Below are 209,171 nucleotides of genomic sequence, written 5' to 3' on the forward strand. Positions count from 1 at the left end.
ACATGTACCATTTGTAAGTGTTGTTTTTTTTTTTCGTTTTTTTTTTCATATGACATCCAGCAGCACAATCAGCGCCAAAAACATGAGTACAAATTGTTATAGATGTGGACAACACCCACGTAATCAAGTAGGGACTGAAAATCGAATCCATATGCAAGGCTCCAGGTCTAAGGTGGGATTCGAACCGGGGTCCACAAAGGTGATTGGCAGAACCTGACCCCCCCCCCGCCCCTGTTTGGTTAGCTTATTATTGTTAAGCAACATGACTTCTACTTAAAGGCAGTGGACACTATTGGTAATTACTCAAAATAATTAATAGCATAAAACCTTACTTGGTAACGAGTAATGGGGAGAGGTTGATGGTATAAAACATTGTGAGCAACGGCTCCCTATGAAGTGCCATAGTTTTCGAGAAAGAAGTAATTTTCCATGATTTCGATTTCGTGACCTCAAGAATAACTTTTATTACAATTACCAAAAGACTTGACTGGAAAAGTGGATCATAATGAGTTTTCTTAGCAGGACAATGTTTACACAACACATCCACCCAGTTGGTGTAATTATTTCCTCTTGAAGAACATATATCATTTATGCATCGTGGCTTTTTATGTGATGCTTTGTTCACAAATATATATACAAAGGCGAACGCTTCGATTTCAGAATGCGGTTCGTCGTGAGTACTATTAAGGCAAAACACTGCGGTGCAATGTGGGGAGATGAGTTGCAGCCAAGGCTTGGGTTCAGTTTTAACGTGTTGAGTAATCAACCGTGATACAAGAAACAAGTGAAAATTTGGGCTTAAAGGGAAAGACAAATTATTTGGTAATTGACAAAGACTAGTCTTATCACTTTTTGTATCCCAACATATGCAAAACATACTAAACCTGTAAAAATTTCAGCTCAATTGGTCATCAAAGTTGCGAGAAAATGATGAGAGAAAAAAAAAACACGAATGTTGACGAATGGGTGTGCTTTCAGATAGGAGTAAAATACTTCTGGCTAGAAGTCTTTTATATTAATTTTGGTTTTTACCCATACACCGATGTGTTTCTGATGCAGGATTATTAAAAAAACATAGTAATCCTGCACCATAGCTTTTTCATGTATCGGACAATACGATTATTTTAGAGGGAAATGATTCACATAAAACAACAATTTTTATGATTCAGTTTTTGAACTTCATAATATCAGTAAGCTTTCAGACAGCAACCAAACAATATTGTTATCCTCATCGATCCTGTGTATTAACATAGGGCTATGACCCAGTCCTATCTCTATGGTATTACCTTAAAATGTATCAGATCAATATACATTTTAATTAACGTTAGGGCCTAAAGGATTGAGGACGTTGTATGTTTTTGTTTTCTACCATTGGCGATACCATCCAAAAAGACACAACCGATTAGCGGACACAGATAATTCGCGTTCGCATCGAGCACTTGAAATCATGCTTGAAAATGTCTGGTATGGACGGGTGCCTGGGACCACACATACACAACCTTGCCGATCCGTAGTTAGCAACCACGGTGGTCTGGCCATGCCATAAAACAAAAGCCTTCTACTAACCACGAATTGGGGGGGGGGGGGATTCACCACACACTGGAGAAACGACCAGAGGGATCATTAGTCAGGTATGGCAATCTCGTGTCAAAAGGCAGAAGGAAAAACAAAAACAGAATGAGAGAAAAACTGAGGGACAAACAGAAAACAAGGTTTGCTCAATTTTACCTCCATCAATGTATTGCTGTTTGCAGAATATAATGATGTGTGTAATGCCTACCTTGCTATTGCCATGCTACTGCACACATGTTTGTGTGTTGTGACTTGAGACACTCCTACATTTTGTAATTGTGTAAACCGAGGACACCCCTTTCTTCTCCCATTGTTTTGATTTAGTTTTTTTTTAGCCAATGTCCCCATTGGTTTTGTACACAAAAGCAAAGTGAGGACTGCCCGCCTCCGCCTGTCATATCCCGGATCCCTGCTGGAATGCGTAGAAATTATTGTTCATCACAGCATGGCAAACCACACAATCTTATAAGCACACACATACAAAGGCTTCTTTAAAAAACGGTTTTAACTGCTTTAGAAATGTCCCCTATTTCAAATAATGCTCACAATAATCATCAGTACTTTTAAGTACTAGACACGTTTGGTAATTGTCAACGACCAGTAATCTCACTTGGTGTATCTCAACAAAATATGCATTAAATAACAAATCTGTGAACATTTTTACTCATTTGTCATCAAAGTTGCAAGGCAATAATGGAAGTCAAAACACAATTGTTGCACTAATTTGTGTGCTTTCAGATGTCTAAAAAGACTTCAGGCCTGAAGTCGTTTAGTGAACAGTTTCGCCTTCAGAGGGAGCCGTTTCTCACAATATTGTATCAACAGCTCTGAATTGCTCGCTACTGAGTACGTTTTTATGCTAACAATTGTTTTGAGTAAATTACCAATAGTGTCCAGTGCCTTTAATTTAAAGGCTTTATTCAATCAATTCAAAGTTTCTAGTTTGTACAGAAATCCTGCAGCCTCAGTTCGGTCACGACCTCTGATGACATGCATACTGTACAAGTATTTTGCTAAAGAAGACTGACGCCTCGATACTCCTAAATAAAGCAGACTTTAAAAATATCCCGAAAAAATCTACATCCTCGACTATGATATCCACCTCTGTACGGTTTCCCTTCAAGGAAATAAAGGGAAATTCTATACAACTGAATGTCATTGTCAATAGATAAAAACCGGGTCATCTGAAGTTTGCAAACCGATAACAGCGGCCATTTCCACTGTGTTTGGCGCCAATTTTTCAACTCTAACGATTGACGCGGGAAGTAATGCAGGAACAAGCAACTTCCCGCCCTTTATTGTTGTCTTAACTGCGCGCGAACTGGAGTTAAATCAATACAATTCGCATGGTGACCTGAAGAATGCAATGGAAATAAACCGCGCAGTAGTAAGAATGGTAGGTTTGTACAGAAATGTGTAACCCCGAAACCTCAGCTCAAGTTGGTGAGTAACAATCCACAAGAGAAACATTCCCGGGGTCGATTTCACAAAGAGTTAGGACTCGTCTTATCTCGAGTTAGGACGAGTAACTCGTCTCAATGCTACAGTGCAGGTTGGGACTCGTCTTAAGTCATATAATATGGTTACTTAGTCTTCAGTTAGGAAGAGTTTTGAGAAATCGACGGCCGTATATGCATGCTACCTGTATCAATATGCTACAGTGTTGGTCATGTTCCCTGAATCCACCAGGCTATATTGCATACTAATATTCAACGAATACAAAGTGACAGGACTATTTTACCCTTCCAGCCTAAAATTCGTTATATTGATTTGAATACAAGACAAATCAAGACGGCCGCACATTGATAAAGGTATACGTCTACAAGATGATATACAAAATACTGATCATTTCGGTTGTCCCAATCGGAATAGGACTGAAATTCACAAGCGCAGTGACGTCATACCCAGAACTTAGCGACTCCAAGACTACCGATTTAAGTTATAATTGCTAAACAAATAATTTATTCCGGTATGGCATCTGTTTTTAACAATTTTGAATTGACCATGTTGCTGTTTATCATCCTCGTAACGTAACGTTCGTACGCTCATTGCAGATACACAGAAACACAACTGATTTCGAGGTGGTTAAAAAAGACGTCTAGGTACTGCACGCCGTGTGATAGTCGTCGGACTATCACACGGCAAACTAAGCACTATCACACGGCAAACAATACAGTATCGCACGGCCGTCGTTTCTAGTAAAACTAAGGCAGATAATGTGATGCGCTCTATACCAATGAAAAGGCAGAATTTTTGTAAGGGGTGATAAAATAGAATATTACCACATCCCTCCTAACCGCAACTCTTTCAATTTTGAAAGTGTATGAATGAAAACTGTTTTAGAGAACTTAAACCACAGCTCTAAGCTATTATTTCGTTTTGTTTGGTGGGCGGTGAACAACTTGACGTGACCTCAGTGTGGTACCTAACTTGGGTGGGGATGGGGTGCAGCCCTCTGCTCAGAACTCCTGCAGCCCCCTATTGCTAAAGATGGATATCAACCCCCCCCCCCCCCTATCCCCACACCCCCTAAATTTTGCCCCGCTTGGCCTTAAATGAAATGCCTGGTTACGTCACTGGTTGACCTACTTATAGGGTTTCACCCTTTAGCCGGCAAAATAGTTCCGAGTATACAATAACTCCAAGTTCAATGTCGAAAACCATTTCCGTCATCCTAATAATTATGAATTCCGGAGCCATAAAATTGGGCCGAATAAAGTACACATCAGTGTAATGTTGTGTCATTCCATAGAGCAAGGACCTTTTTCTTTTTTTTATAAACAATGAAAGCATTGTCGATTCTATCCTGCAACCTATAAGTACCAATCTCGCATACAAACATCCTAGAAACCCATCCCACACTAAGAATCCCATTTTAAGTACACATCTTCTGCACCACAAGTAAAAGAGGTACTCCCAACATTGCCGATCCTTTATGCTACCCCCACCCAGGTACCATTCTCTTACAAACATCCCAGGTACCTATCCCAGGTACCCATGACAGGTACCCGTCACAGGTACCCATCTCCAGTACTCAACAGCCACATAAATAGGTGCCCATCGTTGCCGTTCCTGTACGTGCCACCCAGTATCCAATCTCCCATACAAACATCACATGCACCCACCTCAATCACACATCTGATGCACCGAGGTACCCCCAACCCCACGTTGCCGATTATCCAGCACCAGAACATAAAGAGATACCTTCCACATTTACTGATTCTATGTCACCACCTATAGGTACCAATCTCTTACAAACCTCCCAGGTACCCATCCAAGGTACCCATCTCCAGTAGGTACTCCCCACCCCACGTTGCCGATTAATGCACTCACAATAAAGAGGTACATCCCAATGTTGCCGATTGTATCCACCAGATACCCATCATTTAAAAAGGATCCCAATCACCCATCCCAATCACACACAGTGCCTATCCATAAAAACATCAACGAACCCGTCACTCAACCACACCCATAATGCCACACCCATTATGTTCAAAATACGATTTCTAACTCATGGAGACTGAGAGCAAAACAGAAAAGTGGACACAAAATGTCTCCGTGGGGGGAATTGACCTATTTTTACTTCACAATGCACCAGGTAGGTCTTATATTATGTGAAATTGTTTATTTTTGTGTCTAGAGTACAGCATCGATATAGCCGCAGGAGTACTAATCGTCATTATACACAAACACCATCGGCCCGACTATCACACCCAAACTTCTGAATGATATCACTGATTTTCATGGAAGAAAAATACAAGGTGTCCATGTGGTTATGTAACCCAAAGTTGTTATTATTATGTTAAATCAATGTGTAATGAAGAGGTTTGCAACTACCCGCCTGGTTCTTGATAATTTTACCGAGAGACGAAGTCGAGGTGAATTATCAAGAACCAGGCCTCGGCGGGTTTAAACCACTAGTTGAAAACCGATTCATCACACTTTGATTCCCATTCATAAATACATTTTCGGTAAAAAAACAAAACAAACATGTTTAAACCGATGCTGCTCGGATTTTAGTTTCATGAAATGTTCGGATAAATAAAATGATGGCGCTGTCCAACTCAGTGACACTTCGACTTGAACACCAAAGGTTTGCAAAATTGAACTTTAAAGCCAGTGGACACTATTGGTAATTGTCAAAAACCGTGCTTCTCACTTGCTGCATCTCAACATATGCATAAAATAAGAAACCTGTGAAAATTTGAGCTTGATTGGTCATCGGAGTTGCGAGATAACGAAAGAACAAAACACCTTTGTCACACGAAGTTGTGTGCTTTCAGATTGCTTTGCTTTCTAAACTTGAGGTCTCGAAATCAAATTCGTGAAAAATTAGTTCTTTCTCGAAAACTACTCCACTTCAGAGGGAGCCGTTTCTCACAACGTTTTATGCCATCAACCTCTCCCCTTGACTCGTCACCAAGAAAGGTTTTATGCTAATAATTATTTTGACTAATTACCAATAGTGTCCACTGCCTTTAAAACCGTTGTGGGCCTACGCCATGTTTTTCATTGTGACCGAGAGGTGAGGAGGGCGAATACATTTGGGGTGACCAAAGGAGCTATTATGGCGATTGCGCCATTGAAAGTTTTTGTGGTAAAGTAAGACCGCAATGATGTTTTTTAGATCTACTTCCTAGCAAGAACTCTGAGCACCACTCAAAATTCAAGGAATTAGTTGGAATCACTTCAAAGGGCACTTCAAATAATTGGTAATTACTCAAAATAATTACCGGCATAAAACCTAATTTGGTAACGAGTAATGCGGAGAGGTTGATAGTATAACAGATTGTGAGAAACGGCTCCCTCTGAAGTGACGTAGTTTTCGAGAAAGAAGTAATTTTCCACGAATTTGATTTCGAGACCTCGAGTTCAGAATTTGAGGTCTCGAAATCAAGCATCTGAAAGCACACACCTTCGTGTGAAAAGGGTGTTTTTTCTTTCATAGTTATCTCGCAACTCCGATGACCAATCGAGCTCAAAATTTCACAGGTTTGTTATTTAATGCATATGATGAGACACACCAAGTGAGAAAATAGTGTCCGTTGTCTTTAAACTTTTCCTATCCCAGTTTATACTAATCACTCAATTTAGGTGTCTAAAAAAGGTTTCAGACCCGAAGTCTTTTAACATTTTGGTAAGAAATCAATCCTTTCTCAAAAACTACGTTAATTCAGAGAGAGCCGTTTCTCATTTTGAGTAAATACCATTAGTGTCCTTTGAATTATGAACACTTCTCAACATTCAAAAAGTATAATTGGAATCACTTTCAAAATGATTACCAGTGCTCATTATACAGTTAAAGGTAATGTAATTAAGCTTTTCAAATCCCAATTAACACTATTCACTCAATCCCCCAATGCTTAAAAAACCGCACTCCCTTTAACCTCGACTAGGGGTAGCAGACTCAGAGTGTCATATGCAAAACCCACCCACGACGTCGACATACTCGACTTACACGCACCATCATCAGCATGTGTCGTTCATGGTTACATTTTCAACTCGGCTCATACTCCCTGGTTCACCTTGTATATTTATTCTTCCATTGTATCGTGTCGGGAGAAAGAAAGAGAGAGAGAAATAAGAAGGGGGGGGGGGGGGCAGGAAAGCATCCATGCCCTGCCAGACAATAACACACACCCCTTGCACAATACATTTTATAATAATAACTGTATAGTGGCCCAGTTATGGGTAACCCCGCGTATCGGATGACGGGGGACTCCTACACTGTTTTCGTTTGACCGCTGGGGGCGCTTGTTCGTAACTACTTGAGGCGGGTTGACAAGTTGAAAGTATCGTTTTTTTGTGTGCAACTCACTTTGTGCTATTGCTTTGCATGAGATGACTTGATGCTTTGACTTGATGTCCGTGTGTTTATTAGTTTTCGTAAGTTAAAAAAAAAGAAGATTAAATAATTATTAATAAGAAATATTAAGATAGGATTTAAATATTGTATGGTAAATAAAAATGCACAATTTAACTGTACAATTTTCCTCCAAAGCTGACATGTATGTTTCAAGCAGAAAAACGGAGACAAGCAATAGACCCTTCCCATAAAATATGTAAATTGCACATAGCGCGTGCGCACTAACGTTTTGGTTGGCAACATGAGGGAACATCGCGCTGTTTTGCACACAGTTAAAGGCAGTGGACACTATTGGTAATTACTCAAAATAATTATTGGCATAAAACCTTACTTGGAAACGAGTAATGAGGAGAGATTGATGGTATAAAACATTGTGAGAAACAGCTCCCTTTGAAGTGATCTAGTTTTGGAGGAAGAAGTAATTTTCCACGAGTTTGATTTCGAGACCTAAAGTTTAGAACTTGAGGTCTCGAAATCAAGCATCTGAAAGCACACAACTTCGTGTGACAAGGGTGTTTTTTCTTTCATCATACTCATAGTTATCTCGCAACTCCGACGACCGATCGAGCTCAAATTTTCACAGGTTTGTTATTTTATGCATATGTTTAGATACACCAAGTGAGAAGACTGCTCTTTGACAATTACCAATAGTGTCCACTGTCTTTAATGGGTGCGTTACGCAGACGCGATTGCGCGTCTGCTTAGTGCACAACTCTATGGCGTTTGCCAACGAACAGGGTCTGAACGTATGCTCCAAATAATGAAAGTTACTTTGGATAACATTTTATGTTTGGTATACACACTCTTAAAATCAATAAAAACTTTTGGTTACAAGTATTTAGCAGATTTCGCGAGCAAGAGGCATTTGTGAAACATTTCACTTCAAAGTATTTTGGACACTGTAAACAGATTAAAGTCGTTTCCGCAGTAACGCTTCTCAGAGTGTTTTTTCCCTATTATTTATTAATTTTTAGATATTTGTTCCTGCGTGGGCATTTTTAATCGCTGTTGATTTTCGGTAAAATGCGATGAAATTTCCACATGTTAATTGTATAGTATAGGCCTACACATTTCATCCTACATGATTTAACAATCGAACTGTTCCAAATAATTTGCCTTTAACAAAACGATCCACACAACAAAAATATAAACTATTTTGTTCAGTATACGACAAAACAAAACATTACAGAAAAGTACAGTGATAAGAGTCACGGGACTCGGGGAATTCAAATTAAAGGCCGAGAGGGAGCGATTTGCAGAAAATAAAGCGATAGCCGAGGCCTTGCAACGGGTGTCACCAGCCATGCGGCATTTATAATTGACTGGAAAAAGCAGCGGTGACAAGCCGATGATCGACACGGGCCGATAGCGTGTTTTTCCAGGGCTCAGCCGAACGCAAGGAGATGGCGATGGTGTGTGCTACGGCTCAATCCGTCAACCCAACTGACGCCTGGAGGGCAAAGGTCACGGGGTCGGGTTGGGGTCACAATGTTGGTTCTAGTGGCCCCCTATTGACACGACGACGTACACTTGGGGCTGTACATTTTTTTGTTCGGTTGATGTCTCAACAACAAGGTCTTAATGGAGGAGCACAACTTTCAAACGATTTGTAAAGATTGGTATAGGTTTGGGAAAAGTCTTTTTGGAGACTGTACATCTTCGGCCCCATTTGGGCGCTATTTGGGCGACTTTGACCGTTTAATGCACAGAGCGCAATCACAGTGGGAATTCTTAATCGTTGTTTTTGAGTACAATGTTGTGTATAAAAACAGTGGACACTATGGTCATTGTCAAATACCAGTTTTCTCACTTGGTGTATCTCAACATTATACATAAAATAACAAACCTGTGAACATTTGAGGTTTCGAGGTTGCGAGATAATAATGAAATAAAAAAGCACCCTTGTCACACAAAGGTGTGTGCTTTCCGATGCTTGATTTCGAGACATCAACATCTAATTCTGAGGCCTCGAAATCGAGTTCGTAGAAATTTACTTCTTTCTCAAAAACTATGTTACTTCAGAGGGAGCCATTTCTCACAGTGTTTTATACTTAGTCTATCAAAAGCTCCCCATTACTCGTTACCAAATAAGGTTTTATGCTAATTATTATTTTGAGTAATTACCAACAGTGTCCAGTGCATTTAAAGGGTGTGCACAAGATTAGTTATAGAGACAAAATGTTGTTTGTTCCCCGGACTCGCCTTGCCACTTATTGGTGATAGTGCCATCTATAAGATTGCCCCCGCATCCGGAACTCTCTGCCTAAGAGCCTCGGAGACACACATGACATTTTTCACTTCAAAAACTCTCTTGAGACACATCTTTCAGATTGTCATTTGAACACATCCGATATACTCTTTGATTGACCTGGACCGACGCCTTTGAATATTATACAGAGAAAGTGCACCTCACAAGTGCTGTGTTCTGCTATTCCTAATATTAACATTATACTTTCACACTTAACAATTATAATTTGCACATAGCCTACCCCGTCATGTAGACAAAAATGTTATTCAAAATATCTTGAACGTAAAGCCTAAACACCACCTATAGTTTCACAGTCCAAACTTTACGAAAGAATGTTTCAAATAATTAACTAGTTTACTCTTCATCAAAATAACGGTGTTTTCCCCTTTAAAAATGAATACAATTAGCTCGTTCAATTCAAGTAAACAGTTTCACCATACGAAGCGAGAGGACGTAATCTTAAACAGTAAAGCATGACCCCAAAAGTATGTTTTCTTCATTTGAACTTGTAGATAGCTAAGCATCTGTTGGCCTAGTTTAAAATGACATTACACCAGAAGTCATTAGATAACTACTCAGGAAGTTTGCAACCATTACGGTATGATTACCCTAAAAAGGGTTCCATCACAGACAAGAGAAGCTTCCCCAAGTGTGACACACTTCCCTTCCGCTGCCAACACGAATTCAAGAGTCAAAATCCTTCCACTGGTTTTTCCCGACTTCAATGTCCCCATTGACAAAGTTAGGCCCAGATAGTAAGGTTTTTATAGAAGGAACAACCGCCTGATATTAAATATCGTCCCTTTGATTAGTAGGTCTACATCCACCAAGGGGCTTTGGACCAACTATCAGAAGTAATACACGAAATCTGAAAGTATTAAACGTGCTATGCAAGATAAAATCATGAAGTTGGAACGGTTGAATGATGATGAGAAGAATTTAGGCGTGATGAAGTATCATGCGAACTACCCAAAAACTACCCCAAAACCGATGAAGGAAGAACCCCATGCCCAAATTAAAGAGTCGCATCAACCGTAAGGAACCTCCATGCACAAACAATGGACAGTATGTCCAAGTGACAATGATTTTGTTGCAATAATTAAGAATATCGGATTTGATGCATTGCATGGAGAGGTATCTACATTGGTTTACGCTAACACCATGTGTGTATCTACTTGCCAGGTATAGAGTTTGTTCTTAGAGAACCGTCTTTCTTTGTTCTACTACCGCGGCGTAGATTGTCCGGGTGTTCGGGAGACTTCTCAGTTCTGTTTTCCTGCTTTTTAACTATTACCTGGGCGGATGGTATAGAAAATAGGCTGGGACGACTACTTTAGCTTAAACGATCGTAATTTACTGTAAAAAAAGTGCCTACTACTGCGGAGTCAGTTCTTATTGGTCTCAACGTTTCGACTAGCTTGCTCTCGTAATCGTCATGAGAAGGAAATAACTGGGGAATCAAACGGAGAGGAGATCTTAAAGTCACCTGGAAATATAATTTTTATTTTTTCAAACATAAAAGTAGATGTTTAGTAACAATAAACAATTTTTTTAGTAATTGTTTGTCACGATTTATATGTTAAAAAAATGGTTAAAGTTGTTTGGGGATTGACTCCGCCTTCCCCTTTTGTGACGTCAATCGAGGCAGACTTTGCCGTGATGCGTAGAGTAAACACACGTGCAAATAACATGCAAGTCCAAGTCATTGAGTTCGTACGTTTTGAAAAAGTTATTTTCTTGCATTTGTATTGCTGCTGGATGCAGCAAAACAACTACAGATGGGGTCAGTCTGCATGGTTGGTCAGACTCACAAGAGCAATAGTGCCAAGTGGTTCGGTCCGACGTCTTTTTCAGCACTGTGCAGCATTTTCTCTTCAATATCGCGCCTCGATTGACGTCACGAACAGCGCCCTCTCGGGTCGGGGCCTATTCTTAAATTTGTAAACAAGATAAGAACTAGTTTTCTAGAACCTTAGTTAACTGTTTATTCACATTCCACTCATCAAAACACATATATTAGTGACAAAAGCTTTATTTCGACAAAATACCACTTCCATGTGGGGATGATGATACTGATGGTGATGATGATTACACAATGTAGTGATGATGTTACACTGGTAAAACAGTTGCATATACAACAAACACAAAATAAACACAACGGAAACACCATGATGCTGCATAGACAGTGGACAGATATGAAATAAACACAGAGGGAACACTGGGAGTGGGCGGCATCTACATTGATTTGCACGGCCCCACGATGACGGCACACACGTCGAATTGTTAGACTTGTGGAACATGGGGTGTAGCATTCAACACTATAGTTAGTAACTAGACAACAGGCTGCAACTGTCCCCATCAAGCCTCCTGCAAACAAACACTGTTACAAATTCTCCTTCCTCCCAAGATCATTTGCAGAATGGAACAAACTACCACAGGATATTCGCGACGCACCAACTATTGGTATTTTTAAGAGTAAACTTCAAGCTATGGATATGGGTAACATCATCAGGGGGTCTCACTTCATGTAAATCATTGCTGCTCAGTCACCTGCACGTGTACATCCCGATATGTGGAGATTGTGCAGTGATTCATCAGAACCAGAACCAGAACCAGAACCAGAACAGCCCGAACCTTCGGAAAAAAAAAAAAAAACCCAACAACAATAACAACAACAACAACAACAACAACAACAACAACAACATCAACAACAACAACAACAACAACAACAACAACAACAACAACAACAACAACAACAACAACAACAACAACAACACAACCAACAACAACATCCACAACAACAACAACAACAACAACATGTCCCAACCACGACAACAGTCGGAAGAAAGAGGGAGCTTGATAGAATCCAAAAGGGCATTTGTAGGACAACTGACACGTACGAATAATATTTTCCTCTTTCATTTTTAGGGGTAAGTTTCCTCTGATGCATTGGGTTAAAGTGAAATGGAGGTACTTATACCATTATTAAGGAGTATGACATTGAAAGCAATTTGCACAACAACAACTGACTTGGAGTATTAAGTGGCTTTTGACAGCTCCTTTCGAGGGGGCTGGACCGGTCAACCCTCCCGGCACTCAGACCGCGTTTCACGCTCAAGGCGAAACAATGGTGTCGAGTTTTGATACTCTATCTTTAATAGCGTGATTTGATAAGGATAAAAAAGTTGCCTTGTGGGGGATGACAGCAAAATCGCCATTAGGGGAAACCATCAAGGTATGCGATAAAAACACTGTAGCTTCAAGCATGGAGGTAGCAGGAATATGAAACAGTAGAAGACTGTATAGCTACGGGAAACAGTTTTTTGTTTCCGTGGTGTAGAATTCATCCTCAACACAAATTCTGGATTCGATTTTTTGAATCGGTTTAGAGAAAACGAAATTCCCCATTGAAAATAACTATAACAGTGGCAATGTTGATGTACATAAAACATAACAGCCTACAGGAAGGTAGGTAGGGCCACTTGGATCACGTGATTGACGTGTGGTGGCCACCGTAGATTTCAGACGATCTGAGAGTTTTCCGGCGGGACAGGGTCTGGGGTTTCGAAGACCATCGTAGACTGACAAGTTGCGGACAGCTTAGCCGCCAGCTCCACCTTCCCCGCCGGGGGGAGAGAGAAGCAGATTGTCCCCTGCGGGGCATGGGAGATGATTGACACAAAGACCGTGGAGGTCCCAGATGGCGAGAGCTTGGGGTTCAAGTTAGGTTCGCTGGCGACGCTTTGCACGGCATCGCCTGCCACTGCCATCACACTTGGGCGATGGAGCGTTTCATTGCTGACGTTGATGTGACGAAAAATGCAACCTTACCGTGGACAGAGGATACCCTCGCCCACCCTCCATCCGGGCAGACGCTGGTGAAATCAAGACGCTGGCGTCGCAGTCCAACACCACATAAACGTTTCAGTATCACTATCCTCCTTTAAAGGCACTGGACGCCTTTTGTAATATAGACCAGTATTCTCACCTGATGTGCCTCATTATATGCACAAAATAGCAACTCTGTGAACATTTGGACTCAAAATTTGTCATCGAAGTTGCATAAGGAATAACCACCAATGTTCCAAAAATGTGTGTGCTTTCATCTGCCTAATAAAATGCTTCATGCCTGAAGTATTTTAATGGGTGCGTTCGTTTAGCTCCCCTGGGTCGACCGTGGCGGTTTTTTTTACCAGGACGAACGTGGGTAATTATCTGCACACACTTGTCCTGGGAGAAAAAAAAAATCGCCACACACCGGGGTCAACCCAGGGAAGCTAAACGAACGCACCCATTATTTGAGTGAGAATTTACCCCTTTCTCAAAAAACTATACGTTTCCAAAAAGAGCCGTTTCTCACAATGTTGTATACTATCAACAGCTCTCAACTGCTCGCTACCAAGTAACTTGTGCCATTCTACCCCCATGATTGTGCTAACAATTATATTGAGTAATTACCACTAGTGTCCAGTGCCTTTAAGAAGTCTGTTCCAATGTCATGTTCTTTCTGTTTCTTCTCCCCTTTCCTGACCGGGGTGTATGCTTCTGTAATGTGTATACGATCTATCGCCTGTTGTCACCATACTAAATCAAAAGACCGCGAGAGAGGGGGGTTGTGATGGCACACGGCCCACACAAGCTGCAAGTTTGCCTGAATTGCTCGTCTCGGTATCCTAATTGGCGTCTGTATACTTGTTGTATGAACAACAAAATACTGGTACGGAGAGGGAAAAGGAGGAAAATAAGAACTACGAAGAGAAAACATGTTTTTTTTTGTTTTCGTTTTGGCTTTAGGGGGGTTGTTGATTGATAGAGGTCAAAGGTCAAGTCTAGTTGGCAATAGATTCCGCCCAAACTCTAAGCAGTATGCTGAATCTTTGTCCATGCATGTTGGCTAGCATTTTAACAAGAACACTTGATATCATCTTTGACATTTCTGTATAATTTATTGTTGAATAACGTGACATCCATATTTTCATAATCATACTCATTGTTTCTTGTTTCAACTTTACGTTTAAACTGTCACTGTCAAAATGAAAATTCAATGTTCATTGAATGGAATTGAATTGAATGCACAAATATTTATCCTAACAATAATTAGGAAATAGTAACTCATGTTTCGTGTAATCAAACACAAAAACAAAATTACAAACCTGTAGACAATTTGGGCTTGATTTGTTTCGTGAGTCAGGGGACAATACTGTAAAAACCGTAACCAGCTTATTACGTTAACAAAACATATATTTATTTCGATTTTCACACACAATTTTGTCCAAAAAATATATGCCTTTATCAGTATAAGCTTTCAGAATAAAAACATCCTTACAATACAAATCATGTATAATACTTGACTTTTTTAAATCAAATATTCAAGGGTGTGGTATTTTATTATTTCTTTCGTGTTTATTGTTTAGTTATTAAAGCCATTGGACACTTTCGGTAAACAGTATTGTCCAAAGCCCACACTTCGTTTATCATAACTTATATATTAAATAACAAACTTGTGAAAATTTAGGCTCAGTCGGTCATCGGTGTCTGGAGAAAATAACGGGAAAACCCACCTTTGTTTCCGCACGTTTCGCCGTGTCATGACATGTGTTTACTATAATCCGTAATTCTCGTTGTCTCGTTGTTCTCGTTAATGTTTTCTCAAAAAGTAAAGCATTTCATGGAATAACATTTCAAGAAAAGTATTTTACCATTACCTTCAGCAAACCCTGTAAGTTATTTGTAAATCTGTGAACTTTTGTTTTGTTTTCTGTTCCGAAAGTGTATAATGGCTTAAGGACATCTGAACTTAAAAAATATAGTGATTGCATCTTGTTCTGAATAATGTAAAAATGTAGTTTATAGTTTTAGCGGATTGTTTAGACATTCGATAACGAATTGTTTCAGAACAAGTTCTTCCTTGACACTCTTGTGCATTCTTGGTTTCTCCATGTATGACGTCTATAATACGCGCCATTTTGTCTGACGTAAGCCACTACGTCAGATGTCGGCCTTTATGGGTGGAGCATTTGGGCGGAATAGTTGTCAGAGGTTTGTCAGACAACAATCATATGGGGATAATGATAATAACAGCACATGTAAAAAATCAAATGTGTCGGCAAAGACAGATAGCGTTATTCTTTTTAGTTATTATTTGACTTATTTCTCTCCTTAAACCAATAGTAGGCCTATGTATCTGATTACATCCTCTTTTTTATTTGTAATACCACAAATTATTCTTCACATAACTACACTCTGCCATGTGAAGTACAGTCATTGCTAGATTCTACACGAAATCGTTGGTAAATGGACAATATTGGTAATTACTCAAAATAAACGTTAGCATAAAAACGTACTTGGTAACAAATACCGGAGAGCTGTTGATAGTATATACAACATTGAAAGAAACGGTTCCCTCTGAAGTAACGTAATTTTCGAAAAAGAAGTATTTTTATACGAATCTGATTTCGAGACCTCAGATTTGGAATTTGAGGTCCCGAATTCAAGCATCTGAAAGCACACAACTTCGTGTGACATAGGTGTATTTTTTTCTTTCGTTATTATCTCGCACCTCCGACGACCAATCAAGCTCAATTTTTCACAGGTTTGTTATTTTGTGCATATGTTGAGTATTACCAAATGTGTCCAGTGTAATTAATAAAATGCTATGCCCAACATGGTTTATTCGTGAACTACAACAACATCAACAACAACAACAGCAACAACAACTGAAGAACGAATGAAACATTGAGCGTTCAATGTGACACCACCTTTACGGGGGGTTTGTGAGCCGGCCACCGGCCGCGCAAGCATGCAATACCGACCGGTGAAAGGGGTGTTTTTCACCCGTCAGGAGCACTCTAAAAAAACCAGCGAAGATGATAAATGACCGAGGTAGTCGGTTAAGTGTCTTTGATGCCGAGGAGTTTGCCCCAGTCCTATGTTCCAGCAGCAAGACGGGGGGGGGGGGGGGGGGGGGGGGGGGGGGGTACGGTCCATTGGTCCGATGTTGTTGTTTTACTCCGTAAAATTTAGTGGTGCAATTTGCGAGCCACCATCGTGGTGGACCATTACAATCCGTCTGCGTAAAATCATGAAGGCAGAAGCATGGTAGAAGTAAAATACGTATTCGTTTCCCTTCTTTTTCTAAAGTACATTCAATTCAACCTCTTGTTTTCGATAAATCATGCAACCATAGAGCAATGATATTACAACCAACCGATGCGAGTATCATTTAAAGTTATGCTATTTTATTTGTTTATTTCGCAGTTGGATTAATTCGAGAAAGGAAGAAAGGCGAAACGAACGCCCACGAATTTTACACGTAAACGATTTCTTTGCTGTAAAATATTTCCCTCTGAAAGTGACAATATAGTTATTCGAGAAAACTGTATCGTAAAACCTATAAACACAGTTGATTTGGGATGTTACAACCTAAATTAAAGGCAGTTGACACTATTGGCATAAAACCCTACTTGCTATTACGAGTTATAATTGGAGAGCTGTTGATCTCTGAGGTAACGGATTTTGAGGTCTCGAGATGAAGCATCCGAAAGCACACAACTTCGTGTGACAATGGTGTGTTTTATTCCGTTCATTATTATAATCTCGCAACTCTGACGACCAATTGAGCTCAAATTGTCACAGGCTTGTTATGTAATACACCAAGTGAGAAGACAGGTCTCTGACAATTACCATTTGCAATATGAAAATGGACTGTTTTGTCCCGATGCACATATTGGATTTAGCTCAAATTTTCACAAGGTTGTTTCCTTCATGATAATATGAACAAATGGTTGATCAAACAAAGCACGAAAACAAAAATAATGTGACAATTTGTCAGCTACAATCCTTTTAGGCCGATATGCGCTTGGTTCGACTATGCAGTAATCATAACCAAAAAGGCTGATCTTGCCAATTATGTTTAACATTATTTTATTCATTTTAGATCGTTTCATTCAGAGGATGAACGAAAACACATTATCTTGCGATTCGTTTGACTCTTCTAAAAACATAGTTTGAGGTCGTCGACATACTTCTTTGTTGCAACTTTCAAAGTGTACTCTGCCAACTTCCACTGAATGATTTATTTTTAAGACATCGACACCGAGATACTAAATGCAAGGGTTGTTGTTGTTCTGGGATGGGCCGACAAATTCCTCAGGCGCACTGCAAACATTGCTGCAAAAATGGGAGACATGAAATGTGTAAATGCTCACCAAATTTAATATCGAGTCCTTGGGCAATCCCTTGTTGTCCGATCATGTCTCATCGAACAACCTTTTTTTATGGCCAGCCGTCGATTTCACAAAACTCTTCCTACCCTAAGACTAATCTTAGGACTTAGGACGAGTCCCAACCCCGCACTGTAGCATGCAGACCTTAAGATTAATCCTAAGGTAGGACGAGTTACTCGTCCTAACTCTTTGTGAAATTGACCCCTGGAGTAGTTAAATTAAAATGACAAATGAAACCAATAAATAAAGAAAGAATGTTTTTAATCGGAATGCTTGGCATGATTTGATAAAAACCGATTGTCTCAAGAGAAAAGATAACGGTCTGAAATATATTGCCAATTGCAAGAAAACTCAAGGATTCGGTTAAAGGAAGGGTATTTAAAAACCAGCATCCCCACTTTATGTATCCCAACAAATGCATAACATATATCGCTATATCTGACAAAAGTTTGGCTCAATTGGTCACCGAAGTTGCAAAAAAGTAATAAAAGAAAACAAATAAAAAACACCCATGTTGCAAAGAACTGGTGCTTTCAAATTCAATTAAAACAGGTCAGTGAAAAAATTTACCTCTTTCTATAAAACTAATGTACATCACTTACTGTTTACACCAGTGTATTTTCTACTATAATATCAACAGCTTTCAAGTGCTCTTACTGTTGTTATCTTCATCAGTTTTTGGAGTTACTATCAAATGTTATAGCCGCCCTTTAAACACAAAGTGAACCCCGATTGTGCGTTTACTTCAACATCATTCTGCACAGGTAATGTGTGGTTTATGGAAACTTGGTGATGCCTAGATCATTGTTGAAATCTACACGATTGCAATTCTTCGTCAGTGTTTGGGAAATGTCTGCTTTCTGCACAGGAGCTGAATGGATACGAAGCCTATATAGCTCAAAACCTGAAAGCCCGAAGCCTGGGTTTCGAAAAAGGCAAGATCTTGCGTCTACGGCTAGATGCTTTTACAGAAACCGGTCACATGTCATTCCTCCCAGTGATTGGTTCCTTACGGCACGTGACTTTCCATTGAGGGCAGCTATTGGTCCTTAAAGTCATACAATGCTTAAATGTCACTTTTTGGTCGGAATGTTGAGATTTACGAGGTCCGAATACAAAAAACGCAGAAGATTGGTTTAAACCAGTTTTTGAAAGGATGATAAGTTTAACACAATAAATGGCGTTCAGGGGGGAATAATTGTGTGTTACTGTGATTTCAAAGTTGGTGGCTTTTAGATTAAACAAAATAGTACATTATATAATACATGAAATAATATCTACGCGGGTGGGCCATACTCACGTAAATGTACATGATCCACTTGCTTCACACAGATTTCAAAATTAATGTTGTTCTTAAATTCATTATTTAATTTTTTTATATTAATTTGATTAAGCAATGGCATAATGCCAGCCTTATCAACAAGACACATTTTTTTCACCATCTGAAACAAGTATTAAGACGGAGTTGCGTAAATAAAAACAGCAAAACAATACGATATTGGGCAATCTGAAAGATGACACATAAATACATGTACATGGCTCAAGGCAACTTCAATCACAAACTACATTGTTTTTAAAGCCCCCTGCTATACGTCACAGTGCAGCTACGCATCATAACTTTCAAGTAAATACAAAAATTTTCTCCGTGGCGTGGCAGCCGCGCAGCGAGCATCCAGCGCCCCCAATTGCAACACAGCCCCCGCGAACTGATAACCTCTCGCCCGCTATGTTTACGGGGGCGTGTGAGGCAGGCACTCGCTGACAACCCCCGATGGCCGTACTACGGGAAACGGGATATCTTTGTTATACAACAAACCCCGAGACAGAAAGCATTTTAATTCAATTAACTAGGATAGCATGAGTATAGGGTAGATGGATTTTCTGACAAACACAATTATTATTCCTCCAGGTGATCGGGGTATAACTCAAAGAGTTCGTTTTGAGAAACAACAACCCGCAAAAATACGGAGAGGTGTAAAATTCCAATAGGACTATTAATAGTTGCTTGACATCATAATTTAAACTTTATGTGCATGAGTATGAAACACTTTATTTTAGATCAGATTATGTATGTGAGAAGAAATATGATGTACTTTGACATCGTTTACAGCATTTGGTTATCAGTTCAACCTTTATGATAACGAATTTACGTTGAATGTTCTTTGCTTGTTTTAATTGAATTATCTGCAACGAGGCAATTTTTTGATGTGGTTGTTTCCCTTTGTGTGTTGGCAAACAAGTGACTTAGACTTGCATGAATCATAGAGCAAGGATTTATGAATCTACAACAAAACAGTTTGAGTTCAAAGGCGTTTCGAAATAAATGGCGTGTTTTAAAAATGTGGCGTGCTGCGACTAAGTGTGGGTTCCAGTTCCGGTTATGGTACGAGTGTCGTTAGGCATTACACTGTACCATATATTGATTCGACCTGCAGATGGGACGTAAAGCCGTTGATCCCGTGTGCTGATTTCACGTAAATGAACCACACTTAGTTCGGTTTAGCCCGGTGTTTTCTGGTATTGTTTAGCTACAGATACAGCATCCTGTAAACTGTTAGATGGTGCATCACATTTAAGGGGGAAACAATATAGTTTTGCGTCACCCTCATAGTGCGATAAAGCGTTACATCAGTGGTATCAATATTAGCCTATGTGTATTAGTATTAAGATGCTTATGTCCCAAATGGTACAAATCTTTAGAGTGTTATCTCGTTTATTGCTCAGTACCTGTAACTTGTATGATTTAGTTGAATTCTAATTACAGAGGAAAGCTCTCGTTTTCCTTGAAAGCTCTTTCAAAGTTGCGGTTTCTTTAATTACCGAATGCTGTTGTAATCACAAAGATACAACTCACGCAGCGGCAGTCCGTCTCAGAATGCATGTTTTTTTTTTCTTCTTCTTCATTTCTTCAAAATATCTGAGTTCCATTTTTTTCTTGCCTGATGGTGATGATTCACGAGTGACATATCGGCTCCATAGCTCGCAGCGTCTAATTGGCTACGCGGGGCGGCTACCCACACGTTGATTTATGTTAGAAAGGCTACGGTATATTTGAACCCGGAGTACAGGAATTAGGCGCCCGACCCCCTCTCCCCTTCGCCCGTTGCCAGATCACTCCAGCCCCGGCTGAGACTTCTGATCGATGCGCTCATCTTCGCCTCCGCGGAAGATTGCTTTCTTCTTACAAAAACAACGAAATTTTACCAAATTTGGTGTTCATTGCAGACATATCTACCGTGGATTGGCGATGGGGGAAGAGAGGGGGTGTCTTCTGACGCGGGGACTGCTATTAATTAAAAGAAAACACTGTCTCCGGCCTACACGGCACCGGTACGTGTCAAGGTTTTGAACATTTTGAGTTAATTTACGATTGGGGTAGATTGAGTAGGGGCGACGATATGACACAATCTTAGATGAGTTGACTGCATCTCAAAACCTGCAGGAGTATCCGATTACAAGAACTGGGCCGTTTATGACAAGGAGCAAAAATAACGAGACTCCAAATTCAGAAAGTTGTGGCAAAAGATGACAACAAAGAATCAAGTCAAACGATTACCGAGATTACAAGAACTCGCCCGTGTATGACAGGAGCAACAAAAAAGTTAAGAGACGAGACTCAAATTCAAAAAGTTGTAATAATAGTTGACAACAAAGAATCTAGTCACATTTCTGAAACAGTGTCAACTTCTATCATTTCAAACACCATTTCTGATACCCTGTTGAATCTGGAGAAAGAATTCAGACATGAAGCCTTTCTCACAAAGGAATTTAAAAGCACACGATTCTAAACACCAATGGTGTCTGTTTCTTTCCATTATTTTTCTTTGTAACTTGGACGACCAATCGAGCATAAGTGTTCACATTAATTTGGCTATTCTATGCACACGTTGAGATACACCAAATGGATATACTGGTCTTTGACAAGTTACAAAAAGTTTACCAAACATTTTAATGTATGGAGTAAACATAAAATAAACACTCGTTACACCACGGAGGAAAACACATGGTTACACACACTGAAATTAACAAAACTAGAACTAAACAGTGGTCTGATTTTACACTTAATCATTGAGTAGACAGATACCATCAAAACACCACAAAGCTATAACATCACCTGGAAAATACAACAACACCACTAACTTAGTTTTCTCTTTGTGACTTGAGAGCAGGCGTACAAAGGAACAATGACGGAACCCTAGACGCCCATTTTATAATGTGGATGTGTTTATGCGGTAGCAGATTAGGAGACCGCCTCACCATGTGTCTAGGCATTTTACACCATCCACCATTTTTAACTTTGTACTATTTTTTTGTACTAGTTTTATTTTTAATTTTTAATTTTTTAATTTTTTTTACAAACACATGATATTTTTAACAAGTATTGTTCTTGGGACGTTTTTCTTGTCATTTTGGTAGAACCTTATAGTCATGGCAACGCTCTATTGGTATGTCTGTCTATTTCAGGCATGCACAACTTTAAGTACAAAGTGATCTTAAATCACATGTGATTATTTTGATTTTGGAATGTGTATGTGACACAGTTTTAACATCGTGTTTTTTGCAGTGTGCTCAAAGGATATCACAAATAATAATATCGTAAAAAAAAAACCCCCAAAAAACCAGTATTCTCACTTGGTGTTACCTATCATAACTATGCATTAACTTTGAGAAAAGTTTTACTCAATTGGTTATTGAAGTTGCACAAGAACAATGAAAAAAACACATCTACTGGCTAAATTTGCGTGCGTTCAGATGCCAAATAAAATAATTAAGGCCTGAAGTCTCTCAATATAATTGTGTGCGAAATAACCTTTCTCAAGAACTATACGCTTACTTCAGATGGAGCCGTTTCTCACAATGTTTTGTACTAGCAAAAACCCTCCATTGCTCGTTACCAAGTAAGTTTTTATGCTATCAATTATGTTGAGTAATTATCAATAAAAGCCAATATACACTTTCGGTCAGAAAAAAAAAATACAAGTTCACAGATTTACAAATAATTTACATGGTTTACAGAAGATATTGGTTAAAGACTTATTTGAAATATTATTCCATGAAATGCTTTACTTTTTGAGAAAACATTAAAACAATATCAATTCTCGATAGTGATAATTACGGATTTATGTTAAACACATGTCATGACACGGCGAAACGTGCGGAAACAAGGGTGGGTTTTCCCGTTATTTTCTCCCGACTCCGATGACCGATTGAGCCTAAATTTTCACAGGTTTGTTATTCATATTTAAGTTGTGGTACACGAAGAGTGAGCCTTGGACAATATTGTTTACCAAAAGTGTCCAATGGCTTTAAGTCGAACTGTAAAAAATATTTAATTAATCACAAATAATGCATTTAAGGGCAAAACACGTGTCTGTCTGATTGACCTAATGACCGACTGAACTTTGTTCCAAAGAAAATGTTCCCACAAATAAATTGTTAACATTTCCCCTAGTTTATTTACATGAAACCTATATCGTGTTTTATTTAAGACAAAATAAAGGCCTTCTAAGGGCGAAGGGAGAAGAAAACACAAATTAATCAAAACAAAACAAAATCAGTTTCAATTTGTAAAGTCGCTGACTAGTAAAAGTTTATAAAAATAGCGAAAAAGTGCAAAAATCGAACACGGTTGCTTTGAAATCAACAATTGAAATAAGCCCGATATTAACGTGCACACATGCTATGATAAAAACATTTTTTCTATTTTCGCAACAATTTTGACCATCTAGTTTTGTGAAATTTTCGCAGGTTGGTTGGGTTGTGTCCTTATTGAAAATATGAGGATGGTACGAAATTCCCTCTCCAATACGCTTTGTGAACTTTCCCTTTAAAACTTCACCTGGTTTTATTTACATGAAACTTAATTTGTTGTATTTATTTCAATGCCACACTCAGGGCTTTTCCCCTGGAAAACAAAATAAAACTACCTTCGGACAGGTTTCTCTAAAATGCTCAGTTTCTTTGTTGATACTCAACTTAATTGCAGAAAGGTATCGTTAGTATAAAATGTTTTAATTGACGACAAGACGTCATAAAGTTTAAACAACGCTGCTGGGTCAACTTTCACTTGTTAATAAAACAAAAGCCATAAATCAAAAATAAAATAAATAATAATGACATAACAACTTTCAAACAAATTTGAATGAAGAAAAAAAGCATTGTATTGGAAAAAGAACAAAATAAAAGTACTTGCATTTGTATTATATTATATATTTTTGTGTTTCTCATCAACTTTATACAATAATGTTGTCAAGTTTACGTTAATTAATTATGTTTTCTTAATTCATTGTTTAGTGTTGGTATCGTCATACTTGGTTCGGGATCGACATCCACCACGTAATGGTTTAATATTTTAAGGGTGCTTAGCTTTGCACACAATTTTTTTTCCCACATAAAGCAGTATAGTTTAATGACAAAGTGGTTCTTGTGTCAGTGTTTATGAAAAGTGAGAGCCAATTCCGAAACTCTGGCTTGTGCCCCGACTCTGAGCTCAATGTCAACAGCCCTCGTCGAAATACACAATGCTCCAAAATACGTCACTAGAGCTAGTGGTCCCAACTGTTAAGTTTCAAAAAGGCACAAATGTTTCACATTAAAGGCAGTGAACACTATTTGGTAGTTGTCAAAGACTAGCCTTCACAGTTGGTGTATCTTAACATATGCATAAAATAACTAACCTGTGAAAATTTAAGCCCAATCGGTCATCAAAGTTGCGAGATAATAATGAAAGAAGAAAACACCCTTGTCACACGAAGTTGTGTGCGTTTAGATGGTTGATTTCGAGACCTCAAGTTCTAAATCTGAGGTCTCGAAATCAAACTCGTAGAAAATTACTTCTTTCTCGAAAACTATGGCACTTCAGAGGGAGCCGTTCCTCACAATGTTTTATACCATAACCTCTCCCCATTACTCGTCACCAAGAAAGGTTTTATGCTTATAATTATTTTGAGTAATTACCAAGAGTGTCCACTGCCTTTAAAAAGTGGTTTTTTATTACTGATTTTCTTTCGATCATTGCCTTTAGATAATGTTGTTGAGAAGCAATCGTCATAATTCAATAGTTATGAACGATTTCCTGTGTGTGTAAAGTTACTGGTGTCCGAATTGTCGAAACACACGATACGCAATATTGTTTAAAAAGATACAATAACAAATGTGTCAACGTTTAGAGTCTCGGTGTTCGCCAGAATTTTATTTCATTGCTTCCTGAAGCAGTTCCAATGTGGTTGTGTGAAACCTGTAATGTTCTTCCTTCTGTCTTTCCTCTTTGTTAAAGTTTATTTCCAAAACAGAAACCACACCTACAATATTGATATACCTTGAACTCTTTAAACTACCTATTAAAAGTAATTGTGTTAACTTGTTCACGATATACGAAACCTATAATTTCACATCGCAAAAAAGAAAAAAAAAATCCTCCTGAAGACAATCAGAATATCATTACCGAAACGTCAGGTTTCCCAAGCACAGGTTCTTTACAGAGCTTCCACGACTCAAATAATTTGGCTAGATCATGGTCTTAGTGCAAACCTAACCAGATTGTTCCTCGTTTTTTAAAGTTTGAAAGACACTGTACACGTTTGGTTGTTACTCCAAATATGTTTTAGCATAACAGCTTACTTGAACGGAGAGCTGTTGGTGGTGTAACACACCGTGAAAAAAGATTCCTCTGAAGTAACATAGTTTTTGAGAAAACGGTAAATGATCACTTACAAAATTTGAATCTGAGAAAGACTTTAGGCCTGGAGCCTTTCTCGGGCATATAAAGCATACACTTTTGTTTTCTTTCATTACTTTCTTGTAACTTCGATGACCAACAAATTGAGTCCAATTCACAGGTTTGTTATTTTATGCATATTATGTTGGGATACACCAAGTGAGAACACTGGTCTTTGACAGTTCCCATCGTGTCCGTATCCAGTGAAATTTAGTCTTATTGATCGACAGTCATGTAACATTAACAAATTGCAAGAAACACCATATAAGACTTATGGGAAAAAAAACTATATTCGTTTAGAATACTTTGAAATTACTAATAATTGGTTACAGTTTTGTTGCGATTGATAACTGTGTTCCAACACGTTTCATTTAGAAGGGTCGGATTGGTACACGAACCACCCACATCGCACGCCGTCCTCGCTCACGGGCGGTGCCCACTGCCAGTCAACTTTCCTCTACGGGGAGGCCGTGAAGTGACGGGCAAATCGGCGCACAACCCCCGACTAGCTTGGCTGATGCGATGCGCTGCGAAAACCGAGTTTCCCTGAAATAAGAAATGTACCCCTTAAGATACGGCATCCACGATATGTGAAGGGACCGTTCGATGCCGAATCATGATCCCTTGTGCTACATCCATTTTCCGTGTTGTGTTCCAGAATTCGATCAACTAAAACTCATTTGCCATGTTATTAATCGCTACTAAGAAATGTTACCTTTTTAACATCATCGGGAAATAACACTTAAGTTTTTTACTTGAGCTTGAGTGTTTAAAGTAGACTCTCATCGGTTTGTGAAACAGACACGACGGTGAGATGAGGTTTTGTATCGCATATACTTTGATGTAACGATACAATCATAATGACAAAGCATTGAGGTTGTGATTTGGAGTCCAATGACAAACCATGTTCATTCTAAACATGTTTTCCTCTATATATAATAATATATAATAATATTCTGTTTACATAAGTTTGTATAGCTTGGGCCTTCAGCTATCGCACAGTAGTTATCCAGAGAAAATTTAAGAATACGAAATACGGAAAGACTTGGTCTTTTTCCTCCCATTTTAAAGGGTCTATATAACTTTTGTAGGACAAAAAACACAATGTCCTCAGATTTACACTAAATTTACACAGTTTGAAGATAATGATAGTAGAAAGCTTCCCCTGAAAATACTACGTGCTAAGGTGCTGTAGTTTTTTGGAAATGATTAAAACAATGTCATGAAAATAATTTTCGTCTCATGAGACGAAAATTATTTTAATCATTTACAAACATATTTTCATGACATTGTTTTACTCATTTCTCAAAAACTACAACACCTCAGTAAGTAAGATTTGAAGGGAAGCTTTCCACTATCATTATCTTCAAATCCTGTAAGTTTAATGTAAATCTATGAACATTTTGAAAAAGTACACAAATCCTTTAAGACGGCGTTGGTTTTAGGGATAACGGACGTATTTTGATGTACCCGGGACTTATTCTGGTTGTTAGAGAGACCGCTGGAACCGGGCGGATATTTTGTGGGAGGAGACGGCGGCAAAGTCGTCTTTTCGACGCTCGGACGTCTCGTTGCATTCAGCGATAGAAAGGCGGGTAAACGAACAGTGCGATATGTTCACAACAACAAACCCGTTTGGTTTTTGTTTGATTAACTATTATTTTTAGTTTGATTTATTACTCATCTGTTGTTTTTGCGGAGGTGTTAATAACCACCCTCCTCCCAAATCCCTTCCGAATTTGAGGTTTAAATTTTACATAAAAAGTATTAACTCTATTGTTGGTATTTTATGTCTATTTTACTGAAACTGACGTTTTAGATCTTTGCTTTATCGCACTTGAATGTGAGGCTTGTTTAGTATTGACAGGGAGATCATTGATGAAGGAAGTGACTTGAAGAAAACAGTCAACACGAAAACAGAAAACAGGGGAAGATTGGAAGATCGGGGGGCAATTGGGGTGGTAGAAAGCTATGTATAATCACCTAACGGGCAAACTAAAGGGCATCATCGAGCCAACATTGGGGAAATCTAGGAACAGAAATGAGGAGTGCCGGAAAAACAAGCAAGAGACTGGAGGTCATGGGACCACTATATTGTTACATCATAATAATGTTGGTGATGCTATTGAATAATGTTGTGCAGTATGAGTAAAAAGGGAACAGTGGAATCAACATGGCTTAAGGGGCTTTAACATACAGTAATGATTGGCAAACCCGATGGTGATTGGGTGATGATTATTTATTGTTGTCGCTGATTTTAGGAATGATCTGATGGTGTTGTTGCTGTTGTTGTTGTTGTTGTTGTTGTTGTTGTTGTTGTTGTTGTTGTTGTTGTTGTTGTTGTTGTTGTTGTTGTTGTTGTTGTTGTTGTTGTTGTTGTTGTTGTTGTTGTTGTTGTTGTTGTTGTTGTTGTTGTTGTTGTTGTTGTTGTTGTTGTTGTTGTTGTTGTTGTTGTTGTTGTTGTTGTTGTTGTTGTTGTTGTTGATGTTGTTGTTGATTTTAACGACAATAAAAAAAGTAAAGTTGTTGTTGTTGATATGGGGAGAGGGGTTGGGGTGAGAATTGTTGTGAGGAGGAGGGGAGGAGGATGTGATCTAAATTTGAAAAATAACAGGACCCTAGACCTCTATCACGGTGTGGTAATCTTGACATAACTCCATTCCAACTCATTGTAACCAAACTGAGGCTGGACTAAATAATAGGCTGGTGCCATGCGTGATGAATATTAGCATTGATTACTGTTATTGGAACTAGGGAACATGGCCAAGATGGTGACAGCGTGATAAAGGTCTATAGAGATGTTTCACACAGCGAACGTTACATAACGAAATTGGCCAGATTCAGTTTATGGCGAATACTGTTATAATCTAACCGCTGGTGGCGCTGTATAATAAACAACATCATTCTTGGTTGACCGTTCATTTCGATCAACCACATTTTGGGTGCTGTCTAGGGAGGTTACATACACAGAGTCAAGAACGTACACCCAGCAAATACAAGGTATTTGCCACATCCATATTACCAAGAAAACATTACAAACACAATTCAAAATCTAATCGTATCTGGACCACTGCACGAAAAAAATAAAATAAAAACTCACCTCACGGTCGCCTTGGAGACGGTCGCCATGGAGACTCCCGCCAAAAAATATCAAGGTTCTGTAAAAGTTACAAAACGACTTGTTAAAGAGGAGAGGCCGAGGGTAAGACACAACTGATGTTACATGTTAAACAACAACCCAAAACACCATGGTGAATCCAAAAATCCACAGCAAGCCCGAGCCTCTCCAGCGAGAAACTACTTCATGGACCTCAAAGAATGCTCTGATTACTTAAGCCAGGTATTTACTCTCTTAATAGGAGACACTTGTTAGTGTAAATTCCTGGATATTTTATGGACCCATCCCTCCCGGCCTCAGTGTATATTTTGTATGGATAAACACCATAACAGCAACACACTGTATACTCGGGCCTACGGCACTGCTGGGGCTCAAGAGCATTGGGTATTTCATAATGTAAACTTGAATTCGTAAACATTTAAAACAAATCTGGGGCAATCTAAGCATGATCATCTGCTCATGTTATGGTTTTGGCTGAGGATTCATTTCCAATTTTGTGTTTGTTTTATACGATGTTATTATTTTGTATGGGTACTTTGCAGGCAGTGGAAAGTGTGTCATTTATTGCGCGACAGTTTCTACGTGGAGTTAAAGGGATACTTTGGTACGATATTGATTATCGTCACAGTTGAATTTTTAAAACATAAAAATTTAATAGATTTAAGGCTACAGTCAAACTAACATGTGGAAACTTTATTCCAAAAGGTGTTCGCGTTTTTAAGATATCGCCACAAATCCGGTGCGATAACGTTCCGCGCAGAAAGAATAATCCGTAAATGGAATAGGCCTAGGCCTACACGATTAGAGCACAGCAAGAAAAAAGAGGATTTGAGCCACGAATATAAAGGCAGTGGACACTATTGGTAATTATCAAAGACTAGCCTTTGCAATTTCTGTTTCTCAACGTATGCATAAAATAACAAACTTGTGAAAATTTGAGCTCAATCGATCATCGAACTTGCGAGATAATAGTGAAAGAAAAACACCCCTGTCACACGAAGTTGTGTGCGTTCAGATCGTTGATTTCGAGACCTCAAGTTCTAAATCTGAGGTCTCGAAATCAAATTCGTGGAAAATAACTTCTTTCTCGAAAACTATGGCACCTCAGAGGGAACCGTTTCTCACAATGTTTAAGACCACCAACCTCTCCGCATTACTCGTCACCGAAGAAAGGTTTTATGCTAATAATTATGTTGAGGTATTACCAATAGTGTCCACTGCGTTTAAAGGCAGTGGACACTATTGGTAATTACTCAAATTACCTTATCTTGGTGACGAATGGGGTTGATCATATAAAACATTGTGAGAAACGGCTCCCTCTGAAGTGCCATAGTTTTCGAGAAAGAAGTAATTTTCCACGAATTTGAATTCGATACCTCAGATTGAGAACTTGAGGTCTCGAAATCAACCATCTAAACGCACACAACTTCGTGGGACAAGGGTTATTTTTCTTTCATTATTATCTCGCAACTTCGTGTGTGTGAAATGTGCGTTGGGTGTTCACTTATTTCTCCAGACTCACCCAACGTGTTAAACCCAAGTGTTCAAATAATTTTTGTTTTATTTATCAAGTAAAACACAAACAATGTCTGCGACTATTTTATCAGCTCCACCAACCTGTAAAATACTTAAATATTTTGAAATAATAATTAATTTTTAGCGACATAAAAAACGGGCAAATTGTTGAATGATTTTTTTGCTGTTGTGTTTTGTTTAACGGTCTATAAAAAGTTGGTGTTATAAATGAATGTAAAGTTTAGGGTGTTTTTGTTTTGTTCTTGAAATAAATATGTACCTGGTAATAATTCGTAATCGTCACAATTTGCTTCATTTTAAAAGGAATGTCATTTCCTATGTTTAGCTCCCCTACTGCCAAGTTATGTTTACCATAACATTATTGTTTTCTTCTCGATAGCCCCTGATGGCCAAAACTATTGTCTTTTGAAACATTTTGGGGTGAACTTGCAGTAACAATGCACTGCATTAACACAACAAAAATGTAAGAATACAAACGAGAAAATATTGTATCCGCATAACTCTCAGAAATTCTGCATTTTAGCAGTAGGCTACCCAGTAAAGGCAATTAGAATTGCTCAAGTAAACAAACTAATAAGTCGGCAGTACATGAGTCTACTGACCGATAACCGATTCGTTCGGTTCCCGGTAAAGGTAAAGGTAAAGAGCGCCCTCATGTGATTATTATACTGCTGTTATTATTATTAAAAATGTGTGCGCCAAATAGAGGGCGCTGGTGTCAGTTATCGACTTTGCATCTTGGCAAGTTGTCGCGTGTGGTCATTGTCTAAAGTGAACACATCAGTAATAAATTGAATTTTGAAGTGATATGTGGGAAACTTAATTTCTTTTTTGTTTAAAACATTGTGATATGTTGTTTAGTTTAAAATTGTTTAATACATTGTGATATGTTGTTTAGTTTAAAATTGTTTCGTAGTTCCGAATAATTTACCGATATTGGAATAATACAATCACTAAGCAGTCATTCTGTAACGGGCTGCTATTAATTTTGGTTGATTCGTGGTTGTTATTGTGTCGGAAAAGTATAATATTATGCGCGAAACTTCATTTAAATAAACTGAAACCCAGAACATTTTTTTGTAAATCAAAGGTTTGAATGTCATGGCTTTTGTGGATTGTTGAATAAAATTGTTCTAAATTGAGCCAATGGGGTTGTTGACTTCCGATCTTCCGAGCAATTAAATATACTGGACACCTTTGGTAGTTGTCAAAGACCAGTCTCCCCATTTGGTGTATCTCAACATGTACATTATTCACACAATAACAAGCCTGTGAAAATTTGAACTCTTGGTCGTCGAAGTTATGAGATAATAATGGAAGAAAAAACACCCTTGTCACACGAAGTTGTGTGCTTCACTAAATGCTTGATTTCGGGACCTCAAACTCTAATTCTAAAGTCTCGAAATCAAATTCGGGGAAAATTACTTCTTTCTCGAAAACTACGTTACTTCAGAGGGAGCCGTTTCTCAAAATCATGTTAGTTTTTATGCTTACACTTATTTTGAGTAATTACCAATAGTGTCCAGTGGTTTCAAACAAAATTGTAGCATTATTTATTTTGCTAAAAGGTTCGGGTTAATGTTTAATATGTAGTTTACTCGTTCATTGGTGTTTCTCTCTCAGTGAATGAGGGAAGCTCAAAATCGCAATGGCTACCCGACAAACATTGAGTATGAATACTTTGATAAATTAATCGTAGCCATGGTTTCATAAAAAGAGTATACAAACTAAGTACAATGCCGAAGTATTGCCGTAACAATAACATCGGAGGGTACTGAGCATCACGTTTAAAAAGGGAACACTTCCTATTTTAGAGTCAAAACCATTATTGTGTATGCATTAACAAAAATGAGTTAAACATGGTTCAATCCTTTCACTCAAAATCGCTTTCGTTTTTGTTTTGTTTTTCTGACAGAAAGCCTTCATCAATGAAAGTGATATTAAGACCTAGTGTCTCCTCTCTAAACATAGCAAGGATATCTGAACAACCACCGTTAAATTGTTGTAGCTCCCTCTTGCGACCATTTTGAGACGATGTCTTATAATAATTATTTTCCAGTGAACCAAGAGTCATCACAAAGGGCAGTTTTACAGGACAACTGTATCGTTTTGCGTTAATCCTACAGTTTCTTGTGAAGAGTTGACAGTAAAATTCATAATGTACATTGTTGATAAAGGCCTAACCTTTGCTTGTTGAAATGAAAGCAGAAACTTGTTCATCCTCGCAAGGACCAGTCCCTGCACTTTGAAGTTCGCACTGACTTGACAATGTCCAAAGTAAAAGTAAATGCTGCCCTCTGTCGACAGCCAAGTGGGACGTAATTCCTTAAACCATGGAGGAAGAAATGCAGGGGCCACCTCCATGATCTAACCATGCATTAGGCATCAGTAGATCAGTGTGCAGATATGTCCCATGTTAAGTTTAGTCCCCCGTTATCCCTTGAAATTCACTCTTACCTGCTTGCTGGGTATCGTCTTGATATTTTGCGCTGAAAGATTTGACGTCTGTAAAGCAAAATGCCATAGAAGGTACACCTCCTGGTGACCATTTGCTCAACTCAAGAGTCTGTAAGGTGTTCCAGACTGTTTCAATGCATGGGTAGGTCACAATGGCGCACCATCATGTAGTCTGAATGCGTGGACATGTACACATTACAACCAAAGGAACAGCTGAAAATTTTTGTTTCGTTCTCTGATATTACGTAACCATGGAATTTGAATCGTTAGGCCCATGTCAAACCATGGAGGAAGACGGTCAAACCCCGCACGATTACCACCGACCATTCAATTCAACAATTTGGCTTTAAAGTAAAGACACTGGATACGTTTGGTAATTGTCAAAGACCAGTCTTCTCACTTGTTTGTAACAGTGATAACCAATTGTTTCCAGTGCCTTCACCGTGCTACAACATGAGATTCCAATGTTTACTTTTTTGAGATTTATTTGAAGTACGATTAACAATAAATTGAAGAAAATTTCATATTAAAAAAAAAAAAAAAAAAAAAAACAGTTGCTGGCAGTGGCAGTGTAAGCACTGCTATAATACTGTACATTAACTGACAAACATGTGGAAGTTTGCGATCGATCGGCCATCTGGGTCACGAGAAAAAACAAGTGGGGGAAAAAGACTACCCGTTTTGCATGACACTGATTAAAAAAAATATGCAAACAAAATGGATTTATTTCTCTCTTTTTTCTTGTCAAATATGACATTTCAGAAAGAAATATTTCAAGGGATGTTTTCTAATGACATCATTATTATTAGACAGTGAAGTTTTATGTAAATCTGTGATCTTAGACGAGTTTAATTTTTTTCTGTATGTTCCTTTAATCGTGATTATAGGGACTTTAAAAGGGTGTTGTTCCTATAAAGATTGATCTATTTTTAAAGGGCTTGCGTATTATAAGTTTAGTAATGACCCTGGATGGAAATTAATGGCAATAAAATACGTTCTTGGTAAGAACTACAAGAGCCTTGTTGGATAGTAACATGCATGTTAAGAAACTCTTCGCTTAGAAGTAGGTCTGCCTACAGCAGTTGGAAAAAGATATCCCTTTTTGTCCCCCGAAATGTGAATATGAGAAGCGTTACTGCAGTAACGTGTCTCAAATGATGAATTCCAAAATGTAGATTAATATTGTTGTGTACATTTATAGATGCTCCAGATTTTCGGCAAATCTCGCAAGTGAATGAGATTTATGGTGTTATTATCTACTACTATTATAAGCCTATGAAACAAGAAAATTTGTTGAAACAAACAATGGGGGTACAATTACCAAACGTATACAATCCCTCTAAAGACACTGGACACTACCGGTAATTGTCAAAGAATTCTCACTTGGTGTATCTCAACATTTGCACAAAATAACAAACCTGTGAAAGTTTGAACTCAATTGGTCGTCGAAGTTGCAAGATAATAATGGAGGAAAAAACACCCTTATCACACGAAATTGTGTGTTTTCAGATGCTTGATTTCTAGACCTCAAAATCTAATTCGGAGGTCTCGAAATCAAATTCAAATGATAAGGTAAGTGGAAAAAGGTTTCTCGAAAACTATACGTTACTTCAGAGGGAGTCGTTCCTCACAATTTATACTACCAATAGCTCCCCATTGCTTGTTACCAAGTGGGGTTTTATGCTAACAATTATTTTGAGTAATGACTAATAGTATCCACTGTATTTAAGAAGAACATAAAGTAGACAAAGTCACAAATTGTTATTGAGTCATCATTTTGGTTGAGTATGTTTATCAACATTGGAAATTGGTAGTCTAATAACCTTCCCATTTTTTAATTTTTTTTTTTACAGCAGAGAGACTCGACCTTTGAGGAGATTGACATGATGTCAGCTGTACATTACAAAACAAAACCATTCCCGGCCGTCAACCGAGAGAGGCAGAAAAGAAACCCCAGATAGCCCCCCTCCGTGGTCACCGATAATAATCATTCCAACGTGTAGAGGTGTTTAATTAGCCACATCATACACCCAGGCTACCCGGGCCAAACCAAGGGAGATGACACCGGAGGTATACGGGGGGAAACGATGCGATACACCCGCATGTTTCCACCCTCGGGCGGGGCCATCGTCACATGGAGCGCGAGGGGGTAGAAAACAAGCCGATGCATTGACGGTGAAGGGCTGGATCCATTACCGGCAGGCCAGGCCCTCCTAGCGGCCCGGTGAGAAATTGAATCCTTGGTGTTTGTGACCGACTGGTGTGGCCCTAGCCATCTCAGAAACCATGGCATACTGAAGGGTGTTAATCTTGGATGACCTCCAGTCGTGCTAAAATACCGAAGTTTGAAGCCAACATCTACGAGACTTTCTTCCCTTTTTTAACTCTCTCCTTTTTATTCCGTGGTATCAGCGTGCGTATAAGATCGTTGTTCGGTTTCCGTGCCTCAAGTTATTCTTCACATGTATGCAAAGACTCTGTTTTATCATGGAGGCGGAATAAGAACTACCTCCATGGTTTTATGCACATGTACACATGCATCAGAAAGTGTGAAGTTTGTTCTTATGAAATAATACTACAACCTGTTCAATGGTTAAGTTGAAGAATGGGCCCACTGAATAGCATTTACTCACATGAATATGCATCGAATGATTTAACAGTTTTTGAGTGTGTTGTTTTATGAATAAAACAATGCCTAACACATTAATATATATCCCCAAGAAATTAATAAAACAAATAATTGTTTAGTGATTTGAATCATTTCTCTTTGATTGTTTTATTGTGATGTGTTATAGTACTTAACTTTGTTCAATGAATGACTAGAATGAGCCTACTGAATGAAATTATGTTCACTACCAGATGATGTATGCCAAGTGATACATCAAAATAAACTAGCAGCTTTTGCATATTATGAAACGAAACAAGTGGTACCCGAGTTTATACCAAAATAAATAAAGCAAATTCGTTTATTGACTTTTTGTTATAACTTACCTTTGATTGTTATAGAAATATTGCCTTGAGTCGTTGTACTTTGCTTTATTCATTTGATGAATAGCCTATTAATGAATAAATGAAACTATAATATTTCTTCAACGAAGTAGAACAGGGGTATAACAGTTTAATACAACATAGGGTTACAGACCTTCAGCTTTATTACTCTCCTAAAACAGAAAACTGAAAGAAAACGCTTATCAAAATATATTCCAGCTTTAAAGTTTAAGACGAGTAAATACCGGTGCTTTCACCGAAAATTTACAGACATACCAGCATTGTAATAATTGTTTATTGTACATGCAAATTGTGTCAGTTGTTCTAAATTAATAAAGATTGCGCAATAAACATGTCCGTTCTTGATAAGTATGTATTATTTATGTGGTATTATCATAGCTATTTATTTTTAAAGGAAATTTGATCTCATTTTGTCTCTCATTAAAGGCAGTGGACACTATTGGTAATTACTCAAAATAACTATTGGCATAAAACCTTTCTTGATGACGAGTAATGGGGAGAGGTTGATGGTATATAAAACATTTTGAGAGAAGTGCCATAGTTTTCGAGAAAGAAGTAATATTCCACAAATTTGATTTCGAGACCTCAAGTTTAGAATTTGAGGTCCCGAAATCAAGCATCCAAACGCACACAACTTCGTTTGACAAGGGTTATTTTTCTTTCATTATTATCTCACAACTTCGATGACCGATTGAGCTCAAAATTTTCAAAGGTTTGTTATTTTATGCATATTATGTTGAGATACACCAACTGTGAAGGCTAGTCTTTGACAATTACCAATAGTGTCCACTGCCTTTAAGAGGGTGCATTTTGGTCGCGTCATTCCAAAATACATGTGCGTGCAGCACAGGAGACTCACTGCGACATCACGCCATGCATTAGCAGTGCTTTCCAAAAGGTTGTATTTTTAAAGTTTATCTGTCCAAGACTACTTCAGTGATGACTGTTTCTTTCGTTCCACCGTTAGACCCCCTAACAACCCATCAACCTTTCTTCCTTCCTACATGGCTTGCACCATTGTTCGCTGCGTATAATACCGACCATTCCCAAGAAAGCAGCCAGCAAAAAAAAATTAAAATATGGACCAAGAAACGAAAACCGCATGTGACCAGCTGGTGCTAGTTTACTATATACTACACGGCGCTATCACCCTCTACCGCACTGATGACATTCTCCAGCGAAAAGGGGGAAATTAAATTTGACGGAATGTTGTGACATTTTAATAGAACAGGTCATGGAGGTTTTGGAAGAGGGAGAGAGGGAGAAGGTGCTACCGGCATTTTTATTTGAGATCTGGAAGGGAGTGGAAAGCCTGTTGGCCCATCGTAAACAAACCTGGGTCCCGGGACTGCCTGATGTGGACCGGGCTTGTTGGCCCACGGTTTTGTTTTACCCGGATGATGGCTGAACTACCAACTAAAGGTACCCGTAGAATTCTAAACCCGGATCCCTACATTGCCAACTGACCTGTTCACAATATTTAAAGATAATAACAAGGTCTCTTTGCACCACAATTGGAACAAAGTACGGTACATATAGTTTCTAGTATAATTTGGAGTCGCTTATCTTAACACTATACTGCAGACATTTTGGCGCGAAGTCTTTTTCTGAAGTGAGATGAATAAGTAAACAAATCAATGAACAAGTGGGAGAATTCATACATTTTATTTCGCTTCAAGGTTGTCCTTATTTCAAATGCATCAGAAAACAAAAACAAAAACAACATTATGATAAATAAAAATTTCAGCAGAGGCCGTCCAGTGCAAAGGCGGACCAAAACTGCCATACACAAAAAGTGAGTTTTGGTAATTGTTTTATTAGTGGTAATTGGTACATCCGTAACTTGGACCAACAAGTGCACTTTGTTCAATTGTTTTTTTTTCTTTTTTTTCGATCTATATTTTGTTGCTAAGGTCTTTCAACTAAACATAGTCTGATGCATCATTGTAAACACGGAGTAATCTGTGCAACGAGCATGTATGGATTCGTCACAGAAATAGTTTAAACCATGAAATCACTTGTATACGAAATAGTCCTTACAAAAACATCTCTAAAACCCATGCAGTGTGGGTGGTTTATGTCCTGACGTCACCGCGCGTCATGCGTGTGTAAGAAGGGGGGATTTTTTATTGTTTTTAGGGGGGGGGGGGCTGGTTTCAATGTTGTGTTCATTGTTTCATACCCATGGATTCGGTACTAGGGCAAAAACTGCTTAATCCAACAACATACCCCCATAGCCGAAACAACGCATTTTGGAACATACAACTGGTGACTCTGACGTGAGTTTGAGTTATCCTACTACTACCATTTACATACTACTAGGAACCAGACTACATTCATGATCTCAGTTCACTGCAATTCCTTTGTGGATTCAGGAGTATAGTTTAAACAAATATTTTCGGACAGAATTCATTTTTTTCTCTTTCTTATTCTTAACCGTGAAGTATGATTTTATCATTCTGTTTGTGAGTCATGAAGGTGTATGGTTACATCTACAGATTGAGATCCACAGTCTCTCAACGGCCCCACGGAAACTGTCTGCAGCCTGGCTCTACCTTTTTGGGTAGGATTTGTTGCGTGATTCCACTGGCTCACATATCTAATTGACTGTAGATTACAACCAATTTCCCCACAAGAAGTACAGAGAAGGTGCCCCCTTCTCAATAGTTATCTTAGTTCTTTTTTAGGGTTTTGTGAGAGCTGTAGCCAAGTAGAAATGTTGGAATTAGTGGGGGCAAATCTTCAGGATTCAATTAGTAATTGCTAACAGCTTAAAGTATTTGAGCGTGTATTAAAGTATAACTGCCAGTCTGGCGTCATCACCTGATGATATCTAAGATGTTTTTCCCCTCCTATCTATACACTAAACATTATATGATCAAATAAATACATCATCATGTTTCATGTTTGGGATGTATTTATTGAAGTATTCTGTAGCACTGTTGTTGAGTACGGCAATGATATTTTGAGCGTAGATTGTATGTCTTATTTTTGAAGAAGTGTGTGTTATTATTATCATTATTTTATTTGTTGAGGTGGAAATATTGAAGTAATTAGTAAGTCAACGTGTATGTCATCGCGACCTGTTTAGATTGGAAGTGAGATTAAAAACGGGTGGAATACTGCTTCACCATGTTCTTTTTATGCATATTGTGTTGTATGAAACTGTTTTTTTTTTTATTCATGTATATTTATGTAGCTACAATGAAAGCAAACTATCCTCACAAAAAACCACGGTGTATGTATGTGTAGAACATATCGGAGAAAGTTGAAATTGAAGTTTGAATTAGAGGAAACTACAACCACTGAAACCATGAAGAGATGCTAACCCGAACCCTTCGAAGCTCCGATCTTGCACCCGGATCAAGAGTCACCCGCATGGCTAAAAAAAATCACACTATCAAATTATGAAAGGGCGAGATCTGCATGGGACTCGGCCAATGGGTCCACAGAAATGACCGGCAGCGATGGTGACTGAAACAACACAATCTTGAAAGGCTCGGGTCTGGGACCCACATCAGGGTCGCCCTTATGGTACACTATCAATACGAAAGGGCCAGGGGCCAATTTCATAGAGCTGCTTAAGCACAAAATTTTGCTTAAGCAAAAAATTCATTGCTTAGTAAAATCAGATTACCGGCCAAGACTCCACTCAATTGTTATGCTAAGTAAACAACAGCTAAATACACGTCATAAGCAATGTATATGGCATGAACTTTTGGCCAGTATCATGTGTAAAATAAGCGAGCTATTTTCGTGCTTAAGCAAATTTTTTTTGCTTAAGCAGCTCTATGAAATTGGCCCCAGGTCTGTATGGGACTCGAACCGTAGGTGCATAAAAGTGAAATACAGCGAGGATAACTGAAACAACTCAATCTTGAAAGGCTCAGGTCGTGGGCCCACAGGGTCGCCCTTATATTATGGCTACACAAAAAATACACCTCAGCATGAACGGGCCTGCATGGGACTCGAACCATAGGTCCACACAAGTGAAAGACTGGATGATTAAAATAACCAATCAACACAAAAGGCTAAGGAATGAGATTCAAACCATGGGTCCACATTATAGGAAGGCGCGATGACTGTAACACAATTAACAAGAACAGGTCAGGTGTGAGGCTCAAACCACGGGTCAATGGAAGTGAAAGGCAAGATGACTGTGAACCGCACCCACCTCATTTGTTCCTTCTTTGAGAACATTTTGCATAGTCTAGACCATCCGCCATCATTTATACTAAAATATCTTAACATTCAACAGAAAATCGCATTGTAATTTCCTTGCTTTTTTTTCTTCTTCTAATGAGCCAATTAAAGAGTGACCTGCATGATTATCATAACGCCCAAGGTTTGTAGATACATGGCATTATTGTTTAACCATATAATTATATCATAATATAATAATTGTTGTTCGCCACAATGCAAACCAATAAAATCAATTTATTTAGAATGAAACCGTTATCTAAAAAAAAAACAAAAAAAAACAAAAAAAACAGGTTATTAAAACAAATTGATTGGTAAACAATTGCCATCAAAAAACGTCAACAGAATGCAACAGTTTGGTCAATAATCGGGAACAGTTTTGTTTGTGTTCACTCATCAAATAATGATAACGATGTTGTTGTTGTTTTTGTTTTGTTGTTGTTATTTTCTACTCCCGTTCATGTGTCTACTTCTCGTTTGAAACATAATCGGCTTAGGCCCTAAAGAACATTAATAAAACACAAAAGCATGAGTTTGCTCAAAAACAACTTTAAATTTTGAAACTATTTCCAGTTTCCTTGTTTTTATAGTCCAACATTGGGATATGAAAATGAAATCATGATATCACCCCATCAGCTATCTTCAATATTTCTTGGAGTCGAGCCTATCTATTTTTGTCCGAAAACTTGGATCCTTGTTGCGGAAAAAATATCAAATATTAAAAAGAAGAAAAAAAGAAAGAAAAGTACGCAATGTGTGCGTGTTACTCCCACATAAACCCGGATCTAAAAATGAAAAAGGAAAGAAATCAGAAATGATATTTAAAACTACGGAAATTGGCCCGATTATAAGAGATTATAGACGGGGGAGATATCCAGTTGCGCACGGCTCCTTCCCTCTGCCATCTCCACAGACAGGCCGAGGCAGGATATGGGTCACTGAAAAACAACTTTTTCCTTCTTTTTTTTGTCTATGTTATTTTCTTTCTATTTTGAACCCGGTTGTGACAATGTTTTGATTTTGTTGTAATTGAAAATACAATGTGGAAACTGTTGTTTTTGTTATGATATGTTTTTATATTTTGGTTGGGGTGATTATTTTGGCAATGAAACGTGATGGAATCCGGCTTAGATGCGTCTGATATCTCTCTGAAGATAATTATAAAAACTAGTATTTTGTTTAGTTTTGTAGTGATTGAAAATGAAGACGTGAACATGGTTGTCATTTCCTCATATCGCACTGTTTATTATTGACATTTCATATCTAGCCATTTAAATTTGTTAAATTTCACACGCTTGGTTGTTGATAATGGGTTATAAGGAAGATGACTATACTCTCATAAGAGTGAAACAAAAAAACTTGTTTTCCTTCATAAAAAGAGCCATATGGAGGACAACTCTTTAAAGAGGGAAAGACGGGTACATTCAACAAGTGACACAGATTGACTTTCACTCTCGAAATAGCGAAAATGACACCACTCGGACAAGAGAGTGAATTTTTCACTCTTTTACACAAAGACAATGGACACTTTTGGTAATTGTCAAAGACATGTCTTTTCACTTGGTGCATCTCAACATATGCACAAAATAACAAACCTGTGAAAATTTGAGCTCAATCGGTCGTCGAAGTTGCAATATAATAATGAAAGAAAAAAATACCCATGTCACACGAAGTTGTGCGCTTTCAGATGCTTGATTTCGAGACCTAAAATTCTAAATCTGAGGCCTCGAAATCAAATTTGTGGAAAATTACTCCCTTCTCGACAACTACATTACTTCAGAGGGAGCCATTTCTCAGAATGTTTTATACTATCAACCTCTCCCCATATACTCGTAATTAAGAAAGGTTTTATGATAACAATTATTTTGAGTAATTACCAATAGTGTCCACTGCCTTTAAGAGAGAAGATCCGAGAAGACGTTAGAGGCAGTGTATAGTTGTGGTAATTGTCAAAGACCAGTATTCTCACTTGGTATATCCCAACTAAATATGCAACAAAGAACCAACCTGTGAATATTTGGGCTCAATTGGTTCATCGAAATTGCAAGAAAATTATGAAACCAAAATACCCTCAAGTAGGATTTAAAACTTTGCATGGTGGAAGTACAATATAGAAAGGTTTGCGGTAACACCATGTAATGACTATCTCTAATGAGTTGGGGTGGTTCTGAAAAGAACCGTTGGTTTCAACTCGACGTTTCGATCAGTATGCTCTGATCGTCTCTAAGACGTAGAGCATATCTGATCGAAACGTCGAGTTGAAACCAACGGTTCTTTTCAGAACCACCCCAACTCATTAGAGATAGTCATTACATGGTGTTACCGCAAACAATGTCTATAAAAATACCCTTGTTGCACATAATATTCTGTGCTTTATGTTGCCTTTATACTGAAACCTTTCCAAGATTCTAATGTTTTGGTGAAAAACATACGTCTCTCTCTCTCTCTCTCTCTCTCTCATATTTCAAATGAGGTTGTTTCTTCTGATTTGTTTATAATATCAACAGCTCTCCCGTACTTTACTGTCTTATCGAGTAGGTTTGCATAATTAAAATAAACTTGTGGGGTGACAAACAAAAACACACCCTGTCTTTAAATCACAACCACGCTCAACCTCCACATTTTTTGCCTTAATTCATTGCTGAAGAAATATTTATTTTGCCGGTAGTGTTGTGGTAGTGTTACACAATGAGTTGTGTCTTTGTTTAACAAAACAATTCAAAAATACAAAAGTTTATTAGTAAAATAAACACTACAAAGATGGATGAAACTGTTTTTTTTTCTTTTTTCTTTTTACAAACACGACACTTTCCAAGTACATCAAACATTATAACAACAATATTTGTTTATGGTCGGCAACATTTCTTGTTTTCATAAAAAGATATATAAAAAAATAAAAAATATTAAAAATTTCGAAGAAACAAAATCGAAATGCTGACCAATTGAGCAAATAACAAACTACTACTACACTTCTCTGTATATTAATAGTTTCCTCAGTTCAATTGAATTCTGATCATGTTTAATCAAAATAAAAGTGTGTTTCTTGTAACAGTTCCGCACCTTACGAGTAGAAAATTATATTAAAAAAAAAACATGAATTTAAAACCATTATAGAAATACAAAATACAAACAAAGTTCAATTACACTTATGGGGGTAGAACAATTAATTAGGCGTGCGCTTAATAAAAAGGATGTTTAAAAAGGTTGGTATGTCGGAAGTTTCCATTACAAAGGTTGACCTGAAAGGGATCCAACATCTTACAATTCAGCATAGATCTTAAAACTGATACTACAAAAGAAAATGTACAAACTGTTGCTAACTGCAAAAATTACCTATATAGGCCTAATGGTAAAGGCAAAATGCTAACATAACATCTCTTCGAGAAAGACCAAAACAACACCTCACAACAACAATAAACAAAAACAAAACAACAACAAGTAGTGTGTCTCCTGAATGCGCACATCTTCTATAATAATTTCATAATTTTGTTTTAACACTTTATTAAAACATAACCCCCAAACATTGCTCATGTACGCCTACGTTGTTTGTAATATCACTGCCATTTTAGCAGTGTATTGTTTAAAGTTGTGGAAACCAACGTATCAACACTTTCAAACATGAGTTGATCAATCTTTGCCGTTATGTCATTTTTATTTTTACAGATGCCAGAAGCGAGACCATAAAGGGAAGTACTTGAATGGAATTCTAATTTCTGTTGTGGTTTTTTTTCCATCACTCCCTTTTCAGCACATTACGTCTCCATTAATAAAAATAATGTAGAATAAACACGCCAGTATAATTTACACGGTAAAGGGGAACAGTTGCATAAAAATAATATACATTTTAAGTTATAGATATTTATCTTGGGACTGTTATTTTTTCTTTTTGAAAAATACACTGAGTAGAGTTTAACAGAACCATAAAGTGCGTTTGTCTATGCCTGTTTTGCCTGAATATTCCTTGCTTTTCTGGGTTTTGCGAGACACGCTTTTCGGTGACAGTCACTTTTTGCTCTTTTGTGCTCTGCTGTGAGTCCCACTGTATTGATTAACGTATACAGTTTTTGTTTGTTAAATATAATGTTTAATGTTTGTACATGTACTTGAGAATTATTTGCCGAATAAATGTTATTTATGTGTGTGTGTTTGTCATCAACTTCTACCATTATGTGTGGGCCTTAAGTTTGTGAAATTGATGTGTCATTGTTTGTGTTGTTGTTGTGGTGGTCAATAAATGAAACTGTGTTCTATAGCTTCAAAGCAAGAGAAACACAGTGGCATTATCTCTTTTGCACTTTTTGTTTCTTCTTGTCAATTTCACTTCTCGTTATCGGGCCCTGAGACCAGGTAAGACAGTGACACGAGAGGGGTAGCCCAGAGCCCAAAATCCCCGGCCTGTCATCACGGTGGTAAATGGGTCCATGATCGTTTGTCCGCATCGTTCTTCAATCCCACCTGCGGGCTACTAGACTACACACTACAACAGTGTGGCCCTCACGCACACCAAACTTGTGACATGGTGTTGAAAAGTTGCCCACCGTGTATTCTCAATACCTGTGACATCCGCAGAGCGGGTAACCCTTGCACTTTCTTTCCTCAAGTTGGTCGCCAAAAGCAGATGGATCATGACGAGAGAGAGATTGTCTTTGTCTGTCCAACTTGGTCAACTTCATTACACGGTTTGAGCATCCATCTTGTTGTTCTCCTCACTTAAAGGCAGTGGACACTATTGGTAATTACTAAAGAAAATGTTAGCATAAAATCACTTGGTAACGAGTAATGGGGAGAGGTTGATAGTATAAAACATTGTGAGAACTTCGTGTGACCATCGTGAGACAAGGGTGTTTTTTCTTTCATTATTATCTCGCAACTTCGAAGACCGATTGAGCTCAAGTTTTCACAGGTTTGTTAATAATTGTATGCATAATAAAAATGTTGAGCTACACCAAGTGAGAAGACTGGTCTTTGACAATTACCAATAGTGTCCTCTGCCTTTAAAGGCGCTGGAAACTATCTGTAACCACTCAAACCAATTTTAGCTCGAAAACTTATTGGTAAAGAGCTGTTGTTGATAGAATAAAACATCGTGAGAAACGGCTATCTCTGAAGTAACTTATTTTTTGTAAAGGGGGAATTTCTCACCTTTTATTCTGAAAGCACACAAAGTTGTTCAACAAGAGTTTTTTCTTGCATTATTCTCTTTCCACTGTGATGACCAATTGAACAACGTTTTCCACAGGTTTGTTATTATGCATGCATATGGTGGGATACACCATGGAGAAGGTTTGGATAACCGAAGGTGTCCAGTCCCTTTAACCATCTTTAACACGGTTTGACCACACTTTTTGTGTTCTCTTCACTGAAACCATTTTATCAAAACCAAGGCTTGAATGTTTTACCATGGTTTTACAGTCAAAACATGAATGGTCTAATTTCTTCCTCCACAGGATTGGTCAAACCCATTCCTGGTTTTGATAACAACATTTCAACTCACAGTAAGAATTTTGTACAGGAAACTCGATGCAGATAATAATAATATCGAAGTCTTATATAGCGCCGTATCTACCAAACAAGGTACTAAAGGCACTGAGTATATACAAACTTTCAGAAAGATAGGTTATTGCAGTGATGAATTCTGAGACCCAATTATATGTAGCACCTTATAAGGGTTTACAGGGTTCTACGGAGCATACAGTAGCCACAGCCAGTAACACCGGGTCGAACCCCCTTCTCTTTTCGATGAGAGCACTGGGTTCTTTTACATGTGTTACACAACACATGGGACCAACGGCTTTACATCCCATTCGAAGGACGAAGCAATGGTAAAGTGTCTTGCTCAAGGACACAGTGTCACGGCTGGGGATTCGAACCCACACTCTGCTGATCAGAAACACCAGAGTTTGGATTAGGTGCTCTTAACCGCTCTTAAACTACCACATTTTTAAAATTCAAGTTCCGTAAAGGCACTGGACAAGTTTGGTAAGGCCTCTCAAAATATGCACAGACTTTGGTAATGAGCAACGGAGAGCTGTGAAAGTATCAACGCCTCCCTCTGAAGTAACGTAGTTTTGTTTAGACAGAGGTAACTTCTCACTAAAATATTTGACTCTGAGAAAAACTGCATGCCTGAAGCCTTTATCATGCATCTGAAAGACACACACTTTTTTTTTTTTTTTTTTTTTTGCAACTTTGACAACCAATGGAGCCCAATTGTAGTTTGTTTATGCATAATTGCGGTACAAGTGAGAATACTAGTCTTTCACAGTTACCGATAGTGTCCCGCTTTAACGTGTCCAGAGTCTTTAACATCCTACACATGGAATAATATAACACACAGGTACCAGGTAGACGTTTGCATGAGTGACCTGCTTAACAAACAATAGCACTACAAATGGGTTAGCAGAAGCACTAAAGTAATAACAATTAGCCTAAATAAGCGGTTAAATTACACGAACACAATAGAACACAAAACATAATACTTTCCAGAGTTTGATTTTCAGATACGTAATAATTGTGCACACCGAGGTCTGGTAATTATAGTCCTGGTCTTTATTTAAGAGATGATGTAGTTGTAACCATTGATTAAGGAAATAGGGAGATATAGACTTGAGGCGTGTGTGTTAAGCGCTATTCGCACCAGATCAGTTTATCGGGGGTCCCTTGATAAATGTTAGCATGGTTGTAACATGTGACCATGTTTGACAAGAGACATTGGACAGTACCACCCCCAAAAATGCCTTGCTCGCGATGTACAATTGTGTGACAACCTTGCTGCTAAGAAAAGAACCAAAACTCCACCTGTTAGCAAAGTCGTATCTTGGACACACTTAGGGTGCGTTCATTTAGCTTCCCTGGGTAGACCCCGGTGTGTGGCGTTTTTTTCTTTTCCCCAGGACAACCGTGGGTAATTATCTGCACCCGTTCGTCCTGGGAAAAAACCCCGCCACACACCGGGGTCGACCCGGGGAAGCTAAACGAAGGCACCCAATATGGCGGTCTCAATGCCTATCATTAAAACCAAAAACTACATCCAGCCCCCATCACCCATTTGACCAATGATGAAGTTTTCACAAAGTGATTTGATCAATTTCCAGTATCAGATCGAAATAGCAATAGTCCAAAGCGGAAATCAAATAAACAGCACTTGCATGCCATACTCAACAGATCAAAGTTTTTTTTTTTTTTTTTTGGGGGGGGGGGGGGGGGACTTCGATAACCGATCCGTCATCGAGAACGCAAAAAGCACCGTGCCGCTCAAAAGACACCAGCAGCGGTCCAAGACGGCCTTAATACCAACCCCTTCTTGATGAAATCTCTTATAAGTTATACCCTGAACCTCTCAGTTCAAGCGACAGGGGATCGGGAGAGCATAGGCTTCAGGTATAAATATAGCTTTGACATGCAGAGTTTATAGTGTTTTTCTTAGCGTGCATTGACACCTAGGTCCTGTACTGTTAATTCTTCGGTAGGGAACCTCCCGGACCAGGACGGATCAGGGTGCAGGCAGTTTGGCAAATCTCTCCCCCAGGCCCAATCTGATAACAGAGGAGTTGGACTCTCGGTGTGAATTTATTATTACGAGACCCGGAGAGAAACAAGAAAATCTGTCCTAAAGACACTTAAGTGATATTGTGTGAAGTTGTCAGGAAAAGTTAGTGGGAAAACAAGAAGGTTTCAGCTGGGATTTGGTAAGGGTGTCAACATTTGCTGGTAGTGAAACTGGGTGTCCAAACTGGTAAATAAGAATACATTTACATGACAGATAAAACAAGGTGTCCAAATTTAAAACAGAGTGTCAAAAAGACACCCATACACACTATATAAATAAAGGGAACAATATATAAATAAAGGGAAACAAAATAATGTTCGTCTGAGTACAGACGAAAGTGTTGTGGCCGAGCAGTTAAGAGCACCTAATCCAAACTCTGGTGTTTCTGATCAGCAGAGTGTGGGTTCGAATCCCCAGCCGTGACACTTGTGTCCTTAAAGCCAGTGGACACTATTTGGTAACTGCCAAAGACCAGTCTTCTCACTTGGTGTATCTAAACATATGTATAAAATAACAAACCTGCGAAAATGTGAGCTCAATTGGTCGTCCAAGTTGCGAGATATGAGTGAAAGAAAAATAACCCTTGTCACACGAAGTTGTGTGCGTTTAGATGGTTGATTTCGAGACCTCAAGATCTAAATCTGAGGTCTCGAAATCAAATTCGTGTAAAATTACTTCTTGCTTGAAAACTATGGCGCTTCAGAGGGAGTCATTCCTCACAATGTTTTATACCATCAACCTCCCCATTACTCGTCACCAAGAAAGGTTTTATGCTAATAATTAGTTTTAGTAATACCCAATAGTGTCCACTGCCTTAACCATTGCGTCGTCCTTCGGATGGGACGTAAAGCCGTTGGTATCTTTCTATATAATTGGTATCTAAGCGCCTTGAGTGTTTGTAGATACGTGCGCTATAAGACTTCGATATTATTATTGCAATTAGACTTAAACGTATGTTCGTTCATGTTTGATCCATGCAATTGTTTCGATGGTACACTTGCGATGGTACAAAGCACCATGCTCGGTTTCCCAGAAAGAAAACGGATGAACAAGGAGACAATAGGGAACAAGTCCAATAAATTGCAAGGGATTAAGAAAAGCATTACATATTCACGGCATAATTTGACAAATTTGTAAGTTGTCATCAAAGTAACAGTATGAACGATGAGACGAAGTCATTCGTGACAGAGTGGTTAGACTGCAGGACTTGCATCACAAGGTTGTTCATTCGTGGCAGAGTGGTTAGACTGCAGGACTTGCAATCACAAGGTTGTTGTTTTTAATCCTACCAAGCTAACACACAATTGTCGTCTAGTATACTAAGTCACAATTTCTTGATTTGTGCATTTCATAATCACGTTAAAGCCATTGGACACTTTCGGTTAACAGTATTGTCCAAGTCCCACACTTCGTGTATCACAACTTATTTATAAAATAACAAACCTGTGAAAATTTAGGCTCAATCGGTCATCGGAGTCGGGAGAAAATAACGGGATAACCCACCCTTGGTTTCCGCACGTTTCGCCGTGTCATGACATGTGTTTAAAATAAATCCGTAATTCTCGCTTTCGAGAATTTATATTGTTTTAATGTTTTCTCAAAAAGTAAAGCATTTTATGGATTAATGTTTCAAGAGAAGTCATTCACCATTACCTTCTGTAAACCCTGTAAATTATTTGTAAATCTGTGAACTTTTATTTTGTTTTCTGAACCGAAAGTGCCCAATGGCTTTAAACCAATAATATTTGTTTGAGAGAGATTGGTTGTTGCCAGCTTGGCGTTTATAACCCCTTGTGAGAGTTTGCCGAGTTCCCTTGACGGGAAGATTATTTTTAAAAGCAAGCATAATGGACCCATCGCCGTCTATCTACTTCGAAAGGAAGATTCAACCATCAACTACATTGCAAGGTCGATGGCCTTGCCAAAGAGGGCGCTGTCCAACACCCTTGTAAAAACAAAATTATAGCTATAGTGACAACGACGTTATTGAATGCGATGATCGTAGTTCTTCTAATTTTTTTAATAAACCTCCGTACACCAAGTATTTAAGCGGAATTTAATTTTACCCGGCAAATTTTATAATGTTTTCCCAATTTAAATCAAATAATAAAACACGAGCTATTAGAGGTCTCCATTAAAATGATTAGCTGGTCTAATTCGTTTTGTTTATGCGAACGTTTACACCTGTGTGTGATTGGTGGCATTACTTGCATACCGTGGGTAGGCTAACCCGCCGCGCTAATTAACGACCTCGCACTTCCTAATAAACCCGCCGGCAAGAGAGGGTGAGACAAAGGGGGGGGGGGGGGGGGGGCAGCTACGCGTTGAACGGGGGAGGCTTGTCCAGAGAGTAAGACCATTTAAAGGAACCGAACACATTTTCGGTAAACTATTTTCAAAGACCAGTGATCTCACTTTAGGGTATCCCACATGCATGCATACAATAACAAACCTGTGAACATTTGTTCTGAGTTGGTCATCAAATTTTCAAGAGAGTATTTATTAGAAGAAAAAAAAACCTTGTTGCAATACTTTGTGTGCTTTCAGATGCATAATAAAAGGCAATTCATCTGAATATTTTTTATTATTTATTGAGTGAGGAATTATCTCTTTATCATAAACAACACGTTTCTTTAGAGGGAGTCGTTTCTCACAATGTTTTCTACTATCAACGGCTTGCCGTTGCTTTTGCCCAAGTATGTTTGTATGAGTACTTTGAATAATAACCAATAGTGGCAATGCCTTTAAATGCATAAAACTTGCCCTCCCTTTTTATTCAAGATGGGTGGGTTTAGTAATAAACCCTCGTGTCTTTAACATTCCCTTGCCACTGAGAAGGTATTCCTGTCAGCTAATCCTTACCAAGTAGGAAATCTAATCGAACAACTCGAGGCCAGTCTTAGCCCCCCCCCCTTTTTTTTTATTTCCCTCTCTGTCTTTTTGTTTTTACCAAGTTTTTTTGGAGGGAAAAAGCTCAACGCCTGGAGCGGAGTTAGGGAATGATTTCTCCCCCGTCCAGGAAAGCTTCCCCACCGCTTGAGATTCCTCTCTCCGTCCCAGCCGGGTGTCCCCAGCGTGGCTCTTTGAGGCTTGCCGTTCATTTGGCCGGCAGATGGCTAATTTCTCCCCTGTGGAAATCCATCCAAGGCAAGAAAAAAAAAAAACTATCTGTTCTGTTTTGTTGAATCTGTGAGTCCAGAATCGCAGAGCAAGGACTTGGTTAAAACTCCACTGAGGAATCTCTGCAGGCTTCCGTATGGGGTTGTCATGAGAAATCTCTAGCGCCTGGCAGGAGATCGCATACCGTTGTTATGTAACCCATTCCCCCATGATTATTTCTACAGAATAAAGGGCGCATCGAAACTTCTCGTACTACACTCAAGCTTGTCAGACAACAGTGACACGAATCACCTTGGCTAGTAGTAGTATAGCTCCCTTTCCTGGACCAGTGATGTGTTTCACCTTGAATTTGTCAATGTAATTGTGTTGTTTTCTGTAATAATTGTTAAGTCTCCGTGAAATGTGTGCCTTGGTCGTGGTTGCCTTGACCCGGAACTGCTCCGGTTTTGGGACTCCTCTTTTTTTTATTCGCCCGCCTTTTTGACACCACCATCCCAGCCGGCCTTGATCGTCGGGCTCCGCATAACGTACTTGGCATTTTGCATAAGTTCCAAAGGGGTTGGGGCGACTCAGTTGTGAATCGAGTCTATTGTGATCCGGTTGTAAAGGCACAACTATCTGTCTGTCCACAGATCTATTGTCCTTGGTTCCTTTTTCCCGGCAATGTTTTCTAGGTTTTGAATCCTTTGTAGTCATTATTCCACTACACACCTTCCCATTCTTTGGACGGCGACAATGGTTCCAGATGTCATATTTTGTTGGATGTTTTTTTGTGGGATGCACCACGTTCTGATAATCACATGCTTCACGGTCAAGTACAATGAGAGCCCCTTTTTGCCATCAGTCAACTAGTCACAAAATACGTAACAAAATAACAACAGTAGTGTGGGAAGTATGTTTGATGTTCAATTATTTGATCAAAGAGAGGAATTACTGAGTGTTTAGTATTACAAGACAAGACAATATTCCATTAATTATTATGGGGGACAAGCCAGCCGGATACGTGAATAACCATGTCACTGATCATGCACATACTGTATGATTCAGCATCTCTCTACACCACACCACATTTCCAGTACAATTTCAAAGTATACAGAGCTATAAATTTTTGGTTTTTACCCATATACACCGATGTGTGTAGCACTGTATACTCAGTACTTTCCCGAGTCCTGTGGGTTCGAATCCCACCCGAGTTCGAATCCCACCCGAGTAAAATGCCGGTGATTTTGTTCACAGGACTCGTGAAAGGAGTATACAGTGCTACACACATCTGTGTATATGGGTAAAAACCAAAACAAAATATTCTTTATCCCCGATGCAAATTTAACATCCGTTATACGGTGCTAACACACATTCGGTTTAGATGGGTTAAACCAATATGCATATTCTACTGCAAGTTTAACATAACATATCAAATCGTTAGCAGCACCCGCTGCTAAAACATATGATTCGAACGGCCTCAAGCAACCGGGTAATATCGGTGGTCCAGTTCGTATGATGACACTGCTCTAAGATTGCAAAGGTCGTGGGTTCGAATCCCACCCGAGTAAATATGCCTGTGATTTTGTTCACATAACCCGGGAATACTGACTATACAGTGCTAACACACATCGGTGTAAATGAATATATTCCGATAACATAATATTATATTAAATCGTTGGCAGTACCCGCTGCTAAAACATATTATTCGAATGTCTCAAGCAACCGGGTAATATCGCTGGTCCAGTTGGTATGATGACACTGCTCCAATTGCAAGGGTCGTGGGTTCGAATCTAACCTGAGTAATATGCCTGTGATTTTGTTCACAGAACCCGGAAAGTACTGAGTATACAATGCTAACACACATCGGGAATGGGTAAAACAAAAATTAATTTCAGTTCTGATCTCACTGGGTTTATATATACCGTCCACTGTTTTCTTCATCAATCCCTAACCCCGACCCTGTATTTGTTTGCTGAATAAAACCATCACCGGTATACAAAACGGTGTACAAAACAATGTACACGTGTTTCCAGTCGTTGTTTTTTTTTTTTTTTTTTTTTTTTTTTTTTAACAGTGAGCTATGTTCACTGGGCCTAATGTTCACTGGGACTAATGTTCACTGGGACTAATGTTCTCTTGGCCCCCCAAAAATGTTCACTGGGCCTAGTTCACTTGAATTTTCACTGAGCCAAATGTTATCTGAGCCCGATGTTCGTTTTTTCTTTGAAGTTTTGAGTATCGTTGCTGTAGCACAACATGAATTTGCAGCTTGGGTCCCTGTATAACTATAGAGTGTTATTGCGGAAGTTTTACAGAGTTTGGCTTTGCACACAGAAAAACAGATTTTGTTTTGTGTCAAGACCCCAACTGTGAATGGTTGTCACTTCTTTGCTTGTGATTCTAACCCAGTCAACAACCTTGGTTTCTTTTCTCTGACATCATTTTTTTTAATCCCTACAAGAATTTCATGTCAGGATTTTATCTTCCAACTAAATAAGGTCCCTTTTTGTCCTCATCCTTTCAAAGAAAAATACTCATGGTCATCAATCGTGGAATCGCCCACACATCACCAGTATTATAGTACAGCTTGTTTGGGTTCTGTCATCGCGTTTTAAGATGAAAATAACGAACTCAGATTAAGATTTTTTTTTTTTTTTTGTGGGTGGGGGGGGGGGGGGTTAAATTGTTGCTATTGCACGTCTTCTCATTTAATTGGCCTTTGCCTTTTCAAGCACAAGGTAATGTATCCCATTAGTATGGGAAATGTGAGTGGAATATTGGTTTTAAAACCTTGAATACGATCGGAGAATGTAGGGTTGAGATAAGGGGATTCAATTCTTTAAAACTTGTTTTTTGAAATATTAACCATGAAAACGATTAGCTTATACGAGAAAACATTATTTCATAGAGAACAAACAAATGATGCGTGTTCGGATTTTATTTATAAAAAGGGGGTAACCTTGTTCAATTGTTATTAAATTTTTATGAAAAGACTGTGGTTGAAACTAAAACTAAAACGATAGGGTTTTTATTGAACAATGATGGTTGCGAAGGCTATATTTGTGTTGAAAACAACTAAGTTTCGTTGAGACTTTTGCGAAGCTTGCGTGACTCCTTTGTGCAGTCTGTGTTTAAATGCACTGGTCAACCTTTGGTTAATTACTCAACATCATTTTTAGCATGAAAACTTACTTGGTAAAGAATAATGGAGAGCTGTTCATAAAGCATTGTAAGAAACGGCTCCCTCTGAAGTATCGTAGTTTTTTAGAGAGGGGCAATTTCTCACTTTATACGTGTGCAACAAGAGTGTTTTTTTTTTTTTTCATTATTTTCTTGCAAATTGAATTATCAATATTGATGCAATATTTTCATAGGTTTGTTACTTTATGCATGTTGGTATAGACTAAGTAAGAATACTGGTCGTTGACAATTATTTTAAGTGTTAAGACTAGTCCTATCTCTAGATATGACGGGTTAGGTTTCTCATCCTTACTTTGGACCTTAAAGTTTTAATATCTCATATAGGTTATAGGCTAGTCCTTAGACCCCCGTGCATTTAAAGGCAGTGGCAACTATTGGTAATTACTCAAAATAATTATCAGCATAAAACCTCACTTGGTAACGTTGTGAAAAACGGCTCCCTCTGAAGTGACGTAGTTTTTCGAGAAAGAAGTAATTTTCCACAAATTTGTTTAAGAGACCTGAATTTGAGGCCTCGAAATCAAGCATTATGAGAGCACACAACTTCGTGTGGCAAGGGTGTTTTTTCTTTCATTACTATCTCGCAACTCCAACGACCAACTGAGCTCAAATTATCACAGGTTTGTTATTTTATGCATATGTTGAGATACACCCAGTGAAAAGACTGGTCTTTGACAATTACCAATAGTGTACATGTACACTGGCTTTAAAGTCAGACGTCAATGTCTTCGCACCATAATACACCCCAATACTAGAATACAGATAGCCTGAATTGGCGGTTGCTTTGTAAATCATCGATATAAGGACAATACCAAATGCTATACTTTCAAAACTCATTAGCAATGTCAGTTAAGAAATTATAAACCGGGCCAAAAGCAATCAAGCTTATTATGAAAGTGAAAGTATGTTCAGGGTAAACGCAGGGATTTTCCCTCAATTTGTCGTAAAACATTATAACTTCGAGTGGGAAAATGATATTTTGTTGCGGTAAGAATAACAAGAGTATGTAGAGATTCAGTAAAAAAAAAAAGAGAAAAAAAAATCAACAGGAAAGAATAACAACTAAAATATTTGATATTTTTTATACATATTTTTTGTTTCTTCATATACAACTGCAATAACTGAAAAACGTTATTGATGATATTTGTATTACTGCTACCATATTTTCATGTGAGCATACCTTTTGGTATCATTATTGTTCTTACTATTTCTTCGTTTCGCCTCCCCCTCCTTTACCCCGCCCCTTATTCTGCCCTCCGACTTTTGTTCACGGCGAGTTGGTGGGATGCACAATTTTGAGGGACAAAGATGACATCAAAGCAATTCCCTTAAAAACGGATCATATTTTGTGCATAGAAAGAACCATGCTTCCAAACATCTTACTTTTTGAGAAAAATATATAGTAAGTTAGCTGTTGCAAACTGCTTATAAAATACCAACAAAATGCACACAAAATAGTTAATGGCCTGACGTTTCAACCATATAGACCTTTATCATGCTGCCTCCATCTTGGTCATTCATGTTCCTTGTATCGAATAACAGTAATGAATGCTAGGAACCAGACAATTTTGTTCTTCCAGCCTCGGTTTGGTAACGTTGATTTCAATGGGAAAATTCAAGATGGCCACACTGTGATAAAGGTCTATAGTAAAGTCTTTCTCGAATAATAAAATCTGAATTTCTGCCTAATGTTTTCTTTTATGGGTCAAGCTTGGGGAGATGCCCTTCATTTTAGTAGGGACAATCTAACGAATTCTACCGGTAAGTCAATGATGGAAAAAAATAAAGGGTGCGAAAAACCCATCGGTGTGTGAATAGAAAAATATTTACCATTTTGTATGCGGTGTCTTGAAGCCGCTTGGTTTTAGGTTTGAGAATTGAAGAAAGAGGCGTAGTCCGCTGAGCAAATCGAATCGTGTGTTTCTAATATCAATATGATTACTGCCCTTAATGGCCACTACGAACGGGATGATCAAAGAGTGAGTGGGACTTAACGTTTCCGTTGAAGACGAGTACCTGAGTGGACCCGAAGGCTGTAAGTCGGCCTTCCCAAAATGCAGGGATCCTTCCCCCCTCTCTTGCTCTCCAAAGATCTTATAAGACGGTGTTGAAATTGTTGCTCCGTGGATGGGCGGTGAGTAGTGAAACATTGGAGTGGGGGAAATCGTGTCAAGAGGCCGGCGGAGATCTGAAGTGAAACACCAGCTATGGCACTTGCCGAAAATGTTTGTACAGGAAGCCTGGAACTTTTCTTCCCATTTACTTCAATTTAAAAATGGTCCACAGAACAGAGGAAGATGAGCAAACAAAAAATTAAAAGAAACACATGCATAAGATGACCGTTTGACCGGAAAAGGAAACGATTTAATAGTGAAACAAAATATAAAAAATGACGTTGAATATTGGAATGTGTGCAAAATATTTACTACAAAATACGACAATCTCTCCTACAATAGCTAACAATCTAATTGGCCTTTGACCAATCTAGACTGCTAAAACACAACAAGCTGCTAAGCACAACAACATTATTTGTTATTGTATTTGCACACATTTTTGTCATTGCTGCCCTACATGTACACTTACACATTTTACAAAGTTTTATAAATATATTCAAATTATGAGTAGTTTACAGTATTACTTAGTATATTGGGATATGAAAGTTTACAATGATTTAGAGAGTTATATATTAGGAAGCTTTTAAAGTAGGACACCAATTAGGTTAGGGTGAAGCAGAGGCTTTTATGCCTTAACCTATGGACAGACAAACAACATAAAATACTTTACAGGAGAAAGAAAACACAAGACAGACTAGACAAACAGAATACACGACAGAGGCTAATATATGATGTGAGTAAGTTAACAATATACTTCAAACCTACGAATAAGCATCAAGAAGGTTTTTTTTTAATTATGCTTATCAGTATAACGTTACGAGCCAAACGACCACTTCAAATGCACCATTTATATGTATCATGGCTTATTTCTACTAAGCAGAAAAAAAAAGTAAGCAATATTTTCTACTTAAGCCAGCTCTGTGAAATTTTGGCCCGGGACCGATTGTATTGTAAATATTGTGAAGTCAGACTGTCAACAGAGGGCGCGAAAAGTCACAACGTAATTTTTACAAAATAATATCAACAGTGTCATATTAAGCCTGTCCGATCTACACAGTTTAAACGCCGGTATAATGTTATTTCCAGTTTTCTCAGTAAAGTGGTTCCTCCAATTTGATAACTGAAGTTGTGCCTGAAACCCCCGAAAAGGAAATGCTATCGACCACACATTTCTTTATTAATCGAAAGGAACACTTATTAATAAGAACAATACAAGAAACTGCGGTTGAAACATCATACCAGTAATGTTTTCCGGTGGTTTAGGTTTACTGTGTGTGTCGGGTCGCAATGGATATGATTTAACAATTATAGTAACCACCCACGTTTGCATGTCCAGAGCGTTTTTGGTACCAGGCAGTCCTCTGAAAAGATTCATACACTTTTCAAATAATGTTCAAACAATTATGCTAAAACCTAGATCGATATTTGTTGTTTATTCCAATGCGTGACTGCAATAGGAATGCTTTCATTTAAAAATAAACAGGAGTTTGAAGCGAAATTTAGATTTCAGAACAAGAATAGGTCCAAATTGTCTGAGCTACATCCGCCATTTTGAAAAGATTCATCCTCACTGACCAGATGTGACGTCATGTCTTGAAATTGGTGCTTTCTCTTTATAGAAAGGGCGGGCGGAGTTGAGGTGGATAGAATAAGTGTTCGGTAAATTAAAATAGTCACAAACTCTGAGCGACATTCGCCATTTTGATATTAGTTATCTACTTAGTCTAACCGTACAAGTTTCTTGTCCGAAAGTGACGTCATGTCTTGAAAATATTGCTTTCTCTTTAGGGAGGGGCGGGGGTTGAGGTGGATAGCACAATAGTTCTCGATCCCAAGGTCAACAAAAATAGTTACAGATTCTTCCCATGTGTATCAACTTACCTATACGACTGTTTGGGTTTCCGGACAAACTCAGCAACCAGGTTAATTGAAGTCATGTAACCTTCCGTTGTACTCTCAAACATAACGCCACTTCATTCAAATTGTCACTTCGTTTTCCTGGATGACTATGATCTAGCAAAAAAAAACAAAAAACAAAAAAACCATTAAATAGAAATGAACAATTTCGTCGTACAACTGTTTTACAAACTGAGAAACCATGTCAGTGTAATGACCCTATAGTGGCTCTTCCTCTAAACAAGGAACTATTTTACAATTTTTTATGAAAAACACAATAGCTTTATTTCAGGAAAAAGTATTTCTAACCGTGGATGTTTCATGGTTGCTACGAGTAACACGGAAAACAGTATACATGACGCATAATGACCTATTGTATTTTTATGTTTTCCTTGCATTTATGGCCAGCTTTCCTGTCAATCAAAATGCTGGATTGTTCAACATATCCGCAATTCAGCATTCGTCTTCCATTGCATATAAAAACACCATCTTTCCTTCGTAAAAAGTTGTTTTAAGTTTGTTGTTAATAATATAGATGGAAATTTGCATCGAGGATAAACTAATGTTAATTGCGGCTTTACCCGTGTAAACCAATGTGTGTTTGCTCTGTTTACTCATTACTTTCAAGAGGTCTGTAGTAAAAACAAATCGCATGCAAATTACTCGGTTGGGATTCGAACCCACGACCTTTACAATTCTAGATTACAAACTAGACCACATAGATTACCAGTTAGCTAGATGCAGTCGGTGCTTAAAACATTATGGACTTATACCGCGGTGCGTCGTTTCAGAGCGGTCTATGTTAACCGGACCCAAGCTCTGGAGATGTCAGTATAGCAGAGTCTGGGTTCGAATCCCGGTCATGACATCTGTGTCCCTGAGCACGGAACTTAACAATAAAGGCTTCGTAAATATTTGGGAGGGTATTGCATTCTGATCTTCCAACCTAGTGGATGGACTGTGAAAGGGGGAGGGGGGGGGGGGGGGTAATCCTGTTTCAGCCCCAGGGGTAGGTGGCAGTGTGCCCACTGGTTAGAGTTGATTTGGGTTGATAGCCCGAATCAGCCTTGTGATGTTAGGTGATATCTCATTAATAAAAAGAGTAATATTAACAAATTGTTGTCGGTTACAGAAGTGTTTCATGAGAATGAGTATTGCATCAAGTTGCCCTTCTCATTTTATATTTGCCGTTGTTGAATTGCTGATGTTATGTCAGTGTGGTTGTTGTTGTTGTTGACATCCTGGTGGAAGGAAACGCAAAGTTCGCAGAATGTGCGCATAACGTTTTGAGAGCACGATGATTCGATGTTAACATTAAAACTGTTTAAAATGATGTCAACTATTGATGTGCATGAAGCTTTAACAAGTAGTAATCCACTTAACAAAAAACGGCAACATTCACACAGACTGCTCAAGGTACTTAGAAAGATGACGTCATCTTGCAATGTTTGGACGGTAAACACTGGTATATGTACACACAACTTCCAACAAAGTGAGGTTTTGAACAAGCATGGTACAAAAGCTCTACATCTTATTCCATACGCAGTGTCGGAATTACACACGGTAGCGATGTGGATTTGTTTCGTGTTTTGTATCCGAGAAAAAAAATTTGCACGATAAGGCGACTTGTGACAACATGGCTGTCATAATATTTAGGCAATGAGCCATTCTTCTTGTCATAAACCAGGCAGCCAAACTGGGGAAAAGTCTATACTTGGGTAGAGGTTTACCAGACGTAGTCAATAGTAAGAAGTTATAATATACTGACTACTACAGTGTGGTGTTATAGTATGTGGATAGCCTTTGGCGAACTGGTTGGCTGAGAATAAATAACTTAGTCAGAGCGTGCCCAGCGCATAGAGAAACATTAGTCAGAGAAATACAGTCGACACCAATGTTAAAAAAAACAACTTTCCCAAAACACCCTTGGTAACAGTACTCACCCCTAGCAAACAGATACTCGGAATAACTTATGATGCAGGGAATGCCGAACCAACATGTGCCAAACGCTTCTAAAATTATCAAAGTCAACAAAACGAAAACAATTTGTTTTCATCTTGTTTACTATTTCGGTTTAATTAAGAAACAATACACAAATGACATAAAATGTTAAAAAGACAAATCATACACTGTTACATACAAGTTATCAATTTTGGAATGCTGGATTAGATTATATGAAAACGATCACAAACTAGAAAGAGATCCAAGATACATAACGTGGTATACAATATTAAAAAACACATTGATCGCCATGATTTCATTTAACTCCCTCAACCTTATGCCTTGTATCGCTTTTATAAATCTTGTTAACAGCATAAATCAACAGTATCACTGATTTGCGAAATGGGGGTAAAGGAAAATAGGAGGGGGGGGGCGAAACATCATTGCAGCAGTTTACCACCGTGGGAGTCTATTGGCCTATAGTATTATCAATTCAGTATAAACTACAGGTGATTTTTTTTTTTTTTTTCAATCTACTAGTGTGAATGTTGTTGGATAATGATATGCAATCAAACACTATTTTTCAATGTAATACAGTAAAAATGAAATTAAATAAATATCGATATTTGAGAAAAAAATCATAATTGGCTTGTGACAAGTGTGAATCTCCATCTGAGCTTATGAAATATAATAAAAAAAAAAAAAATAAAAAAATATAAAAAAATTCAACCATGTTAGACAATAAATCATTCAATTGCCTTGTCGATAGTACTGTTACATAATTCACTTTCATTTTCAATGAGTGACCACTTTATGGCATATGTTATTAATAACCTTTGCAACTGAAGAGGAATGGAGAAAAGGGGGGAAGAAGAAAACAACCGACCATTTTAACTGTTTCACTTTCATAAACCTGGAAAAAAGGGTATAAAGATATAGTTTAGACTAGCGTGCCTTTAAATCATAGATAATTTGATTTAATTTGATTTTGAAATGGTTTATTAGAATAGGAATCAATCTCTTCAACCAGTGGGCTGAATTATATGATTTGTACAATTTTAACATCATAAAAATACATTATAAAAATTACAAATTAACAAAAACATTAAATCACATAAATAATGCAGTTTTTCTGTCGATTTTATTCTTTATGGGCGGTTTGGGATGTTTTTTTTTCTCTCAACATTTGAGGCCATTTATTTTCACCGATATTTGGACCTTTAGATTGTCACTAATTTATTGCTGGTAGACAATGACCCGTTTTAATGGGCGGGGTTACAGAACATGACATCACAAGGACGAGACTCATTTGCATATTCACGCAGTCAGAAGTTTTGTTAATCGCTCTGCAATCTTTGGTATCAACCAGCGACATGTCTTGTAGTACATGTACAGTATACAACAAAATACAGCACGTTCACTTTGAGGGACTGTTCAAATTTAACTCGTAAACTTATACCATGGAGATGTCAATTTTCGGGCAAAATAAAAAGGGCAAGTAGAACCACACATGAAGGGCGAGACAAAAGTCAAATATTGTTCTTAACTTGTACGATAGCAAATGTTACTAACATTTTACCCCAAAATAATGTAAAAGAAAAAAAGAAAAAAGAAACAAAAGGGTTTCTAATTGTGTTTTGTACTGTAGGCCCATTTACACGTTAAACCGATAACTGCAAGTAAAAACCACACAAAAGAGTGAGACAATAGTCAAGTTATGTTAGTTTTTTTAAAACTTATTATCGGTCATAGCAAGGTCTACTAAAATTTTACCCCAAAATAATGAAGGAACAAAACCTTCTCCACTAGGAAAACAATTCCAGATACTCATCTCTTATTAATATACTTTCGAAGTGTTTGTGTGTTTCGCTCTTTACTCAGTATCTGCAATGGATCCACCAACAAGGACAACAATTCTAGAATATACTACCGATATACTACCGATCTTATAGTTTTACCCTTTCGAAGTGTTTTTGTATGTCGCTCTTGTTCAGTATATCTACATGGATTCGTGACCCTTCTGATGGCGGCAGTTGTGACACCAAGGTCAGGTCGTCGAATCACTCACAAAGGTATTTTTTTGGCTCGGGGACAAGGACCAGGTACCTGTGTCGTCTTGTGGTCCCATTCCCAAACATAGAATACTAAATAGACCCCTTTCATTCACTACACTGTGCTGTAAATACATCCATATACGGGTTAATGTGTAAACAACAGATAAACAACTACATGCCAGCACATGTCTTATTATGAATCACAACGGTATAGAGAGTCACAAGAGTTTTATACCTTCCATTTTAACGTGGCGAGCCAAGGTTACAACTGTGCCAAAGTTATTAGGGGAGTTAAAAAACCTCATGACTTGGAAAAAAAAAAAAAAAAAAAAAAAGGAAAATAATAATTGGCTTTAGTTGTTACAACAAATTGTTACAGAAATCTTTTCCATAAACGGTGTTAATGCTTTCCAGCTGTTTAGAGGGCATTTTTTTTTTTTTTGTGCTGGCTAGCTATTCTTGTCGTACTTTCTTTTTAGCTTGGTGGGCCGAGGAAGACGGGCTAGCGGGGGAGGGTTTACCTCCTATCGGGGGTTTTATCTACAAAGACCCGGTAGTATACAAGACTGTAAAACCCCAAAATTAATGGCTGCTGCCTCAATCGTGAAAATAAGCTTTTATTCCCCCATCTAACTGGTTTTGACGGCCGTCGGCTGCTTTACAATAAGAACAACATCCACTGGTATATTATAAAGATCGAATTAAACAGAGGAAAGTTTTACTTATATATCGATGATTTATAAGAAGGATAGCGATAAAGTAGGCCACTGCAGTTCCACTTAAACCAGATTAAATTACCCCTTTAATCCCGACAACATAAACGAAGTGGACTCGAGAAAGATTTTAGAAACAGCACGAGCCTAGCCTAGCCTGGCCACAGTGTTTTGGGAGATTTGCGTTTGTTAGTACTTGGAAAGTTATACAGCACCACGGTGTGTATAGGCAAGTTTTTCGTGGTGCTGGGTTGAGGAAAGCATGTCCCGTTGTAAATTCATCACAACTGGGTTTCAGTAATCGAGTGGAACGTAGAAACTCGGGTTAAAAATTAGCAATTAATTTATTTGGTCGTCAAAGGAACACTGACAGTTATCGTCGTTGGCCTGTACTGCTCTCTCTCTCTGTGTGCGGTCGCGATAGGTGGTCTCCACGCCGCGCTGATTGGTTGGTAGATTCGGGGGCGGGGCGTAAGGGAAACCCTATAACATCCAGAGACTGGCATGACGATTGCTACGTGTTCAAGTTTCAGTGTATGGGTAGAGTAATAGTGTTCAGGCTGAGGCCTTGCAGAGTGGATCCATGCACATGTACGCTTTCAACTCGGTGGAAAATTCGGGCACTACGCCACCCTCCAATCTGGGGCTGACCATGCAAGCCAGTTTCGCCACGGCAAACTCGGGCACGCCGAACACGCTAGGCGTAATGCACCCCGTGTTCCAGGAACAAAGTTACTATCGCCACCCGAGCTACTCGGCGATGCCCGTGTCGGTGTACAGCCACCATGACCAATACTCCAGTATCGCACGGGGATATGGGCCGTACGGACCCCAGCAGCAGAACCCAAAAGACCTGGTCAAGCCTCCGTACTCGTATATTGCCCTGATCGCCATGGCCATTATGAACGCACCGGAGAAGCGGTGCACCCTGAATGGGATATACTCCTTCATCATGGACAGGTTTCCATTTTACAGGGAAAACAAACAAGGGTGGCAGAACTCAATTCGGCACAATCTATCCCTGAATGACTGCTTTCTGAAGATACCGAGAGACGACAAGAAACCAGGGAAGGGTAGTTACTGGAGCTTGGACCCCGACAGTTACAACATGTTCGATAATGGTAGCTACTTGAGACGTAGGAAGCGATTCAAGAGAACTAAAGCCATGGCGGAAAAGGAGGAGAGGGAACGCCTACATGAGGCAGCTCAGTCTGGGGATGCAGCATCTCAAGAATCAATCGCTCATCAAAATGGCGTCTCGTCAGGGGCCGAAGAAACAACTCATCCAGCGGCGTCGACGTCCCCCATCACGGCTACCTCCAAGGTGCAGACCAATGTAAGCGCAAACACCCCTCTTTTAACCCCCAAAGTTGAGCCCGTGGACTCCCCCGTTCTACGCGACTCTCCCGTGGGTCATTCGCGGCATTTATCGGGCGACGGGACCATGATGACCACCTCGCCGACGAGTTACACCGTTGACAACATCATGACTGTGCAGCGCGACTCGACGAACGGGTGCACCTCGGCCGACATGAACTCAAACAACACTCACCCCCACTCCGGACGGCCCGGTCAACTCGTGTCGCCCCAGCCACTGAGTTATCAGACGTATCTCTCAGGGACGGGCGGTGTTTCCTGCTCAAAGACAAGTACCGGTAATGTGAACCTAAACCATCCTAGCATGAACTATCACTGTAACATGTATGAGCCAGACTTGAGCATGGGGAAGCACATGGCTATCGCACCCACACCAGAAGAGGTGCACCAGGAACAAGGGCTGTCCCAACGGCCGAGTCCCCAGGGCCCGAACTCCATAATGACCACACAGCCTAGCAATCTCAGCCCGGTGCACCGTACGACCAGCAATTCTTGGTACCAAGGCCCCCCGAGCTCGGGCGATCTTCACGGCAGCAGTACACCGGGCTCTCACGGTCAGTCCTTCGGTATGTACGACTCGCAACGGCTACCCTCACAACGGCTGATGGCACTGAGTCACAACTCTCCCGTCACACTCGGTTTGAATACCGCCGACAGTTGCCAACTAGCCGCTTCATCATACCGCTCCCCGACCGGCACACCGGCATCCGGTATGTACCATGTGACTGGACAATACTCTTCGTATGACTGTACAAAGTACTGAAAACCATAACAAAAACAAAAACCTTACAAAAAAAATTACCTTAAAAAAAAAACCAAACACAAAAATAATGCAAAAAAAACGGGTTTCTAAATTGTGTGTTGTACTGTAGTGTAAAATCTATCAAGTGATTTCGAGAGGCCCATATTTAACTGATAAACCGTATGGGGCAAGAATACACCAGAGTGTATCAGACCAGTCTAAATAGATTGCCAATGTACACAAGATCGACACTGGGTTTTTATTTTCTTTACATAAAATCACGTTGTGTTGTTTGATTTGGGCTAAAGTAAAGTCGGGGCACAATTTGTTGTTTGGTGTTTTTGAAAGTCAGAAAAAAAGAGAGCAAAGAAAAGAAGTTAGTTTGTAAAAAGTCTCTCCGCCACTCACTTCTTGGCACTTTGTTTTTGTTAGCATTTCGGACCTTTGAATAATATTGCTTTAACAAACAACCGGACCCCATTGACTTTGTGTGGAGCTACGTTTTGTTGATATCCCCATCATTGATCCACTGCTGTGTTAAACTGGGAGAGACTATTCCCACACATTGCTGCTTCACAATATGTTATATACGGACACTTGTGTTTTTGATTTAAACATTATCAACATCAGTTTCTTAGCAATCAATCAATATAAATACGTTGTTACTGTACTGTTATCTTTCATTGTGTTATGTACACCAAACTGTTCTGTTATTTTACACCAAACTGTTATTTTATTATGACAATCCAATTTTAACAACTTATGTACTACTTGAATACCGAATGTAAACACACCAGACACACACATCAGATTTTATGTTTGCTTGAAATTCTGAATTATTATTTTTATTTTGTGAGAATTATTTTATTAATGTTGTTGCTCATCTTGGTCATTGATATTAATTCCGATCCAAAGCGGTCTGTTAATTTTCAATTTATAGACTTTGTGAGCCGCTTCACTGTAGCATTTTCATTTTCCATGAGAGAGTTTTTTACTTAACAAAAAACAGGTAATATCCGTAATCGAATACTCGGTGACCGGAAAAGCGCGCTATAACAAGCGTATCAAACCGCACACCTTTTTTAAAGAATCATTTACCACAAAATTACTTTTATATTTTGTTGTTGTAAAAAAATGAGGTAATAATTTTGTTGTGTCATACAGAATAGTGTGGACTTGAGAGAGTGGGAAGGTTTAAAGTTAAACGGGGGGCAAAACCTCCAAAAGGGGGGCTTTTTAGGAGAGCAATGTGCAATTCAGTGTTGGCTTTTTAGAAAACTGCTGAGTACGCTTGAGAAACCTTGCCAGGGTGACCGACCGTTTACCGTGTGTGGCGGTCTGCCAAGCGAATGCTTTTCTCCCGGCTCTATTCAATTTACACCCGTCAACTCAGATATTCCCCAAACTACCGCGACCGGCAGAGCTTCACCGTGTCAAGCGATGTTTTTTGGATTAGGTTTATCGGGGTATATAATAATGCACACTTCTTACACTCAGTCTAGCCGGACTTAATTCGGAATCGTTTATTCAACTGGCATTGTTATTTTGTTTTTGTTTGATGGAGTTAAGTATTAATTTGTTAACACCATGCAATACAAATGTACTATGTTGTGTATACACAAATTGTATATATAAACATGTATAGAAACAATCATAATATTTATATGTTGCACGTTGTTAAAACACAAGGAAGGTTCTCTATTTGTGAATATTATGCCAGACATCCAACAGTGATCAAGAATTTATACTAAAACTTAGTGATTATCGAATAAAATGTTGTCAATCTTGAATACAATTATCGATCAAAACACACATCTCTCTCATTTTGGTCTTCTCTTTTTTTTTCAAATCATTGCCACTTGCGTAAGGTAGGCTACATATCACAATCAATCAGCACAACCATAGATTGATTTAACCATTTAACCCATTGTAGAGTCAATCCAAAACAATTTTCTGGCAGTACCATTTGCGGTTCTCATCTTTCCACTGTCGACTACGCTTTCATTTTGTTGCAGCCCATGCTCCAAATTATCCCAAAGTGAAAGCAATGCACATAGGGTAAACGAATTGTCATAATCATTATCGTTTTATAGTTTTTGAATTATTGTTTTATATCACTCCTATACCCATATACATTGAACTGTCTGGCAAATTTCCCACTTGTCTTGTTTATTTGATGTTCCTTTTTTTTTTTCACCCACTTATGTCACATCTGAACCAACGGTCCTTGTTAGTCAAATTTACACAAAGTTGTAATGATTTTAATGTCAATTTGTGCAGGGGACACAAAGCTGAAGTATAACATCTGTATCAGCCAAACAGGCTCGACTCCAACCATTTATAAATTCAACAGAACGTTTTACTCTAAGATAAAACCATTAAGCTTAAACTGTTTTGGAAATTCAAAATCTTATCAAGGGAAAACAATCCTCTTAAAATGTTGTCCCGGTGTGTTTTAGTTTGCAAAAGCTGTTATAATTTTATTTATTTATTTATGTTTTGTCAATCCCTCTCTCTCGTTCGACTGAGTCGGATCTGAGAGAAGAATTATGCAGCGCTAGTTCGGGGTTGTTCTGCCACATTTTATAACAACGAAAAAAAAAAATAAGAAAGAAAAAAATAAAGAGCGGGAAAAAATCGATCTTCACCGTCGACTGAGTCTCACGGTTCATTAGGAAGAAAATTGTCACGTGATCAAGCTCTGATTATTCCAAAGCACTGGGGTAGAATTTTTTACAGTATTTAATAATAAAAAAAAATTGCAATTTGTGATGATTAAGGGGAAAACACGCAATCATTTCCCCCCTTTGTTGTAACCACGAACGAGTTGGTATAACTTATCGAATCAGATTAGCTTTTTAGTTAGACGCACGAATTCATCCACTCCCTGAGAATAATTAACGCAATGAAATTATCAAAATGAAGTGTTGTATATTTGTTTGTGTTGATGAAACCAAACTAAGAAGTGTTGGAATTTTTTTTAAGTTAAAGACAAGAGGCTGTTTGACTAGTGGCTGAGAGACTAAGATTTGATACCAATTTTCCTACCATTATTGTAAGTGGGTGTAACCGTATAGTAAGGGGCTGAATATTAAACAAAGATTATCTAACATCATAACTAATAATCCAAAATACGTAAGCAGATTATTTCTTACAAAACTTTAAAGAAGAGGCTGACTTTTATTTTGTTTTCAGAGACGATGTAAATCATAAATATTGGTATTTCACACAACGTTTTTTTTATTTATAGCAACTCAGTAGTAAGTCATTGTTTTTTTTTTAAGTTTTTATAAAATACTGATTTTGATCACTGATTTCAACACCCACAGTTTGGACTCGTAAAATATTGCTGTTCTTTTAGTAACAGGGTGTGTAGTGGACCATGTACATTGGACATTGATTATATAACGACGCAACTTTTGTCTTTCTGTTTAAAAAAAAAATAAAATCATTTTTGGAGTATTTTTATTTAGCAATACTGTCTTCAGATGCTAATGTTTTTTAGTTTTTTTTTCTTTTTTACTGTGTAACTTAAAGACAAAGTGAAACCAAAACTCAAGACTTGTTGGGCATTTCTGGTGGTTTGTTTAATTTAAATTTAATTTGTCTTTAAGACACACTTGTTTAATTAGATGTTAAAATGTTTGTACATTGTGTTTATATAAAACAACAGAATGGGAATACTCAGTGGTTATAAATAATTCTTGAATATTTCTGAGGAATTGTGGGAGACCACAAAACCGCTTTCTCCTTCTGTTGACAAGTCTAATAAAATGAGAATGATTTTACGCTAGGATGTAATTGAGTTGCGATGTGTGTCTGTTCGGTTCGATTCAACCTTGGGATGGTAGAAGTAGGAGAGGGGAAGTAAGAAAGAAATAAGAGGGGAAAAATAGAGTAGCGTATTAGAGTCAGAAGCACGGTGGGGGAAAAGTGGAATATTGTCGGGGCTAATTTAGACCGTTATTTCTCATGCTCCCGTGCAACTAGTGCAGCGTTCTACGCTAGACTGCGTCCCTGACAGACGTTCGCTAAAATTAAACCTGTTTGGAGAACAGGCCAACTCAAGCCATTTAACCCATAGTGGCTTTCCCATTCTCCACGTCCCAAGTTCATCTTGGCAAAATTACATACTCGTTACAGTCCGAAGGTTAACATGCTGTCTTATTGCGTGTGAAGCCCCATATGCTATACATTGACATGCCAAGCTCTCCCTTCTTTCAAGTATTTTCATTATCGCTAGATTTTTTTTCTAACAGGGCAACGCAACCATTCCCTTCTGAGCAGCGAGCGTCGAAAATACTAGGCGGTGAAAGATGCCTTTCCTACGGGTGTTGGATCATGTCGGCGCCCCATCATTACACCTACGTGTCCCGTGTCAGTCCAGCTAATAAGACTTGACGATTGGCAATCGAGTTTTTCCCTCCTTCGCTACGATACAATACACACGCGTTGCACACATGTAAAAAAAAAAAAAACGGGCCAAAGACAGATGTAACACATCAAAACCCGTCCATGAATTCTAAAAACCGACATTAAAATACGCGAAATAGAATCGATACATGTTACTGTGTGGTTTTCGGATCAGTTCAGCTGGTCCAGCGTGTTAAGAAATGGATGTAAAGCAACACTTCATCGGCCGGTAATGGTGGCGAAAAGAAATGACTACCTAGGAAAAACTGTGCCTCAAAATTGAGAAGGCAAACTTTCGATCCGTGTGTGTGTAGAAAGACCAAGCCATATTTAGCAAGCTCAATGCCATGGTCAGTTTGCTGGTAATAATTACACATGGTCACAAGTATAAACAAATACTCCTTGGTGTTCGGCATGCAATATGCGTAACACGTGTATGACCAATTTTAATATACGATGTAGGCACGCACCACGTTGCCTATTAGCCGTATTTTGTTATGTACTCTTATATTATAGGAATATACTGCTAATAATATAATGGAGAAGAAGAAGAATAAAAAAAAATAAAAATAAAAAAATAACCGTCTTTAAAGATTAATATTGATGGGGAAACCAGCCGCTGAAATTGATGACAAACGTTGAAACCAGAAAAATCGAAACGCATTTCCTTTTCTATTAGAATGGGGCACCATTGAAATCAGTTGGGACTTGATTGGCATGGCAAAGGAGGAAGACACGAGATCATTGGACAATTTCCGACTGCTCCGAGAAGGGGGAGCTCGCCGAGACAAGACAGGAGGAGGATGAGTCGGGAGCGGACGCTGTATCCTAACAAGAAAATAATGGAAGACAAAAACACATAACAACTTTCCTCATCCAATTTATTTTAGCATTACCCAGAATGCACAAGTACCATTTCATTGAGCTGCTTAAGCAGAAAATACAGCTTAGAACATCATTGCTTAGCCATAATGAGCAGAAAACCAGTAACATGCATATCGTGTAACATTGTATCTTGACTGGTAACCCTGTTTCTGGTTAGCATAATTGTACTGTTGCTTATTTTATGTTGTTGTGCTTAAGCAGCTGTATGAAATTGGGCACGGTTCCCACATAAAATGTGGCTTAGTAGTTACTCTCCACTTTCCAAATCTCAATATTGGCTGCACGTGCTTCTGCATGAATCTTCCCGCCCAAATCTAAAGAAGAAGACGAAGAACAAGAAAACTAGAACTACGATTGACGTTTCGCAGCCAGTGGCACCAGAAATTGGGGGTTATTCTAGCCATTTTGTTTTTATTTGTTATATTATCGGGAGTGATAGCATCAGACGAGTCCGGTGTGGATCGTTTCACCGGGTTCTTCGTGGTCTCTCTGCCAGTCTCACTACCTAGCCAACGTTGATATGGGCAGAGCATATTGTGGCTGTGTGGCTCGATTGCTCCTGACACTAGACTATTATAAGGGACAGATTAGAAAATAATTCTCCCCGGGGAATAGGTTACTAACCCAGTCTCTCTCATATCTTTTGCGTTCTTGCCAGAGCAGAGAGACGGTCTGGTTTAAAGGCTGGCTGGCACAGCCATTGGAAATGAGGGGGGACGTACAGAGGTCAATGTGTTCCTGTAGAAGCTCATTGGAGTTCACTCTATCCCAGAACGATGCAGGGGAAAGTAAAATAAGGCAATCCTGACCAATTGTTTTTCACTTAACACTACGAGTGGATGTTCAGACTGATTAACACTCCACCCACTTAAAGGGTTTGAGAACTTTTAGAACGACACAACACAAAAATCAACAGATTTACATTAAACTAACATAGTTTAAAATAATGGTTGGACTACATTAAACTAGCACGGTTGAATGATAATGGTGGTGGAAAACTTCCTCTAAAATACTACTTGATGATGATGTGTAGCTTTTCAGAAATGTGTGTAAAACAATAATTTCCAGAAAATAATTTTTGTCTCGATGAGATGACAGTTATTATGCGACTCTCCTGAAACACTGCTCTTTGATTTGTACCTTTTTTTTTACTCAAGAACTTGACGACTATAAAGCTAAAACTTCTATAGGTAAATTATGTATACATATGCCTTCATCTTCATGTTATGACCAAAAACTTGATCCTCAAAATCATTTAAACACAATTTTGAGCGCAAATTCTGAAACCTTTCTTCTCACAGATTGAAATAAATTGACAATAAAAGGACCTATGCAGTCGACCTTCTGATTTGATAAAAGTAACGGTGTCTTGAAAACGAGTTATCAACCAAATCTAAGCCCAACACCAACAGAAAATTAGTTTTTGGTTATTAATAATAATGTTATACTTATTTGAACATTATTGTTTTGGCTATGTAATGTTTTCATGAGGTTTGAAATAAATGTGAGTTTGAATTGAATTGAAAAAGACCAACAACACGAAGTAGTAACAACGGAATAAGTCCTTTCGTTTCGAAGCAAAACAAAACAAAATGTCAAAAAGTGAAGTTAGTTTTGTTTTCATTGTTCAAAGGAAGTTTGGCTTTTATTGTGATTCTTATAAAATAGGTGTTCATTATTTATACCTGTGGGGAATTTGCTTATGTTGGAAACAAAATTGTGTGTAGGGCCTACACATGTGCTTATCGTTTCGTTGTGGAAGTGGCAGATAGTATTACCTTTAATGAAATCCTACCTCCACTCACTCCCAAAATACGAATAATGATGATAACAATATTAATAATGACAATAAATTAATACATAAATGAATACAAATAAAAAATAATGCAAATAAGATAAATAAATAAATAAGTAAACACAAATAGAGTAAAAACTAAACAATAATTTGATAGATAGCAGGGGGGAAATTAGCAAAAAAATAAGTCTAACCTTCGGAAATCGAAAGTTAGGTACTAACAATTTATGACAATTATTTCTCACGCACATTGAGTTCCACAGACATTATTGAAGAGTGTTCAGACACGAAACTACTTTCATATATTTTTTGTTTCACTTTTGTTACAATATTTTTAACAGCCTATTGTTTGCTCAAATTTTGTGAATAATCTTTATCGTCATTGATGCTATGTAAAACTCAACTTAGTTTTTCTATGTCAATTTGTGGGGATCGGAAGGTTTCAAACTCGGTTATTACAATGTACAAACAATGTTAAGAATTGCAACACTTTTCTAAGCATATGTTTTGTATCCACTTTGCACATGTTAAACCTAAAATATGTTTAGATTATTGTGTGTTTGAATGCTCCAAACACTTTGGACGAAATGATAAGCATGTTAATCTTTAAAAAGTGGGTAAACTTTGTGTTTAAACTAGAAACACTGCTTGAACTCTAATTCTCCAATCACCATAAGTGAGTTCTTTTTCCATGATTATTGTTTTACCATAACAAATTCCTTGATTTAGACATGATGATATTGGTCAAACAAATCACATAGAAGGAACAAAATAAAATACGCACATTGCAAATCAAAATGTGATGTTGTGAGTCGATGTTAAATTCAGCCTATAAATTTTAACTGGGTTATGAATTACGGCGACGTTACCTCACCACACACACACACAAGCACATCATCAGAATCCCAAGCGACCGATTAACATTTTTGTTTTATAACACGGTTATTCCTATAGGGTGATATACAAACGAATAGGAGACACGACCTGCTGAAGTTTTTTTTCCCCCTCTCATATTTTTAAAAGGTAAAAGAGAAAACAAAATTATAGGCAACGTCATAGTTTTTTCTTCTTTTCTCAGGGTGTAAATGCTGAGTGTTTGGGAGAAGAGAATTACTGACCCGGTTATCAAGGGGCCTTCATCCAAACTGATTCTGAATTAGGTTACCAATCATTTAGGGCATTCCATCCGCGACCCGGCAATTTTTTTTTTTACAATTTTTTTTTCTCCATCATTTTTAAGTGTCCCCACTGAGATTTTCTAATTCGTATTTTGTGGTGGCTTATAATTAAAGGTGACACAGAAAGACCAGCAAGGATAATTTAATTGGGCATTTTCGAAATGGGAGTTATATATCTGTGCGATTTAGCAGAGGCCTTGGGTCTCAAAATAGATAGGTCTGTTGCGTGTGTGCTGAACGAAACGATATAATTTGGGTTTTTGTGGAGTTTTGGTGTTTTGTTTGCTTGTTTGTTGTTGCTGGGTTGTTGTTGTTTATAGGCAAGCAATGGTGGATAATCTATAGAAAACAATACGTTAAAGAAAGTTTAACTTATTAATATTTGTGTTTTTTTGCATTTGTTATAAAGTCTACGAAAAACTAAAACTACTCTGGTGTTTTCCATTAACAATAATTATAGGCTGTTCCAAATAATTTTGAATTCATCTTCAGCCATAAAATTATAAAACATTTTCCCGACACCAAACATTCTCATTCTGACACACCCTCTAACAGAAAGACCTCTTCACAAACAATCAAGTGTGAGTAGCCTATTTCTTTCAGACAGAAGTTGGAAAAGCAGTAGGCTTTTAAAGAAGTTTATAAATCTTGTGGTGAGAGGTTTTTCGCTCATAGATTACTAAGTCAAGGAAAGAAAAACAAACATTTTAAAACTACAGAACTTCCGTGTTGTGAAAGAAAATTGATATAAGTTGTTTTCTTATAAATGACCAAAGTGCTGTTTGGTTGTTTTTGTTGTGACATTTTTAGAGATTTTGCATGCCTGCTGATATTATAATAATTATATATATTTTTTTACTTTTTACATGTACGTCTATTTCTGGTTGTTGATTTTACTCAGTTTGGGAAGTTGGTCGTTTGTTTTGTTGTGTCCTCGTCTTTTTCATATTTTCAAAATGATGTTCTTAATTTGGACACTACATCTTGTTAATTTGGTGTCTTTGTATTCGTGAAGTAACCATGTAATAATACAATCAGGCAGGTACTAAATTGAAATAAATTACCTTTAGAACGAAAAGTTGTTTTCAAACTGTTGTGAGCTCAGCCCCTTTGTGTATCAATAGAAACGTTAAATTGCCCAGTCTCGTCCCTCGTCTGATGTTTATAACTGTTACATGTTGCGCATGACTAAGCTAGTCTTAACACATCTCGTTAAACCACCATTTATCAAACAGATAATACGAAACAAATTAGCTTTTGTGTTCCATGTCTCTTTGCTTGCATTGAATCATCCTCGTTTTACATGTTGTCGCGATGGTTCGGGTTATTGTTTGGTCTTTCAATGCGATTAGTACGGGCTCGGATGAAGTTGGATGGGTGGTGGGTTGGAAATGGGGGGGGGGGGGGGGGGGACACTACCAGGAGGCCAGGGTAAGCGTTTTCCCCAAAAAACTCACAACATGTCAAAAATACACTTGTGTATACTAGCCTGGTAACACAATACACACGGTCTATCCACTGCAATAACACCTCCATGATAGATTTTCACTTTCTTTTGTGTGCCCCTTTTATCACTCCCAAGAAGGAGCAATAAAAAAAAAACTTTCCAAACCCCGACCCGGAAGTTTTTACCCGGCCCCCAACCAAAACAACATTCCAATTCATCCAACATTATGGAGTGAGAAGAGAGAGACTGGTATCCTCTGTTCATGCATGTGTGTTGTGTTTTTGTTTCAATTTGTGCTGCATTATAACGAGAGCCGACTGAAAAGGACGGCTATTTTGAAAGAAAATATTTAAGGTAGTGATTTATACGACTTCGTCGCGGGGCACATGTCCCCGTTCTCTCCCCCGTGTTTTCAGACCGGGCACCTCGCTATAACTGCGTCGCAGCGCGGGGCTCGCCACCGTATAATAACTAAAACAACAAACACACAAATAAACAGGCTGTCATAGTAAGGTATTAAACCCCATTCAAAAGGGTCTCCAAATCATTTCAGAGCGGGTTTGGGGGTTGTTAGGAGTTGTATTTTTTTCTCTTCGCTGCGTGGGGATCAGATCAACTCATGGCCGATGTTGTTGTGGGGAACTAAAACCGAGACAGGTCGCGGCCGTGGTGGAGTGAATTCGGACGGTACAGTTTCTTCATGGAAGCAGAGCCCACTTGTTCACGGGGACCAAAGCCTTGCTGTCAATGTAAGTGACATATTATTTCTCTTATTTTGAAAAGAAAGTGTTTAAGATTTCACCTCATTAATTTTGTATGTGTTTTACCCAAGCATGTAGTGGTTGTTACACAATAGTGTTTAGCATCTAAATCTCTATCCACTTTGTACTTCAATATTGCTATCAATTAACTTAACTTCCTCCGCAGCTGCAGTATAGCCAATAACAGTGATTCTGTTTCCGACAGCTAGAGCCAGAGAGGTTTCGCCCTCGAACCCAGGTGATTTTAAATTGATCATTTATTGGTCAAGTTACGCCATTGACAACTTCAATCAGTCACAAAGCGGTCACTTAATGTAGTAATCTAGAGCGACCGGTGCGGGTCCCTCGCAGCCCCCCTGCCCATATCCCATTCGTCACCGAAGCCCGGCCTGACTCTCTGCTGGTCAATACAGGTACATGGGTTCGCCTTGATGTGTCTGTCGATACACGGGGTGTCGCGACTTGATATGGCCGTGCTATCTCCTTACACATTGGATAGCTACATTGCCTCGGGATACACTGCATGTACCTGCCATCATCATGGCAGAAGCCCACGTATAAACGCGGGATTCTGTTGCGAATCACTGTAGAAAATCAAGTAGCCAGACCGTTTAAGGTTGTGTCCTTATCAGGGTTTTTTCTCGTCTTTTCTCTCTTTCTTTCTTTCCTCCCCCGTCTTGAAGTTTCTTCCTCTATCCTCCCGCACCGTAACCATCTTCATAATTGCTCCAAGGGCTAAACTCAAGAGGTTCTTGATTGCTGAAACGGTCTCTATGGAGTTTTATTAATCAAGTTGTTATCATTGCAGCTCTAGATGTTTGCAATTTTTTTCTTTATTTTATTCTTCTGTCTTTTTTTTTGTAGGAAAGAGGAATATCTCCGCCTTTTCAGTAGCCGTGTTTATAGATTGAGTAGTTTTGTGTATAAGGACATCATTATATTGGGAAATCTTTAGGGGAAATGCTATTCTACTCCATAAATGGGATTGGATATTTAAATGACATTCATATTTCAACAGAGACTGAATCGAATTCCAATCATGTTTTGTTTCTGTTGATATTATTTTCCCATCAATTTTTCTGGTTAAGACGGACAAAAACACGATCAGCCACGACATCTATTTGTGTTTCCGTGTTATCTAAGGTCAAACGGGGGATTGGGAAATTAGATTTTCACAATCAAAATTCATTGTCAAAAAACTCAATGTCGACAGCTGATTTATATAAGTTTGCTTTTCCCAAAAATTAATTTTATTGTTTTTTGCACAAAATTGTACAACCTGGTGGGGGAAAAGAGGGATCTCTACGGTCCATAATTACACAGGAAGCGGGGTATACCACGCTCCTCTAAAAAGTATTTTATTTATTTATTTTTTGGGGGGGGGATTTTTTTTTGTTTTTTTTTTTTAACCGTTCGATTGTTTTTATCCTTTAGAACTGTATATTATAATATACAATTTAACCAACCTATGACAATTTAGTTTCAAAAGTTTGTAGTTTTAGAGATATCACCGAAAATCCAGAGCGGTTTAGGAAGAATGATTCGTAATTTGAATATAGGCAATATGAGAAACGTATCTGGCAGTATCGTTTCTCAGATTCAAATTGTACCAGTTAAAACTAGCATATTTTGAGTGTCCATTTTACTTCCAAGTGAACTGGTTCTCAAAATGTTTTATACTATCGAAAGCTGTTGTACTAAAGTAGGTTTGTATTGCCTATATAGAGTAATTGGCAAAATTATAACCATTTCTGTTTAACAATCGTATAATGAAAGGCAGTGGACACTATTGGTAATTACTCAAAATAATGTTTAGCTTAAAACCTTTCTTCGTGACGAGTAATGGGGAGAGAATGATGGTATAAAACATTGTGAGAAACGGCTCCCTCTGAAGTGATGTAGTTTTCGAGAAAGAAGTAATTTTCCAAAAATTTGATTTCGAGACCTCATATTATTTAGAATTTGAGGTCTCGAAATCAAGCATCTGAAAGCACACAACTTCGTGTGACATGGGTGTTTTTTCTTTCATAATTATCTCGCAAGTTCGAAGACCGATTGAGCTCAAATTTTTACAGGTTTGGTATTTTATGCATATGTTGAGATACACCAACTGTGAAGGCTTGTCTTTGACAGTTACCAATAATGTCCACTGCCTTTAAGGTTATTCAATCTTATTTATCATCTTGCTTGAGATGAAGAACATTTTGTTGGTTGACCCAGGTCCTTTCCTTGGATCGGGTTTGGTTGTTGTGGTGTTGCACACTATAAAGGGCAAGGCCTGTCAGTATTCAGTCGTCCCCAGAGCTAGAACCCTGTCAATTGATCGACTCTCTCGACTAGAAACGCCCATTTTGTGTTGCGGGCCACTTTTTGTTGACAACCCGATGTTCGGTGAAGCAAAAGGGAATTGGGGTCCGGGTTAAAAAACACGTACAATCATCTCCTGTATTTAAGGTGCGGCAAAGCGGGGCACACGATATTTCATTTTTTTTTTCCCAGTGTTTAAACTTGTCATATCTCCATCCTCGACTTGGAAAAAAAATCGTGAATTGTTGTTGCCGGGTTTTATACCCAATTCCCAGAAATAACAAACTTTTTTAAGGGGGGAACTGTCTGATGGGCTGCATTTGAGGTATACTTAATGTTAGCTAATCAGCTTGTATGCGGAGTGAAATACACGCCAGGCCAGGGGTGAAACTTTTTGTCTTTTCTTCTTGTTTTTCTCAGTCTTTTCTTTTCGCTACTGTTTCTCGTCAAACTACAACATGTAAATCACTTAGCCAAATCGTAAGTGGCACTTAAGACACGGCGATCACCAAGTCCCAATTAAATGATTCCAATTGGCAAGGTACACAGTATAAAATGTCCTCATTTTTGCAGTCGGCTTGGCCTCGCGACCTTGTGCATGAGTCTCTCGAGCTAGCTAGAGCTGCACGGCACCCGAAGAGAGCGCGATACATCTCCCGCAGCCCTGCCGTTACCGAGCGCTCTCTCGCCGCTTCAATTGGCTACAAAACGAAGCGACCAACCGGGCGTGAAATGCGGCTTCATTCGAGCTAGTCAGGCGTTGATTCGGCGGAGTTGCCTTCATTAACGGGGCAGAACACCCCGAGCAACTTACCACATTCCCATCTCCCAGTTATATTGTTTCCTTCTCTCTCTCCATTTCCGTATATTTTACTGGTCATTTTTTTTCCTCAGTCTGTGTGTGTGAGTGTGTGGCTGCCCCATGTAATACGTCGAAATGCCTGACATGAGCATACGTGCCCTTACTTATGCATGTTATTGCCCATCAAGATGGAATAATAAAGTAAAACGTAGAAATTCAATGGAAGTTTAAACCCATCTCACCTGATCCATTCAACAAAGCTTCAGCAAACATTGTATACTAAATATGATTATTAATGATCACATGAGATGATTCCGTTTGTGTTCACTTGAATTTCTACTCAATGTTGCTTAACAAACTGTGTAAAAATTCCTTGCTTTTTTTTGTATACATAACTAGCTGTGTTGTTGTCAGAACACTATTGTTTTAAAAACATATATGAATAAACACGTATTGTATCCTGCAAAAAGGCCTCCACAGTGACTAAAAAGTTTGCATGTTTTGATTGACATGTCAACGTGGATTGACTCCACAAAGAAGAACTAGTTTATTAAGGTTTCCAATGTAATAAAGCCGGAACTTTATCATCCCAATGTTTGTAGTATGTCTTTAATCACACGATCCAAAATCAAGGACAGGTTGGAAAGAGTTACGTACAAACTCACCAATTACAATATGTTTTCACGGCAAAACAAATTCACGACTCTCTACATACGTACACACATACGAGACGTGCATTATTTCATTTTCAGCAGCAGTTGTAGAGATCTTGCTACGTGCCACTGACATCGGGACCGGACCGAATTAGGAAGCTAGACGCAGCTTGCGTAAAATAGGCCAATTGCTAAATAGGCACGCATATGATTAGCGAGAAGCCAAACTGGTCGGATAATTGCACGTGTATTTGGCTAATATTGACTAATCTTAAGGTGGCTTCTTTGGATGTTTTGCCTTGGATTTTAGAGAGAGGTCGAGTTGGAGAGTGGGGGGAGGAGTGACAGAGTTACCGTTCGTTTCTGAATGTGCCATTCGGCAGAGTAACCATGTGATATACGACTTGTAATTTATACTCGGGCTTTTAAGCAACAATTTGTAATTTATAGGAAGCCTTCGAAATAAAAACTTATCCTGTACTGTACCGGAACTGGACCACATTCGAGGATAATCAAACACAACTAAACCAATGCTGGCATTTATAGGAACACCTGTATATAACTGCTCACATTCAATTTTAGTTTACTATTAGCATAGTGGGAACACAGAATTAATGGTTAAAATGGTTATGTTCTGCAAGTATGATTGAAGTATAGTTGTTTTCACCAATTTCACCTTTGGGTTTACCTAAAATTAAGATATCGCGGTTTCTTTTATTAGCTCATTGGTCCGTCATTATGAAGCATTTTGATCCTCGTCACGTTCCCTGTGTATATAATTACATCAATCAAACACTGTTGGTTAATTTCACGAGCAAGGAGCCAGACTCTTCTTTTTTCAAGTTGTGCTCATTCGTGTTCCGAGTTAAGATTATTATTATTATTTGTTTTTCTTTTTCTTTACGAGCATTTAAAATGTATTGGGAAACTATTGATCCAAACATGGTTTGCGTAGTTAAGTTTCAAAAAGTAGCCAACAAATCACGAACTTCCGATCTTCGTCCACCACAAAGCATCAATCTATAAATAGTTTAAAGAGTAAACATCGATAAACATGTGCTAGCATAATGTAGTTTTGGCGCACTGCACGTGTAGAGTTACAGGCGGTCTGAGACGTTCCGGACCTAGACTAAAATGGACAGACTAACATTATAACTTCTGTTGTTGTTCCCCCTTCTTTGTTTAGATTCATAATAATTAGGATCATGAAGAATATAATTATCATTTGAATCAGCTGCTCGAGCGATAATGATATGCAACACTTTACAATGGTTCCCCGTTTTAATTAAAAAAATCAAGCATCTTAAAGGTTGCACACACTCTGCCGGTGTATCTTTTTTAATAATTAGATCGCTGGCAATTATTGCCAGCGATCTAAGTGTAGAAGAAACAACGCAAGGTGGAGCTAGATTTGAAGATGATAAAGTAAACACATGGCCCTTATACAGCATAACAAAACGAAGCCCAAAATGGCAAACAAAATTGAGTGCTGCACTCATTTTTGTATTTTGTATGTTTTTTTTTCTCGAATCAAATCAGAACTCAGTTCATTTCAATATATTCAGTGTATCGCTAACCGGCTTACTCTCATACTAAATGCTATGTGTATATTTGAATTGAATTAAACAAAACTTCACAATTAATAGTCAACTAATGTTTATTCAATGTACATCCAAGTAAAAAAAAAATATCCGTTCGTATGATACATGATGTGAATACTAGTTGTTAAAAAGATGGCCTCATTAGGTCGACCAAGTTTTCATTTTGTGTACATCATAAAAACCTCGTCAAAATCACACAGAGTTGGGCCAGTCGTTCAGAGACATGTTTTTGATTTGTCATGTGGTTAAATTTCAAGTACGATCCAGAGTGATAGCTTAGAAATGTTGCAGTAAAACAAGGCGCCGAATACACTGTAAATAGTAACCGTGTACTGATCTTTTTATGGAAGCTGTTCCACGCACTGGGTGGGCTTCTCAAATGATCGACTGAATTATTATTTTTTTTAATTTTTTTTTTTTACTTCACTTTATTTCCAGTCCGTATATTGTAAAACTGGATGCTCAAAGAAAAAAATCACATACAGGTGAACAGGGGTCATGTCATTAATGAACCTCTTATGAATGGTAATGTTTGTGCGCTTAAAGCTGCAATTTATGGAGATGCATTTTTAATTGCTGATAAGACAATGCGGAAGTTGCATTGTCATGGACATGGTGAAGGTCATGTGCTACTACGCGCAGCCCTGTCACGAGCATGCGCACATTATACATCAATGGCGGGGAAAACAAAATGTCGAGTGCCTCTCGTCAGTCAGTTGTACCCATTATCCGGCCACTTTGTTGTGATTATTCGTGCAATCATGGTCAAATTAAATTACACATTACGGAGTCAAGCCCCTTTTCCTAAATTGCTAAAATTAGTTCGAGCCCCCGTCTTACTTAGCTGACCTTGTCGCCAGAAATCTTGATCTGTAATGCAGGGTGATATAGAAAGGTTTGTGGTCGGTTTATTATGGAGTAGAGAGACATCGTGCATTGGATCGCTCTACCTCAAAGTGTCCCTTTCAAACCACGATTGGAAGGGAGGGGCCCCGTATGGACGGCCAATAATAATTGGTGACCCGGGGGTCGGGGGGAAAGCCGCGGGGCCCAACGCAGAACCGAGTTGGCCCAACACAAAGGGCTTAGTAACACGTAAAAAATGGCGGGGGCCGTGGTGATGGTGGTTGTACATCGTGTTCACGACTGCTGGCTGGGGCCCGGTAATCCGCAATTGTGCTCAGCTTGCCCCGATCTGGCTAAGAGTATATTATATAAAAAGGTTTATTTGTAAAGGCAAAGAAAAAATGCAGCGTGGAGAGAACTGAGACATCCAGACGAGGGAAGGAATTCATTTAAAGGGGTCGGAAAATAGCGCCCACGGGTGGGTTGTCCTGGTGCAAACCCGGTAAATGCCCCGTGAGTTACTGAGCCGGTTTGATGCATTGGTATACATAATAGTGACTTGGGGAAGAGACTTATTGTGGTCTCTCTGCTTGCTCGCTCGCTCGCTGCTGGCATGGCTGGGTATGTCCCCTCATTGCACACCATTAAATCGAAGCCTGTGGCTCCCTCCAGCACAATGACAGAATTACTAGTAATTGGCCGCGCATTGAACAGCTTGCCACCATGTTGTTGCCCTTACTATAGAAAGAGGAAGTGGAATAAGCAGCCAGAAATGTCAGTGGAGATCAATTTTGCCATGCGATGGTTTATAACAGGGGGGGGGGGGGTGTCGTGATTGTTGAGTTAGTTACCATGGCACTGTCCAGGCAATTAACTTTTCGTAGAGTCGTTTATTGTTTAACCACGGACCGCCCCTCTGATTTCATTTATTTGGTCAACACGAAAACCGAGCAGTAGGTGGCGCTGTTTGAAAACGCGTCACACTTTGCCTAAAGCAGCACTACGTCATTAAGAATGACCTAGGTGACCCCTCAACGTGATGTGAGGCTGGGTTTCATGTAGTTTCCAAGACATGTGTTTTTATGTGTTAAACTTGCACAGAGTTATTACCATAGTAACTACACATCCGTCTCTTAATACACGAACAAGGAAATAGGAACACCCATGTGTTGTAATCGGGCACTGTAACAAAAGAATAACCCAATCAAGGGGGCGTTCATCACATCAACCTACCATTACATCTAGTTCCCGTCTCTATGTATTTGATATAATGATAACTGATGCTCATTAAATTATGGGGGACCATGCTATCCATCGTTCACGAGTCGGTTTAGTTACATTGCTTGGAATGGAAGAAGTTGATTGTGCCAATGGTTAATGGCCACCTACCCGTAATGAGGACTTTGAGTGTAAGCATTATTTTTGTTAATTTTTTTTAAGTTCCAAGCTGTTATTATTTCCAATTAAGTGTCCCTGCACGTCTTCATTTTTGTTTCATCTCACTGCAGTTTATGCATAAAACTGTTCCTCTCTGATACGTACATAACATCACATTATTTAGCATTGCTATAAAAGTATGTTGTTTATTAAGGTAAAAGCCTAAATTGCTTAATTTTCCAATGTGCAATCGGAGGTGTTTTATCTCCGGTTAACTTTCCCTGCATTTATGGTTTCATTGCATATTTTTTCCAGGTCAAGCCAGTATTTCTGATAGATTGACTGGACTATATACATGTTAGTAAATTTCCAGCTTGATATCAAAATAACATAACAACACCGTGCATATTATTGTAACAATAGTTTTTGTTTCAAGGATGTATAAGATCAAATTCATCTTTAAAAAGATCCACCCCATTTCCATTGAAAACCATTGTTTACCCTATAATATTCTAATGACGCACGTAAGTTGACACTTTTTAAAATCTGGTTGCCGAATTTCATACCCATCCCATTTTTACGTAATTTGGGGATGGTGGACCATTGGCGCCAATCTATAACCTCCCAAGTAGTTTGATCTTCAGAAAAAAATCAAACAACAATGAGTTGTGAATTTTGTGTCTGTCTGCCTGTCATGGCCGTTGGTACTTTGCTTGTTCAGTTTGTCTGTATTTTTGTTGGTTACTGCAACACACAACACACACCCATAACACGCCATTCCTTTCCTCGAACTTAGGCCAGTCAAACAGTCTATTATGCTAAACGCACGCAATCCTGAACCAAACCGGCAAGTCATGTGGCAGTAATTTCCTTTAGAAAAAAGAAAAAAAATCGTTTGGTATAATTCGGATTGTGAAGTGGTTGCAGTCTGACTTTTGTTGGTAGCACACTATACTCCCGTTTTGGTTTAGGCTACTGTGTGTATTTCTCTTTCCCTATCGCTCTTCGTTTTCTTCGAAGAAAAACGTACTTTTCGGTGCGTTTTATTCCCCGCTGTAGGTGCTAGTGTTGAGTATAGGTCAGTATAGGTCATCTTGGTTTCTATTGCAAACTATGAAAACAAAATGCCATATCGCTTCAAAAAAAAAATTCCACCATTTGTATTAAACAGTCACTGATCACCGGTACAATTATTTTTCCCATACAAGTTCAGCAACATGCAAACTGAACTAACCCCATGGATGCGCAAATTATCCCCCGGCCGTTTTGTCGCTATTTCCCTTCTGGTAGAACGCGGCAACCAAATGAAGTGGATGAACTGTTCACACGTGAGTTGTGGATGCGTTTATTGGAAACTAAAAGAGGAAATTAATTTACTTTAAAAAAAAACTTAAAAAAACTATACCATAGACCTCTCCCCATTACTCGTTACCAAGTAAGGTTTTATGCCAATAATTATTTTTAGTTTACCCAAAGTGTCCATTGCTTTTAACTTTAAGAGCAAAATACACTTACTTCAAACAAATAAGCCAATAAGTGTTGATTTTCTTACGAAACCCTGCTGTACAAAGTAAGTTATCTTTCCGAATAAAAGTTTGCAAAATACTTGGCAGACCATAACTCGTTCTTCAGTAATCGCTATAACTTCGAAAACGAAAAACGAAAAGATTGTGATTATTCTTTTTGGGCATGTTGTATGTTTGGTGTAAACTTGAGTATGAAAATGGCATTTTCCTTCCAGACTTTATCATTCTGTTGTACATAAAGACACAGTGTTATCAAAGTTATAATGCAGTATTAAAGATACATGCAGACCAAATCGTTTCGTAATATTCTGCTGAACGATTTTAAGCATCCCTTTTCTATGTTCACTCGCCTCACCACAGCAGTATTGATGGCGGCAACTCAACTTTTTTTTTTTAACCATAAACACTAAAGAAGGGCTATATACCGCGTAAATTTATTATAATAATTCTTATAATAGTGTGGCGTCCCACACGACCCCTAACAATCACGCCGCCCAGTGCCTCAATGATATTGAGTCATAGCCAATGCAACAATGGTCAGTTCAAGTTCGCTCTCAACAAACAAACACACAAAGCAAAAAGGTCCCTCTCCCCCTTCGCTCGAAACGAGCGAACCCGTTTTTCTGATTTCACAACCTCTACTCCAAATTCACTCGTCGTGTATAGGTTTACTTACTGCTCCATGGTTTACTCCATAATACCCATGCCCTAGATCCTCGGCCTTCGTGGTCTCTGTTATTACATTATCTTCGTTATCAAGTTGGAACATTTTGCATGGGTTTTTGCTCGCTCTTAACGCTTTTATATCTTGTCAACAATAGATTACTGATAGATAAAGTAGACCCCGGCCAAGTAGGTCTTAATTTCCAGTTCCACGCAGTGTGGCCGTACAGAGCAAGGATGTAGCAAAGCGTCACTTTACTCCGTGCACAACGCAAAGAGCTGTCCTCAAAGAACATTTCTACGAGCCTGGATGGCAGAAACAATAAAAGGGAATATCTACTATCAAAAAAACATATGAGGAAAAACAAAGTATTATACCTAAAGTGGGTGAAAGTTGGAGTCCAAATAGTCTTGCCGTCAGCAATGTTAGTGTTATTGTCAAACTGCCGATATTTTTGTGAACAAAACTCACTCACTCTCACTTGGTCACCCAAAGGTGAAATCGTATGCACTATATCATTACAAATATGCATGAAAAGGGTAGAAATACAAAACTGCCTACTCATTAAGTTGAGCCAGTCGGTATTAATTTAGGCCTGGTTGAAATTTATACGCCTCATTAATGTTGTCAAACTGTTAAACAATAACGGTGACGGTGTCATCGCATCACCACCATTTTGCTCTTAGTTATACTTCACTTCACTCACATCACAATCTACTGCAAAACCTCCATCATATACAATCACTTCTTCGCCTTTTTCCATCTTTTCCCCAATTTTGTTCAATCGTAAATATACACTGCATTACGCCCGTGCTGTTTCGGTGTTCCCACGCCGACCACATCCACTTCATTTTCAGTAAAAAGCTTGGGAAGTTTACAGGTGCCCCCGGTACGGGGGTAGGACGCGGTTTCAACCCCGGTGAACTTCCTAGCTGTAAATCTTTCACTGCACTCAAGGGCTACCCCATCCAAAATGCTGAGCGGTGTTCCAATCCCATCAGATGGTTTATATACAAATGTGTGGTCCTTGTTGACCGTTTGAAAACAACTTAACATCAGATAATGTCTTGGATGAGTGAAGAAAAGCACTGGATTGCACAAATCCCTGCAGTGACTTGTGTTAAGAGGGCCGGATGTTGACGCTTGTTGACGCGAGAAAGTTAAAGTGCAGGCGCGTCTTTGCGTGTAAAGAAAAACCAATGAAAGTATATCAATAACTAAAATAGATACATGAAACATAGAAATGTGTTTCTAATTGAAGATCGCTCTGTTAATAATTGTATGTTTAAAGCCAGTGGACACTATTGGTAAATGTCAAAGGCCAGTCTTCTCACTTGCTGTATCTCAACATATGCATAAAATAACCTACCCGTGAAAATTTGAGCTCGCCTGGTCGTCGGAGTTGCGAGATAACTATGAAAGAAAAAACACTCTTGTCACACGAAGTTGTGTGCTTTCAGATTCTTGATTTCGAGACCTCAAATTCTAAACTTGAGGTCTCGAAATCAAATTCGTGGAAAATTACTTCTTTCTCGCAAACTACTCCACTTCAGAGGGAGCCGTTTCTCACAATGTTTTATACTACCAACCTCTCCCCCATTACTCGTTACCAAGTAAGGTTTTATGCTAATTATTTATTTTGAGTAATTACCATTAGTGTCCACTGTCTTTAAATAAATGGAGTAAAGAAATGACGTAATTGGGTTGAGAATGTTTGTAATGTAGCATACTTTAATGTATTGGTATCTTTATGTTAAGGTTTTCGGGAAACCGTGAGCCCAAACAATTTCTTCTTCTTCTGTTTTGTTTTCTTTTATTTTCAAGATGGTGAGAGTTATACATTTAACGTTGTAGAGCCAATCAGTTGAGTTCGCATATTGAATTTATTGTGATAATAAGTAAAATATTACACAAGTCTTGCGTTGCAAGTTTTTTTTTAAGAAACTGTGGGAAAATGATAATTAAACAAAAATACTGAGGGCGCTGTTGAGATAGAAACCTGACGCCATAACACTCTTAATTAGACATTACAACATCAATTGTATCAAAATGATCACAATTTGCGTTTACCGAAAAATTACCATAAAACAATATGACCTAAGATTACATCAACTGTCAAATCATCAGATTTCAGCAAAACAAAACAAACGCAACACTGTTTGTCCGACGCTCGTGTTATGATTAATTTAATTAAAAAGTCAGCATGCACTGTATGTATTAAAATAAAGATTGGATTGCGAGGCGGGGTGGGGGGGGGGTAGTGGGATCACTGTGCGACATCTTGCAGCAAAATTGCTACAGAAGCGATCCAATGAAATCAAATCACTTGTCAAACATGGCGATGAGAAGGACAAACTATAAGGTGTACACCCTCACCATCAGTATTAGTCGACTCCCATTCCCCCTGTCACACGGCAGTAGGCGACACTCAAACTCGACTTGTGACTGCATTCGCCAAGACGGGGGGAAAGGCATTAAGTACAAAATACAAGATTTGCAATGCAAAGTGACGAGTAGGCCAACGTCACATTACGACAGTTAAAAATATAAAAAAAAACTGAGAAAAAAAAAGAAAAAAAAACCAAGAACTTATATCGGAGCGGGGAGCACGGCCGACTTGACGGGTCGCGCGTTCAATTATTACCTTTCTCTAGAAACTCTTCTGTATTAAAGCCGTGAAGGGGGAATTTCGAGCATTTGGGGGGGGGGGGGGCTCGTAAGGAGCTTGGAAATGGGGATAATCTGCTTGTCAGTTATTCTTGGCCGGTCACATCTTGACGAAATTGTACAAATAATTATTGCAGTGGATGAGGCTTTCGACCCTTTAAGAAACTTCCTCAAGTCTCAGACTGGCGGCGTGCGCGTTGAATATAGTACGTGTTTTTTGGGGAGATAGAGCTGCTTCTTGCGTGTTTTTTATTCGTTTCTAGTTTTTCCCTTTTCGCGTTTTAAAAGTTTTAAAGAGACTGGACAATATTGGTAATTTTCAAAGATTAGTCTTCACAGTTGGTGTATCTCAATATATGCAAACAATGACAAACCTGTGAAAATTTGAGCTCAATCGGTCGTCGAAGTTGCGAGGCATATTAATGGAAAACAATCAGGTCGAATGGTCATCGAAGTTGCAAGAGAATACTGAAAGAAAAAAGTACCCTTGTTGCACAAAATGTGTGTGCTTTCAGATGCCTTAAATGCTTCAGTCCTAAAGTAGTTTAATATTAATTGAGTGGGAACTCTTTATATAAAAACTACGGTACTTCAGAGGGAGCCGTTGCTCAAAATGTTGTATACTATCAACAGCTCTCCGTTGCACGTTATCACAGAAAGTTTATACGCTAACAGTATGTTTTTATGCTAACAATTATTTTGAGAAATTACAAATGTGCACGCCAGATAACAACAATCAACAGGCAACAACAATTACCAGACAACAAAAGTTATCAACTGATAATAATCCACCAAATTCTGAACTATTTTCCTAAACTATAAAGTGTAAGCGTTTTTGTAAAAAAATAATTTTATCTTTCTTTTGGGGTATGACTTTTTGTCTAGTGAACATAACTATTTTATATCATGATATTTTGTTTAGGGTTAATTAACAGTTAATTTGCTTTGACTTCCTACCCATTAATCACTCATTATTATTAGGATAAAGTATTGTCGTGTTGTGTTTGACAATCCTTCCAAAGTCCTATAACCTGACATCATTCATCTTGCCCCCGCCTAAATTAAATTATGTTGATTTTTTTTTTCACGACTAAAATAAAAGGTGCCTATTACTAAGCCGGTGTGATGACTAAAAAAAACCAGTCAACTTCATTACCGACAGTAGTTTTTGCAACTTGATACATTTGACACTAATAACATTATAGCTTAAGCATGTCCTATCTGGAGGGGGGGGGGGGGGGGGGGGGCGTCTGTATTGGCACAGCTGCATTATGCATGCAACACCTTTTAGAACTTAGCCCTTTTTTTTTTTAAATAGCACCACAAACGCTTGTAGTGTGTACAATTACCAATAAAAACTTCACACGTAATAGATGTGCTGAAATTCTTAACATTGATCATGCATTATTGGAAGAATTCCCTAGTCTATGTTGCGTCTAGCATTACATCACACTATGGTGGGTGAATCTATCCATCTCTATCTATCTATCTAACCCCATACTAGTTTTTTTTTTTCTTTCTCCTCTCTCCCAAACGCCAATCGTGTTATTCCCGGGTCCGGACCGCGTGATATCCCCACGGTGCCCCAGTGTTTGCACGCGGGGTGACGATGTTGACGGCTCGCCCGGACACTCTTACCGGCCCTTCTTGGGATTTTTTTTTTTTTTTTTTACCAGAGCGGCTGAGGAGCAACGCTACATCCCCCAGGACCCGTTCCACTAGTGTTGTGACGCGCACTAGACGCTCTCCCTTGCAATTGACGCTTCACTCGATCGAATTCACCCCCACGTCCCATGGTTTAACGCGTTCGTTCACCCCCTGTCTCGGACTCAGTGTTCCCCATTTCTCTCTCTCTCTCGTCAAAGTATATGCATTGGATGGCTCTAGTGGCGAGTGTGTCGCCCAAGCTGCCCACGTGAGGAGACTTCCCGCTCTACCTCTCTCTTTCTCCCCCCCGTACTTCTAGAACAAACCCCCGATGAGGTTTGTCGAGCGCTGGAAATCTTCCGGAAAGAAGGGGCCGGCTTTAGAGATGCACGCCATGTCACCCCTGGACACTTCTTCCTTCAACAAAAAACTCTCCGATGAGATTCAGAAAAAAAGAAGCACCGCACAAATCAATGCACAGTACACCCGGTCGGCCAAGCTGAAGCTCCAAACCGATTCTTTCCCAGGTTCATGTCAACGCACGTACAAACCACGTACGGCCTGGTTCTTAAGAGTTGTGGACTTGAAAGCAACGGCTCGGCTTGTATTATTGGCACAACTGCCCGCTGCTTGTTCTCTCTTGATTGACAGAAAGCTAGAAATGCAATGACCTGGCGTGACCTCAAGAACACAGGAGAAGTGGAAAAACACACTATGACAAAAAAAAGGGACCTAACAAAAAGAAGAAAATAGTTGAGAATACTTATGTACTCAACTTGGCGTACTTGGTCAATGCACTAGGGTAGCGTGATCAGGCTGGCTGCCTGGTAACCCATACACGCCCGTAGACGGCCCGTACTGCATTAGTAATGCCCGCTCATAATATTATACTTTCTAATCATTTTCAAGTTCCAGATCTGAACTAGTGGCCATGTATATCTGTGTACACTCGCAACATCATCAGTATGTATTACTTTGTAAGTTATTTGCTGTGATGTGGTCAATGAACAACTGTTATTGGTGGCACTGAAAACAAGTGTTAATGACCGTTTCACAAGGTCATTATTTGTGTACCCTTTTCTGACAGTTTTTAGCAGTAATTTTTCACTAGTGTTTATGTTGATCAGCAGATGTATAAATCAATGACTGGTAATATTTTTATTGCATTGCATTAACATTGAAGTTTTCTCTGTAACTGTTCATGAGATTTAGTTTGTCTTACTTATAAAATCGGTTAGGTGGAATTGTTATACTGTATTCCCAACATGAATGGTGTTTTGCAAAATGTTACGAAAGCGTCATTTTACTTTCAAACAAAATGAACACATTTCTGCGGTAAAACCGTAACGTCCTATTCATTTTTGCAAACATACTTTCTTGTTATAACGTAACGTTATTCACAACAACTGAGACCTTGTACATTCCAGGGCATTGTGGCAGGCAAGATAACGTACTGCACTGTTCACTTTTGACATTTTACGCCGTCTCTTATTTCCATATAAATTCAAGAGTTATTAATATTAAAAACAGAAACCAGCTGAATAAGTTCCGAGATGTGCCCTTCTTTCAACACATCAGAAGTTTATTATACAAATCGGACAGTGCAATCTTCGTGAAATGTAAAGTGTTCTTCCATTGAGCTGTGTACAAACCAAGCCTGCATGAAGTCGTAGCTCCTCTGTGACGTCACAGGTTACATAGTGTATCATCAGTGACCAGTGACATTGTTATCCCTTTTACCCATCATTGCCAAAAAAACAAGGTAGGATTTGGTCAAATCGAAAGGTTGAAACAAATGTTATCTCGTTAGCCCAGATTGCTGTACTCTTGGTCTATTCTGACACTTCCTGTCCCACACAGGGAAACGCAGTTTCTGTACATCATTATTTTTTTTTTGTAAAAGTACAGATTGTTCTTGTTTTGGCAATAAATCATTTCCCTTTAATAAGGTCAGGTGTCTAGATTCTAACCAATTTTCTTATTTGTGTAGCATGTTTTTTGTGTATAAAAGACAACGATTGCTTTTATAGGTTTTGGCCTATTTAGACTATTGCGCTAAAACAATGGACGCACGGAAAGTTGCTAATTAGTTCCCCATCATTATATTTATCAAAATAAAAGCACTGGACACTTTTGGTAATTACTCTAAATAATGGTTATAATACAAGCTATGGAGAGCTGTTGATAGTATAAAACATTGTAAGAAACGACTCCCTCTGAAGTAATGTAGTTTTTGAGAAAGAGGCAGTATTCACTCAAATATTTAAAAATTGTATGCCCGAAGCATTTTATTAAGCATTTAAAAAGCATACAAATTGCGTGCAACAGCACGTGTTCTTTCTTCTTATAATGTTGTCCTACAACTACGTTGACCAATTGAGTCACAATTTGACACATGGTAGGAATCATCAAATGAGAATACTGGTATCCAATGCCTTTTTAACCATCGTTTAATTAATTGTTCTAACTTTATACCAATGAGATGACATCATCTTGTTTTAAAATTAAATAATTACTCATTAATTAAACACGTTAGGGGATTTTTGTTTAAATAGATTTGCATGATTTAGGATCTCTTCTTCCCTGAAATGTAACAAATTCTAAGATTAAATTTAGAATAGTCTACCAACTAGTAGTTTCAAAATTAGCTAAACTTAAAACGCGGTTTTCTCGAAACAGACATATTTGGCTGCAGGGGACTTTTTTGGCCCTTCGTAAAATTGCTGACGAATTTGTCTCCCTTTCAATTTGTAGTTTCGTATTTATCATAAATCAGTTTGTTTTTAATAAACTCTTTGTTTTCCCCAATCGTCCCACGACTCAATATTTGAGAAAATGACTTTATTTTCCTAACCGGTCGTAGAAGTCATCATGGGTGATAGTATGTTTTCGATCGGGTTCGCCAGTCATCAGCTAGCGGGGAGAAATAGGGGGATGGGGGAGGGAGGGTGGTGGTAAGGGGCGAGAAAACTAGGTTTGCCAATCTCGGTCTTTGTTGTTTTTGTTCTGCTTGGGTACTCCCTCCGGTAAACCCGCTTTATTTACACTAATTTCACGTCGAGTAATTGATTTACGACGAGGCTTTAGCTGCCCAATGGTTATAACCTGTTGACACGACAGGAGCTTTTAATTCCCCTTCTCGTCGCTGTTCTGTTTAATTTCCCCCTCCTTCTTGGTGACCTGTGACATCACATGTTTACAAAAGAGCCGCCAAGCCTGGACTTCCTGCAGGCACGATTTGTACACAGCCTTATAGAATAAAACATAAAATCTTACGTTTATTTTTATGGAGATTGTCCAATTTTGATATGATGACAGGGGCACATCTCAACATCTCATAACACTCGTCGAGCTTTAACTTTCATAACTCTAGGATTTTGTGGAAATTATGACACAAAATGTCAACTTTCCCATATGACCAGTGCAGTATCTTGCCTGCCAGACCAGCCAAATAATGTACAGGGTCACACTTATTGTAAACAAAGTACACTTGGTCTATTGCATGCCCGGTCATTCAGTAATGTAATTCTAACACGTTTGGTTTGGGTTATTAGATTTAACGCTGAGAAAGCCGATCAATAGATTTCTTACGTGTACAAGATCAATTTTGCTTTATGTTATTGGTGACATTTTACCTATTATTTCAAAAGAAATCAGTGGAAATACAAAATATTGCAACAGTAGACGTATACGTTTCATCATATTATCGTCCCATGGACATGGCATGTTTAAATATACATGTAAGGATTTTATTTTGTTGTCATTAGTTTTAGTCAAAATATACATGACTATTAAAGATGCTATGTCAGATTTTTGGCCCCAAACATTAAAAAAATCTTTTTTGAGTGAATGGTATTTCAAAGAGTATCACCCGCTCTAACGAAAACAAGTTTTACTTTTACTTTTAATGGTCAGGAACCATGACAACAATTAAAAACGTTTCTTATAGAACACATGAGAATTGGTCACGTGATATATTGTCGACAAAAACTAATTTTGAGCACTTTATTTCACTGCTACTAATAATTGGCGGACTTTTTCGAGCAATAGCTCAAATGAAAGCTTGTAACTTCCTCGACCCCCATCAAAATACCTATTGAATTTTAAATCAAAATTTGGGGGTCAAATCGGCCCAAAATCTGACATAGCATCTTTTAAATTTATGGATCTTGATAGTGTCAGGTAGCTTGAACTGAACTGAAGAATGGTGTGAATGAAAGACAATGAAGGAGTGTTTATTTGTAAGTTGTTGGAAGGAAAGATGCAACTTGGGAAGCTAACCCACACGTATAAAGCGTATACAATTGGGATTAGAACCACAGTCTACATAACAAGGGATCGAACCATGGACCAGACGTGTCGGTGGCAAGTAAAGGAGCCCAACCTCCGGAAATTTCTACAGAAGAACAGTGTATAACTGAATGGTATGTTTGTGATCGTCCGTTGTTTTGTTTTCCCTTCCAAATTTAACAATAGTTTGCAAACTAATTTTTTTTTCTCCTCATTTGAGGCCATGGCGAAGGGATGTCCACGTTATCATTCACACAACATTGAGAAATAAACATCTAATGATTTGTAAAGTATTTATGTAACTAGACTGTTTGTTTATTTCTGTGTGTTTTTTCCTGTGTGTAATTATGCATGTTACATTATAATTTGCACCTTAGGTGATCAAACTGTTGTTAATGTTATAAAACACATACGGTAACATGTTGCGTTCCATTATGATATTACTCGTTTTAAACAAAACACTCACCATTATGTTTCCCTAAATTGCACGATTGGGTTATTTTGTCACATCAAAATTAATTGGTTCAAAATAGCGTCTGGCGTTCCATTGAACAATTTGTCACTAAACATGGAAGGTTTGCCAATGGGTGTCTGGCTCAGAATTTAGAATGTTAACACACAAATGCTACTGACTACATTTACAAGTTGAAGTCAAGAAGACACAACAATTTCAATAGTCAATTTAGCCAGTTAATGTTTCCCGATGACTATTGCTGATGTATACTGGCGTCTTTGATGCGTTCATTAAAAACACATAACAATGTAGCCGATCCACTTAAGGGGTTCATGACCGTGAATTTTGTTGGTGTGGCAAGACACCCACACCACCCATCAAGGTATACATTGACAGGTTCATACTAGTTCACATGGCGAACCGTACACCGGGTTGTTCTTCGGGCATCTATACGGGGCCCTCGCGATGCGCCCGGTGTTTCGGTCGGGATACTGATGTGGTCTCTCTATAAACCATCCGCCCCAATTCCCCGGCCGGTGCATCACTCAAGATGGTTATGCCAAGCCACCTTGGCATGTATCATTCGAACTGAAGGAGCTTCCTCACTTGTGAGATGGATGCAACGATATACCAAAGTGATCACACTAAGGCCATTGAGACTAGGCTTGTACGGAGCATCCGACCCGTTCAATTCTGGCCTGCGGCGAGTCTTGGGAAAACGGAGGAGGCCATTTTAGCCGGGGTCCCGTCGCTTGGCCGCCTCCTCCTCCGCGACTAAAGCCGTGAGCTGAAAAAAGGGTACTGATATCTCGGCACAGACTACCTTAAAGAGTTTATATCCTCACAGATCTATAATCAGTTCTTATGAGGTGCTGAGGTCTGATCCGTACTCATTATGACTAATTTGAAAACATTGTTGGCTGCAAGGGTAATAAGAGCTGTCATATCGGCGAACTAGGCGCCGGGGGCGGGCTGCCGAGTTGGATTTCCCCTCTTCCCATAGACTTTATAAACCGGGCCGTGCTGGAGCAGCCAGCACACGCTAGCACTTCACACGGGTCGACTAGCGTTACTGTCGGGCTGACCCCGGGGTGTATTGGAGCTTGCAATTTCCTTTGGAAGCACCGAACAAACAGGCCCAAGTCTGGGCCCATCCAGTTAGTGAACCCTGTAGCGAGAGATGGCAACTTGGGCTCTAAGACCCAGTAAACTAATTCTCCATGAACTTAAACTCTCTCTCCTCCAACGTTTAACGAGGCGCGTCTTGTGTCCTCTCTTGATAGCATGAGGCTGTCATTTAGGATGTAGAGAAAACAGTTTTCGTCTCCAATCATCACAAGATGGAACTATGGACAGATGCTCAACTGCTCTCGTTTTATCATGGAGGATAGTTTTATAAATGCCCTTACATTGAATCAAGATACAAACATAATAATAATTGTAGATCATTTTCATGAACACTTGATGTCAATCAATATTATGTAACACTCATTATAGGCCTATGCCAAATTGCATAGAGTTGAGTTGCTTAAGCACAGCAACAAGCTAAGCAAAGCAATGGTAACCCTAATAAGGTTACTGACCAAAATACCATGTCACATGTACAACGTGTATTAATCCTGCTCATTATTGCTTAACAGGGATTTTAAAGCCCTTTTCTGCTTAGATGCAACTCAAGGGCCATTGTGATAAAAAGGGGAAAACTGTTAGTTCTGAGCCATTTTGGGGTGGACTTGCAACAAATCATTCTGGGATCGACGTGTTTTAAAACACAATGAATGTACTTTGTTGTTAACTATAAGTTCAAGAGCAAGGGATGGTCGAATATCAATGAAAGTGACGTCGTTTCAATACTAAGCCAAACATACATTATTAATATTAATTTTGGTTTTTACCCATACACCGATGTGTGTTAGCACTGTAATACTTTCCCGAGTCCTGTGAAAAAAAATATCACAGGCATATTACTCGGGTGGGATTCGAACCCACGACCCTTGTCATTCTAGAGCAGTGTCTTACCAACCAGACTACTGAGATTGCCCGGTAGCTAGAGGCATTTATTTTTTTTATTTTTTTAAAGGACTCGGGAAAGTACTGAGTATAAAGCGCCAACACACATTCGTCATCGGAGTATGGGTAAAAACCAAAATTAATATTCTTTATCCCCGATGCAAATTTAACATCTACTATATAAATTATTTACACTGAGATTTCCTCGACTGGAGTGTTGTTGCCGAACCGTTATAATATCCATGTGAAAATTTTGGTATGGTGTGGGAATTATGTGCTGGGGGGAAGTGTAAGGTTTGCTTCCCAAGTTTCTATAGCCGTGGCATCCAGAGGAAAATACCAAGGAAATCCGTTTTAGACATTACATTTCACTTTTGTTTTAGCATTATGCAAGGGGTATTATGACCAGTGTTAATGCTCTGGACTTAACCGTCATTTCAACTCTGTGGGTCTCAATGATGATTTGAAAACAATTGTATTATTGTGAATCTAATTGGCAGATATTTGTAAACTGAGACAAATTGTTACTTAAATGTTGTTCACTTGACTTAGATTGACAAGTGTTGTAAGTTTTAAGTGTCTATGCGTATTTTTAAATCTAAATTTCTAAACGAAAATTCTAAACCATTTTGTATTTTGCGAATCCATTTTGCAAACTACTGCTCAATGACAATATTGCAAACTGCATGAACTTTCTTACGTTGATTATTGGTCAATATAGGAGTTAAATTATCGGCCTGTATTAGGTTTGTGGTAATGTGTACTAGGCCTATCTACTTTGTTTGCTGTGTATGTTTTGTCCGTTTCATAATCCGTCTTCCTATGTATTCTACTGCCTGTAGATTTCTAAATTCGCGAGACCAGAATGTATATTGATATACATTGATACATCACCATGCAATACCTAAAGCCTACAAGAGTTACAAATGTAAATTATTCTGTCTGTCTGTTATTTCTGTGCAATGGAGTTTTTGAATAAATTTACGAGCAATGGAGTTTTTGAATAAATTTACGAGAAACTTTAAAATGTGCTGAAATTGTCTTGATTTGAGTTGTTGTCTGGATTGTGTTGTGAGAATAAATTATTGTATTGTTTCTACTTGATTAATCAATCCATTGGAATGAATATTTACTCCGTTGTTTCAAGAAAAGTTTGTGTCACATCAGTTTAAAGTGATACGGTTCTTGTGTTAAAGGCAGTGGACACTGTCTGTAATTACTCACAATAGTTATTAGCAAAAAAAACCTTACATGGTAACGAGTAATGGGGGAGAGGTTGATAGTATAAAACATTGTGAGAAACGGCTCCCTCTGAAGTGCAGAGAGGCCTTTCTTTATACTGTGTTTGAATTTCACGTAAGCGGGTTTTTAACCTAGAAAACACGCAACTACACCGTTCTACTCCATTTAAAAATAAAAGGTGAGATATGCGAGGAACGACCCCCAGGAAGGCAACCACTTTTACCAGAAAGATACGGAGCGCCGATAGGCACAAAAGCCCGATCTTATCTGCCCTACTTAAACCGAGGATTTTCAAAAAAGTCAAAGCAAATAGCAAGATACGGCAAGGAGATTTTTTGTTGCGTCCAGTCGAGCATTCAGAAGGAATAATGATTCCACTTGGCTGCGTTTCAGTTTCAAGGTCGATGATGGTGATTTGTATTGGGAAGGGGGGGGGGGGGGTCCGAACTCTTAGTGTGAATCTTGTTCTTCTTATCCGACCACATTCTGCACCCTCCCTTTTTAAAGGCAGTGGACACTATTGGTAATTACTCAAAATAATTATTAGCATAAAACCTCACTTGGTAACGAGTAATGGGGAGAGGTCGATAGTATAAAACATTCTGAGAAACGGCTCCCTCTGAAGTGACGTGGTTTTCGAGAAATAAGTAATTTTCCACGAATTTGATTTCGAGACCTCAAGTTTATAATTTGAGGTCTCGAAATTAAGCATCTGAAAGCACACGTCTTCATGTGACAAGGGTGTTTTTTGTTTCATTCATATCTCGCAACTTGACCAATTGAGCTCAAATGTTCACAAGTGTATTATTTTGTGCATATGTTTAGATACACCAAGTGAGAAGACTTGTCTTTGACAATTACGAATAGTGTCCACTGTCTTTAAAGGCACTGAACCTCTTTGGTAATTATTGTCAAAGACCAGTAGTCTCACTTGGTGTGATGCGACATAAGCATACAATAACAAACCTGTGAAAATGTTTAGCTCAATTGGTCGTCGAAGTTGCGAGGTAATACTGTAAGAAAAAAACACCTTGTCATACAAGTTGTGTGCTTTCAGATGCCTTGAATTCGAGACCTCAGATGAGGTTTAGAATTCATTTCGAATATTTGAGTAAGAAATTACTTAAATCTTACAAAAAAATACGTTACTTCAGAGGGAGCCGTCTCTCACCAACAGCTCTCCATTGCTTGTTACCAAGTAAGTTGTTATGCTGGCAGTTAGTTTTAGTTATTACTAATAGTGTCCAATGCCTAAAGTTATAGGCCTAAGTCAACAATGAATAATACAATGCTGTCTGAGTTTCTAAAGCTATTAGTTGTTTTGTATTTCTATCCTACTTTCATGATATTTCGGGGTACACCTTCATCTACCTTTAGTCTATGTGCAAGACCGCCCATATTAAAACTTGGTCGTCAATTATGACGTGTTTGACTGCCCAATTTCTTTCGAACTGCCCAATTAAGAATCATAATATCGTCAAAAGTGTCATTGCTCCATGATTGTTTGCACTTGACCGGTCAAGTGCAATACATGACAAATTGGCTGGTAGGCTGTGGTGGCTACGCACTGTGGTTTTTTATGATTTAGTTTTTTATTTTCTGGCTTAGAATTTATTGGTACTTCAACAGCTCAGTAATGCCTAGTTGGTCTAGACACACAAAAGGAACGGCAAAGTTAAAAGAAGGACAAATTTACCACCAAAAAAACGACATCATCCACTCATGCTGGAGGTCATCTACCAATTTGTACCATACATTTGTACTATGGAAAACATTTTCAAAACATATCCGTCTTTGGAAAATGTTATACAAGAATCGATACGTCATTGCTAGTTGTTCAAACGTGAAATCCGGGCCTGCAAATTCCATGACACATCATCGCGGCTAAACCAGTAGACGAAAAAAAAAAAACCTGTTCTAGGATTGTCACAATTGTTAGCAACACACGTTCTTGTCCCCCGTCCAAGAGAAATACACAAGCATTCATGATAAAGAGTCTTATACAGTGCCCTCTATTGGTCGACCTCCTCTTGCTCCTTCACTCTACTTGAGGAATAACCTCCCATTTGGGAAACAACTGCTCGAACAAAGACCAACACTAAGCACCTTCTTTTTTTGTCAGACAAAATTTGAAGATGACAGACGATTTCGCGCCTTTCTCATCCATCAGCAGTTGTGGAAACATCCTTTCCCCCCGTCTCAGGGAACAGAACACAGGGATCAGTCTCGTTTCATCACATGCACATCATGTCCCAAGTCTCCGTGCCTCGTTCGCCCCATCTCTCGCGGGTGCGTAAACAGTTCAAGATGGGGGGTTGTTATCACCATCCACCGGTGATATCAGGTTACCACTCAGCACCTGGACTGTGCTACTAGACCACCCTGGTGTTTTTCACCTCTCTCTCTCTCTCAACCCGCTTGCCAGTCCTACTGTGTGCCCCCCGGGGTGAATTAATTCCACAGAATATATTAGCATCAACATCATGTCAGCTCGAGTCATTTGAGGAGAATAATATCCCAACCCCCCCGTACCCCTTTTTTGACAACCTCAATTCCAATGCTGACAACAACCTTTAAACAAAAATGGAATCGAATTGTGGAACCTACATAATAACGGGGGTCGCCCACAGGGGTATATTCTGCTGTCCACCCTTTATTTTTTTTTGGCGAGGGGTTTAGTGGGTGTCAACTTCGATTATTTTGAACTCTTGGCTGGAAAGAGGAAGGAGTTATAAAACATAGCCCCCGGTGTAAATAGTAAGAGGCACGAAGTGGAGGTCAGTGGAGAGTTGTGAAACCGCATCTATTAAATGGAAACAAAATAACCCGTAAATGGACATCAAACTTCCAACCCCCCAAGTCTCCGCCCACAACTACTGCTTATGGTGCTGGTGCTAATTTGTCAACCTCTAACCCATGATGTATGAGGCCTTCACGCCCCGTTTGCTTCAACTAAACAACCTTTCTCCCATGACCTCTCAACCCTCATTGCAATACACACCTAGACAGCTCACTGACAACCTCTTTCCCTCTGTGACATGTGATATCGCCATACTGGTAAATACGCCATTGTGAATTTAATACCATCGTGGAATTTCCCCTTTTTCCGCAGGTATAACAAAAACTCCGAAGGCTAGCATGCACAGACCGTCAAAAGATCGTATTCCTTTTGAAGACTTTGAGTTGCAACCTACTTAAACACGTAATGTCGGTGCACTAGTTGCAGACAGACGGGTACTCTGAGTAAAGTTGGTGCCAGTCACAATATGGCGTCACGAACGACGATTGCTAAGATATACCAGAGCTTAGGCCTACACACACACACACAGACAAACCGACACAAAAACATGTATAAGTTCTTTGAACGCCAGTTCGCCTCAAACAAGGCTAAAAGGCGCCTACAAAAAGAGCAAATTATTAAATGTAAAAAATAACTCAGGGGAGTTGAAGGTAGGAATGGATATTCCTCTAAAAAAACAGTCTTGATAGTAATATTATGTAGGATGGAGGGAAACATCCACCAGGCAAGGAGTTCAAAAGAGATGCAGTACGTGGCAATGGAAGTATACATCTCAGCAAAGCAACAGTGCATGGATGAGAGGAAGCAGAACGTCTGGTTTCACGCTCAAACATTCTGATATGGAGGAACCAAAGGCTGGACAAACTGATGGCACATTTACCATGCAGATGATATTGTAGCAAAAGGAGAGGCTTGAGATGGAAGTCAAACTCACAATCTGATTGTGTCCGGATCTCTCCTGGAACAGACTAAAAATGACGTAGACAGCCCAATTACAACACACATTGTACTTCGAACTTCAAAAGGAAGGTTGTGACATTGAGTGTTTCGAAAACACGTTCATTCAAACGGCTCCTGCAGTTTGCAGATGAGAGATTTCTGTGCGGTAGGGAATGTTACTTATTCCTTTGGTAATTACTCTTAAAAATTAACGATCATGAAAATGTTCGGTACTGAAGCCTACACTACAGCAGCTTCCGAAAGTATAAACATTTTGAGAAACATTTCACTTGGAAGTATTGAGGTAATTTGAAAAGACATCGGGTTTTATCCCCACAAACTGCATATGAGAAGCTTTACCGCGGTAACGCTTCTCAGATTATGATAATTCCCGTATTGGGGATTACACTTCCTGCGTGGATATAATCGCTCCGGATTTTTGGCGATATCTCAACATCGCGGCCATCTTTTGAAATGAAGTTTTCACATTTTAGCCAGGATCAAAACTATCAATCGGTTCCAAAAACCAAAGGTTGAGCCCTTAAATAGTATATACTATGTTGTCCTTAAAGGCAAATACATAAGCCGTCATACATTGACATACTCATCCGAATTTAAAAGTGTTGCACATTTTGCCTTTAATCAGAGCACAACCCACAGAGTTCACGACCCTTTATGGCCAACGCTCTCAACTTCATGACGTCACAACTCTAACCCCTAGACGTCAATCACTGTCCCCCATCACTCAAAAAAAAAAAAAAAGCTATGAGATGTACCAGCACTTTACACACAACTCAGTAATTAAACAACCACTTTCTATCCAACCACATTTTACTTCAACCCCACACTCCCGAATTAAATTTGCAGCAATAAAAACACAAATCCCATCACTCCACTCCCTAAAGTTGCTACTTCGAACTTCAATCTCGACAGGTTTTTGTTTGATATTATCGACACCTGTCTCTATAAAAGGTGATATTTATTTGCCTTTTTTTTTTTTTTTTTTTTGAGGGTTTGGTTTAGGGATATAAAGAAAGGACTTGGAGCTTGGGGTTTAATTAATATGAGGCCCCTTTTTAACCCGGTCAAGTGAGCTTCAAATGGTGCTGGCCGAGTGGCCGAATTGGCGCGTGGGTTTCCTCGAGGGGGACTTAGACAAGCACAACCCGACAGACGGGGGAGGCCTCTCCAACGCCCATTTTTTCGTTCAAAAACTCTTCTTCTTTCAAGGTGCGAGTTATAAGTGTTGAGATTTGATGTGGTGAGGAGGAGGGAAAGGTGGCGAAAAGAGGACGACATGACAATGATGCTGAGATGTATGGGAGGTATGACCATCGTGCTCTTATTCGTCAAGTGACCGTTGCGGGCGTGTAGTTGGTGTTAAATTTAATGCATCTATACCTGACGTTTTATAAGGATGTGGATCCCCAAAAAGGCACTCAAATTCCCACCCCATCTCCCTAACACAGCCACCACTACCCCATACATGTGCATGTATAGTGTGCCCTGTATAGACCCATCTTTTCTCTGGCCGCATGTAACATACCAGTCAGCCATTCGCATAATCTGTCTGGTTTTTTTTTTTCGTTGCATCATTTGGGTAAAAGCTGTTTGAAATATTCCTGTGTATTATTTTCGACCCGCAAATTGTTTAAAATACGAGATTTTTGCAAGACCAAACTACCTATAAAAAAAACAAAATAAAAAATAAAATAAAAATAACTACAAGTGATTTGTGCGCATTGGTTGGGCGGCTCTGCGTCCCCCCTGATGGATCAAGATAATAATAATGATGATGATGATGATGATGATGATGATGATGATTTGTGCCCACCCCTCCCATTTCTTTGCAAATACAACAACGATAAATAATATTGCAAAGAATGAATTATTGTACATAGTATCGCCGTTGTACGTCCACACAGCAAACTTGATTTTCCAGCCATGTATTTGCATTTGTTTTGTCGCTAATGAAAGTCAGCACTCCATCAAAAACCGTTCCCTGTTTTGATTTTGTTCGTTCTCGGAGGAAAAAAACACGTCCACCATGGAGTTCTCGACCGACTAGACGAGTCAAGACGACCCGTCGATGTACTTACTGTCCGCTCCTCGGCTATTTTAGCCAATTTGGACCCAACTATCAACCATCCGCTATCAACCAATAAAATCGGTAGTTTATAATGGACTCGCTGTTTTCCCGTATCGTCTTACCAATGCTTAGACTGTTTGTGTGTGAGATTTGCCAATCGTGTAATGTGTCAGTGAACCCGAAGAATATATAGACGGTATTCTGCCAAACATCTCAAACCTTCTTGACTTCCTCACTATGGTAAACCACAGAGAAAGGGAGGACCTAAGTATATGCATCTCGACATGAGACAAGATGGATAAAATGTGCACAAAGCAGCCCTAACGACCTCAACATTTTCCATATCTTTGACACGATTGGTATTACGAACAAATTACATTAGAATACAAACTTTACTTGGCAACGAGCAACGGAGAGGTGATGATATTATAAAACATTATGAAAAACGAATTCATCTGCTGAAGTAAACGACGTTTTTTCTTGTTTTCTTCTTCTTGAGAAAGAGGTCAGTTCTCACTCAGATATTTTAATCTGAGAAGGGCACATTTTTGTGCAACACGGGTGTTTTTTCTTTCCCTATTCTCTTGGAACTTCGATGACCAATTGAGTCCAAAGAATTAATTAATGTTCACAGGTGTGTTACTTTATGCATGATTATTTGTGATACATCAAGTGAGAATACTGGTCTTTGACAATTACCAAAGGTGTCCAGTGCCTTTAAGACAACATATAACATTGCAACATTACTTAAATCAACAGCTCAAATATTTCCAGACTGAGATTAAAGGTAATCGATTATTTGCTTCAAAATAACCAAGTATACTTGTTATTGACGCCAATGTAAACGAATCAATAAAATCAAATCGAAGCTAAACTGATTCAAAATTCAATCTCGTTTAACACTTTTAGCGGCTGACACTTTTAGTGATGGATGTTATTGCACGTAAATAGCGCTCAAACTAAAAAGCACATGGGTGGTTTTCCCAATAAATTTCACAAGACACTTTGATCATAGAGTAAGAAATTTATCTCTAACTTTCCTTTTCCATAATTTGATAGAGCTTTTTACATTTGAATTGCCAAAAACTTGGCAAACTTCTTGGGAATAGTAATTTCCCGGGGAGAAAAAAAACCCCACAGAAAACAGTGTTCACACCTCCACGTGTGTGTGGTGAAACGAACACGGGCAAGTGGTGGGGTTCAAACTCCCAAGGGATTTCCTGTGTTTTATTTCATGGGGCGTGCCTATCTAATATTGTGAAAGAATGGTATATTCTAGAAAGGACGTCCAAGTTGCCAATATGGCGTCCAGGCCACGCATTGAAAAGTCTGCTTCAAGGATGTTGAACGAATCTACATTGTACATGTTATACGCAAACCTCGTAGGGTACCTCCGTGGGTACATGCAGTGTGAATACACCCTCGGCCTGTTATCAATTCACTTTCAAGTTAAATCAAGAGCACAAAATGGCCACCGTACATTACGAAACCGTCCAAACAAGAAGGTGAACGTGGATTGTCAGCAAGCAGCAGTTATTTGTCTGTCACATTGCATCGTCTTTGGTCAGCCCGTCCATAACTAATATTGTTTACAAACAACCAGCGGATGCGGTAAACAGTGAGTGGGGGGGGGGGGGGGGCTACCCGGCCCTCTGGGTGTGGAACTAACTGGGTATGAGCATCGTGGGTAATGACGGGCGATGATTTATGGCGGGAAAAACAGGGGGTCAACAAATGTTTATCGTCTGCTACCAAGAAAACTGGTTAGGAGTTCCATTTATTAAACCATTTATCACGGGATTGGTTTGGGATCTGAGATTAGTTCTGAGTATAAGATTTGACTTGCATTGCATGGTGGAATAAGGTATGTTTGCGGTAAAACCGTGTGAATATTTTTTTGCGGTGTGTTGGTTCTGGAACGAACCAGTGGTTCTCCTGAAGACGATCAGAGCGTACTTATCGAACCATTAGAAGTAACAAGAATTAAAAGCAGTCCTTAATTCTTAGTTAAGAATAAAAAGTTATGATAAATTTTCCAGATGATGTTTTGTCTTTGTACCCATACATGTACACGTGTTTTATTTAAGTCAGTGTTGTGAAAGTCTGTTGGTGTGTTTGTTTGTTTGTTTGTTCGTTTTTTTTTTGTCTGTCCGTAGGTACGGGAACAAAAGCCTTGCTTCACCATATGCCTATAGATGTTGTCCTGTTTGTGATTATGTATTCACTCAAGAACAACTGACAGTTCTTTTTTAAGTGTACGGGGAATTTTTAGCACAATGTTGGGGTTATTCTTCAAGCTCTAAACCGTGCTATATGCTTTAACCCATCATCTATGTTCCCACCGTGTATAGCCCTTTTCAAACTGCGGAATCGTAGCGATGAGAAACAAAGCAATGTTGGGCAAGACTTTTAAAAGGGGCCTTGGACACTCCAAAAGCTGTTGTTCTTTCACACGAGGTACATAATGTAGAATTTGACAACCATGTTACAATTTAGCATGGAACCCTTGCTAAATTGCTTTCGTGTGAAAGGGGCTTATGACAACATAACCTCAGCGTTTTTGGATGTCTATACCAACAAGTTCGATTGATGGAAGGTTGTTTTTTACAGCGTCTCCGAAGTCCGAAATTAACTCCATCGGTTGTCCTTTATCGATAATAATGCACTTGGACAAATCCTGTCTCTAATGGGAAAACGAAATTAACATACGGGGTATTTTTGCTAAATTAGCATGGCTGACACAACCCCCCTGTTTCATCATCATCGCCATAATTTAGCGACTGTTTTGTAGCTAGCATAATAACGGGGTTATAAAGACAGTACATCTGGGAATGAGATCCCTCCACCACGAAACGAACGGGGCAGAAAATGATAACAACTCGGTAGCCTTAGAATAACAGTCGCGCTATTTTCCTAAACCATACAACGAAAACACCAGCATAAAATGGGATTTTTGGCATGTGCACGCGTTGGTAAGGGTATACTTATGTCCGGCTTGGTTTGTTTTCGTTAGAATGTCATTCTTGGTTGTTTTTTTTTCCTTTCCCTTTTTTTTTTTTTCCAGATGGGTCGACCTGCGTATTTAGCCCTACAATTCTAATTTCAGATCATTTCGCTGTAGAGACACCGTGTGTCCCGTTGTCGGTACTGCTGTTTCCAAGACGGTCGGGAGAAAGGGGGGAACATATACTACTAAACTCCAGTGGCAGGATTTGATGTTTTGCGCGGCCTGGTGCGTCACTGACAAACGGACTTGGATGATGTGTTGTTTTTACCTGATTAATTCAATTTGGGGGGAGAAGGCCGCTCTGGAAAATTGCCCCACCATCACGTGTCTTGTATATGTGTGTGTGTGTGTGTGTGCTTCCAAAAGAAAACCATCCCGTTACATGGGTCCTAAGATAACATGGCGTCGATTTGTTGCCTTAGTATAATATAGAAAAACATGGGGGAGGTCGCTTGCCATTGATTTGGTGTGGTTTTTTTTTTAAACGGCGGTTTGTTGCAGTGTCTTCTTCTTTGCCCGTTAGAGTAGCGTTAGGCGGTTCGGGTACAAGGAGCTGTTTCTAACCCGTCTCCCTCAGTCCATCCAACTGTCAAACACAAAAGGATCATATCCTGTGGAGTTTATATACATTTCTGGAATATTGGTAACTTCATCGGGGTGTGAGAGGGGGGAGTGTCTACCTCCTCAGCAGAGACCGTCGACACTGAGACAGGATTTCCCTACCCTCACCGCCTCCTCCTCCTCGTGTCCTTCTCTTCAATCCAGCAAGGAGTATCTCATCTCCAAGTATGATACCTCCGCCCAAGGTAAGACTAAGAAACAACACGGTGCAGTTTGGTTCAAGAGGTTTCGTGCTTATAAACATAAGTTAAAGGAAGAAAAAGAAGATGGGGGTATAGACAATATGGAATACGTAACTTTAGAAACTCAACCTTTTACTCAAAACAAGCGTCATCGAAACCATGCCCCCGTGTCTAAAGGAGTGTGTGTATAGAACCTTGACTCCGATGATTGTGACAGAGAACTAGTAAAGTATAATCAAATCTATTCATCCACACGTAACTATGGTTACGTGAACATTTTACAGTTTCCACTATAACATGCTACTCTGTGAATACGGGGTTGGGGGGGGGGGGGGGGTCCGTGCAGCTTCAGTAAAGCTGAGACTTGGCCATCACAATCTCTCACTACATGCGATTTACGTGTGTGGCCGTTTTGAATGTGAGGAAAGTTAGGGTTTTCTTCGCTCGACACTGCCCGTGCCTGCAGGGTATGGTAAAAAAAAAAAAACAGTTACAGCGCATACCGTTTCCCATACGGTCTTTGCATGGTATTCTCGTCGCAGGCTGGTAACGCTCGCTATAATTTCCCGAAAGGAATTTTAAGTTTGGTTTTGGGACAGCGTTGGTGACACAAATAGAGACGAATTGCATCTCAATTAATTCAATGCTACTCGATTAATTCAATTCGATTCAAATTAATACAGTTTAAGTCGGTGGTTAGTTTAGTTCGATGATTAAGTCGTTGTCAATCTCTTACGACACTGGATTTATGAGAAAAAAAAAACGTTTTTACCCATACACCGATGTGTTTTAGCAGTGTATACCCAGCACTTACCGAGTCCCGTGAAAAAAATATCACAGGTATATTAATCGAGTTGGATTCGAACCCACGGCCCTTGCAATTCTAGAACAGTGTATGGTCAAATGAGTTACCTAGAAAAAAAACACATGTTTGGGACATACGTATAAAAGGCAAGTCGGCGTTTAGAACTCTGGACACTTTTGATAATTACTCAAACTAGGCCTATATGTGTTAGGCATAAAACTTACTTGGTAACAAGAAATGAAGGGTTATTGATAGTAACGTGCAACATTGTGAGAAACAGCTCCCTCTGAAGTAACATGGTTTTTGAGACAGGCATGAACAGACACCTTTGTGCAACAAGGGTGTTTTTTTTTTTCATTTTTCTCTTACAACTTCGATGACCAATTGAGTCAACATTTTCACAGAGTTGATATTTGATGCATATGTTGGGATACACCAAGTGATAATACTGTGTCTTTTTTAAAGGGTGGAATGTCACGAGTTGTTCCACTCTCTGATAGACAAACTTCTGTACAAACACGTCTGAACAAATAAAACTTGTTTTGAAGATTCATTATGATTGGCTACACACGCCCTTTGACCTTTGACACTACACAATGAATTAGTCATAGTGTCGGTCACAACAATGTCATATGGGGTAAAATTATGCAAATTGTAGGTCTAGTTGTTCCAAAATAACAGTACTATGTCAATGAGAACTTGATGAGCCTCGTTAGCAATCGATCACGTGATCTTGATTATGCCAAAAGAAATCGGTGGGAAATTCAAAAATGTACAAACACAAAAGATGCAGAGGGAAATGTAAAAAAAAAAAAAAAAAAAAAAACTAAAACAAAACAGAGCATTTAAGTCAGTGCAGTGCTCGAATTGTGTGAGCATTTGCCTGGGTTTGATAAAAACATGCTGTACAAAATCGTTTTCATTCAAACCTCGTCCAATAAATGATTGCGTCAAATGAAAGGGTTATAATGGCCACTCGGAGTATTATATTTAAAAAGTTTATATTGTTTTCGAAGTTGTTTCGGAGAACAAAGTTATGCCTCAAACAAAGCAGATATTTTAGCTCAGTGCTCCCCCACACGAGTTTTCAATGGCTCTCTTCCTGGGTTTCCAGCATGCGACTTTGTAGTTGAAATTGAAGATGAAAGTGTTGCCATTTCCCCTGTCAGGCATGGGGGTCAGCTTAAAACAAAGCTGACCGCTGCAATTGCACAGCACAAACGTGCAATGTGTATACCAGACACTACTGTCCAAGACCAGTCTTCTAACTTGCTGTATCTCAACATAAGCATAAAAAACAAACCTGTGAAAATTTGAGCTCAATTGGTCGTCGAAGTTTCGAAATAATAATGAAAAAAGAAACACTCTTATCACACAGAAGTTGTGTGCGTTCAGTTGCTTTTTTCGAGACCTCAAATTCTTAATCTGAGGTCTCGAAATCAAACTCGTGGATAATTACTTCTTTTTCGAAAACTACGTTACTTCAGAGAGAGCCGTTTCTCACAATGTTTTATACTATCAACCTCTCCCCATTACTCGTTACCAAGTCAGGTTTTATGCTATAATCACTATTTTGAGTGATTACCAATAGTGTTCTCTGATAACACCTGTGAGCTACTACTAGATATATCGAAAGTTACATTTGTTCTGCAAGTGTGTGTGAATTTTGAGACCCATTTGAATGTGTAGGCCTACCACCTTGTAAAGGTTTACACGGTCTTGTGCGTCTGCATGTTTTAACTGTTTATGTAAACTATTCCATGGACAAAATGTCAATGTATTTTTTTCCAGTTCTTGGAGCAGGTTGATAACACAACAATGTTCTATATGTATATTAAACCATCTAAAAGTCTCTTTTAAAAATATATTATGAAACCGTTGATTAATATCGATAATTTTTACTAGTGACTTAATGTGATTCGCACGACGTCACTGCCATTCATAATAGATAAAACAAACGAAGGGCGTTTGAGAGCTGTTACATTATAACGCAATAAATCGTTATTGACTTTAACAATAGGGAGGTGGGAGGTGTCATTTTCAATGTCAAAGTCAGATGGCATATTTATTTAATTGTTTATTGTGTTTTGATGAGGCCACTCCTTACATGAAGGCAATTATACAAAATATTGCAGTCTTTAAATTTCCAAAGTAAAGGGGGCAAGCGAACCCATTAATGTTGTGCATGCATCGCCCTCTACTGTTTGCAATAGAGTGCGCTTCGATTATGAATTTAAACATCTGTTCCTAGAATAAAACAAAATAATTATCAGACAGATGGCGAGCATCGATTTCCAATCAGAACATAATATTTACATTAAAGGATATCGCAAGATATCTTACTGAAGCGATCCACAGGTAACTGTATGCAGTGCACAAAATTCCCCATTATTTTAACCAATACAGTCAAATGTGTTAATATTTTTTATATTCAAAGCTCAACATTGGACGCCACAACAATTTCAATCAGACATTTTTTAATTTAAATATATCATATTGTCTTACTGAAAAAATCCACAGGTCACTGTAATCAGTGCACAACATCCCCCTTTATTTTAATCATTACTGTCAATGTGTTAATATTACGTAATCAAAGATTTCTTCAAATCCAAATCCAAATCCAAATCCACAACTCAATCCAAACCAGCCTTGATTGATTCCCATATTACTATAATAAAACGCACACCCTAATTAAGTTATGAGAGGACGCCTTAATCGAGGGTTGGAAATTGTTTTAATTCATTAGCTTGCATAAATCATCACGGGGTCAAATACTTGTTTGCAAATGAATCACGTTTTAAAAAACAGCAGCTAGCAACATGACAGCTTTCTCACGGCTGCTTCTCATTTTGCTACACATTTTTTTTTGTTCTTCCTTCGTCTTCGTCTTCTTCTTCTGCTGCTGAAGCTGATGTAGCTCATGCGGCCTGGGGTCTAACTGCCCTGCATTTGATGAAGTCCCTTATGAGCGACGATTAAATTTGTTGACATCGGCGAGAGACCGTAGTCCGCCGCGGCCGAGGCAAATTAAAGCTAACCGTACCTCTCACTACCGCCTCCAAGCAACGTGATCTAAGCTTGTACAGTGAGCTACATGAGGAAGGTCTCCCCCGTCAGTATCCCTCGCTCCGGGGATAAGGCAAAGGCTGAGCGACGTATAAGGGCTTCAGCTACAGGGAGGAAAATCGTCTTATTATCCTCCTACAACCGTAGGTATCAATCATCGATGATGTTCCATGATGTCGGGAGGGAATCTCTATCACTCCAGTCGCCGTAGTTTTGCTCGGATTTCCGGGCGGATCGCTGTCGAATGCCCCGCTTAAGCTTCCAGACCCGCTTTCTTGTCATCAGACCCACCACCAATAATACCTTCACTGGCAGGCATGGGACATCTAGGCTGTCTATCACAAACACGGCACAAAATGATCTTAATTTGAAAATGTGTAAGGATGGGCTAATTAAAGAAAAGAGGGCCCCGGACAAAGGGATTTTCGAGGGGGGAGAGCGTGATGCGCATTGTGAAGGGATTCCTTACACTTAATGTGATCTCTGCTTACAACATTGTTCAATTACGGAGAGACAAGTTGACGTGCAAAGGTTACGGGCCATGCATTTTGGTGATTAAAACAACACCATCAATATTGGTTCCTGATATTTAGACTTTTTTTCTTCATAATCTTAAAGTTAGTGCTACTGGCAAACCGTTTAGAATTTTTCTTGTTTTTGTTTTGTTTTGTGTGTCAAGGATCAAAAGGTAAATGCATAAAACTGTGTGTAAAAACATGTCACCCTGAAATTACTGGAATGGGAATCGTGAAATGACATTCATGATTTTGGAGCCTTTACTTTGCTGGTATTGAGAATGAGCCAACGGTCAATTTAAAATGTTTTCGTGTGTTAGTGTTTTGCGTCTTGTATCCTTTGTTGCCGTAAAATGTCAACATGTCTGTTCGAAATTAAACTGTGATGCCTGCACCAAATCGTTTTTCTTTCTTTTACAACACAATGACTAGATCACCGCCAAAAAAACCCTCTATTTCAATGGTTGAGTTTATAAGTGTAATGCTGGACTTAGATGATTTTGATGTGTCAAAACAGATTCAAAAGTATCAGTGGCAATTTGTTCCAGAAAACATGAAACTTGGCTCATGGAAAAATGGAACTGCGACGTCGCATCTCCATCGGATTGGTTTGAAGCCGCATCGGTGGTCAAAACACAGCGTAAACAAAAGTTTTTCGAAATATTGGCAACACTGAGTTACATTAGGGTAAAGTTACAATAATAATGTACAGTACAGTAACTTTGGATTCAATGTTAATGTAGTTAGGTCGCCTTTTGGGTCAAGTCATGGACGAGGGTTTACATTTTAAAATAGAATGTGGGTTCGATATAGGTTGAGGTTACAGTATGGGACGAGGTGTACATGTTGGGAAGGAGTGGCAACCAAGACTGGTAACGCCATATGCAGATGAGCCATGTCATAGAACAGAGGGATGTGCACATGTACTTTGAAGTACAATATAATTACAATTAGGCCAAGGATGTAAATATTGAACAAAGGGGTCGCGGTGACGTAAACGAGCTGCGGTTACCATAATATTATCATAGAATGAGTTATGTTTGGATCCAGGCTTGCGGATGTACCATGTGGGTGCCGTATTTATACATAAAACCTCGCCGAGTAGAATATTGTACTGGTAAGAAACATTAAGAACCAATAAGAACCAGTCATGCTTAGTTCTGTAAGAACTTGCCCCTGCTATTTTATCTACTGTGCCGCGGATAGAGGATTTTAGAAACCGGAGATCGGTTTTCTAGTACACGATGGCGAAGTGAGGTCTCGCTTTTGGGTTTACAACAAGGTTACATCCGATGGTTTACATCAAGGAGCACCAAGAAAAGTACACTGGGATGGGGGCCAAGGGTCTAGGCTCAAGCCAACCGACGATTATAGCTCGAAGCACACGGTGCGAAAAAAGGGGGCTTGGAATTATATTGCTGGGCGCTAACGTGTACAGCATTTAATAGGTGCCGTAAAAGATTAATAGCTCTGTCAATCAGCCGATTTCCAAGTCGCTCCCTCGAGTGGTGTAGTAATTTTGGGAAGGCATCGTTGCATCTTTTTACATCAACGTTCATTTCGCGGCACGTTCTGGTTTCTTCTTGCGTTCCGTGTGATTCACCGGGAGCGGAACCCACGGGACTTTTTTTTTTTTTTTTTTTTTGGCGCGCTGTCTTGGTGCAAAAGAAGATTTCCATGCTTTTTTTCGCGCCTTTTCCCTTGACTAGACGACTATTGCATGACTGCGTATTTTGTTTACTCATGGAAAAATCACAGATTGTTTCTGGAGAGCCGGGTTCTTGTTAGTGCATGAATGGGTTGAGCAAACCCAGTAATACGGATTCTTTACTTTTTGATTAATGCAACATACAAAACTTTGCATAAATTCCATTAAAAAAATATATAAAAAAATATGACGATCAAAATTATAAATCTGTGTTTCGGGATCATCGAATACTATATCCTGAACATTGTCAGCAATGTCATCAATAAACATTGTGTATAAGTTGATATAATGGGTGTACTAACATAATCAGTATAGGCCCCAATAGCGATCTTACAGATTTTGCAATATTTTTTATCTACCAATCCAGTATTTTGTTTACTAACGAAAGTGGGAATATTAAATTAGCTTCAAGTCCCTATTTGACGATGTGCAACAGTACCAGTATATTGGTTTGAAGTTAAAGGCAGTGGACACTATTGGTAATTACTCAAAATAATTATCATCATAAAACCTTACTTGATTACGAGTAATGGGGAGAGGTTGATATTATAAAACATTGTGAGAAACAGCTCCCTCTGAAGTGACGTAGTTTTCGAGAAAGAAGTAATTTTCCACGAATTTGATTTCGAGACCTCAAGTTTAGGATTTGAGGTCTCGAAATCAAGCATCAGAAAGCTCACAACTTCGTGACACAAGGGTTTTTTCTTCTTTCATTATTATCTCGCAAACTCGACGACCGATTGAGCTCAAATTTTCACAGGTTTGTTATTTTATGCATATGTTGAGATACACCAACTGTGAAGACTAGTCTTTGACAATTACCAATAGTGTCCGCTGCCTTTAAGTGTGTGTCTAGCCTACCCTGTTTTTTTGCAGCATACAACCATTAACCTATTTTGTCAGAGACACAATAATTGTAACACCTCATCAAACACGTCATCGTCACAAGATCCTGACTTCTCAGCCTGGTGGCTATTTCATGTACAGACGTGAATAATGTCAAGTCTGAATTATGGAAGATAACATATATTTGTTGTTTAATGGCACACACCTTTGGTAAATGTCAAAGACAAGTATTCGCACTTGGTGTATCCCGTCACAACATATGCATAAAATAACAAATAAAACAATGTGAACATTTGGACTAAATTGGTCATCGAAGTTGCACGAGAATAAGGGAAGGAAAAAACGCCCTTGTTGCTGCTTTCAGATAAATAAAAATGGCTTTAGGTTTGAAATACCATAATATTACTTGAGTAAGAAATTACCTGTTTCTCAAAAAAACTACATTACTTCAGAGGGAGCCGTTTCTCGAAATGTTGTCTACTATCCACTATGTTTTCAGCTCTCCATTGCACCTTACCAAAGTTGCTATCAATTATTTTGAGTAATTACCAGTTAGTGTCCAGTCCCTATAAACTGTAGCTATCGAAAGTGAGATGCTATAAAACACATTATCAGTATAAACCACATTGCCAGTAACAATCGCTTGACCTAATGCACTTGCAGCGACACACTTTTTCCCTCCAGTTGATAAATTCGTAATAGGTGTGTGCGCATTTAATCAGCGCTATGAATATTTTAGTGGGCTATTAATTTTGAACAAAAGATTCAAGATTCAACGCGACCGAGTGCAATGATTAAGGACGAGCATCACTGGAGGGGGGGGGGCGTCAGGGAAGAGTGGGGAGGGTGGTGTGCACAGACACAGTGGTGTGAGAAGGGGAGGGTAGGGTTGGGGGAATTAAGGCTCTGGTGATAACGCCCCCCCCCCCAACCTGGGCCCACACACCCATGATACATTTCATTATTGCATCTGTAAGTGAAGCCAATGACTCTGAGAAAAGCGCCAGCCAAGAACTCGATGGAGAGAAGACAATGAATAATGGTTCAGTTTTAGATGTGTGTGGGTGTGTGTGTGTGTGTGTGTGTGTGATGGGGGGGGGGGGGGGGGGGGGTGACCTCAAAGTAACTGTGTAGGTATACGTTTTTTTTAGTTTTTTTTTTTTTACTATCGTTCAACCGGTTAGTCGGTTTTTGTTTTGTATTCATAGTCTCATTGATTTGTTAATCATTTTATCGATTCGATTATATTAAGTACTGTGCAAGTCTGTTAATGTTATTTTGTTTCTTCTTCTTAATTTTTTTCCCACGCTCTCCCTCGGTCTCCCCGTGCCCCCCCCCCTCCCTTAAAACGAAATGACCGATGCCAAAATATAACACAACCAACTTCAACAAAAGACCCAATCTTCAAACCGATGAAAATATCAAGTTAGTTCCAAGAACGGTTTACCATTAAACCGACCGGCTTGAACTACATCAGGCCCACAGACCCTGATAATTTTGCTAATTCTCGTTCCCGAAGAAACCAATTGCGTGCAACCGTCGGTCATGGCTGCGCACACGACACACGATTTAGGTATCAACTCGAGAAGGTGATGAAAGATGGGAGTTGCCACCCCGGTGGATTAAGGGGGGGGGGTTTGCAATCTCAGAATGACGTAGCGTATAAGGTCATGTATGATCGATCAGGCAGGCTGGCGTTTATTACCCGGGGGATCCCGCCTTATTATCACACTATCATGAAGTTTGATTATGAATATAGGCCTATCACAAGTTTCTCTTCACCCTCTTTCCGTCCGTATGTTATGACAATGCCAACAGTTAAAATGAGACCCAGATTTTTCATTTACTTGGACAGATTTTTGCCAGAGCTCTTCCCCCTGATGTTGGTACTCTAATAATAGTTTTTTTTTTTTCTTTTCGTATAGCCTTGCTGGGTTGACAAACTAAGGGTCAGACGTAGGGCATCTTACACGACTATCACTCACTATGCGGCCACAGCAGGGAGTGCTGACTTGAATGGCTGTGTACGTTGTACGAGGGCGTAAACGGTCGTGGTGCTCTGGGAACCAGACCGTGGAGTAATACTGTGGAGCTCTTATTTTGCGCTTACACTGCGCTGCACTGTGCTTAACATTACAACCTCGCCTAACATTACAACCTCGCCCAGCAATACAGCTGCACCTAACATTACAGTCACTACAATTTTCTGTAAAATTGCCACTGTTCACACACAGTAAACAGTTTTCTATTCCAAAGCAAATAACCACTAAGTTCTGTAGTTGCGTTTTGAGTTACGATATTGGAAACAAGACTTCACAAACTAAGCCAATAATTTCGAGAACCATGTTGTGTTATACCCCCCCCCCCCCCTTCCGACGTTATGAAAGAGCACCACCCTGTGCCTAGCTCCAAGTTCAAGTTCAAGGCAATGAGTACAATCACTAGTTATGTTACGTTGTGCGTGACGACAGGGAACCATACTTCTCACGCTGCGCCAATTAGCAAGGACCGTGTTCTTTAATACCCATTTCGACGCTAAGACAGAGTACCACCCTGTGTCGACTTTCATAATAACTTCCATAAAAAGTTCAAGTTAATTATCATTTCTCGCACATTAGACTCACAATAATTAAATCATAATTTCCATAATAGGTTTAAGTACAATATCATCGTTCATACAATTAAGTACACAATGACACGCTTTTTGTCCATACCTTTTTATATTCTTGAATCTAGATCAAGGATCGAGGTTGATGACTGGGCGTCCTTGCCAATGTATTGACCACACTCATCCTTGTTTCCAATACGAGAGTCTCCAGATGTTGCTGCAGTATTGATCTTGCCGTGTTAGTTTCTTGGGATTGTCCTTGATGTAGGGCTAGGGCTACCCGTTCCATCTGCGACTGATATAGTCTCATGTCATAGTGTGTCCATAAGGGCGAAACATGCGTCCCAAGTCTCTAAGATGTACCTTAAAAATTGTGAACTTTGTCCGATCAGCAACTCAGTAGGCATCCTCAGTATTCTGACAGTGTGGACTTTTATGGTTCATCCGTCATGTGTTTTTTTTTTGGGGGGGGGGATTTTTTCTGTCTGATATTCCTTGTCTAGCTCAGTTAACCATGTATCTACTGTCGTGTTCCTTATAAAGTGCAGACTTAAAGAATTCCGGGTTAGCAATGAGGCATTTACATTCAAATAAGCATACTGCATTGCATCGAAACTGCATTCAACCGCCATTGTCTTTGTTCTGTCCTTTTTCCACCTTTCTATTGTCAAGCGTTCTACTCATGGATGCATTTAAGACATTTCGATTTCGTGCCAAGGTAAATTACAGCTAGAGATTTATTTGTAGTCATTTGTCACCATAGCTTCATAGTCATCTAGATTCATCACACATAATAGCACACATCAAGGTGGACCAAAGATTGTTAAGGACCAAAGATAGATCGTTGGGGAACAAAGTATTGTTGTTTCTGAATGAAACACATGCCTTTGAATATTGCACAACCTTTTCAATGAACAGTGAAAGTAGACCTTTTTGTTTGAATGGATGAAATAAATTCCATGGATTCTCTCATCCTCACTGAACGTTCCCTTCTATTCCTTTATAAACTATTGAACATGTTTGCATGATGGGGACAAATTTAAAGTAAACATATATTTGCGGTATCACCGTGTTGAGTAAGCGGTTGGAAATTGGGAACCGATGGGACTCTATAATTGAACACTGGACACTATTGGTAATTGTCAACAGACCAGTCTTCTCACTTGGTGTATCTCAACATATGCATATAACAAACCTATGAACATTTGAGCTCAATCAGTCATCGAATTTGCTAGATAATAATAAAAGAAAAAAACACCTCTGTCACACGAAGTTGTGTTCTTTCAGATGCTTGACGAAATCAAATTCGTGGAAAATTACTTCTTTCTCGAAAACTACGCTACTTCAGAGGGAGCCGTTTCTCACAATGTTTTATACCATCAACAGCTCCCCATTACTCGTTACCAAGTTTTATACTAATAATAATTTTGAGTAATTACCAATAGTGTCCACTGCCTTTAATAAATAAGTTCAATACGTTAAGATAGAAATTTTATTTAATTTAGAGGCAGCATGAGTTGAAGGTACAGCATTTTTTTTACTTTATAGAACGATAAAAAATGGGTTTGCTGGCAAATAAGTTGCTGGTAGTGTAGGCACTTAAAGTAATCCACCATGAAAGCTAACAAACCTGTAGAAGTTTTAGAACGATCAGATGATCTGGATCACGAGAAAAAAAGTGAAAACCTGATTACCCATTATCTTGTAAGCTTCAAAAGAAAGAACCCCACTCCGAGGATTGCCAACCAATAAAGAACAATAAATTAATTGTGTCTGCCCAATACAGAGATCGATTGCAACCGGTAGCTTAACTCCTTCCGAGTTGACATGACAGTTACTTATAAAATGTATGATTAATTTCATACCAGGGGTCGTAAATCAACTGCCCGAGATTTTGTTTGACTTTTATGAATTAAAAAATCACAATTTCTCCAGATAACCTTCGCCAATAATGTAAACATAGTTTTCAACAGGCTTTCCACAAGCGCAATGTGGTGTGCACGGAACTCGACGGTTGACCTATGACCCCGAACACTTCAACATCTCAGCTGGAACTTGAGACTACACATGGAAGGGGTTAAAGGTCAAATTAAACTAGTAGGTGTCCTCTAGTAATATGAACTTTATAAGAACCAAGACTGCGCAGCTTCGACTACAGGTTTGAACTAATGATTCGCAAAATACAGAAAGTGTCTTGGTTTGTTTTCTTAACTAAGAGAGGGCTGTAATAACATAATGTGAATATCTCTTTTGGGTAGTGTTGGTTCTGAAAAAACAATCGGTGGTTAATGAATCAATTGTTTCGATCAGTATGCTTTCATCGTCTTCAGGAGAAGATAGAAGGCACATTTATTTAGTTTTCTTTTTTACTGTTTCAGACGTACTTTATTGTTGAACATTAAATGCATGATTAAATTTTGATTTTGGTCTGAACGAAATCTACATAATTTCCACGAAAGTTGAAAGTTATTATTTCCTAGTCTTTTATATATTGATTGAACATGAATTAAATTTTTAAATTAAACTATCTGAGTCTGAGTTTAAAGTTATTAATTTGTAGGCTTTAATATTTATATTGTACTTTTCCTTCGTATATTTTATATTAAGAATCAACTAGGTCAATATGAACGAGGGAACTCGCACGTGATTTGTCAAGAATCGGGAGAGTTAGGACGAGATTTGGCAATCAAACATCTCCTTCAAAGATTAATAGCACTGCTCGAACGATACGTCTTTAATTTTGATGTTCGACTTGAATTACTTTTCGCAGTAATAAGAAAGTGACGTTTCGACTTTGTGCTTCGCGGCCGATGAAATACAGCGTCTGCCTCGAATAAATCTTCGATTCGATTTTGATGGACAAGGCAATAAATACATTGTCAGAATGATCCTGGCTTGTGTAAGAAAGAGAACATCTACCCACAGTTATCGAGAGATCCGCTCCCAGAGACCACGCAGGTCGTGCACCAATCTCCTCAGCCTGTCATCAACGATATAAACCACGATCAAACTTCGAGGAGCGAGTGGTGAATAAAGTCAAGGGAAACAGACCGTGAATTTACGCGTTCAGGAAGCATAGATCATAAGCAGTAATCGAGGGAACGGGAATGATTTACGATTGTTACGCCGTTTACTGCCAGTCAACGTACCCCATGGGATAGGCCAGGGGTGTGAAACCTGCCCCGGGGGCGTCCCCCTTGCTCATAGATCAAAATACCAATAGTAAATGTTCACCGACAGCAAACCCGGGCAAACGGCTGCACAGATTCTTAATACAAAAAAACTTGTGGTTACAATTATTATTAAACGAATCCCATAAAAAAAAAAAGCTTGGTAATAATTACCCGTGAAGTCGGGTTTGGTTTAGCTGGGGCTGATTTAATTTAACTTGTGTTACCGGTGTAAACACGCCTATAATTAAAACGTCTGTTGGTTCGAAGCTGTGTCCAATAAATAATGCTACACTGTATAGTGTTAAAAGAAACATACCAATACCAATACCAGGTATTTATACCGTGACTTTTACAGGACCATTTACCAGTAGGCAAGTATTTGTTTGGGTTCTTCTTCTTTTTTCTTTTTCTTTTTTTGCCGGGACACTTTACCAGAAAGTGTGAGATGCGATTTAGATACTTGTGATTTCTCAGGAAGTTCCAGGAAGTTTCTTGAACTCATGTTTTTTTCTGAACCTCCTTGGGTCCTAAACAATCTTCCTGAAAAAGATAAATCAGCCATCGAAGGGGAACAGGTATAGTTTACAATGTGTCCAAACATGTAGTTTGTTTTATATTCTGGTGATAGCCTAAACTCCCTAAATTGTAACATCTGGGGTGGATTTCACCAAATAGTTGAGACTGGTCAAGTGTTACTCATCCTATTAAACTTAGAACTAGCCTTAATTTGTTTAATATCTCTTAGTACTAGTTCTTAGTTGACTAGTCCTTAGTTCTTTTTGAAGTCGACCCCTGTGAAGTTCCGGTTCTAAAAAAGCGGGAACACAGGAAAGCAGGCAATTTTGAAGAAAGTTCACAATCGGAAAATCTCTCCCCTTTAGCTCTGGCTGATAAACACCCCCGGTAGGCCCCTCTCGGTTAATATACAGACTACTTATCCTCCTCGCCATCCCATCCGTGTTTTTCTCTTCCTTTGGAGGAGGAGTTATATTTGAAGAGGATCACACTGTATAAATGATGACATACATTCTTCTCCCCGCACTCATTGAAGATTGAGGTCCTCTCGATTTATTTTTTGCCTCCTACGAAAGTCATGAATTTTTCAGAAAGTGCAAACTGCCGTAACGGTGCACTCCAGTCCCCGTCGCATAATGTTTAAATCACACAGTCATCCTTCGATTCAGGCGTTTAGTGCAGTGCACTTTTCTTTTCAGAGGGATGTATTAAGAGGAGGTTTCGAGCCGGACTTGAACCCATCCTTCGATCCAAGCCAGTCAGTTTCACCCCCCCCCCCCCTCCCCCACCCCTGGCACCAACACCCCAAGACGAAGAGCTGAACTCTAGAATTGACAACACTTTAGGAATTGTGTTCAACAATTATTTCAGTCATTTCAAGAAATGTTGGGGGTAACAAATACCATTATGATAACTGCGTTGTCTCAAAACCATAATGATTGTTTACCTTGCATTGTAAGATTCAATGCTCTTTGATTAGATTGGCGCAAGTCATCTTATCCTTACTGGACCATATTATGAACTATGTTTACACAAAGAGTGACCTTGTACCATCCAGGGCCGTCCTGGCAGGAAATAATTTATACAACACTTGTGTTAAAGACATTGGACATTATTGGTAGTTGTTAAAGCCCAGTCTTCTCAATTGGTGTATCTCAACATTATGAATAAAATCACAAACCTGTGAAAAGTTGAGCTTGATTGGTCGTCGAAGTTGCGATAATAAACTAATAAACAACCTTGTCACACGAAGTTTTCCTTTAATGGAAAATGGTGTTCGTTAAAAGAACAGCTTAACAAGTTGTAAAATGTGCCCCCTTTCCTCAATATCAAAAGTTCATGCGAAGCACACAGTGCAATCTCCATATAAGATTTGATATCAGTGTCACATTGAGCCATGTACAAATGTGAGCCTTGTATAAGTCTGCAAGAAGTCCAGGCTCTGTAGCTCTTTTATGAAATGTGATGTCACAATGGATCACATCACAATGCAACAATCAGCCAAATTAATAGTGTACAATAAACTCTACACTTTCAACAGCACTGGCCTTTGATAGTAAGATTATGTTAACTCGGTACGTGAACTCTAGTCACAATTTTATGAAGAGTCAAGCCTACATCTGTTTCTACCTCGTGCTTATATTTGGGGGGAAATCATTCTAGGGGATCATTCGTAATGCGTCAATGTGACGTAAACAGAAATGTCGGTGATCGTTCCCTCAAAATCTAATTGATAACCCCATCACATCATAGGTAGTGAACGTGTAGTTGCTGTCAATATCTACACGTGTGTGCAAGCACACAGCAGATGAATAACAAATGAGGTGGGACGTATTTGCACCCTTGTTAACACCCTACCATGCATTCCCTGCCAACTGACCACTATCCAATTCCGTCTCACCACTACCCCAACTCACCACTATCCCCTCCAGACTCACCACTATCCCATCACTTACCACAATCCCCTCCCAAATCACCACTTCCCCATTCCAACTCACCCGTAAGTTCTCAACTCACCACTATCCCCTCCCAACTCATCACTATCTCCTCCCAACTCATCACTATCATCCCCTCCGAACTCACTTTCTCCTCCAAACTCACCACTACCCAATCTCCAATCTCAACACCGTCCCCCAACTCACCACTATCACATTCCCACTCACCATCCCCTCCCGACTCACCACTATCCCCTCCCAAATTATCACTATTCCATCCCAACTCACCACTTTCCCCATCCAAACTCACCACTACCCCCTCACGACTCACAACTAACCCCTGCCAACTCACCACTATTCTACCCCAGATCGCCACGATAATTTAACAACTCACCACTTTCTCAAATAAATTCGAATGAAGCACGGTTTGTTAAGCTTGATGGAGTTGCAACAATGTTTTGTTCGTTTGTTGTTGTTATTTTTGGAGATAGAACCTCCGTTTAAATTTGTTATGAACTTATTATTATTAATGAACTTCGAACACAGCATTTAGATAATGAACTTTGTTTTCGTCTTTTCTGGAAGTTAAAAGGGTATTCTTTAGAAGAATTTCTCATTTAACGGTCGATCTTAAAATCCGCCGAGAAGACCACTCTGTGAACCTTTAAGTTAGAAAGCTCATGGAAAGTTCATATCTATTTCTACCTCCAAGTTATAACTTAAAGTGTCTTTTCGTATCATAACCATCATAGACTGCACTTAGGTTTTCAAAGGTTGCTCCTTTAACATAATCGCATGTTAATATATGTTATCTTTCTTTATTTCCTTCCCTTTTCTAACCATACCTGTGAAAACGATCATCTACAATTATGATCGACTTATTAATGCCAAACGTTAGGTATTGTATGTCAACACTATGTGCAGAAATCAGGGGGTCCTTTGTTGCGTTTGGCTTTAACTTTCATGACAAACTATTGTTTGTATATTTAGTCAGACAAGAAAAGTTTGTTACCAGATTGTGGTAGCATTACCTAATCACAAACTAATAGCTAGTAAATCCATGGCGTGATGACACTGGGTTTTTTTTTTTTACTGGGATTTTTTTTTTTTGCAATCTCTCTTTTAAAGTTGCGACAGGAAGGGTTCGGCCTCAGGGGAGCCGCGGCTGTATGCTGTATTAAACGCATAAGAAGCTAATGAACCCCACACCGTCCGGGTATAGCAAGCAAACCCGAGGAATTCCGGCAACATCTGGGGCGACGTAAACCAATTCCCTTCCTACGAACCTCCGGGCTGTGGACTGGACTTTGTGTATGGAGGGTGATGAGAAAAGGCATAACTTGATGATGATCAAACCTATAACTGGCACTCTGTCTGTACTGATGCTAATTGGACGTTCACGGGTGGTGAAACAACCTTAATTCCAAGGCTACTAACCCATCAACATTGATTCGGAGAAAAATGCTATAACTTAATTCGTAAGTTGCGGCGGAGCAAAATGGGGGGGGGGGGGGCAAGAGTCCCCAGTGTTGAATAGGACGGGGAATAAACCATTTAAGAAAAGACGAACAGCGGATGGCTGACGTGAAGGAAATAATTCGTTCGGTTAAAAAAGTAGTTACACTTTAAAGATTCCGTTTATGACACATTTCATTTTTTTGCCCCGGCGGTCTTAGGAAACTCTTGCCCTGGTCCTAGGACTATTTTGCCCTAGACTCCGTTGCCTTGGTATTAATACTCTCTTGCCTTTGGACTCTCTTGACTATTGCCCTGGTATTAGGACTCACTCTTGCCCTGGTCTTCTTAGGACTATCTTGCCCTCAACTCCGTTGCCTGAGACTATCTGGCCCTATCTTGCCTTTGGACTCTCTTGCCTGTTGTCCTGGTATTGGGATGCACCCTTGCCCTGGTCTTCTTAGGACTATCTTGCCCTCAACTCCGTTGCCTGAGACTATCTGGCCCTATCTTGCCTTTGGACTCTCTTGTCTGTTGCCCTGGTATTGGGACGCACCCTTGCCCTGGTCTTTGGCCTCTGTTGCCCTTGGACTCTGCTGCCCTAGTCGTGGAACCCTCTTACCCTGGCATTGGGTTCTATGTTTCCCTTGGACTATATTGCCCTGGTCTATGGACCTTGGGTCATGGCCCTGGACTGTGTTGCACTGGTATTGAGACTCTCTGGCCATCTATTGCCTTTGGACTCTCTTGACTGTTGCCCTGGTATTGGGACCCACTCTTGCCATCTTGCCCTTGGACTCTGCTGTCATGGTCGTGGAACTCTCTTACACTAGTATAGAGACCAATATTTCCCTTGTACTCTCTTGCCCTGGTCTATGGACTATCTTGGCCCTGGACTGTGTTGCCCTGGTTGTGTGACTCACTTGCCCTGGTATTGTGACCATCTTGCCCTGTTATTTGGGACTCCCTTGATATTGGAATATCTTGCCCCTGGATTTGAGACTCTCTTGCCCTGGTATTGGCACTCTCCGGGTCTTTGACTTCCTTCCTCTGGCTTTTTGGTTTTATACAAGACCGTGCAGGTAAAAGTAATATTAATACTCATCATATAATTATAACCCATCCCTAGAACCCATGCCCTACCGTCACTAAACGCAGTGACGTCACGCACTGCCTTATTGCCCGTGTGTTGACGTGTCGACCGAATCGCAACATACCAGGACGGTCAGCCGTGTTTATAAACAGTTTATTAAACCTGTCAAGACTGCGATTAATCTTCAAGATCGATCAGTCACTCGTCCACCCCACCCCATCTCATTAATTTAACCTTTTTACGAGTCACAGGATTTCTGTTGAGCTACCTTTTTTATTAAAGGCACTGGACACCTTTGGTAATATTGTCAAAGACCAGTCTTCTCACTTGGTGTATCCTAAATGCATAAAATGTTAACAAACATGTGAAAATTTGGACCCAACTGATCATTGAATTTGCAAGAAAATAATGAAAAAACACAAAATTTGTGTGCTTTCAGACTCATGAGAAACGCCTTATGCATGAAGTTTTTCTCAGATTCAAATAATAAAGTGAGCAATTACCTCTTTCTTTAAAACTACGTTACATAAGAGGGAGTCGTTTCTCACAATGTTTTGTACTATCAAACTTCAGCTCATTACCAAGTTGAGTTTTCTAATGTAGATTTTTGTCAAGAAGGGGCAGATTTTTGACATTAAAATGTACTTTTAGACTTATTTAAATTCCTGGGACTTAATATCACGCGAAAAAAATATGGTTTCGTTTTAAAATGTGTAAAATTTGTTTGTTATTATTCCACATTAGTATTGCTTTGTTTCAGAAACTACACTAGTAAAGCAGCCTCCCCTCCAATTTTTGTTTTGTTTTTAGATGAATTTATTTAAAATGAAAAGGTATCCGGGGAGTTACAGATATTTGTTTTATTTGATATCCTATTATTTTTATTTTGTATTTATCATCTGTCAAAACTCGCAAAAATAAGTAAAAATCAGAGTTAAAAAAAATACACGCATCCGGATTTGAAGAATGTTGGTAACACACAAAGCCAATTGCCTCGACAAAAGCTATTGTCTTTCAATCTCCCTTTCGTTTCACCTAGTTTGAAGTACTCGAAACCAACAACTCCCAATTGTTTCAATTTGAAATATAAAATAGATGGGTATTTCCCCTTTGATTCAAATGCGGGGTCATGTACTTAATTTCAGTTTAGTTCTCGTACTATCCTAGATTCACCTGATATTGTGAGTCTTACCAACTTTTCATGAAAAGTGAAAGTTTTACCTTTCGTACGGAGAATACGCAAAATGTAAGTCTTGCTAGAGCATGTAGGTGAAAAAAACTTGCGTCATGAGTAAATTGTTTGTCTTTTCCCCATAGAAACTACAAGTCAATTGTTGCCGTTTAGCGGTAAATTGCATAGGTGGAAAACAAGTAAAGTTTAGGGTAAAAACTACATCAATATGGGGTCTACTTAATACACAAACCTGTGAACATTTGAGCTAAATTGGTCGTCGAAGTTGCGCAATATAATGAAAGAAAAAAACACCCTTGTCACATGACGTTGTGTGCTTTCAGATGCTTGATTTCGTGACCTCAAATTCTAAATCTTAGGTCTCGAAATCAAATTCGTGGAAAGTTACTTCTTTCTCGAGAACTATACGTCACTTCAGAGTGAGCCGTTTCTCACAATGTTTTATACTATCAACCTTTCCCCATTACTCGTTACCAAGTGATGATTTATGATAATAATTGTTTTGAGTAATTACCAATAGTGTCCACTGCCTTTAAAGGAATGGTATACGTTATATCGATAGCATTAAGTATTTTGAGAAACATTTCACATCGAAGTAATGTGGTTACGTGAAAACATTACAGCTTTATACCCACAAATTTGAACCTGAGAGGTGTTCTGTCGTAACGCGATGGTATATACCTATTGGGGAATATTTTTCGTGCGCATATTTTTGGCAATATTTCAAAACACGACTACGTTTTGAAAACGAAATGTTCACAGGTTAGTTTAAGCACATCTTGCTCTATCGATCTATGGTTTTTAGTGTTCACAACAATGGGATTGAAACAAGCGAAGTACTCTTCGCCTTTAATTCTAGTCGATACATAATGGCAGATTGTGTCCCCCTTCCAGCCACGCCTTGGTATCCATTAATCTAAGTATAAATGGAATAAATTACTGCCATTTTAGAATCTAAATGTAGAAACCCAAATATCATTACTTTTGTCCCTACTGTGTTTTTTTTTTCCTGACGTCTAAAGAAAAAGTAGGGCAAGCTTGTTATATTTAGCTTAATTTTGGAGGGGGGAGATTTGTAATTCCTTTCACCCCCCCCCCCCCCCCCCCCCAGTGCAACAAGCTTCGCATAGCTCCATCGTATCAATGACCCTGGGGCGTAGAGATACGGTGGGGGATGGAGAGACCACACGCAAGCTTTTAGCAGGGTACTCCCTCTCCTTAAAAGATCCCCCAGGGCACTGAGTGGGGGGGGGGGGGGGGGTGGTGGAGGAGTGGTAATGTCTCATGATGACAGGGGAGAACATCCCAGGCCTTCTCACCCCCACTCTGGTGATCCCGTTTCAAAGCCCCTTGCGTCATCGTCTGATAAGCTCTCAGCCATCACTCTCTTATTAAAGGCAACAGACACGTTTGGTAATATTGTAAAGATGTGTCCCAACGTATGCATATTATAACAGATTTGAGGAAATTTTTCTACTCAATTGGTCATCGAAGTTACATAATGAAATAAATAACACCTCTGTTGCACACATGTGTTTGCGGTTTCAGATGCCTATGTGCTTCAGGCCTTAAGTCATATCGAAGTGTTATATAGCGCACGTATGTACCAAACAAGGTACTCAATGCGCTGAGTATAAACAAACTTTCATTGCAGTGATGAATTTTGAGACCCAATTAGTTTGCACCTCATAGGGGTTTACAAGGTGCTACAGCCACAGCCAGGCACACCGGGCGAACCTCTTCTCTGTTCGATGAGTGCACTGGGTTCTTTTACATGCGTTACACAACACATGGGACCAACGGCTTTATGTCCCTTCCGAAGGACGAAGCAATGGTCAAGTGTCTTTCTTAAGGACACAAGTGTCACGGCTGGGGATTCGAACCCACACTCTGCTGATCAGAAACACCAGAGTTTGAATTCGGTGCTCTTAACCGCTCGGCCACGACACTTCCAGTTAAGTCACGTAATATTTGAGTGAGAAACTACTGTTTTTTTGTTTTTTTTTCTAAAAAAATACGTTACTTCTGAGGGACAAGTTTCTTTCATTGTTGTATACTATCAATTGCTGTTCAGTGTTCGATATACCAAGTACGTTTTATTCTAACTATTATGTTGAGTTATTACCAATAGTGTCCAGCGCCTTTGAGCTCCTGAAAAAAATAGGTGGCGCTTTGCGAAGTCGCAGAGAGGTATATAGGGCAAACACCCTGCCCCCTTCCCCCCCCCCCCCTTCCTCTCAACGTGCAGAAAAATGTCGTGTGGAAATGGGTTTTCAGTCAATGGTTGAAGTTTAACTTTATTTACACATATCATTGCATCACCATCTCTTATCAGCTCGGGGCAGTAGGATATTCAATACCTATATAGACACTTTCATTAATGAATATATTAGCTCATTACTAACAAAAGATGAAGCACATTATTTCTTCAAAGCTGTTTTAATACGTCACACCACCACCACCCCAACCAACCATGAATGAAAAAGGATGTGTTTTATAAAATCATTCACAAAACACAATCATAACAGATGGTCATCATTCTACTAACCCAAGGGCCACAATAATACTTTCTAACTTGAGCCATAGGGGGGGAAGTGAGGCAACGATTTCCGAGTTGAAGGGAGGGCAACTGAAGAAAAAGAAGGGTAGAAAAACTCCTCACCGAAACCTAGTTTTTTTTTTTTTTTTTTTTACCCTGGGGCGACATGAGCTAGGGCTGCAGTTCCCCTCTTTCACACCTGTCGGCGGCATAGGTAGTTCCACCTATTGTTCTGATGATAGCTGTGGAATTCCCAAGGGAGCGCGTGGGGTCTAAGTGTTGAAACGACCGGATGACTAGCAGTCAGGCGCCCCCGATGTGAGGCCCCGGCTTGCCCGGTCGCAGCCTGGGTGTCCCTTGTGCATAGCGTGCTCTCTCTCTCCGAAGAAGAACGAAAATCAAAAGGAAAAACGAAGGGACAAAAATCCAGACCTAGTCAGATTCGAATCTTCCTTTCTATATGTGGCCTATTTTTTTCTTTCTAATAGATGTGGTAAGATTCATGTTCTGGGTGTGACCCTTGCCCTAAAGTGTGACACACATCAGTGCATGCTCATTACCTCGACGTTTCGATCTCATGTAACATGTACCCTTTTCAACGCTATCCGTGCATGAAACTATCTCTGTTTGTCTTCATCATCCACTTTGTGTGACAGTGGGAGAGGTGAGGATGTTAAAATAAATTTAAAATAAAAAAAAAAGTGTGTTTGGTTGTAATTTCACTGTAATCTTCTCACAGACTTTAATTAATTTATAAGAACCGAAGAAATAGTGGCCGGACCATAATAGTATAACAAAATTACTCGTTTAATAGTATATGGGATTTGAGGCATGATTGGTGATATATCAATTATGTATTTGGTTCGCGGTTACACCATGATGAGTAGAAACCCACCCACATGGCTTTGTCGCAAACCAAATAGCCTATATATCATAGTAGTAATTGTAGCAATTAGTCTATAACTATGTATAATAATTAAAGAAACATAAACTTACTATGGTATACTTCTTTTAAAACAGCTAGACCTCGTCTTTCAGCATTACAGAGACAGGGTCAATGTTCTTTGGCTCATTGTGAAATAAGAAATCATAAACCGTGCCCATGTTTCCCTTGGATTATTTTAAATTAACTTACTAATCGATACAGCCGTTTAATATGCATAGCATGGACCTAAAAGGAATTAAACCCATCTTTATATCCGTATGATCATTTTCTCACTGAGAATAAAAACTTAAGTATTTCTGCGTCGTCTTTGTCCAAATTCGTACCATTGAAAAACGAACAGAATGTATATAGGGAGAGGGGGGACGGGGAGAGAAAAAAAAATCGATAAGGAATCTCTTGAAATCCCCGCGCAGTTTCGCGTTCATGACCGCCTTATAAAAGTACGAAAGCCCCCTCGGTTTTGGTGTGGCGGGTCTGCTTGCGCTGGTTGGCGAGCGCTGCGACAATCACCCGAGTCTTATACCCTGCACCAGCGGAGACTCCCCCTCTCCACCCGAGCTAGCTCTCCCACACTACCGAGAGGGAGAAACAGAAGCATAACATACAGTTCGTTCCCCAAACAGCAATAGCACAAGAAAAAAAACGAAGGGGCAATAACCGAGCACAAGAATCCCACGGGAGCATTTTGATTGTCTTTTTTTGCCCAGCACGTACGGGGTAGAGTCCCAGTCCTACTAGAATGTCACTTCATTATTCATCATACACACCGTTCTGGTTAGTGTTGGCTTTACAATCCCAAGTAGCCCACGTTTGTGCAATATTTGTATACCTAGCATCAATATTGGTATTATAATGGGGGCCTACCCCCGCGTAAGCGGTCAGGTTTGTAGACAGGCGCAAACCTTTTTTCTTTTTTCTTTTTCTTTCTCCGCACTCTTCATTATTCGCGTTCACTTTTTGATAACAATTTAAGTGCAGCTCGTACAAGGCACTGGAAACTATTGGTAGTTACGTGGAAAAAATTCCTTAAAAACTTGGGCAAAATAATGGAGAGCTGTTGTTAGATATAAATTATTGGGAGAAACGGCTCCCTCTGAACTAAGTTTTTGAAAAAGATGTGATTTCTCACTCAAATAATTAAAAAATTCAGGCCTGAAGCCATTTTACTGGGCATCTGAAACCACATAAATTTGTTGAAACAACGGTGTTTTTCTTTCATTATTTTCTTGCAACTTCGTCAAAATTTTCATAGATTTGATGTTTGGTGCATAAAGTTGGGATACCCCAAGTGAGAATGCTGGTCGTTGACAGTTACCAAAGATGTCCAGTGCCTTCAAGCCTCCCCGTATTTTTTTTTTTCCATTCCAAATCTTCTTATTCTTCTATACTTCTTCTAAACATTTCTTTTGTTTTGAATTCTTTGCAGGTATCGTTTACAATGATTTCCCCTGCGGAGGAGATGATGCTGAGATTATTAATTTTTGACTTTTATTCCTTGAAGAGATTTGGACATCCTTGAAACAGAAGGTAGTGTTCTGGATTATTGTTGTTTCCCGCTCCCCTACCTGTTTTTGATGTTTTCTTTGTGTAGTTAAAGCTTTACCTGTCTCGAGCCATGCCCCAGGTGTGGTATGGTTATGAAGTTTTTTATACGGAATATCCAGTCGTTGTCACGTCATAACCTGAAACTGTGTTTTTCTTACCGAAAAGCAGAGATTTACAAATAAAGGGCTAAGTTTACACTAAAAGATTAATAACGAAATGGGTCGGCAAATTGTGAATTTATGATTTTCTTTTTTGCATTGCGAATCTTAGACAAAGCAGTCAATAGATTTGATTTTATTTGTATTTCAGAAACAGCCAAAGTAAAAAAAATATGTGTATTTCTCGAAAGTGAGACAAAGAAAAAAACATATATATAATTTTTATAGAGAAAAAAAACATTGATTTTTTTTTCATATCCATACCATCAGTAGACCTATAAAAGGGAAAATTACATTTCGAACATACAGTCAAGTACAAGGAAATAATTATCATTTTGAAAAAAGAAAAACAACGTTATTAATTTCGATCCATGCACTCGAAATAAACCTTGGAATCCGTTCACAGTTTTGGTTGTTTTCATTTACCTAATTTTGTGAATTTATCGCGAATGGTATTTAGCCTTTCATTGGTCTAAACAAACGGTGACCTTTAACAAAATACCAATTAATTGCAATACTATAAGTACACAATAAGAAATATGCATGTTCATAGACGACATACACAAGAATATCATAAAATGTCACTCAATCACAATGAAACCGTACAACAAAATAACCTTTCGGTTCAAAAGAGCACCAATTTGCAAGTAGTGTTTGTAAAGGTTTCTTTTCGCAATGGTAACCTATAATTCACAAACCAGAGGTTTTTAAAATTTATCCCGGGTTTAACACCCAAGTTTTTGCAATGGGGTTCTAAAGTCAAAAATGTGATCTTTCACAAAAGGAGTTTTGGTCTTTTAGACTTTCTATCAAAAGAAAAATTATGCAAAATAAATTTAAAGGAAATTTATAAAATAACTGGACGGTTGAAGGTCGCAATAATGCTAAAAACTAAAACTATTCCAAAATCAAGTCGAGGATTTTGGTAATTCTGTATCAAGTTTAAACACACGTTTCACAACCTAAGTCAGGGATAACAAATAATAGTACATTCGCGGAGAGTCGGCAGTTTTACATCACTTCGGTGCTAATTTTGTTAAGGGAACATTTCACTAAAAGAACATTTCATTAAAATCACATAGATTAATGCATTGTTTCTCAAACCAGAATCTCCAATAAAACGACCAAACAAGGTCCCTCAGCAATGTTGTTTTTGTTTCTTATCTACTTCTACTTTTGCCCGTACAAGGGTGTAAATAAAATGGCCTACATTTAGGCGTTATCACTGGTTTTTACATAAACCTATAATATACCCATAAGTTTAGTTCAGACTTGAATAGGAGGTGTGAACAAAATGGCTAGACTATCTTGGATAACGTGTTTTTGCAATTACACGAATGAACGACAGTGCACCTCCGCTGCGAACAATTCCCCCCGGGCCAGCCAGCCGAGATACTGCCCCAAAATACGGTCGATAAGAAGTTCCTCAAAAAGGAAGACGCTGCACCCACACACCCTGACAGACCTGGGTGGAGTGCCCCCGTTGTTTTGGTTTTGGGGTGGGTTGTTTTAAGGGGTGTTTTGTCAGGGAGTTGGCACTTTCGGATGGTCTAGCCGTCATGGCCGGCCTCAAAAAGCTAAATTCAGATTGGGCACGATTCTTGCAATAACAAACTCATCATGTAGTCTACAAACGTTTGTTCTGCAATGGTCCCCTCTGAGCTTGAAACAATGGTCAATTATTGACTTATATAAAGGCGACATAAGCAAGGGTATCGGTCGTGTCTGTAATTGATTGACGGCTACGGATACAGCTAAGGCTTTATCACACTCTGACTTTGTGTGTTGTTAGCAACACCCGTAGCATAAGCCATAGCCGTATAGCCGAAAATTATTGACACGGCTTGAGTTTGGTTCCTTTGATTCTAATTAAACAACAATAAGATAGCTGTACCGTTAGTGAAAGAGGAACACATCTCATAACCGCTCAAGATTTTCGGAAATACATAAACAAAAAATTATCACCTTTTGAAATGAATTTTTCTTAATTTTTTTTTTAATGAGCTATTGTAGGATTGAAACAAAGAGTGGGTTCCATTTACCAAACACATAATCCCTTCAAGCACTTTTTTGTTTTCGGTATTAGATTATTATTTATTCGGTATTAGATAAAATAAAACAAGATTGACATGCTCTCATTCCGACTGTGTACATCCGTTCATCCTGCGCTTTACATCTCGCCCCACCCTGCCACACTCCGCCCACCCTATAGGCAGTGGACACTATTGGTAATTACTCAAAGTAATTATTAGCATAAAACCTTAATCGGTAACAAGTACTGGGAAGCTGTTGATAGTAAAAAACATTGGGAGAGACGGCTCCCTCTGAAGTAAACGTGGTTTTCGGGGAAAAAAAGTAATTTTCCACTTATTTGAGACCTCAGATTTAGAATTTGAGGTCTCAAAATCTTTCATTATTATCTTGCAACTTCGATGATCGATTGAGCTCAAATGTTTACAGGTTTGTTATTTTATGCATATGTTGCGATGCACCAAGTGAGAATACTGGTGTTAGACAATTGCCAATAATTATTAGTGTCAAGTGTCTTTAAAGTTTATACATATATTTAACTGTCAGCTAACAATTGGATTAGCTTCTGTCACCAGAAAAGTCGTTTATTTTCCTTTCGTTTTTACTCTTAACTTGATCTCCCGTTTGTAAGTGGAACTAAAATTCAACATCATAAATATCGTCTCCAAATCCACAAAGTAACAGGACCGATACACATATACACAACCCCGTTCTCATGAACATAAAGACTTGCCACGGAGGCAACTAAAACTAAAACTAAAACCAAGACGAGAGTCTGAAAACATTATCTGTTATTTTGTTTTATAATTTCTTCTTTCATATTTATGTTGAAACGTACACCTGTTTTCATTACAAATTGGTTTGGGCTTTCGTTAGTTGGTCCTCGGATATCAAAGTGAATCAGAAGTCTCAACTTCATATTCCTCATACTTGAACATTTTATTATTCCCTTATTCCATCCCCCCTCCCGAATACACGAATTTAGCTCGGATTCGGACTTGACCGTTTTCCATAACGGCTCACTCGAATTCAATGATTTGGTATAGTTTGTTCTTGTATTTGTGGTTAAATATTTGCTGAATATAAGATATTATCTTAATGTTGCTCATCCAGAACAAAATTAATGTCATTGTCACTTTTCAATATTATTTGTGCATACATTATTATTAATGGAGAAAATGATTACCATCAAAAGAACAAATTACATTAAATGCACTTGACGCATTTGGTAATATTATTGTCAAAGACCATGCTCTCACTTAATGTATCCCAACATATGCATGAATAAACAAACTTGTTAAAATTTGGTCTCAATTGGTCGTCGAAGTTGAAAGGGAATAAAGAAGTAAAAACACCTTTGGTGTACACATATGGTGTGAGCTATCAGATACATACAAACAAATTCAACTGTTTTGAGTGACTACCAAGTGCCTTTAAAAAAACACAATAAAACTTATGATTTGATAGAGATAGAAGTCCAACGAATTTGAAGTACTGTTTTAACCCGATCACCCATTGCCCGTGTTCAACAGACCATCCCCGCTTTAACAATCCAACTTCACCAATCCATCAAATTAATGGAAAACCCGCTTAAGTTTAGATTCTAATTTCCACTTACGGAGACGTCATTATGACGCTAGTTAATCCCCCTCAGACTGGATTAAACGCCTATTTACTATTCATTGATGTCTAATCACATTGGAGGATTAGCAACTGAGGCTTGCACAGTCTGATGCGTGTGGTGGCTGGCACATAGGCCTTGATTTGTGCTCGAAACAGCTTTTAGCGGTCAAGTTTCATGGCTTAAACCAGAGAACAAAGCTGGGTTGCAGTACGTTAACGTGATGTGCGGAAATTAATAAATTATTAAACTGATGTGTTTGTGCAGATGGTGATATGACGATAGCTGATTTCGTATTTATTTACGAATTTTCATCGGCGATAAATCTAGTTTTGACATTTTCAGGAGTTTTAGTTTCATTCAAATCTTAAAATATGAAGCGAGGAAATGTGTGTTTCTAGTTTGTTTTATGACGACGCCCAATATAAAGATTCGAGTAATAGTATGCAAGCTTATAGTTGCTTACAATTTCACATGATTCTACTATTATTTATTTGTGAGGGTTGCTCGAGCTTATGCAAGCTTTTCATTTAAAAACGTAAAAACAAATGTAAATGCAGTAAATTAAGTTAACGAAAATGGATCGCTAACCCATACCAAGATTTAGACCTCGGGTCTACAAACAAGTCATGTTATTATTCGGCAAAATTCAAGTCAAAGTTTGAAGTTAACATTGACGGTGACTCTATCGCATGGACAAACTTCGACATTTTTAACAAAGGGCCCAGTCAGTTTTTTTACAGCCGCCCGTTAAAGGCAATCCCCAACAAGAGATTCTATTTACATTTGAAGGTTCACATAATTTTCCTAGCGGATCATAAGACATCGTTTGAAAAAACACTTATGTGCTACCGGTGTTGTTCTGTAGATGCACTGTAGTTGGTTGCCTCCACGTTGCCATGCACAATTTGATTCGTATGGCAAGGCCTTATTCGTTAGTAGAACATCTAAAAATCTAAATATTTCTCAGTCCATCTTTAGTCAAAAAACTATACCGAGAAGTTCACATTTCCAGCAATCCCCATGTACACATAATTGTAAAGGAGAGTAAAACTTATGTGCTAGCATAGTGGTCTTGTACCATACACAGTGGGTTGCCTCCAAGTTGAGTGCAAAATTTTGCTTCGTGTGACCCCAGAACATTTAACATTCTAAATATATCTCAGCACATCTTCGTCAAAATGCTTTTGAGAAGTTCCAAATCTAACAATCCATACACAAATTCTAAAAGGAGACTAAAAAACTACTCCATCCATAAGACCAAGCTGTCTGTGACGCACCTCGTACGGACTGCCCTCCATATTTTCACAACGACAGATAAGTAAGCCCTTCTCACGAACAGTCTGTTGTTACAAAGACTTAACCCCTATCATTTCCAACCCCTTTTTGACAGAAATTAAAAGATCCCTTCCTTTTCAAGACGACCTTGGACGGGGATACGAAGCCATTAATTAAAAAAGAGTAGCAGAAGACAGAAGGATGGTGAAAGTAGTTTCATATTATTCGATCTTTCTCTTTATGTGATTCAACCTTGGTGGGTTAAGACCCATCGTCGTAGATTACACACAGCGTGCTGTTTGGTATCTCAAACCACAGACCATACATAGACGGCGGGTATGGCATTGCGATTACTGTCAAGAAAATCGGCGCCAAAATTACAACGGATTTGTTACCGTATTAGAAATTAAACTTGGCATTGTTTTGTTTTCTGTTTTTTTCATTAATGACGGAGATTTAACTGTCACTTTGATATAGTTTTTTCCCAATTTGTTTAATTGGTGTCGGAAAGAAGAACACGAACAAGTGAGGCGTGCTTTAACTGCGGTTCACATCTAGTGTAATTATAATTAAAAAAAATGATTGGTACAATTTCACAGAGCTGCTTAAGCACAAACGGAAGCTGTAAGCAGAATTGGTTTACCAACCAACAAAGCATGTAATGTCCAATTTGTAACTGGTATCAGCTTATCTCTGCTTAGCATAGAATACCGTGTGAGGCATACTTAACTAATACTTACATCAAGAGTATTAAAAAAAAAAAAACACTGGCACCATTTCAAGAAGTGGTTTAACACAAAAATAAGCTATTATTATAATAAGCAAAAAAAAAAAAAAAAAAAGCTGAGCAGAATAAGTTTACCAACCAACATAGCATTTTTATCGTACAATATGTGACTGATATCCTTACTTATATTTGCTTAGCAGAAAATATTTAAGCATTTTGTTCTGCTTAAGCCGCTCTCGATAAAATTGGGCCCAGGTCATTCCTCGTGCCATAGGGCTGAGCCGCATAACTACAGTTCAGTCCTATCAGCAGGTGTTAAGTAAAGTCCGCTGAGAGTCAAATTATAATCACGTAACATAAACACAAAAATATGACATCATTTTATCAAGTTTGCCCCCCGGAAAACAAATGAGAATTCAATTTAATTAATGTCTATAAAGAGAGGGTCAAGTTATAGCGTTTGGTTCGCTTGAAGGTGCCATTGAAATTGTCTGCATGTTCAATATCAATAGTGGTACACAGTTCAAGCCTGTGTCATTGAGTTGTTTATTGTTTTTAGTGTAAATGGATTTATGCGCTTTAACCTCGCCATAGTCGGCCGGGTAGTCCGTATCCAGAACTGTAGTAGTAGTTGTTGTTGTTGTTTGTTTAAAACAGGGAGGCACCAGGAGAAGAACAAGTAAAACTAAAAACAGTAATCTTATCTAAATGACGTAACACGAGTGGTTTCGAAACATGGCTTTTGGCGAATCTTTCTGAAAAACACCTCAACATGATCCGTTTGTTACACTATAATCTGTTTCATCCCATGTGAGCTCAATTTCCTTACTGGTTGAAAACATTTTTAACGAGTTTCGCCAATCATCGTTTTCGTTCAAGCTGGTCTTTAAATGAGGTATTTTGAAGATTTGTGTTTAAGATAATTGATAACTATGTAAGATAACTAAGACTAAATCTCTTTTGGGTGTTATAAATAGTGTTGGCTCTGAAAAGCGCCTATAATGGTCTCGACGTTTCGGACAGTATTCTCTGCTCGTCTTCAGTTTTTATTCTGCTCGCCTTGCAAAGAAATTTCACTTGTTGATATAAGGTTATATTTGTAATAATGTTTCATAGAATGCCGTCACCCATATACAAATATCACATACAGGAAATGTGAAATGCCCCCACGGAAATTGCATAGTTTAGAATATGTAATCTTTTTGTTTCAACCTTAGCTCGATTGTGCTTTTATCGCATATCACCACAATATCCCCCCCCCCCCCCCCACCACAGCACAATAAGTGTTTCAACTTTTTGTCTTATTTATCTACCGTTTCGAATTGAGGGAAATACCAGCGGGGAGACATCCGATGACGTCATTTCGTCATTTCCCAAGACAAGGGCGTGGGAGACAAAACTTGTATTTAAAAATAGCTGCCATTTCCGACCAGTGTTGAAACTTCAACCGTAGACGTTTTTCTTCATTGAGCTGCCATCGTGTGATAAATCCGTTCAGTAACCCCTAAACATGTCACCCCTCTGGAAGAGACGAAATGTCATTTTTTTTTTGTTCACTTTTGAAGTCTACTTGTACAGCAAGGTGTTTTTTTTCTTCTAATTCTTCACCCTTTATTTTACTTGCATCACTGAGCGGCAAACCTTGATCTATGGTTTCCTCGTTGGGACTGAAGTGTTATCATTGTGACTCAAAATTTATTGAAGTTCTTTTTTTATTTCTTCTCCAACTTGATCTCTGTCTCGACGGTCACGTCGCTATTCCAATCGAACCTTTCAACGGTCACTTTGTGGACATTCTTTTGTTCTAACAACTCGATGGCAGTGGACACTATTGGTATAATTACTCTAAATAATTATCAGCATAAAACCTTACTTGGTGACGAGTAATGTGGAGAGGTTGATAGTATAAAACATTGTGAGAAACAGCTCCCTCTGAGTTTCATAGTTTTCGAGAAAGACGTAGTTTTCCACGAATTTGATTTCGAGACCTCAGATTTAGAATTTGAGGTCTCGAAATCAACCATCTAAACGCACACAACTTCGTGTGACATGGGTGTTTTTCTTTCATTAATATATCGCAACTTCGATGACCAATTGAGCTCAAATTTTCACAGGTTTTGTTATTTTATGCACATGTTGAGATACACCAAGTGAGAAGACTGATCTTTGACAATTATTACCAATAGTGTCCACTGTCCTTAAGGAAAAATATCTTCTTCATCACTTGTGAAAACCCTGCTGTGGACTTCTTTAAGTCCACACAGTGTTTCCAAACCGTGTCGTATGTGGACTCTTTTGGTCTCGGGTTCACACCTCGTATAAGATATGCTTATTGAAAGCAACAAACCATACAATCTGCTAGTATGTTCATTGTTTTTATCTGATTATCCTTAATGTTTTTCTTAGCCAAGATCGATTTGTAAAAAAAAAGAAGATGCATCGTGCTTAGCGAAAGAAGTTGCTCAGTCTTTTAACACAGCGCGACTCGTGTAATAAAATCACCCAATAACAACTTCATCGGGTTGTTACAATGTAGTGATGACCTATACATGTAACTGTAAGACAAACGCACTCTTAATAAAAAATAAAGACCAAGAATAAAAGTGGATAGAAATATTCGGCAGTCCGAAAATGATCCTAGCACAGTGAAACTGAATCAAGCGGTAGTCCACATTGCAAAGCGGTGTCGCACTTACAGCGTTACGTCGTGTCATTTGATCAAATCGATGGTTAAACGGTTTTATTTACATGTCATATTTGTTATCCTGCACCCTTCCAATTTTAATCAAATAATTTCAGGAAATAGAAATCAGAAACTTCATTAAATAATTATTGCCTGTCTCGAGCTCTTCCTCTTTCTGGAAATCAATCCCCTGGAAATGTATCCAGCGTTGTTGTAAGTTGCCACCTGCAAATGCGGGGAGAGACGACTGAGAGAAAGTATCTCCTCCCCGACGCAAGGAGCGACGGAGGGGGGAGAGAGCGAGTGTGTGTGTCTCGATCTCTCAGTCCCCAGAATTAATTGTGGCATATGTAGTAGTAGCCACGTTATCAGCGCCAGTCGCGTCTTGGATTTTTTTTTTTTTTTTTTATCATGTTGGAGAACGATCAGCCAACGACTAAACGGGGCCCCGACCAGCAGCATCCCGATATGCTATCCTTCTTCACTTGTCTGCACTGCCCGCGGGCTCTATTCCTTGATACCGTCATCGTATTGAGTGCACGTATTGTGTGTAGCCTTTTCTCTCGTAGTCTCGTCTTTTATTTTGTGTTTCTCCAGTGGTTTATCAAGCGATTGAGTATGTTATGATTTAATAACTATTGATCTCATCAGAGGGATGTACGGAGAATCTTCGTTTAGAATCTCTCTTTTTTTTTTTTTTTCTTGTTTCAAGGACAAGAATATATCTTGTGCATGATCTCGAAATATTACGCCATTTGGAAAGGGCCATCATGGGGAATTTAACAAGTTCATTTTGATACAGTGACGCGAGTTTGACATTGATGCACACCGAACGTCACCGACGATTTGGTGAATATGGTAGCTTCTCTTGCTTTTAATTGACATATCTTTCTTTGGTATTTGTATTGTATTTCTGTTTATGTTATGTTGTCTATATTTAGGGTCATAATGGCCTGTACGTTTGAAATTAGTTAGCAAGACAAATTAAACAAATAAATTAACATTTCATGGTTAGAAAAAAACGAGTCGCTAAACGAGTTGCTGTCAGAAATACCATTGTGAGATACCTAAGACAAAACAGGCTAATAATGAAATAAAACAAACTGTAAAGGTTGAAAAAATATAAATGGCAAAAAATAACCATTATTTATTTGACGACTCCTTCCTGATAAATAACACCATGTTAAAATTAACATTGAAAGAATGTGTTCCAATGTATTTTAAATAAACAACTAAACTTTAAACCCCTGTATCTCAGTTTCGTTCTCATACATCTCTTGGTGTGTCTTACTTTCCCAACCTTTAAAGGCAGTGGGCACTATTGGTAATCACTCAAAATAACTTTCAGCATGAAAAATTACTTTGTATAACAAGCAATTTGAGAGCTGTTGGTGTTATAAAACATTGTGAGAATCGGCTTCCTCTGAAGTGAAGTAGTTTTCGAGAAAGAAGTATTTTTCCACCAATTCAAGACCTCAGATTTAGAATTTGCGGTCTCGAAATCAAGCATATAAATTATGAAAGCACTCAACTTCGTGTGGCAAGGGTGTTTTTTCTTCCATAGTTATATCCCAACTTCAACGACCAATTAAGCTCAAGTTTTCACAAGTTTTTTGTATGCATATGCGTTGAGATACACCAAGTGAAACGACTGGTCTTTGACAATTACCAATAGTGTACAGTGTCTTCAAACCAACGGGGGTATCAACGGTGTATTGACAACATTAAAGCAATTTAGATTATGCTCTTTTTTATATTAATTCAAAAATAACAAATGACCGGAGTAGACACAAAATTAATGACTCAGTTTGCTCGATCGGACCGCAAAAATAAATGGTATACAAAAGTGTAAAATTTTCCAAGAAGATGCAGACAATTCTGGTTGTCACGTGACAAGCCATCAAGTGTGGAAGTTACGAATGGTCTGTTCAGTGAAAAACAAACAAACAAACAAACAAACAAACAAACAATCAAACAAATCAACAGCACCAATAACGAGGCAAACAAGCACACCCAATTATGATCAACTTCTCAGCAGTGTTATCCCACGGCGCTTGACGATTGCTCAGAGTGACCGCGTGCTATTTGAATAAAAACCGTTTTGGCACGTTTTGCCTAACAGTATCCAAACTCAATGCAAACATTTATGTACAAACGTAATAGCGTGCAGAATAAATTGGTTGTCATTTCTTGTAATCAGAATAACGGGTTGAGTCCAAGAAGAAGGCGTAAAACGCTCCTGTGCCAAACATTTCTCCAAGGTATTTAAAGACACTGGACACGTTTTGGTAATAATGTCAAAGACCAGTATTATCACTAGGTGCATCCCAACATAGGCGGCATAATATGCAAACTAGATAAAAATTGTGAAAATTTGGGATCAATCGGTCATCGACTTTGCAAGAGTAAAATCAAAGAAGAAAACAAACTGACCCAATAAAGCAGGATTTGTTCGTAATGCAGACATTGTGTTCTCGAAGGGGTCACAAGTTTGTTGTTTAAATAACTGATTGGTGATGTATTGTACAAATGAGAAAGTATCAACCCAAGCCTACAATTTGCATGCCCAGTTAATAAGATTTTTGTTCCGGTGCGATAATTCAGTGAAGTGAGTTTTCAGTGTGTTTGTGTTTTGTTTTTTGCTTTGTTCTTCTGTTTCTTCTACTTTTCTTTCTATATTCTTAACCATTCTTAATATTTTTGTTATAAGAGCCAGTTGTGGAGTGCTTAAGCCCCCTGCCTTTCCCGGTGATTCACGATAATGCTCATCTCGGACTTCCATACTCATCCCACCACCGTCTGTATTACATCTGGGGAAAATATTGGCGGGAACAAGTGACCATATTGCCCCCATTTACTCCTAGAAGTGTTTCCCTGTCGCGCTGTTATGCACGTCACATACTAATGCTGTTATTTGAAAGTGTTGTTTGCATACTCGTATATAGCTCTCTAAATGTAAAGTCTAAAAACTGTTCGTGTGCCTTGCAGACCTTAGTGATGTCCCTTTTCAAAAACCTCTATTGTTCTGAGTCGATGTTTGTTGTGATATTGAACACCTCTACTGCCATGATTAACTCCCAGGATCACTTCTAGATTTCATCCGCTGGTCGCGTAGCTCTCAACCACTTGGCTTGAAGATTATCAGGAATGAAAAAGAAGAAGAAAAAAAAGTAGATCTCTCGTGCATGACTCGTCGCCTTTTGCTTATTAAGAGTAACACTGGCGCTCGCTGTTCCCCATCCACAAAACGTTAGTCGAGTTTTTTTTTCCTGTTTTTTTTTCTTCTTCTTCGTATACCCGCGCAAGTGAATGAGGGGATCGCCACGCGCGCGGCCCAAGATTATGCACGATGTGACCGGAGTTGACAAAGTAGCCTAAGCTGTCCGCAAACAGACGACAAAAGCCCGCCTTTTTTCGACCAAAGTTGCACTAATCTACTGCACAGCCGTCTGCGCGTGTCACGGCGGTTCAAGTGACATTTTGTAGAAGTGTCAGTCACCTACTGAGAGATCACACAGCATGATCTAAAGTAACCTTCTCCTCTCGCCGTGTTGACTCTATAATGTGTAATCAACAACCAAACCATTGCCATCCACAGCAATAACCTTCCAATATTATAGAGTAGAACAAGAAAATGAGGTGAAGAATAAACCAACAAGAAGAGCTAAGAAAACAAGTGTTTGCCTTACAACAAATTAATCGCCATTGCTTATTACTGACGTCTCCTTCATGCTATAAACCACGTCATAGAAACAACCTTGTATATAAAGGTTTCTTTTTACAGCCGATATTAAATTATTGAATAGATTTACAACGGATGCTGGCGCAGCAACGTGAGTTCTTCTTCTTTTTTTCCCCTTCCTCTCCTACCTATGGAGGTAGAAATAGCAAACTACAACAATACTCGTCACCCGGTCCTTCCCCAACAGAGGTCTTCGTTTACCGAGCAGTATTTTCCACCATTTCCGTACGATTGTTGGAGACAAGATTGGCTCTCCTCCGAAGGTCGTCTCTTCTCCTCTCTACATCTTCGCCTGCCTCTCTCTCCCCTCTCTCACGAGGGAGCGAAGAAAACCGTTTCACAATGACATGGAAACGAACACGGTAGACTATAAAACCTCCACTTTTCTGCCTCTATATTGGCATTTTCCTGCACTTTGTTCGCTTAAGAATAACCATCATAAAAAGAGTCGTATTCCCCCTAGGGTTTTCGCTGGATATGCCTCGAGCCTGGCCAGCTGCTGGTTGCGAAGGGGGAGAGAGAAAAACCAAGAAAGCAAAAAAAAAATACACACACATAGAAAAAATGCTCAGCGAGCAAACAGGGTCGGTATACACCACAATTATTATACGCTACGCTAAACGCATTGTATGCACTGAGCGGGCAAACCGACCGCGGTAGCTTTACTCGTTATGCAGACCAAGTGTTTTCCTTATCCCTCCCATGCTATTTTCATAAACCCGGCATCACAACAAGCCCTGTTAGGTTTTTTTTCTTCTCTCTTTTCTTTCACAGTAATTTCCAGTTTGTTTTCTTCCACATTTAACTCCACCAGGTATCTTATTTCGACCCCAGTGTGTCCCCGGCCCGAGAGCCGCGTCTAAACAGCCAACACTCGTGTATATATAATCACTCGTTTTTCACACTGACTCGTATATTTTTGCTTCTGCAGACGACACGGACAGACACACACACCTGCAAGTTTTTTTTTGTTTAGGGGGAACTCTTTATCCTGAACTTTGAATGATTCTTACGAGGGCTAAGAGGTTATACTCTCCCACCTCAACAGTTTGCCGACAGTCCTTTTACAACCCAGGCCAAGGGGGAGCTGTTTAAAGATCGAACATTCCCGTAACGATGACAGGTATCCAGAACCTTGCCTTGTCATGACTCCCACGATCCGACCATCGACAACTCGGCGTAAGGTTAGTTCATGAACATAAACATAACTTCTTCTTTTTTTTTAAACTCAAGTTGATGTTTTGTCAATTTGCTCACAAGTTTGAAAATCGGTTGCAGTTCTCTTCATGACGAAGTGTGTTTTAAATGAATATAATGTGTGTATTGTTGTGGTGTTAATATTTCATGTGAGTTACCACTGCCTGGTCCCAAATGTAGGTCATATTATATTCTATTCAATATATGTTATGGTGGGCACAACATACACATGTATGTATCGTAACTTGTGACACCATGCATGGTTCTGGCGACAACGTACTATAATGATGTGATTTGTGAACAGATGCCATTTTGTGCACGTAATCCCAACTCCGTGTTGCAATACACACTCGGTTACAGAAAGCATGCTGGCTGAAGTGCGTTCGTCCTGCCATGCAAACCAATATCACAAAATCCGTCGCCATTTTCTTTAATGGGTTTTTGTTTCCCGTGTGTAGTTATAGGACCGAACTGAGGCTTGGACAAAATATAGATTGGTTCCCCTGCAGGCGGGTTCGGAACCATTGACAATGTATATATGAAGGCCAGGAATGAGACAAAGATGGCGGGTGGGTTTTCAGAGATCCAATGGCAGTGATGCGATTGTTAATTCGCAGTCCATATTGAGCCAATGATATGGTAGGCATGATTTGGTAGGCATGATATGGTAGGCATTATTCTTTAGTCAGGGGTGACCGGACCAAATGAAAACCCGACGACATATTGATTGAATGTACATGGAGCAATCCACAGTTCAAGCCGTATGTCGCTTTAAACGAAACAGGTTGATTTTTGTTTCCATTGTTGTTTGTTTGTAGTCACGTGGTTACTTTTGCATTCAAAATTGTATGAATATTCACGACCATCATGCTTATTGACCATCAAGGCACACTCATATTATATTGAAGCATCGTTCTTGTAATATCAGTACTTCATAACTGTGTTGTCTTTTGATGAGAAGAGCATTGTGGTGGCTTTTTTTTTTTCAGTTATCCCTTTTTTCCCGTTTTGAAAGCTGGATTTTTGTGTACGAGTTCATTGTGCCCCATCAACAAACCCGTCATGCCTTACTTGGCATCGCCATATACTTTAAATGTCAGAATCAGGAGAAGAAGACACATTAATACCGGGGCCGACCGGTCCTCTTCGATTATCAACCCGGAGTTGATACGGCCAACTTACGGTGCCTCGCTCTCTCTCTCCCGCTCTCGCTCTCTCTCTCTCGGTCCGTCGTAGCGGACGGACAGGGTGGAAATTACTTCTGGTTGGGCTGAGAGCGTCAATTAGCCCGTCTACAGCTCACGCACCTTGCCCAGGTGCGGGGGACGGCACCGACATCACCCGGTCGTGAGGAGCGAGGGGACCCTAATGAAATCAGGCTCAAACGATGTTTATTACCAAAGTATAAAACCTTCTTCTTCTTCTTCTCTCCCGGTCTCGCTCGCAAGAAAAAAAAGAGAAAAAAAAAAGAATGGCAAAAGATTTGAATGTGGTTAAAGTAGCGTGAGATACAGCACAGTGGATTGTATAATTAACCATTACATTGGCATGTACGGTGTAATTAAGGGCGCTATAAGAACGTTTAAGGGGAAGTAAGCTCGCCTTACGTACGGAGATGACGTTTTAATGAAAATGCTTGGCTTTGAATACAAGCCAGGTGTATTGCTGAGCTGCTGGGGCATGACTGTACTTCACTTGAAATTGGTAGGTTTGCTACCACTCTTTCACTCATAAAAACAATATCCGATCATACTTAAGTTAACTATCATATGGCTTTAATGTGTACAATTTTTGCGTTCACAGAATTTCGTTTCTGTATGTGTAATTATCATTAAATTGTATTCGCCGCAGCCTACTTCCAAAGTAGCTAAACAGGGATAATCGCCTAATTTGCATAAAATGACTCAATTGAGGTCACGTGGTAGCCTCATGTTTATTCACAAATAAAGTGTTTCTATTTTTTAAGGCCGATCATCCCATTATGGGGGATGGGAAAAACGCTAGCCTTTAACTATTGAAAATGCGTATAGTAATTAAATCTGCATGTCATTAAAAGCTAGCAATGGCCATAGCACTGGAGGCAACACACCGTTTAGCCGTTGTTGATGTCAGTTTTAGGTCGCAGCCGAGTGCCGTGCATAAAGACCAATTGTCCGTAACGAATTTGGGGTGAATCAGACCGGTATCATTTTTGTTTCTCGTAGATTTTTTTTTTTTTTTTTTTTTTTTTTTTTTTTATCATGGCCTCCTTCTAGTCCTGCCCTTGATTCTGATTGACAGCAATTAAACTGAGACCATAACGTTGATTCTAATTATTATAAACCTGTCCATCAATTAGAATCATGGACAGAAAGAAGAAGAAGAGAATAAAAGGGTTCCAACCGCTTCTCTCGAAATTGTATTTCGCTTTATTACATTATTACATACGTTAAGGGTGGTGCTGTATTATAATCCGTTTTGTTGTGCTGTGATCTTTACAAAAGAAAATGCACCACTGCTGACAGAAATCACATTACTGTTCGGATTAGCTACGGGTGAATGTCGAATAAGTAATTGGGCATGGTCGTCCATCAGCAAATGTTATATAATGGAACACTGGGCTAAAATTTATCTTTACAATATCTGGCTGTCATATCAATCTGTCTTGAAACAAAACATAGTTAAACAAAAATTAGTATTTAATTTATGTTTTAGTGTTCGATAAAATGAGGGGGGGGGGGGGTAAGTTAACGGTTCTTCCAGGGCGAGTTCGTATTAGGTTTATGCAAGTTAAAGCTGCCTAAAACACAAATAAACATAATTAACAACCACACGGGCCCTTTTTTACCATTTCCTTTGTGTCTGGTCTTAGGTCGTTGGTGTAAACCAAAATTCAAGAAAAAAAAATCAAGGGTAAATGGACAAACAATAACAATGTTACTTGGTAACAAGCAATGCAAAGATGTCGATAGTATAAAACATTGTGATCAACTGTTTCCTCTCAAGTGACGTAGTTTTAGAGAAAGAAGTAATTTTCCGCTGAAACATTTGAATTTGATTTCGAGACCTTAGAATTAGATCTTCGGGTCTCGAAATCAAGCATCAGAAAGCACACAACTTCGTGTGACAAGGGTGTTTTTCTTCCATTATTCTTTCGCAACTTCGACGACCAATTGAGTTCAAATTGTTCACAGGTTTGTTATTTTGTGCATATTTTGAGATGCACCAAGTGAGAAGACTGGTCTTTGACAATAACCACAGTGCCCAGTGTCTTTAAAAACTAACTCATATCATAACCATTGCGTGAGCAACAACTTCTTCTCATCAGCTGTGAATGTGTGGATGGAACATATAAGAAGGTTGCTCTTCTATAACCCACAACACAAGGCTAAAATATTATGATTAATCTATATAAAAAGTCACACAACAAATGGTGAAATAAACTCTATTATACGACCTTCCCCGGCTTTGTATCTCTCGTTAAAAATTAGTCGCTGTGTTTTCATGGATGTCACAAGATTTTGTTTTTATTTGGGGAGGTTTGTTGTCGTGTTGAATAGAGCTTATCTAATGCAGCCTACATATTTTCTATTCAATAACGGCCATTATGCGTGAATAATGTGCCATATAATAATAACTATTGTAACAATGTCGAGTCAGGAATTCACTTGTTACCATTATGACGTGTGTTGATATTGTGTGTAACAGATGTTGTTGTTGTTTTTTCCAAACCCCCGTATAGCACTTGTACACTTTCCATTACTAAACCAGAAATGCTAAACAACGCCATTAACATTTCAAAAGGAGCAATTTAGAAGTCGGGTAAGCTTCACACTTGAAATTAGTTGCCTTATTCTTTGTATTAATTTAGCCATATAATGGTGTTTCCTTTGTTTCCATGCAAAGTTTTAAATCCTACTTAATAACTTAGCCCTGTCTTGTATTTAATGCAAACATTTGCATTGGGCCTATTCTATTCGTTTTGAATTATGAATATTTTGATTCCACTTTATTGAAAGCATCTCACACACTGCATTAATTTTAAATATTAAAGTGATTTCTTATTTCCTGACTAAATAAATCCGGCTTGATCCATGAATTTCTTACAAATCAATAAAATGTATTGTTTTACAAACAAATGGTAACAGTAAAACGGGGGAAATATACGCTATACACCGTTTAGTAAAATGCATTAGATCTAAGCAAAAAAAAGTATAGGATTTTGTTTCGTCTCTCTCTCTCTCTACTCTCAGATAATAGGATTTCATCTTCCCCTGATAAACGCTTGCGATCTCATGACAATAATTTCGCCTCAATACCTTACAGTGTGAACATTTGTATTTCTAAGATGGGCTTGCTTGATAAACGCTATCTATTATAAAATACCAGCGTTTTAAACTGAGGGGAGTGGATATAGAACAGGTTTTTAAGCACCCCTCCCCCCTACATAATCGCAACAACACGGCAATTCTGCCCAGACATTAATACAGATAGCACGCTATCGTGCCCCATCACTTGAGAGGTTTATTCCCGGCCCATTTTGCAGTGAGGTTTAGCCCCCGGCCATTTCTGAATGGGGCCGGCTAGTGAGGAGCTCGAGTAGAGAAGAGAGAAGACACAAAAACCTTCTCATGATGCCCTTATCTTTTTTTTTTTTTTTGTTACACCATCGCTTCTCATCTTTATGTTCTTGAGTTTGATCGGTCTGAACTTAAGCAGCATTATTTGTTTTTTATAAACAAGGGTTGCTCCAATTTTTGAAATTAAGACCTCTTGTGGATGAGAAGTGAGATTTGTTTGAGTTGACGAGGAGGTTAGATCTAGAACAGTAAAGGATGCTTTTCAAGTTAGATTTCATCGAGGACGTCTAACCCCCCCCCCCCCCCCCACCCCAACACACTCCACAACAACTGATCTATATCATATGGCTTGGGCTATTATGAAGAAAATAATAACATCTTGAATCAAAACCTACTTAACAAAATCAACCGTGAATCTGTTTGCCACAACGCTCTAAAAAGTGTAAAGTAGACCGTCGTGCAATTCAGCATTTTATGAAAACAAATGCGAGCAGAATAGTATCATTGGTCTTTCCTTTATAATGAAAAAATATGATGATGAAATATTGGTATAAAGTTATTGCTGTGTCAGGAGCGTTTTCGATCAAGTTGCATGTAGACCCATACAAAATTGTCGTTATACTTCTTGTATTCAGTTGAACGTGATTTGTGTACAATCTGTTTGCGTTTTTATTATAATTTTTTTTTATTTTTCCATAATCACTATTGCATTCAGACTTGAATATTGTATTGTTCATCGAATTCCAAGATATTTTTTAACACTGACCATTCTCGTCAAAATATAACCCCATATAATGTTGCTTTAATAAAATTAAAATGGACTTTACTTTGACTTGTGATTAGATTCCACACAATATTGTTTTTTATCCGGTTCATTTGAATAACCGCTATTAGTAAATCAACAGAATTACGTTTAACTGCCATAAAAAACAAATTGCTGTTTAAAGCCATTATACACTTTCGGTACAGAAAAAAAAAAAAAAAGTTCACAGATTTACAAATAATTTACAGGGTTTACAGAAGGTAACGGTGAAAGGCTTATCTTGAAACATTATTCCATGAAATGCTTTACTTTTTGAGAAAACATTAACACAATATCAATTCTCGATAGCGAGAATTACGGATTTATTTTAAACACATGTCATGAAACGCCGAAACGTGGGGAAACAAGGGTGGGTTTACCCGTTATTTTATCCCGACTCCGATGACCGATTGAGCCTAAACTTTCACAGGTTTGTTATTTTATAAATAAGTTGTGGTACACTAAGTGTGGGCCTTGGACCGAAAAGGTCCAATGTCTTTAACTGATCTGTAGAGAAGAATATCTTAAAGTCAGGGCATGTCATATTGGTTAAGAAGACTGAACTATAAGTCCACCAATCCAATTCTCATTGCAGGATACACTGCTCTAGAACTGCAAAGGTCGTGGGTTCAAATCCCACCTTAGCAATAATATGCCTGTGATTTTGTTCACAGAACTCGGGAAAGTACTGAGTATACACAAAATAAATGGGTGTATGGGTAAAGTCAACAGTAAAACCCAATTCTCAACTAATTTGAATAAGCAATGTGTGGTGTTAACGTTTTTTTAGTAAAAACATCAGTTTGTCATGTTCTTGTTTGTTGTTGTTGCTGCTGCTGTTGGTTTTTCTAATTGTTGGTGTTGTTTGTTTGTTTGTTCCCCAATGGTTTTAGCTTGTTCCAATCGAGCAACTTTGGTCTTCTCAAGCACGTTCGTGGTACTGCATTCACGCTAAGCTTCTCAATTAACGATTCGTACTGGTACACCGCGTCATTAAATCCCAAATGCAAGAGCTTATAAACTATCAAACAAGACTAAGAATGTCAAGTCAACAGCAAAAACAATGTTTGCTTTCCCGTATATAAGTGCGGCAAGTAAACTATACCGAATAGAGTTCCAATGCACCTCACCCGGGTGAGGGCAGACCAACAATAAAACCTGGTACCAGCATAACCTTGAGTTTGATGTGTTTTTATTGACGCTGCCATGTTCAGGCCCAACGCCAGCCGTCTGATTGTCTTTTTCTTTTAACCGAGCAATACACATTAATTCTAGCACATTAATTTCTCAAACATTATTATCTCCATAATTTGCAAAGATCCTGGTCGTTGTGAAAATTGTACGGTAGGGTTCAATTTCAGTTTACAAGAAAACTCGTATGTTTGTTGGTTGAGCTCATTTCAGCGCCCAACCCACCAATATAATATTAAAACAATAACCGTTATAATAATAAATACAATACAGTACAAATCAATACTATACAATATAATACAATACAATTGCTCAATCTTGTAATCAATAAAATAAAGCAGAATCAAATTGAAAACCAATCCATCAAAATTGTCAAATAAAAACAAGTAAAATGTGATACCATCCATTCAATGTTGGCACCTTAGCTTTAACAGTATCTAAGCAAGCCCATAAGAGTGCAGAATCGGAAAATATATAAATATATACATTTTTGTTTTATTCTTGTTGTAATTGACTTGTCCTAATCTAAGGATCATGCTATGATCTCTTTAAAGCCATTCTACACTTTCGGTAAACAATTTTGTCCAAGTCCCACACTTCGTGTATCACAACTTACATATAAAATAACAAACCTGTGAAAATTTAGGCTCAAGCGGTCATCGGAGTCGTCGGGAGAAAATAACGGGAAAACCCACTCTTGTTTCCGCACGTTTCGCCGTGTCATAGCATGTGTTTAAAATAAATCCGTAATTCTCGCTATCGAGAATTTATATTGTTTTAATGTTTTCTCAAAAAGTAAAGCATTTCATGACATAATATTTCAAGAGAAGTCTTTCACCATTACCTTCTGTTAACCCTGTAAGTTGTTTGTAGATCTGTGAACTTTTGGGTTTTTGTCTGTACCGAAAGTGTATAATGGCTTTACTTCGAGGCAGATAAATGCACCCCACTGACTTCTCCCCGCCCCTCCCCCCACTCACATGTTATGTATTATTGCTGGTACTGATATAAATACTGAAAGACATAATGACAATTCTAGCACAGCTGTCAAGATATATCGTATTAATTTTAGTCACATATATTAAAATTAAAATGCACTGCATGTCACATTTATGAGTTTTTTGTTTTTTATTTTAATCCACTTCTGTTCTGCTCAAGTAAACGACAATACTGAATTGTTCTATGGAAAATGAACGCAGTCTACCATTCAATGTGATGCCTAAAAACAACATTGCCTCAACCCGATGACTAAAAAGGGTCCTTCTTCGGAGTTTTTCAAAAATCATTCTAGCGATTATTATATTTTTTTCATGATTTGTAACGGTACCAGTTCCTTTTTTTCTTGCCACTATAATACCTGTCGTTCTTCGTCAAAAGTGCGAGTCTTGAATTTCGCCATGATGACTCAGTGATGGTCCAAGTGCCTGTTCGGTCGCTGTTTTTTTTTTTTTTTTACCACAATATGAGGGTACGTTATGCTATAATATTATTCCAGAGTAAGCTTTTTTGTTTCTTCTCTCTCGTTTTTTTTTTTTTTTTCTTTTTTTCCTTTCTTGAGCGCGGCTTGGGGCCGGCGGTTTGTCGCTTGCAATGCACGTGTATTGCGTGCAGTATAACACTATGTGTGGGGTACATCACCAATGACCCCAAAGAAAGGTATAATGGTGGGGGAAAACATTAATTGTCCTGAGTTTTGTGATGCTCTAACATGGTGAGATCGGTTAGCTAGAAATGGTTATTGTTTGTAGGAACACATTTCCAGCATATCATCCAGGGTTTTTAAATTGTGATTCCATTCTCAAATTTGAAGACAAGTTCTGCTGCAATAACTTCGTACGACAACCAGGGCGTTGCAATTTGTGTGAACACGATGGAATCAAACTTGATCACGGAGCATACGTTCACAGCAATGCCCAATCTCCAAATCAAAAGTATTCATTTAAAGGCAGTGGACACTATTGGTAATTGTCAAAGACTAGCCTTCACAGTTGGTGTGTCTCAACATATGCATAAAATAATAAACCTGTGAAAATTTGAGCTCGATTGGTCATCAAAGTTGCGATATAATAATGAAAGAGGAAAACACCCTTGCCACACGAAGTTGTGTGCGTTTAGATGGTTGATTTCGAGACCTCAAGTTCTAAACTTGAGGTCTCGAAATCAAATTCGTGGAAAATTACTTCTTTCTCCAAAACTATGGCACTTCAGAGGGAGCTGTTTCTCATAATGTTTTACACCACCAACCTCTCCCAATTACTTGTCACCAAGAAAGGTTTTATGCTTATAATTATTTTGAGTAATTACCAATAGTGTCCACTGCCTTTTAAAGTTGGGTACAATATCGAACAAGCAAAGTAGACAGTCTCAACTGTACACACTTGAACGTGAATGTACGATGTCCAACATCAAACTAACTTTACAGTAAACTTATGACGGACGATGACGCATCACAAACCCCATAGCAAAACCTATTGTAATTAGGTCACAGGAATAGTTAAGCACTTGACCCTGGTTGCTGCAAATCACATCACTTATAAGGCAACAATATCACAAAACCACCCCACCCCATAACGATCCAGAATTACAAATCAAAATTAGCTTTGGAAGTTTATCATTTTGCTATAAAGTCACGCGTATCTAAAACCATCCGCTCCTCCTCAACAAAGCCAAAAAAATCTCCCCTAAACATCCACCGTTATAACATTACCTTCATTTTATTCTGTGTCTGTCACTCACATTTTTTTTTTTACAAAAAATACTCGATCTCAATGCCACGCATTGTTTGCACATCTCCGCAAAGCGTGGCTTTTAAAAAAAGTTGCTTTCAGGGAGCATAATAGTCACTCTGACGTGGCCCCATATACATACATAATATCAAATGTTTAATCGCTCTATAAAGCGTATGGCTTTTTTTTAGTCTATATTTTCCCCCTCCATTTTTTCTTCTTCTTTTCTGTCGTATACGTAAACCTCCGTTAGCCTTGAACTAGCGTATAATACCCTATTCGTTTTAATTGAACAGGGAGAAAGGGAGCCAGGGAGACAGTGGCTCGGGATGAGAGAGAGAGGGGCTTATACTTTAGAACCGGTAATCAGCTTTTCAGTCAAGTCTATAGTCAGAAACTAACATTTTGTGGTTTATTGACTGACCGGTGACGTGGGGGAGACTTTTCAGCTAGACTGTTCATAGAATCCCCCTTTGTTGTGGGGTCCTGCAGCACACGGTCGGGGGGAGCCATGCTACTATTTTCCTTGAATTGAACCGGTCGGGCGCTATACAACCGGTCCCCCCTTTTGCTGCACAATGATTTTTTACATTCAAAATACACGTGGCTTGATTTCCGGTTTGAATCAGTTATCTGACGAGGGTCTCTTTTTCACGGGGGAGGGGGGGGGGGGGGTCTGTGTAAAGAGAAAATCGCAAAACGAGCCCTTTGTTGTTATCTTCGATCCTGCATCATCTTCGGATGAAGAGTCAGAACGGATGTATACAATGCCATGAGATCGCTTTGTGATGGTATTACTTGTGTCTGTATACAATATTATATATAATAATGTACAGAGGGATTTGGGTCTGAGTGGTGGGTGCGCTGGTGGGAGCATTGTCACTCTCCCCCGAAATTAATAGAAAAACCATCCCCCAGTCAATGCAACAAAAATTATGAATGACAGCCATTGTTCGGTGGCTATTGTTCTGCCGTCAATATCCCGTCATTTTATATGAAAAGAGTTTTTAGGAGACTTCAAGGCAGGGGTAATGGTCTGAAATTATACAGACATTATTAACGGCCATTTAAGGGGATGAAAATGGACAAAGCTGGCCCCCCGCATGCAATTTGCAAAGTCAGTTTACTATATGGAGAGGGGAGACTAGGGGTAAAGGAAACGGATATATGGGCGGGGTTTAGGGAGTCTCTTTTTAAAAGAAAGGGAAGGATTCAGCTAATAATATCAGAGCCAGTATGTTTACTCACGTTCTTTAAATCTGATATAGCAAAGCGCATTCATTATTAAGAGATGATATAATTATAGTATCTTATTTACGTGATTATCCAGCCATGGATTACAGTGCTGGTGCTCTGATTCTTGTTCTGAAGAATAATGCACACGGATATCATTTCCATAAAAAAAAGCGGGAAAGACACGAAGCAAGGGCAAGATTTTGCGGTGTATTTGTCTGATAAAGGATTCCAGTGTAAAACTGATACTCTAATTATTCAATTGGTCGATTTCAATTGTACAATGCGGTTCTGTGACCTCGACCTATTGTGAGCAGACCAACTTTCACTTTGCGAAAAAAATAAATAATAATTTATATTGACTTTTAAAACGAGACAGTGTGCCGTTACCCTTCAGATAAGTTGTGCACAAGTATCTTTTCTTCTATTCGCATTTATCTGTTACGATCCGCCCCACCCCGCCCCTTTGTAGTAATGGATTGGAACCCACTGCAAAATGATACATTGCAAAAGGAGGGAATGTGCTAGGTTTTGTCCGCCTTAAAAACAACTCTATTTCAATTGCCAGGAATGAACACAAACAAATTGTGTTGTTTACACTATACAGTATACAGGGAACTGTGTATTCAGAATGTTGCATTGTGCGGTATCGTTGTCATTTCAACATCATCATGACCAGACTACCGTACTACCTACTACATCCACTAGCCAACCACCAACGGGTCAAATAAAGTTCAGCTTCTATGAAGTTCGGTTGTTGGTTTCCTTTTTATCGTTGGGACAAAAGTACAAAATCCTGTCGTCGAGTTGAGGACACCATTATGGTTTGATTATGTAGGCGTGATTTTTCTTTGTACTTTTGTGTTTAGGGAAAAAAGGAAATCGAAGGAGAAATGTTAGAAGCTTCCCATTCGGTACGGAAGTGCAGAGAGAGAAAAAAAAGTACAGGGAGTGTGGAAATAAAATGGGTCCAATCAGCATGGGGTGTAACTACGTCATTTTGTTGTGTATGCCGGTCTTTTCGTGACTAGGCTAGACATGTATTGTCCTAGGTCGAAAGGAGTTGAGAAAAACAAGTTAAGTGTGAAACGGGAGAGACGATTGGTTGTGGGTTCAACAAACTATCCATCAGTGAAAAAAGGGAGCAAAAAAAGGGATTGCTCATCTGAAATACGCCTTCACTAACCATCGAGCCAGGCCCAACTACCAGTTTATTTCCAAGGCGGTACTTAACTATGCAACAGGGTCCAGCATCCTCCTGAAGACGACCAGAGCAAACGGATCGAAACGTTGAGTCGTTCACCGCCGGTTCTTTTCAGAACCAACACTATCTCAAAGGAGATTATAACACAAGGTACTACCGCAAAACCTCACCCAATAGTTCAAAGCGAAACAACATTTCCAGTCATATTGTGGGTTCCAATGATTAACCTAATATTGGTCAATAGCGACCCACGTGGCAAATCTGGTACGAAAAACATCCATTAAAATAATATCAATTTCCGTTTACTGAGGAGTCTATACGCGAACACTATCACCCGTCCAACATTGAGGGCGCTATGGTCCACCGTCACCACCCACCCTAGCATGATGAGACTCTTGTCTTGCCACTTTATGCCAAGCTCCCTCAATCATAAAAGGAAAAAAAAAAGAAAAAAAAATGAAATCACAGGATGAGTCTCTCTAGGGCTCGATGGGTAAGAATTACCATACCGGACCGGGGTAACGGGAGTGGGGAAACAACGCCTTCTCTCCTCCCCACACAAATTGGTTGAGATTGCCCGTAGAGAGATGGAGCGTACATCTCAATTGTTGTTTATCTGTCCTCCCTTACCGCCTCCAGTCCCTGTTTCATTTGCTTCGATCTTCTCTTCCTAAGTCTTCTGGCATAAAGTAGTCTCCCATTGCCTCCATCTACTTCCCATCCCGTGCCAGGACCCTTATACCTGCGCGAATAATAATATAATACACCGTCAGGGAGAGACATCCCTTGACGGTCAAAGTTATAAATTCACCCCTGCCCAAAACAGTTTGCACAACATACGTAGGATAAACAGTGGACTCCCGGTTGTGCATCAAAACCAAATTGAAGCAGGGGATTCTTTTGATTTTGTGTGTCCTCACCACTCATTAATTCAGTCATATAAATGTAGATTATTATTACCTACACAACACGACATTAATTCTCACACCCTCGCAGTTTCCCTAGTGGGTTGGGTTGGGTATAATGTGTGAGATACATTAAAGCAACGGTGCATTTGAAAGCAACTACAAGGGTTTTTGTGTAAAGATTGAGATCATCTGGTTAACCAACTTTGTTTTCCCGCATCTAAATCAGCATGAAGACACTTGAATTTAGCAACATTGGACTTTACAGTTTTTGTATGATGTCTTTACATACATTCTACAAACTCAGACTGGGCATTAAAAACACTAAAACCCTGGGAAATTCACAGGAAGATTGGGTCCACGTTGTGTGTGTATAGAAACTGCTTATAACAGAAACTGCTTACCAGAACCGTGTATGCATGTCATGCCAGTGTTCTTATATATTGTACAATTTCAAAATGTTGCCCATTTAAAATGTAATTGGAAGACTAAAAACTAATCAATTGCAAAATCTCGAAATTTACGTAATTTCAGCTTTTCTACAAAAAGGTATTGGTCCCCTATTCCCAGAAAATGAAGATGTTCTTATGGCGGGATAGTTAAGAATACATGGTTCTTCTCAGAACCACGCAATAACTTACGAGATTTATCTTTAAATGGTGTCACCGCAAAATTGTCTTATACCTTTTGTTTTTCCAACGTGCAACAATTCAAGTCTTACTTAATATAATTGTTATTGTAATTAGCTTTTTCGTAGCGCAGCGCAGCGAAACAGTCGACTTGTTAGTATTCCTAGTGGTTAATTTATTCAACAATATTTTTTAAAAAAGACACCAGCAGTAAAAAAAAAAAAAAAAAAAATGAAAAGGGTCTGAATTTACAATTTTTCAGTAAAGATAGTTACATGTAACACGATTAAAAAGCAGAAAACAATAAATTGCACAAACGACACAATATCCTAAAAGTAACAGGGCAAAAGACTCAGAATTGCTCTAATTGTACACACTATTAATTGTGTGAATCATTATGTCTATATTCCTGGCTTAATATAATATTCATAATCAAAGATATTGTAACAGTATATACAGTCACGACAACATTACATGCATTGTATGCAAAGACAGAGACAAGATACAGACAGAAGGCCAGTGGAAAAACAAATATTATCAAACATGACCAGGAGAAAAAAACTCCATGTAGCTATAAGTTAAAACATGATATTTTCGATTATTTGGTATTTTATTTTATACATAAGCGAGTTACTATGAATGTAGCCTATGCCTATTCTTTTTCTTTCTAAATGCACTCTCAAAATAAATTTGATGGAATCAATTTTATTTCTTCAAACTTTATTTACAGCTTTTGCATCGGACATCCCCGTTGGTTATTTCCTCTTGAAATATTGCGAGGAATTATACATAAGCGAGTTACTATGAATGTAGCCTATGCCTATTCTTCTTCTTTCTAAATGCACTCTCAAAATAAATTTGATGGAATCAATTTTATTTATTCAAACTTTATTTACAGCTTTTGCATCGGACATCCCCGTTGGTTATTTCCTCTTGATATTGCGAGGAATTGAACGAGGGTCCAACACTACACCATCCCTCAAGGCTCCGAAATCACCAGAGTGTCCTCGCTCGTTCGTAGCAATCAAGTTGTTACGGTGAATAACACAATAAAGAGTTCTGAGTGACTGATTGCTGTTTTAACAACATTTATATAATTTCATTTATTCATTAAATAATTGTTAACTCTTTCTTCAAACAATGTCAGACATTAATTTAGCTGCTGGCAGTAAAAAGATAGACATTACATCGATACATTCGCTCTAATCTGTGAACAATTGGAACGTACGGTTTTCACAATCATGTTTAAACGTCATGACCACAAAAGATAACATTAATTGTAGAGTAATTTCTACCGACGACTCTTTCCAGCCAGCCTCTTTCGGGGTCAGCCCAAGTTCAACTCCGACAATCAGACACCAGCCGTATATTATTTCTCTCTACCATTTCTAGTCCATTCTTCTGTTTTATTGTGTGTGCAGAAGACTCCAAAACCACACCGTGTGATCACTGGTTTAATCCGCCTTGTTGCTTTTTTAATACCCCCTTTTGTTTCCTTGTATTATTGTATACATTTTTCTGCGTGCCATTGATGAGCATAATACAAACCCCACTGCACGGCCAAGGTCCGCCTTCCGGTCCACCAGCGCGGTGGTATACCACGAGACCGTGGGTCCCGCCGCGCTGGAACAACGGCACACAACTCCACAATAATGTCCCTCAAAATCGTTTGCCCTTTATTACGTACTCTGCTTTTCCTGTAGCCACAACGTTGCAGTTTTGACAAGCTTTATTTAGTACACTGAACTAGCTTACCCCCCCCCCCCCTCTCACGAAATTGTATGGCACATTTTGTGTACCTGATTTTTGTATCAAGCATGACACTGCATGCTAACTTCCCCGCCAAAATACATTTACTTCTTTTTTCGAAATAGGCCTTGATGGTGGGCATTATAGGCTGCATTGCGTTATTTTATTGATCCATTTAGCACACTTTAACCTTATGGGAATTGTTTATGACGGAAATATGACACAAAATACTGCCGCACCAAAAGGAAGAGACCAAACAAAACTGAGAAGTTTGATGGGTTGTTTGAAGCTTTGCAGAGTTTAACAATTATGGAGTAACTATAACCATGAAGCTATCCTTTGGTAAAGCTCCATGCTACAACTAAAAAGTAAACTTGCAGGTACAACCGTGTGAACGGAGTGTTGGCCCCGGGGACGATAAGTCCACTAGGGAACCAACATGGTCAGGTCGGGAGTGCAAAGACAATATTCAAGAAAGGTTCTATGTCAGAGGTGGGATTCTAACCGGGGGTAAAGGTATAGCATACTGAGATAGATACCACATTACCAAGCAGAGAAGCAATTGATCACATACTACAAACAGTCGTGATTTAACCACCGTGTGAATTAGTTTGGCGGGAACAGTTGCTGCCTTGTCATACGCTTGGCTATTTTTTTAGTCCATGCTGTGAAAGTCTAATATCGCTCGCAGTACGTTTTCTCACGCGCACTTTTCTTCAAGAAGACATTTAACACAAAAACATGTTCCAGATATTGATATTCGAACGAGACAAGTTTGGAAGTCCCGTACCATGGGGGATTTTTTCTGGAAAAATTTGCATAAATTATGCATATGCATTATACCCAGTTCCACCATGACTTTGGTTTAAGTTGATTATCAATCACTTTTATTTTTCAAAGTGTAGCCTTTCTTTCTGATTTTTTTGTTGTTCCCCCCCTTTTTTTTTAAGTTTGTGTGAAAGTCATATTTTGGCAACGATGACCTAGATTTACTTGTAATTTTGTTGTTCTTTCATTCTTTTTAATCCAACGAGGTTTTTCAGTTTGTGTAAAAAGAGTTTGTTGTCGAAAACAGTCCTACACCCTTAACGGGACCGGTGTGTGGTCCTCAATAATACTCGGCCTGTCATTTGTCACGCTCAAGGTGCTAAATGCTGTCATTAAGGCGAGCCCAGAGGGAACGAAACCTCCCGCCCCGGCCAATTTACCGGAGTCGTGACTGCCCCGTCATGGGGCTCAGCGGGTCTCCACTCCCCCGTACCAGGCCAGCTACGGCACGCTGATATCGCTACCAAGGGCCTCTTAAGTTAATTGTCTGTAAAAGAGCGTAGTGATTATCTGGCAGTTTTTTTCCATGTTATTTCATATTTTTTTTTATCTTCTTCATGCTACCAGAAGGGGTGAGTGCCCCCGGGGCTATATGACAGAAAATAAAAATGACTTCATTTTGTTTTCCCTCTTAAGATGAGTCAGTGAACTTGACGTTGTACATTATCAAAATTGATGTGGTGTCATTTTTAGCTGGTACATGGTTATGAGGAAACCGAGTACCTGCATGACGTCTAGGTGTCAGACAGGGATTCGAGTGGTGGAGTGGGAGATGGTATTGGTTCTTCTGTATGTAATGAACCATGGTCATTGAACAGTAAACCGGACTTCACCTCTTCAAATAGAAAAAAAAATGAAGCAATTATAAAGTCTTTGATCAAGGCACCGATTAAGGGGAGGAAACTTCCAACAGCTATAGCCCTTTTCACATGATAGCAATTTCTCAAGGGTCCCTTGCTAAATTGCCTTGGATCGGACGAGTTGGTCAAAACAAAAGCGTTTGTAACCGTTTTTTATAAAATGCACATGGTTGGAAAGATGTTTTAAAAGTAGAATACAATGATCCACACAAGTTTGCCTCGAAATTGCGTGGTTTTCCTTCTACTGTGCGAACTAACATGGTCGGCCATTTATGGGAGTCAAAATTTTGACCCCCATAAATGGCCGACGTGTTAGTCGACGAGGTAAAAGGAAAACCACGCAATTTCGATGCATGTTTGTGTGGATCATTGTATTCTACTTTTACAACATCTTTCTACCCATATGCATTTTATAAAAAACGGTTACAAACGCTTTTCAAAGACCAACTCGACCGATCCAAGGCAACGTGTTCCTTTAATGTTTGCATGGTTGCGAAGTTGCGTTGAACAGTCCTTTAACAGTACAATTAATTTGCTAAATTTCACAACCATGCTCAAATTAAGCAAGGGACCACTGCTAATTTGCTGTAGTGTGAAAAGGATCTATGCTGTCATTAGGTCTATATAAATCACTCTTCAACGGGATATGTATGTCAAGGCGACACACGACCATTGAAAAGACTTCTACTTGGCTCTATTCTATTGAAATATAGTTGATTACAATCCTCCCTTTAAACTTAGCACATTTTGACAAGCTTTTTAATATATAAATACCCCCAAGCACCGATGTTTCACTTATTTCCTTTTTGTGACTACTTTTTATTTTATTTTATTTTTTTATTTGAGAGGAAACTGAGCTGGCCAATTGTTGGTGCGTGCCGGGATCTATGAAAATCCCCCCACATTTGCCCCTCCCCCCCCCAAACAAAAAAAGAGGGGAAAAAAATCAAGTTTATGACATCGGAGAGAGGGCCCCCTTTCACGTGGGGGCTCTGATATGGGTAATATCACCCGTCCACTCTGTTTGTCCAACCGTGCAAATGTCGTCAATTTAGAGCTGAAACTCTCAAAGTAATTTCCCCCTGCCTTTTCATCACTAACTCAATTTCACCTCATCCATGGCTTTCTGTTACCTGTATATAGCGATATACCGTAAATTATATTGCAGTCGACAGTGCCGTCATTGTGTAATTCAATCAATGGGCGCAGACTGCTTTTTCAACCGGTTCGCACACCCTTAACAAGTGTCCCATCCGATATTATCATCATACCGCAAATGCGCAACCAGAATAAGAAAGAAGAAGACTTGGAAGAAAAGAGAGAACATTATACACACAATTGATATTTTCGTAAGAAAAACAAAAATCTACTTAAAAATACATTTTAAAAAAGCTTCGGCCAACAGAATTATTTTGCGGGTGTGGACGCTCAATTGTTAGAAATCATAAAATGATTTTACTTAGTGTAGGCCTATACGTCCAAATTCAAAAGCTTTTTTTTTTTCTTTCTTTCTTTTTTTTCTTTTGTTATTATATAGAAAGCTTTACATACGGGGGTCCCCTGCAGGCAAAAAAAAAACCCTTTCCGAGAGAGTAAATAACAACCCATGCCAATAGTTGGTGTTGGTTCTTAAGGAAGTGCGCTTGCCACTGCTGAGGGTTCGCGATAAAGTCATTCAACGAGCTGGACGAATCCGTTTCGGAAACGAAGCTTTACAAATGGACGCGTTGGGGGTTCTTTTGTCCCGGCAAAGTGCAACTTACAGGTCACTAGTCATTACTTTTCATAAAACTAAATTAAAATCACCGTGTCATGGAAGTAAAAGTAAAAAAAAAAAATGGAAAAAAAGGGCGATCGATACCGACGTATAGCATTGTATTTTTATTTTATTTTTTTGGTTTAAAGTTCATCAGCCCTATACAGGAAGCCGAACGCACACCACTGTTTTCCCTTTCTTGTTTTGGGTAAGCTTGTGGTTTCTATAATAGGCAGGTATATTATAATAATGGACAATTATTATTAAGAGTTTCATTATCTGTCTTTAATAAATTATTGACGTGTATGCTATTTTGTACAATAAATCATTCTTCTGATACCGGGTGTTCCTAGGTTTGTATCCGCAATCGAACCGGGGACCTATAACAAACGGGACAATGGGTCCACGGTTGCTATCACAAAGGAATACAATGGGGACAACGGTTGCTATAACAAAGAGTTGAACAAAAGGGGTCCACAATTTATGTGTATTTCAAGTCTTAAAACATAACCTAACAATACCGCTTAGTCAGCACACGCACAACGTTTCTATATACAAAAAGTAATTTCTTTTAAATTAGACACCTATTTGTTTTATTTTTTATTATTATTTTTTTTTTTAATAGACAGGAATATGAGATCTATCAATTACTCCTGGAATTTCATTTTCTGTCATGTATACACATTGATGTGTATAATATGCTATTTTATAGACTAAATCATTCGAATAGTAACCCGTTGAATTCGAGTTGAATCCAACGGCTCTTTTCAGAACCACCCCAACTCATTTAGAGATAGCCGTTACATGTTAGGACAAACCTTTCCATACCGTGTTTCCACCATGCAAAGTTTCAAGACACTGGACACTATTGGTAATTGTCAAAGACCAGTCTTCTCACTTGGTGTATCTCAACATGCATAAAATAACACACCTGTGAAAATTTTAGCTCAATAATTGGTCGTCGAAGTTGCGAGATAATATCGAAAGAAAAAAACACCCTTGTCACACGAAGTTGTGTGATTACAGATGCTTAATTTCGAGACCTCAAATTCTAAATCTGAGGTCCTGAAATCAAATTCGCGGGAAAATTACTTCTTTCTCAAAAAACTATGTCACTTCAGAGGGAGCCGTTTCTCACAATGTTTTATACCATCAACCTCTCCCCATTAATCTTACCAAGTAAGGTTTTTTGCAAATAATTATTTTGAGTAATTACCAATAGTGTCCACTGCTCTTTAAATCATTTTTTTGATACCGTTTTTCGATGTATGAATTTTGAAGTCTTGAAACTTACCTTCCCAAAGACCATTCAATCAACTTAGTTCGTTCCTTTGACATTAATTTGAATAATTTTCAATCCCTATACACCAGCAGGTGACTGTCAATATGGGACATGCTCTGGCCTTGTGCATTTATTTATGTAGCACTATAATAAAAAAGGGGGTCCCAAGACTTTAAAAGAGGAGGTTGGCAGGCGGTGTGATATTATGTGCTTTTGGACCCGGGGCAAAACTTTGGACTGATTATTGGGCGTGAATAGCTTCTCTCTCACTCTGTACACGGGCTTGCCTTAATACCTCCTCCGTCTGCCAGACCACTAAATAGCTTTGACTGACGATTTTCTTTTTTCTCTTCTTTACCCCAGCACCAAAAAGCACGAAAACAAAGTATGTCCGGGGCGTTATAGACTTGTGGATTAGGAGTCAGAAAGTAGGGGGTAGCTTATAAACCATGTCCTAGAGCAAGAAACAACACATCTAGGAAGTCCGCACACACGCCCGATGCATGTTTTCCCCGATTCTGACATCATTCACCGAGATTTCTTACATTGATTCCCCGATAATTGGGTGGCGTAGCGGAGTTGTTGCCCCGTGCCCCGCGGCCTAGAAAGTACACGGGTTTGGTATTCTCTCTCAACTAACGGTAAACTGGATGCTCGAACTCACCCTTCCTCCCCGCACGGGAGGAAGGTGTATACGACGCGTCCCCACACGTTCCCCCTTCTTTATGGTGATCTGAAACCCCAAGTTTTTACGGGCGAGCGGTCCCGTACGAAAAACGTGGCCGTGTTCACAACCATGTGAAATTATCAACATGTTCCCCCGTTTTTTTGTCTGCATCCCCATTGATTTCATTTATTCGAACAGTCAGCCGTGGATACTGTCATTTCCCTTGTTATCCAGTTAGGCGTGTTTCTTACCATAGAAGCCATTGATTTTACACGCACGATAAGTATTACTATCGGTTTTGTGAGATGTTCAACACGGTTTTTTTCCCCATCACACTGCGGCTGACATACCTGCACACCTGCAACTCCAAATAACCAAAACCATAGAGAAGTAGAACTCCCTGGTTGCACTTAACGCCATTATTTCACTCTACACTGCCTCCAACTGCCGTCCATTTCTAAGAGTTCCATCAGTCTCTTGAGTGTTAATCTTGGGGTCGAGTCTAGCTGAAATTGTTTTGGATTCCAGTTTTGTGGAACACGTTTGTTGTTCCCGCCAATGTTTCATTCATTATAATGTTAGGCATTATCTGTTTACGTGTAAATAAAAAGTTCACTTCTTCTTTGATGTTTTGTATATTTATGTCGGTATTTCGATTGTTTTGAATGTTCATTCTTATTCCTCTAGTTATTTTTCTTCTTCTTATAATGTTCATTGTTCTTGCAGCCAATGAATCTCTCATTTTAATACAATAGCATATACATTACATGTGTACAATTGAACAACAAGTTTATTTCTTCTTTAAACTTGGTTCTTTCGGTAATTCGATTGTTTGACATGTTCTATTGTTGTTCTTCTTCTTTGTAAAGCACCTCCGTCTATTACCGATCACGCTGCATGTATTTACCGCCGCATGTATTTATGCACTTATGATATTATATATCAGTCTACGTTAAAAAAAATGCACTATATCAGTCAAAGTTTAACAACAAGTTTACTTTTCTTGTGGATTCGGTTCTTAAATGTGGTATTTCGATTGATTGAAATGTTCTAGTTATGTGTTTGTTGTAAATTCAACGGAACAGCTCTTCATTTGTATATTGTTTTAAAGGGTCTATGTAACTTTTGTAGGACAAAAAACACAATGTTCACAGATTTACACTAAACTTACACAGTTTGAAGATAATGATGGTAGAAAGCTTCCCTGAAAATATTACAAGCTGAGGTGCTGTAGTTTCGGGGAAATGAGTAAAACAATGTCATGAAAATAATTTTCGTCTCATGAGACGAAAATCATTTACAAACGTATTTTCATGACATTGTTTTACTCATTTTCTCAAAAACGACAGCACCCCAGTAAGTAGTATTTGAAGGGCAGCTTTCCACTGTCACTATCTTCAAACCCAGTAAGTTTAATGTAAATCTATGGGCATTTTGAAGAAGTACTCAAATCCTTTAAGATTGTTTTAAGCAATAAATTTACATTTGCAAAGTCAAAAAGTCTTCTTCCTCTTCTTCTTCTTCTTCTTGCATGTATTTATTCCTGCCATTATCCGTCGTAGTTAAATAAAAAGTTAATTTCTGCTCTGAATTCGGTTCTTAGTTTAGGTATTTCGATTGTTATTCCAATGTTTTAGTTATTCTTCGTCTCTTCTTCTTTAAGTGCACCAGTCGAACCGATCACGCTTCATGTATTTATCCCTGGCCTGTATTTCTACATCATCGCTTACTTCACAAAGTACAGGTGACTCAAACTATATCTCCGACATGCCCCGACGTACACTCTCTCCTCCGAACGACCCGCCACACCCAGCTCGATAAACCAGTATCACGTGACAAACACAGAGAGAACCAGCCGGTTCTAGGTCCCCGGCACTGCTCAACACTTGAGTCCGTTTTGTCCACCTTCAGTAAATTGACAATGCGAGCGGTCCACGACCATCTTTCAACAACCCTTTGCCCGTTTATGAAGTTTTCCCATTTTTACGTAAAAAAAAAAACATCCTCCTCTCTCCGCACAGCACGAACAAACCGGGCACTCGGAACGGAGGAACCAACATGTTAAGTACGGGGGACATTTTGACATTTTGTCTCCCGCTCTACCCGAACCCACTGCAAATAGTGTGCCCACCAGTTAGACGCTGGCGAGACCAGGCTGCAGTGTTTTTGTTTCCAAGTTCAAATACTTTCAGTGTCTCTGTTTGATACGTGGCTAATAGCCTTCTAAAAGCTGTTCAAACAACTCTCGCATTACCACGTGTATACGGTGTGATGTCAAGTTACTTTTTTTTTTTGTCCGCGGGTGGGGTTCTGGCCAGCCCGTGGCCTCGGCACTCCAGTGGCAAAAACTATCCCAGCAGTCTCCACTTCAAATGTTGTCGAGTACATTAAAACAACAAAAAGGACTCCTCCGTCCGTCTGTTCTTTGTTCGCCTCGTAAAACCCCCAATCTGGCCCGCGACGTGTTTTTTCGGTTTTGGCATTTTTCTTTTTAATTTTCAAAAGGGCGGATAGGATCACATACAACCGATGGATAGAAGTATAAGTTGGCAGATGACGTCACTTGAAGCTGTTTTCCTTGGTGCTATCGAGAGACAAGATGAACGAAGAGGGGAAAAGGGGAGCACCATCGACTGCCCCAGTCTGTAAACCATATAGATGAAAAGGCGCAACATTATATCGTACGGGTCCCCTGGTATTACATTCATGGTGACATTAGGCAGTGCACTTTTCTCTCTCAAAATCTCTCTGTCTCTAATTCAAGTTAAATATCTGCAAACCAAGCCACGTTTATGAACATCAAACAGTAGTCCCCGTTACGGTCTCCTCTCAAATCTTTGCATTTTAGTCTGTTCTGTTCTCTCGAGGAGCGTGTATACTCGAAAACATTCTCTGACTTCTCTCCAGTTCCGCCTGCCAACTGGAATAACTGCTCAATCCGAGAGCGTATTAAGGTAGAAAGAAGAGTGTTAACCTCGTGTCAGAGTTCTGATAAACTGCGTGTTCTGTGGTCAACTTCACAATAGTCCTAACTTTAGGATATACTCAAACTTATGGCTATACTCGAGATAAGACTAGTCTAAATTATTTGTGAATTCCACCCTTTGGAGATAGTTACACTTGAGGCTAGTCCTAAGTCAGGACGAGTAACTCGTCCTACCTCGAGATTAGACTTGTCTTATGTCTTCGTGAAATCCAACCATGGTGTTTAAACTTAAGGCTAGTTCTAAGTTAGGACGAGTTCATCTCGTCCTTACCCGAAATAAGACTAAGTCTTAACTCTTTGAGAGACCAAACATGGTGATATTAAAACTTAAGGCTAGTCCTAAGTTAGGACGAGTTAATCTCGGCCTAGCTCGAGATAAGACTAGTAGTTTTAACTCCTTGAGAAATCAAAACCTTGTGATAGTTACACTTGAGGCTAGTCCTAAGTTAGGACGAGTTTATCTCGGCCTACTTCGAGATTAGACTTTGCGAACTCCAACCCAGGAATGTTCAAAATATTATGCTTTTAATAAGAGATGTTAAATTTGCATCAGGGATAAAGAATATTAATTTAATTTTGGATTTGGAATTATTATGCTTTTAAACAGCTACCCACTGCTCAGAATCATAACTTCAAAATTACACTCAAAGATCGCTTTCGGATTTAGTGTTAATAAAGTGTTTATACGGTGTCAATGTTGCTTCAAATAGGCTTGGATGAAACGCTTATCCATGCATAATACTATAATATTCACAGCATAAATGATGTGACACTTATAGCCTCTCATATTTTCATATTGCATTACTTTTCACTGTATTTTATTTGAACCGAATGAGTACACAAAAACTGATACCTCTCTAAACCTATATAATGCATGCGAGTAACAACTCTATTTTTATACTATTGATGGGCTATTCTTGTGAACGTTTTGTGTGACATGTCATGAAGCCTAGGGAGGATATACAAATAGATAAACTTAATCTACAAGATTTGTAATGTTCGTCTTGATAACCGTTGTACCATTGACTATTAAAGATCATTTTCATCCCTCGCTGGTTACGCCACAATCCGCCTTAGTGTGTCTTGATGAAAGAGATACCCGATCCAATAGGAAAAAAGGTGATTTATCTCTATCGCTATTTACCCGCCTTTTTTTCTCTTTTCGGTAACGTCACTTTGCGAGTTTGTGTCTCATCCTTTGTGATTTGCCAAAGCATTTCAGATGGATTTCTCTTCCTTTTTTTTATTGCATTCTTTGTCCCGACAGTTCCTCGGGACCTATGGCTCTTGTGGATAAGGGAAACGCAACACTATATTGCGTCCCACGTGCAAAGGTCCCGGGTTATATCTTTAAAGAAAAAAAAGAAAAGAAAAAAAACCTTGACGAACCTTAAACAGTGGATACAATTTCTCAGCCCGAATCGAGTGGCCCGCATTACGGGGATAAAATTTCTTGCGAAAAATGTCTGTGTGAATTACCATCGAAGCCCGAGGCCGTGCCGCTCGAAAGTGATACCGCTATTCTCTTTTATATATATATATATATATATATATATATATATACAGCGTACACGGTCTTACTTTATAACTGCCAATCACCTTTTTTGTATTTTCCCCGAAAGCGCGCGAGATCATAATTCGGGAAAGATTGGAGTATCGTCCACACTTGCTTCCCTATATTAGCACTCCAATGTGTACATGTACCCAAAACAGCTGTGATCATAATGAATATCGGCCGTTGTACTATAATAAAAAGATACTAACACATACCTGACTTTCTCTCACTCTGCCACACAAAAAAGGGTGTGTATGAAACAATAAGCTTTAATCACACAGTGCAACATGCCCTGAAGGGGTGCTCGGGTGGTGAGTCCTTAATATAGGGGGGCCCCGACTTCTTGCGGAATTTTCCAATTTAGAAAAGTTGACGTTTTCGAGGTGTAGATGAACCGGCGAGATTGGATTGGGTTTCCGCGGCAATTGAAACTAAATTCCTATTGCAGACCAGCAATATTCCTTGTATTTCTTGTGTGTGTGGAGGGAGAGAGGGAGAGAGCAGTGCCGTATTCTGATTTCGCTCAACTGTGCTGTAATCTAGTTCACGGTGCGTAATTGAATAGCAAAATGAGAGAACAAACGCTGTGGTTTAGGACTCATATGGACGACACAAACATTTAAATCCTAACATAAATAAAATAGTTCGGTCTCCCATAGTTCGTTATAACACAATGTGGATGTGTACGAGTGTGGAGTAAAGTTGGTTGAACCGGGTTACCAATTCAAAGTGCATAATGGACTGGAAATAATGCACTAATTGCCGACGAGCCCACCTCATCAAAAAAGATGGATATAAATAAAAAATAAAAAAACATTCAGCATTCAGCATTTTCATTCAGCATTTTAGCTTCATAAGACATCTTTGGGAAAACGCCTTCCACACACAATACACACGGAATAGAACGCGCATTAATTGTTCGTCGTGCTTTCAACGATAAGTCGTGTTCCCTGTATCACATCAGGTCAAGTGTCGCATTGTCACACACAGAGGGTCCGACTATTTCTTCATTTGGTTTGGGCCCTACAGGAGGTACGGTCTGAGAGGACGACGAGGCTGCGGCTTTGGCTGACTTGTCTCATATACTACAGTGTTATCATTTAAAGCTGTAGCCACAGACACGCAGCCTGACTTTCTTGTGTGATTTTAATACCAATTGAGTGTAAACTCCTTTTTACAATAATAAAATTATAATAGTTGGATTTTTATCGTTGACACGGGTCTGGTTGTACACATCTTAAGATGAAAGTTGTTTGTATATCTCGACAGCATTTTTGCGTTTCTCTAATTATTTAATAAATGTTTGAATCAAAATGGGTAACTTTTTTGGTTGTTGCATGTTTGAAAAAAAAAATGGCCGCAACGTGACAATCAATCAAGACAGTGTTTGATTCTAAAAAAAAGAGGTCAGTGAACGGGACAAACCACGCAAAAGGGGAACTTATTGACGGTCAAATCTCGAATTGATAAAAAACTTGCCGGAGAAGTGCCTATTCAACTAAACCTTCGATTGCTAGTGTACACATATATAGGAAGCAATACAATAGATAATGTGTAGTTACTTCAATGATAAAAAAAGGAGTTGATGAAATAAACACATGCCGGCCCTTTGGCCTACAATGGGGAAGCAAAACTCAGTTTCCTGTCTGTTTTATATCCCTTTAGTTTGGAGGAAAATTTCGAGGAAATGTTACAGATCAGTTGTTAAGTATAGTATAAGTGCCATTACACTTTTGAGTTTAGAATCTGATCTAGTTTTTTTTTTTTTTTTTTTTTTTTTTTGGGGGGGGGGGGTTAGGATCGTTCGTTAAACTGTTTTAAGCTGCTATAAATGCAGACATACTATTAAACTAAACTGTGAAAGTTTTATTTCAAGAGGTGATCGCGTTTTGGAGATACCGCCGAAAATCAGGAGCGCCTTAAAGACATGGGGACACTATTGGTAATTACTCAAAATAATTATAAGCACAAAACCTTACTTGGTTACGGGTATTGGGGAGAGGTTGATGGTATAAAACATTGTGAGAAACTACTACCTCTGAAGTGACGTGGTTTTCAAAAAAAAGAAGTAATTTTCCACGAGATTGATTTCATGACCTCAAGTTTGAGGTCTCGAAATCAAGCATCTGAAAGCACACAACTTCATTCATGTGACAAGGGTGTTTTTATCTTTCATAGTTATCTCGCAACTCCGACGACCAATCGAGCTCAACTTTTCACAGGTTTGTTATTTTATGCATATGTTGAGATACACCAAGTGAGAAGACTGGTCTTTGACAATTACCGATAGTGTCTAGAGTCTTTAATTAGGTCCACAAGTGAGAATAGTCCCTAATTAGAATACAACATCTTATAAATGTTACTGACAGTAAAGCTTCTCTGGTTCGACTTGGGGGGGAATGCAAACTGATTGCTTGTAAAATTGCCACTTTTCTTCGAAATGAAATGCTTCTTAAACCCTATTTATGTTATCAAAAGGTGTTGTAGGCTTCTTACCAGACGTTTTTATATACATTAACTTTTAGCGTGATGACCAAGCATACGATTCCCTTTAACCTAGTTGCTTAATTTAAGTTTCACTCATTCGTAGAAGTCCAACTTGTACTCTACAATTAAAACAAACGATAACATCGGAGGGTTTTCAAACAGACAAGGCCTCAGCTTTCCCCCGATCTCTGTGGTTTGTAATTCACTTAAAACTGTCCCGACTTTTTCCCTCCTGCACTCTCAGTTTCACACATGTTTTCATGGGCAGAAGTAGCGCTGCACAGGAGACCACTGCGCATATTATATGACGTCACTGTTAAGTTTTGGCGGGAGATTGAGAAATGTGTAGGGGTAGGTTATATGTGCCACTCTGACGACATAGGGCCCCGCGTGGATTGAAGCATTTACCTACGAAAAAATGGCTTGTTATTACAACTTCTACAACTTTTGGCAGGATTATAAACTCATAACAAATTGTGTATGATCTCTGGCCTGTGTTGTTGTATCGTGCAATTTTGCCGCCAAAATCGGCTCTAAGGTATGTTTACTATCGCCCATAAATACAGTTTCCATATTTTAAGAGTCAATAATAATACACAACAGGGGAAATATGTAATTGACTTTAATCACAAATTTGGCATCGTTATCATGTTTACTTGATCTAGTAGTGTCAACACTCACTGGTAATCGGATTAGAGTGGCATAGAGGATGTAGGTGAATGTATTGGTGGTTGGCTGGTGAGCGTGTAGAGAGTCGTGGTTCGTGCTCATGAGAACTCTGTGTGGGAAATTTACAGCGTATAATGGTCATGGAACCTGGGCTTCAGTTTGTTGATTGTTTCTTGTTTGTGTGTCTGTTGTGGGAATTCAAATCTTATTGGATGACAAACTGGTATTACTAATGAGTGCGTAATGAAAAGGATGCAAAAAAATGGAGTCACGGGTAAACATACCATTTATGAACATGCTGTGTCAGTTAATGTTTAGACAATGCATATCTTTCCCTACATATTACGTTTAAACCGCAAAACATATGCATGACCACAAGAAACTTCTGTCCCCAATAATTGCACAGTGTTTATGACCACAATCCTATGATGAAGAAACCCTACACATTATCACCTTCACTACATTTCCATGTACATAGTCTTGTTTATTGAAAATTATAACATCATGTAACAGCGCCCTCCAGAGAGAGTAGTTTCTTAATTCGCAAGGTTAAAGTTGATGCAATGGGGGAGATAATGATGCTATCGCAGCAAACCATCTGGGAGTAGTCTAGGGACGAGACCGTTTTATTTGGATGTTTATTTGCAATTACTATAGTTGGGTCACCCACTATTACCGCCGGGTAAACTTCCAATGGGACACTGACGGCTTTGCACTGTTTTTGATTCGGCTGGATTACTATCAGATTTACCCAGACCACATAGTATTATAGTACTGTGTCTGTCACACACCTCACAATGGCGTCAACTATACAAAATACAGCAAAAAGTACACATCCAAAGTCCAAAGAAAATGGGAATAATGTGTTCTAATTAATTTACTAATTTAAAAAAAATGTTTTTAAACTTTTGTAATGACTCTGTAAATGTAGCTTCGGATTATGAAGATGGTCAATTATAATCAAATTCATAAATTCAAAATTCAATGATAATTTCAACTTTGTTTTCATGAAAACCTATTTTCAAAATGCTTAATACCAGGATACTTCAATAAAAGGCAAGTTAATATTAATTCATTTTTGGAACACTAGAAATCAAAATAAAGGCCAAGGGCGCAGCAATCTATACCCAGTCATTAATCTATTCCAAACAGACACTATTTACAGAAGAAAATCAGTTGAGCAGAATCTGATTTTCACTGAATGTCACACACTATACCCGCATACCAGCCAGCTGCATGTATTCAAAGGTTCGATGTTTTTTTCATTTCTTGAAAACTGCATACTGCAACCATGGGACAAAGTTGTTCCAGTCTAGCGAGGCTATTTGACTGGAAAACAATTTCAATATTCACCCAGAACAATGTTCAACAATCTTTGAACAATGTTCAAAAATCTCATTTCTTCGCAATTGTATACCTCAATTAATGAACAGAGTTAATTCCATTCTGATCACTCTATTATTTCACCGAAAAGTATAAAATTTCCACAAACTTTTGTGCATGAACATTTCAATATCCTCTCATTAGAATATCTTACTTTAATAACGACAATGGACATGTTTGGTAAAATGTCAAAGACCAGTATTCTCACTTCATGTATCCCAAAGTATGCATACAATACAAAATCTGGGGACATTTTGGCTCAATTGATAATCAAAGTTGCAAGAAAATTATGACAGAACAAACACCCCATTTAAACAAAATGTGTTTGCTTTCAGTTTGCCGAGGAAGGCTTCAGGCCTTAGGTCTTTCTCAGTTTCAAATAATTGTTTTAGTGGGAAAATACACCTTTCTTAAAAACTACGTCACTTCAAAGGGAGCCGTTATTCGCAATGTTGTATACTATCAACAGCTCTCTGTTGCTCGTACTATCTAAGTGTTATGCTAACTGCAATGTGCAGTGCCTTCAAATTATGGTTTAAATTTAACACATTTCTTCGCATTCTTTAGAGAGAACAAATTACCATTAGTCATTTTCTTCGAAGTCTCGCCCGCCTCAACATTATTATGCATACGTATATCTCGCGCACAAATCAATCTCGCGTGAATTCATTTGTCTTCGTCTTCATTCCCACCATAAATCAATGAACTGATTTTTTTCCTCTCGTCTGCTATAAAAAAAAAAAAAAAAAAAAAAAAAAAAATAGAAACAAAATTACAGAATCTTCTCTGACAAGTTTTGTTACTTTTAAAGCAAGACCCATCGAGGTGAAGAATGTTGATGCCTTGATCTCCCATCTACTATGGAGAGAAAATATCATGATTAATCTGTTTGACGGGATGGTCTGTCATTACTGTAAACAATTAGACTCAAGTTTATACTGGCGAATGACAACTCCAGAGTCGGGGTGGAGAGCGAATTGTGCCGTCACCACCCCTGCGAATTTCTCCCCGCCATAATTTTAACGGACGAGCCATGATGATTTTTTTTTCTTTTTGGTTTGGGGTTTGTTTGGGCATGGGGGAGGACGTCTGCAGTGACCCGAACCCTAACTCAGATGATTAATGAAAAACTAGTGGGAGGTAAACAGTAAACAGGGATTGGGGTGGGGGCGCTTTCAACGAGAGGTTGGTATACACATACACCATGGGATTGGGATGGAGCACTCGAAGATGCACGAATTTGGGTCATCCCCTACCCCCCCCCCCCCTCCAATATACAAACGCACCCAGCTGTGTTGCAGTCACCCTGTGGACATACCTTTGCAATGTACATTTAAGGATATTAATCTTATTTCTCAACACGTGTGGACATTTGTAAGTCCACACTGGCCTTCATTAGTTCGCAGAATCACACTTCGTATGTATAGTTAATACACCCGCACACAGTCACTGTGTGGACATCGTTTGTTATGCACACTGAAAATAACAATGTGTGGACCCATGATGTGTAGACTCCTGTAAATCCACAAAGTGTTTCAAGTCCAATATATGGACGTCTTTGGTTATCAGGTCCACACTTCGTATGTTAGTGTCAAAACACTGTGTGGACGTGTGCCACATAGTGTTCCAAAACACTGCCTCATGGTGTCGGGTGACATAATAATACAAAAATGTTCTTAAAACCTCATTTTAAAAACAACGTCATAATATTATGTTTATTTTACAGATGCAGACTGTCGTGCACCTATCTCAGCATCAAGCTACGATAAAATCAGCGTTTCATCCTCAGCAGCGAGAAAAGGTAAAAACCTAAGGATGTTAGGAAATACACCTCGTATCGAACACGTTCAAAATTTGTTGCCCGTTCAGTCTCTAACGAAATAGATTCAAGCATTTTAAAGGCAGTGGACACTATGTAATTATCAGCATAAAACCTTTCTTGGTAATGAGTAATTGGGAGAGGTTGATAGTATAAAACATTGTGAGAAACGGCTCCCTCTGAAATGACATAGTTTTCGAGAAAGAAGTAATTTTCCAAGAATTTGATTTCGAGATCTCAGATTTAGAATTTGAGGTCTCGAAATCAAGCATCTGAAAGCACACAACTTCATGTGACAAGGTTTTTTTTCTTTCATATAGTTCTCTCGCAACTCCGACGATCAATCGAGCTCAAATTGTCACAGGTTTGTTATTTCATGCATACTTATGTTGAGATGCACCACAGAGTGGTCTTGACAATAACCAAAGGTGTCCAGTGTCTTCAATGCAAAACGTAGGCCAGGTCGTTCTATACTCCTTTCTTGTATACCTTTTCCAGCCACCTAAAAAGCATTATGGGCATATATGGCATTTACATGTTGCATCTACAGCTATAACATTAAAATGAAAAGAGTTTAAGTATTCTATTGAATATATACCCTTTTTTTAAACAAGTTATAATTTTCATTGTTTGCAGGTCGCGGTTCTTCTGTATTTTTCTGTAATTTTTGTAGTCAACAGTTCTGTTATTTTTCTCTCTTGACTTTCAAAAGCGTTTTGAGACTTCACTGTAAATTTGCGCTAAAATAAATGTTTATTAATATAGGTTTTCTCGGTCAAATTCGGCAAATGAGCAGTCATGCCATCAAATTAAAGCTGTTTTGCCTCTCCAGTTGTTACTGGGTTTCAAATTCAGAATTCGGCCATTCAATTTCGTTTTGGGTTATGTCAAATTCCTTTAGCACTCTGTTCAATTTAGCGTATCGTCATTCTTTTTCGTGACACACGAGCCTAAAGAAGCGTCTGCGAATTTGAATGCTGCTTTGATGAATTGTTAAATTGAATTATTGTTTTGTAAATTCGAATGACGCAACATTGCATTTGACTAGTCACAAAACGAAATCGAATGACTATTTTGAGTAGCATTCGGTTTTGCGCGAAATAGAATAGTTGGTAGTTAAATTGGCTGCATATTTTCCGAAATTGACCGAGAAAACCTATAGTAAGAATATTATTTTTCAGTTTCATTTGCTTCTTCTTGGGGGTTTTTCTGTTCCTATCGTGATAAAAGGAGGAAAATGTTGGGGAAAAAAACAACAACCATCTTTGGAAAGTTGTATTCCTGAAAGTAGTGCGCAACCAATTTAGCCTTGCTCCTGTATACCAACAGAACCCGCATAGGAGTTGCCCGGATGTACGCCAACGAAAAACAAAATGGCCGCTCCCATGAACACAAGGTTCTTGGTTCTCAAGTTGGGGCATTATCATTGACCCCGAAATTATACACCCACCTAGAAACACAGTTTATATTCTTTTGATAATATAAAAACACTCCAAATTCTGTCGTATTTGTTTACCCTGGACAGATCATTTAGCAAGTTTTCTCCCAGTGGAGAATTTTTAAACAAAGTTCAACATGTCAAATGTGGTGGGTGGAGGTGTCGGGTGGTTTTGGGTTGTCTTTTATAACGAGTGTTTGTTTTTGTTTAAGTGAAAAATCTCTATTTGTAAACGGTTTTGTGATCCAGTGCTTCTCTCGTGTGAACAAAAAAAAAAGTCAAGACACGAATGTCATGTCGGAACTAGCTCGTCCAACAAATGAGTAAACATCCTTCTTTTCCTGTTGCACGATGCATTCAATTAAGCAGTGTTTTCTCGCCATGCGGGTTTTCCGCCCCGTACTCAGTCTGAAAACTAAGGAGACGCATAAAGTACTGGGTTCGCTGAGCCGCTAAGTTTCCTTCCTGGTCGATCGAAGTGATTAAAGCATCCTAATTTAGGACTTTACCAGCTCTATCCCCGCAGCTAAACTCTATAAGGGGTTGAGGGAAATCCTACTATCAGTTGGGTTTCTGAGTATAAGCAGTGAATTTCTTGGCTCGTACATGCTGTATGTATCTACTACAACATCATTCTGATTCCATGAGTGGCCGGCTCACGTGATCCCTAAACCTACCCCGAAATTAAATTCATGCGCGAATAACTAGCTTAGTTCGCTTTACTGCGCACAATGGGGCCCACGGTCGGGCTAGCTAGATAGCTGGAGCGCGCGCCAGGAACGGCCTTTAGTGCATTTAATTCAAAATGATTAGGGCTATGTGGTAGGCTCAGTGGGCAGGCTTTAAACCAGTTCGTCCCGAATTAATGAAATAGTAGATGCTGTAATTCAATTTGTCAATCCTAAAGGAGAAAATTATATTTATCGATCTGTGAACGCATTAATCTTTATTGGCATGGCTGTTTCTCTCTCCTCGTAGTGATGCGATACAGGTTGACGGCAGAGCGAGAGGAGGAGAGACGGGGAGGGAAAGATATAGAACAAAATATTTCCCCCCTGCTTTATTTTTTCCGCCTGACAGCACTTAAAAAATCTGCAATATCAAAGTGGTATGCGTGTGTGTGGTTGCTAGCTGCGCGCGTGTGTGTCGAACGGGGGTAGGAGAGGGAGGCTGGAGATCCGGAAGGCGGGCGGGGGGGGGGTAGGAGACAAAAAATGGTGGGAAAAACATAGCGCGGAGGGCTTCGCACCCAGAGTACCGGGATCGCAAAATGATGATTTTGAAGGGACACCGCGCGTGGGATTTACCGGGTTGAGGCAAGACCGGGTCGATTGGGCATATCGATTTAAACCAGGCCACGGGAGGCGATCGCTGCCTCACTCTAAAAGCACGTCTGGGGCAGGCGACGCCAGCCTTAAACCCGATCGGAGGTCGCTACAACAACTTCGGAAGCGCGAAACCTAGACATAGGGTCGTGGCTATTAGAGCCCTTTTTATAATTGTCAGCACTCTCGTTTTTGGATATGATGGTGATTGTATGGCATGGATTTTAGGGGGAGTGTTGTCTTCCGTAATGACTATGCATGTTTTCAATACTTATAATGTGTATACATTATCCCCTAAGAGTTTGTATGCATAAGTAATAGGGCTAGATCGTGAGCGGTTTAAAGTCTCAATTGAGGACTATCTAGTACCGAGTGGGTTAACCGAAACATAAGCCAGGTTTTTATGACGCGTCTCTTTAAGAGAGTACGACCATTAGCCCAATTGCATAGCTGTTTAAGCACAAAACGTACATAAGCACAAGAACATTATTCACAAAAAGCCAAACCATTGGCCCAATTGCATGAAGGTGCCCAAATAAGCACACACAATGCTTAGTACAATAAAATAACCACTCGAAATACCATTTCACATGCACTTTTTGTGACTAGTGATTTTTTTGCTCAGCGGGAAAGTGTTTATAAACATGTTCTGCCTCAGCAGCTCTATGAAATGGGGCCGTGATATTAATTATTATTACGATCGGCCAGTAAAGCGCATACAACTAACTGCATTTAAAGGCAGTAGACACTATTGGTAATTTTCAAAGACTAGTCTTCACAGTTCGTGTATCTCAACATATGCATAAAATAACTAACCTGTGAAATTTTTAGCTCAATCGGTCATCAAAGTTGCGAAATAATAATAAAAGAAAAAACGCCCTTGTCACACGAAGTTGTGTGCGCCATGGTTGATTTCGAGACCTCAAGTTCTAAATCTGAGGTCTCGAAATCAAATTCGTGAAAAATTACTGCTTTTTTTGAAAACTATGGCACTTCAGAGGGAGCCGTTTCTCACAATGTTGTATACCATCGACCTCTCCCCATTACTCATCACCACGAAAGGTTTTATGCTAATAATTATTTTGAGTAATTACCAATAGTGTCCACTGCCTTTAAACAAAGGCAGTAAAAGGGCACAAGGGGACACGGGGACAAGACTTCTACATAACACCAAACACCATTGCACTATTAGACCAACTCGTCTGCCACATCACAACAAAAATATTGCTGAACATTTTTTTGTGACTGCCAAAATTCATCAAAAGAGATACGTTTTAGATAGACACCCGTATAATAAAATAATTAGAATGTAAGGGTCATGTTGCATCATGCGACAGACTGCTTGGCTTTATAAGGTGCGTTCGTTTCGGTGTGAGGCGTTTTTTTGTCCACGACGAACGTGGGTAATTATTTGTACACGTTCGTCCTGGGAAAAAACCCAGCCAAACACCGGGGTCGACCCGGGGAGGCTAATCGAACGCACCCATAATACGATCACAAACCATCGGTTTCTAAGACTGGTTTCGGCCTCGTCGTACTATTGAAATGATATACTATTTGGATTGTACTCAACCATGATATACTCATCTACTTGGTGCCTGAAGCAAATGCAAACATAGACACGACTCCAGACTGATTCGGGGGGGGGGGGGCAGTGATTATCGTCAAATAAATATGTTAGTAATTTTTAGTAAAGCATGGATTCAGATCAAGATAATACCTAACATGGGCCCTGACAGCAAATAATAGGGTACAATCTGTTTTGATTAGCATTATTATTATTTGTGTGTGTTGTTGATCAACATGCCCACCTTGGAAATTGCAAACAGTATCGTGCAATATTTGTAAAACTAATGGTTTTTTAAGTATTATTCCGTATTGTTAAAATGTAGTCATTACCGTTATAGTTAATCTACTAGTTAAGTGGTAATTTTACCGCAGATATAAACTCAGACTTCTGCTGTACATAAACACAGTACTCGAGTAGCCATTGCGCAGCTTAAAGGAACATGTTACCTTGGATCGGACGAGTTGGTCTATATAAGCATTTGTAACCGTTTGTTATAAATGCATATGGTTAGAGATATGTTGTAAAAGTAGAATACAATGATCCACACAAACATGCCTCGAAATTGCACGGTTTTCCTTTTACCTCGTCGACTAAACACGGGCGGCCATTTATGGGAGTCAAATTTTTGACTCCCATAAAATAATGGCCGACCGTGTTAGTTCGCACAGAAAAAGGAAAACCACGCAATTTCGAAGCAAATTTGTGTAGATCATTGTATTCTACTTTTGAAAACTCTTTCCAATCATACGCATTTTATAACAAACGGTTACAAACACTTTATAAAGACCAACTCGTCCAATCCAAGGTGACGTGTTCCTTTAAGTATTTGATTTAAGAAACACGAATTAAGCCTAAAAAATGCATGGCATGAAACAAAACGGGCAAAAAGCAAAGTGACGAAATAAGGCATTAATCTACCTCGCTATAACATGAGCGTCATAACCTAAAATGGAGTTAACAAGATGACTGAAATTTAGCAAGAATGACTACCCAAAAGCATCCTATTAATCGTGGGTCAGATTGTTGTCTCAGAACCTAGAAATATAGTTAACAAGATGACTGAAATTTAGCAAGAATGACTATCAAAAGCACCCTATTAATCGTGGGTCAGATTGTTGTCTCAGAACCTAGAAATATAGTTAACAAGATGACTGGAATTTAGCAAGAATGACTACCAAAAGCACCCTATTAATCGTGGGTCAGATTTTTGTCTCAGAACCTAGAAATACAGTTAACAAGTTGACTGGAATTTAGCAAGAATGACTACCAAAAGCACCCTATTAATCGTGGGTCAGATTTGTGTCTCCCAAAAATGGCAGACAGTGTTTTAGAGGTCGCGACGTAAAAGGAAAACCGTGACATTTTGAGTATCCTGTGTGTGGATTACTGTATTCTACTTTGAAAACATCTTTCTAACCATATGCATTTTATAACAAACGGTTAAAAGCGCTTTTCAAAGACCAACTCGTCCGATTTAAGGCAACGTGTTCCTTTAAGCTCCTATATACTACTGCCAAACTAGCCATCCCGTCGCACGCAATTGGATGATGTTGTAAAATGCACGCAATTTCTTGGCTATATCTTGATGCAAAGCTGAATTAACAAATACAAAGAAAGTAGGTAGCTGCTAATAATGTGTGAGTTCCCCTCTATAGGAAGAGCGAGGAGCATGGCAAATCGGAAGGAGTAAATGAAGCGGCAGTTTGGACGCGTATAACGGTCGGCTCAATGGTGGCTGTAGCTAGTGCCTTATTAGTTATCGGACACACAACAAGAAAAGATTGCAGAGAAGCCTCGGTGAATACAGTAGCTCCCCAAGGCTCCTTACGGCGGTCAAAACCCATCTTTAATCGGCGTGCATTGACGGGGAATACCGCTCAATTCAACGGCTTTTTTTTATTAATATAAAAAACAGAATCTCAGGCATCAACGGGTGATATGAAATCATCCGGTGCTGAGACCTTCGCTCGTGAGTTTGATTTCTTAATCAAAGTTTAGGAAATAATAATTTGGATCGCTGGCACACTGTTACAGATAACATACACATTAAACCTACACCGTATTCTAATAATGAAAAAAAAAATGGATCGATAAAAGGTCTGTATTTTAATACTGAGTCGGCAGACCAAATAATAAACATCAGAAGCAGGCTAAAGATCAGTGACATTTAATTGCGAGCCCCGCGAATGTGTCAGACTTGACGCGTATATCTTCATTCCGCTCAGTGTGAACCGGGCCGATTCACTTTTTCGCGCCAAATCAACGCCTTTGAAATCAGCGTTTATCGTCTGCTCCCACACACCGCGGCGGGATCTCTCGCGCGCACACCGGGGGACCCAGGTTTTTTTCCCCCTTCTTTTTCTCAAGTCCTTGGGGATGGCGTGTGAATATTGCCACGTGAGCCGGTGAATAAGATTAGACAGTAACATGGAATCAATAGACAGGCAGACCACCCCCCCCCCCCCCCCCCCCCCCATCCTTACCAATCCAACAAGGAGTTTTGTTTCTCTTCTTGCGAATCCGTCCTGATAAGGTCAAGGGCACACAACAAGATCTACTGTTTAGAGCTCTCTTAAAAAAAAAAATCTCCGCCAAAATCGGTTCAAAGAAAATTGCAGATTTGGTTTATACGATACCCTTAATTAATCAACGGCGGTTTAAAAGTCGGCGGCAAGTTATATTCCTCGGTGACGCAGGAGTTAATGTCTCCAATATGTGTAAATAAGCCGCTAGATGAGCTAAGAGGATTGTGGCCAACTCCTCCTCTCTCCTCACGACGGGAGAATGACAAGAGTCTGTCTGGCTCGTTATTCTCCATGGCAACACATCTCAAACAAAAACACCCTCTACTCTTTCTTCAATTGCAATTTCATTAGTCGCTGTGCGATTAATTAAAAAGCCATTCAAAATCAGACCCATATATCCCTTTAGTCTTTATATGCATCCCTTTCACAGCAAGACTAGAATTAGAGGACTTTTGGAAAACCACAAAGAGTTCATTCATTTGTGAACTTCAAGCGATCTGGCGATAATCTGAAAGTCTTATTACTCTCGCCTACACACAAGCCCAATTAATACTTTAAACCTACCGTCCGAATCATTGAAACATTACTTTCCTCGAAAAACACAGCTTCGCCTCAAAACCTATAGTTTATTTTATTGCTGTACTGGTCGTGTTCCCAACATCGAGGACACTTCTCACAAATCATAGTAAATTTGAATTGGCAGTAATTATAAGAGTAGCTGCCAAAAGCGTATCCCCTCTCTTTGATTTAAAACTAGTTTGTGAGATGGTACTGACCGGACCTTCTCCAAAGGCACAAACAAGCAAAAGCAAAATAATGTCCGTTTGTTTTTGTAAAAACGAAAAAAAAAAAAAAAAAAAAAAGGGGGGGGGCATTTTAAGCCAAACTTCGTGTTCCAGAAAGGATCTTTATTATACCTGTTCTTCACTTAAAGGGATAATTATACCTTCGATTGTTTTAATCATACAAAATAGATATTGTATACAATAAAACTAACATGTGAAAATGTCATTTGAAAAGGTGGTAGCGTTTTTTTGAGATATTTCCGAAAATCCGGAGCGAGTATGTCCACACAGGAAAAATACTCTCAAAACGGAATACACAAGCTGTAATTACAATTACATAACCACATTACTGCGAAGGTAATGTTGTTAAAAAAAAAAAAAAAAAAAGAAGAAGCTTTATACTTAATCGAAAGCTATACATAGATAAAGGCTTCTAACCCAAAGTGTATAACTTCCATCCATTTTAGAAGCAATAACCAAACGTGTACCTTCCCTGTATAGTTGAACACCAAGCTAAGGTATCGCGATCGTTAAGGCACGTTAGACAGGGTCACTCCAATCATCAATGCCGAATTGTGTCATTAGGTTAAACAATTTTATTAATCACCCAATCCAATACCGTGGGGAACCCAAATCCTATCCACCCATGGTTGGTATGTCACCCTTACCCCTGGTCCCATGTCGACAGTCCCCTCCCACTAAAGATATAGGTAATTCTACGGGATACAGGTCTGTACGGGGAATTTAACAAAAGACGCTTAACATTGCCCCTCTCTCTGCCTTGTGCAAAAAAAAAAAAAAAAAAAAACTTTTAATCAAATTGGCTTCTAAGACAGATCCATTCTGTGCCGTTGAATCTTAATTTTCTCCCCGTATAATCTGGCGCCATGCCTGGCATCAAGCTCTCTCACTGCATTTAACGCATTCAAAAGAATCTTTACAGGCATAAGGGAAAGGCTGTGGCAGTTTGTATGCGGTGACTTAGGGTGCCGTAAATCGCGGGAAATCGCGGGAGATTGCGGGGGATTTGATCCGGAAACGTGTATGTATCACCCTTTATTGCGTTTTGGTAAAGTCGTCAATGATTGGATATTTTAAGACAATTTCCATTTGACTAATAAGGGAAACCACCTATGAGTTGATGGGATTGAAGTGCATTGGCGGGCTCTACCTTATTTTGTGCGATCTAACTGTTACGTGCGGCGGTATGTTATAATAAAACAAAATAAAACACTGAGAAAAACATGCGTGCGTTGCCAATGTGTGATATTTTGTTTGTATTGCAACAAAAAAAGCAGTTAAAAGTAACCAGAAGGTTCTTGCACTAAAAGGGAAACAGAGTAAAGTTATGTCATAGGGATTAAAATATCCCCAAATCAATAACAACAATAAATAACATTACAGCGCATAACGTACCAGCAACTCAATGTGCTTTAAAACAATAGGAGTCAAGAATGTATATTTGACTTGCGGTAACACCATGTGTGTATCTACTTGCCAGGTATGAGTGGTTCTTAGGGAAATGTCTTGCTTTGTTCTACTGCCGCGGAGTAGATAATCGGAGGTTCGGGAGACTTCTCAGTTCTGAAAAGAACTGTCCTGCTTTTATAACTATTACCAGGGCGGATGGTATAGAAATTAGACTGGACTACTACTTTAGCTTATAGGATCGTAATAACTGTACTGCCGCGGAGTCAGTTCTGAAATGGTCTCAACGTTTCGACTAGCTTGCTCTAGTCATCGTCAGGAGACAGTCAAGAAAGCTTAAATATAAAGGCCCACATTGCTATGCTATAAAATTATACAACAGGAATCTTACAATAAACACACAAAGAAACATTTGTTTTTAGCCAGACAGCTGCGACCGTTAAATATGGATAAATAAAGCATGTAAGGTGCTAACAAAAACTGGTCTGACTTGACCATGACTTGTACACGAAAACACTGACATTGCTTAGGGATGGTGTCTAATTTTCACCTGGGTTCACATCATGTCAGGATTCTTATCATGTAGCATGACAAGTTAATTGAGGCGCACACGGTCAACCTTCTAATCAGATTGGACAAAATAAATGGATGCACATCACCCTCAAACCTTTTCGTTTTTTAATTCGAAATTGACTGTAACATAATTTCCCTTCCTTTTTTTAATTCCATCCCCCATTTTACGGACAAACCACAAGACCGCAAGTCCATTGCCCTCTGTGATCGGTAGGGGACCTTGTGTTAGCTGAGCACCCTGGGGGTATCCACGCCGGACATGGAAGGTGATTTCTTAAACCCCCTAAAAGAAGAAAGATCCTAGCCTCGGGGAGGTCTAAACAGCCCATCCAGGAAAAGCCTCCATCTCAGTACGGTTAAATCCTTCGTCTTAGCCCGAGCATTAACGTCATTAGCTCTCCACCCTCCCCCCTCTCACCCTCCTGATGAGCCAATATGCCTCCTGGCAAACGTGCCCACGCCACGGTATGACCAGCCACGGTATTAGAGTCGAGTTGACCCGATGATCGGAGAGAGGGCGTGGTTCATTTGGATAATCGGCCCACTTCGGACCAGTGATGCCAGAGGGCTCCAGCCTGTTGTGTTCTTTTCGTCCCTTATCAGTTTGAGATCGAACTGGACGCGCAATGGAGCATTGAGGGATAGGTTTATCGTGACACGGTAACATGAGAACAAGTGAAAACTACAAGTACATTTCCGGTGGCAACTGTTGTACAATTGTACTTCCAAACGGTTTCGGACACTTTTTTTTTTTTTTTTTTTTTTGTCCTTCAATGGAAATGTCAGCCTTAAAGGCAGTGGACACCTTTTGTAATCGTCAAAAACAGTAAGTTTTCTCCCAACACATGCATAACATAACAAATCTGTGAAAAGGCTCAATCGGCCATCAGAGTCATGAGAAAACAGTGAAAACCCCCATTAAATGTTTTCACTGTTTTCAAACTTCTGATTTTAACTATAAGCATTTCAAGCAAAACTATTTCAAAGAAGGTTTCCCACTTTGACAATCTTTACAACATTTTTAAAAGTCATGTCCAAATTAATGTTTGATCATTTTAAAGATGTATTTTCAAACTTACAAAATGCTGAACACAGACATTTCATAAAGTTACACCAAAAGAAATACAAGCATTCGGTAGCAGCATTCAGTGATCTTGTTAATTCCATTTTCATGCATTGCTTTTGTACCAATGTCGACAATACCGGCTACGGCTTTGGCTAGGCTAAACTAGCCCTGCATTATTCATCACTGGGACAGTCACAGCCAAAGCCACAGTCACATAACTCTTGACTTCGGACAGTGCTTGAGGACCGATCATAACATCCGGATGACGTCACCACGACACTTTGACTTGTAATAGTTCGCGCGGGAAGTCTTCATGAGACATAGTTTATGACCGCCAAAATATAAAGATGATAATCTCGCATTGATAGCGATCAATGTAAATATTCATCTCTATTAAAGCCATTGGACCCTTTCGGTACAAAAAATAAATAAATAAAAGTACACAGATTTACAAATAACTTACAGGGTTTACAGAAGGTAGTGGTGAAAGACTTCTCTTGAAATATTATTCCATGAAATGCTTTACTTTTTGAGAAAACGGTAAAACATTATCAATTCTCGATATCGAGAATTACGGATTTATTTTAAACACATGTCATGACACAGCGAAACGCGCGGATACAAGGGTGGGTTTTCCCGTTATTTTCTCCCGACTCCGATGACCGATTAAGCCAAAATTTTCACAGGTTTGTTGTTTGATATAGAAGTTGTGATACACGAAGTGTGGGCCTTGGAAAATACTGTTTACCGAAAGGGTCCAATGGCTTTAAATAACTGAATAACTTGAATCTGCTTACAAAGTGTGTCTGTGAATATGTCAACGACAATAGTCTTTGTTGTTTGCATCGGGGATAAAGAATTATTCATTTTATTCAGTTGGTTTTTTCCCATATACACCGATGTTTATTAGCACTGTATATAGGGCCTATACTCAGTACTATCCCGAGCTCTGTGAAAAAGAAATCACAGGCATATTACTCGCGTGGGATTTGAACCCACGCCCTTTGCAATTATAGAGCAGTGTCTTACCAACTAGACCACTGAGATTGCCCTGTAGCTATTGAGGCAGTTCGAATCCTATGTTTTTAGTCTTTTGGTAAATGGGTATTTGTTTCGCTCGAACCCACGTAGGCCCACGCGTATACGAACTAGGCCTACTATACATACCTCCCCATAAGAAACAGTCATTGAAGGTTGAACAAACAGTGAAACCAAAGCCGTGGTTTTAGTCGTTCCTATATGCACTCAGGGCCGATGTAAAAACGATATGCAAAAGCACGCTTTTTTTATCCAGCGATACAGTGAACTAATTCTAGTTTTAAAAAAGACATGCAGACAAAGACCTGTGATTGGCTAAAAGGATGCGCATTCGCCGATTCTACATGTATATTGTATTACTCTTGTTGAGCATTCAGTGCGGGCCTGTTTGTCGCTTAAAACGAGTCATGTGTATAGGAGTCGTTGTCGTCAACGTTATGTGTGTCGGTGTCGCTGTCGTTGACGTGCCAAAATGACATTCTCGTCTCCAGCCCACTCGGTCGCTTGCAAGTGACTCTGTACCGCCTACTTCTCTTTTTAATTCTGTGTACGCTCTATTTGATAGGCTGGCTGCGTCACGTGATACTTAATAATGTTCAACAGTGTGGGCTCACGCAAGTGTTCTTGCGGGGTATTTTACTAAATTGAACAATGGATCCACATAAAATATGTTTTTGTTCCAACTTGGACCCCACAAAGGACTGAACTTCAGAGAAGGCAGTGAAAGCTATTGGTAATTATTCAAAATAATGTTTAGCATAAAACCTTACGTTGTGTGAAACATTGCGAGAAACGTCTCCATCAGAAGTGACGTAGTTTTCGAGAAATAAGTAATTTTCCACAAATTTGATTTCGAGACCTCAGATTTAGAATTTGAGGTCTCGAAATCAAGCATCTGAAAGCAATTAGCTTCGTGTGAGAAGGATGTTTTTTTTCTTTCATTATTATCTGGCAAATTCAACGATCGATTGAGCTCAAATTTTCACAGGTTTGCTATTATGCATATGTTGAGATACACCAACTGTGAAGGCTATAGTCTTTGAAGTAACTTAGTTTTCAAGAAAAAAACAGTGTATTTTCAACGAATTTGATTTCGAGACCTCACATTTAGAATTTGAGGTCTCAAAATCAGCATCTAAAAGCACCACAACTTCGTGTGACAAGGGTGCTGTTTCTTTCATTCGCCACTTCGACGACCAATTGAGCGCAAAATTTTCACAGGCTTGTTGTTTTTGAGATGCACCAAGTGAGAAGACTGGTCTTTGACAATTACCAGTAGTGTCCAGTGTCTATAAAACAGGGTTGCTGTTTTTTTTGCAAAACTTTTGTTAACAAGCAAAACAGATGATGCACTCATCATGTATGTTACGATAGTACAAATACATGTTGTGTTATGTTTTTCGTCTAAGGAATCATATCCGTGTATATTAGTCACTAACACTTGAGTGATATTGTTTTCACAAACATACAGTCCAAAAACATATTTATAGAGGGCTTAGTTTCAAATATTATGAGTCTAACTGTTTAACAGGTTCCCCCCTCCCCCACCTCCCCTCCTCCTGCTCAACTATAGAGTGGATGGTTCACACATAAACAGCCTGGAGATATTCAATTTCCTTCGCGTGTGGATAGTAGGTCACTGTCCTCCAGGGCTGCCCGCGCATATTATTATTCATTTCTCCCACTTTAGGCGGGAAGAGAAATTTACACACACAATAAATGGCACTCGATGATGATGATTTTTTTAATTTTTTTATTATTATTCCGCGAAGAGATAAGACAAGATCCCAAAAGAAAATTCATGGGGATCTTGACTGTGATTGGCCCCGTCTCAGCCACTTCTTTTTCCTCCCGCCCTAAAGTCCACCCTCACCAACAACGTCTCGCCGTGGATCAAAGTTGACTATCCTCTATAACATCTCATCTGGTATTCTATATATATTTTTTTCTTCATCTTTGTCTTCTTCCCGTGCTGAGATGTACTTCAGACGGATAGCATTTCTCTTGGCCGGGCCGTCGTTGCCTCTTGCCCCGGGATGGCGCAACGAGAGAGCACCCCCCTCTCTACTCACGAGAGATGAATGTCGTGTGTGGGTTTTTTTTCCTTTCTTCCTTCCTTCTTGCATTATTAAAGACGATGTACATTTCGATTGAAATAAAATGTGCTCTCTGGGAGTATCGAGTGATCACAAACTATGTAAATCGTCAACAGTCTTCGCTACTCTATTTTGTCCTCTTTTTTTTGTTTGAGAACACATTTTGAAATTATGTGTCAAGCTTAGAAAACGTCTCTCACTTCATCTTGAAAAGAGGCGCCTTGGGAGAGTGCCCTCTTAATGGGCGGAGCTATGGTTAAGGGTCTCTTTTCTTGCGATGTTAAGGGCATATGCCCGCAGTCTGAAACATTGCTTTTGAAGGAGTTCATCTTTAGAACATCCAATAAGGTTTCTTTGTAGTACACCTATTACACGGGACTCAAGATGGCATAATCGGTGGGTCAATTTTGTTGTTGATGGTAAACGTCCTTGCCATTCGTTTATTGTACAATCATTTGAAGTTATCTACTATCAGACAAACAAAATGAAACATGTTGGTTTCAGAATACTAAGTACTATCTTTTCCTTTAGCCTTAACGGGATCATTAAGCTGAGTCTATGACGGTCTTGAGACAATGATGTCCACAGTTGTTGGTTCTCCTGCTTCAACATTTTGCGCTTTTTCACAAGTAACCAGGAAGTGTTAGCTTGTTACAGTGCTTCAAGACTGAGTATACATATTGTAGTGATAATGTGATGTCGTTTGTTAAAGCCGAACAATTTTGTATGTTTGGAAATATAGAGTACATTGACGTTGGAAATGGTGGCAGCGGTGGGATACAACAACTATGTGTTAAGATAAACCTTCACAGGTATTCAGAGGAAGTTATTTGAAACGCCACTTCTAAACACACAGATGAAATACCCGGTATATAAGAGGTATTATTCATATAATTTGATGCTTCTGAACTCCATATTAACTCCCAATATACCCTTATAAGGAATTCAATAATTATCTCAGTACAAGATGAAGTTTCACAATCCATTTTATGGGTATTCTATTATGACCGTTTCACTCGCCATAACAAATTCTGTGAAACATTGTCTGCCATTCAGAAATCAAGCACAATTGGGTATCTTTGTACCGCACTCCCAATCAAAAGGAGAAGACAACAACAGCAAGAAGTGTCATTGTTCATTTGACGTCATCATCATCATGAGATTTGCCGATGGCACTTTTGCCGTGTAGCTAGTAGCCAGAAGATGCCTTTGCCTCTGACACTATCCCCCGAGGTCATACACCCAGGCAGAGAGAGGAGACAAGGACGGTCGGGGGTTGGGAGCATCGCCCGGGCATCGAACCTAAAGATGATACGTCCAAAAAAGGTGTCTGAATTGTTTCAAACTATGATACGGTGGGCGCGATTCTTGGCAAGGTAAGCTAACACCTCCTCAGAAGCGAAGAATTCACGCAACTTGATACCCCGATGGCAGTTTCTTACCTATTATGTATACAGGGCTTATATCATACAGAAAGAGCTTAATTCACACAACACACAGTATGGATTATGGATGGGGGAAGAAAACCTACATGTATTTTGTAGAGGGGCGGCCATGAAGAGGTGCGTAGAAAAAAAAATCGCTTGACAGACCTATGGAGTGTATTATACTTGCGTAATACGATCTCCTCCTTCCACCATTTATTATGCGATTCGCCTTCAATCGCATAATGCACGTTATTATATACTCGTATAGTTTAGATGTAAATATTTGGGATTTATGTTACAATTCATCCAGGATGGCGTGTTATTGAGGGCTTTCAGAACCATTTTTTTCTTTCTCCAGCCGCTTTTTATCAAACGAGGGATATCACATAATACACGCGGGCGAGTTCTGCCGCGTTGAAGAAAGGGATACCATTTTGATCTTTTTTCTCGTTGCGTTGATTAGCCTGGGAGTGCTAAAATTTAATATGTCTAAAGAGTAACAATAAAGGGGTTGTATAACTTTCCTTCCTTTTTCCTCCACAAACAATTGGACAAACGTTTCCTTAGCATGCATCATGGCGTAACCTAGAGAGAGAGAGCAGAACAAAGTGTTAAGTCCGTTTGATGCAACTGACCGCAGATGAATTTAGTTGTCCACGCACCGAGTTTGTGTGTTTTAAGCAGCACATGCATTTTTGTCGTTTCCGTAGCTCCTTAATCCACTCTTAGCCTTCCATTTTTGTTTTAACTCCGGCAAGGTTATACCCACTGTCATGCCCCCACCCCCCCCCCTCGATCCATTAGGCATTCAGACTCACTTAATAAGAAGCAGAGTAGTGTCAATCCCGCAGTCGCTTCTTTTCTTCCTCAAAGGAAGTTCCTTCATTCATACTATTTCAATTTGTATACGGTACTGACTGAGCGCCAATTTCCCGGATTGTATTTCTGAATAAAAGAGAGAGAAAGAGAGAGAGAGAGATGTTCAGTAAGCCGGTGACTAAATGGCGATCGAAAGGTCTTTAACGCCGACTGGGATGCCTCCATCCGCTTGCCTGAACTTGGCGAGATTGGCTTTATTAGCTAAGACCCTCGACTTATTATCAGCTCAAAAACTGGTTTGATTTCTTTGTGAACGGAAAGCACCAATGCTTTTTTTTTTTTTTTAATGTATGTTGCAATACGTTTGTGCAGTTCTTCATCGTGGAGATGTGTCTCCCTCCTCTGTCTACCTCCAAACTTATTTCACGATGATTGGACAGGGGGTCGTTATTCACCTTTGGCTTTTCGGATCACATAATATATATAATTGTTTAGCACAGATAATAATAAAGACAACACATATGAACACTTCTTAGTGGTCATGTTTTTTGTATTATTTATTTATTTGAATTCGTTTATAGTGAATTTTAAAGAACAAGCATTTGAACACTTTATTTTCATGGTATTTTGTGTATTTGGTTTCACTTTTTTTTTTATGGGCTATTATTATCGTTACTACTTTTTTTTTTTTTACACAAACTGTTCATTCCTATTTTAACATTTCATTCCTATTTTCTGTAATGTTTATGAAGTAACCACTAAAAAATAGCACAAGCATAATCAGTAGATTAACAGCGAGCTGAAAGAAAAAAAATTATGTAAAATTGATAACAATCGATTTATATATTAACATTTAATTCAAAGTCAGAGAGAGGATGCTATTTTTATATCAAGTAAACAACAGATCGTGTCCAATGTGAATGGAGTAGGGGGAGGGGGCGGGGATGGAGGGGGAGGGTCTTGAGCCAAGGTCGCCGTCTTGCAACTCGGAACTCGGCCTGAAAAAGAAATGATGGGTTGTAAAATTGAACCATCTACGAAATACCAGAGTTCGAGTTAGACGGCACTACGAGCGAGTCTAGTATCCTTCTGAGCCAATTCCATAGCGCTTCTTAACGGTAAGCAAATATCTCAAGCCAGCTGTAGCAGAAAACTCTGCTTAAGCAAACGCGTATTCACAGGTTAGCAAGAAGATTAGGTGGCCATCATGCTCGTTCACCATGATTTTGTATAGTTACCTCATTCTTGTTCGTGCAGTTGCGTATAAGCGCCGGAGGGTTAGCATATCCTTTTCGTGTACTTACGGTTAGCAGCTCTATGAAATGCAGTAAGCAAAACATATGTCACCTAGCAACTCTGTTAAATTGAGCCCAATAAGACCTTGACACCGGTGCAGCCATTTCTCTATGTTGTCCATTTTGCATCCCAAATGAGCATGGAAAGCAATAGGACTGGCACCCTGTCTCCGTATATTGTAATACCGTTGAAACCATGGCCGCTGCCAGAAAGGGCAAGGGCACCAGGGCATTGTTTCTCCTTGGTAAAGGCCACCATTATGGGGAAATGGTAGATTTCTACTCGAGCATTTTCAATGGCACCAAGGCAGGGGCAGGGGGGGGGGGGCATGAAAGCAACCGCCCTCGTTGCGCCTGTAAAGTACCAGGCCTGGTATCGCACAGCATGAGTGTTGATAAGCCATCACGCGATGCAGTGAAACTAGGCAACAATGACAAGTGGGCACCGCCCATCTCGCGCTTTTTTGTTCTCTTTTTTTATATTTATAGAACACCCCAGAAACGGTCTAAATAACAAAGCAAACATTGACTTTTCCACAGTATGGAGGGCATCAGTGAAGAGGGGGGAGAAAGTACACTGGGTCACAAGCGCTTTTTTACAGGTCTCTACTCCGTTTAACTCATTTATAAGTCAACGATTGTAAATGTCATGAAGTAGGCCGCACTTTTCGAGTCTCACTCTCTCTCTCTATTTCGGCCCCGCGTTACGCGCATCTGTTGCCCGGTCCGCCGCCGGCCAAACTCGCTACACGTAATAGACCACTTCTCCGTCGCGAAATTGTCCGATATAATAGCATTACACCACTGGTTTGTGCCGATTTCGAAGGTACACCTGATTCTGAGACTGTTTTTACGGGACAAACCAAGCTTCATGCAAAGCGGATTAACAGGTGAGTTGGGCGTGAAATTAAGGGGAGAAACAGGGGCCCTGCTTGACCCCCGAGGCCCGAGCCTGCACCTGTAATGCACTTTCATTTGCCGCATTTTCAACAATTTGATTACAATTTTTGATAATTTCTCTCGCGCGAAATAAGAGGGGACTCTTTTGTGGGGGTGTACAGTTTGACAGCAAGTGTAAAGCAGTCAACCTTCCTCCCCACTTTGACGTGCATATACTACTACTACTATAGCTTGGTCTACTTCCACATTTTTTTAATAAAAACAATTACACATGAAATAATGCCCCTAGGCGTTGGATTGATTTTTGTGTGTTATTTTCTAAGGCAATCTTCGCGGCTTCAATCTTAAACGGGATCGACTTTCATGTGACGGTGCCGGGTCGGCAAGTTCTTTTTTTTTTTTTTTTTTTTTTTTTGACATTTACAATCCGTTTTTAGATTGAAACGGGACAGCGATGTTCATCCTACAACGGGAACGAGAATAACTTTCTATCAGTTTTCTGGGATGACAAAAATGAGGATGGGGACAGGTGGATCTGATTTAACTTTACTTGAGAAACAAACCACAAGTGCTTTTGATACCAACCATAAAATGAAAAAACAAAATATGTAAATGAAAAATTACTATAGATGTGTATAATATGAATAGTATTCGAATAAGTGAATTTTTCTTTAAAGGTAGTGGACACTATTGGTAATTACTCAAACAAAGTTGTTGGCATAAACCTTTCTTGGTAACGAGTAATGGGGAGAGGTTGTTAGTATAAAACATTGTGAGAAACGGCTCCCTTGAAGTAATGTAGTTTTGAGAAAGAAGTAATGTTCCACGAATTTGATTTCGAGACCTAAGATTTATAATTTGAGTTATCGAAATCAATCATCTGAAAGCACACAACTTCGTATGAAAAAGGTGTTTTTTTTTTCTTTGATTATTATTCCGCAACTTCGACCACCCAATTGAGCTCAGATTTTCACAGGTTTGTTATTTTATGCATATGTTGAGATACACCAACTGTAGGCTTGTCTTTGACAATTACCAATAGTGTCCAGTGTCTTTAATGCATACCAAGTACAAACAAATTAATAAAAACTCACATTTTCCGAGAGATGATCCATCAGCCTTTAAAGTAAATGATTTTTCAGTCACCCTTTCAGAACAATAGTTGGGAATCATCCGTGCAAAGCTTTCAAACGTCACTTAAATGTCATTGCGTTATGTTTCTATATTTTATTATCTTCATTTATTTATGAATCTTAATGTTGTTTATTAATACTATGTGTATACGAGGCTAGCGTCGACAATGCCCCCCCCCCCCCACCCCACCACCACCACCACATCCACCACAACTACCCCCCTTCCCCCTCCCCTCCCCCTCCCCACACACCATGTTCTTTAATCTTGAATGAACTATTATAAAAACCAACATAAACTGTTTCAAGTGCCGGTAGCAAGACCACAAATCGGCTCAGAGAGTAAAATTGAGTTGCTATTACGTTTTATAACCCAGATTTCGTTCTCAAACAGCACACGTTGGCAGATAACTCCTGCAGCTTCAACGATCAATTGAACCAAAATTCCACATTTAAATTAAAACGTTGTTGATGTTTATATTGGTCTCAAATGAATTCTGAGATTTGAAAAGCTACATTTTACCACTTTATTAATGTTACAGATCGCTTGCAGGGAATTGCTTACTTTTACAGCCCCGCCCCCTCTTCCAATCTCTCCCCCTCTCTCTATAAAAAAAAAATGTTTATATATTAAATATCGGTGTCATTCCATATTGTTTTCATTATTGTAAACTATATGTGCCAAGTCGGCATTTTTCAAAAATCCTAATAATAAAACAACCCTGCAGTTTGGGGTTTAAACCTCATAACAAGCAAGACACGCCAATTCATCTCAACACCATATTAAGTTCCTAGCTTTGTGTCTTGGGGCTGTGTAACTTCCCGAGCAACAAACACAGACAAAACACGAGAGGGGGAGAGAGAGAATCAGCACATAGTACTGGAAGCTAGGGCCCTCTTACTCCTACAACTCCCCCTATGCTTGAAGCCACGATACCCCGGCACCTAAACAAGCTATGTCTCTCTCGTCCAAACACGGCACGGGGCTTATTTCACTGCCCCACGGTAGGGTAGTTATTGGCTAAGGCCAGAAGGCTCCGCTGACAAACGAAACCAGATCAAGCCTTTTTATAAAAGACACCGAAATCAGAATACACTCCTGGTTTCGCTGTTTAATATCTCCCCCCTTTTCTTATCATCTGACGCGACGCTCCACTGCTTTATTTCAGAGTTTGTTGCTATAGTTTTGTCACCACGGGCGAGTAAAGAAATGGGAACTTGAAGTTTGTTATGCGTCAAAACATGTTGTAAGAAGCGTAGAAAGGGCCGGGACACGGCCCAAGTTTGTCGCATTTTCTGCCTGATTTGAAGCAATTCAGGCGCGAGCTCCAGTCATCTCGGGTCATAAACCTATTCAATGGGAGCTATATGGCTCGTCATCATCCGCCCATGATGAAGCCTTTGCACGTTGCGCTGGATATATAGGTTGGTTAACATAGATTTGAATCGAGGTTAGAAAGTCGAACTTTTGGTTGAAGTACCGTCCTTATGATTCAGCCTCCATCGGTGAAACTAGATTTAGTGTTAGTCTCTCGAGTTTTGATGAGTTTTGATGAGTTGTGAGAAGACTCTGTAGATAATTGTTCAACGTTCGGCATTAATAACATTCCAAACGACTTCGTTCTAGGCAACATTAAAGGCAGTAGACATTATTGATAATTACTCAAAATAATTATTAGCATGAAACCTCAATTAGTAACGAGTAATGGGGAGAGGTTGATAGTATAAAACATTGTGAGAAACGGCTCCCTCTGAAGTGACGTAGTTTTCGAGAAAAGAAGTAATTTTCCACGAATTTGATTTCGAGATCTCAGATTTAGAATTTGAGGTCATCAAGCATCTGAAAACACAACTTCATGTGACAAGGGTGTTTTTTTTTTTCCAATCACGCAGGTTTTCACCGGGTACGCCAGTTATTATGGATGTGTTCACACTGCGCCCCAACACGAATGCCGAAACAGGGCAGACGAGACAAGGCAGACGCTCCAAACCCCAATACGGGATATATAGAGCACGGTAATTTAAAGATAACAAAAGTCTACATTAATTGTACAACTGTTTGACTAATAAAATTGAAATGTGCACAGCCGACTCGGTTTATACTGAGATTAAAGAGAAAGGACTGATGATGTCCTCAGTCGGGGTAGGACGGTTCAAATTATGCCTAAAAGTACACATTGAGATAGTTTTAGCGGCAATATAGACCCGTGACCATAAGGAGCCCAGTGGTATAGACACAATATGGGTTGCCTGATCGGGGACACGGGCGTGCACGGTACCAATCGGGTATACCCCAATTAAGGTTGTCTTGAGCAACCGATTCTGTCAGAGACACCTTCATTTGTACCGACAAAACAGTATTTGAATGATCTTCAAACAAGAATATTCATCCTTATTGGTAGGACCGTTTGTCACGTTGCAATGTAAGCGGGCTATTATAACTGCAACCGTTGTTGGAAATATGGCAGAAAGTTATATTCTGGCGAACTTAATAAACAAATAAATAAATATTATCGGTATAAACTTGCGTGGCTAACGTAAACTCATTCGAAGGGTGGTTAGCATGTATATAACAACAGTTTCTTTCCCCACTGTATTTGTCAATTATTTAGAGTGATAACGTGATGAACAGTCTGCTCAGAAGCCTGGAGCTCATGACGTAAGCGATTGATGCAAATGAGTTGATGGTTTTAAAATTCCACCTCTCAATAAAGGAAAACAGTTCTACAGATCCGTAGCTGTACGAGACAAAGGTATGTTTAAAATGGGAGCTCATTGCTTTCGGATTGGGCGCCTTTGGGCTACAACAAGAGTTTCTTTTGAAATGTACTCTAAACTGCAAAATTTGTTGAGAGCGCTTTGATGGTGGTGTGCCCCTGCGGTGCCCTTGCATGCTCGTTATGTTATGACGACCAAACTGGGTTCCCCCCTCCCTCCCGCACCCCACCCTCGGGAGGATGGGACCGATTCCATGGAGTTACGTCGTGTAACCGTGCTCTCAATCAAAAATGCCACTGCCCTAACTCTTTTCAATGTGGAATTTTGTTTCGATTCAGAAAAAGGGAATCCTTATACGAAAAAAATATTGTGTTTCTGGTTCGCATAGAAAGCACCCTTGTTTTACAGGTGTCCCCAGGCTTGGGAGCTACAGTAATAAGTTCAGTTACGGCGCATCCTTGGTTTCATTATCAGAAATATGTAATAATAATAAAAAATTAATCTGATCATTTAGCGCTTAGGGCAGATGTCGTCGTCTTTAGAATGTTTAATTAAATCCAATGAAAAGACAATATTTATTATGGAGAAATTATTGAGTTGGCCTAATTAAATAAAGAATGCGAATGTAAATTGATTTAGGTAAATATAAGTTTGAATAATCATAATTTAAAAGTGTGGAAAGATGAAGGCATGTATAATTTTGACATTTATTTTGTTCTTTTGATACGAGACGAGTTATAACTATCCAAACGTCATCAAACGTGGATAGTTATTTATTTTTATCTATCAGGTTTTATTATTAATTTGTGTTTTATTTATTGTTTGTATTAATTTATTTATTTATTTATGTATCTTATTGTGATTTATCTATTTTCTTTCTCTACTTTTTTTTTTTTTTTTTTTTTTTTGACGAAGATGGCACCAGCAATACTTGGGTCAATTTACAACTATTGCATCTAACTGTGGTTTAATTTTCTTTTCACTGTTTTTCTACTGTTTTCATTTTTTGTGGGTGATGTGGAAATAGCACCCAGCAATATTGGTGTCGATTTACTGTTTTTTATGATGTTGATATTTGCTCTTTTTTTATTGTCCTTGTCACCCAGCACAATTGGTGTCAATTGACAACTTGTCGCCATGGGTGGTTCAACTCGTTGGCCAACCCCTTCTTAAGTTATACCAGTCGAAATCTGATGTGTGTTGGACCTACGTCCTGACATTGTTTTTCAAATCACTAAGATTTGTGTTTTGTACAAGTTTGTTAACCCCAAACCGACAGTGGAATATGGATAGTGCTGGAATGGTTTTATGACGTGACACAACAAAAAAACTTGAGCATGAAAACGTTAACTTAACAAGTAATAAGTAAACAGTTAAATAAATAAATAAATAAATAAAGACAAATAAACAGACAATCAAAGAGTTAGGATGTGTTAAAGGGTCTATGTAACTTTTGTAGGACAAAAAACACAATGTCCACAGATTTACACTAAACTTACACAGTTTGAAGATAATGATAGTAGAAAGCTTCCCTGAAAATATTACGTACTGAGGTGCTGTAGTTTTGGGGAAATGAGTAAAAGAATGTCATGAAAATAGTTTTCGTCTCATGAGACGAAAACTATTTTAATCATTTACAAACGTATTTTCACGACCTTGTTTTACTAATTTCTCAAAAACTACAGCACCTCAGTAAGTAATATTTGAAGAGAAGCTGTCCACTATCATTATCTTCAAACCCTGTAAGTTTAATGTAAATCTATGGACATTTTGAAAAAGTACCCAAATCCTTTAAAAGTATTTCTGGTTGCCAAACAAAAGTAAAATATTGATAATCAAAATGCACGAGCGACTATTCTATGGCTATTCATGTTCTAGTACAATATATAAAATACTAGAGGCTAGACCGTCCTAACATAGTCAAACCCTTCATGAGAGAAGCATGTCCTTACATTGATGAAGGGCTCCACAAATTGAAACTGCTGTCAAATTAAAAATGACCTCTATTTATTTCCGGAAAGAAAAAAAAATCCAGAAAGTTTAGAGAATCTATAAAAAAAAAAACATAAAAAAATGAGTAGGGATCTCTGCATTGTGCACACAATTAGAGAGACAGCATGCTCATATCAGTTTTATCATTTGGCGATCCTCTCCCTCATAATTAGGTTTAATTGAACGGCATTTGGCAGCGTTTTTTAGCAGAACAATAACCCGAGGTCTTTGGTAATCTCGTCGGGCCGCGGTATACGAGGAGTAAGGGGGAGGTGGGGTGGGGGGACTCGTGGACGACTTAGCCTGAAAATTGGTTCCGTTCCCCCGAGATCATTTTGCCGGGTCTTATCAGAACAATAATCTATTCTCTGATGGCGGAATATTTCGTCGGGGAGATTTGGGGCTCGTAATCCCGTATTAGATCTTTTTGGGGATAGAAAAGTTATGGAGCGCAATTTGCAGAGGATACATGCAACCTTAGGCGACATCACCAAGGCACAAAAGACTGCCTCTTTTTTTTCACTTTCTCCCCGACTCTCTCTCTCTCTCTCTCTTTCTCTCCACACACCCGTGACATGTACCGGGCGGGGACGAAAGGAGTTTGGTAAAAAAAAAAAAAAAGACAAAATCCCACGATGATGTGGGCTCCTTCAAAGGGACTTGTCAAAAGTCGGCGTAATCAAAAGACGGGGCTCGATGAGGGGGAGATCTGAGACATGATTTTCATCGCTGATAAAAAACACACAACAAGCACTTCGTAAGTGGTGCGAAAAGTCTACGTACTATTTACCCGTTACAGGTTAATGACTCGTGTGTATACCCGTTGGGAGATTCCTTACTGAATCATACGTAGAGTTAAGGCTGGAAATTAGGCTTGACAACTGCTGGAAGTTGGACACGGATATTGAACTGTAAAACAAGTGAAATTACCGAATGAATCTATCGCATTGTCTGTGTTGTTCAACTTTTGAAGAACAAAATAGTGTAAACTGTAAAAAAATTTGCAATTATTAGGCACACTTCAAATGAGAACCAAGCCCGCGTCCCACCACCCACACCGCCTTTGTTGATTGGGTGTGTTTTCGTTCTGGGTTTGTTTACTCCTCGACATCATTATGATCTAAAACCCTACGTTTTCTTCTTTTTTAGCAGCTTTTGTGTCTTTTTTTAATTTTTTTTATTTTATTTTTTTTATCCTATGTTTCCAGTGCTGATAAGGAGGTAAATGAAGCCAATGGGGCTGGCTAAAAAATGAGACAAAAGAAATGAAAAAGTACACATCAACAAATAAACCATACCGCCGTCAACAATTTTACTCACACTCCTAAATAATAACAGACAAATCATTATGATTCCAAAATCCAAATTAAAAGACTGCACTTACGCACAGCATAATAAAATTCCGAGGCCAACCCAACCATAGACTGTGCATCAGCTTTTAGTAGAAAATCATGACAGACCCTAGACCCAGTTTCATAGAAAGCAGCACCAACAACAACTCTTTAACAATAGTTTGTTGCTAAAGTACAACAACAAAATCATAGCAGGAAATCAAGCAGTCAAGAACGGATTACATTACACTGTATTGTCGCCGGTAACCCATTTGTGTCAAGCGAGATTTGGTTTGTGTTGCTTTGCTATACCACTAACAGCTTTAGACACTAAAATTGGATCTGGTAACTTGTCGTAAGCAGAGAATTATGACCGTAAGGAAAGACTGCTGTGGTCAGCATAGCCATTATGACATGACCCCCCCCCCCCCCTCCCCCCAAGAGGTGCATTTCAACTGCTGGTGTGTTGGTGTAAATTCAATGATAATACATTAATTTGGTACAATAGCAAACAAATTGCAAGTGTTTTTCATTTGAGCGCTATATTTCCTTGAAGAGCGTCAGTTTAAATGGACGCATTTTACAGTACAGTTTGGTTTTGTTTGCTTTTTCGTACAGTAGAACAAGTTTCACTACCAATAAATCTCATTTTCTGCACTCTTTCTTGAAAATTGTCCCAAGATCATAATGATGTATGTCAAGTTTCACAAATGGCGGGTCACACTTTATTGTTAAAAACCGATCCAAATCACAAGGCATACTGCTGAGAGAACGCTACGATGATCTTGGTACGAAAACCTCTTACTCCTCAAAGAACCCATAAAAATGATAACATGTTTCAAAGATGATTTTAGATTTTCATTTCAGGGATATGGGGGTATCAAATAAACAAATTATTCAAAAAAATTGTTAGCATAAAACCTTTCTTGGTAACGAGTAATGGAGAGCTGTTGATAGTATAAAACTATGTGACAGCTCCCTCTGAATTAACGTACTTTTCGAGAAAGAAGTAGTTTTAATCGAATTTGATTTTGAGACCTCAGAATTCGATTTTGAGGTCTCGAAATCAAGCATCTGAAAGCACACAACTTCATGTGACAAGGGTGTTTTTTCTTTCGTTGTTATCTCGCAACTTCGACGACCAATTGAGTTCAAATCTTCACAGGTTAGTCATTTATGCATATGTTGAGATACACCAACTGTGAAGGCTAGTCTTTGACATTTACCAATAGTGTCCACTGCCTTTAAACTAAAAAATTAACTTAAACAAAAAAAAACCACGAATGTTTTCAATCATCACAAGAAACACATTTATTTTCAGTGAAAGCCGCTATGGGATAATACACAGTGACTGTCTCCGGGTGGTTTAGAAATCATTCGGAAATGATTAATTGTCAATCTCTCATCGATTCCTCTACGGTCATTCCATCCTCCCCCATTTATCAGAGACCTTGCTCCGCCCATCTTTAAGTAACCCTTCTGATTGTTACCCCCCTCTACAGAAACACATGCCGCGTTACTCGAGCTGGGCTACGAGAGCTGGACGGCCCCCCTTATCATCAACACTCCTCAGTGTTTCTAGATCTCAATACCAATCAACGAGCAAGTCGAGCCACCAGTCGCCAGCTTTGAATTCCTAAGATCCCTACACCGTTTGAGGAGAGCTAGAGAATAGAATCGAATGGGACAGCTTGGTGTCAAGATAGAAACTTTAGAGTCTGACCGAAAAACACAATCCCTAGGTGAGCACAGACACGAGACCGGATCAAGCAATCAAACCCATACCGGTCACCCCCCCCCCCAAGATAACCCCCCCCCCCCTGTATAATCTCATATCGCCCGGGGCTTCATCACACCTAACGCTCGATAATTTGGGTTACCCCCCCCCCCCCCCCTTTCCTTCTCTCCTCCGTCTCCTTGGAAGGAGATAGATAGATGAGAAAAAGACGACGACTATAGGAACGAGATTGGACAGCTCGCAAATTAAAATTTCCTCGTTTTGTTGATGGAACGACTACATAGGCACGGTGAGTCATGAACTGCCCCTACGCGTCGTGTCATTACGGTGGGGGAGTTACAGCGTTGGAAGCCCCGGCAACACGAGCTGGCGTGAACACCACGGCGTCTACACGGGGAAGAAGGAAAACTAAACGGGCTAAACATTTTTGTTTTCCTGTACCTCAACATTACAACTTTCGTAGTGCTTTTTTTTTTCAATGGGGATTATTTTGTTTTCTATGAATCAGTTTAAAAAAGGGTAATCCTTAAAAATGTTTGAGGTAGGTGATTCCATTAACTACAGAAAAACAAATTATTTTTTATGTACATCAACATTACCACTGTCGTAGTAACACAGGAAGTATTTTGTTTCCTAATTAATTGATTTTAAAAGTGAATCCTTACAAAAAATCAGGAACACGTTTCAGGATGGCAATTGTATACTAATACAGACAAACATTGAAATTTGTTTTTCTGTACATTGCCACTTTCGTAATGCTTTACATTGAGGGTTTTGTTTCTTCTTTCTAAAGCGATTATAAAAGAGATTACTTGTAAAAATCAGAAACATTTTTTAGCAAGATACTAGAGAAAACCGACTCGAAAAAAAAGTAAAGTAGAAAACTACTCCCTGCCAATCTGACTCATATAATTACACAGTAGTCTAGAATTGAAGAGTTTATGGGTCCGTGGTGTGAGCTGCCTGATTAGTTACTCGATTGGTGGGGGGAGGGGGGGCTGACTGTTATATTTCTTGTTAGGAGGTTCAAGTCATGATTGAGATGTGGTTTATTGAGATTGCAATTTGCTAGTGTGCCCTTGCTAGGTCCGTCAAAAAAAGGGACATGTCAAGAGGCTGATGGAATTTATCTGAATCAAGGTTCCGGGGGAAAGTGTAACAATTGCTGGTAGCTTCTAGTTTACGAAGGGTAAAATGACTTGTTATATATTGTTTAATGTTATCACTGTATAAATAAATTGTCTGGTTTGCCACTTGTATATTAATACATTGTTACACTTATAAGTTATATTAATTAAGTTCAATTTGTTAACTTTTTGATCAGATTTTTTAAATGTATTTGAGTCTTCCATACAATGTGTACAAAACAAATGGCAATAATTGTGAAAGCTTTAAATTGTTAATATTTACTTATAAGAATTTTAATTTGTTTCATAGCTTTCAATAAAACATGTATTCTAATTTCTGCTACAAATGTCTGAGTGGATAAGCTCTATTCAGCAATTTATACCTGTTTTTTTTCTCAGTATTCCATAAGTGTGTTCAATATAAATGTTAACAACATTGACATGTTTTACAAGCTATTGTTTGCTTATGATAAAACTGGTTCATTTTTATAGCCTTCATTTTGTTGTTTTTATTATTTTTTATTTATGCTGCAAATCCGAAAAGTGGAGCTATTTCAAGCAATCTTACAAATGTTTTTGAGTCCTCCTTAATGTGTTGTTCAAAATGTCACTGTTAAAAAATTGATACTATTTTACGTACTTCTAATTATTTAAATTTAATTTTAGCCTTCGTTAATTTAATTTTTAATAACTTTCTGCTGCAAATGCCTAATTAATGATGAAGCCCTTTTGTTTGATTTTGTTTCCACCCCAAGTTTATTTTAAAAAGGGACAACATGAAAGTGATAGCCACGAAATCCAATCACCCATTAGATGCGACTGGGTAAACTCGAACCAATCTATTTGATAGATAACACTTATTTATTAGAGACAACTCGTCTCTAATTTGACATGCTTCTCGTTTTACTTATCCTAAAGTTTTAAATATTGTTTTTATGAGTTTTATATTACTTAACATTCAAACAAACAGAATGATAGTGTACCGGTACTAGCCTAGTTGTTGGCCAGCCCGTGTTTATATCACATGAACTTGATTGCCTTCTTATGTTCTACTGGATCGAGTAAGACTTCCTTTAAAACATGTTTAAATTTGCATCTGGAATAAAGGATATTAAATTTGGTTTTACCGTTAAGACTCGTTCTTGATTCTGTTGAAAAAAGGGTTCATGATGGACAAATTTGTTTATATGAATAAAATGGTTATTCCACTGTGCACAAATTACTGCCAGTTTGTTTTGTGTGCTTTTATAATTAAGTGGCAGGCGTGTTTTGGAATTGCTATTTCATCTGGGGTTTTGTTTTGGTTTTGGGTTTTGGGGGTTTTCGACAGAGAATATCAACTGTTGGTAATACCATAGCGCAAGGAACAGACTCTATGGTAATACACATGGGTTAGTTCCCGTATGGTTTAGGCCAATTACTTGATAGACAATACTAACAATTACAACACCATCCAGTTAAACAACGATCTCTTCAAACCTATTCATAGTTTTACCATTAGCTGAAATCAGGAATCTCATGTCATTTTCTATAACACATGTCATTTACTATAAGACAGCTCTCCTAAACAGTAGGAGAGCTGTCTTATAGTAAATGACATGTGTTATAGTAAATGACATGAGATTCCTGATTAGTAGATGCGGGCTCAAGACACAAACCCCTTCATTTTGGACATGAATAACCCCCGAGAATCACGTAATCACGTTTATTCTCGTTTGTCACTTAAGGCATGTGTTCTCTTGTACGAGAGTTAGAGATCAAAGAGTAAAAAGGAACATTACAGAAATGGTAAGAAAAATAACTCGTCTAAGATCACTGATTTACATAAAACTGACACGGTCTAATGATGATGATAGTAGAAAACATCCCTTGAAATATTTCTCGGTCTTAAGGTCATAGTTTCTGGTGATAAATACAACTTATTTCCCGTTTGGAGTTTATTGCTCAGTCAGCGCTTTTCTTTTTTAGAAATATTTTTAACCGCTGTCATGCAAAAAGTAGTGATCGTTTTTTTCCCCTCTATTTTCTCGTGACCCAGATGGCTGATAACTCTCAAACTTCAACAGGTTTGTCAGTTAATGTATATGGTGGATTACATAAAGTGCCAGCTTCTTTTTTAACAAAGACAATTCTGTAATGTTCCTTAACAGATTTGTTGCAAATCTGAAAATCGAGAAAAGCAAGTCTGCTTTTTTTTTTTTTTTTTTTTCCCCAAATGCGCTCTGCCATACACCGCACTACATACTCGTCGTCCAACGGCGAAAACAAATCAAACTTTCAACAACCGAATTAACTAATTAGTCGCAATTGGGCTTGGAGGTGAGAACACTGACAAGGACGGGGGGGGGGGGGGGAGAGGAAAAAAAACTTCAACCACAAAAAAAAGGTGTGATGTATACGCCACAAATCCGTCATCACAGTATCACTTATATGGATAATAGGTGTGTAAAGAGTTCCCCTCGTTCGGAAGCGTTTCCTCTTGTGAATTAAAAAAACGGTATCACTAATACCGATGATTAATGGCATGAGACGGTACATGACTTTCTGTTCACAATTCGTTACCTGTTTGTGCGCCTATTCTAATCAGACCAGAACGGAATAGCGTGCGTCGTTTTTGGGTGGCAACCCCCCGCCGTATATAGCCACGGATTTGCCCGCCGGCGGTTCTTCGCGTGCTCGGTACAGGATGTTGTCAAAGGAAAAGGGTTCTCTCGTAGTGTGTGAAGGGGAAGGGGGAAAAAGGCAGAAGCAGTTTGGTAAGATTTTTTTTTTTTTTTTTTACTTGAAGAGCGTAGAGCGGAACTTGGATCTAGATGTGAACGCTTGACAGATATACTTCCTCCTATTACCACCTTAAGGGGCCGATGATACAACGTTCACTCACTCGTTTATTGTTCTTTGTTTATAAAACCCTCTATATATAATAAGCTTTCAACCCGTTGTGTGGACACCTCTATAAATAACTAGAACCACACGATTGCCCTAACGGGGGTCCCTTTTGAACGTTTTTGTCTAATTGAATTGTTCCTTTTGAAATCGGAAATAGTGAAAACTTTAAAAATGACATCCGATTAGTCCCTCAGCCAACCTCTCAGACTATGAAAGTAATAAGGAAAAACCGATGTAGAGGTGTCTACAACATTATATTTCCCTTTGATGAGACGTTATGCCCTGATTCATTTGACAAGATGAAAGAATTGACTTTTCTGAAAAGGTAATCGATAATGTCATTGAGTTTAATACGTTTTGTATTTGCATTAATTTCCAGAGTCATTACAAAACGTACCAGCCCCCTTTCGAACTAAGAACTAATTTAATTGGAGGCAGTGGACACTATTGGTAACTACTCAAAATAATTATTAGCATAAAACCTTACTTGGTAACGAGTAATGGGGAGAGATTAATGGTATAAAACATTGTGAGAAACGGCTTCCTACTAATTTGAGGTCTCGCAATCAACCGTATGCACACAGCTTTGTGTGACAAGGGTGTTTTTTCTTTCATTATTTCTCGCAACTCAAGTTTTCACAGGTTGGTTATTGATGCATATTTTGAGATACACAAGGTGAGAACTGGTCTTTAATTTCACAATTGCACAATAGTATCCACTGCCTTACAATTATTGATAAGGTTCTGATCTTATTCGTGTTCTGAAAAAGGGTCATCATCATTAATCCTGCAATCAGACCAAAACATTTTTTTTTAAGGCCCTGATTTTGAAAGATCGCAAATAATTTGTTGGGGGCAAATTATAGTTCTTCAAATAATTTAACACTAACGCCGACGAAACTATGACGGCAGAGGGCGACATTCAATCATTCACGCTGACTTGTCACAGGGGGCAAAGGTCAGATAGATTTGAGTGTGTGCGCATGCCCAATGAAAATAGCAATGTTTGTTATGATAACTCGGTATGAAAATAAGGTTTACAGCGCTGGACAAGAGTGAGCGCTGAAATGTCATCCATTTAAGCTTAGATCAATTGACTTTGACTAAGTAGTGCTTTCTGGATCTTTGGCCTCACCACACTAGCTTGGCAACATGAACGTGCACGACGCCATCTTTAAATATTGTTGGTCACAATCTTAGTTATCTTGAATGGAGAGAACACACTGTGCCCGAAGAAATAACAATAGACGGACAACAAGAGTAATGGACTGGCAACCAATGACAGGAAGAAGAAAAATGCAAAAGAGGTAGACAGAAAAGAAGACGCAGCTATGCCGTATTAGGGTATATACGGGAACAACATGAACGTGCAAGGTCGCCATCTGAGTGTTTTTTTTTTTTTTTTTTTTTTTTGCAGACAGTTTAGTTATGTTTAACGTCTTGGGTCTTTGCTTTCGTTTTTTTTTTAAATTGAAAATGATAAAGAATGTATTGCGTTATCTTATTGTGCGCCATCTCCATCCGTTCCTTGAACAAAAATTACAAACAATAAAAATTACATTTAAAAAGAAATGGAATTGAAAAGTGCATATAATATGCAGCAAACCACAAATTACATAAATATCATAAAAACGGACACCCTCACCCCATACAGGTGGGAGGGGGGGGGGGGGCACACATTTAAACTATTACATAATATAAGCCTCTCTGAAAAGGTTATGTGTTCGTCGTTGTGCACATAGAACAGAAATGAGTTTTTCTTGCACTCGAGCGATAAGTAGATGGGTCCGATTCAGTCGAACTTCAGAGTCTAGACATTCCAAATCCAGGATCAAAAACCTTCACCTTCGAATTTTTCATCTAATAATGTCTTTTCAATAACTCCAGGTTATTTAGAGATCACGATAACATAGCACAAATTAATAACAAACAAAACTATCATACAAATAAACCTAGTTCATTCATCTTCAATATTTAATATCTTAAAGATGATCGGCTCCTTCAATGAAAGGTAAACAAAGAGAATATAAAGGGATGACAATCAAGAAGATTTAGGATGGGAAAACAAAAATACATTTTACTTTGTCGAGTGATGGACAGAAGGTCATGAGATTATGAAATGGTACCCTGCCCTACCCCCCCCCCCCCACTTCCTCGTCTTAAACAACCAAGAGAAAGCAGTCGAGTGAGAGTTGAACCAGAAGAATCATTTGGTGTGTTTTTGGTGTCTGTAAAACCATTACCATCGTCAATCGAAACAGTTATTGGTTACGACCGCCAAAACGCACCCCAAAAGAAAGTGAAATAGATTTCACCCAAAATAAAAATGTCACTTTTCAAGATCTCGTTTGAACCATAGTGTGTAATTTTGTTAATTTGTAACACAAAGTCTGCTGATGACTGTCTCTTTTTATTTGATTTTGTGCAGCACTTTCAGGCTGTTTTATGCTAAT

General features: G+C 39.0%; 2 protein-coding genes across 2 annotated transcripts; both read left to right on the plus strand.

Annotated features, from left to right (window-relative positions):
• Positions 1 to 63,050: 63,050 nt before the first annotated feature.
• Positions 63,051 to 66,432, plus strand: LOC139935220 (forkhead box protein C2-B-like). Its single transcript, XM_071929713.1, has one exon. The coding sequence runs from the start codon at positions 63,102 to 63,104 to the stop codon at positions 64,656 to 64,658; it is 1,557 nt and encodes a 518-aa protein (XP_071785814.1). The 5' UTR covers positions 63,051 to 63,101; the 3' UTR covers positions 64,659 to 66,432.
• A 37,899-nt stretch (positions 66,433 to 104,331) lies between these two features.
• LOC139934524 (uncharacterized) lies at positions 104,332 to 202,715 on the plus strand. The gene is made up of 7 exons (XM_071928777.1): positions 104,332 to 104,593; positions 106,095 to 106,174; positions 106,561 to 106,843; positions 175,416 to 175,490; positions 196,817 to 196,939; positions 197,536 to 197,676; positions 202,467 to 202,715. Exons 1-6 carry the CDS (start codon positions 104,332 to 104,334, stop codon positions 197,538 to 197,540), a joined length of 828 nt encoding a protein of 275 aa, XP_071784878.1. The 3' UTR covers positions 197,541 to 197,676; positions 202,467 to 202,715.
• The last annotated feature ends 6,456 nt before the right edge of the window (positions 202,716 to 209,171 follow it).

The sequence above is a fragment of the Asterias amurensis genome, chromosome 3, assembly GCF_032118995.1.
Source record: "Asterias amurensis chromosome 3, ASM3211899v1".
Taxonomy (NCBI): domain Eukaryota; kingdom Metazoa; phylum Echinodermata; class Asteroidea; order Forcipulatida; family Asteriidae; genus Asterias; species Asterias amurensis.

What these genes read in the sequence shown, in the direction of transcription:
- LOC139935220 (XM_071929713.1), top strand. Translation starts at nt 63,102, where the DNA reads ATGCACATGTACGCTTTCAACTCGGTGGAAAATTCGGGCACTACGCCA.
- LOC139934524 (XM_071928777.1), top strand. Translation starts at nt 104,332, where the DNA reads ATGGCGTCCAGGCCACGCATTGAAAAGTCTGCTTCAAGGATGTTGAAC. An exon ending in CACCGTGTGTCCCGTTGTCG is followed by an intron (nt 106,175 to 106,560) that starts GTACTGCTGTTT and finishes TTTGCCCGTTAG; the next exon opens with AGTAGCGTTAGGCGGTTCGG. An exon ending in GTATGATACCTCCGCCCAAG is followed by an intron (nt 106,844 to 175,415) that starts GTAAGACTAAGA and finishes TTTATTTTACAG; the next exon opens with ATGCAGACTGTCGTGCACCT.